This window comes from Rhinoraja longicauda, chromosome 9, assembly GCF_053455715.1.
Source record: "Rhinoraja longicauda isolate Sanriku21f chromosome 9, sRhiLon1.1, whole genome shotgun sequence".
NCBI classification, from domain to species: domain Eukaryota; kingdom Metazoa; phylum Chordata; class Chondrichthyes; order Rajiformes; family Arhynchobatidae; genus Rhinoraja; species Rhinoraja longicauda.
In genome coordinates, this window is record NC_135961.1 from 37,596,106 (window position 1) to 37,865,614 (window position 269,509).

General features: G+C 44.3%; 1 protein-coding gene and 1 long non-coding RNA gene across 12 annotated transcripts; both read left to right on the forward strand.

Moving 5' to 3' along the window:
- The first annotated feature begins 35,020 nt into the window (after nt 1-35,020).
- LOC144596629 (uncharacterized) lies at nt 35,021-85,678 on the forward strand. Its single transcript, XR_013547637.1, has 3 exons — nt 35,021-35,116; nt 77,893-77,951; nt 85,518-85,678. It is a non-coding gene; the product is annotated as an uncharacterized LOC144596629 (long non-coding RNA).
- Nucleotides 85,679-85,827: 149 nt separating this feature from the next.
- On the forward strand, nt 85,828-243,474 carry afdna (afadin, adherens junction formation factor a). Of its 11 annotated transcripts, none has more exons than XM_078405184.1 (34): nt 85,828-86,102; nt 127,183-127,378; nt 132,209-132,324; nt 134,454-134,605; nt 138,506-138,672; nt 143,735-143,892; nt 157,390-157,498; nt 160,121-160,294; nt 166,172-166,266; nt 166,905-167,164; nt 170,115-170,196; nt 174,995-175,095; nt 179,807-179,868; nt 180,555-180,760; nt 183,142-183,162; nt 183,541-183,686; nt 186,468-186,562; nt 187,594-187,859; nt 190,464-190,607; nt 194,131-194,329; nt 194,856-194,959; nt 198,662-198,748; nt 204,462-204,527; nt 208,811-208,884; nt 210,286-210,404; nt 214,793-214,987; nt 218,137-218,228; nt 220,599-220,778; nt 223,626-224,678; nt 226,732-226,761; nt 230,401-230,535; nt 233,388-233,913; nt 236,219-236,312; nt 242,211-243,474. In XM_078405184.1, exons 1-34 carry the CDS (start codon nt 86,004-86,006, stop codon nt 242,371-242,373), a joined length of 5,766 nt encoding a protein of 1,921 aa, XP_078261310.1. In that variant the 5' UTR covers nt 85,828-86,003; the 3' UTR covers nt 242,374-243,474. The 11 variants fall into 11 exon arrangements, with proteins under 11 accessions (XP_078261310.1, XP_078261314.1, XP_078261316.1 ...); XM_078405188.1 differs by having other exon boundaries at nt 233,388-233,691; XM_078405190.1 differs by having other exon boundaries at nt 233,388-233,484.
- The last annotated feature ends 26,035 nt before the right edge of the window (nt 243,475-269,509 follow it).

A 269,509-nucleotide genomic window follows, 5' to 3' on the forward strand; every position in this document is an offset into this window, starting at 1 on the left:
CTTGTCACATCCTCAAAAAATTCCAGAAGATTAGTCAAGCAGGATTTCCCCTTCATAAATCCATGCTGACTTGGACCAATCCTTTTACTGCTATCCAAATGTGCCATTATTACCTCTTTAATAATTGACTCCATCATCTTTCCCACCACCGATGTCAGGCTAACTGGTCTATAATTCCCTGTTTTCTCTCTCACTCCTTTCTTGAAAAGTGGGAAAACATTAGCTACCCTCCAATCCACAGGAACTGATCCTGAATCTATAGATTTAAAAAATCCAAAGGTCGCAACGAAGTAGATTGGAGGGTTGGGATTGGGAACAGATTCTTAACTTGTGACAGGTCCGTTCAAGAGGCTGAGAACACGAGGAAGAATCTGTCTTTGTATGTCTCTCTCTCTCGCTCTCATTCGTGCTCTCTCTCTCTAATAATATTCTGCTTTGCAACACTTACTGTCAAAACTGGTAACATAACATATCCCCACATTACACTCCACTTGCCAAATATTTGCTCACATCTACATCCACTTTCAGATTCACAGCATCCTCCTCACAACTTGATTTCCTACTTATGTTTAGATTGTCAATGACTAAAATACAGTGAGTTCTTTCATCTATGCCTAATATAGATCACTGGAGGAACAGCTCCTCATATTCTGCTTGGGTAGCTTACAACCCGATAGTATGAACATTGCATTCTCAAATTTTAGGTAACATCTAACAACCTCCTCCCCCCAAGTGCCTCTTCCCCCTCCCCCTGTCTCTGGCTTCACAATTTGCAACACTTCATTTTGTGTGTCTCAAACCTGCTGCTTTAATCTCTGGCCTTTGTTCCAACCATCTGCCTATCTACCCCCCACCCCTCGCCAGTGTCCACCTATCATCTACCATGCTTTGTCCTGCCTCCCCTCTCCCAGCTTTCTTCTCCCCCCCCCCCCCCCCCCCCCACAATCAGTCTGAAGAAGTGTCCTGAAAACATTACATACCCATGTTCTCCAGAGATGCTGCTTGACCCGCTGAGTTACTACAGTACATTGGGTCTGTTTTTCTAAACATTTAGGTCCTACTAGACCAAATGGACCCGTTGGGCCCAAACTACTCCTGCATTGGTGCAGCACCCTCTCCTCCCCCACTCCCCTCTTCTCCCCCCCCCACTCCCCTCTCCTCCCCCTCCCTCTCTCCCTACCCCTCCCTCCCCCCTCGCCCTCCCCCACTCCCTTCCTCCACCCCCTCTCCCTCTCTCCCCCTCTCCTTCTCCCGTCCCGGTGCGGGGATGTTCAGTGGTAGATGGCGGTAGCTCTCCCATTGTGGGGAAGGCGCTGAGCCGGCTGGGGAGAGGAGGGGGGACGGGAGAGCCAAGGGCAGGCCCAGGCCTTGGCCTCCATCTCCACCAACGCCCGGCCTCACTGCCGCTGCTACTGCTGCTGCCTTTCCCCTTGGCCCACCTCACGCTCGCGTTTACCCGGTCACGTCCAGGCCCAGGCCCAGGCTCCGGCTGCTTCCCTCGGCATCAGGCCTGACTCTCCCGCCCCCGAGACAGGTGGCCGAGCCCTGTTCAACGGGCCCCAACTGTGCAGGCATGGATGCGTTTGTTCTGCGCACGCGCGGATGTGGCGGCCATCTTACGTAAGTACCAGATCAATGGAGCCCCAACTGCGCATGCGCGGTTTTTAAAACTTTAATATGTGAATAACGTAAAAAATATAACACCGATTTCAATGAAACTTCTTCCACAGGACCACGGGACGACGTTGAGTAAGGTGGGCCTAAAATTGTTGTGTTATTGTGTACCATTCTGGCTGTAGTTCAGGAACAAGCGAACAAACGATAGTTTTAGTATATAGACTACTGATCTCTGTGACAAACCTTTAGGTACAACGTTCCAACTTGATAATGACTTACTTATGCTGACTCTTCAATATTTGCTAGTCCTCCATCCATTTCCCATATTATCCCTATGTCATGAGCTTTTGTGCACTGATCTTCTAAGTGGCACCTTCTTGAATTCCTTCTGGAAAATAAAGTGCCACGATTACTTCCCCTGCCAGATACAGATACCCCTTTATTCATTCTGCTTGTCAAAAGAAATCTCCAATAAATTATTGATTAATTTTCAAGAGCACACAATCCAACTTGCCAGAGCCTGTTCAACAGAGTATGAAAATCAGGATTCTGGTTAGAAGTAGAATTTTAAGCGTTTTGAGGGGTTGATCTCTCTGGTATTTTGTTAACTTTTACAGTTAGCTGTTAACATGTAACTTAATTATGATCTTGCTGTCTCCTTCATTGTGTTAGTGTGAGTCACTGGCTGCTTCCTGCTGGTAACCACTCAGTTAAGTAAGTGGCTAACTGAAAATTGGTTATCAGGTAATTGCTGTCAGGAGGGGTTGACTCAGTTCCTTGGCATTTTAGCTGATATAAAAGCAGAGGAATGATCTAATGCACAGAACATGGAGTACTGTTTCCATATAGAACAAGATTTGGGATTTTGGTGGGTAATGTAATCTGGTGTAGTGAGGGCAAAGAAATGCTGAGATTAAAAAACAGAAAACAGTGGTAATATCTCATGGAAAGAAAAACAGAGTTAATGTTACAATTTGCAAACTCTTTGGGAAACAAGTTGTTCTTAAATTACAGAAATGGTGGGCACGGTCAGACAGGGTGAGGCCAACATTGCTGTGGGGATAAACTGTAAATGAGGTGATCTGGTCAATGGTTGCATGGTGCCAGTTAAATAGAGAAAAGCAGGACATAGGAATAGAAAAGGGCTGTTCGAGAGCGAATGAATACAAGTTTAAATGAAAAGTTTGAAATGAAGATAAAAAGGAAAAAAAAATTCTGAAGAAAAAAATCTGTAAGGAACTAATTCAAAGATTCTTGGATCAGTTCTCCCTTACATCATAAATTTATCAGCATCTTTAATTTCCCTTCAGCCAAACAAGGAACACGCCGACCATCGATCACCCTTTCACACTAGTTCTATGTTATTCCACTTTCTCATCCTTTCCCTACACACTAGGTGTAATTTACAGAGGCCAATTAATCTGCAAATCCGCATGTCTTTGGTATGTGGGCGGAAACCGGAGCACCCGGAGGAAACGCACACCGTCACAGGGAAAATTTGCAAACTCCATACGGACAGCACATGAGGTCAGGATTGAACTTGGGTCTCTGGCTCTGTGAAGCTCTGCCAGCTTTGTCACTGTGCCACCGCATGCTCTAGTTCAGTGAGAGCATTTCCCAGAGATGGGACATTAATACCATTCTGTCCTGTTCTATTGAATCGAGGTTGACTCTTCATCATTTTCTTTTGCTATAATGCAGCATCGAAACAAAGAGCAATAAAACAGCATATGCTGGAATTCTGAACTAAAAACAGAAAATGCTGTAAATACAGCACCTGTGGAGAGAGAAACAATTAACATTTCAGGTCAATAGCTTTTCTTTTAGAATGATCACTGAAGAAATATCATTGACCTGAAACAGTAAGACAGTTCTGGAAAAAAAAAGCTATCAACCTGAAGCTGAAACATTAACCGTTGCTCTCTTTCAGTCTGATAAAGAATCCTGACCTAAAACATCACCTATCCATGTTCTCCAGAGACGCTGCTGCCTGACTCTCTGAGTTACACCATCACTTTGTGCTTTCTTTGCTTCTGCAGTTCCTTGTTTCTACAGTAAGCTTCTTTCTCTCCCCACATCTGCTGTCTCCAACATTCCCTGTGTTCATGTACAAGTTCTAACACTGTGTGGCAAGGTTCCATGAAGAGACTGGAACATTATAAAATGATCTCTCAAAAGGTTTTGATTATCATCCCAACAACAGTTAAAGTCTGAAAAAGGGTCCCAACCTGAAACGTTACCTATCCATGTTCTCCAGAGATGCTGTCTGACCCGATGAGTTATTCCAGCACTTTGTGTCCTTTCATGTAAACTAGCATCTGCAATTCCTTGTTTCTACAACAAGAAGATAATTGCTTTTTAATCTCCTTAGAAATCTTAATTTCTCCAAATGTATGAATAAGTGCAAGATGTTGGATGAAAATCAATAATGTTGTGGTGAAGCATTTTTCATTAAAATTATTAGTTCCTGAAATCCATTTATCTTTCGAGTTATTTTGGAAGCTTTGGAGAATTTACTCTTCCCTATCATAAGAAATCGATTTATCCTTTATAATTAACACAAATTATCATTGTTGCCCAATGTGAGTGGAAGATGCACATTGGTCTCGAGTTGCAATGATCTTTTTCTCATAATATGGACAGTAAATTTATGACACACAAGAAACTGCTGATGCAGATAAAGTTATTGTGTAAGGGAGAACTAATCCAAGAATCGCTGAATCAGGAAGTTCTTGGGTTTGATAACCAGTTGCAGTAAACTTGAAAGAAACCAAGTGTGTGAGTTTGTACGTTCCCCCTGTGACTGCGTGGGTTTCCTCCGGGTGCTCCGGTTTCATCTCATATCCTGAAGACGTGCAAGCTTGTAGGTTAATTGGTTTCTGTAAATTGCCCCTCGAGGGACAAAGGTTTAGGGGTAACATGAGGGGGAACTTCTTTACTCAGAGGGTTGTGGCTGTATGGAATGGGCTTCCGGTGGAAGTGGTGGAGGCTGGCTCGATTTTATTATTTAAGAGTAAATTGGATAGGTATATGGATAGGAGGGGATTGGAGGGTTATGGTCTGAGTGCAGGTAGATGAGACTAGGTCAGGGAGAATGGTCGGCGTGGACTGGTAGGGCCGGACAGGCCTGTTTCCATGCTGTAGTTGTTACATGTTATATGTTATTGTAGCGAGTGGTTGAAAAAGTGGGATTACAAGAGAACTGGTGTAAATAGGTGATCGATGGTTGATGTGAACTCAGTGAGCTGAAGAGCCTGTTTCTGTGCTATATCTCTAAACTAAACTAACCTGATACAAAATACTGGAGTAACTCAGCGGGTCAGGCAGCGCCGCTGGAGAACATGGATAGGTGACTTTTCGGGTTGGGACCCTTCTTCAGACTTTTACTGAACTAAAACTAAGAAGTGTTCATTGGGAAATCCCCATATCATAAAGTCATAATATCAAGTGATAGGAGCAGAATTAGGCCATTCAGCCCATCAAGTCTGCCAATCAATCATGGCTGATCTATATCTCCCTCCTAACCCCATTCTCCTGCCTTCTTCCCGTAACCCCTGACACCTGTACTAATCAAGAATCAATCTATCTCTGCCTTAAAAATATCCGTTGACATCTTCCACAGCCTCTGTGAATTGCACAGATTCACCACCCTCTGACTAAAGACATTTCTCCTCATCTCCCTCTTAAAGGAACACCCTTTAATTCTGAGGCTATAACCTCTAGTCCTAGACTCCCACTAGTGGAAACATCCTCTCCACATCCACTCTATCCAAGCCTTTCACTATTCGGTACGTTTCATTGAGGTCCCCCCTTATCCTTCTAAACTCCAGCCAGTACAGGCTTAGTGCGTCAAACGCTCATCATATGTTAACACACTCATTCCTGGGATAATTCTTGCAAACGTGCCACTCCATTAATGTAACAACCTGACAACACATTTTATGATAGATTTACCTTGGGTAGTCTGTGGAGAAGGTTGCAGAGTAACCTTCCTTCCAGTAGGAATCAGAGTTTCAGGAGAAAAGCGGAAAATACTGAAGTGGAATCTACTCAGGATTAATCGACAATAATGTTTCTGACAATGAAAATAGGACAGAACAGCACAAGAACAGGCCCTTCAGCCCACCATATCTGTGCTGAATATGATGCCAAGACCAACTCTTATCTGCCTGCACATAATCCATAATCCCTCCATTCCCTGCATATGCATGTGCCTCCACCACCACCCCTGACAGCACATTCCAGGCACCACCCTCCGTGTTAAAAAAAAACTTTATTTTAGTCCTTACTTTAGAGATACAGCATGGAAACAAGCCCTTCGGCCCACTGACTCCGCACCGACCAGCGATCACCCCGTACACTAGCACTATCCTACACACTGGGGACAATTTACAATTTTACAGAAGCCAATTAACCTCCCATCCTTTACATCTTTGGAGTGTGGGAGTAAACTGAAGCACCTGAAGAAAACACACATAGTCGTGGATAACGTTACAAACAGCACCCGTACAGACAGCACCTGGAGCCAGGATCGAACCTGGGTCCCTGGCACTGTAACGCAGCAACTCTACAACTGCTCTACTGTGCTGTCCTGCACATCTCCTTTAAACTTTGCCCCTCTCACACCATAAAGCTGGGCGGCCACGGTGGCACAGAGGTAGAGTTGCTGCCTTACAGCACTTGCAGCGCCGGAGACCTGGGTTCGATCCCAACTACGGGTGCTGGCTGTACGGAGTTTGTACGTTCTCCCACATGACCCGAGATATTTCGTTTCCTCCCACACTCCAAAGACATACACGTATGTAGGTTAATTGGCTTGGTGTATGCGTAAATTGTCCCTAGTCAGTGTAGGATAGTGTTAATGTGGGGGGATCTCTGGTCGGCGCGAGCTCAGTGGGCCAAAGGGTCTGTTTCTGCGCTGTATCTCTAAAACTAAAAAAAAAACAAAAAAAACTATGCCCTCTAGTATTTAATTTCTCCATCATGAGAAAAAGGTTTTGACTCTATACCCTCTCTGTGCCTCTCATAATCTTATATACTACTATCAGGTCTCATTGCAACCTCAGGCGTTCCAGAGATAACAAGTCAAGTCTGAAGAGTTGGTTTTTATGTGAGCTGCTGAATTTTTACAAATAGAATTAATCAACAATTAGCCATGTCTGTCTGGGTCACCCTCTGCAGTAAAACTGTGATAAACCACGATCAAATTGATCAGAAATCCAAATTGTTTGGCATCTGGCTCACTGAGACCTGTGCTCCCTTTAGATTTACTGGGGCACTGTTTACTGTACTTCCTTTAACACACCGGCTTGACTGGAAAATGTATTATACTACTGTGTCATTTTTTCCTGAAAAGAAAGCAAATTCAACCTGTATTGGGTTGTTAACATGCAACAGGGAACTTGCTAATTTAGCACAGCCATGTCCCATGTGTGCGGATTAACAGAGTTTTACTGTGATTGCAGCAAGGAAATTTGACACAAAAACAGGGAATGCTATTTATCTGAGAGTAAAGTGATGTATTTTATTAGTGAGGTGATAATTTACTCTACCAGGCTCCCAGGTATTATGACCAAGTAGATAACTATCTGAATAGATCACATGAGAGTGGGGTGGAGCTGAATTTGATAGCTTCCAAAATTTGATGTGAGATTCATAATATGTCATTAACTCATTCCTGTTACCTCCAGAGCTGGCTGGGACTAATCATTTTGATTTGATTGTACTCGCTGCCAGCACTGAAGGTACTGTTCATGTTTGCATGCCTCCCATTTTAATGAGTGGCCAACACCACAGGCACACTACAGGAACTGTTGCAACTCTTCCAAGTCACATACCATCCTCGGCTGGAAATATTTAACCATTTTTTCTGCATCATTGGGTCAAAATCCTATAATTTCCAACCTAACAGTAATATGGGAGCAACTTCACAACAACTGGACACGAAAGGACACAAAGTGCTGGAGTAACTCAGCAGATCAGACAGCATCTCTGGAAAACATAAACAGGTGACATTTTGGGCCGAAACTCTTCTCCACCACCACCTACTCCAGGGCTTTTAAGGATGGGCAATAAATATTGGTCTTGCCCATTGCAAAGTGAATTAAGACAAAATGTAAAGCTCATCTGCATTGTTTATTGGGTTACATTGTGGTCCATCAGATATTGGCAAACATACTGGAACTTATTTTGATCTGGAGACAACTTGTTGTAGATTTACCTAGGGTAAGGGAATCAAGAACCTGAGGACATAGGTGTAAGAGGAGAGGGGAAAGATTTAATAGGAACCCAAGGGACAACTTCTTCACACAGGGAAGTGGTGGGTATATGGAATGAGCTGCCAGGGGAGGTAGTTGAAGCAGATACTATAATATAATTTAAAAGACATTTGGACAGATGCATGGATAGGAAAGAATTAGAGGGATATTGGCTAAAGGCAGGTAGGTGGGACAAGCATAGATGGGGCATTTTGGTTGGCATGAACAAGTTGGGCCGAAGGTCCTTGGTCTATGCTGTATGACTCTATGACCACCACCACCCTTCGGCCAATTCTTCACATAAGCATCATCAGCCATCAATGAGCAAGGGGCTGTATCTAACATTCATATCTCCAACACATCACTCTTTCAGCCTTGCAGCCACAACTTGCACACTCCACCAGCTTTTCAGTCACGGAGGCTGGACCACGCAAACGCATTGTGTGACACATTTCCCTGTCTTTTACAAAACAGCTTGGCACATAATCCCAGGCACCACCAGCATGGCTGATCACCTTGCCCCAATGATGGGGATAATGCTCACTGCAACTACAGCAGGACATTGCTCCATCCATGCCCACCTGTGGGGTTAATCCACTGAAAATAAACATATCTTCACTCCAAATTCTCCTCAGTTCTCGCTCCCGTTCATCCCAAAATCTCTTCAAATTTATTTTTTCTCAGGTGTCAGGAGTATAGGGTAAGGCTGCAAACATCCTTATTAAACCACTTGTATTATCACAAAAATCTGCAGGTTTCAGGACCAACTTTGCTGAGTAGTTGCTTGCCTTAATTTCCAGATTGACTTAATTATAGTGGCACAGTGACATGATCACAAAAAGAAATGATGAAGAGACAGCCCTGATTTAACAGAACAGGACTGAGTGGTATTAATGTCCCATCTACAGCAAATGCTCTAGCTGAACCAGAGCAAGGGATGGCACAGTGGCGAAGTGGTAGAGCTGTTGCCTCTCTGCCTAAGAGAATCGGGTTCAATCCTAACCTTGGGTTCTGCCTGTGTGGAGTTTGCACGTTCTGATCGCGTGGTTTTGTAGGTTAATTAGTCCCTGTAAATTGTCCCTAATGTGCAAGGATGCTAAAGTGGGATAACATGGAACTGATGTGAATGGGTGATCGATGGTTGGTATGAACTCGCTGGGCTGAAGGGCCTAATCCCATGCTGTATCTCTAAACTAAACTTGAATGTAAAGCCATGGGTGAGATTTGAAGTCGTGTTTCTAGATCAATGAGTCAGATTAACACTCCCTGTTCAGTTGTTTAAACATTACCACACTTCTTTCGATTAAATTCTATTTATCGCATTTCTCCCAGACAAAATATTTATATCTTCTTGCAGTCGAAAGCTTTCCTCCTCACCGAAAACCACATGGCCAATTTTTATATCATCTGTCAACATCTTTGTCATACCCCCCTATATTTAAGTCTAAGTTATTAATATACAGTATATTGCAGAGCCCAGTCTGATATGCTGCAAGGAGTATTGTGGAGTGGAGCATAGTTATATATTAACGGATGAGCACACTAATTTAGTTTAGGTTAGAGATACAGCATGGAAACAGGCCCTTCTGCCCACTGAGTCCATGCCTTCCATTGATCATCCGTTCACACTAATTCTATGTTATCCCACTTTCTCACCCACTCCCTATACATTCGGGGCAATTTACAGAAGACCAATTAACCTACAAACCTGCACATCGTTCAAATGTTGGAGGAAACCGGAGCACCCTGAAACCTAAGCAAGCCACAGGGAGAATGTCCAAACTCTATGCAGATAGCACCGGAGGTCAGGATTGAGCCTGGTTCTCTGGCACTGTGAAGCAATCAAATGGAGACAAATAAAATGCAGCTCCTGGTATGCTTCTGCTGTAGTACAGTCAGAAGCTGTCCAATGGCAGGGCAGGCTATGGTCTTAGAATAAAGGGGAGGTCATTTAAAACTGAGGTGAGAAGGAACTTTTTCACCCAGAGTTGTGAATTTGTGGAATTTTCTGCCACAGAGGGCAGTGGAGGCCAAATCACTGGATGGATTTAAGGGAGAGTTAGATAGAGCTCTAGGGGCTAGTGGAATGAAAGGATATGGGGAGAAGGCAGGCACGGGTTACTGATTGTGGATGATCAGCCATGATCACAATGAATGGCGGTGCTGGCTCGAAGGGCCGAATGGCCTCCTCCACCTATTTTCTATGTTTCTATGATTCATGTTGCTCCTGTTATGGCTGCCAATGTTTGTAAATGTTTACACTGTATCACAGCAGTCCAGCTATCTCCACCAATGGTTCAATGGTACTTTATTATCATATATACCAGTGAAATTCATTTTGCATAGATTTCAATTAGAATCTTGTAATTCATAGGCACAATCATACTCAAGTATTGGAATGTAAGAATCGCAATTTCACTGAGACAGTACACAAGAGTCATCACGTTTCTGACGCCATATTGTACCCTTCAAGTTCAGAGTTGTTAAAAATGTAGTATCTTAACTTGGCCATGAAGGCCTGTTGTCCTGGCAGCGGCACTGGGTCAGAGTTGCAAGATGCATGATGATAATTGCTGGTACCTATATCTCATTCTGGTCGAAAGGCTATGCCTCTGAAGAGCCAAAAAGTTAGAATCTCAGGATGTCTGGCCCCACCACTACCATTCTGCTTTTACTGAGGCCCATCAGTCAGCCAACCCAGACTGTTGCTGAGGCCCATCAGCCAGCCAACCCAGACTGTTGCTGAGGCCCATCAGTCAGCCAACCCAGACTGTTACTGAGGCCCATCAGTCAGCCAACCCAGACTGTTACTGAGGCCCATCAGTCAGCCAACCCAGACTGTTACTGAGGCCCATCAGTCAGCCAACCCAGACTGTTGCTGTTCATGCTGAGTGCAAATAGTTTGGAGCCAATCATCCTCTTTCCAAAATGCCTAATTTGAAGAAGTTCTCCGTAGCTCCATTGCAAAATCTCCTCAAAGTATACCTACTTTGAAGAAGTTCTCCTCTCTCCAAATCCATGTCCAGTGACGCTGCCTGACCGACTGAGTTACTCATAAGTTCATGTTATCAGAGCAGAATTAGGTTATTTGACCCATCAAGTCTACTCCACCATTCGATCATGGCTGATCTATCCCTCCGAATGCCATTCTCCTACCTTCTCCCCATAAGCCCTGACACCCATCCTAAACTAGAATCTATCAATCTCCACCATAAAAATATCCATGATGGCCTCCACAGCCGTCTGTGGCATTGAATTCCATAGATTTACCACCCTCTCACTAAAGAAATTCCTCCTCATCTCATTAGCTCTTTCTTAGCACTTTGTTTCTACGCAAGTTTCTCCTTGTAGACTTGCAATGAATTGAACATTAAAATGTACAATTTTGGGTAATTCTTTCCTCCTGTGTTCCTTTCTCACTCCGACATGTGCTCCCAGGGTCTCTCACCTTTTCCACCACCCTCCCCCACGTTACATACATCACCCTCCCCCACCTGGTTCCATCTGTCCACCACCCACATACATATTACCTGTGTTTCCTTCCCCTTGGTTCATTTTTACTAGCCTCTCCCCCAACAGGTTCCATCTGCCCATCATCCCTCCCTTATCTGGCTTCACCTATCACCTACTAGCTTCTAACAAATTCTAACAAAGTTATTGACAATTAAAAGCGCTTGAGATCCAAGGGAGTGTAGAAGATTGGTTCCAGAATTATGTCAGTGAAACACGGTGTATTTGTTTGTGCAATTTTTTTATGGTTTAGCAATGTTTTTGATGGTGGACTTTGACAGTCGGTAGACCGTGGCTGTGGCATTACTTGTTGTTGGACTGTTTAAGGCGTTGGATTTTTCTGACCGCTCCCTCTGCCGTGTAATGTGAGTTACGTGCAGTAGGTCCTGCTGCAGTGTGAGGCATTGCCACTGAGAATCTGCCTGCCTTCATGCAGTAAACTCAGTCCAGATCAACAGCAAGCATTGGCAGCTTGCCATGTACTGAATAATCCAGGCCAATTTGTTCCTAGCCTTCATGCGCAGATTAAAGTTTTGTAATTGGAATCTCTAACCTTGAAAGTATTGTTGAATAGCAGCTGCCACATCGTACAACTTGCAGAAAGCCACATAATTTAACTGAAGTACACCAGCAAAAATACTGAGGCAGAAGACAAACCGAACTACCCTGCTACTGTTTGGAGCACTGTGTTTAGTTTTGGTCGCCCTGCTATGGGAAGGATGTCATTAAACTGGAAAGAGGGCAGAGAAGATTTATGCGGATATTGCCAGGACTCGAGAGCCTGAGCTTTAGGGACAGGTGGGGCAGGCTAGGACTTTATTCCTTGGACTGCTGGAGGATGAGGGGTGATCTTATAGAGGTGTATAAAATCATGAGGGGAATAGATAGGGTGAATGCACATTCTTTTTTCCCAGGGAAGGGAAATCAAAAACCAAAGGACATAAATGTAACGTCGAAGGGCAAGATTTAATAGGAATTCAAAGGGCGACTTTTTCACTCAGAAAGTGGTGGTGAAGGAGCTGCCAGAGGAGGTAATTGAGGCAGGTTCTATAGTACTCGTGTACAAAATCATGACAGGAATAGATCGGGTAGATGCACAGTCTCTTGTCCAGAGTAGGGGAATCAAGGACCAGAGGACATCGGTTCAAGGTGAAGGTGACTGTATCACTCTATGACTCTATGACTAAGGAACATGGATAGGAACATTTTAGAGGGATATTGGCCAAAGGTGGGCAAATGGGACTAGCTTAGATGGGGCATCTTGGTTGCCATGGACGAGATGGGCCAAAGGGCCTGTTTCAAGCTGTATGGTGATATTGCACTTCTTCAAGGGCACCTCCAGCACCTCCTCAAATTATTTTCTCCGTCCGCCTGGTAATATCATCTCATGGCAGGGTTCGGAATAGTGTCTGTTTTGGGTGAAGAAGGGTCCTTACCCAAAAGGTAGCATGCCCATTCCTTCCACAGATGCCGCCCGACCCACTGAGTTACTCCACACTTTGTGTTTTATGTCTGTTGGGAGTCTGGTGTTAACACAGAACATAGAACAGTACAGCACAGGAGCGGGCCCTTCCACCCAGAATGTCTATTCCGAACACAATGCCAAGTTCAACTAATCTCATCTGCCTATACATGATCCATATCCCACTATTTCTTGTACTTCCATGTGCCTATCTAAAAGCCTCTTAAACACCACTATCGTACTTTTCTAGTAGTGTATTATATCAGGTGTTGGGTGAGCGAACATCGTGGCTGCCCAATACGGTTGACTGTGTGTTGCTAGGGCCTCGAAGTTGGCCTGAGAAAGAATGCTGGCGTTGTATGGGTAGTGTAGGTTGGAGGGCTTTCCATCAGAAAGTGCGTGGAAGACTGTGTGCTGACAAAGTCAATCCGGTGTTCCCCAACTGGAAACAATGGATGAACCAAGAGGTACTTTCACAGGTTAAGGCCAAGTCTGCTGCCTGCAAGTCAATCGATCCCAAGTGGTACAAGAAGGTCCAACAAGGATGCCAAGAAACAATACCGGGACAAACTTGAGTCCCAGTATAAACCCACGAAAAGCAACTGGCCCAGACGGAGTTCCTGGCTGTGTCCTTAGTAGCTGTGCGGACCAGCTAATGGGAGTATTTGCCAACATCTTTAATCTCCCCCTACTCCATTCTGAGGTAACCAGCTGCTTCAAGAAGACCACTATTATCCCAGTGCCGAAAAAAGGCAAGACCTCATGTCTAAATGACTACCGTCCCGTGGCATTGACATCCACCATCATGAAATGGTCTGAGAGGCTAGTTATGGAACGCATTAAATCCAGTCTACCTAGCGACCTTGACCCACTGCTGTTTACCTACCGCCACAACTGGTTCACGGACGATGCCATTGCCCAAGCCCTACACTCATCCCTGGAACATTTGGTTGAGAGACACCTACTTCAGACTCCTATTCACAGCTCTGCCTTTAACACCATCATATCATCCAAGCTTATCACCAAATTCACAGTACTTGGTGTCAGCATTCACCTCTGCAACTGGATCCTCGACTTCCTGACCAACAGACCCCAATCAGTGAGGATAGGAGACCAATCACCCTCTACGATAATCCTCAACATTGGTGCTCCACAAGGCTGCATTTTCAGCCCTCTTCTTTACTCCTTGTATACCCACGGCTGTGCAGCCATGTATTGTGCAAATCTAATTCAATTTTCAAATTTGCAGACGATACTACCATTGTGGGCCGGATATCAAATAATGATGAGATAGTGTACGGGAAGGAGATTGAGGATGGGTCCTGGTGTTGAGACCACAACCTTTCTCTCAATGTCAGCAAGACAAAGGAGATAGTGATTGACTTTGGGTACACATACCCCAGTTTGCAATGATGGCTCTGAAGTAGAGATGGTTGAAAACTTCAAATTCCTAGGAGACAATATCACCAACAACTTCTCCTTGACCATCCATATAAGCAATGACCAAGTAAGCACACCAACGCCTCCGCTTCCTTAGAAGACTTGGGAAGTTCAGCATGTCCCCGTGCACACCGTAACAGCAACTAATGCCAAAAAAAAGAAATCAAGTGCTGGAGTAACTCAACTGGTCAGGCCATTTAAAAAATATATATATTTTTTTAAAATTAATTAATTAATTACAGTGCATATAACAACAACAGTAAACCCCATCCATCCCCTTCCCTACATAATCATGAAAACAAACAAACAAAAACAAACAAAAAATAAATTTAAATAAATTTTAAAAAACATAACTACAATGTGACAAAAAAGACAAAAGCACAAAAACATGAGGCAAGGTCATTTTCACAAGTCAAATATTTCAGTATTTTCACTGCTGGATTCAAAGAAGGTACAAAAGCATGTGGCATTGAGGGGATAGTTTTACTTGTCCTTAATATGCTGCAGCACTGGGTTCCATATGTTGAAGAACTTTTGAGGGTTGCCAGACAATTCATATCTCAACCTCTCAGGCCATATTTCTGACCCAAAATATCACTTGTCCATGTTCTCTAGATATACTGCCTGACCCTCTGAGTTACTCCAACATTTTGTGATCTTTCTGTACTCCAGCATCTGCAGTTCCTTGCATCATCATCTAATGCCACTTGCTTGTGGTGGCCATAGGTGTTATTTTGGACCTCTTTAATTTCACTGAAGAAACAGGCAAGTTTTGAGCTGTGGTCATTGTCGCCCTATTGCAGAATGTACATCAGTTACAATTAAATAGCTGATTGTGATTTTTTTTCAGGCATTGTAAATCAGGTTGCTCACATAGGGAGGACAGGATGTCCTCAATAAAAGTACTTATTTTTGGCCACAAACCCATTTTCCGTTGCATTAATAAATCTGTACTAGGTTAACACTCCGATTCAGACTGAATCATAAAATTATAAGGAAAATAATGATCAAAAGCAGGCCATTTGGCCCAATGTGTCTATGTCAGACAACCCCAAACTAAAGTGAAGAACAAAGTGCAGGAGGAGGTCAATGGGTCAGACAGCATCTGTGGAGGGAATGGACATTTGACATTTTGGGTCAAGAGTCCCGGCCCTTTTGTATTTTGCGCAAGATTCCAGCATCTGCAGTTTACGGTAAATCTCCCAGCACTGGATCCGTAATGCCTGTAAGTACACTTACAAATGTGGCTGACCCTTTCTGCCTCTAACATCCTTTCAGGCAATGAATTCAAGACCCCTCACATCCTCTGGGTGAAAACATTTTGCCTTATCTCCCGTCTGATTTCTTCGCCAATCAAACTTTACATTTATTCATGTTTTTGACCCCTCCTTCCCATTTATTCTATCTTACCTGGTCCCTGATGTGTCCATTCAAGGAAATCACCCGAATGGAAGTCGCAAACAATTACTTGCTGTGATGCAGCCCATCCTATAGGTTCTTGGAATACTACGCATTCGTGATTGTGCAATAAAACCCTTTTATTGGATCACATTGCGCTGATGTTTTATTCAAAAGGAAGAAAACACAAGTGATCATTCCAGAATAAGGAAGTCACGCCAATAAAAACATAGGACCTTGTACTTCCATGTAAAATCCACATTAGCACGTCTGAATTTTTCTTGGATTCAGGCAGATAGTAAATGATGTTCAATGGTTCAATGGTGCTTTTATTGTCACATACAATCAGTCCAGTAAAGAATTGCCATACTCCCGATTTTCAATTAGCAGGTGTACAGAAATAGTCTACTGAGCTCGCATGCAAGAGGCGCCATGTTTTGGTGTCATTTTAAGTCCATGTTCTAGTTCTTATGAGTGGTGCCTGTTTCAGGCAAGTCTCAGGCTGTTGCAGACCTCGAGCCATCTCCTTCCTTGGATACCACGTCCCTCTCCTCACCCTTCCAGCTTTGTTCCCTGGAGATGACTCCCACAGGGCACGAGGACACAATAGGTTTCCCCCCTTCTCCCTTACTGGCCTCGCCCATCGTCGCTGGCTCCATCCTCCGCAGGTTCTCCCTTCCTGGCCGGGGCTCCGCCAGGTCCAATGAGCAAGGAACTGGCTCAGCGGCTTCCTCTTATGTTCGGACGAGAGGGACCAGATCGGTGGGCTCCCCCTGAAGCCACGATCCAGCGGGTCTCGAGTTCAGCTGCACAAAGTGGCAAGACTTAGATTTAGGTTAGGTTCATAGTCATACGGCATGAAAGCAGGCCCTTTGGCCCAACTTTTCCGTGCCAACAAATGCCCCATCTATGCTTGTACCACCGTCCCTCTGAATGATTCCTATCCATATACCAGTCTAAGTGTCTTTTTAAATGGTGCTGTAGTATCTATAGTCTATTTGAACTCTACAGTAAGATCTAATTTGCATTGAATCTATCAAAATGACCCATTTAGAGTCAAAGTCATACAGTATGGAAACAGGCCCTTTGGCCAAACTCATCAAACTCATATGACCCACCTAATCTAGTCCTATTTGTCCACGATTTGCCCATATCCCTCTAAACCGTTCCTACCATGTATCTGTGCTTTTGCGCTTCATAAATCTCATCCTATGTCTGATAACGTACTCGGGAGAATGACAAAGTTTCTACTCTTTGCTAATCTCATTGTGTTTGATTTAGCCTGAAATTATATTGTTTGTGTGTCCTTCGATAAAGATATTGTTAGAAAAACAACTGTCGAGAAAATTAACTGTCTCATAGTATTGGAACATACATGTGGTGAATTTCTGGGTCAGGATGTTGAGGAATGAATGAGGCAACAGAATATTTCAGTACTGTGCAGAAGAAAGAGTTAATTAATAATCTTGTGAGAGATCTGTAGGAAAGAATGATCGCAATATAATACATTTTAGATTCAAAGCTTATATGGTTCAATCTGAAACCAGACGGTTCAATCTAAATAAAGGAAACTATTATAGAATTATGATGAGCAGGCTGTGAATGTGGTAGATTGGAAAAATGCACTAAAGGATGCAATGGATAGGCATTGGCTAGCTTTTTTTTTTTTTTTTAAAGAGAGAAAATAAAAAATAAAGAAGAAAGGAAAAAAAAAAACCTATAAACTATTGGGAAGAGAGAATAAGAGGATTAAAAAAAAGATATAACTATAAAAATTAAAGGGGGTAGATCCGGGAGACAATAACCACAGTTGTACATCCAACCCGTAACTCAAGTTTCAACTTTTAATTTAAAATTTTAATTTTAGTCCTGTGCCAAACCCATTTACTTTTCTAAAAATTCAATAAATGGAGACCATATTTTAAAAAATAACTCAGGTTTGTCAATTAAGGCAAATCTTATTTTTTCCAAATGCAGGGTCTCTGTCATTTCCGTAGTCCACATTTTAATTGTGGGGGTTATTGTTTTTTTCCAAAATTTAAGTATTAATTTTTTCGCAGTTATTAGACTGTAATCAAGAAAATGTACCTGACTTGTTGTAAAGTTTGTAGTATGTTCTGATAATCCTAATATAATTAATTTTGGATCCATATCCAATTGCTTGTTGATAACTTTAGAAACTATTTTAAAAATCTCCAACCAGAAGTTTTGCATTTTTATACAAGTTACGAAAATATGAGTTAAATTAGCTTCTTGAAATTGACATTTATCACAAATAGGAGAGATACTAGGAAAAATCCTATTTAATTTCGTCTTCGAATAATGTAATCTATGTATTATTTTAAATTGTATTAAAGAATGTCTAGTATTTAATGAACATTGGTGTATATGTTGTAAACTTTCATCCCATATATCTTGCATTATGAGTTGATTCAATTCGTCCTCCCATGCTCGTCTATAAGATTCTGATGACGGAATGTCAGTGTCTAGGAGAGTATTATAAATAAAGGATATTAATTTATTTGAATTATAATGTCGATTCAGGCATACATCAAGTGTTTCTGGACCTCTAAACTTATATTCTTGCATGTGTAATTTTACATAGTCTCTAAGTTGTAAATATCTAAAATAATTATTAACATGTAATCCGTACTTCTGCTGTAAATCCTGAAAAGAAAGAAAAGTTCCCTTATGATAAAGATCTCCCACCCTTTTAATTCCATAACTTTTCCATTGAGCAAATCCTCTATCTAAGACAGACGGTTTAAAAGAAGGGTTATTCGCAATAGGAAGGAAAACAGATAATTTACTCAATTTTAAAGTAAGATTTAATTGTTTCCAGGTACGGATAACACTGTGTATAATGGGATTACCTCCATATGTTTTTTAATTTAAATTTATTGGAGCTAAGAGGATCGCACCAATATCAAATGGTAAACAATCCTCTTTCTCCATCTTTAACCAATCTGGTTGTTGATCAGAATCATCCAACCAGCAGGTTATATTTTTAATATTAACCGCCCAATAATAAAATAAGAAGTTAGGTAAGGCAATTCCTCCATTAGTTTTAGACTTACATAGATGTCTTTTATTTATTCTATGAGTCTTGTAATCCTAAATAAAATTAGTAACAATTGAATCATTTTTTAAAAAAAACTTTTTTGGAAGATAGATCGGAATTGCTTGAAATAAGTATAGTAGCTGTGGGAGAAAGATCATCTTTATAGCATTACTACGACCAACTAATGATATAGGAAGTGTTTTCCAAAATTGGATATTTCTGTGTAATTTAGTGAGTAAAGGAGGAAAATTTAATTTAAATAAAGAAGTATATTTCCTAGTCACGTAAATTCCAAGATATTTAAACTTTTCATAGGCAATTTTAAAAGGAAATTGTTGAAGTATGGCCGGATTATGCTCCATTATTGGCATAATTTCACTTTTGTACCAGTTAATTCTATAACCTGAAAATGAACCAAATTGAGTTATGAGATTTAATAAATTCGGAATGCTAATTTCTGGCTTTGTAATGTATATTAATACATCATCCGCATATAAATAAATTTTATTGGTTGTATAGTGTTATAGCCGTGAATATCTGAATTGGCTAGCTTTTAAAGAAATAGCATAACATTGACAGCAAATATGGAATGTTTAAAAAAACAATCGAAATAAATGTTTAATCTTACATTATAGGAAAAAATTAAATGTGTTAATTAAAAATATTGTTAGTTAATGTCCACGACAGTTATCTTTCTATCTTCTTCTTACATTTATGTTCAAAGCAAGAAGCTGCCAGAATTGAACTTTGACCTTTCTAACTATTTGATATTGATGTATGATTCACTACAGTTCAGGTGGATTCCATAAAGCAAATCTGGACATGATAATTATTATGAGGCAGGCTTTTCCATCAGTGAGGACCTCCATAGTAGCAACATTAATCCATAGAGGGTAATTCTGTCACGTGATTTTTTTTAAACTGCTATGTAAATTGGCAACTTTACAGAATCAGTCTTGATGAGATACAGCATGTTTAAGTAATAGATGTTTCTGGTTCACTTTTTTTCCAATATGATTAAAGTTTGTTATGAAATAGATGTTTTTACTTAACGAAAGCAGAATAGAAGAAAGCTGGCGAGCAAAACTAGTGTGTTTTTGCTTCTATTTTATTTTTGGTGTCCAATTTGCAAGCTATGATTTTAAGGGCACGAGATAACTTCCACATGCAAGGCTGTTGCTAGAAACAAAATAAATTAAGTGAAAAAGGTTTTGAATAAATACCCCTCTTGACAGAAAGGTACAGGCAAAAGAACAACTCGTTCCTCCAGTGATACTAGGTGATGTGAATCATTTGGTAATACCATCACGGTGGCAGGTAGCAATTCAGTGACAAGAAGATTAAACAGTCAGCTGCTCCCGAGTCATCAAAGTCTCAATTAATGCTACTCCAATGATAAAACTGTCTGAAGATGCAGATGTTGCATAAATAATGATTAAAAGATGAATTACTCTGGTCTTCTGAATTTCCATATGTTTTCCGCAGGTTTTGCTGTGCAAATAATGTTTGCAACACAGAAAACATTAGATAGGACAGAGTGGCGTGATTTTCTCTGGGTGCTCCGGTTTCCTCCCACTTTCCAAAGGTGTGTGTGTTTGTAGGTTAATTGGCTTCTGTAAATTGCCCCTAGTGTGTAGGACGTAAAACTGATGTACGAGTGATCGATGGTCGGCGTGAACTTGGCCTGTTTCCACGCTGCAACTCTAAACTACACTAAAATGGGCCTAACCAATTGTCAGAAATACTTTGTGCTTCTTAGGGTTCATGTCTATAACTCCCTGAAAGTGGTAACATAAGGAGATAGAGTGGTACAGAAGACATATGGTATGATTGCTTTCATTGGTTGGTGCATTGAGTGGAGGAGTCGAGACATCACGATGCAGCTGTATAGGACTTTATTGCAAGGCCGCATTTGAAGTATTGCGAGGAGGTATAGTCATAGTCATACAGCATGGAAACAAGCCCTTTGGCCTAACTTGTCTACACCGACCAACGTGTTCCATCTACACTACTCCCATCCACCTGCGTTTGGCCCATATCCCTCTAAACCTATCCTCTCCATGTACTTCTCAAAATGTTTCTTAAACGTTGCGATAGAACCTGCCTCAACTTCCTCCTCTGGCAGCTTGTTTTATACACCCACCACCCTTTGTGTAAAAAAGTTACCCCTCAGGTTCCTATTAATTCGTTCCCCCCCTCACCTTAAACCTATATCCTCTGGTTCTCAATTCCCCTACTCTGGGCAAGACACTCTGTGAGTTTACCCAATCTATTCCTCTCAGGTTCTGGTCGCCCCACACAGGAATGATGTGGAGGCTTTGGAGAAGGTGCAGAGAAGGTTTATCAGAATGATACCTGGATAAGGGGTATTAGCTACAAGGAGAGGTTGGACAGACTTGGACGTTGAGGAGACACCTGATAGAAGTATATAAAAGTATGGAGGCATGGATAAGGTAGACAGTTAGGACCTTTTTTCCCAGCTGGAAATATCAAATACTTGAGGCCATAGCTTTAAGGTGAGAGGGACAAAGTTTGAAAGAGATGTATGGGGCTAGTTTATTACACAGAGGGTGGTGGATGCCTGGAACATGCTGCTGGGGGAGTGGTGGAGGCAGATACAATAGTGGCATTTAAAAGACTTTTAGACAGGCACATGGATATGCAGGGAATGGCAGGATATGTGTTATGTGCAGGTAAATAAGGGTTGAGTTTAGAATCATATTCAGCACAGACGTTGTGGGCAGAAGGGCCTGTTGCGTAGCTGTATTGTTTTATGTTCTGTGTTCTTAGGAGCCTTCTCTTACCCAACTTCATCCAACTCTCCAATCCTTTCTCCCTTGTGTGCTTATCTGAATTCCTCTCAATTTCATTTGCTCCAACTATTCTATGTAGAAATATGATCCCTATTATAATTGAGGGAACAATTTTGGTAAGTTGTCTAGAACTGTTTGAAAATAATTCTTACTGTATATTGATATTGGAATTGGTTTATAATGGGCTCCTATGTGGAGATACACTGAAAAACTCTGGAGGCACAACAAACCATAGATGATGGGACCTTGAGCAAAATGGAAAGTACTGTAGTAACTCAGTGGGTCAGGCAGTATCTGTGAAAGGAATGGGCAGATGATGTTTTGTTGTTTCCAGGGCCAGTCCTCTATGTCTTGAGAGCTGGGACAATATGACGCAGGAAAGAGAAGAACATATGGCTGAAAATTATTGTTTCCACCCTTCAAATAAAGGATCTAGGTTAACACCAGGCGTGTAAGCAAAATTTTGCATTTGAGTGAAGAAGGGTCTGGACCCAAAACTTCACCTGTATATTCCCTCCACTGATGTTGCCTGTCTCACTGAGTTACTCCAGCACTTTGTGTTTTGCTCAATGAAAAATTCCGTTTTGCCTGCTCACTTCATGGCAGATCACTTCATAGATGAGTACAACAGGCAGTGCAATATGGAAAATAAGTAGAGTGTGGAATATAGTGTTACAGCTACAGAAAAAGTGCAGATTAAAAAAAGGGCTAATGTTTCGAAGTGTGAAAGGAACTCTCATCCAAAGCTATGAAATTTGAACAGAACTATAATATTGAAAAGACATTTGAACAGGTACATGGGAAGGTATGTTTTCCAACATCTCCTTCCAGCTAACTTCCCCTAGTCCAGGCATCACCTTGCCTAACAAAGATTTGTCAGACTTTCCTAATAGTGAAACTCCTGAAGTATATTTAACAAAGTGTAGCGACCATAGAGAGTGGTCCTGGGCAGGGCCGTTTTTACAGCATTATGGGCCCCCGGGCAAAGCAGTGTACTGGGGCCCCTACCGTTACTCTCCCCCACCCCCCTTTCCCTACCAGCCCCCCCCTGTCGTGCCGGCGAAAAGCACTTACCGAAAAGCACTTAGCGATGGACTTAGGGTGCTACATTGTTGCGAAAAGCACTTACAGATCGCTGTGAGAAGCACTTAGTGACCGAAAATGTCGCGAAAAAAGCACTTATTGAACCTATATTTTTAAAGTAGTATTTATTTATTGCAAGTCACTTAACATACACAGATCAGCATGGGGCCCCTATGCTCGTGGGCCCCCGGGCAAGTGCCCATCAGGCCCATGCGTTAAGACGGCCCTGGTCCTGGGTGTCGAACCCTTAGATTGGCCAGTAAGGTCACGTGTGGGTGCGACCGTAGGGATTGGTCCAGGGAGTGAGACCGCTGATTGGACAGCGTCGTCACGTGCCGTTTTGGCGCCCAAAAGAGTCAGTTGGGAGACTTCTTCGAAGTGAACAGTTAGTTTTAATGGTTGTCTGTAATCTCGTTAAGTGAACTTTGTGATCGAATCTTGCTGTCGCAATAAACTTCTTCAACAAAGAATGAGACTCCAGACTCGCCATAAAAGAATGTTTAACAAATTTCAATTCACTGTACTAAGTTGCCAATACACAGAGGCCCTGTTACAAATGCTTGCTTTTCTAATAGTGTTTGAAGAATTTTGGTTCCTACTCATGCTAAAAGCACATTTGTTTATTTTGTTCTTCAGAGATAAGAGAACTTGTTACAGCCACTTAAGTCGCCAATTTTAACTCAGGACATGAGTCAAGCGACAGGAAGCAGAATGACATAATCTCCATAAATTATTTCTGCTTGTAATTTAACCAAGTTGATGGATAAACATCTTGTGAGTCTGTCCAACATGCAAATGCTGAACCTCACCGCAATTAGAAAGCAAATAATCCAGGGTATTTAAACATCAAGGATGGACAGACATAATAGAACAGGAGGTTATTTAGTGTTACCATGGAGGAAGTGTAACAAAGGTTGGGACATAAGGAACTGGAATGCTGGAAATTTGAGTAAAACACAAAATGCTGGAGGAACTCAACAGGTCAGGCAGCATCTATAGAGGGAATGGACAGATGACATTTTGGGTTGGGATCTTTCTTCAGTAGATCTTTGTTACACAAAATGCAAGGTGCTGGAGATACTCAATGGGTCAGGTAGCATCTGGGGAGGGAAGTTTTGGGTTGGAGCCCTTCTCCAAAACCTTCCCTCCCCAGATGTCCATTGACCCATTGAATTACTCCAGTACTTTGTGTTTGTGTAACAAAGGTTTACTGGACTGATTCCTGAGATGGCAGGATTAACATACAAGGAAAGATTAGATCAATTGGACATATATTTGGTAGTGTTTCAAAGAATGAGAGGAGCTCTCACGCAAACCAATAAAATACCAGTAGAACTAGACAGACTAGATGCAGGGAGGTTGTTTCCTGTGGCAGATATAAGTGGAAGGGGACAGGGGGCAAATGAGTGTATGAATGAGGGGAATAGGAACATCATGATGGGGAATGGGGGAGGAGTTGGAATTGAAGACCACCTATCACTTACCAGGCTTGGTGATGACCTCTCATTCTTTTCTATCTTTCTTCTCGCTACAGCAATCAGTTTGAAGAAGGGTCGCAACCCAAAAAGCTACTTGTTCATTCTAGCTTTCTTCCGCCTTGTACAACCAGCCAGTGGCTGGGATGACATCAGCACATTACCATTTGGGTAAAGGAAATTTGCAAGAACCAATTCACAAAACATTACCCAAAAATACAGAATGAAATTTACTCTCATAAATTTGTATGTCAATATTTTGTTTTATTTTCGGTTCGCATTTCGTGATTTCACATTACGGAAAACAGTGATATGGATGATTTTATGGGAACCCAACCCCATGCCTCTCCTGTTTTAAATGCTGGCTTTTCTAATAATATTTGAACATTTTCGTTGTTTCTTATGCTAAAAACCACATTTGTTCATTTTGTTCTTTATAGAATAAATGTAAGGCTTTCCTGATGTTAGAAAGGACCTTGGCTCCACAGATCACAGTATAGAATTAGAAAGTGTTTAGGTGGAGCTAAAAATCAGCTGAGAACAGAAGACATTGGTAATGATAGTTTATTGACATCCAAATTGTAGTGGTGCTGCAGGGTAAAATGGAGACATATCTAATAGGGGTAATGTAGTAACCACAGGATCCATTAATCCATGTATAGACTGGGCAAACTAAATGAATATGCAATGTAGAGGGTTAACTTCTCAGGTCAATTACATTAACTCTGCGTCTCTCTCTCTCCACGGTTGCTTGCTGACATGCTGACATGTTCAGCATTCTCTGTTCAGATTTCCAGAGTTTGTTGTTTTATGCTTTAGTAATAAAATTCATGAAGTCATACAGCACAGAAACAGGCCCTTCTGCCCATCTCATTCAAGCCAACCAAGTTGCCTACCTGATCCTATCTGCTTGCATTTGGCTCATAACGCTCTGAACTTTCCCTCTCCATAAACATTATACTTGAACCTGACTCTGGCACTTCCTCTGACACCCTCTGTGCCAATCATTTGCTAACCTTGAAATCTGTCTCCTCTCCCTTTAAACATATGCCCTCTAGTTTTAGATTCTCGCTGTGACCGCATGGGCGTCCTCTAGGTGCTTTGGTTTCTTTTCACATCCCAAAGACGTGCGGATTTGTAGGTTAATTAACCTCTGTAAATTGCCTTGTGTATAGGGAGTGGATGAGAAAGTGGAGTAACATCGAGCTAGTGTGAATGAGTGATCGATGGTCAACATGGACTCGGTGGGCCGAAGGGCCTGTTTCCATGCTGTATCTCTAAAACTAAAATTAAAAAAACTACTCTACCATTGAACACAACTGAAGGGAGTGTTTCAAACGAGCTGGAGGGAAAGCTTTTTTTTTGTATTTTGCATTGCAGGAGAGTTTAGCAAGTTGAAATAAAATCAACAAACTTTGTAGAAGCACAACAGCTGAAATTCACTCTGGAGTAAAGATAGATTAAGATAGGAGTTCACCAGATATTGTGGTGCCGTCGAGTGTCAATAAAATGAACAACTCTTTCTCGCTGATATTGGCTGAACTCCGAGAACCTTTGTTCACTCACGTGATCAGGACTAAAGGTAGAGTTTGCAGTCATCACCACAATCAAAATAGGGGCAGGAAGCTTGAGAAGCTTGTACTCTCCTGGTTAATCATTAGCAAGCAGAATTTGAATCATTGCGCAATTAAAACTGAACAGAATTGAAAATACCACAGTTTCTATTTGTTCCTCAAGCAGACGTTAATGTGTCATTGTTCTAAAGTTTCACGGCCAAAAAGGTGACAAGAAAGAAGTTCTCCCCAGTCTCCACCACCGACCTCTCTGACCTCTTCACAGGAATAAAAACTGCCACCTGCTCTCTGGACCCCATCCCCTCCAGCTTTGTCAAGGCCTGCCTTCCTGCTCTCTCTCCACTTATCACTGCAACAATAAACTCCTCCCTGTCCACTGGCATCGTCCCGCCATCCCTCAAAATCGCTGCTGTCACCCCCATTCTGAAAAAACCTGGTCTCAACCCTGACACCCCAAACAACTTCAGACCAATCTCCAACCTACCCTTTCTGTCCAAAGTTTTGGAACGTGCTGTAGCTTCTCAACTCAAATACCACCTCTCTACCAATAACCTGTATGAAACTTTCCAATCCGGATTCCGCTCCAACCACAGTACTGAAACTGCGCTCCTCAAAATAACAAACGACCTTTTCCTCTCCTCTGACGCTGGCAACCTCAACATCCTCATCCTACTTGACCTCAGCGCCGCCTTTGACACCATAAATCACTCCATTCTCCTCACCCGACTTGAAACCTCCTTTAACATCACCGGCACAGCCCTATCCTGGATCAAATCTTACCTCTCTGACAAGCACCAGTTCATCTCCATTAACAACTGTAAATCCCCCACCGCTCCCCTCCCCCAAGGTGTCCCCCAAGGCTTAGTCCTTGGCCCCCTCCTCTTCATCCTCTACCTGTTCCCCCTTGGTCAATTAATCCGCCGTCATGGTCTCAACTTCCACTGCTTCGCCGATGATATCCAGCTCCTCATCTCCACCAAGTCAATCTCCACCACCACACACTCTACACTGACAAACTGCATCACTGAAATAAAATCTTGGCTTCAATCAAATTTCCTCAAACTCAACTGCAACAAATCTGAAATCATCATCATTGGTCCAAAAACGCTCACCAAATCCACCCAAAACTTCATCCTCAATATTGATGGTCTCCCAGTATCCACCTCCCCTCACATCCGGAATCTTGGAATCATCTTTGATCAAACCCTCTCCTTCGACAAACACATCAAACACATCACAAAGACAGCCTTCTTCCACCTCAAAAACATTGCCCGTCTCCATCCATCCCTCTCCTCCACAGCTGCAGAAACCCTCATCCACGCCTTCATCACCTCCCGTCTGGACTACTGCAACAGCCTCCTCTATGGCTCACCCTCAAAAATCATCAGTAAACTTCAATACATTCAAAACTCCGCTGCCCGTCTACTCACCCACTCCCCGATCCGTGACTATATCACCCCCATCCTTTACAAGCTCCACTGGCTCCCCATCCCCCAGAGAATCCAGTACAAAATCCTCCTCATGACCTACAAAGCCCTCCATAACCTGGTCCCATCCTACCTGACTGACCTCCTCCACAGGCACACTCCCACCTGCACCCTCCGCTCTGCTGTTGCCAACCTCCTGTCCCCCCCCCATCCGGACCAAACTCAGATCCTGGGGGGACAGGGCTTTCTCCATCGCTGCTCCCACCCTCTGGAACTCACTACCCCAAACCGTCAGAGATTCCTCCTCACTCACCACATTCAAAACATCACTGAAGTCTCACCTGTTCAGCACTGCCTTCAACCACTGACCGTCACCTCACCTTCTGTCTCCTTTTTCTGTTCGTTTACTTATTTATCTATTTATTTTCTTCTCTATGTTCTAGTAATCCCTGTAAAGCGTCTTTGAGTGTTTGAAAAGCGCTATATAAATGTAATGCATTATTATTATTATTATTATTATTATTATTAATATTATTATAACAAATTGCTGCCCTGTCCTCCACAATCTGCCACCTTGCTCCACTCCCAGGCTCAGAATATAGTTTTTCTCTTTAGTTTAGTTTTGTTGAATATTGATACATCATGGAAATGGGCACTTCTGCCCACTGAGTCCACGAAGACCATCGATCACCTGGTCATGCTAGTTCTATGTTATCCCACTTTTCCATACACTCCCTACACACTGGGGAAAATTTTATAGAGACCAACTAACCTACATACTCGCATGTTTTTGGGATGGTGGAGGAAACCAGAACACCAAGAGGAAATCCATGCAGTGAATGTGCAAAAGCCACACAGACAGCATCTGAGATCAAGATCGAACTTGGGTCTCTGATGCTCTGAGGCAGCAGCTCTGCCAGCTGCATACCAAGAGGCAAGGACAGTCCGTGTTCAAAGGGTCAAAATAAGAGCCTTATAGATTACGAAAATAAGTGTAAACTCGTGGGCAGATGAGAAGTGACTATGGCACTAAAAAGCTCCCACTGGTATCATGGCATCAATAAAGTCAATTTCAAGTCAAGTCAATTTTATTTGTATAGCACATTTAAAAACAACCCACGTTGACCAAAGTGCTGTACATCTGATTAGGTTCCAATGGGAAAAAAAAAGAAACATACAGTAGCACGCAAACAGTTCACAGCGCCTCCTCAATGAGCCTCAAACGCTAGGGAGTAGAAATAGGTTTTGAGCCTGGACTTAAAGGAGTCGATGGAGGGGGCAGTTCTGATGGGGAGAGGGATGCTGTTCCACAGTCTAGGAGCTGCAACCGCAAAAGCGCGGTCACCCCTGAGCTTAAGCCTAGACCGCGGGATAGTGAGTAGCCCCAAGTCGGCCGACCTGAGGGACCTGGAGTTAGAGAGGGGGGTTAGAAGATTTTTGATGTGGGGGGGGAGTGTCCTTTTAGGGCTTTATACGTGAATAGGAGGAGCTTGAAGTTGATTCTGTACCGTACAGGGAGCCAGTGGAGAGAGGCCAGAATCGGGGTGATGTGGTCCCTTTTACGGGTACCCGTCAGGAGTCTCGCTGCGGCGTTTTGGACCAGTTGCAGGCGGGACAGGGAAGATTGGCTGATCCCAGTGTATAGGGAGTTGCAGTAATCTAGGCGGGAGGAAATGAAAGCGTGAATGATTTTTTCTGTGTCGTCGAATTGGAGGAAAGGTTTGATTTTAGCTATGGTTCGAAGTTGGAAGAAGCTGGCTTTTACCACAGCGTTGACTTGCTTATCAAATTTTAATGTAGAGTCAAATATCATGCCGAGGTTTTTGACATGCGGTTTGACTAGGCAGGATAGACTTCCAAGACTGCCTGTTATCAATTTGATGGAGTCGGGGGGGGGGGGGGGGGGGGGGGAATAGGATGACCTCAGACTTGCTCTCATTTAATTGGAGGAAGTTCTGTGCCATCCAACATTTTATGTCTTCAAGGCAGTGTAAGAGGCTGTTTAAATTTGACTGGCTGTTGGGTTTCAGGGGGAGGTAAAGCTGAGTGTCATCGGCATAGCAGTGGAAAGATTTGGCCTTTGAATGATTTGGCCAAGGGGGAGCATGTATAGAGAGAAGAGAATGGGGCCTAGGATGGAGCCTTGTGGAACTCCGCAGGAGAGGCTAGCTGGAGCAGAGGAATAACTGCCTATGAAGGGATCAAAAAATATGATTAAGAGCAAATGCTGCTGCAAGGTTGCCTTGAGAAATGTTTATGGTTGCAGATTGCAGCTTACAACATTGGTGTTTACCTTGCTCAAAGATAATTCCTAGTCATCCTGTCTACTGAATAAGGGTAAGCATTTTCTGCAATATTATGGGTTTCTGTTGTTGAAATGTCATGGTGTATTGGTTTTCACATATGGAAAGGTGATTTAATTTTGGGCTCTGTCCATTTTCCACATGTGGAAAGGTGATTTAATTTTGGGCTCTATTAATTTTGGGCTTTATCTTTACTACATTTTTGGAATAACACAATCAGTTCAGCTCAACTGTCATCTGATTGGTAGCTTGTTCTGAAGTCGCTTTTGTCATTTGTGGATTTTGTTGTAAACCTGATTGGTAGTTTTGAATCTGTATTGTTATGATTCTTTGGTATCTTGGCAGTCGGCCCGGTTGTGACTTAGGTGAAATTTGAAACCATGTGATGGAGATCTGACACAATAGATTTGTATATCATTACTATGATCCCTAAGGCATATTATTATGTGTATCGCAGAACAATTTGTATCGCAGAATCCAGGGTGGTGGGTACATGGAAGGAGCTGCCAAAGGAGGTAGTTGGGGCAGGTACTATAATAGCATTTAAAAGGTATTTGGATGGAAAAGGTGTAGAGAAATATGGGCCAAACACAGACTGGTGGTACTAGTGCTGATGGGGCATCTTAGTCGGTTGGGCAAGTTGGGCTGAAGGGCCTGTTTCTGTGCTGTATGACTCTATAACATTTAATATATTACCAAGAAAGAGTTTTAAATTTTGTTCAAGCTCCTTTTGTAGCCTTCTGGTTGTTTTTCTGTGGAAATTTCTCAACATAAATCTTTTGTGAAATGAAATCAAAGTCATGACCATGAATTACTTGTGTGGGTCTTCAGATGTCAATTAGATCTTGCCCCATCATAGCACAAAACAAAATTGGCCTGAGCAATGTGGAACACTGTGAGTTCTTTGAAGAATAGCATGTCAAAAGAGACTTTGAAAAGTAGCATGTCAAAAATAATTGTTAAATAAACAATAAGGCAGATAGTCAGAATTCTTTTACCCATGATTCTGGGAAATATCAAATTACTAGAAAGCATAGTTTTAAGGTGAGAGGGACAAAATTGAAAGGCAATGTGCAGGGTAATTATTTTTATACAGAGAGTGGTTAATGCCTGGAATGCACTGCTAAGAGTCTTTGGATAGGCATATGGAGATGCAGGGAGTGGAGGAATATGGATCATGTGTGGGCTAATAAGAGACGGTCTTACATCGTGTTCGGTACAGACATTGTGGATCGAGAGGCCTGTTCCGGTGCTATATTGTTCTAAGTTCCATGGGCTGCATTCTCAATAAGGTGATATGATAATCCCATCAAAATTTAGTGGAGGGATATGTACAACAGAATTGCTCTGTTTAAAACACTGTAGAGGGGATTTTCATACCCAAGTGATTCTGGGAAGGGTGGTCCACTTTAATCCTACAGGCCAGGTTCCGTACCAGTCAGAGATCTCAAGTCGGGACACTGGGTTTGGGCAGAGGAACATCAAGTACACAAGGCCATCTGATGTGTCCTCCTTAACATCGGAGAGACCAAGTGTAGACTCAGTGACTGTTTAGCTGAACATTTGCACTCAGCCCGCCAAAGCCTACTAGATATCCCGGTTGCTAACGATTTCAACTCCTCTTCTTCAACGTGAGTTGATGAACACATGGGAGAGAACAATACTCCCCACCCCAGTCATTCCTTCTTCTCCCTGCTCCCATCGAGCAGAAGGTACTGAAGCCATTCATTATACCATTTGTCAATAATGGATATATTAAAGTAGAGGCAGTTTGTTATCACATGCCTTCTCATCAGCAGTAATTAGTACTCCTAATAGTATGGAAAAAAAGACACAAAGTGCTGGAGTAACTCAGCGGGTCAGGCAACATCAATGGAGAATATGGATACGTGACGTTTTGGGTCGGCACCCTTCTCCAGACTGGCTGATCTGACCCGAAACATCACTTATCTATGTTCTCCACAGATGATACCTGACCTGCTGAGTTACTCCAACACTTTGAGACTTTTTTTTGTAAAGCAGCATCTGCAATTCCTTGTTTCTATATCCTAATGGTGTGGAATGGTTACAGAGATTTAAAAGACTACTAGACCAAGTGGACTCGTTGGGCCCAAACCTCTCCTGCATTGGTGCAGCACCCTCTCCTCCCCCCGCCCTCCTCCCCTCTCCTCCCCACCCCCCACCCCCCCCCCTCTCCCCCCTCCCCTCTCCCCCGTCCCCTCTCCCCCCTTCCCCCCCCTGCCCCCCTCCCCCCCGGGATAATAATAAGGGGTAGGCCATTTAGAACGGAGATGAGGAAAAGCTTTTTCACTCAGAGTGTTGTGAAGCTGTGGAACACTCTGCCTCAGAAGGCAGTGGAGGCCAATTCCCTGGATGTTTTCAAGAGTTAGATAGAGCTCTTAATGATAGTGGAGTCAGGGGGTATGGGGAGAAGGCAGGAATGGGGTACTGATTGTGGATGATCAGCCATGATCACGGTGAATAGCGGTGCTGGCTCGAAGGGCTGAATGGCCTACTCCTTATTCTTAAACTGTGGCCCCTGGTTCGGGACTCCCCCAACATCGGGAACATGTTTCCTGCCTCTAGCGTGTCCAATCCCTTAATAATCTTATATGTTTCAATAAGATCCCCTCTCATCCTTCTAACTTCCAGAGTATAATTGTCTCGACTATTATCTATAACCCGGGGAGCATGCACCTAGAGATTAACTAGAGCATGGAAATTGCTCGAAAATTGAGGTAAGTGTTGGACAGGAAGTCTATGGTGGGGACAACAGCCTTGAGAGCAGTCGTTGGAACAGCAGTGGAATGGAAAAGTGGAAGAGAACTAGGGTATCTAAGCTCTCCTGCTGGGATCAATAGTTTTACTTAAAGGTTTCCTCAACAACAATGCAGGCGGCAGAGAAACAGCAGTGAGAATGGCAGTCTGGGTGGACACGGTGGTGAAGAGAATGACATTGAGAATGATATTGAGTACCAACTTTCAAAAGAGAATTGAGGGACATCAGGATGCAGCTGTATGAGCCATTGGAATACTGTGTGCAGTTCTGGTTCAGCTATAGGAAGGATGCTATTAAGTTGGAAAGGGTGCAGAAGAGATTCACCAGGATGTTGCCAGGATGTGGGCTTGGGTTTTAGGGAGAGTTTGGATATCTTTGATGGGACATCTTTGTTTGGAGCATAGGAGGCTGAAGGATGACCTTATTGAAGTGTACAAAGGGTAAAGTGAATGCTCACTTTTTCCCAGGGTTGAGGATTCTAAAACTAGAGGGCACAGGCTTAAGGTAAGAGGGGAGAGATTTAAACAGAATCTCTGGGGCAACATTTTCCCACGGAGTGTAGTCCCTATTTGGAATGAGCTGCCAAAGGAAGCTACAGAAGTGGATATAATAACAACTTTTTAAAAAACATTCGAACAGAGGAAGGGTTTATTGGGATTATGGGTCAAATACAGGCCTGGCCCAGTATGCCAACCTGGTCGGTATGGACATGTTGGGCCAAATGGCCTGTTTGCATGCTGTATAACTCTATGACTCTATGTACGATGCCATACCACATGACACACTACGGGAAGAAAAACCAATGACTTCACACTCATCTCATGACTTTACTTTGCAAATTATATTTTCTACTTAAATATTTGTATTTCAATATTTTATTATAAATTTATGTCCTGGTTAAAAAGATTTAATTAGGCAAAGAAAATTCTGAACCACAATTTCATTTTGCTCACATGAGGAATCATTTTGCTCACATGAGGAATCATTTAGCTGACATCAGGCTGAAGGAGGGTCCCAACTGGAAACGTCACCTATCCATGTTCTCCAGAGATGCTGCCTGACCTGTTCAGTTACTCCAACGCTTTATGTCTATTTTTGTAAACCAGCATAGCAGTTCCTTGTGTCTCCAATTCATGACAGATTTGTTCAAGGGGGAGGGGACGTGGTGGAGGTTGAAAACTCCCTTGGAGTGATGTGAGGAAACCTAACCATTCTGCTACCTGATTGTATTATGAAGGTGAGTTTCATATGTAAGAATGCCTGTGGCAAAAGTAAGTGAATATTTTAGAAGGGAGAGACAATACTTTTGCCTGTCATTGCTTCAAATTACAAGTCAGCAGATAGCAATTCCACACATTCCAGTCCTGCCAGCTTTGCGAAATGGAATTTAGAACACACCTATTATATTCAAATAATGGGGAGTACTGTTCACTACATGACCAGACAGGTTGGAACAGTTTTTTTGTTTTTGTTTTCGCCTATTTAAGTTTGTATGCACATTGCTAATGACAGAAATTCTTGTCTGGCCAATGGAATCCATTTCTTCAGTAGTGTACTAACTTTTAACAGGGCAGTTTGGAAGGGACAGACACATAACACTGGTGTAACAGTGGGCCAGGCAGCATCACTAGAGAAAAAGAATAGGATACGTTTTGGGTCGGTGCCATTCTTCCTTTGGAAGCCCTCTCTTAAGGTATTGGACATTTTCATATATGATACAAACTGACAGAAAACACGTATTTTATTTTTCGAGTTGCATATACACAAACCGATGTGAACAATGGTCTGTAGAAAGGTCCTGACCTTAAAGGTCGCCTATCCATGTCTTCCAGAGATGCTGCCTGACCTGCTGTTATTCCAACACTTTGTGTCTTTTTTTGTGTATTGCATCTGCAGTTCTTGTGTTCACAATACATTTACTAGCAGATATCACGTTGTTATTGTGAAAGCAATAACGTTCTATCATATCGTATCGTAAATAACAGCTAGAAATTGGTTTACAGAATCATAGAATATTTACAGTGCAGAAGGAGGCCGTTTGGCCCATCAAGCCCATACTTACTCTCAGCTTTGGTTTGGCAACAGTTCTGTTCCATTAACGCCAGTTCTATGTGATCCCACCTTCTCATCAATTCTCTACACATGAGGGAGGGCCAATTACATGCTAACCTGCAAACCCACATGTCTATGGGATGTGGGAGGAAACAGGAGCACCCTGAGGAAACCCACACTGTCACAGAGAGAATATGTAAACTCCACGCAGACAGCACATGAGGTCAGGATCAATCTACCCCTTGTAGAATTACCTTGTACTCTTCCCATCAATCAAAAAAACAACCCTTATGAACTCCTGTTTCCTGTTAGTTAGCCAATTTTTAATCCATGCTGCCAGATTTGGCTTTCAGTTTTGATGTCAAGCAAACAAATATGGCACATTATCAAAAAAGCCCACTCTTTATTGCACCTGAAATAAGTTGGATCTGATTTGCCTTCAACAATTCCAGACTTAGAGTCATAGAGTCATTCAGTATGGAAACAGACCCTTCAGCCCTACTCATTCATGCCGACCAGTATTCCCCTTCTAAACTAGACCCATTTGCCTGCATTTGATCCATTTCCCTTTGAACCTTTACTCTCCATGTACCTGTCTCTTAAACGCTTATTTATTTAATCAATCCACACTTGTCTAGATGATTGCTAATTATCTCCCTGATAATTATCCAGAACTACCATCAAGGTTAGACTGGTTAGTAGTTATAAGATTTTTCCTTGCATCCATTTCTTGATCAAGAGAGTAATATTTGTCACTTTCTGGTTGTTAGGTACCATTCTAATCTGCAGATGTATGGAAACCTATGGCCAGGGGCTCTGCAATTTCCTTCCCTCTGCAACATGGTCTTCATCTCATCTGGACCAGGTGAAGTATCCATATTATGCAACCGGCTTTTCGAGTACCTTCTCTACTTTTCAGCCAATTCAGAATCTCAACTATATCTTCCTTAGCTGAGACTTCAGCAGAGGATACATCCTTGGTATGGACTGAAGTAAAGTACTCATTTAGTATAGTGAGTTCTGCTGCAACACGATTGTTGCCTTCCTAGAAAACCTCACATTATACAAAATCCCATTATCGAGACAATTGTGCCAAGGGGGAATTGGGGAGTAGGAGCTAGACTCGCAATTACCAAATTATTTTTCCGACAGTATTTTCAAACCAAAGGTCATTTCAATAAATATAAGTTTATTTTTGTGACTGCAAGCTAAAAATACGAAAGGCTGCATGGTACATTGTTTAAGAATGTTGTTGCACAATGTCAATAGAAGTGATTGCTTGTCAATTTTAACATCCACCTAATGTGGTAGGGCTGTTCCAGGTGTGGACTCTAATATATTGGCAAGCTCAAGCTTACACTGGGCGATTGTTTTGCTGAACACCTTCGCTCAGTCCGCCTTGGCCTACACAATCTCCCGGTTGCCAAACACTCTAACCCCCCTTCCCATTCCCTTCCTAATCTTTCTGACCTGGGCCTCCTCCAGTGTCAGAGTGAGGCAGCATCTCTGGAGAAAAGAAATAGGTCTCGATTCGGGTCGAGATCCTTCTTCAGACTGAGAGTCAGAGGAGAGGGAAACGAGAGATATTGAAGGACATGGAACAAATGAATGAAATATTTGCAAAAAAGCAACAATGATCACGGAACGATGGAGCCCACAGTGGTCCATTGTTGACTATGGGGAAGGTAATAACGAGTGATACAAACAGAGAAATTCAGCAGGATGACAGTGAAACTAGTAGGACAACTGGGGTGGGGGAAGAACGGAGAGGGGATGCAAGGGTTATGGCTGGGTTTGTAAGCTGCCCAAGCAAAATATGAGGTACTGTTCCTCCAATTTGCATTTGGCCTCGCTCTGATACTGGAGGAGGCCCAGGTCAGAAAGGTCAGTAGGGGATTTGTCATATGATTGGAAGGTGCTTGGTCATGTGTATAAAAGAAGGAGAATTTTTCCACTGAGAGAAAGGACCTCACTTTTAAGATAGTGAGTGGTACTGTGCCATAAAACAGGGAAAATACTCACATTTACTGTTGCCAGGATTCCACAACAGCAGAAAGAATGTGAAAGCACTGTTTGACTTCAGAACTATTTGTTTCTTGGATCAATAGAGTATCTTTCCCTTTTGAGCTGTGGTATTGGCAGGGCTTTCCACTAAAGGTACGTTTATGAGATTTGTGTACTTTATCATGCAAACTTTTTTCTCCTTTTTACTAATTGCTTAATAAAACAACTTTCTCAAACCCATTAGATCAGAATCGTGGTAGCATAGTTTTTTTTTGTCACAGTCCCTAAACATTTATATCTCTTTCTCTATTTCTTTTTTGTGTTCACATGCCAATAGAATCTTTCTGGGTTCCCAATCGTGTTTGTTGCTTTATTGTCTTGTTCTCGCTGTCTTTTTGCACGCATTCCAACCATATCATATATGCCATACATAAATACAATCAAATCAATCTTGTACAATAGATAGAGCAAAGGAGAAAATACCGAATGCAAAATATTTGTAGCATTGTAGCACATCAGTTCTATTGATAAAGTCCAATGTCCACAATGGGGTAGAGGTGAATCAGACAGTACCCCACCTTATGGAAGGACGGTTCAAAAGCCTGATAATGGAGAGGAATTAGCTGCTCCTGAGTTTGGTGGTGCATTCTTTCAAGCTTCAGTACCTTCTGCCGGAAGGAAGTGTGGACAAGGAATGACCAGGATGGGACGAGCCTTTGATTATGTTATAACAAGGAACTGCAGATGTTCGTATATACCAAAGAAAGACACAAAATGCTGGAGTAAATCAGCGGGTCAGGCAGCATCTCTGGCGAATTTACTTCAGAAATTACTCCAGCGTTTTGTGTCTTTCTTTGATTGTGCTGGCTGTTTTTTCCAGGCAGCATGGAGTGTAGATGGAGTAAAAATTGGGAAGTCTACCTATGTGATGGACTGGGCTACATCTGCAACTCTGCAATTTCTTCCAGTCTTGGGCAGAGCTGTTGCTCGATGCTTGATGCTACCCGACAGTATGCTTTCTGTGGTGCCACTCACTGTGGATGGCCAGGAAAGGTCCTGAATGGCTTGGTCTGCATTGCTTACACTTAGTGTTCAGTGAGCAAGGCTGACAAGGCAGCAGCAAACAGGACTGCCCACACTTGGCTGCCTCTTGAACTCCTTACTTTAAACACAACAATCTCAAAACTGAATTAAACCAACATGATTTACTTTCATTTGATATTTGCTCAATGCAGCAGTCTTTTTTAATAAGCAGCTTACCTTTAGCATTAATTTAACACTCTGGAGCTAATAAAGTGCTTGAGACTAATTTCTCAAGGCTGCCAGAGGGAACATGAGCTAGAAGAGGAAAACCCACTTCTTTTCATCACAACAGCTCATTTGTAAAGTCTGAAGAAGGGCCCTAACCTGACTCACTTCTGCCACGTCCTTGTGGCCATGGGCCGCTGCCTTTCCCAGCACCAGGCCTGGCTCGCCTGCCACAAACCTAGGAACCCACGGAGTGGGAGCCTCATCCAAGGCTCGTCTTCTGCTCGTCCCCGGGAACCTGGAACCAGAGGAGGGCAAGGGAGTAGGCGATGGTGGTGGATGCTAAAAAAAGTGCTGGTAAGAAGAATCGGGGGACTTACCTTCAGCACTCTCAAGATCGGCTGCGGAGGCATCCCCGGGGCACAAAGGCGAGGAGAGGGACGGTGGTTCGTGGGACCATCCGGATGGAGGCGATGGCTGCAATGGGCCTTCATGGCCAGCTGCACCAGGAACTTTGAAAATGGCACCAAAACCTGGCAACTTTGTATATGGACTTAGTGGATTATTTCTGTGCATTCTATACTTAATCAGGGATTGTATTTATGGATGGCCATACAATACAAAACAGAATTTCACTGTACCTTAGTACATGCATTAATAAAGAACCATTGAACTTTGCCTCTTCATTCCCGCCACAGATGTTGCCTGACCTACTGAGTTCCTCCGGCACTTTCTTATGGAAGCCAGACCCGGCCGACGTGATACCACTGCATCATTTATTAAGGATGGAACAGGAAAGGAAATACAACTCCTCTTATTGTCTCTTCCCCTTCATGCACCAGCTGTGGTTTGGCTCGTTGTATTGCTGCTCCAAAGTCAGGAGGTCGTGGTTTTGAGTCATTCTTTAGACTTTGGACTTTAATGGTACAGAGGGGAAGCAGGCCCTTAGGCCCACTGAGTCTACGCCAACCAGCAATCACCCCTACACCAACACTATCCTACACACAAGGGATAATTTACAGTTTACAGAACCCAATTAACCTACAAACCTGTACGTTTTTGGAGTGTGGGAGGAAACTGGAGCACCCGGAGAAAACCCACGCAATCACAGGGAGAATGTGCAAACTCTGTACAGATAGCACCTGTTTACCAAAGAAAGACAGTTCAAGGAAGGACACAGCTCTTCTAGTCTTCTTTCCCCCTGCAATCAGTTTGAAGAAAGGTCCTGACCCGAATCATCACCTATCCATGTTCTCTAGGGATGCTGCCTGGTTTCCACTTGTGAGAGAGTCTAGGACCCGATGGCTCAGCCTCAGAATAAAAGAATGTACATTTAGAATGGAGGAATTTCTTTAGCCAGTGGGGTAAATTTGCAGAATTCATTGCCACAGGTGGCTGTGGAGGCCAAGTCAATGGATATTTTTAAAGTGGAGATGGACAGGTTCTTGATTAGTATGGGTGTCAATGGTTATGGGGAGAAGGCAGGAAAATGGGGTTGAGAGGGAAAGATAGATCAGCCATGATTGAATGGCGAAGTAGACTTGATGGGCCGAATGACCTAATTCTGATCCGATGACTTATGAACTTACGAACTGACTCGCTGAGTTACTCCAACATTTAGTCTTCCTCGCATTTTGTGGCTGATTTCATGACAGTTTTAACTTTGCAGCTGAAGCTGTCTTTAATTTGAATAAGATGAATTTGTTACTTCATGGAAATTCCGAAGGTGGGAGATTGGTTTAAGTTATGTTAAAATCCAACTGTTAACTTCAAAGAAGATCAGTGAAGCAGAGAGGCATTAATCCTGTAGAAGTGCACCCATCAATGTGACATAGGTCCAAGAGGTTCATGTCAAGTTACATGGCTCAGTGTTCACTGCACTGTTCTCAGATTACAAATAACTCCTGCAGTTAGTTGAAAGCTGGTCAGGCGAAACATTCAGTAGGATGAAGCTTATTATATAAAAATATATTTCCTACCCAGGCCTGTGTGAAAGGAATTGTAAATTAAATCATTCAGTCGTCAGCCCATTTATAATTTAGGAGGAGCCACTTTGTTTTCCTGCTGCACAATGATGGTGGGTGGCTTCATACACGATGAGTCATCCCAGTGTGGAAAATGGCAAGTAAAACACTTTGTAATATCCGCAGATGGACACAAAACACAGCTGTTTCGCTCACTAATACCAACAACAATGTGACAAGAAGTGTATTGGTTGCGAGAGGTATCCGTGATGAAAGCAAACTAATAATGCCTGGAGGTAGTGAATTGCCTTGTTTTGGTTGTACAAAGTTCACACTTGCATTGTGTTCACAAACAGAAAGTTGAGGTGGAAACTCTTTCAGTTCGGGATCCATTTTATTTCGGACTTCAACCCTCTGCATTTTTTTTTTCTTCCTGTTATGGGGAACATTTCCACGAATATGAAGTACATCTTTTCTTTAATGTGTTTTTTTTGGGGGGCAGCTGGCACACGCAGATATTGAACTGGATTTTTCCAAAAGATATGTAAGAAGTAGAAGCAGGAGAAGGCCCTCGAGCACTCATTAAATGAAATCTTGTTTAGAACACCCGTGACCTGCGTGGGTTTTCTCCGAGATCTTCGGTTTCCTCCCACACTCCAAAGACGTACAGGTATGTAGGTTAATTGACTGGGTAAAATGTAAAAATTGTCCCTAGTGTGTGTAGGATAGTGTTAATAGTGTTAGTGTGCGGGGATCACTGGGCGGCGCGGACTTGGTGGGCCGAAAAGGCCTGTTTCCGTGCTGTATCTGAAATATGAAATATGAAATATGAAACATAAAGTTCTGGAGTAACTCAATGGGTCAGGCAGCATCTCTGGAGAACATGGGCAGGTAATGTTTTGGATTGGGACTCTTCTTCAAACTGAAGAAGGGTCCCGATCTGAAACATCACCTGCCCTTGTTCTCCAGAGATGCTGCCTGACCTGCTAAGTTATTCAGGTATTTTGTGCCTTTCCTTGCTCAATCACCATTGGCAGTTCCTGGTTTCTACATCTCTGGAGGACATGGATAGGTGATGATTCAGGTCAGGACCCTTCTTCAGACTCGGAATGGTCCTTCTTCAATAAATTATAATGTACCACTCCCCTGCACTAACCTTAATTTTCTTAAAATCTGAAAACCATCTTTGCATCTGTCTTGAAAATACTTAGCAACCAGGCCTCCACAGCCGAAGGTATTTATTCACAAAATGCTGGAGTAACTCAGCGGGTCAGGCAGCATCTCAGGAGAGATGGAATGAATAAATACCTTTGATTTGTACCAGCATCTGCAGTTATTTTCCTACACTAAGCCTCCACAGCCCGCTTGGGAAGGGAATTACAAAGGTTCACCACCTTCTTGCTTCATCTCATCCCTGAGTGGCTGACCCCTTACTTTGAAACTATACCTGTTAGTTCTAAACACCCAAGAATCCTCACCCACCCAAGAGTTTTGCATGTTCCTCGTGCTTCCAAATTCCAGAGAGAATAGAGACATAAGAGACTGCAGCTGCGGGAATCTGGAGCAAAACACAAACTGCAGGAGGAACTCAGCAAGACTGCAAGAAATTGCAGAGCATTGTGAACGCAGCCCAGACCATCACATAAACCAACCTCCCTTCCATTGACACTATCTATGCTGCCTCAGAAAAGCCACCAGGATAATCAAGGACGAGTCTCACCCCGAACACTCCCTCCTCCCCCCTCTCCCATCAGGCAGGAGGTACAGAAGTGTGAAAACACACACCTCCAGATACAGGGACAGTTTCTACCAGCTGTTATCAGGCAACTAAACCATCCTATCACCAACTAGACAGCGGTCCTGATCTACCATCTACCTTATTGGAGACCCTCGGACTATCTTCAATCGGACTTTACTGGATCTTATCTTGCACTAAATGTTAATCCTTTTATCCTGTATATGTGCATTGTGGACAGCTTGATTGTAATAATGTATCGTCTTTCCGCTGACTGGACAGCACGCAACAAAAAAAGCATTTCACTGTACCTTTTCACAAAATGCTGGAGTAACTCAGCAGGTCAGGCAGCATCTCGGGAGAGAAGGAATGGGTGACCCTTCTTCAGAAGGGTACCAGCATCTGCAGTTATTTTCTTATATTTCACTATACCTCGGTGCACGTGACTATTAACATCATTAGGCTAAAGCAAAACTTTGTTTCATCTTTCCTTATGACACTCGCCATCCAAGGAATCAACTTGGTGGATCTTCCCTGCATTCATTCTGTTCACAAATACATTTCTCTTTGCGCAGGGAGTCCAAACTGCACACAATATTTCAGGTGTGGTCTACCATAACCCTGTATAATGGGATCAGGAAATTCTTATTGTTGTATGCAGTAAATGTCTTCCTCATAGCTTGTTGTACCTGTTTGTTAACTTTCATTGATTCAGGTACAAGAACACCAGGTCACTGAAAACTAGCACCTTTCAATCTCTGGAGACACAAGAAACTGCAGCTGCTGGTTTACAAAAGAAGACACAAAGGGTTAGAGTAACTGCAGATCATGCAGCATCTCTGGATAACATGGAGAGGTTATGTTTGGGGTTGGGACCCTTCTTCAGCCTGATTGGGGAGGGAGGGGAAGAAAACTGGGCGAGATGTGGGTGCAGAACCAAGCGTGGTAAGTAACAGGAGGATGGAGGAGGGGGGTGGGGGAGGGGTGATAGGCAGAAGGTTGGACAAAGGCCAGAAGAAAAGACAAACGATGTGGGGTAAGGATAGAAGAGGTGCGAATTGTGAAGCTCGAGGAAGGAATATAGGTGGAAGGAGGAAAGGGGAAAAATGAGTGCCAATCTATGTGGGGCACAGGAAAGGGAGGGATGGGGGAGGGAGACTTGGGGGGGGGGGGGGATTGTTAGCAGGTTAGTGAACCAAAATTGGAGACTTCAGTGTTTACACCATTAGATTGTAAGCTAAGCAAACGGAATATGAGGTGCTGCTTCTCCAGTTTGCATGTGGCCTTGCTCTGGCAATGGAGGAGCACAGAACAGGAAGGTCAGTACTGGAATGGGAAGAGATAAAATGGTTAGCAATGGGTAGATCCAGCAGGCTATGGCAGACTGAGCACAAGTGTTCATTGAAACGGTTTCCGAGTCTATGCTTGTTCTCATCGTGTAAAGGAGGCCATATCGGGAACACTGAAAGCAGTAGATACAAAGGTTCCAACGCGAAACATCACCTATCCATGTTCTCCAGAAATACTGCCTGACCCGCTGAATTACTCCAGCACTTTGCTTCGACCTTTCAATCTACTGGAGGAATCACAAATTATTTACTAATCCTCAGGCAGCACATTGGCACTGTGGTAGAGCTGCTGCCCCATAGCACCAGAGATCCTGACTATGAGTGTAGTTTGCACGTTCTCCCGTGACTGCATGGGTTTTCTCCAGGTGCTCTGGTTTCCTTCCACATCCTAAAGATGTGCAGTTTGTAGGTTAATTGGCTTCTGTAATTTGTGGCACTACCAATGCTTGTGTTCAATTATTTTCTTGCAGTATCAGTGATTTTAGCACTGGCGATTTTAGAAAATGATTTTTTTCTTCATTCTAAGCACGTCCCACTGGCAAGTAATTTCCCTCTCCACTCATGTCTTTTATGTTTGTAGTCCTGCTATCCTTTATTTAAATAAAGCCTCTTAGTCAATGCACACAGCCTCCTATTTCCATTAGATTTCTCTTTCAGGTTTTTGCTCTGCGATTGAGCAGAGAGCAGGTGTTTTCTTCTCTTGCAAACCACCGTAAGAATTGGAGGTATTTATTCACAAAATGCTGGAGTAATTCAGCAGGTCAGGCAGCATCTCAGGAGAGAAGGAATGGGCGACGTTTCGGGTCGAGACCCTTCTTCAGACTGATGCCAGGGAGGCGGGACAAAGGAAGGATAAAGGTGGAGACAGGAAGACAGTGGGAGATCTGGGAAGGGGGAGGGGAAGAGAAGGACAGAGGAACTATCTAAAGTTGGAGAAGTTAATGTTCATACCACTGGGCTGCAAGCTGCCCAGGCGAAATATGAGGTGCTGTTCCTCCAATTTCCGGTGGGACTCACTATGGCAATGGAGGAGGCCCATAACAGAAAGGTCAGACTGGGAATGGGAGGGGGAGCTGAAGTGCTCAGCCACCGGGAGATCAGATTGGTTAATGCGGACTGAGCGCAGGTGTTGAGCGAAGCGATCGCCGAGCATGTGTTTGGTTTCGCTGATGTAAATAAGTTGACATCTGGAGCAGCGGATGCAATAGATGAGGTTGGAGGAGGTGCAGGTGAGCTTCTGTCTCACCTGGAAAGATTGTTTGGGTCCTTGGATGGAGTTGAGGGGGGAGGTAAAGGGACAGGTGTTGCATCTCGTGCGGTTGCAGGGGAAAGTGCCCGGGGATGGGGTGGTTTGGGTAGGAAGGGACAAGTGGACCAGGGAGTTACGGAGGGAACGGTCTCTGCCGAACGCAGAAAGGGGAGGGGATGGGAAGATATGGCCAATGGTGGGGTCCCGTTGTAGGTGACGGAAATGTTGGCGGATAATTTGTTGGATACGCTGGCTGGTGGGGTGGAAGGTGAGAACGAGGGGGATCCTGTCCTTGTTACGAATGGGGGGAGGGGGAGCAAGAGCGGAGCTGCAGGATGTAGAAGAGACCCTAGTGAGAGCCTCATCTATAATGGAAGAGGGGTGGCCCCATTTCCTGAAGAATGAGGACATCTCTGATGCCCTAGTGTGAAACACCTCATCCCGGGCGCAGATGCGGTGTAGACGGAGGAATTGGGAGTACGGGATAGACTTTTTGCAGGAGACCGGGTGGGAAGAAGTGTAGTCTAGATAGCTGTGGGAGTCAGTGGGTTTATAGTAAATGTCCGTCACTAGTCTGTCTCCTGTGACGGAGATGGTGAGGTCCAGAAACGGATCGAGATGTCGGAGATAGTCCAGGTATATTTAAGGGCAGGATGGAAATTGGAAGTGAAGTGTATGAAGTTAGTGAGTTCTGCATGGGTACAAGAGGTAGCACCAATGCAGTCGTCGATGTAGCAGAGGTAAAGTTCGGGGATGGGGCCGGTGTACGCCCGGAACAGGGATTGTTCGACGTACCCGACAAAGAGGCAGGTGTAGCTAGGGCCCATGCGAGTGCCCATAGCTACGCCTCTGGTTTGGAGGAAGTGGGAGGAGTCAAAGGAGAAGTTGTTAAGGGTAAGAACCAGCTCTGCTAGGCGGAGGAGAGTGTTAGTAGATGGGGATTGGCTGGTTCTACGGTCGAGGAAGAAACGGAGGGCTTCAAGACCATCCTTGTGGGGGATGGAAGTGTAGAGTGACTGGACATCCAAGGTAAAGATGAGGGAGTGGGGGCCTGGGAACCGGAAGTTATCGAGTAGATGGAGAGCGTGTGAGGTGTCTGGGAAGTAGGTGGGGAGGGATTTGACCAGGGGGGATAGGATGGAGTCGAGGTAGGCGGAAATAAGTTCGGTGGGGCATGAACAGGCAGAGACAATGGGTCTGCTGGGACAGTTCTGTTTATGGGCCGTGCGGGGCTGGGGAACTATAAGTTTGGAGGCATTGGAGGGTAAATCACCGGAAATGGTGAGGTCCGTGATGGTGCTGATGATAAAGGTCTGGTGTTTGTTGGTGGGGGTCATGGTCCAGGGATAAGTAGGAAGAGGTGTCTGAGAGTTGTCGTCTGGCCTCGGTCCGGTAGAGGTCAGCACGCCAGACTACCACAGCACCTCCCTTGTCAGCGGGTTTGATGACTAAGTCCGGGTTGTTGCAGAGTGAGTGGAGGCTGCACGTTCAGGAGGGGAGAGGTTAGAGTGAGTCAGGGGAGTGGAGAATTTGGGGCGGTTAATGTCACGCTGGCAGTTGGAGATGAAAAGTTCTAGTGAGGGTAGTTGGCCGACCGGGAGGATCCAAGAGGAGGGGGTCCGCTGGAGACGGGAGAAGGGGTCATCAGTGGGGGGTGAGGACTTCTTCCCATGGAAAAAGGATCGGAGGCGGAGGCAACGGAAGAAGAGCTCCACGTCATGGCGGACCCGGAACTCATTGATGTGGGGGCGGAGGGGAACAAAGGTGAGGCCTCTGCTGAGGACAGACCATTCGGTGTCTAAAAGGGGGAGGTCAGGGGGGGTGGTGAACACCCGGCAATGGTGGGGGTTGGGGGTCGGTTGAAGGCAGGGGGGCGGGCGGAGGTGATATATGGTGAGGGGGTGGTGGGTTAACAGAGCAGAGAGGGGCATGAGGACCGATGTGGGGAGTAGTTAGGGTCGCCTGGCTAGAGGGGGGGAGGGGGAGATCCAGTGGAGAACTTGCTGTGGTTACCTGTAGCAGGGATTGGGCAGTAGGAATACCAGCGGTTGAGGGGAGACCTGGTAGAAAAATAGGAGACCTGATAGAAAAATTACGAGAGGCATTGATAGGGTAGACAGTCAGGATCTTTTTACTACGGTTGAAAAGTCAAAGACTAGAAAACACAACTTCAAGGTGAAAGGGGCAAAGTTTAAAGGAGATTTGCGGGGCAAGTTTTTTACACAAAGGGTGATGACTGGTTCAAACGCACAGTCGGGGGTGGTGGTGGAGACAGAAACGGTAATGACTTTTAAGAGGCTGTGGATATGCAGGGAATGGAGGGAAATGGATGACGTGCAGAGGAGATTAGTTTATTGTGACATTGTGTTTGGCACAGGTTGCCTGTTCTTGTGTTGTACTGTTCTTATGTTCCAATGAGGTACACAGTAGCAGCAAGGAGGTGCAAGGTAGGAACAAGGAACAATGTAAGCCAGCTCATCTCCTGCATGTGTTGGCAAGTTCCAAGCCTCTGCTCTACAACTCTCAGCACTCCCGGCTCATACCTCAAATGGAGGAAATTGGTTGATTGATTGAATTGATTGAAAAATACCTTATGGAAACAGACCCTTTCACCCACCTAGTCCATGCTGACCATTGATCTAATTCAACTTCCATGTTATCCTACTTTCGCAACCCCTCCCTACGCACTAGGGGCACTTTACAGAGGGCCAATTAACCTACAAACCCGTACTTCTTTGGGATGTGGGAGAAAACCTACGCAGTCACAGGGGGAACGTGCGTACTCCACACACAGCCAGCACCCAAGGACAGGATCGAACCTGGGTCAATGGTGCTGTGAGGCAGAGGCTCTACCAGCAACTGTAATTGATTGTAATTCACAACTAAATGACCAAAACCATCCCAATATTCATTGCTACAGGAGCAATCATTATATCACTGATCTAACTCTGGAATGTCAGGCATGCTTGCCCTGCCTCTCATTAAAGGTAAATATTGTCATTGCAAACAAATGACATTTTGGCTTTTTTTCTTAACTGGAAAAGAGACTGTTAAGAGGTGAGGTGACTACTGTTTACAGGATTAGAAGGGGTTGTATAATTCTATCATATAATCCAGTGGCACAGCAGTAGAGTTGCTGCCTTGCAGATTCAGAGAGCCGGTTTTCATCTTGACCTTGGGTGCTATGTACAGAGTTTGTATGTTCTCCCTGTAACTGTGTGAGTTTTCTCTGGGTGATCCGCTTTCCTCCCACATTCCAAAGACGTGCAGGTTTGTAAGTTAATTGGCTTCTGCAAATTGTCCCTAGAGTATAGGATCGAACTAGTGAAGGAAGCGGAAGTGGCGGCGCCTAACGGCTGCGGCTCGCTAGTAGTCTGTTCGTCTTTTTTTCCTTTTTTTTTGTGTGTCGGTTTTGGGATGGTTTTTGTTTTTTTTTGGTTGTGTATGTGTGGGGGGTGGTGGTGTGGGTGTGGGTGTGGGTGGGGTGGGGTGGGGGAAACCTTTCTCTTTTAGGTCTCTTCCTCATGGCGCGGGGTGCGGCTCGGCTGCGGTGCCTAACATCGCCCGGTGCGGCTCGGCCGCGGGGCTTTTCATCGCTGGTGCGGTTCAGCCGCGGGACTTAGCTGCGCACGGCTCGGCCGCGGGACTTTACATCACCTGGTGCGGCTCGGCCGCGGGACTTTGCATCGCCCGGTGCGGCTCGGCCGCGGGACTTTACATCGCTGGTGCGGCTCGGCGGCGGGGCCTAACATTGCCCGGTGCGGCTCGGCCGCGGTACTTAGCTGCGCACGGCACGGCCACGGGACTTTACATCGCCCGGTGCGGCTCGACCGCTGGACTTTTCATCGCTGGTGCGGCTCGGCCGCGGGACTTTTCATCGCTGGTGCGGCTTGGCCGCTGGACTTAACATCGCCCGGTGCGGCTTGGCCGCGGGGCCTTCCATCGCCCGGTGTGGCTCGGCCGCGGGACTTAGCTGCGCAAGGCTCGGTCGCGGGGCCTTCCATCGCCCGGTCGGCCGCGAGACGTTTCAGCGCTGGGTGCGACTCAGCCGCGGGGACTTCCATCCCCTTGCGGGGACTGTGCGGGTCGGTCGGGGACGAGCTGTCTGTCCGTGGGCGTGAGGAAGAGAGTGGAAGTTTTGTTGCCTCCATCACAGTGAGGGGGTGTTTGGAGTCACTGTGATGGACGTTTGTGTTGGGGTTATGTGTCTTGTGTTCTTTTTTGTATATGACTGCTATGTAGTTTCGTTCGGTACCTCGGTACCGAATGACAAATAAAGCTCTGTTGAACTGTTGAATGGTGATCGGTGGGTGGCGCGGACTTGGTGGGCCAAAGGGCATGTTTCCATACTGCATCTCTAAAACAAACCATGCAGCCAAAATACATGGTCTGCGTTCAACCGGTGAACATTCAAACCTGGAGAGAAGGAATGGGTGACGTTTCGCGTTGAGACCCTTCTTCAGACTGAAGAAGGGTCTCAACGCAAAACGTCACCCATTCCTTCTCTTCAGAGATACTGCCTGTCCCGCTGTTATTCCAGCTTTTTGTGTCTGTCTTCGGTTTAAACCAGCATTTGCAGTTCCTTCTTATACATTCAAACCTACCCTTTGATGGGAAATTAATCAACCTCTGGATTAGATGAGAAAGTGGGATAATATAAAACTAATGTGAATGTGTGACTGACCTGACCTGCTGAGTTACTCCAGCATTTTGTGAATAAAAACCTTCGATTTGTACCAGCATCTGCAGTTATCTTCTTATACTGAATGTGTGATCGATGGTCGGCATAGACCTGATGGGCTGAACGACTTGTTTCCATGCTATATCTCTACAACAAAAAATATTTACGAGGATGTTGCCAAGACTCGATGGTCTGAGCTACTGTATAGGGAGTGATTGAGCAGGCTAGGACTCTTATTCCTTGGAGAGCAGGAGGATGAGGGGTGATCTTATAGAGGTGTATAAAATCATGAGAGGAATAGATCGGGTAAACTCACAAGGTCTCAAGCCCGGAGTAGGGCAATCAAGAACCAGAGAACATAGCTTTAAGGGAAAGGGGCAAAGATTTAATAGGAACCTGAGGGGTAACTTTTTTACACAAAGGGTGGTGGGTGTATGGAGTGAGCTGCCGGAAGAGGTAGTTGAGGCAGGTACTATCGCAATGTTTAAGAAACTTTTGGACATGTCCATGGATAGGACAGGTTTAGAGAGACATGGGCCAAACGTAGGCTCGTGGGACTAGTATAGATGGGGCACATTGGGCGCTGTGGGCAAGTTGGGCCGAGGGGCATGTTTTCACGCTGATTGACTATAACTAAAACTATATTCTGCACTCTGTACCTTCCCCTTTGCTCTATCTTTTGTGTTTGAGTTTGACTTGATTGCATTTATGTATAGTATATCTGATCTGCTTGGATAGCCTGCAGAACAAAGCCTTTAACTGTTCCTCATTACACATGACAATAATAAACCCAATCCTAAATTCATCCATTTCTCCAAGTGATACACTACACCCAGATCATTAAATGGCTGAAATGCATTGTAAGGTGTTACTCCTAGGAATCTGTCAGCACTTCAGCCCAGGAGTTTAATAGATGCTTTACATCTTGATCTTTTCAGCATAAAATAGGAATGTTGTCATCAACCCAGAATCTAATGAACTGAAAACATTTCATCCTTCACGCTATGACCGTAAGATTTCTCCTGGGAGAAATGGATTTGCCTCTGTCATTACTGTAGTATTTAATTCTGCTGTAGCCTCGCTGAGTGTGTCCCAGTGGGAAATTATCCTTTCAGCTATTTAAGTTCAGCTACTAAGCATTAAATATTCAACCTAGGAGCTTAATGTCCTTGCTACATACCTTGAGATTTCTTAACTTTATAAAGTAGCTCAGCTGCTTGAGAGTGAAACTGCACTGCACACAACTCTTGCCTTTCCCCACCCCATCTCCCTACCCTTCCCATACATACCCCGTCTCACCTGGTTGGCACAGTGGTGCAGCTGGTAGTGTGCTGTTTGCTCAGGTGCTGTACGTGTGTGGAATTTGCACATTCTCCCCATGACTGCATGGGTTTCATCCAGGTGCTCTTGTTTTCTCTCGCATCCCAAAGACTTGCGGGTTTGTAGGTTAATTAGCCTCTGTTAATTGCCCCTATTGTGTCGGAAGTGAATGTGAAAGTGGGATAACAAAGAACTAGTGTGAACGGGTGATCGATGATCGGCCTGATCTCAGCGGGTCGAATGGCCTGTTTCAATGCTGTATCTCTACACTAAACCTTGCCACAAAGCACCCTACCTCTTGCATCTGGGGCAAGACAAAGTGAATTCAATGTATTTCTGGTATTGCTCATTTAATCCTCTGGGATGGCAAACCAAGAGAAATTATCTGTAAAAAGGAGCAGCTCAGTGGCGTAGCGGTAGAGCTGGTGCCTTACGGCGCCAGAGACCCGGGTTCGATGCTGATGACCGTGTGCGTTTTCTGAAGTTTCCACCCACACTCCAAAGACGTACCGGTTTGTAGGTTATGTGGCTTCAGTATAAATTGTAAATTATCCAGTGTGTAGGATAGCGTTGATGAATGTGGTGATCGCTGGTCAGCACGGACTCAGTGGGCCGAAGATCCTGTTTCAGTGCTGTATCTCTAAAGTCTAATGTAAAGTCTGTATAAAGACTGATGGTGCTGGCCGCTTTCTGTCCTTCCCTGGCCATATAAAGATGCCTGCAGGAAGGAAGGGAGGAGTAGGGGTGTGGTTGACAGGAAGGTTAGTGAGTGGGTGTGAGGTGGGCTGTCTGCAGTGGTTAGTCGCTGTGCTGGGATTGCTCAGAAGCTGGGTTGGTCTGGGCAGGGCTTGTTGGTATTTGTGATTTGCGTCAACAATCAAACTGCCCTCTAGTATCTGGAAGTGCAGCTTCCCAGACTTTCTGGAGCCTTCTATTGCTAGCATTTCCGACAACGCAGGAATGTTGCTGAAGTTTCTGCCTGGTTTGCAATTCTTTGACCGCTCCCTCTCAGCGGTCCCTCGGGGCTGAGGATTGGGCTGTCTCCACTCCAGGCCAGAGCAGGGGAAGGTGCCACTGTGCGGAGTTCTTCAATGTGGGGAAGTCACCGACTGCAGAGCGAGGGCTGGGTCCAGTGACAAGGAGGAGGAGTGTGGCTAGAGGCTGCAATATGAGTGTGCACACACACACATGCATAAACACACATACACACACGCATGCAGCCAAATGCAAACACACGCACACAAATACACAGCCACATACAAACACACATGCACACACACATGCATGCAGCCACATACAAACACACAAGCACACAAATATGCAGCCACATACAAACACACATTCATGCATCCACATACAAACACACGCACACATGCAGGCAGCCACATACAAACGCACACAAGCAAGCAGCCACATATACACACACGCATGCAACCACATGCACATACTCACGCACACTCTTGCAGAACACTCACACAGACGCATAAACACATATGCAAACACTTGCACTTACAAATATATACACATACAAAGCAATCAGATAACATATATGTAAATGTACACATATACACATATCCGTGCGCTGACAAACACACTAACATACAGATGCACGCACACCCATACATAAACTCTCGAATATGGGCACGTAACACATACAAGGCGCACACACAAATAAACACTGTGTGCACATGAACACACACAAACATGCAAACACTTGCACAAGCAGATGCTGATTAACATGCTCACCCACAAACAAATGTACACATAAGCACACATACTTATATACACTTGTGCACATACATATATACAATCAAATACATACAATGCATACATACAAATACATATACATTAATTCACATATATTCTCGGATTCAGTCATTGATTTATTCTGTGCACACTCAGAGACGGAGGTCGAAGCCATTGTTTTGTCTCACCAAAGCACAAAAACCACACTCGACCAGCTCAGACGGGTCACATAGTCCACGGAGGAGCCTGTCAGGAAGTCATTTCCTTTCTTGATCAGTCTCCTTGCCGGCTGCCAATGAAACTGACAACCTGGCCATGGGCAGGAGCAGCAGCAGCAGCAGCAGCAGCAGCCAGCCGTTGAAGGGGACACTCCCTGGTGCTCAGGCGGAGTAGCTGGAAATGTGACAGGGCTTGGGTGGGAGTGGGAAGAAGGAGAACTGGTAGGAAGACAGGAGTCCCTTGACTTTCCTGTGGACTATTAGCAGCAATTCATCACGGGGCGGCACAGTGGCGCAGCCGTAAGTTGCTACCTTAAAACATCAGAGATCCGGTTTCAATCCTGACCATGGGTGCAGTCTGTATTGAATTTGCATGTTGTGACCACGTGGGTTTTCTCCGGGTGTTCCAGTTTCCTCCCACATTCCAAAGAAGTGCAGGTTTGTAGGCTAATTGTTCCTAGTGTGTAGAATAGAACTAGAGTACAGGGAGATTGTTGGTCAGTATGGACTCGATGGGTCAAATGGGCTGTTTCCATGCTGTATCTCTAAACTAAACTAAACTAAACCTCCTGGTCCACAGGATGGGTCAGCTGCCATTTTTCTTTCACTGCTAAGTTTCATAGAACATAGAATTGTACGGCCCTTAATGTTTGTGCCAAACATGATGCCAAGTTAAATTGATCTCATCTGCCTGTACATGATCCATATCCCTCCATTCCCTGCACTTCCATGTGCCTCTTAAACACCACTATCATATTAGCCTCCACTACCACCCCAGACAATGTGCTGCAGGCACACACCACTCTCTATGTTAAAAACGTGCCCCGCACATCTCCTTTAAACTTTGCCAACCTCCAGAAAGTCAGAGTGAGGTTGAATCAGGCTTCATCTGAAGAAGGGTCTTAACCTGAAACATCACCCATTCCTCTCCAAAAGACGGCATGGTAGTGCAGCGGTAGATTTGCTGCCTTACAGCTCCAGAGACCCGGTTTCGATCCTGCTACGGGTGCTATCTGTTGGGAGTTTGTACGTTCTCCCCCTGACCTACGTGGGGTTTTTTCTGGGTTCTCCGGTTTCCTCCCACACTGCAAAGACGTACAGGTTTGTAAGTTCATCCGCCTGGTATAATTGTAAATTGTTCCTAGTGTATAGGATAATGTGAGTGTGCGGGGATCGGTAGTCAGCGCGGACTTGGTGGGCCAAAGGACCTGTTTCTGTGCTGTATCTCGAAAACTAAAACTAAAGATGCTGCCTGTCCTGCTGAGTTACTCCAGCATTTTGTGTCTATTTTCCGTAACACCTTGTTGCCGATTTAAATATGTTTTAAAGATACAGTATGGAAACAGGCCCTTTGGCCCACCAGGTTCACATCGACCGTTGATCACCCATTTGCACTAGTTCCAAAAAAAGAAACAAAGTGCTGGAGTAACTCAATGGATCAGGTAGCCTGTCTGGAGAACATGGATAGGTGGTTTTGGGCTGGGACCCTTCTTCAGGTAACACTATTTCCATGTTATCCCACTTTCCCATCCACTCCTTAATAGGAGCAATTTACAAAGGACCAATTAACCTACAAACCCGCACAACTTTAGGATGTGGGAGGAAACCAGAGCACCCGGAGGATACGCATGCAGTCACAGGAAGAACATGGGAACTCCACACAGACAGCAGGCAAGGTCAGGATTGAACCCATATCTTTGGCATTATGGAGCAGCGGCTCTATTTCATTGCCCCACTTCTCCACAGCATCCATCACCATTAAAAATATGGTGACAGCATGCAAAACACAATGGAGGTACATTCTCCGTGGTAATGTCTTCAACCTCTTCTCGCTTTCCACTAGAACCCTCTCCAGCCCATCTCGGTGGGGTCTAGGGGTGGGGGAGGGGAGGAGATGGTGTTTTCTGTATCCTATCAAACTCCCATCCCTCAGAGAAAGGTAGGCGGAGGACATAAGTGAGAAGAGGATGATTAAGGACAGATAAAGTGTGGGTGGAAAGAGCCAGCAGAATACACTTGTGCTGTTCAGCTCTGCCCTACAGCCTCTATCACAGATCCAGCTTGTCACTGTGAACCCTGTTTATTTTTGGCGTGTGCCTGCATCAATTATGGAGAGATAGTGTCCTCTGACATCGCCTCCTGCTTCCTTGAAGGAAGAATTGCCATGCCTGGGGTTTGAAAAGGCACACAGCTTTGATGCAGGAATTAGCACTGAGAGACAGCAGTCATGAGTGTTGCATTACCCATGAGACGGGAGTGGAGACACAAGCTCGCCACTGCTTATTAGTCTGTAATTTCCTGCATAATTATTGAGCTGTAGGAGGCAGACAATATTGTCGCTTCGGGATTGCATTAAAGACTGTAATAACAGGAAAAAAAGCCCTGACGCATTAACGGGATTCAGCCAACTTTAACCATTGCTGATCGCCTTCCACCAATGGGTCAATAGTACTTTTCAATGATTCAATTATACTTTTGTTATCACCTGCGACTATGTACAGTGAAATTCCATTTTTTGCATGCAGTTCTGTAAAAATCAAGTATTTAATTAGCACATATTGAAAGTAATTTGGGCAGGTTCATGGATAGCAAAGGTTGAGAGGGATATGGGCCAAACACGAGCAGATGGGACTAGTGTAGATGGGACATCTTGGTTGGCATGGGCAGGTTGGGCTGAAGGGCCTGTTTCCATGCTATGTGACTCTATGTCTCTATACCAAAAACGAAACAATGAAATTCTTGCAGCAGCACAACAGGCCTGCAAACACAGTACTCATAGATAACACAATAAACAAAAGAAAGTTCTTACTATACATGGGGGCATTCATTGTTAAGTACAAGGGCGGCACTGGGTTAGAGTTGCACGGTCGGCCTGGACTGGCGTTGTTGTCAGTGTTGTTTACCGCTGTTCCGCCGCTCCGTGCTACTGCAGGCCGCGTCTGATCCATGCACTTGGAACGGTGCACGATCGAATTGAGTCCCAGGCTGCTGAAGGGCTTCCATTGGCATCACGCGTGAAATCAAGCGTGAATAATATGCTGATTTCTCTCGGATGGGATAACCTAGAGCTCCGCAGAATCAGTCTAAGACATTGCAATTTACAAGGAGATTCACAAAATCACGCTATCAAATCTTCCGTCATCCCAGAGCACCACCTGTCATGAAACAAGACAAAATACTGGTCCCTACATCATCAACTCGCTAAATTTCAATAAACTTTGCTATCAATATTCCCTTTACCCAAGGACGATAAGGGAATGGAATATGTTACCACCCAACACACGCACCGCTCCCGATGTTAAGTCATTTAAAAAGGGGATTGAGCAACTAGATCTCCTCAACTTGGTCAAAATGGCCCATTTCAAAATGTAATTACTACTCTACTCATTCCGACCTGCGCGCGATAACCACTTATGAGGTGTTTGTGCAGTAATCAACCAGAACCAGAACCAGAATATTAACCAGCACAAGCAAATTATACCATTCCCCGCATTTATTAAAATGGAGGGAATCGGTTTATGACATGAAGGTCAAATCCTAATCCAAACTATCAGATGCACATTCGACAATAGACAATAGATGCAGGAGGAGGCCATTCGGCCCTTCGAGCCAGCACCGCCATTCAATGTGATCATGGCTGATCATTCTCAATCAGTACCCCGTTCCTGCCTTCTCCCCATACTCCCTGACTCCGCTATCCTTAAGAGCTCTATCTAGCTCCCTCTTGAATTCATTCAGAGAATTGGCCTCCACTGCCTTCTGAGGCAGAGAATTCCACAGATTTACAACTCTCTGACTGAAGTTTTTCCTCATCTCCTTTCTAAAGTGCCTACCCCTTATTCTTAAACTGTGGCCCCTGGTTCTGGACTCCCCAACATTGGGAACATGTTTCCTGCCTCTAACGTGTCCAACCCCTTAATAATCTTATGTTTCGATAAGATCCCTCTCTCATCCTTCTAAATTCCAGTGTGTACAAGCCTAGTCGCTCCAGTCTTTCAACATACGACAGTCCCACCCTAGTAAACCTATGCTGCACGCCCTCAATAGCAAGAATATCCTTCCTCAAATTTGTGAAAAGGTTTCCCCTCAGATTAAATGTTGTCCCCCTCACCTTAAACCTATGTCCTTTAATTCTTGACTCCCTATCCTAGGTATAAGACTTTATGCACTCACCCTATCGATTTCCCTCATAATCTTATACACCTCTGTAAGATCACCCCTCAGCCACCTGTGCTCCAAGGAATGGAGTCCTTGCCTGCCCAACCTCTCCCTATAGCTCATACTCATGTGTCCTTGCAAAATCATTGTAAATCTCTGCACGCTTTCCAGTGTAGCAACATATTTTCTACAGTAGGATGACCAAAACTGAACACAAAACTCCACGTTTGACCTCACCAACATCTTGTAAGTACATCTTGAACTGTAATGTAACGTCCAACTCATATAATCAATTCCAAATTCAGTGGCACAATGCTTAGTTTGGAATTTTAAATTCCAGGAGATTTTAATTTAGTTTAGTTTATTGTCACGTGTACCGAGGTACAGTGAAAAGCTTTTGTTGAGTGCTAATCAGCCAGCGGAGAGACAATACATGATTACAATAGAGCCATTCACAGTGTACAGATACATAATAAGGGAATAGGTTTAGTGCAAGGTGAAGCCAGTAAAGTCCGATCAAAGATAGTCCGAGGGTCCCCGATGAGGTAGATAACAGTTCAGGACAGCTCTCTGGTTGAGTTCAGTTACCTGATAACAGCTGGGAGGAAACTGTCCCTGAATCTGAAGGTGTGCGTTTTCACACTTCTATAACTTTTACCTGATGGGAGAGGGGAGAAGAGGGAAAGGCCTAGGTGCAACTCGTCCTTGATTATGCTGCTGGTCTTGCCGAGGCAGCGTGATGTATAAATGGAGTCAATGGAAGGGAGTATGTGCTGGTGTAGTATAAAGAGGTGGTGGAGAGGGGTGGGGCAAGCAATAGAGATGAGGAGGGTTGATAACAGTCAGGTGGAGGAGGAAAGGGTGGAGATAGTGACAGGGGCTGCGAGGAATTGAGTGGGGAATAAAAGGGCTGCAGAAAAGGCTGGAATCTGATAGTCAAGGAAGGCGAGAAGTGGAACTGAATCAAGGAGGGATGGTGGTAGATGGGAACAACAGAGGGAAAGGAGGGGTAAGTGGGGGGGTCCAGTGGAAGGACTGTGGTGATGGACAGATGGAGTAGGTAGGGGCAGGGTTATGTTAGTTGGCTGGGAAGTGGGGTATTGTTCAAGGAAGGTTGAAGATAGACTTGATAGAAGTATATAAAATTATGCTGGGCATTGATAGGGTAGACAGTCAGAATCTTTTTTCCCAGGGTGGAAATGTCGAACACTAGAGGGCATGGCTTTAAAATGAGTGGAAGAAAGTTTAATGGAGATTTAATGGAGGGAAAGTATTTTTACACAAATGCAGTGGGGGCCTGGAGCACTTTGCCAGGGGTGGTGGGGGAGGCAAATATGATAGTGGTGTTTGAGAGGCTTTTAGATAGGCACATAGAGGTGCAGGGAATAGAAGGCTATGGACAATGCACAGGCTGAAGGGCCGGTCAGGTCGGTATGACCAGGGCAGGAGTCTCCAGCCATTTTGGGGAAGCCTTGATTAAGGCAGTAGGTGAAAGAGCATCAGGAAATTTCTCCAAAAAGAAGGAAAATATTCTAGGTATTGGAGTTCTGAAATAACAAATGGAATACTAAACATACTCAACAGGTCAGGCGACATCTGTGGAGAGAGAAATGATGTTGCAAATTCCTAGCGTCATGGAATCATACAGCACGGAAACAGGCCTTTCGGCCCAACATGTCTATGCCCACTTAGATGTCCCATCTACGCAAGTGCCATCTGCCTGTGTCAAGCCCATATCTCTTTTTGATAAAGATTCTAAACATTTCTACCATTCCTTGTTCCAGGCAACCACACAGAAACATTTACAGAGCCCTCAGTCTCAATTCCCTGCTCGAAATATAACACCAGTGATCCAGTGCAAAGGGCAAAGTGCTGGAGGGATTCAACAGGTCTGGCAGCATCTCTGAGTTCCTCCAACACTTTGTGTTTTGTTCAAGATTCCAGCATCTAGTGTCTTGCATCACCAGAGATCTAGTGTTCATTTCCTCTGCTTGAGGAATCAACAGTGAGGAGCTGCCAGTTTAACATTACCACAAGAAAAATGTTGGGCAAACTTTTTTCAGCAGAGAGTTATTAAAGAATGGAATGCTTTGCTACAGGGAGTGGCTGAGACAGGGATAATTACATCTGTTAGAGGAAGAGTGAATAACATTTGAAGCCAGGGATGATGCCAGACAGAGTGAGGTCGTGGGTTCACATCTTCTCATTACAAATGTCAGCATCAATTTGATGAGTGAACAGCATCTGCTTCTCCTGTTGTCCCACAGTTGTGAACAATGAGCGAATGCTTTAATGAAACACCACTGTCATATTTTGGCTGTCCTTCCCATGCCCACTTTCTTTGTGTGCCCCCCCCACCCCACATTTCTCCCACTATCTTCCTTCCCCTGTCCCCTTCCATCTATATCTCTCCCTCTGGCTTTACATTTCATTATATCCTTATATGACACCCTTTTTGCTCATTTTCACCTCTAGCCTTTGTCTACCCAACTCTTCCCCCACCTGTATCCACCTAACAATTGCCTGGCTTTGTCCTACCACCTCTTTTCCAGCTTCCCCTCCCCCCCACTATAATCAGCCTGAAGAAGGGTCTCGACCCAAAACATCACCTGTCCATGTTCTCCAGAGATGCTGCCGAACCCACTGATTTATTCCAGCACTCTGTGTTTTACTCAAGATTCCAGCTTCTGCATTTCAAACGGTTGAGGGAGGAGGTCTGAGTAAGACTATTACACGTATCCCACAAAGAGACAGGCATAGCTGTCGTGAATCTGTAGAATTCATTGCCACAGAAGTCTGTGGAGGCTGTCAATGGATATTTTAAAGGCATTGATAGATTCCTGATTAGTACGGGTGTCGGGGGTTATGGAGAGAAGGCAAGAGGATGGGTTTGAGAGGGAAAGATAGATCAGCCATGATTGAATGGCAGGGTGGACTTGATGGGCGAATGGCCTATTTCTGCTCCTATAATTTATGACAATAAACTAACCTGAGACAAGGTATTCCTTACCAGAGGAAAAATCCTAACCCATTTTTTGCTTCTCTTTCCTCCCCAGAGGTGTCTCCTTCAATTGCCCCTGAAAGAGAACTGAAATGAAGCAGAGCAGTATATTCCCTGTCTGTAACCATTCCTCCTGCCTCACACTTCCAGCAACTGTAGGACTTCAGCATGAACACCACTCATTCCTGTCTCATTTCCATCGCACAATGAACAGCTGTACTTCAAAAACAATAGGGTTCTTTCCTTTCAATAATTACATCAACTGTGTTGGCTAAAAATATCCGGCAACTGAAATATTCTGGACAGATATGGAAACCACGGCCTACTGCTTTCCTTTGTTGGAAAATACATCACAATCTCCTTACAGCACCCATTTTTTCCATGAGTAATTCTTGACTTCTAACAACCTAACTTGGTAAAAGATTTGAGCAAAACATCAAGTGCTGGAGTAACTCTGCAAGTTAGGCAGCATCTGTGGAGGGTACGGATAGACGACATTTCAGGTTGGCACCCTTCTTCAGACTCAAATGAAAAATTTTGCTTGCACGCCTGGTGTTAAACCTAGATCCATTATTTGAAGGTTGAAAGGATTAATATTTAACAATGTGTTGTAGCGACCATAGGGAGTGGTCCTGGGATGTCGAACCCTCAGATTGGCCAGCAAGGTCACATGTGGGTGCGACCATAGGGATTGGTCCAGGGAGTGAGACCGCTGATTGGACAGCGTGGTCACATGCGGTTTTGGCGCCCAAAAGAGTCAGTTGGGAGATTTCTTCGAAGTAAACAGTTAGAATTAATGGTTGTCTGTAATCTCGTTAAGTAAACTTTGTGATCGAATATTGCTGTCGCAATAAACTTCTTCAACAAAGAACGAGCCTCCAGACTTGCCATATTGGTGACCTCGACGTGATCCAGCCGATCATCTATCATGAGTGAACAAGACGCCTCGTCTTTGGCTCCTACGCCCGGCACACCGCAGCTAAGCACGGTCAGCGTTCAACTGCCGTCGTTTTGGGCACATCAACCACAATCTTGGTTTGTCCATGCCGAAGCCCAGTTTCACTTAAGAAACATCTCAGCGGACGCGACAAAGTACTACTACCTCGTCAGCGCTCTACCGCCGGAGACGACCCCACGGGTGATGCGGTTCATCGTCAACTCTCCCGCAGAAGACAAGTACGAGGCCATGAAGGCACTGTTATTACGAACCTTCAGATTCAGTAGGCATGACCGAGCTAAGAGGCTTATGCACCTACCGGATCTCGGAGATCGGCTGCCGTCCGTTCTCATGGCTGAAATGTTAGCGCTAGCAGGTGAACACACGGCGTGTCTCATGTTCGAGCAGGCATTCCGAGAGAAGCTTCCCGAAGATGTCAAACTCATGCTCACGGATTGTTCTTTTAAGGACCCCGTGGCATATGCAGAAAAAGCTGATGCGCTCATGGCGTCCAAATCAAAAAGAAGCGATTCGATCAACAAGGTCTCGGCATCAGCGGCCGCACCACAGCGGCTTCAAAATGGCGCCGCGTCTCCCGCCATTTCTCCAAAAGCCCGCCAAAAGGATCCGCACAAGCACGGCTGGTGCTATTACCATCTACGATGGGGTGGAGAATCCCGCAACTGCCGCTCACCTTGTACCTTCTCAGGAAATGCCTTGGCCGATCGTACATAGAGGTGGTTGCGATTGGCCAGAACCGACGCCTCTACGTCCGAGATCGATTCACGGACACGGAATTTTTGGTTGACACGGGAGCCATAGTCAGTATCGTACCGCCGACCGGCCTCGAGTCCAGATCGGGTAAGACAGGTCCTACCCTCATCGCGGTTAACGGCAGCCCCATCCGCACGTATGGTACGCGGACAATGTCCCTGGCTTTCGGCATCTGCACGTACGAATGGCCATTCATTATCGCGGACGTCAGCCAGGCGATCCTAGGCGCAGATTTCCTCTGGGCCTTTTCACTAATCCCCGATGTCCGCGGTAACGACCTTCGACCGTCCACCAGCAGCGATGAGCCCGCCGCTCCACCGGCCGCCACCCCGCCCAGCCCAACTGTCCAGGCCGTCGTCGCGGCTCCCGACCCGAATGCTGAGGTCCTGGCGGAGTTTCCAGAGCTGCTCATCCAACGGTTCGACTCCCCTTCGGCCAGGCACGGCGTGGTCCACCACATCCGCACCGAGGGCCCCCCCGTTTTCGCTCGGGCCAGGAGGTTACCGCCCGACAAACTGGTGGTGGCGCGGGCAGAATTCAGGAAGATGGAAGAAATGGGCATTGTCCGTCAGTCCGACAGCCCGTGGGCCTCGCCGTTGCATTTGGTCTCCAAAGCATCTGGGGGGTGGAGACCATGCGGCGATTACCGGCTCCTCAATGACGTCACCACGGCCGACCGCTACCCCATACCGCACCTCCAGGACTTCTTGTCTGGGCTGGAAGATGCCGTGGTGTTCTCCAAGATCGATTTGGTGCGGGGCTACCACCAGATCCCTGTGTGTCCGGAGGACATTCCAAAGACTGCCACGATCACTCCGTTCGGGTTGTTCGAATGGTTGCGCATGCCTTTTGGTTTAAAGAACGCGGCACAGGCTTTCCAGCGACTCATGGACCGTGTTGGTCGAGATTTGCCTTTTGTTTTCATTTATTTCGATGATATCCTGGTCGCCAGCCCCTCGGAGCAGGAACACCTAGCCCACTTGCGGACTGTATTCCAGCGGCTCCGACCACGGTCTCATCATCCAACCCTCCAAGTGTCAATTTGGCCTCCCTTCTCTCGATTTCTTAGGGCACAAAAGTCTGGTGTGATGTTTCCCTTCCCCGTCCCAGGCCGGTGGTGCCGCCCTCCCTTCAGCGCCGGGTATTTGATGCCATTCACGGGCTGGCGCACCCGTCCATCCGCTCCACCTCTGCCTTAGTAGCCGCTCGGTTTGTGTGGCATAGCCTGCGAAAGCAGGTAGCCGCTTGGGCCCGTTCCTGCGTCTCCTGCCAGACCGCTAAAGTTCAACGCCATGTCCAGCCCCCGGTACAAGAGTTTGCGGTCCCAGCGGTCCGTTTTTTCCATATTCATGTGGATTTAGTCGGACCTTTACCTTCCTCCCGGGGCCACACCCATCTGCTCACGGTGGTGGATCGGTTCACCCGGTGGCCGGAGGCTTTCCCATTGTCAGATACCTCCACTGCCTCTTGTGCCAGGGCCCTGGCCCTCCATTGGGTGGCCCGTTTCGGGGTTCCGTCCGTTATTACCACCGACAGAGGGCCACAGTTCACCTCTACCCTCTGGGCCACGCTAGCAGAGCTATACGGCTCCCGGTTGCAACACTCCACGGCGTACCACCCTCAGGCTAATGGGCTCGTGGAGAGGTTCCACCGACAACTCAAGGCGGCCCTCAGTGCGAGGCTGGAGGGCCCGGACTGGGTAGACCAACTTCCCTGGGTCCTTTTGGGCATCCGGACCGCTCCTAAGCAGGATCTCGGTGCTTCGTCCGCGGAACTAGTATATGGCTCGCCATTTGCTCCCGGAGTCCTCTGTTCAGCTGCCTTCAGTTCCGTCGGTTTTAGCATCACTCCGGGCAAGCGTGGGTTCCCTGGCTCCGGTTCCTACTTCGCGTCATGGGTGTCTCATGGTGCATGAACCGCCTGCCTTGAAGGACTGTGAGTTTGTATTTCTGCGTAGGGATGCCCATCGTTCCCCGTTGCAGAGGGTCTATGAAGGGCCGTTCCGGGTTTTGCGTAAAGGGACGGTCACCTTCACCTTAGACGTGGGCGGCAGGAGTGAGCTCGTCTCGGTGTCCAGGCTTAAACCTGCGCACTTGGATCCGGACAGCCCTGTCCTGGTCGGCCAACGGCCTCGGCGAGGCCGTCCTCCTGCAGTTCCACCCGGTCCAGGACCCCCCGCTCCTGCAGTTCCACCCGGTCCAGGACCCCCCGCTCCAGTGGTTCCGGCTGTCCCTCTCCTTACTCGTTCTGGTCGCGAAATCCGGCTCCCTGCTAGGTTCCGTACCTCGGGTTCTGGGGGGGGTCATGTAGCGACCATCGGGTGTGGTCCTGCGATGTTGAACCCTCAGATTGGCCAGCAATGTCACGTGTGGGTGCAACCATAGGGATTGGTCCAGGGAGTGAGACTGCTGATTGGACAGCGTGGTCACATGCGGTTTTGGCGCCCAAAAGAGTCAGTTGGGAGATTTCTTCAAAGTAAACAGTTAGAATTAATGGTTGTCTGTAATCTCGTTAAGTAAACTTTGTGATCGAATATTGCTGTCGCAATAAACTTCTTCAACAAAGAACGAGCCTCCAGACTCGCCATAGTGTTCTCTTTCCGGCATCATATTGTTCCAGCTCCTCCAGTCATAGAGGACCGTCTCCAGATATTGGGAAAGGTATGCCTTTTATTCTGAGGCTCTGGCCGCTGGTCCTAGACTCTCACTAGTGGAAACATCCTCTCCACATTGATTCTATTCAGGCCTTTCACGTTTCGGTAACTATTCGGTGCCCTCTCATCCTTCTAAACTCCAGCGAGTACAGGCACATATATGCTAGGGTGCAATGAAATTCCTTGTTCGCATGGTGCTCACAGAGTAATTAGTAGCGATGAGCTACTATTAATATTTACTACTAAATAATATTTACCGATGAGCTTATTCAGATTTAAGCTGAGTTGTAGTCAATGAATAATGATATAGGTGTTCTTACTGTCAAAGTGATCTAAGTTGACTGTTGTGCAAGAGAGATTGTGTCCTCCGTAGATCTATTTTTGCTCCACACAAAATGCAAGAGATCCTGATTGTCTGAAAAACTGTCACAGATGAGGGCCATCACTAATCTTTCAACGCACTTTATTACTTTCAATGTTAAAGCTGGATGATAGTTATTGAAACAGCTCTTTCTTTTTCTTTTTTTATTTGCAATCTTGCATAGAAATCAGTCTGAAGAAGGGTCCCGACCAGAAAAGTCACCTATCCATGGTCTCCAGAGATGCTGCCTGACCTGCTGAGTTACTCCAACACTTTGTGTCTTTTTTTGTAAACCAGCATCTGCAGTTGCTTGTTTGTCTAGGACACAAGGGCAGCACAGTGGTGCAGTGGTAGAGCTGCTACCTCACAGCGCCAGAGACCCGAGTGCGATCGTAACTGCTGGTGCCGTCTGTGCAGAGATTATACATTCTTCCTGTGAACGCATGAGTTTTTACTGCTTGCACCTTTTTCCTCCCACATTCCAAAGACATGCAGGATTGTAGGTTAATTGACTTCTGTAAATTGCCCCAAGTGTGTAGGATGCAAACGTAGTTCTAACTTAGGACTAATATACAGATCGTCAATGGTCGGCATGGACTCAGTAGGCTGAAGGGCCTGTTTCCACACTGTATCTCTAAAACTAAACCAAACTTAACAATGTGTTTAACTATAATTTTCCAATTCTCCAATTTAAGGTATTGAATTCTCCAATGTTAGATAACTCCCACCCCCCACTTTTTCTTTTTTGCACTTCTTTCCCCACCTTCCCTCCCCTCCTCGCTCGCACCATCCCTGTGTGCATTCATTTATTCCACTGTCCCACCCTCCTTCCACTCCACTCCATTCCACCTATATCCCTCCCTCTGGCTTTACATTTAACGCCTCATTCACTCCTCTTCTCTTCTTATCTGCCACTCTTTTGTCTTCTTTCCATTATGTCACCTTCAGTCTCCTTTTCAACCCTAGCCTTTTTCACCCATATACCAATCCAAAACCCCCCCTCACCAGTGTCAACCTATAACTTGCCCTCTTGGAAGCGCCCCCACCTTATCTCCAACTTTCGCTCCCCACTAAATTCAGTCTGAAGAAAGGTCCTAACCTGAAAGGTTGCCTATCCATATCTCCAGAGATGCTGCCTGACCCACTGAGTCACTCCAGCAACTTGTACCCAACCCTCAAGAGTGCATGCTCTTGCCCCCTCTTCATGGTTTTGCCTCACAGGCCAAAACTGTCCACTGTGTATTGTAAGGAAAGTAAACACCTATTAATGACGCTGTTCTGTTGTTTTTAAGAACCTATGTGCCTCCACTCTTGTATCCCTATTAATATCACACCCATAAGGCCAACAAATATCAGAAGCTGAAAGAGCCGTATTTGAACCTACAGATAAATGTCTGCACAGATCAATGTTTAGCTAGTTACTTCAATGCATCGTGAATTACACATTGTGTCCCAGTCATGTAGCGAGGGCCTGTTTGATGAATGCGACAACAACAAAAAATCAATGCTCGTGTCATGGAAAAGCAGCAAGTGGCAAAACCAATTGCAAAAGTCTTGCCAACATTTAGGCCATTTAATACAGTAAAGGAACAGATTAAAAAAATAGGAGACAGAAATACCAGATAGTATAATACATGAAAGACTACCCATTAAAGTAAATTGAAACATAAAAAAGAGCCAAAGCATATTAATGTGAAATTCCAACACCCAGGAGTTTGCACATTTTATCTTAGATACATTAAGATGTCAGACAAACTCATTTAACACAAATGCATGAAGCACTCGCAAACTAATCTGCACAACAGAATTCCAAGGTCAACGTGTTGTTCTTTACTGCATTCATTATGGGAAACAGTTTGTTGCATCTGTGCATTCTTCCCACAGGGCAAAACTTTAAATTTTAATCAAGAGAAGAAATTGTTTCTACCTTTGAAATCGTAAGTACAAAGCAAAATAAGTACAAAGAGCAAAGCGGAATTTGAAAGATTTATATAGTGCTTTCCATGAACAAATAATTGACTTTGAAATGTGGTCACTGTTCCTGCTTGGCAAATAGATGCGCCATTTTGCACAAAGTTTGCACAGCCTTGACTAACTAGTGTACATAGTCAGTTAATGGCAAGACTCTTAACAGCATCGATGCACAGAAACATTGATGTCTGACCAAGTGTGAGGTGTTGCACTTTGGGAATGCGAAAGTAAATGGAAAGTATACAATTAATGGAAAGACTCTTAACAGCATTGATGTGCAGAAGAATCTTGGAGATATATTTCATAGTTCTCTGATAGTGGCAACACAAGTAGATAGAGTGGTAAAGAAGGTGTATGGTATGTTTGTCTTCATTGGTCGGGGCATTCAGTGTAAGAGTCAGGTTGCAGCTTTATAAAACTTTGGTTAGGCTGCATTTGGAGTATTGTGCGTGGTTCCAGACGCCCCTTTACAAGAAGGATGTGGAAGTGTTTGATCAGAATGCTGTCCGGATTAGGGGGTATTAACTACAGGGAGAGGTTGGACAAACTTGCATTGTTTGCTCTGGAGTGTCAGAGGTTGTGGGGTGACCTGTTAGAAATAACAAACCAAGCTCCCACGTGGCAGAAGTTGTCTGCAGCCCCGCAGCACTCCACCGGTCCCCCAAACGCTCTTCAGCATCTATGGGCTGAACATTAGTCGGCGTTCATAACCTGTGGAGGGTCTACAATTTCCGGTTAAAGGGAAGTTAAAATTTGGTATTGAAAGAAGGTAATATACTTCAAGCCTGCTTTAAAAATCAGACCTCTTTTTGTCAATTTCCAATATAAACTCCAATGTAGCACATGGACCATTCACCCCCCAACAGTGACCCCCGTATTCTGTGTCCTCAACTACACACCACAGGCACATCCAAAGGTACCATAATTACTCTTCAGATTAAGGCTTCAAATAAGCCTGGGACCTTTTCTTCACCAACCTCTATGCCAGGATACCACAGATGGGAAAAACCCTGAGGTTTTTGAGACCAGAATAAATTATAGCATGGATAATTCTACTTCATAAGAGTAAGTGAAATCATATATTATTATAACAGTAGGATTTGTGGCTTTTCTTTTCCATTTAGAACATATTTCCTATTGTTAACATTGCGACAACTCAATTGTAACAACATAGTGTTGCTGTATACTGCAAGAAGCGCCAGGCAACCAAATGCTCAGTGGCGCAGCTGGTAGAGCCGCTGCTCACAGCACCAGAGACCCAGGTTCGATCCTGACCTTGGGTGCTGTCCGTGTGGAGTTTGCATTTTTCCCTATGACCACATGGGTTTCCTCTGAGTTCTCTGGTTTCCTCCCGCATTCCAAAGACGTGCTAGGTTAATGTAGGTTTCCCCCAGTAGGTTACCACTCTATCTGTAAATTTCCCCCAGTGTGTAGGGAATGGATGCAAAAGTAGGATTACATAGAACTAGCGTAAATGGGTGATCAATAGTTGGTGTGGGCCGAAGGGTCAGTTTCCATCTTGTATCTTTCAATCAATTCTTCTGTAACAAAGGTATTGCTCTGTTGCTATCCCGGTGAAGATATGATCTCAGTTAGGCCTTTCTTATGCAGAGTAGGAATTGTTCACTGGTGTCACGAGGAGAGGATTGAGCATCAGAGCCTGAGGAGATGGCGAGGTGAATGAGAAACATCATGAACAACGGTAGTGTTGACTGTGGACAAATCTCATGTTATAGAGTCATAGAATATGGAAACAGGCCCTTCGGCCTGACATGCCCATGCCGACCAACATGCCCCATCTACACTAGTCCCACCTGTCTGTGTTTGGCCCAAATCCCTCTAAACCTATCTTATCCATGTATTTGTCTAAATGTTTCTTAAACGTTGCGATAGTACCTGCCTCAACTACCTCCCCCAGCAACTCGTACCATATACCCACCACACTTTGTGTGAAAAAGGTACCCCTCAGGTTCCTATTAAATCTTTCCCCCCTGACCTTAAACCTATGTCCTCTGGTTCTCGATTCCCCAACTAGGCAAGAGACTCTGTGTTAATCCGATCTATTCCTCTCATGATTTTGTATACCTCTATAAGATTACCCCTCATCATCCTGCTGTTGTGCAGTATTCCCAAGTGGTAAACTGGCCTTGAGATCTGAGACACTACTCCTTACTTTATCACAACAATCACAAAGATAATACATTGCTGGAAGTTCTCAGCCTATCAGAACGCATCTGTGGGGAGTGAAATGAGTTAACATTTCAGGCTTTGATATGTTAATTTTCCCCCACCTTCCATATCCCTGTTGTGACTCAGTAGGTCAGGCAGCATCTCTGAAAGACATGGATAGGTGAAGATTCGAGTCAGGACCCCCTTCTTCATTCTGAAGGGTCTGAAGCGTCAGACTCAAGAAGAGTCCCGACCTGAAACATCACCTATCTATGTCCTCCAGAGATGCTGCCTGACCCGCTGTGTTATTCTAGCACTTTGTGTTTCTTTCTTCTCTCTTCATTGTTCGTGGAAAGTGCTGATCTTGTTTAGAGTTTTCTTTACTATGTTGAGTTATTGAAGTCATTGTATTTGTCTGCTAAGAATTTCCATTGCATTGGATTACCCATATTTAACCAGTAGGGAAAGGGAAGTAAAATGGCTGGATGCAGATATAAAAGCATATGTTGCTATCTTGTTATTATTTATAGTGATGGTTATTGCACTTTCTTGGTGAGAAGGTGACTGACTATTTTCTGAAACAGACCCACACCTTCTTCTCAAAGTATGATGGGGTTATTTTCATAACTCTCACTTCTCGTTTTATTGGTGTTAGATTGCCTGGAATTTTTCACATGATTCTGTTTGATCTCTCACTGAGACGTCAGTGGGAGATTTGGCAGATGCTCTGGAGAGACAGTGAACATGGCCAATGTTTGACAGTTCCTTCACTCCTCTAGATGCCATTTTTCGAGCAGGAAGTCCCCATTAAAAAATGCAGTCTTTTGTCTTTGAGAGAACAGAACATTTGGTTTACTAAATAGTGGTTTAGAAACCACTGTTACCAGTGACCACATGGGCTTCCTCCAGGTGCTCAATTTCCTCCCACATCTCAAGGATGTGCAGGTTAATTGGCTTTGGTAAAAAAATTGTAAATTGTCCCTGGTGTGTAGGATAGTGCTAAGATACAGGGTGATTGCTGGTCGACGAGTGCTTGGTGGGCCGAAGGACCTCTTTTCATGCTGTTTCTCTCTAAAGTCACTCTGAAGAGACTAATATGGGATGGATGAAAATACATTTCCCTGATATTTTAGCAAGAGAGTCTCTGGCGCGAAATCAAGCCCAAAAAAACTTGTCAACTGATTCAAAGTGACCTGTGCTAAAATTACAGTAGGGGTTGGAGAGGCTCACACTAATTCTTCCCAGCATCAGCCTCCTCCAGTACCCTGGTTCCAGAAAGAATCTGAATGAATAATAGTGCAAATATTGGCTGAGTCCCTTATGGAAACTCAACCAGGTTTTTACCTCTGCATGGCTGACAATAGAATGACTCTCAACTTATACTTATACTTGTGCAGAGATATCTCAAAACTAAAGAGTAACCACAGTAAGGAGGGTCAACACAACAACCAGCCAGTTGCAATCTGTGTGATTCGGTCTTTGGAAACCCTCTTATGACCTAATCCCTGCTCATAGTTCCCCTATCAGGCTAATCATCATGAACAAAGCAATACTTGTGATAGCTGGAAAGTTTTAACTGCTAGTGCCACTAATAGTATTAGTTATTTTGTGATTAGAACATAAGTAATACCAGCAACTACTTTACATGCTACACCAATCTCTATCGCCAGGAACTAGGTCACAGTGTGAATAGGATTTTCTTTGTCATTTACATATATACAAACCAGATCAAACTAAAATACTTCCTCTTTACTTGGAAAGTTGAATAGAGTACAGTACTAATAGACCACATTCCAGATAGTGATGGGATGTTTTAGAAATAGAGTTTAGACTTTACTTTAGCAATAGAGTGGAAACAAGCCTTTTGGCCCATTGAGCCGACCAGCGATCACTCCTTACACTGGCACTATCCTACACACTAGGGACTATATACAATTTTTTTACCGGACAATTAAGCGACAAACCTGCGCATCTTTGGAGTGTGGGAGGAAACTGGAGCACCTGGAGAAACCCATGTGATCACAGGGAGAACGTACAAACTCCGTAAAGACAGTACTTGTAGTCAGGATTGAACCTAGGTCTCTGGCGTTGTAAGGCAACAACTCTATCGCTGCCGCCCTTATTTTGCTCAAGGACATACGGAGCTCACTGATAAGCGAACGTGGGTTCCCTCTTTCTTTCATAGATTCCTTCATGGATTCTTCTGATGATTCGCAGTCACATTCACACTGAAGGAATGGAAACCTTTCCTGTTGATGTAGATGTCGTGGCAGCACCGTGGCCCAGTTGGTAGAGCTGCTGCTTCATAGCGCCAGAGATCCAAGTTCGATCTTGTACTCAGTTGCTGTCTGTGTAGCATCTGCACATTCTCTCTGCCGCTGCGCGAATTTCCTCTGGGTGCTGTGGATTTCCTCCAACATTCTGAAGATGTGCTGGTTTGTTGGTTAATTGGCCTCAGTAAATTGCCCCTCGCGTGTAGGGAGTGGATGAGAAAGTGGGTGATCGATGGTTGGCATGGACTCAGTGGGCCAAAGGTCCTGTTTTGAGAGTTAACGTGCCCTTGATCTCAATGGGGAGAGGTGTCCAGCACAAGAACCTGGCGAAAGATCTTAACGTAGAACTTGGACTCGGTGGACCGAAGGGCTTATTTCCATGCTGTATCTCTAAAAACTGAGGTAGTGATGGAACCTAGAGCAGGAATAGGCCCTTCAGTCCATGCAGAACATGACGCAAAGTTAAACTAATCTGTGTAGGAAGGAACTGCAGATGTTAGTTTAAACCGAAGATAGACACAAAAATCTGGAGTAGCTCAGCGAGTCAGGCAGCATCTCTGGATAGAAGGAATGGGTGACGTTTCGGGTCGAGACCCTTCTTCAGACAATGTTTATGTGTAGCTTGTTTGTACTCACCATAGCTGAGACACAAAATTCCAACTGTGGTAAGGAAAAGGTGATGTTTTGAGTCGAGACCCTTCCTCAGATTGAGAGTCAGGAGAAAAGGAAACATATATACGGTGATGTATAGAGATAGAAAGAACAAATGAATGAAAGAAATGCACAAAGTAATGATGATCAAGGAAAGGTGGAGCCCACAATGGTCCATTGATGTCTGTGGGCTAGGTGATAATGTTATACAGACAGTGAAACTCAACAGGACGACAGTGAATGTAGTTTAACGACTAGGGTGGGGGAAGGACAGAGAGAGAGGGGATGCAAGGGTTACTTGAAGTTCGAGATATCAATATCCATACTGCTGGGTTGTAAGCTGCCCAAGCAAAATATGAGGTGCTGATCCTCCAATTTGCATTTGGCTACACTCATCTCCTAATCTCATTTGTCTGTACATGATCCACATCCCTCCATTCACTGAAATATCCATATATCTATCTAAAAGCTTCTTAGACATTATGTCTGCTCCACCAGTACTACTGACAGCATGTTCCAGGAACCCATCATCCTCTGTGTAGATCTTCCCACAGAATATCCCATATCTCCATGAATGTATTGAAGTCTCTATGGAGGTCATGCTCTGACTTTATAATACCTTGGTCAGACCTCACCTGGAGTACTGTGTGCAATTCTGGTCACCAAGGCAGAGCAAGATGTGAAAGAGCTGGAGAGGATGCAGAGGAGATTCACTGGGACATTGCCAGGGATGGAGCAGTTCAGAGAAATTGATTTATAGACAATTCTCAGGAATGAAATGCTTATGTAACCCGAGGATAGCATCTATGTCAAAAAAGAATTCCTCTGATCAGCAACGTTATTAATTCCACTCAGATACTCTCACCCAACATTGCACAGCCCTTCAAATGCTCAGCTGACAATGACATGAGGCAAGCTAAAATTATGGATGGGAATACTGTATCTCTCAAAGAATTACAGCCAAATGGGCAACTGTTGGCCACAGCAGCATTTCGTACTCTCATTTCACAGCCATATGATAATGATAATTGATACTGATAATTTGGCAGTTGTAACAGTAACACCAGTCTCAATATTTATAGAAATGAACAGAAGGATAGAAGGAAGATTATCCTTGCCCACATTCCATCCAGCCAATATAATAGCATTCCCCCCATTTCTCCAACCAACTCCCTTTTGAGTTATAAAAAACAATAGTTCATAAAATATGGAAAAGTATAGCATAGGTCCTTTGGCCCTCAATGTCTGTGCCAAACATGATCGGTATGGTTGAATTGGGGTCGAAGGGTCTGTTTCCATGCTGCATGACTCTAAGAAGCCAAGGTAAACTGGTCTCACCTGCCTGCACAGGTACATTTCCTGCATATCCATCAGGATCAAGAGATGTTTCGATTGGTTATGTCTTTATGTCTCAATCTTCTCCTTTCTGACTTTAATTATAAGAATGGGGATGATGAAGCCTCCTCCGCCACTCCGTTCTAGATAATTATTTTGACCAACATTTAAGTAGCACTTTCACCAAGCACTTAACTTCAAAGATAATAACTTGGAAGTAACTTTATGGCTGGATTGTGTCTGGTAGATGTGCCCGGAATTAAGTATTCAGTGAAAGTGGATCCACAAGCTTGCAGGCAGCATCTCAAATTGCTGGATTTGGAAACTGCTGCAGAGGAAACCTCCCCTACCACCAAAGAAATCACTGCTTAGTTGTTTTAAGCAGAAAGACCACCCAGTTCCGGCAATTTCCAGGGTGGTAATGCCAAATACCAAAGGGCATACAAAGCTTTTAATGTGAGTGGGGCAAAGTTTAAAGGAGATGTGCGAGATGGGTTTCTTACATAGAGGGTGGTGGGTGCCTGGAACACGCTTCTGGGATGATGTGCAGGCAAAGGAGATTAGTTTAACTTGGTGTCAGGTTCAGCACAAAAATTGTGGGCCAAAGGCCTGTTCCTGTGCTGCACTGTTCTATAACCTATGTAAATCTGAAAGCAATGGAGGATGAATCTGCAGCAGGGTGCGGGAATGAGCCAGCTCTCCTGTGCAGGCGGAGATTGCTGATCATTCTGATGGTGTTTAAAAGCCAAGGTTTACCAATTGGACAACACGAGCCAGATATGCTCAAAAGCTTTTCAGTGTACTTCAGTACACGTGACAATAAACTAAACTGAACTAAACTAAGGTGTAGGGAAAACCAGAAAATCAAAAAACTGCTGATGCTGGAAATCTAAAATTAAAACAAAAAACGTTGAAAACACTCAGCAGATCAGTCTGCATTTGTGGGGAGAGAAACAGAACTTAAATGACACGTGGAAGACTCGTTCCAGCATGTTCTGTTTTTATATCAGTCAAGCAGACATTGCCTCAAATTCCTCTGAGAATAATGCAGGAGGAATATCAAACTGGAAAAAGGGGGAGAAAATGAAGCAATGTTTTAAGATGGGAAATAAAATAATTTCATGAATCGTTAAGCAGAACAATGTTCTTACTAATGCATACTGTTGAGCATGGAAATTACTGTCAGGTCACATTTGATTCCAAATTTTATAATGCTAGGATTCATGCTTGAATCACATTTCAAGGTTCAAATACTACTTAGGATTTGAAAAATGCATTCAAGTATTTCACTTGGCAGGAAATTATTTTAAAATTAAATCCCCCGTAAGTTGTTTAATTGATTCCAGGAGTTGCTGCTGCAGTAATAAACACAATTTAACAGTTTATTTTCCCTCACAATGTTTGAACAAATGATATAGTTTTGTGGGAAGTATAAGAGTAAATAATTAGAGTGCTGCATCTGATGTGAGGACAGATTGCCAGCTCAAAGCTGAAGCAACATAAAGCTGCTATGTTAATCAATTCATTTTATTTTTGAAGCGATGAGACGGGTTTGCTTTAATGCTTAGCCAAGATGCCAAACAATTTAAATGGTTCTGACAATGCAACTATACTAATCAAAAACATGTTCACTCAGTCCTCCCCATGTTGAAATTTTCCGGTGTTGCTTGTTTACCTTCAGCTGTGAGGGACGTACTGTAGTTCCTGTCTGCTTTACCTCTTACCACAACTCAGAAGCGAGTACAGTAGCAATGAATCATCGAAATGTGGTCAGAGGTAACTCTTACAAAAATTAGCAATTAGCTGCTGGCAGTTAGCAATTAGATCCATTATTTGATGGGTGGATGCAACTCTAAATCCACTGAAAGATTTATGCAGGCCAGTGATAAGTTGAGCAAGGAGGTTTAAGAATGAGCAATAAAATTAAAGCTCAGACGAGAGGAAAATACATTCCTGAAATTACTGTTCACAGATCAGGCTATTCAGCTCATTTTAATCCATCCTTCCAAAAGGAGCATCCAACCTGTGGTATTTAATTTTATGACCATTACCTTGCAGAGGTTAAATACCAGCTCTCTGGCAACTCATCATACCTTCCCTGAACCAGGACTCCACCGTACTTCATGAAAAGATCTCCTTCGCACCCCGAAACCAGAACCTCAGCCGTACAAGACACACTTCAATTACCTCTCTTAGTTCCAGAAGCAAGATTGTGTCAATATTATTATTATTGATTCATTTTGAGGATAGAGAAACAAGGAATGGCAAGAAAAAAAAGACACAAAGTGCTGGAGTAATTCGGGGGTCAAGCAGCAGCTCTAGAGAACATGAATATGGAACTTTTTGAGTTGGGACCCTTCTTCAGATCTGCAAGGAATTGCAGATGCTGTTTTACAAAGATAGACACAAAATGCTGGAGTAACTTAGAGGATCACGAATCATCTGTTGAGAACACGATAGATGATGTTTCAGTCAGAACATCTGAAGATGAGTCTCCAGCTGAGCCCAAACTTGCCCTTATCAAATGTCCGTATGTATAAGCCAGACACAAAGCAACAGACACAAGAAAACAGTTAATTGAATTGTAATGTCTGTTAACAGACACAAAATGCTGGAGTAACTCAGTGGGACAGGCAGCATCTATGGAGAGATGGAATAGGTGGCGTTTTTTCTGACTGAAAGTCTGGGGAGAGGGAGTCTGGAGATATGGAGGGGTAGGTGTGAAAATGACAAATCAAAGGAGACAATGCTAAGGAAATATAGAATGGCTCATTGTTAGCTGAGGGGAAGGCGACAAGGAGATATACAATCAGTAAAATTAATCAGAAGGACAGTGAAACTAGTCAGAGAACTAGGGAACTAGGTTGGGGGAGGGATGGAAAGAGAGGGAATGCAAGGGATACTTGAAGTTAGAGAAATCAACATTCATACCGCTGGGTTGTAAGTTGCCCAAGCGAAATATGAGGTGCTGTTCCTCCTATTTGCATTGGGCCTCACTCGGACAATGGAGGACAGAAAGGTCTGTGGGAATGGGAGGGGGTTCCCTGTCATGTCTGCAAGTTCTTTTGTGTTGCTACTTGCTAAGCAAAGGATGAGTTGTCAACAGAGCGTCCTTCATTGAAGGCATCAACTCTTAAAGCAATAGTGTCTGGGAACTGCAAATCTCTTACCATGTGGCACAGAGTTTTTCAATGTGCACTCAAGCTTAGTCATACAGCACAAAAACAGGCCCTTCGGCCGAACACATCCATGCCGACCAAGGTGCCCAAAGAAGCAAGTCCCATATGCCTGCATTTGGCCCATAAACCTTTCCTATCCATGTATCTGTCCAGAATCTTTTAAATGTTATTGTACCTGCCTCAACTAGCTCCTCCTGCAGTTCATTCCATATATCCACCATCATATGAGTGTTATCCCCTGTTTTACTTCAGTTTCCCATGGTAAATTCAATTTTGAGCTCTTGGTGTCTTTGGTCGGTGAACACCTCGCCACAAGTGTACCTGCCATTCTGTACTATGCACTCCAGTCACAATGGATCGTGGTTTCATGACTGAATACATTTTACTGTGCATTCTTGACCACCCTCTTCTTGGTACATTATTAGTACCTGCAAATACTAAGCTGTTCACTGGGTCTGTAATACTGAGTCCATTAACAATTAGATATGTGAAGTAATACTGAGTCCTTTACCTCATAACTACAGAAGACGGAATTAGTGGGCTGAAGGACCTGTTTCTGGATGAATTGCTCTCTATTACTGGATAACATAAACTCAACTGCAACAACTGCTACTATGGTTGCTTCTTAATGTTCCCCATCTATGTGCCTCTATTTTCACAGTTTTATACTCTGATTTCACCCTGATTCACTGTACACCTGACCTTTCATCTTTTCTCCTGTCCCTCGAGCCCCATGTAGTCATTTCCTTTGATCTCTGTATGGGCCACCGTAAGGTTTATATTTTTGTATTCTGCCATATCTGTTTTCAGTAAGGCTTATTGAACTCTTATTGGCTACAGCTTATAAGGATATAAGGAAGTCTGCACCTGCTAGGACATCATCACGGGACCTGTAGTACCTCCACACTGCAATGTTGTTCTCCTTAAAAGCATTCAATGCAACCTGTGCTTGACTTAGTCCAATTAGCAATTCTGTAAATATCAAGAGTCTTGTTGACACTGAGTTCTTGGCTAGAACTTGCACCTCCCCTCTTCTTCTCCATCAGTATTAGAAGTGGCAAGTTCAATTATAGCAAATCATTGTATTATCTCGTGTTCAACCTACTGCCTCGTACGTCATTTGAAGACACTTGCACTGAAGATAGAACAGTGCAGCACAAGAACATGCCTTTCGGCCCACAGTGTCTGTGCTGAACATAATACTAACACCAACTTTTATCTGCCTGTACATAATCCATATCCCTCCATTCCCTGCATATCCACATGTCTATCCAAAACACTCTGAAATGCCATTATTATATCTGCTTCAACCACTACCCCCAGCAGCATGTTCCCGGCACTCACCATCCTCTGTGAAGCAGCTGTTGGCCTGAAACTTCTGTGAACTGGCTGTCAAACCGCCATCTTTATGGCCAGGTGCCTTCTTCTTGCATCTCTACCCTATAGTAATTGTGGAACCGAGCCATCTTGAACAGGTATTCAGAGGCCTGGTGGCTCTCATGCCATCCACATCAGACCTCCTACCTTTTGTGTCCATGTGACCAGCAGCCTCACTACATTCTCCACTCACATGACAAACTGTTTCTCAGCTGAAATGCTATGACCCAGCTGTGAAGAAGATTGCCCGCACTCTCATTACTACTGTGGTAGACATGTTACCCCATCGCATCACAGTCATACTCTGAGCAAAACTTCATGTTTATGTTTAAACATGTTTATGTGTTTTCTCCATGTTGGCTGTTATTCCACATTCTCCCCCGTCAAATCCCCTTTATTCCTTAATTTCACCTGAATTCTCTCATTCGCCAGGCTGCATACTGAGCAATTCTGCAAAAATTGATTTAACAAGGCCTGAAGAAGGGTCCCGACCCAAAACGTCATCTATCCATGTTCTTCGGAGTTGCTGCCTGACCCACCGAGTTACTTCAGTACTTTATGTATTAAAAAAAATATTATCTGCAGCATCATCTTATCAGAATCTTCAGCTCATCTACATACTCATTCACTGGATCCTCTGATCCCCAGCTACATGTGCCAAACTTGTGGCTTTCAAAGACTGACTGCATTGGGTTAAAATCTCCCTTCACTGTTTCCATGGTGTCGCAATTGAAACCTCATCCATAGTTTGTTGTGCTGTTCGGCTTACCATCATCTCATCTGTCTCCAGCCCTGTCATCTCAACTGCTATCTTTCTCTCTGCATGTATTGGTGTTTTGCTTTATTTTGTCCATTTTGAGACCTCCACAATATTACTTTCCCTCAGGTTTACTTCCACTCATTCCATACAAGTGCTGTGGAAGTCAAAGTTAAAATAATCATCGTAGAATAAAATATAGTTGACTCTGTCTTCCATTTTAACTGATACTTATTGACTTATACTGATACCAGTTGATCTGACAGACAGGAGACAAAAGAATTTGCTGGAATCTGGAGCACAAAAAGGAGAGTTGCTGGAGGAACTCAGCAGGCAGAATACCATTTGTGGAAGCAAATGAATAGTCAGTATTTTGTTGCATACCTTTCAACATCTGAAAGATCTGCAGGTATCACTATAAATTAATACCAAATCACTGTTATAACAAAGGTACAATGCTTAAAATAAAGATATTTCTCTTAGAACCTTGCATTTTGTTCTGACTCCACAATCCTTGTATTGAATTTGCAGCATATTACCCAAGATATGTTGAAGCACAGATGAAGGACAAGCTTTGATTCTGCACAAACGTAAGTTCATTGCGAACATCAGGAAGTCTTTATTTATGCACAGTGATAAATACTTGTGGAAGTTCTGCCAATATGGAATAATTCCAGTGTTGTTAGATGTTATGATAGGGTAGCAAAAGGTTTATATGCAAGAACAAACTATGAGCTAATTGGCCTCGAGAATCTTAGTTAATGTAGCTCAATGAAAGTTTCATCCTGAATTCAAAATATCCTCTTTGCACATATTTTGGCTTGGGTGCCAAGATCTGTGCAAACCCTAGCGAAACCGGACACACCAGGGTTTGTTTAATGTCACCTCCCTTACACTGTACTGCACAGGAAACTAAGTGATTGCTTATTCTCCCTGTGGGGTTGTCCTAACTCTCACTTGGCTCCTCCCCATAACTGAAAGCTGCTTCAGCGCATTTTTATCAAATGTTATTTGGTAAATAAAACTTGAAGAAATTAAGACATTTGAAATGATACCACACATGAACAGAAACCACATTTGGACACAAAGTGCCTGACCTGCTGAGTTACTCCAGCGCGTTGTGTCCTTTTTTGTAAACCCCAGCCTGTGCATTTCCTTGTTTCCACAGTTGGACATTTTTGTCTGAATCCTACCTCAGAATATTTTCACGATTTTTCCAGCACTCTAATCTGATATTTTGCAAATTTATGCTTCTGTATAAATTGCTTGAAATTTTAAAACTTTTCTTAACACAGTGATACTGGATGGTGGTAAAAAACAAACTATTGGTGGAACCCAGCAGGTCGAACAGCACCTGTGGAAGAAATGGAATTGTCAAGATTTGGGTTGAGACGCTGCATAAGTCAATTTTACAGTAAAATGGTATTTTCAGATGTTTCCCCTTTCTGCATTTTCTACCACAAATTCTTCCTGAAAATTCTATCATTTAGAGTTGAGTCAAGTTCACACTGGATGAATGACAGATCCGACAAGTTAACTTTATTCAGTTTATTTGAAATCATAGTATCATAGCTTTCATTAACATTGCAAGCCTACTCTATAATTCAACCAATTAAAGATAAGATACTCTTAAATGAAATATAATTTATAATATTGTACTACATGTAAATATTATATTTGGAATATTTATTGTTGAAATATTAATTGAATTAGTTTGCAGCACATAGATTCATGATGACATTGTCAAATGTTATTACCCTGGCATGCACTACCTTGATTTCACAGTAGAAAACACTGGAAAATAACATTATTTATATGACATATTTGGGGATTTTTGCAGAAAATACAATTGCATTGCAGAATATATTAACATTTATTAGCAGGGGTGGTGGTGGAGGCGTGTTCAGTAGTGGCATTTAAATTACTTTTGAATAGGCACATGGATATGCAGGGAATGCAGGTATATGAATTATGTGTACACAAATTCAAGGTGGTCTTGGCACGGTACAGAAATGTGAGCTGATGGGCCTGTTCCTGTGTTATACTGTTCTATACTTTGAAATTGGTTGGCCATCTGAAGAAAATAATTTTGCAAAACAATATTTGGATAGGCATAACATTACCAACTGTAGAATACATATAAGTGCAGTCAGTAAAAATTGTTTCATTTGATTCCTGTTCACTCCAATATTAATAGAGCTAATGTCGCATTCAGTCAACTGTTGTTTTGATGTCAACGGTAATCTCCGTAGTTACTTGGCACGAGGAAGATGGGTGGAGCATTATTTATTCCATTCAAGGAAATCATTGTTAATCCATGACGTAACTACTTAAACCTCATTGTGTCTCAATAACTTAGGCTGATGAAAATGTGTAAATCTCACTTATTTCATTAATACTTCTTCATGCAGGTGTATTTTCTAACCATTCCTGCAAAGACTGCCTCTAAATCTATATACTAAAACTCTTGTTTGTTATCTTGTTTGTGACTGAACTTCAGCTAAAACGGTACATGATAGTGCGACAATTTTAGGCCCACCTTACTCACCATTGTCACTTTAGTGATAATGCAAGTAGTTTATTGAAATCAGTGTTATATATTTAAAGTTATTTACATTTTTAAGTTTAAAAGGAGGGGATGGGGGAGGGGAGGGGGGAGAAGGGAGAGGGGAGGGGGGGGTTGAAGAGAGAGGGGAGGGGGGAGGACAGGGTGCTGCACCAGTGCAGGAGAGGTTTGGGCCCAACGAGTCCACTTGGTCTAGTTTTAGATTAAAATCTCCGCTCCCAAAAAAGTAGTTGCTCTCCACCATTTTGGAGGGGATGTGCGGGGATGGAGGGATATGGATTTTATACAGGCAGATAAGAGTTGGTCTTAGCATCATATTCATCACAAGCATTGTGGGCTGAAGGGCCAGTTCCTGTGCTATACTGTTCTATGTTCTCCTGCCCCATCAGTTAATCCTTAATACATCAAAAACTACACTCGTTAGCCATTAAACTCAAGAGAATCCATTCATAGTTTGTGCCATCTCCCTTCATAATTTAACCCATTGTATCATTACACCCTGCTCTCGCTCCCTGTATTCCCAACCATGCACCAGGTGTATTTTAACCAGGGGGTTACAAAGCATAAATCCTGTCATGTAATTATTAAGGCATTGTTCCATTTGTCTTTCTAATTAGTTTATTTACTCATTCATGACATTCTAATATACGTGTCTGAAGAAGGGTCTCGACCCGAAACGTCACCCATTCCTTCTCTCCCGAGATGCTGCCTGACCTGCTGAGTTACTCCAGCATTTTGTGAATAATTACCTTCGATTTATACCAGCATCTGCAGTTATTTTCTTATTCTAATATACGTGTGTCTGTAAGTCTCAGTACCTGCTGTGCCTCGAAGCATTCTAAATTTGGTATGTATTCTCTTTGTAAGCGTTTTTAGGTTCAGAACTGTTGACCCCTTTGGCTACAGTGAAATCTACAATGGTAGTTTTGCTTATTCATTTAATCATGGTTGATCTATGACATAAGTACTTAATACCTGCTTTAACTCATTAAACCTTGATACATTAGATTAATGAGACTTTTTGCAATTTAATATTTCCACCTAAACTGCCACCATGTTGTTAGTCACTATATCTTGATTTGCATACACTGCTTTCTATCCCATCATTAATTCATTTAAAAATACAATGAATAGTTTTGTCTCAAAGGATGTGTAGGAAAGAACTGTAGATGCCGGTTTAATCTGAGACACAAAACGCTAGATTAACTCAGCAAGTCACACAGCATCTCTGGAGAAAAGGAATAGGTGATGTTTCGGGTCTGAAGAAGTCTCGACCCAAAACGTCACATATTCCTTTTCACCAGAAATGCTGTCTGACCCGCTGAGTTACTCCAGCTTTATGTGTCCATCTCCTGTCTCAAAGGAGATTGCTGTGGGATCCTGTTAATGTAAATATCTGCCCATTACTCATGCTGTCTCTCACTGCTCATTCACTTTCCTAACCAGATCAATAACTTGCCTTTAAATCTATAAATTTCACCTGTAGCCAGCCTTCTCTTTTCAGTGAAGCTTCATTGAATAACAACCCTATGTCGTTTTCTTGATAGGATTAGGGTTGCGCAGGTGGGTTCAAGAACCTGATATTTATCAGAAAGTAACTGTCCCTGAACCTGGTGGTGTGGGACTTCAGGCTTCTGTACCTCCTGACCGATGGTAGCGGTGAGAAAAATGGCCTTAACTGGATGGTGGGGATCCTTGATGATAGATGCCACCTACTTGAGGAAACACCTCAGGTAAATGCATTCAATGGTGGGAAGAGCTGTGCCCATGAAGAATCGGGCTGAGTCCACCACTCTCTGCCATCTCCAGTGCACCCGTGCATTGAAACTGCTGTACCAGATCATGATGCAACCAGTCAGGATACTTTCTCCCACTTCAGTAATATTTTCATTTTATGTTCCCAAACCAACAAAAACGCAGGACATATTAGTTTCTATAATGAGCAATGGCTCACAGATCAAGTGGAAGTTTTTCAAATATTCAATTACTTTATCCTTGATTGTGCACTGATAATTTTCTACCATGGATGTTTCACTTGGAAGTCTGTACTGCTTTGTTTTTGCCTTTATTAAATAACTGACTGCCTTGTGCAATTTTCCAAACAGTAGAAAAGTTCTAAAACGGATAACATTTTGGAAAATTATAAGAGAATTTGCAATTTTTTGCACTGACCTCTTTTAAATTCTAAGGAGAAATCATCTGGTTCTGGGGACTGAATATCTCTTCATTACTGTCTCGACATTAGGGTCTCGACCCAAAAAGTCACCTATTCCTCTTCTCCAGCGATGCAGCCTGTCCCGCTGAGTTACTTCAACATTTTGTGTTGAAGGGTCACAACCCGAAACATCACCTATTACTTTTCTTCAGAGATGCTGCCTGACCCGCTGAGTTACTCCAGCATTTTGTGTCTATCTTCAATACTGTTAGTTTGCCTACATGGATTTTGCTGAATTCTTGTATCTGTTTCAATATTGCTTTCCTTGGGCCAAGTAGCTTACTATCATCTTTCTGTGTAAAGATCAATGCAAACTAAGAAAATGCCCAACATTTTGTACAATATCTCCATTTTCAAAGAACCTACAATGCTCATGCTCAGCCTGCTTTTTCTATCATATTTGTAAGGTTTTGTGCTGAATTTGATGTCCCTTGCAAATTCATCTTCGCTTTTACCAGCTGTTACTATTCAGTTGTCTTTTGTTTCTCATGTTTCTCTCAACACTTATTAGCATTTATGCCTTCATGAATACTTTCACAATTGGCATTATATCATCCTTTACTTCTCTTTGAGTAGAGCATTTGTCCCATAGGGAGATTTAAGAAGGCTTGTTTAACGTTTATTTAAACTGCTTTCGATGACATATTGTAATTTTAGGTGTGGCCAATTGTCTGTGTACAATCTCTGGCTCATTACATTGGATGAGCCACGCCTAAATCAAGACCATTCACCTGTATCCATCCATTTATCACTTTCCAGGCTTTCTCCTGTCCCACTTCTTTTTTGCAGCTTTTGCCCTAATACTCCAATCAGTCTGAAGAAGTAGCCCAACCTCAAAATGTCGCCTGACTGTTCCCTCCCCAGATGCTGTCTGACCCAATGAGTTCCTTCTCCATTTTGTGTTTTATTAACATAAATTCTAAGTAATTGCTTCACATTTCTTCTTGCAATTTCTACTTTAGCTAAATTTAGTTCATAACAGAAACTAACATGTCCTGTGCCTTTGTATTTCAGAACATATTTTTGCAGAAAGGTATCCTGAATACCCTGAAGAAAATCATTATCTTCATAATCACAAAAAGATCTCAAATATGTTCCACCTTGTTTTTCCCCAAATGTTCCCAGTGGACCTCATGACCCGAGATATTAGTTATCAAATTAATATGTTGTGTTTTGCCACATAATATTGTTCTCTGTATTTTTGCCAGCCATGGATTTATTTTCACCTCGAGAGTGGAATCCAGCTTTGTCCGTCTTTGGCCAAGATTATAATGAGGTCTCAGGCTGTGAAGTTCTGGCGGGGACTAAATGGAGTATCAGTGAAAGGGTAACTGGTGTGTAAGTGTTGTCGGTAGCTATGCCAATGAGGTGTTCCCACACTTTGTTTCTGATTATAGACTGATGAGATAGCAAGTGACAGGTTTGAACCTATCCTTATTTTAAATGGGCAGTACATCTTCAGATTAATTGTCTACTTTTTTGGGTTGTTTCCTGTGTAATAGCTGCACTGGAGCAATTGGCAACAGATGCAGCTAGTTCAAGTGCAAGACTTCACCATTGTAGAAAGATGTGGATGGAATCTAGCTATCTGCAGAATGTTCAGCTGTTCCTTACTATCACAGAAATGAATCAGTCATCTGAAGAAGGATCCCGATCCAAAACATCACCCATCCATGTTCTCCAGAGATGCTGCCTGACTCGCTGAGTTGTTCCAGCACTTTCTGTCCAAAGTCGTTGCAAACTGGTTTCTACGGTGGCAGATTTCACAAAATAAGACCGAGATTGGTTAATTCGAATGGCCAAGATTGGTTCATTCGAATGGCCAAGATAAACCTTTCAGCGTTGTTCTGTGCAATCCGGCTCCGCCATTATGAAGGATGGAATAAGCTTAAAGCCTGCTGCCATTAATTGCTTAATCATCCAAACATCATGCTCCACTGGCTGTAGTAAACAGCAGCCTTTTTGTTTACTTTTTGGTTACGGGAGCACTTAGCTCGGGCTATAGCAAACTATAAAATAACTCAGCAGGTTAGGCAGCATCTCCAGTCATCGATATGAAACTTTTACGGTTAGGACCCTTCAACATACTCTGAAGAAGGGTCCCAACCCGAAATATCACCTACCCATGTCTACCAGAGCTGCTGCCTGACCCGCTGAGTTCGGGATGCTATGTGAAGTTTGCACCTTCATCCTGTGACCAGGTGGGTTTCCGCTGGATGCTCTAGTTTCCTCCTAAATCCCAAATGTGTGTGCAGCTTGTAGGTTAATTGGCCTCTGTAAATTGCCCCTAGTGTGTTGGGAGTGGATGAGAAAGTGGCATAACATGGAACTAGTGTGAACGGTAATCAATGGTCAGCGTAGGCTCGGTGGGCTGAAGGGCCTGTTTCCATGCTGCAACTTTCAATTGATTACTAAGTGAACCAGGGTTGATAACCCCTTCTCCCCAGCCTAATGGTAACAGCAGCTTAAGGTATATATTGGGCCACAAGGTCAGATAGCTGTGGTTTATAATGCTGTTGCTGCCAGTGAACTTCAGCACCTGATGGACACTGGCCTCTAAGCTGCTAAATGAGTTTTGAACCAATTCAACTGTAGCTCATTAGGTACAGCTTTTGCTGCGGTCTAGTGATCTTGGGTTCATGTCTCAATCCAGCACAATGGTGCAATCTGTGATCAGTTTACTTTCATTTGTGATGAAAATTTATTGTAGCTTATCATTTTTATTTGAAATATTTAAAGTCTTATATAACCCAGATGCATTGTTAATGTATCTCTTGTGTGATTTATTGATCACAGCTTAACTGCAGTTATCAGATCGATGTGCTTGTGAGATTTAACTGGGACTATTGATTTATGAGCACAGAATAATCCAATTTTATTCTTATGAAAACGGATGATAGTTTCCATGAAAAACATTTATCATTCGAAAAATAAGCCAGTAGGGTAATGAATTGATGTGCATCACATCACTGCAATACCACCTATTCATGTTATTTTCTTAAATATGTGACACTGAAGATTTTATAGTCCTATCTACACTGATATATATGGCAAACTGTAAATATTTATAGCCCAGTCTGCGAAGGCAGATGTATATTCATATCTGCCATTTGTAATGGTTACAATGACATTACTGACGATATTGCGAAACCACCCCCCCATCACTTCTCATCTCTAGTGAATAATAGCGATGCCAAAACGGGTATAGCTGTGTTATTTAACAACATTAAAACAGTAACTTAAATACTGCACATGCAGCATAAAAGAACAAGATTGAGTGTGAAAAATCACGAGTAATTGCCGTCTTAAAAGGAAAATGTTAATCGAATGGTTTAAATTAAGTCCTTTATCCGAATTATATTTTACCAACGACAGATGACAATGCAACGAATGCACCCCTGGCGGCAAAGGGCAGAGCGATGAAGCTTCGTTTACTCCACTGCAAGACGAACCTTGGCAAAGGTACGTTCGCCTCAAGCGCATGATACTTTCAGAGCAAACATTCGGGGGGGCCGCAATTCAAACCTTCGTTGAAGTTTAGAGGGGTAACACGCGGGAGCCGCGAACCTTTGCCGTCGTCGCCTCACAGCACCTGATCGCCCGTTGGAGCCGGAGCGGTCGCCAGGCACTAGCGCGCATGCGGCAGGACGCGCGTGAAATATTATCCCACGCGCGTGCGCGAGGAGCCGTTGGGCGAGCGCTCGCGACCGAGGGAGCGGCAACTGGTTCACTCCCTCCACTTCGCCCTCGGGAGCCGCTTGGCTATTTTATTTCAGCCTTTATTTTTTATTATCGTTCTTCCGCGGGAAGAGAGGATTTGTTTTTTTCCCCCCTCACCGTCAAACCTCGCCGACGGGCAGGATGTCGAGCCGCGAAGAGGAGCGCATGAAGCTGGCGGAGATCATCAACCACTGGAACGCCAACCGCCTGGACCTGTTTGAGATCAGCCAGCCGACCGAGGTGAGTCCGTCTCCGGCCGCAGGAGAAGTCCGTCGTGTCCTCGCCCTACGCTGGGCGCTTTGGTTTGGTCCCAGGGTCAGGAGGTACGATGAGCCCAAGATGAGGGGTGTGGGGGTGGAGAGTCTACAGGGTCCGGCGCCTGGCAAGGCGTCCTCGACAACAAAAGGCAGCCGGGGCCCCGGGCTCGGCTTGCCGAGGGGTGGGGAGCGGGAGCCGGGATTGGTTTATAGCTTTGGGGGGGGGAGGGGGGGAAGAGGTTGTAGTACCAATTATTGTGACAGGGATAATGAAAAGCCGAGTTCCCACACGCCAGCCCCCCTTTTAATGCGCTGCTGTGTCATGTTAACCAAATCCCCGGCACAGAGTTAAAGGGAGTGCCGGCCCCTGTTGTTCGCAGCTGCCCAGCCAGTTTTTACCCGGGCGCAGCTCGAGTGAAGCTACAGCTCCCCAGTGTAGGCCGCCACAGGCGTGCTGGCCCCATATATTTGCATCGTAATTTTAAATATATATATATATATATACAATGTAATCATAAATAAAATATTAGACTATATTTGACCAGTTGCATCAGCTCAGATTTCGTGCATTAAAAATCCCCCCTCCCCCGTTTTTTTCACCCCCATCCTTGGACCATAATTGGGCAAGTGTTTGAGACTCGTACATTAGTTTTGAGGAATTTTTCATGTGAGTTATTCATGTTGAATTCCAAATGGGCCGGTGGAGGTCGTTAATCACACGTTCGGCTTTGTCTTGTGCACACATTTGTAAATTGTTGCGATTTTATTTGCGATTGTCGCTTCAGTATAATAAATCGGGAATGACAAACATCTGCCTAGAAATGAATGAGATTTCGTTCAAACGTGCAATGAGCATTCTTTACATTACTGGTTCTATGAGTGCAAAATTATAAACGGACCAATGTTCTTTAAACTTAAAAATATCATTTAACGCATTAGACCATATGCTGAATGATCAAATTATAAAGATTATTGGACCAGATCAACTTCAACCAGCTGACGTTTTCACAAAACTCTTGTATACTCATTCCTTACTCTGTCAGAATGATCAATTGTAGGTAACCTGCAGTCCTGATCTTCATGTGAAGAATCTGTTACCCAAAGCTAAACCCTGCAATTGGCTTGGGAATTTTTCGATTATTACGTTGGAATAAACACATCATACAATATCCTGGAAAATGCAAAAAACTCGATTACCTGAAATCCATTTAAGATATGTGGTTTTAATATCAGAAATGAGTTTGCAATATCTTTCAAGCACTGACTCTTTTAAATTTTACTTGTCCTTGAGAGGTCATGTATCCATCTTAACCATTTGTGTCATTGGTCCTGGTATAATAGACTGGAATATGTCTAGTTGGCTTTGCATTACATGTGGTTTTTAAGTGTCAAACCACAAGCAAACAAGAACGTGCAGCTTTAGTCCAACTTGCCGATGCAGAAACTACAGTAGAAATTCTGTCTGAATTCTATATATTGCAGTAATTGAGCATAGCTTTTGTTGGGATTCCAACTTAGTATCATTTACCGTTGATTCAAAAAACATGTTTATTTCCGCTTTGACAAAGGATGTAGCTCATTGATTTTGTCTTTTTATTCTGCAAATGAGTTGCATTCGAATGCAGTTAAATCTCTTTTCAGATTGTTGTTTGGATTTTGAAGACAAGGAGAAAAGAAAAGTGGTTGGAAAAGGGTCAGCTCATCAGATTTTCATTTTAAACAGTGGGGATGGGTAGGTTACAAATATAAATGTGATAATTGGAATTAGCAAAGCAGCTGCTGCCTAGCGTTTGGTTTTCATGGTTTACATCACATCACATTTCCAAGCAGCACCTATCCTTTGCCCCATCATTTTCAAATAATTTGTTTTAAAACTTCAGACCCCTTGTTCAGATAACTACAGTTTATAGAACATTTAAAATGATTTATACAATCTAATTTTTGCATTATTTTACTTCAAATTTATAATGATGATGTGGGATTTTTCAAAACCATTACTCTCTCAATATTTTTGCATGCTCCATTTATCAATGAAGTGGATGTACACAAATATTACTGGTGTTTAGATCTAGAGCTGGATTATTCCATTGGCATGAAAAAGGTTCTTGACCTCTTTAGGGCTGATATCAAACTCAGTGAAATGTTGCTGTTTCCACTGAAGAGTGCAGGTATAGCGATCTTTACCACAATTCCATGCTGTATATAAATTAAAGATTCATAAGATATGTAGGTAGAAGTATATCCCCATTTACTCCAGAAGAAGCGGAGAGTAAATGGAATTGAATGGCTTGCTTCAAGTTAGTATGCATAAAGGATCAATATGATGTATTCTGTAGAAATCTGATTTCAGTTAGTTTTCACCATCTGATCGTTGAAGAAAGCCTTGGACGAATTAATAATAATATTCATTTATTGTCATTGCAACGAGTACAACGAAATTAAAAAACAGCCAATCCTGACGGTGCGTACAAACATATCTTTGCAGACATGTACTTCTGGTAGGCATTGGAACATGTGATTAACCATGATGAGACTGCTGCACGGTAACAGGACAAGTAGCTAATTTTACATAAGAACCCTTAGAATTGAACACTAAAACTGAAAGTGCGTAGTTTGTGCCCATTCATTTTATTTCCTATCTTGATCAACTAACAGCAAAAGTTGAGTGATCTGGTGCTTATTAAGGGAATATTCTCAATTCTTATTCCTTGCTATGAATTGGGGAGGCCATGTTGGGAGTTAATCTACAGCTTGGAGCATAGTGGCAATATTGCAGAGATTAGTTGAATAGCACTAATAATTTAGTTTTCTAAAATAATGCTCGGTTCAATTTCTCAGGTTGTTGGCAGCTCTGTGGTTCCATAATATTGCATTTATGGAATTGTTCAGTTGATGGCTAGATAGGGTGTGTTTATAATGACCTCTGTACAGCTTATCTTTGGCTTGTTAAGAGTGTTTCTCGCGTGATACTTGAATAATATATTTCATCTGTTGGTCTGCATGTTATTTCTAGATTACTTTCAACATGCAATGTCACAGATATGTCATAATAAGATGCTTGCATAATTTAGCATTTCAATATTTTTGAAGATATTATGGATGTGGTGGAAGATAACTTTCCACTGTGGTCTTTCCTGATTTGCCCTGTTCTGGAAAATTTCTGTTGAAGTTAGAAAACTATATTTGCAATTGTAGAGACTGCATTAACTCATTCTCAAGTCTCATCAAGTGGTACATTTTGTTGAAATATATTCCAACATCCCAAGTTATCTTGATCGCTTCATAGCGTTTTTAAAATACATGCATCTTTGCCTTTGTTTTTGTAACTGTGCTATAGTAAAAATCATTGAGTACATTTAGAACATACTCTGGAATCTTATCTTGGTTCAGATGCCGTATTGTTTTTTAAATTTGATCCTCTAAGATCAACTTAAGAGTTTTTCCCCGGCATGTCTTTCATTTATAGGATTTCCGGAAATGAGCTCTTTGCTGTTTCATAGTTTATGTGTAAGATGCAGTGATATTATACTATTTGCCTTCAATCCACTGTATTTGTACCAGTCTAAAAAGAGCTACCTAACCTAAACCTATATTTCAGAGTATATAACCTTACAGGCCATGACTTGCATGTACTCACCCATCTACCATTCAAGTCTTGACGGTTTCAGCCTTCATGATCCCCCTGGGCATATCCCCCCTCACCACACTGAATTGAAAAAAATCTGATCTCCCCTTTGCTTTGAGGAGTTACTATAAATCTAAGAGCCATTGACACGATTGCAGATGCATGTAAGTTCTTCATATTTACTCTAATGGTCTAATTTAAAAAAAAATCTACTTGCGGGCTGTCGCTATTTCAATGAAAACAATCTTTGGTTATTTCTTCCCTCATTGCCCCATTTCCAGAGCTGACAATATCATTGAAAGTCTCTTTTGCACCCTTGGGCAATCATTTTTCCTGTTAAGTGACCGGAACTATACGCAGTACTCAAGTTTTGGCTTAAGTGATGTGTATGGTCCCTCTCTAACCTTTCTGCTGACCTGTATTCCTCTGGGACTTGTACTGCCCACAGCTGGCACTTCAAAGTGCTGGATAGATACCATCAATGCTGTTTTCTCAAAATCTTCCAATTCCCCAAGCAGGATGAGCAGAATATCATCTGTGTTATTTCGTAGGCAAGGCAATTAGGCCCTTATATTCTTGACAGGTATGTGAATGGGCTACATGAATGCCCAACACAACACTTCCATTGAACACTCTGCTCACAAGTCTTCCACGGAAGTGGGCAGAGGAAAAGATTCAATTATATATTCTTTAAATAATGGGGGGAAAAAAACAACATCTATAGCCGTAGGAATCTCTGGACCCTTGTGCTCAAAGTAGAGAAGGAGTTTTCAGGGTTCTACTCATCATCTCTGATCCATGCATAAGGAGCCCTCGGAAGAAGAATGTAAATGATGGAAGGAGAACACCAACTCCAAAACTGTCCGGCTCTACCTCCCACACATCGTAATCTATAGGTCTCACATTTGCCCTGGTAGTTAGCTTGGAAGTGGAATGGGAAAAAAAGTTGCCTTGGATTCGAACAGCCTGCCAAAAAACAACAACTTTCCAGCTGTATATTCCTTCATCCTGTGTCCCTTTTTAATAAACTCAATGTCCTGTCCTGCTTTTAAGGATCTGTGGACATAAACCTCAATTTTGTTTTGTTCCTCTATCACTCAATATCTTCCCATTCATTAGAAATTCCCCAAACCTTGTTGCCTCCCTGTTCCCATGAGTATAGCCATATGCCATATTTAAATATCAACAAACTAATTCATATTAACCACTGTACTTGGGTCAAAATCATTAACATACACATTACAAAAGAAACAATCCAAGCACTTAATCCTTTGGAGTGCCACTAGTAATGGTCTTTATGTCACAAAAGCATCCATGCCCTTTTGCTTCTTACTCCTGTGCCAATTTTGTATTTAATTTGCCACTTACCCTTGGATCCTATTTTGACCAGCTTGGCATGTAGGTCTTTGTCAAAACACCATGTAAAATTTACGTAATGATTTGCAAAGATGGTGTTAAGTGAAGAATAGCAGAAGATTCGTTCTTTTTTTGACTGTCTAGTCTACCTGGAGGGTTATGGTTTTATCTAGCTAATTTATCTCCCGTACAGTATTTTCTTTTCCTTTTATTTGTGTTAATTGTTTCACAAAATATAGTAGTCACTTAATACATTCTGTATTTATTCACAAAATGCTGGAGTAACTCAGCAGGTCAGGCAGCATCTTGGGAGAGAAGGAATGGGTGACGTTTCGGGTCGAGACCCTTCTTCAGACTGAAGACTATAAATACCTTCGATTTGTACCAGCATCTGCAGTTATTTTCTTTTAATACATTCTGTAAGTCTTCACAGCTGAATTAATGGTATGCTAGAATTATGTATCGACTATTTAAATCTAATTTAAGAATGAACATACTTTTTGTAGTAAAGATAGACACAAAGTGCTGGATAACTCAGTGGGTTAAGCAGCATCTCTGGAGAAAAAAGCTTCAGTTAAATTAGATTGGGTACATGTTTTATGATTTTTTTTTTTCCATGTACACCCCTTAACATTGAAATTGTAAAGTCTCCATCTTCCCACTCTGGCAAATATCTTCAGGAATTCTTCAGGAACATTTAGTTTTGTTTGAATGTACTGTAAACAGTATTCATTAGAAAGTTAAAGTTACATATCCAAATCAATCAATTTGTGAATCTGTGGTATGTAATTTCCAATGCTGACTCATCACTGTCCGTTTGGAAGGCCTGCAATTAATGTGTCTGTCTGCTAAAATCAAAATATTGGAAAATAGTTAATGTTTCAGCATTTTCCTTTTTGTTTCAGGTTTCCAGCACCCTGCTTTGCTTTTGAATTAAACTTTTAGCACATTATTGACAATTATGATTTATGCAACCGCGTGGGTCACGCATAGCTAGAGATTGAATTTGATTAATATTCGATCATGATATTTGGAAGGTTAGAAACTGAGTATCATAAGCTTCAGTAAAGTCTAATTGTAGAATGTTTACCAAAAAGACAATTTCAGTGATGCAAGGATGATGGTGGGCAAGGATTACAGTGCATTCAGAAAGTATTCAGATCCCTTCACTTTTCCCACAATTTGTTACGTTACAGCCTTATTTTAAAATGGATTAAATTCATTTTTTTAATCATCAATCTACACACAATACCCCAGAATGAAGAAGCGAAAACAGGTGCTTAGAAATTTTTGCAAAGTAATTAAGAAATAACTGAAATATCACGTTTTCATAAGTATTCAGACCCTTTGCCATGACACTCAAAATTGAGCTTAGGTTCATCCTGTTTCCATTGATTATCCTTGATGTTTCTACAACTTGATTAGAGTCCACTGGTAAATTAAATTGATTGGACATGATTTGAAAAGGCACACACCTGTCTATATAAGGTCCCACAGTTGACAGTGCATGTCAGCAAAAACCAAGCCATGAAGACGAAGGAATTGTCCGTAGACCTCAGAGACAGGATTGTGTCGACGCACAGGTCTGGGGAAGGGTATAAAACAATTTCTGCAGCATTGCAGGTCCTGAAGAGCACAGTGGCCTCAGTCATTCTTGAATGGAAGAACATTGGAATCACCAGGACTCTTCAGAGAGCTGGCCACCTGGCCCAACTGAGCAATCGGGGGAGAAGGGCCTTGGTCAGGGAGGACTCGGAGCTCCAGAGTTCCTTTGTGAAAATGGGAGAAACTTTCAGAAGGACACCTATATGTGCAGCACTCCACCAATCAGACCTTTATAGTAGAGTGGCCAGACAGAAGCCACTCCTCAGTAAAAGGTACATGGCAGCCTGGTTGGAGTTTGCCAAAAGGCACCTAAAGGACTCTCGGACCATGAGAAACAAGATTCTCTGGTCTGATTAAACCAAGATTGATCTCTTTGGCCTGAATGCCAAGTGTCACCACTCATCACCTGGCCAATACCATACCTGCGGTGAAGCATGGTGGTGGCAGCTTCATGCTGTGGGGATGTTTTTCAGCGGCAGGAACTGGGAGAACAGTCAGGATCGAGGGAAAGATGAGCAGAGCAAAGTACAGAGAGATCTTTGATGAAAACCTGCTCCAGAGCGTTCTGGACCTCAGACTGGGGCGGAGATTCACCTTCCAACACGACAATGACCCTAAGCACACAGCCAAGCCAACGTAGGAGTGGCTTTGTGACAAGTCTGTAAATGTCCTCGAGTGGCCCAGCCAGAGCCTGGACCTGAACCCAATCGAACATCTCTGGAGGGACCTGAAAATAGCTGTGCATCGACGCTCCCCTTCCAACCTGGCAGAGCTTGAGAGGATATGCAGAGATGAATGGGAGAAAATACCCAATACAGGTGTGCGAAGCTTGTAGCGTCACACCCAAGAAGACTTGAGGCTGTAATCGTTGCCAAAGGTGCCTCAACAAAGTACTGAGTAAAGGGTCTGAATACTTATGTAAATGTGATATTTCAGTTATTTCTTTTTAATTACTTTACAAAAATTTCTAAACACCCGTTTTCGCTTTTTTTATTATGCGGTATTGCGTGTAGATTGATAAAAAATAATAATGAATCTATTTTTAATATAAGGCTGTAACGTAACAAAATGTGGAAAAAGTGAAGGGGTCTGAATACTTTCTGAATGCACTGTATGTAAGAGCTACAGGATAGTGTTAATTGGGAATCCTTCCCCGAAGTGCTTGACGTTTGCGTTGAAAAACCTTGGAAAGGTGCACAGATTTTTTGCTAGTTAAGGCTAACAAGACATATTAAGATGTGAAGCTGACTCCCCAAATTCCCCAAAGTCTAATAATATTCTGTCTCTGAGCTGATGAGAGAGAGAGAGATTGGAATTGTATTATTGGGCCCTGCTTGTGGAGCATAAAGCTTTGTGATGATATGCAACACAAATTGGATCCATTTTGTGGGTCGACATGTAAACTGTCAGGGCTTCTCCTTTTTCATTATTGACTTTGGCCCGGTTCTGTACGGTGCCTCTTGAAAATCAAGTAATCGTTGATTATGACACAAAGCTGGATTAACTCCGCGGGACAGGCAGCATCCCTGGAGAGAAGGAATGGGTGACGTTTCTGGTCGAGACCCTTCAGACTAGTTAGGGAAAAGGGAAGCGACAGATATAGACGATGATGTAGAGAGATAACGAACAATTAATGAAAGACATGCAAAAAAGTAACGGATAAAGGAAACAGGCCATTGTTAGCTGTTTGTTGGGTGAAAATGAGAAGCTGGTGTGACTTGGGTGGGGGAGAGAGAGAGAGAGAGAGAATGCCAGGGTTACTTGAGGAACTCTGGAGCTCTGTCAGAGTGACCATCGAGTTCTTGGTCACCTCCCTGACCAAGGCCCTTCTCCCCCGATTACTCAGTTTGGCCGGGCGGCCAGCTCTATGAAGAGTCCTGGCCGTTCCAAAATTCTTCCATTTAAGAATGACGGAGGCCACTGTGCAATTCGAGACCTGCAATGCTGCAGAAATTGTTTTATACCCTTCCCCAGATCTGTGTCTCGACACAATCCTGTCTTGGAGATTTACGGACAATTTATTTGTCTTCATGGCTTGGTTTTTGCTCTGACATGTACTGTCACCCGTGGGACCTTGTATAGACAGGTGTGTGCCTTTCCAAATCAATTTAATTTACCACTGGTGGACTCCAGTCAAGTTGTAGAAACATCTCACGGATAATTAATGGAAACAGGATGAACCTAAGCTCAATTTTGTGTGTCATAGCAAAGGGTCTGAATACTTATGTAAATGTGATATTTCAGTTATTTCTTTTTAATTACTTTGCAAAAATTTCTAAACACCTGTTTTCACTTTTTTATTATGGGGTATTGTGTGTAGATTGATGATTTTAAAAAAAGAATTTAATCCATTTTAAAATAAGGCTGTAACGTAACAAAATGTGGAAAAAGTGAAGGAGTCTGAATACTTTCTGAATGCATTGTATGACTGGCGCATGTTCAGTCGAAATACCGAACTTGCTTATTTAAAACTTGATTCTCTCCACCATTAATATAAACAAGATTGTGGGTCCTCTTCCAAAGTCCACAATCAGTTCATTGGTTTTACTGATATTGAGAGCCAGGTTGTTGTGCTGGGTCCATTTGGTCAATCGGTCGATCTCACTTCTATACTCTGGCTCATCACCATCTGTAATTCGTCGAACAGTGGTGGTGTCATCGGCAAACTTGAAGATAGAGTTTGCACTGTGTCTGGCTACACAGTCATGAATATAGAGTGAGTAGAGCAGGGGGCTGAGCACGCAGCCTTGAGGTGCTCCTGTAGTGATTATTAATGAGGAACAAGTATTTCTGCCAATTCGAACAGACTGTGGTCTGTGGATGAGGAAGTCGAGGATCCAATTGCAGAGGGATGCGCAGAGACCCAGTTCCGTGAGCTTGGTAACCAGCTTGGAGGGGATGATGGTATTGAACGCCGAGATGTAGTCTATAAACAACAGTATCCCGTTCCTGCCTTCTCCCCATACCCCCTGACTCCGCTATCTTTAAGAGCTCTATCTAGCTCTCTCTTGAGAATTGGCCCCCACTGCCTTCTGAGGCAGAGAATTCTACAGATTTACAACTCTTGAGTGAAAAAGGTTTTCCTCATCTCCGTTCCAAATGGCCTACCCCTTATTCTTAAACTGTGGCCCCTGGTTCTGGACTCCCCCAACATTGGGAACATGTTTCCTGCCTCTAATGTGTCCAATCCCTGAATAATCTTATGTTTCAATAAGATCCCCTCTCATCCTTCTAAATTCCAGCGTACACAAGCCTAGTCGCTCCAGTCTTTCAACATACAACAGTCAGCCATTCTGGGAATTAACCTAGTGAATCTACACTGCACGCCCTCAATAGCAAGAATATCCTTCCTCAAATTTGGAGACCAAAACTGCACACAGTACTCCAGGTGCGGTCTCACTAGGGCCCTGTACAACTGCAGAAGGATCTCTTTGCTCCTATACTCAACTCCTCTTGTCATAAAGGCCAACATGCCATTAGCTTTCTTCACTGCCTACTGTACCTGCATGCGAACTTTAAGTGACTGATGAACAAGGACACCCAGATCTCTTTGTACTTCCCCATTTCCTAACTTGACACCATTCAGATAATAATCTGCCTTCCTGTACTTTCCACCAAAGTGGATAACCTCACATTTATCCACATTAAACTGCATCTGCCATGCATCTGCCCACTCACACAACCTGTCCAAGTCACCCAGCATCCTCATAGCATCCTCCTCACAGTTCACACTGCCACCATGGTTTATGTCATCTGCAAATTTGCTAATGTTACTTTTAATCCCTTCATCTAAGTCATTAATGTATATTGTAAATAGCTGTGGTCCCAGCGCTGAGCCTTGTGGTACCCCACTAGTCAGTGCTTGCCATTCTGAAAGGGACCTGTTAATCTCTACTCTTTGTTTCCTGTCTGCCAACCAATTTTCTATCCATGTCAGCACCCTACCCCCAATACCATGTTTTGAGAACTCGACCGGGTATACCATCAGGTCCAGGCGCTTTCTAAGGGTTCACCTCCCTGTAGGATCTTCTGATGTCGGCCTCTCTGACTGTAATACCATCAGGGCATATGAGGGCTCGGGAAGGCACATTAGTGTTCTCCCTATCAAAGCATGCATAGAATACATTGAGCTCTTCAGGGAGTGATGCTTCGCGGTCGCTTGAGCTGCCTCCTGATTTCACATTGTAGGAGGTGATGGCATTCAAGCCCTGCCACAGTTGCCAAACACCAAAGGGCGTGCAGCGTAGGTTCACTAGGTTAATTCCCGGAATGGTGGGACTGTCGTATGTTGAAAGGCTTGAGCAATTAGGCTTGTATACACTGGAATTTAGGATGAGGGGGGATCTTATTGAAACATATAAGATAATTAGGGGATTGGACACATTAGAGGCAGGAAACATGTTCCCAATGTTGGGGGAGTCCAGAACAAGGGGCCACAGTTTAAGAATAAAGGGTAGGCCATTTAGAACGGAGATGAGGAAGAACTTTTTCAGTCAGAGAGTGGTGAAGGTGTGGAATTCTCTACCTCAGAAGGCAGTGGAGGCCAGTTCGTTGGATGCTTTCAAGAGAGAGCTGGATAGAGCTCTTAAGGATAGCGGAGTGAGGGGGTATGGGGAGAAGGCAGGAACGGGGTACTGATTGAGAGTGATCAGCCATGATCGCATTGAATGGCGGTGCTGGCTCGAAGGGCTGAATGGCCTACTCCTGCACCTATTGTCTATTGTCTATTGTCACCCGCCCCATCCTCCAGCTTTGAGCAGGTCCCTTTTGGCCTTTTTTGATGGCCTTATCCAGGCCGTATCTGGACTTCTTATAGACCTCTGCGTCACCAGACCTGAATGCCCGGGATCTGGTCCTCAGGAGAATGTCGATCTCCTGGTTCATCCAAGGCTTCTAGTTAGGAAACACTCGGTTTTTGTAGGAACACAGTCCTTCACACATTTCCTTATGAAGTCTGTAATGACTGTGGCAAATTCATTCAGGTCCATTGCCGAGTCATTGAACATTGACCGTCTACTGACTCCAAGCAATCCTGTAGGTGTCCTCTGCCTCCCCAGACCAGCTCTGTGCAGTCCTCACCTCTGAGGGTGTGCTCTTCAGTTGCTGCCTGTATGCAGGAAGAAGCAGCACTGCTGAATGGTCGGATTTCCCAAAGTGAGGTTGAGGGATAGAGCGCAGGAGATCGTTGATGGTTGTATGGCAGTGGTCAAGGGTGTTTAATCCTCTGGTGCTGCAGGCGCAGAGGCAGTTTGGGAATTTTTTTTTTTCAGGTTGACTTTGTTGAAGTCCCCAGCTATGGTGGTAAAGGCTTCAGGGTTCGCAGTCTTGTGCTTGTTGACCGCCGTGTGCAGCTCCTCCAATGCTAGACGGACCTGCCTGGGGTGGGATGTAGACCGCGGTTAGGATGATGGAGGTGAATTCCCTTCAGGAGGTAGAAGGGGTGGCACTTCATCGCTAGATGTTCCAGGTACGGAGAGCAGGAGTTAGACAGAACTGCCACGTCGGAGCACCACGAAGAATTGACCATGAGGCAGACGCCCCCGCCTCTCCCTTTCCCAAATGCCTGCGTACGGTCCATACGATGGACGGAGAAACCCTCAGGGTGGACGGCTGAGTCTGGGGGTGAGTCATGTCTCTGTGAAACAGAACACGGAGCATTCCCTCGGCTCCTTTTGGTAAACAAGCTAGTTTGATCAAGGATGATTCCAAGATTCCGGATGTGAGGGGAGGTGGATACTGGGAAACAATCAATATTGAGGGTGAAGTTGTGGGTGGATTTGGTGAGGGTTTTTGGTTCAACGATGATGATTTCAGATTTGTCGCAATTGAGTTTGAGAAAATTGAATTGAAGCCAAGATTTTATTTCAGTGATGCAGTTTGTCAGGGTAGAGTGCGTAGTGGTGGAGATTGACTTGGTGGAGATGAGGAGTTGGATATCATCGGCATAGCAGTGGAACTTGAGACCATGACGGCGGATTAATTGACCAAGGGGGAACAGGTACAGGATGAAGAGGAGGGGGCCAAGAACTGAACCTTGGGGGACACCTTCGGGGAGGGGAGCGGTGGGGGATTTGCAGTTATTAATGGAGATGAACTGGTGCCTGTCGGAGAGGTATGATTTGATCCAGGATAGGGCTGTGCCGGTGATGTTAAAGGTGGTTTCAGGTCGGGTAAGGAGGATGGAGTGATTTATGGTGTCAAAGGCGGCGCTGAGGTCGAGTAGGATGAGAATGTTGAGGTTGCCAGCGTCAGAGGAGAGGAGAAGGTCATTGGTGATTTTGAGGAGTGCAGTTTCAGTACTGTGGTTGGAGCGGAATCCGGATTGGAATGTTTCATACAGGTTATTGGTAGAGAGGTGATGTTTGAGTTATGAAGCTACAGCGCGTTCCAAAACTTTGGACAGAAAGGGTAGGTTGGAGATTGGCCTGAAGTTGTTTGGGGTGTCAGGGTTGAGTCCAAGTTTTTTCAGAATAGGGGTGACAGCAGCGATTTTGAGGGATGGTGGGACGATGCCAGTGGACAGGGAGGAGTTTATTGTTGCAGTGATAAGTGGAGAGAGAGTAGGAAGGCTGGCCTTGACAAAGCTGGAGGGGATGGGGTCCAGAGAGCAGGTGGCAGTTTTCATTCCTGTGAAGAGGTCAGAGAGGTCGGTGGTGGAGACTGGGGAGAACTGAGACAGGGGTTGACAGGATAAGGGGGAGTAGGTGGTTTGAGGGGGAGCAGGTGCGTTGATGGATGCTCTCTTGGTAATTTCATCTGTCCTTTATCTGGTTTGGGATTTTTTAAAAAGCAGAGTAGTGAGTACTCCACAAAGCAGATAATGGTAGTAGAACGAAGTAGTACAATAGTAATATTTTAAGTTAATAGCCATGTGACAACATTAAAAATACTCATTTATTTTTAGGTAAACAATGATGTACTTGTACTACAATACATTTTCGTTGATAGGTTTGCAATTATGACCCTGACCTGATTATTTCTTATTTTAGTTTTCTATCTCCTAGTCTGTCATTTGCTTTCTGGATAATGTTTAATAGAAATGTGAATCATGAGGGAATAATCAATCACATTGTAATTACAAAGAAAACTCAGGAATGCCTTCACAAGACTTTTGAGGAGATTTGGCATGTTGCTGAATACTCTTTTGAATTTCTACAGGTGTATGTATGGTGGAGAGATACTAACTTGTTGCATCATGGCCTACTTGGGTAATTCGAGCATTAGAAGGAAAGAGGTGAAAGTGGTGGACAGTGCCCAATCTATCATAGGCATTGACTTCCCAACCGTCGAAGGAATCTATGGGAAGAGCTGTCTCAACAAAGTAACTCATAAAATCAAAGTAGCTGCACTACCCTGGCCATGTTCTCATCTCACTGCTGCTATTGGGAAGAAGGCTAATGGCACGTTGGCCTTTATGACAAGAGGAGTTGAGTGTAGGAGCAAAGAGGCCCTTCTGCAGTTGTACAGGACCCTAGTGAGACCGCACCTGGAGTACTATGTGCAGGTTTGGTCTCCAAATTTGAGGATGGACATTCTTGCTATTGAGGGAGTGCAGCGTAGGTTCACTAGGTTAATTCCCGGAATGGCGGGACTGTCGTATGTTGAAAGACTGGAGCGACTAGGCTTGTGTACGCTGGAATTTAGAAGGATGAGAGGGGATCTTATTGAAACATAAGATTATTCAGGGATTGGACACATTAGAGGCAGGAAACATGTTCCCAATGTTGGGGGAGTCCAGAACCAGGGGTCACAGTTTAAGAATAAGGGGTAGGCCATTTAGAACGGAGATGAGGAAGAACTTTTTCAGTCAGAGAGTGGTGAAGGTGTGGAATTCTCTGCCTCAGAAGGCAGTGGAAGCCAATTCTCTGGATGCTTTCAAGTGAGAGCTGGATAGAGCTCTTAATGATAGCGGAGTCAGGGGGTATGGGGAGAGGGCAGGAACGGGGTGCTAATTGTGAATGATCAGCCATGATCACATTGAATGGTGGTGCTGGCTCGAAGGGCAGAACGGCCTACTCCTGCACCTATTGTCTAAGGTGCAGGAGCCCGAGAACCGTCACCTCCAGGTTCATGAACAACGTCGTCAGGCCCTTGAACCACACTACACCACCCTACCACAGCACCGAACTACTGAGGTTACACTATTTACTTGCACTATCGGGATCTTGTTTTCCTAGAATAAAATGTACTGGATGTTTTTGTGTTGTTACATTTAATGTGCCTGCAGACCTGCATTGAGGAAGAATGTCATTGTCCTAGTGCAAATGACAATTAAATACTCTTATAGTCACTGAACTTCATTGACAAGGAAATTATCCAATCACATCCATTTTGCTTGGCTTTGTAGTATTGTCCAAGTATATAATCATTTTAAATTGAAGTATGCAATTCTGTTTCGTGGGAAACCTCTTGCTTAGTTGAAGACCTTTTTTTCTAAGCTTTAAATGTGTCACCTTTGCTACAGTTTATGATTTACACAAAGTGGATGCATTTGCACACTGGCAAAAAAGTAGCCACAAAATTATGCCCCAATTTCCTGATGTACTCTCAGCAGGTTTCTATTCCAAGATGTTAAGATTGAAGTGCACATAAATAAAATGGATTAACAGTGAGGAAATTGTGCCCTGCTTTGAAAACCTGATCGTATTTTTGGGAGTCACTGTGATCTAAAAAGTGACATAAAGGGATTGGAGTTGGGGTGGCTACTGTTCACGTTCCATATATCCATATTTTGGATGAGGGATTTGAAGGCTTGATGGCCAAGTTTGCAGATGATGCGAAGATCGGTGGAGGGGCAAGTAGTGTAAAGGAAATAGGACTCTGCAGAAGGACGGACAGGGTGGGAGAGGGGGCAAAGAAGCGGCAGTTGGAATACAGCATAGCAAAGTGTGCAATCATGCCTTTGGTAGTAGGAATAAAGGCTTAGACTATTTTTCAAATGGGGAGAGGATTCAGAAATCGGAGGTGCAAGGACACTTGGGAGTGCTGGTGCAGGATTCCCAAAAGATTCATTTGAAAGTTGAATCGGTAGTAAGGAAGCCAAATGCATTTATTTTGAGAGTACTAGAGTATAAAAACAGGGATGCAATGCTGTGGCTTTATAAGGCACTGGTCAGACCGCATTTGGAGCATTGTGAGCAGTTGTGGGCCTCGTGTCTGAGGAGGGATGTGCTGGCATTGGAGAGGGTCCAGAGGAGGTTTACGAGAATGATCCCGGGGATGATTGGCTTAACATACGATGAGCGTTTGACGGTACTGTGCCTGTACTGGCTGGAGTTTACAAGAATGAGGGGGAACCTCATTGAAACTTACCGACTAGTGAAAGGCTTGGATAGTGTGGATGTGGAGGGGACGATTCCACTTGTGGGAGAGTCTAGGACCAGAGGGCGCAGCCTCAGAATAAAAGGACGTATCTTTAGAAAGGAGATGGTATTTTTTTAGTCAGAGGGTGGTGAATCCGTGAAATTCATTGCCACTGACGACTATGGATGCCAAGTCATTGGATATTTTTAAGGTGAAGATGGACAGTTTCTTGATTTGTAAGGACATCAAAGGTTAGAGGGAGAAGGCAGGGGAATGGGGTTAAGAGGTAGATAGATTAGCCATGATTGAATGGCAGAGTAGACTGAGCCAAATGGCCTAATTCTGCTCCAATGACTTATGAACTTGTGATGAACAATTTACCTAAAATTTAGGTCTTTGCTGCAGTTCTGGTGATGTTTGTTAGCGTGACTGGAACAGCTGTGCCTTCCTCACCAACCCCTCTCCCAATCATTGCTTTGTTCAATAGAATGCATGTATTTCCCTCCAGCTTTCTTTTTCTCTGCATCCCTATGTACTGCCACTTTTGTCTGGCATACATCTGTGTTGTATTGTCATGAACCTTGCAAGAATGTTTAAAATTCATTCTTTCCTGCTTCCTCTATTGAATGCGTTTGAGATTTGAATATTGCTTCTATCTGTAAATCTAAATGTAATACGTTCAAACATTTTGCACAACTCCAAATCAAGCTTATCATTTTGATATTCTCCCTAATTTGTCTAATTTTCTTTTCCCCGCAATTTCCTTACATTTGTCACGTAGTTATGCCAATTCTCATTTTCCACACTTAGATGATTTGTTCAGTTATTTCTCTCCTTTTTGCAATCCTGCTGCTGGAACATTTTGTAACTTTTCCACTTAAATACACTTCTGATTTTCAACTTCCTTTTCAGACCCTATGCTAATTCTCTGAAAGTGATCTGTCCCTGTTCCTTTCAAAACTTCCATTAACAACTCATTCTCTATTTAAAGCACCTGTAATACTTCTGTGCTTGATTGCATAAGTAGGGCCTTGGAGATGGAAAGGCAAAGTTACCTCAATTTCTGCTCATTGTTTTAGCAATTACTCGTTTACATTTCAAATCATTAATATGCCCCGCTAGAATACTAATGAAATAGATGTGATAATTATTACTTGCTATTTCTCTCTTATTGTTCTTGGCCTAAAATTTGTACAAATATTTAAGATTTTTTTCCAGCATTTTCCTAATTTAGGAACACATTTCTGGATTTTAAGTCAAAGGTGGGCTGATAGCAGGAAACTTTTCTCTTGCCTACTGATGAGTTTCTCTTGCAGATTAGGGTTTTTGTTTCTGAGCCGTGAGGCCATGTTTTTCAGGACTTTGGTACCAGACGGGAAAATCTTCAGGTAGTAACTGGGGAGGGAATGGGCAGGTGATGTTTTGGGTTGGGACCCTTCTTATAAACTTAAATGTTCTGCTCCCTCACCTTTTGTGCTATCTACATTTATTTGTAGGTTACTCTCTTTGATATCTTATGTGTTTCTGTTACACATGCTTATTCTTTGTTATCCACCCTATGTTCTTCAAAGTCAATTTTACTTAGAATTCCTTGTACCCTTCAAATACCACTTCTTTAGTCACAACTTTCCTAATTTGTTCAACATAATTTTGCAGTGGCTTGAATAATGAACCATTGAAACTAGATTTGTGAAATGGGAGCCTTAAACTGCTACATTTTCAGTTTTTCACCATTTAAAATAACAACTGACCTATTTCGATTAGATTGGATGATCTGTCACTTGCCTATGTTCTCTTATGGAGAAGGTAGACACAAAATGCTGGAGTAACTCAGTGAGACAGGCAGCATTTCTGGAGAGAAGGAATGGATGACCTTTGGAGGGGGAGTTGAAGTGCTGAGCAACCGGGAGATCAGGTAAGTTAAGACGGACTGAGCGGAGGTGTTCAACGAAACGATCGCTGAGCCTGCGCTTGGTCTTGCCGATGTAGAGAAGTTGACACTTGGAACAGCGGATAAAGTAGATGTGGTTGGAGGAGGTGCAAGTGAACCTCTGCCTCACCTGGAAAGACTGTTTGGGTCCTTATATGGAGTTGATGGAGAATGTAAAGGGACAGGTGTTGCATCTCCTGCGGTTGCTGGGGAAGGTACCTGAGGAGGGGTGGTTTGTGTGGGAAGGGACGAGTTGACCAGGGAGTTTTTGAGGGAACAGTCTCTGCGGAAAGCCGAAAGGGATGGGGATGCGAAGATGTGGCCAGTAGTGGGATCATATTGGAGGCTGCGAAAATGTTGGAAGATTATATGCTGTATGCGATGGCTGATGGGGTGGAAAGTGAGGACAAGGGGGATTCTGTCCTGTCATTACGAATGGGGAGAGGGGGAGCAATGGTGGAGCTGCGTGATATTGAGGAGACCCTGGTGAGAGCCTCATCTATAATGGAAGAGGGGAACCCCCCTTTCCTGAAAAATGAGGACATCTCTGATGCCCTGGTATGGAAAACCTCATCCTGGGCGCAGATGCAATGTAGACGGAGGAATTGGGAGTAGGGGATAGAGTCTTTACAGGAAGCAGGGTAGGAAGAAGTGTAGTCTAGATATCTATGGGAGTCAGTAGGTTTGTAGTAGATGTTGGTCAATCGTCTGTTTCCTGTGATGGAGACGATGAGATCTAGAAACGATTGGGAGATGTCTGAGATGGTCCAAGTGAATTTGAGTGCAAGATGGAAATTGGTGGTGAAGTTGATGAAGTCAGTGAGTTCTGCATGGGTGCAGGAGGTAGCACCAATGCAGTTGTCAATGTAGTGGAGGTAGAGTTCGGGTAGAGGGCCAGTGTAGGTCTGGATCAGTGATTGTTAAACGTACCCTACAAAGAGACCCATGCAAGTGCGCATAGCTACGCCTTGGATTTGGAGGAAGTGGAAGGAGTCAAAGAAGTTGTTGAGGGTAAGGACCTACTCTGCTAGGCGGAGGAGAGTATTGGTAGATACGTATTGGTATTGGTAGATCTTATGGAGATGTGTTTTCAGTAGTTTAAGTATAATATACATTGCTAATGTAAGCAGTCCCGCGGGATTGAGGATGCCTTATCCATTTCTGTTTTGTGGGTTCTGAAGTGGTTATTTGGAACCACAGATTCCAGATAGGGCAGCTGGTAGCAGACTGGGTAGGTGGGTAGTTTGTGGTGGTTTTCCTCCACTGCTTATGCTGGGCTTCTGGTTACTAATATGCATGCCTAAAATCACTAATTTTTGCCTAAAATCTTGAAGACATTTCATTTAGTTGCTGTTAGAATGAAAATAATTAAGTTCTCTCTTTTCTGAATAGTTAGATGAACTTAAGGGGATTTCTTTTGTGAAGCCATTTTGGTTTGTGGCTTCCTACCCACTTCTGTCATTGAATCTATTGCTTTCACTTTCTGTGCTTTGAGATTTTTGTCTGGACATTTGACACTTGGAAAGAGTAGGTCTGGCCATTACTGGAGTGAGGCATATATTCGATCAACATTCCTGTTAAATTAACATCTCCACATGACATTGCCATGTAAGTAGGCAGACATTGTTGGCAGTGAGGATTGAGTAATAGAGGTCAGTAAATATTGTGGAAGTTTATTTGACAATTTTGCTTTTCTTGTGTGTTAAACGTATAGAGTATAGCTCATAGGTATGTTTTGTTGAATGATGGAATTATTTCATTGAATGATCTTTGTTATGCTCATGTACTAGACAGTTGCTTCAGTATACAGGTTAGCCGTGGTCTAGCTATTAAATCGGAAAATGCTTATTGTTTGAAGCCCCGAGAGGTCCTGTTGAATGAGTTTGCAGCATAATCGTTTAAAATCAAGTGAATGAAGTTGTTGATTTCCAGTTTCTAATAAGATTTACTTTCAGTGGTGTATATCTTAACATCTGGTTATGTGATTATAGAAACTTTCCTGGGTAATTTAAAAACAACCATTGTACTAAAGTATTTAGTGTAAAGTATAAAGTAAAGTACTAAAGTATTTAGTACACTTAAGTAAGGACATACTGAGTTACATGTATGCTGGTATATCTGTCACTCCATTCCCTTACTTGGCTTCAGGTGAAGTGTAATAATGCTTGTGAATCCTGGCATGATTGGGATCCAACTCTAGGCATTCGTCTCTCCAATCTTACCCCAGTCATATCTGATATAGGATTAGAGTTCCAATTAATTTGAATGTGGCTTTGCAGCTCTGGTTAGATGAAGGATATATAAGGAGAGGTTAATTATTAAAACTATTAGCAACTAAATAAAATAATGTCCTTATGTTGATTGTTTAAGACATTTGTGCCTGCAGCACTCTTGTTCCATCCACTGATCCTTGTAATCTTGTAAATTTTTCACCACAATAAATCAATCTAAATTCCCTCAAAGTTTGAGTTGCCAATCCCAGGTCATTACGATAGAAAAACCAGTTGGCTTAACACAAATCTCTTGGGAATGCCACTATTTGCCTTCCTCCAATCAAAAAACTCTTCACCTTGACCTACCGTTTCTGTAAATTAGCAAGCATTGTATCCGTCCATGCTATAAATGCTCACTTGCTTCCAAAAGCCTTTTGGAAGTCCACATCAACTTCCTTGCCCTCTTCAATGCTGTTATCTCATGAAAACATTTTATAGTGGTTAAACATTATTTGTTCTTAATTCAATGTTGCCATGCCTTAAGTAAAGCTTTATCCTCCAGTGTGAATCTTGTTTCTGGTCAGTGTTTCTCAAAGGTTTCTCATCGGTGAGGTTAAAAAAACGTTTCTAATATTTCCATGCTTTCCATTTTTAATCGGTATCTCAACTGTTGCCTGCTTCACGACCTCGTGCCAGTATGGATACGCAGATGACTAGGCCCTACTGCACTCGGACAAGAGTTGTTCAAATGTTGAGGATGTGCTCTCAGCAAATATGGAACTTGTCGCTGGCTACCTTAAGACCTGGAGACTAAAACTGAGTGTGGCAAAAACCACCACAACGGCCTTTCACCTGAACAACAAGGAAGCTCGACGCCAGCTAACCGTCACCCTCAATGGGTCACCCCTACCCTACAACCCATTTCCTACATACCTCGGGGTGAAACTAGATCGGCAGCAGACCTACAAGCAACACCTTGAAGCTCTCCGTGCTAAAATCTCGGCACGGAACATCCTCCTGCGTTGCTTGGCCGGATCGTCATGGGGCGCCAGGACATCTACTCTTCAAACCAGTGCTCTTGCACTCGTGTACAGCGCCGCTGAGTACGCCGCCCCAGCATGGTGCGGCAGCGCTCATACTAGCAAGCTAGACGCCACCCTCAACACACCATGCGGATCATCACTGGCTGCCTGCTCCCTACTCCGACGGATCTCCTGCTGGTGCTCGCAGGTATCGCACCCGCCAAGCTTCGTAGAGAGTTCACTCATAGGCTGGTGTGCAAGGCCCCATCGGACGCCAAACATCCTTTGCACCACCTCGCCCAGGATTCACAGCAACTGGGACCTCAATGCCTCTCATCTCGTCGCCCTTTCTCCCGTCATGCAGCGACCCTCTGTGGCTCTGGTTTCAACATGCTAGGAGCATGGAGAACCAGCTGGGAACAGACATGGCGACCTCCTCAATTCACTGTCGCACCGAACACCGCAGCCCCACCCGGCTCGGACATGCCCCGCAAAGAGTGGGTGGCCCTGAACCGGCTCCGCACAGGGGTCGGCCAGTGCAACACCAACATGCATCGTAGGGGGTTGCGTTCATCAGCAGCCTGCGTGTGTGGAGCGGACCAGCGAACAGCGCAGCACGTCATTTTCGATTGCACTGTCCTCCGTCCCCCTGGTGGAAGAGTAGACCTCACGGCCCTCGACAACAGCACATTGCACTGGCTACAGCGCCTGGAGGACGTTACATAATTTCTGCTGCCTCAAACGCAAGAAAAGGATGCTAGAATGTGATAGTTGCATTCCAAAGAAACCTCATGCTATAGGAAATTGTTTTAAAATAATTGTGCTAATCGGAAAACTAAGAGAATTTCAGACTCGCAATAACAAAGTTAATTTTACCACAGGATGTCAGTACAAACATATGGACCAAAGGGTCTGTTCCCGTGCTGTCCTGTTCTATGTTCCTTTTTCAAAATTAAGTGTTTTGCTAGCTATAGTCTATTTGGTTACTGAAAGTTAAAAATACTAAAGGCTGTATGTTTCAATTTCCACAGTAACTTTTAATGACCTCCTGTGGTGAAACAGAAAACTTGAATTTTTAGAGATGATGGTTTATGACTGCGCTATTGCCAATTTGGCCCACATAGTACAAATAGTGTTCCCTAATTCGTCAATTGTGTTGCATTATGGAAGCCCACATTATAGTAGAACTACCTGCACTACTGTTATTGCTGTTTATATGCCTATAGAATACATTTCGATTCCCAATTATATTACCTGCTAATCCTCATATTCTGCCTTTATCTCTTTTTTAAATTTTCATTTCCCCTGAATCTTTTGCTATTGGCTTGGTTCTGCTTTTTTCCGTCTGACTATCTCCTTTCTTTTGTGTAGTTTTGTTATTCAGGGACCTCTGGATTTGCTGCTTGTTCTTTTGCCTCAACCACACTTAAACCATTTTTCCCTTAAAGGCAGTCCATTGTTCTTTTAGTTCTGCTTATCATCATTATGATTCCAATTGGTCTGGTCCAAATTGCTCTCACAGCAATGAAATTAGCCTTTATTTATTTGTTGTTTGGATTGCTCTTTCTCCTTTCCTGTAGCTAACCTAAATATTATTAGTACTATCTCTCAAAATATTCACCTAATGAAATGGTGCATGTGATTCACTTAAATTCCTAGAACAGTTGATGGTGTGGGTGGCAGAGGCAGAAAAAAATACTCGTACATCATGGAGACACTCCTTTCGGGCCACCTTGTCCATGCCGACCAAGATGCCCCATTTAAGCGAGACCCACTTATCCGCGAATAACTAAGTCAAGTCAAGTTTATTTGTCACATACAAGATGTGCAGTGCAGTGAAAGTGGCAATGCCTGCGGATTGTGCAAAAAAATTACAATTACAGCATAAAAATTAAAATTAATACAGAAAAAAATTTAGTCCCTGGAGATATAATAGTTAACAGTCCTGATGGCCTGTGGGAAGAAACTCCGTCTCATCCTCTCCGTTTTCACAGCATGACAGTGGAGGCATTTGCCTGACCGTACAGCTGGAACAGTCCGTTGCTGGGGTGGTAGGGGTCCCCCATAATCTTGCTTGCTCTTGATCTGCACCTCCTGATGTATAGGTCCTGCAGCGGGGCGTGTAATTCCCATGGTGCGTGCAGGGCCTTTCTGCTCTCTGCAGGGCCTTCCTGTCCTGGGCAGAGATGTTCCCAAACCAGACTGATGTTGCTGGACAGGATGCTCTCTACAGCCCCAGAGACACTGAATTTCCTTAGCTGTCTGTGGTAAAGGCGCTGCCTTGCCTTACCCACCAGTGTGGCAATGTGTGTTGTCCATGTCAGATCCTCTTTGATGTGGACTCCCAGGTATTTAAAGCTGCTCACCCTATCCACAGTAGACCCATTTATTTCCAGTGGCGTGTACGTCCTTGGATGTTGAGCCCTTCTAAAGTCCACAATCAGCTCCTTAGTTTTTTTGATATTCAAGAGGAGGCTATTGTCCTGACACCAGAGTGCCAGATCAGCTACCTCCTTCCGGTAGGCCTTCTCATCGTTGTCGGAGATCCGGCCCACCACCACAGTGTCATCAGCAAACTTGATGATGGAGTTTGAGCTGAACCTGGCCACACAGTCAGTGCAGGGAGTACAGTAGGGGGCTAAGGATGCAATCCTGGGGGGATCCTGTGTTCAGGGTGAGGGGGCTAGATGTATGTTTCCCCATCCTGACCACTTGGGGCCTGGCAGTGAGAAAGTCCAGGACCCAGGCACGCAGAAGAGAGTTAAGCCCCAGTTCCAGCAGCTTCTCAGCAAGTCTGGTGGGGACTATGGCATTGAAAGCTGAACTAAAGTCAATGAACAGCTTCCTCACATAGCCCCCCTTCTGGCTGTCCAGATGAGAGAGAGCGGTGTGCAGAACCTGGGAGACCGCATCATCCGTGGATCTGTTCAGACGGTATGCGAACTGCAGTGGGTCCATGTTGCGAGGAAGGAGGGCACAGATGTGGTTCTTGATTAGTCTCTCGAAGCATTTCATGACAACCGAGGTGAGGGCCACTGGTCGGTAGTCATTCAAACAAGCTGGAGAGGCATTCTTTGGCACTGGTACAATACCATCTATACCATCTGGGCCTCCAGCTTTCCTCATGTTCACACACGTCAGAGCCCTCTTCACGTCGTGCTCGGACACTGAGAATGTGTGCACATCCCCGGCGGTGGATCCCCCTCCAGCCTCGCTAGCCAGCGCACGGTCGGTGTTGTTTTTAGACGGCAAGCTAGGGGTGATGTTGCCCGTCTCGAACCTGCTGCTCCATCTGCGACTCCATCCTGTCCCTGTATCTCCTTTTTGCGTCCTTCACCACCCTTCGCAGTCGGTAGGACTCTACCTTGTGGCTGTCCAGATGAGAGAGAGCGGTGTGCAGAACCTGGGAGACCGCATCATCTGTAGATCTGTTCGGACGGTATGCGAACTGCAGTGGGTCCATGTTGAGAGGAAGGAGGTGGCTTTGTGCCTTTATGCCTTTGTGGCCAATGTGCCTTTAAACTGTTTCCATGTACCTGTCCAAATGGAGTTTAAATGTTGTTATTGTACCTCTCTCAACAATTTCTTCTGGCAGCACTCCATATATCCACGATACTCTGTATCGAAAAAGTTGCCCCTCGGGCACCTATTAATCTTTCCTCTCACCATAAACCTATGCCCTCCAGTTCTTGATTCTCTGACCCTGGGGGGAAAAAGACACTACATTCATCCTGCCTTGGTAAGGTCACCAGCATAATCAAGGACGAATCTTAGCCCAGATGCTCCCGTCACCCATCAACCAAGAGGCGCAGAAACGTGAAAACACATTTCTCCAGATTCAGGCACCGTTTCTACCCAGTTGTTATACAACTAAACCATCATAACACCAACTAGAGAGCGGTCCTGATCTGCCAACTACCTGATTGGAGATCCTCGGACTATCTTTGATCGGACTTTACTGGACTTTATCTTGCCCTGTTATTCCCTTTATCCTGCAACTGTACACTGTAATCCCATCTGGTCTTTCTACTGACTGGATAAGTGCAACAAAATGTTTTTCACTGTACCTCAGTACGCGTGACAATAAACAAAATAAAGCTATTTATTCCCGAAATGATTTTACAGGCAGATCGCCCCTCAGCTGCCAGCTTTCCAAGAATTAGTCTTGGCCTGCCCAATCTCTCCCTAGAGCTCAGGGCCTTTTGTCCTGGCAACATTCTCATAAATCGTTCCTGTGCCATTTCCAGCTTAATGGCATATTTCTCATAGTAGAGTGACCACAACTGAACATAGTGCTCCAAAGTGCGGACTCGCCAATAGCTTGCAGAACCGTAACATAACGTCCCAACTTCTATTCGCAATTCCTTGACTGACGAAGGCCAATGTGCGTTCACCACCTCATCTGTCTGTGACGCCATTTGCAGGGCAGACTCTTTAGAGAAGATGGACACATTGATACCTAAACAACTAGCAAGAGTCATGCAAGAGTCACTATGCAACCATGGACATTCGGTGTTTTCTGTGCAAGAAGCCTCTTCAACAATGAAGGGTTCACAAAGCATCCATAGCAGCATGGAAACTGCTGTATGGGACTGAATTACTGTATGACTCTTACTCTTTTCTCCAATGTTTTTGTCTACTAATAAGTGTAGGACAGGTAGTGTTGGAGGGTAGGGGGAGCAGCTTGAGGCAAAACCTTAAAATCCGTAACACTTAAATGTATGTATAAACTTCAATAATAAACTATTCATCACAAGTCTTAAAAGAATGCAAATAGATTGCCAAGTTACTCCCACATGTTTAGCAATAAATCTCTGTGGGGCTTGTTTTGGCAACAAGTACAGCTGGTTTCTGTTGAATCAGCTGTAGAAAGTAGGAGGAACGACCAATGTTAATGAATACGAACAATGGTCCATTTGAAGTTATTCGTTGTGGGTTTAACATTTACTTTAGACTTAAAAATGTGTTTATATTTCTCAAATTTTTTTATCTTGGCAAAGCCGTGTAGCAAAAGTTTATGAAAATGGTTGAGCCTATTTGCTTTTGTTTTTCTGTAAATAAATGATTATTCTGCATTGAGTATGAACAGAATAGGCCGGTGTATATTTTTTCTTTATCAATTCTGTATTTAAGAATCCATGAATGCTATTTTTGTTTCAATTTATTTGCAACTTTCCATTTAAGTCTCAACTCTACGTGGTATCACACTACCAGTTTCTTGTCTTGAACTACTCATTACTGTTAATTATTCTGATTCTTCACTACACTATCAATGTCCATTTGAAAATTGACAATATATTACCTGTGTGAGAATCGAATTAGTATTTCAATCAACAAAACCACTCATACTGGGAAGTAAGAAAAATTCCTAACCGCAAATGTGGAGTAAGTTAATATTAGAGGTAAGCTGTCTTAGTCCAAGTATGGAGCCACTAACAGCCCAGAAGTAGACTGAGACAATGACTAAAAGTAAGTGTTGGAGTCAGTAGTTCAAGAATGTACTTTATGGCACTTTGCCTGTAATTCTGCTTTACGGCCTCTAAACATTCTAAAGTTTGTTATCCAGAAGTGCACACACAATTTTGAAAGTTAGGATGGCCACCCTTATTGTACTTGTGTCTGTATAAATTTAAATGCACTATACACTTAACTGAGGATTATACTTATTGTGGCAATAATCTTAATGTTCGGTATGCAAAAAAAGACTTTTGCTGTACCTTGGTACAAGTAATAATAAGGAACCATTGATATTTGAAACGAGTGTGCAGTCTGGATTATTATTGTTACAGGTAAGGAAGGGTTGTTGGAACTAGTGTGGTATGTAAACTAGAGGAATAATATCTCTTAAAATGTATTTCCATATATTCTTTTGTTGTACACAACTCCTCCCTTTTGAAGGATCCATGGCCCAAAATATTAACTGCTTTCTCTTTTCAAGAATGGGTCCCGCCTTTCTATGGACCTGCGGAATGTGTGTAGAAAGTCATGGAACTGCTTGCATCTGTCTATTCTGATATTTCTAAAAAAAACGTAGTTGGAGTTTGATTTATCTTTGACAAATTATGGCTTTCATTATTACCTGCAATTCTCCGTGCCAGTTAATTTCGTCTTGATTTGTTATCTAAGTGAATAAGATAATAGTGCTTGACTGACTGGATTTGGGTTTTTTTAAACAAGCATATTTGCAATTATTCATATTTCTAACCTTGCTCCATTATGATTGGATTGAGTAAAAGGTCACCTTGTGGCGCGTCGGTAGAGGCCCGAAATAAAGGGAAGGAGCCAGGTATTTTGGGGGCGTTAAGGTTTTAATAGTCGGTTATCAGACAGGTCGAGTCTGCCGGAATGGCTTCGCGCCCAAAACCTTGTCCTTATATCTCTAGTACCGGACCGCCCCCCTGGACTGGTCCATTCCCGGCCCTTGGGAGCCGCCACAACCTAAATGTTGATCTTTTTTTTAGTCCAGGTAACCCACTTGCTACAGCTGCTTGGGTTACAGAAATTCACCTTCACAAAATTAACTTAACTTTTTTCTATTTATAAATGAAAGTGGAGAAATCATAGTTGCGCAACACCGAAGCAGACCTTTGACCTGCCATGTCTGTGCTGAACCTTTTGCTTTCTCATGAATGATAACCCCATTTTTCTGCATTGGGTCCGTATTCTTTTATGCCTTGCCCTCCAAGTGCCTACTTAAATATATTTTAAACTAGACCAAGTGGACCCGTCGGGGGAAGGTTGCCATTTTGTGTTCAGCTCCGACTATACACTCGACTCCCAATTGCCCCGAGTCCCACTTGGGGGGAGCGCCGGAGCGTCCTCATTTGCTCCTGCCGCTCACCCCCACGGGGGGGGGGGTCCATTGATGGGCTCCGTCCTCCCACTCAACGTCCATTTGGTCCAGATCCACATAGGGGGAGATCCAACGCTACCCACTCCGATTGGGCAAGTCCTGATTTGCTCCTGCTGCTCACCCCCACGTGGGGTCCATAGATTGGCTACGACCTCCCGCTCGACACCCGATTAGCCCGCGTCCCCACGTCGGGTCGAATGATTGGCTCCCGCTCGACGCCCAATTGGTCCGGGTCCCACGTGGGGGGAGCGGTTTCTTCCCGCTCAAAGCAACTGCCGTCGCAGTCGAGCTGACGCTGCTGCTGAATGAGGGCACAGTCTCGAGGATCTCCAAGAGAGGATTTTAACCATCAAAAGCAAATATTCCAGATAAGATTTATTTTATTTTTAAGGAAAAAATGCCATTTGTTTTAAAGAACCCCTGGACTGGTCCATACCACTCTCCCCCGCGCCGCCTCTCCCCCGCGCCGCCTCTCCCCCGCGCCGCCTCTCCCCCGCGCCGCCTCTCCCCCGCGCCGCCTCTCCCCCGCGCCGCCTCTCCCCCGCGCCGCCTCTCCCCCGCGCCGCCTCTCCCCCGCGCCGCCTCTCCCCCGCGCCGCCTCTCCCCCGCGCCGCCTCTCCCCCGCGCCGCCTCTCCCCCGCGCCGCCTCTCCCCCGCGCCGCCTCTCCCCCGCGCCGCCTCTCCCCCGCGCCGCCTCTCCCCCGCGCCGCCTCTCCCCCGCGCCGCCTCTCCCCGCGCCGCCTCTCCCCGCGCCGCCTCTCCCCCGCGCCGTCTCTCCCCCGCGCCGTCTCTCCCCCGCGCCGTCTCTCCCCCGCGCCGTCTCTCCCCCGCGCCGTCTCTCCCCCGCGCCGTCTCTCCCCCGCGCCGTCTCTCCCCCGCGCCGTCTCTCCCCCGCGCCGTCTCTCCCCCGCGCCGTCTCTCCCCCGCGCCGTCTCTCCCCCGCGCCGTCTCTCCCCCGCGCCGTCTCTCCCCCGCGCCGTCTCTCCCCCGCGCCGTCTCTCCCCCGCGCCGTCTCTCCCCCGCGCCGTCTCTCCCCCGCGCCGTCTCTCCCCCGCGCCGTCTCTCCCCCGCGCCGTCTCTCCCCCGCGCCGTCTCTCCCCCGCGCCGTCTCTCCCCCGCGCCGTCTCTCCCCCGCGCCGTCTCTCCCCCGCGCCGTCTCTCCCCCGCGCCGTCTCTCCCCCGCGCCGTCTCTCCCCCGCGCCGTCTCTCCCCCGCGCCGTCTCTCCCCCGCGCCGTCTCTCCCCCGCGCCGTCTCTCCCCGCGCCGTCTCTCCCCCGCGCCGTCTCTCCCCCGCGCCGTCTCTCCCCCGCGCCGTCTCTCCCCCGCGCCGTCTCTCCCCCGCGCCGTCTCTCCCCCGCGCCGTCTCTCCCCCGCGCCGTCTCTCCCCCGCGCCGTCTCTCCCCCGCGCCGTCTCTCCCCCGCGCCGTCTCTCCCCCGCGCCGTCTCTCCCCCGCGCCGTCTCTCCCCCGCGCCGTCTCTCCCCGCGCCGTCTCTCCCCGCGCCGTCTCTCCCCGCGCCGTCTCTCCCCCGCGCCGTCTCTCCCCCGCGCCGTCTCTCCCCCGCGCCGTCTCTCCCCCGCGCCGTCTCTCCCCCGCGCCGTCTCTCCCCCGCGCCGTCTCTCCCCCGCGCCGTCTCTCCCCCGCGCCGTCTCTCCCCCGCGCCGTCTCTCCCCCGCGCCGTCTCTCCCCCGCGCCGTCTCTCCCCCGCGCCGTCTCTCCCCCGCGCCGTCTCTCCCCCGCGCCGTCTCTCCCCCGCGCCGTCTCTCCCCCGCGCCGTCTCTCCCCCGCGCCGTCTCTCCCCCGCGCCGTCTCTCCCCCGCGCCGTCTCTCCCCCGCGCCGTCTCTCCCCCGCGCCGTCTCTCCCCCGCGCCGTCTCTCCCCCGCGCCGTCTCTCCCCCGCGCCGTCTCTCCCCCGCGCCGTCTCTCCCCCGCGCCGTCTCTCCCCCGCGCCGTCTCTCCCCCGCGCCGTCTCTCCCCCGCGCCGTCTCTCCCCCGCGCCGTCTCTCCCCGCGCCGTCTCTCCCCGCGCCGTCTCTCCCCGCGCCGTCTCTCCCCCGCGCCGTCTCTCCCCCGCGCCGTCTCTCCCCCGCGCCGTCTCTCCCCCGCGCCGTCTCTCCCCCGCGCCGTCTCTCCCCCGCGCCGTCTCTCCCCGCGCCGTCTCTCCCCGCGCCGTCTCTCCCCGCGCCGTCTCTCCCCGCGCCGTCTCTCCCCGCGCCGTCTCTCCCCCGCGCCGTCTCTCCCCCGCGCCGTCTCTCCCCCGCGCCGTCTCTCCCCCGCGCCGTCTCTCCCCCGCGCCGTCTCTCCCCCGCGCCGTCTCTCCCCCGCGCCGTCTCTCCCCCGCGCCGTCTCTCCCCCGCGCCGTCTCTCCCCCGCGCCGTCTCTCCCCCGCGCCGTCTCTCCCCCGCGCCGTCTCTCCCCCGCGCCGTCTCTCCCCCGCGCCGTCTCTCCCCCGCGCCGTCTCTCCCCCGCGCCGTCTCTCCCCCGCGCCGTCTCTCCCCCGCGCCGTCTCTCCCCCGCGCCGTCTCTCCCCCGCGCCGTCTCTCCCCCGCGCCGTCTCTCCCCGCGCCGTCTCTCCCCGCGCCGTCTCTCCCCCGCGCCGTCTCTCCCCCGCGCCGTCTCTCCCCCGCGCCGTCTCTCCCCCGCGCCGTCTCTCCCCCGCGCCGTCTCTCCCCCGCGCCGTCTCTCCCCGCCCCCCCTCTCCCCGCCCCCCCTCTCCCCGCCCCCCCTCTCCCCGCCCCCCCTCTCCCCGCCCCCCCTCTCCCCGCCCCCCCTCTCCCCGCCCCCCCTCTCCCCGCCCCCCCTCTCCCCGCCCCCCCTCTCCCCGCCCCCCCTCTCCCCGCCCCCCCTCTCCCCGCCCCCCCCTCTCCCCGCCCCCCCCTCTCCCCGCCCCCCCCTCTCCCCGCCCCCCCCTCTCCCCGCCCCCCCTCTCCCCGCCCCCCCTCTCCCCGCCCCCCCTCTCCCCGCCCCCCTCCTCTTCTCTTCTCCCCCTCTTCTCCTTCCCCCCTCTTCTCTTCTCCCCCTCTTCTCTTCTCCCCCTCCCCTTCTCTTCTCCCTCCCCCCTTCTCCCCCTCCCTCCCCCCATAAGCATGTCAATTGGAAGTATTTGCAAAGATGTGAATGTTTACCCAGATTACTAAGCAACTGCCAGACTTTGGACTCTCTCTTTCTGTTGTTGTCATTTTACATTGTGGATGTTAGGATCCAACATTGCCTTAATTCAAAGCATTGTTTCACATGGCTTAAAATTCAGATGGCCTCCTGCTGTGATTAAGATTTATAGCTTCTGATTACCTGCTGAATCTAAAATGGAGGTTGTGAGTAGTATGTTTTCATTAATGTGTTTTCAAATAAACGCATTAATCCCTCTACTAATGCTCAACCACAAATTTTTATATGTACTGTGTAGAAATGGTCCTTTCGGCCTAACTCATCCAAACCAAGATGCCTGTCTGCTAATCCTCTGTGCCGGCGTCAGGCGTTTGTCCCCCGCCAGGCCCTGCGGACTTAACCACCTTGTGTTGGTTGACCATTGAGGTTGATGATGTCATTTAACTTGTGCATGAAAGAGATTAAATTGGAGAAGCTGTTGCACTAGAGCAACCCCACACCCTCGGCCACAGTGATCAAAGTCCAGTGGCACAATGAGTTATGATTGTAACAACGTTGCTTTTTTTCATGTTCAGATATGCCTTGTGCATGCCACTGCATGGTTGGACTGGCATCCTTATCACTGAATTAGGCTGAAGGTAGACAGGTATGTAGGTTAATTGGCTGGGTAAATGTAAAAATTGTTCCTAGTGGGTGTAGGACTATTGTTGGTGTGCGGGGATCGCTGGGCAGCGCGCACCCGGTGGGCCGAAGGGCCTGTTTCTGCGCTGTATCTCTAAATCTAAAAAAAAAATCTAAAAATGCTGGAGTAACTACAGGACAGGCAGCATCTCTGGAGAGAAGGAATGGGTGATATTTTGGGTCGGGACCTTTCAGACAGAGTCGGGGGAGTCTAGAGATAGCAGCGAGAGAGTGTGATACAGAACTCTCGTCAGATGGAGGTGAACTTGATTCCACCAGAACAGTCTTTATTTGTCAGCGTAAGCAAGGTTTGAAACCCATCAGTTACCCTCACACGGTTTAGCTGGTCTGTCAACGCGGTTGCCAGTGGTATGTCAGCTGTCACAAGTGATCAGATTCTTGGGAGCAACTGGTGTGAACTGAGCATTAGGTGATAACCAATAATGAATGTGTAGCCCTAAAAGGGGCTTGACAAGTCCCCCTTAACCAGAGGTTCTACCCCTATCTGAGCACCTAATACTACACCTTAATGTTCTAAGATACCAATACGCCCTGAATTATCAGAATGGCCCTCTTTGATCTCACTATCCCCTAAGTCCTCTTCCTAGTTAGTTGGTTTAGTTTATTGTTACGTGTACTGATGTACTGCAAAAGGTTTTTTGTATGTCATCCAGTCATCAGAAAGACTATACATGATTACAATCAAGCCGTCCACTGTGTACAGATACAAGATGAAGGGAATAATGTTTAGTGCAAGATAAAGTCCAGCAAAGTCAATAAAAAATAGTCCGTGTTGTGGCGGCTCCCAAGGGTAGGGCCATACTACTACCGACCCCTCGGCACGGGAATGGACCAGTCCCGGGAGGCGGTCCTGGACTCAGGGATATAAGGACAAGGTTTGGGCGCCAAGCCATTCCGGCAGACTAGACCCGTCTGAGACCCACGATACAATAAATATACCTTCCCGAAATACCTGGCTCCTTGCCTTTATCAACACGCTACATTGGTGACCTCGACGGTCCATTCATTAGGATGGACAGAAAAGCATATTCCGACCGCCCGTCCGGCTCGCAGGCCGACCAGGCCCCAGCTGTCGACGCGGTAGGAATCAAGCTCCCGACCTTCTGGACCACCCGGGCTCGCGTTTGGTTTTACCAAGTGGAGGCCCAGTTCCAGCTGCAGGGCATCACAAGGGATAACACCCGGTTTTTCCACCTGGTGGGAGCCCTTGACCAGGACACGGCCGAAGAGGTAACGGAGTTCCTCCAGGACCCACCGGCCGACGGTAAATATGAAGCCCTTAAGGAGCTACTGCTCCAAACCTACGGGCTAACCCGAATGGAGCGGGCCGAAAGGCTCCTCCACATGCCGGGCCTCGGTGACCGGCGCCCATCTAGCCTCCTGAAGGAGATGGTCGCGCTGCTCGACGGGCACAGACCGTGCCTGATGTTTGAATATAAGTACCTGCACCTGCTGCCGGCCGACATTCGCCTGCAGCTCACCGACGCCTCCTTTGCAGACACCCGGGCCCTCGGCAGGCGCGCGGACGCGCTGTGGGCGGCGCGCCGTGATGACGTCAGTGCGCTAAACGTCACTCGAGAAGCGCCCGATTTTCTCCGATCGGGCGGGGGAGCTGTGGAAGGAGTGACAGCTACGTCCCGGAGGCCTGCGAGATCGCCCCCGGTGGCCATTGCGGGTCGTGCACCTGCAGTCCCACACCAGCAGGCTCCAGCCAGCACCAGCAAGAGGTACTGGTGTTATTACCACCAGCGCTGGGGTGCGGCAGCCCGACAATGCCGCCAGCCGTGCACATTTCCGGAAAACGCCCGGGCCGGCTACCAATAGTCCCTGCGGTGGCCGACCAGATTCACCACCTCCATCCGCTTTATCGAGGGGAAGGAAAACCGGGTGGCCGACGCATTGTCTCGCCCCGCCATCAATGCCGTGTTAGAAGTGGCACCCGGCATTGATTATTCTGCCCTGGCGGAGGCCCAACTAACGGACGGGGAGATGCCCGCCTACCGGACTGCCATCTCTGGCCTCCGCCTTGAGGATGTTCCCCTCGGCCCCGGAGCGACGACGATACTTTGCGATGTGTCGGCAGGTCAGCCGCGCCCCATCGTCCCGGCCGCGTGGCGCAGGAGGGTGTTCGACGTGGTCCACGGGCTGGCTCACCCATCCATCCGGGCGACGATCTCATTGGTAGCTGCGCGGTTCATGTGGCATGGTCTGCGCAAGCAGGTTGGCCAATGGGCCCGCACCTGCATTCCGTGCCAGACGTCAAAAATTCAACGCCACGTCCGGGCGCCACTCCAAGGGATCGGTCTACCCTGCCGCCGTTTCGACCACCTGCACGTGGACATTGTGGGCCCGCTCCCGCCGTCCCGGGGCATCACCCACCTCTTCACGGTGGTGGACCGCTTCACGCGGTGGCCGGAGGCCATACCACTGGCTGATACGTCTACAGCCACATGCGCTCGTGCGTTGGCCGCGCACTGGATTGCTCGCTTTGGTGTGCCGGTGGTCATCTCATCGGACCGGGGGCCACAGTTCACCTCCGAGCTGTGGTCGGCCATGGCCCACCTGTTGGGCGTGCGGCTGCACCACACCACGGCCTATCACCCGCAGGCAAACGGCTTGGTGGAGAGGTTCCACCGGCAGCTGAAGGCAGCGCTGAAGGCGCGGCTCGCCGGCCCCTCCTGCGCCGTGACGCCCACCAGGCGCCACTCCAGAGGCCGTATGAAGGCCCGTACCGGGTGCTGGAGCACGGGCAGACAACCTTTGTTTTGGACATGGGGGGCCGGCCGGAGGCCGTGTCAATTGACCGCCTGAAGCCGGCCCACTTAGACATCGACCAACCGGTGCGGGTGGCCCAGCCTCGGCCACGAGGTCGCCCCCCTTTGCGGGTCCCACCGCCTGTCTCTCCAACTGTGCCTCCGCCGGCCCCTCTGTCGACCGATTACCGTACGCGGTCTGGTCGGGTTGTGCGACCACCAGTGCGTTTCGTGCCTCCGGATCTGGGGGGGGTACTGTGGCGGCTCCCAAGGGTAGGGCCATACTACTACCGACCCCTCGGCACGGGAATGGACCAGTCCCGGGAGGCGGTCCTGGACTCAGGGATATAAGGACAAGGTTTGGGCGCCAAGCCATTCCGGCAGACTAGACCCGTCTGAGACCCACGATACAATAAATATACCTTCCCGAAATACCTGGCTCCTTGCCTTTATCAACACGCTACAGTGTCTCCAATGAGGTGGATGGTAGATCAGGACCGCGCTCTAGTTGGTGATAGGATGGTTCAATTGCCTGATAACAGCTGGGAAGAAACTGTCCCTGAATCGGAGGAATGCGTTTTCACACTTTTGTACCTCTGTCTGATGAGAGAGGGTAGAAGAGGGAGAGTCCAGGGTGAGACTCATCCTTGATCATGCTGATGCCCTTGCAGAAGCAGCGTGAAGTGTAGATGGTCAATGGAAGGGAGGTCGCTTTGTGTGATGGTCTGGACTGCATCCACAATTCTGTACAATGCTTTGATATGGCTAGTCCTGGACAAGTTGCTGGTGATATTTACTCCGAGAAACTTGAAGCTTGCAACCATCTCTACTTCAGCACCATCAATGTACACTGTGGTATATGTACAGTTTCGCTTCTTGAAGTCGATCAAATCTCCTGTGACTTGCTGCCATTGAGGGAAAGGTTGTTGTCTTGGCACCACGTTACGAGGTTTGCAATCTCCTTCCTCTACTCTGTCTTGTCATTATTTGATATCCGGCCCACTACGGTGGTATCGTCTGCAAATTTGTAAATTGGGTTGGATTTGTATTTGACTGCACATGCATGGTTGTATAAGGAGTAAAGAAGGGGGCTGAGAACAAAACCTTGTGAGGCACCAGTGTTGGGGATTATCGTAGAGGATGATTTGTCACCTATCCTCACTGATTATGGTCTGTTGGTCAGGAAGTCGAGGATCCAGTTGAAGAGGCGAGTGCTAACGCCAAATTCTTGTTTGGAGATGAGCTTGGATCTCTGGCATTCGTCCATCTGCGGGAGATGATGGTGTGGCTTGGCGTTGTCCTACTTGGCGAGGGGGATTTTTAATCTGTGGTTACAGAAGTGTCCTCTCCATTTGATTTGGCCGCTGAGCCTGGGCAGGTAAATGGGGAGACAAACTTGCCCAGCATCTGCATTTCCCTCTCGACCTAATAGGCTGGTTGCAGAGGAACGGCGTGGCTGCTACGTCTGGGGCCTACTCGATTGCAAGAGTTGCCGGAAGGCGGACGCATGAGGAATCAGCGGACTGTCTCTAGGGACTCCAGCTCCAGTGCCTTTGCGCCTTACCCACAAGGCAGCGGGGTGCTATTTAACCCATAGTTGGGACCTGGTTGATGGACGTCAGGACGTGTCCACACGCCGGTGGGCCTGCACGTCGCATCTCCAGGGGCCAGAGTTCCTCCGAGATCCCCATGGTTTAGCCTGGGACTGAAGGTGGCCCCAGTTACCATGTGTTGCCACGAGGAGGCACTGCGAGAGTCTTGATGATGCAGAAGAGGGAGGCTTATGCACTCGGCTCCCTTTTTCTCAATAATTGCTAGCCAACGGCATCTGGATCTATACCAGGGCACTAGACACATGCAACACCCTGTGGCTCGCGCCGCCAACACACGATGGGAGCTTGGATAGGATAATGGTATTGATAGCAGACCTGTAGTCTATGAATGGAAGTCTAACGTACGTGTCTCTCTTATTCAGGGATGTTCCAGGAATGAGTGTAGGGGCAGGGAGATGGCATCAGCTGTGGACCTGTTGTGGCGGTCAGCAAACTGCAGTGGGTCAGTTGTTTGGTAGACTGGATTTAATGTGTTCTATAACCAGCCGCACAAAGCACTTCATAATGGTGAATGTCAAGGCCATTTGATGAGAGATGTTAATTCATGAGCTCTTGCTTTTCTTCGGCACCGGAATGATAGTGGCCACCTTGAAGCAGGTGTGTACCTCAGAATGGAATAGGGCGAGATGAAAAATGTCAGTGAACACTCCCGCTAGGTGGTTCGTGCAGTTGCTAAGGACGCAACTAGTTGCTTTCCATGGGTTCACCCTCGGGAAGGCCGATCTAACTTGCAACAATGATTATGGGAAGAGGCACACTTGAGTCTGATGGGATGGATATCATCTCAAAGCGAGCAGTGGATGCATGAGTTAGTCAGTTAGGGCTGCATTATCATCAGCGATGTTGCCTGCCTTCATTTTGCAGTCAGTTATAATAGTCAAACTATGCCACAGTCTACGGGTGGCCAGATGATTGTACTTGGACTCGGGTTTGTCCTGGTATTGTCTCTTGGCATTTTTGATGGCTATGTGAAGATCGTAGCGACCTTTCCTGTACTAGTCGGGATCGTTTGACTTGTATGCAGCGGACCTGGCCTTTACCTGTGAATGTACCTCACGGTTCATCCATGGTACCTGTGAATGTACCTCACGGTTCATCCATGGTATCTAGAAATACTGGCCCAGCTGAAAAATATCACAAACCTCCTGCTGGACCTCCTGCAGTTTGCATACCGGGCCAATAGATCAGTGGATGACGCAGTCAACCTAGGCCTGCACTTCATCTGCCAAGGGACCTATGCAAAGCATGCATCCGGAGGCTGCAGAGCATCATTTGATCAGTCAAGAAGGTTGTTTGCTGCAACCTTCCCCTTCCATTGACGAACTGTACAATGCAAGGGCCAGAAAGAGAGTGGGTAAGATAATCTCTGACCCCTCTCACCCTGGCCACAAACTCGTTGAAGCACTTCCCTCTGGAAGGCAACTCTGGACTGTCAAAGCCGCCACAGCCAGACATAAAAACAGCTTTTTTCCACGAGCAGTAGCTCTACTCAACAACCAAAAGTCTGTAGCCTCCTTTTGCTCTGGTATTTTATTTCATTCTTCACATGTTTAAGTTATAATGTTTTGTTCTTGTTTACTGTATGTCTTGTTACTTGCGAGCAAAGCACCAAGGCAAATTCCTTGTTTATATACATACTTGGCTAATGAAATGTATTCAAATACTAGGGGACTGAGGATCTAGTGGGAGGGAGCTGAAGGGAATCCACATTAGCCGGGAAATAGTGTTGGGTAAACTGTCGGACTGAAGACAGATAAATCCCCACGGCCTGATGGTCTGCATACCAGAGTACTCAAGGAGGTGGCCCTAGAAATCGTGGAAGCATTGGTGATCATTTTCCAATGTTCTCTCGACTCTGGCTATGCTCCAGTCCATAGGAACTGATCCAATGTAACTCCACTTTTTAAGAAAGGAGAAAAAGGGGAATTATAGACCAGTAAGCCTTACATTGGTAGCGAGAAAGATGCTTGAGTCGATTATTAAAGATATTATAGCAGCGCATTTGGAAAGCAGTGACAGCATAGATTTATAAAGGGGAATCATGCTTGACTAATCTTCTGGAATTTTTTGAGGATGTAACACGTAGAATGGATAAGGGAGAGCCAGTGGATGTAGTGTATCTGGACTTTCAAAAAGTCTTTGACAAGGTCCCACACAAAATTAGTGTGCAAAATTAGAGCACATGGTATTGGGGGTAGGGTATTGACATGGATAGAGAACTGGTTGGCAGACAGGAAGCAAAGAGTAGGAATTAACGGGTCCTTTTCAGAATGGCAGGTAGTGACTAGTTATTTACAATATATATTAACGATTTAGACGAGGGAATTAAATGTAACATCTCCAAGTATGCGGATGATACAAAGCTGGGTGGCAGAGTGAGCCGCGAGTAGGATGCTATGAGGCTGCAGGGTGACTTGGATAGGTTGTGTGAGTGGGCAGATGCATGGCAGATGCAGTATAATGTGGATAAATGTGAGGTTATACACTTTGGTGGCAAGAACAGGAAGGCAGATTATTATCTGAATGGTGTCAGATTAGGAAAAGGGGAGGTGCAATGAGATCTGGGTGTCCTTGTACATCAGTCACTGAAAGTAAGCATGCAGGTACAGCAGGCATGTTGTCCTTCATTGCAAGAAGATTTGAGTTTAGGAGCAAGGAGGTCCTACTGCAGTTGTACAGGGCCCTGGTGAGATCACACCTGGAGTATTGTGTGCAGTTTTGGTCACCTAATTTGAGGCAGGACATTCTTGCTATTGAGGGAGTGCAGTGTAAATTCACCAGGTTAATTCCCAGGATGGTGTGACTGACATATGGGGAAAGAATGGGTCGATTGGGCTTGTATTCACTGGAATTTAGAAGGGTGAGAGGAGATCTTGTAGAAACATACAACATTCTTAAGGGATTGGACAGGCTAGGTGCAGGAAAAATGTTCCCCATGTTGGGGGAGTCCAGAACAAGGGGTCACAGTTTAAAAATAAGGGGTAGGCCATTTAGGACTGAGATGAGAATTTCTTTTTCACCCAGAGAGTTGTGAATCTGTGGAATTCTCTGCCACAGAAGGCAGTGGAGGCCAATTCACTGGATGTATTCAAGAGAGAGTTGTATATAGATCTTAGGGCTAACGGAATCGAGGGATATGGGAAAAAAGCAGGAACAGGGTACTGATTTTGGATGATCAGCCATGATTATATTGAATGGCGGTGCTGGCTTGAAGGGCCAAATGGCCTACTCGTGCACCTATTTTCTAAGTTTCCAGTTGGGGAACACTCAGATTGTCTTCTTTGGTGCGCTCTCCTCTACGCACTTACTGATGAAGTCAGTCATGACAGTGGCGTACTCATTCAGGTTGGCTGCAAAATCCGTGAATATGCACCAATCCATTGATGCAAAACAGTTGGGTAGGATGTTAGCCGTGTCCACCGACCAGGATTGAACAACTTTCTGTACTGGATCTTCCTGCATCAGTTTTTGTTTATAGGCAGGGAGTAAAAGCACAGCTAGGTGATCAGATTTCCCGGAATGTGGCCGAGGTATGGTGGTAGGCATTTGCCTTCTTTCTCAGTGAATACCGATGTAAAGTACTCATTTACCATTTCCCCAACTTTCTCTGTCTCGACCCAAGATCCTTGCCCAAAGCCCTCTTTCCTCCATCAGCCGCTGAGCCCCACCAACTGTAGAATCTTTTTTTTATTTTGCGAACGAGTAATCCTAAAGGGCCTGTCCCAGTTAACGCGATTTTTAAGGCGACTGCCGGCGACTGTCAAATTCGTAGCAGATCGCCGAAATTTTCTTTTACCCTACGATAATGACCACGACAATGCCGAATCAGGTGGATACAAGTTACTTTTTTTGTGAAACTAGCACCTGGGTAAGAGATTACACCATCTTCGGAAATATTGCAAAATTCCCACGCTTACCTGATCGTCAAACTGTCGCCTCCAATCTACCTGTCAAACGACCAGACGGTAAATAAATTGGTTAAACAAAACTCTCTTCTGGTATCTTCAAATGCCTTTTCTTAATTTAATATTACGTGCTTCTAAATGCATCTGCGACAACCTAGCAAACCTGGGGACAGCATGCGACAGTGCCCGCAATAAACGACGATACCTGGCCACAAGCCAGCTGTCGCAGAGAAATTTCGATCTGGAAATTTTTCCTGCGATGCGCCGAGATCCGCTACAATTCATTGAAGACTCCTCACGATCATGCCCGCGACACCCCAGCGAACGTTCGGCGACAACCTAGTTGCCAGCAGTCGCCTTAAAATCGCCTAAGTGGGACAGGCCCTTAAGATTGCAACCTTGGAGGACCAGTTTTTAAATTTTGTATTCAACTCCTTAAATTCTCCTTGGAGGATCTCCTCTGTCATTGGTACCATTCTGAACCATGACATCTGGCTGCTCACCTTCCCTTTCAAAACGTTCTGTCATACACATTTCTACTCATCTAGTTTAAAAAAATGTGAATCAGTTGAGTCACAAGTAGACTTATTTATATTGGTTGCAAAAGGCTGTTTTGGGAGAGGGGTGAGAGGGGAGCTCTACATGGAACCAGTGCATTTCCTCTACATCGGAATAATCAGAAAAGCAACTAGGAATGTAACTTGACATTTTGACGTACGTCTTTGATCACACCACTTAAAAAAAAAAAAGAGACAGTGCTGGAGTAATTCAGTGGGTCAGGCAGCATCTCTGGAGGACATGGATTGGTGACGTTTCGGGTCACACCACGCCATAATTGGCATCAATGCATTGTAAAGATATCTTCATAGTGATGTTTTTTTATTTTTAGACCTTCAAATCCAGATTGTTAATGGGCAGTAATGGGAACACAATGTCAAGAAACCGGTATTCAATCCCGCTTAATCTGATTGAAATGAAGGAATGCAAAGCTCTAGCACAAAATAGGTATTTCTTTTCTAATATGTTCAGATTTGGTTGTAATTTGTTTATAATCGTCTTTGATTTTAAATTTCCTAGGATTTGGAGTTCCATGGCGTGATGAGATTTTATTTTCAAGACAAAGTAGCAGGCAACTTTGCAACAAAGTGCATCAGAGTGTCCAGCACTGCTACAACGCAAGATGTCATAGAGACACTTGCAGAGAAATTCCGACCAGACATGCGGATGTTGACCTCTCCCAGATATTCACTTTATGAAGTGCATGTTAGTGGTGGTAAGTTTCTCAAGATCATTATCTTTTTTTCTAGATGTGCGAACTCCAGAAATTGTACTTTCAGACATGTCGGTTATGTCGTAATTGTAGATTTATTACTGATTTGTGCAGATATTACCACTGTTTGCACTATGGCCAAAAAAATTAGCTTTGCTGAGTTTTGAAGATGCAGTTACATTGTAAAATATGATCGCTGGTGCTCTTTTCCATTGCCTTTCAACCCTTCTATTGTGCATCTAAAACTGATGGTGAGCTGATTGCTGAGTTTCTGGCCCTGGATTTGTCTGACAGTGAGCTCGGTGGCATGCCTCTTATTTTAAGGGTGTACTTGCTAAGTCGAACCTGTGAAATTTACATTGGAAAAATAATGTCGATTTTAAAATTTATTTTTGCAGTCTGGGTGTTGTTGACAAGGCCAACATTTTATTGTCTAATTCCTAATTGTCTTTGAAAAGGAGATGGTGAACTACCTTCATGAACAGGTTGAAGTGAAAGTGCTCCTTTTGGATTATGGGTAGGAAATTCCAGTGTGTAGACACAGGAATGATCAAAGACTGATGTTCTGTTTCCAAAGAAAGATAGTGTGGGACTTGGCAAGGAAGCCACAAGTTGTGATGCTGTTCCCAAGCATCTACTGTCCTGTCTTCCATGGCAGGGGTAGTGGGTTTGGACAGTGTTGGAGTAGTCTGGACACTAGTGAATTTTGTAGATGGTACACACTCGTGCCTCTATACCCGACTAGTAGAGGGAATGAATGGTTAGAGAGATTTACGGGGTACGTATCAATTGGGTGTCTTTGCCCTGGATGGTGTTGAGCTGCTTGAGAGTTGGTGGAGAGTCTTCTTTTATGTTCTTGACTTGTTCAAACCTGATGGAGGAAAGGTCGTGAAGTGTCATGAGGCGAGTCTACTGCTTTTGTAACCCTGGCATTCAACTCTTTGATTCACAATTTGTTTGGAGACTGCCATGAGATCTGGAGCTTACATGGTCCTGGCAAAACACAATCTTGCTACAAATTATTAGGTTATTGGTGTGTAAGTGCTACTTCATTGCACTGCTCACAACAGCTTCCACCACTTTGATGATTGAAAGCTGACTGGTTTAAATGGAATACAATAGAAAAGAGTCTTAAAAAAAAAATTAGGTCGGTCTCTGAATTACTTGATGCACAAAATGTCTGCTTAGTTGGTAACATGTAGACATCTCAACTATTGTGTAGGAAAGAACTGCAGATGCTGGTTTAAATCTAAGGTAGACACAAAATGCTGGAGTAACTCAGTGTGACTCTGGGGAGAAGGAATGGGTGACGTTTCAGGTCGAGACCATTCTTCGGACTCGGCCTTCATGAACAGCTGAAATTCATTAGCCAAACATAAATTAATGCTGTTATGCTCCATTCCAGCACTAGATTTATTAATGAAAGAAAATGGGGTATTTAGTTGAAATTTTATTGTGGAAAGTAGATAATTTAGGGAAGATGTAACATTTTATTCAGGGAGTAATTTACTCATGGCATTAATGATATTATTTTAGATTGTAAACTCAAGTATTTCCTAAATTAGCTAATTATATGTAGACCCTCTGGGGACTACCGCTGTCTCAACGATGTCACAACGGCCGACGGTACCCTGTCCCTCACATCCAGGACTTCACGGCCAATCTGGACGCCGCTAAGGTTTTTTCCAAAATCAACCTGGTACGTGGCTACCATTGGATTTCGGACGACATCCCCAAGAAGGCTCTCATCACCACGTTCGGGCCCTTTGAGTTCCTACGGATGCCTTTCGGCCTCAAGAACGTCGCCCGGTCTTTCCAACGGCTCATGAACACAGTGGGCCGCGGGCTGGACTTCGTGTTCATCTACATCGACGATGTGCATGGCCTGGCCTGGCCTGGCCATCGACCGTGCCAAGTGTCAGTTTGGCCTCCTTTCCATCAGCTTTCTCGGCCACCACATCAACCAGCACGGTGTGGTCCCGCTTCCGACCAAGGTTGAGGCCATTCGTAAGTTTCCCAAACCCTCTATGGTGAAGGGACTCCAAGAGTTTGTCGGCATGGTCAATTTCTATCACTGTTTCGTGCCAGCAGCCGCCAGGATCATGCAACCGCTGTTCAAGGCCATGGCCAACAAGCCGAAAGAGCTTGTTTGGGACGAAGCAGCCACGTCCGCGTTCAACAACGGCAAAAAGGCACTGGCAAAGGTGACGATGTTGGTACATCCGCGGGCCAACAGCTCTCACGGTTGACGCATCTAGCACAGCCGGGGGCGGAGTGCTGGAACAACTGATAAATGGAAGCTGGCAGCCCTTCGCCTTTTTCAGTCGTCACCTGAGACCCCCCCCAAGCAGAAATACAGCGCTTTCGACCGGGACCTCCTCGCTCTCTACCTGGCCGTCCGGCATTTCCGCTACTTCCTCGAGGGCAGGGATTTCACAGCTTTCACCGATTTCACGTTTGCCTTTGCCAAGGTGTCTGATCCCTGGTCATCCCGGCAGCAGCGTCACTTGGCCTACATCTCCAAGTACACAACTTGCGTCCAGCACATCGCAGGCAATTGCAACCGGGTCGCAGATGCGTTGTCCCGCACCGCCATCCATGCTTTGGCCCCAGGTGTCGACTACACGGCCGTGGTGGCCGTCCAGCGAGAGGATAAGGAGATGCTAGCCTACCGCACCGCCATCTCAGGCCTGTTTTTGGAGGATGTGCGATTCGGGCCCACTGACACACACTTCTTTGCGACGTATCTACTGAACAGCCAAGACCCATCATCCCCGCAGCCTGGCGCCGCTGGATTTTCGACATTGTTCATGGTTTGGCTCGCACTTCCACCCGGGCAACAACGGCACTGGTGGCAGCCAAGTTTATGTGGCACGGGTTACGCAAACAGGTCGGCAACTGGGCCAGAGCGTGCATCCCTTGTCAAATCTCAAAGTTTCAGCGACATATCAAGGCTCCGCTGCAGAATTTCGCCTGACACACTGGCGTTTCGACCACATCCACATCGACATCATAGGACCCATCCAGAGATGTCGCCCACCTTTTCACCATCGTGGACCGTTTCACAAGATGGCCGGAATCCGTCCCGCCCTTGGATACCTCCACTGCGACGTGTGCATGTGCCCTCACTGCCCACTGGATCGCCCGCTTTGGTGTGCCGCTGGACATCTCCGACAGAGGTGCGCAGTTCACCTCCTAGTTGTGGTCAGCAATGGCCTGGCTGCTTGGCGCTCAGCTAAACCACACTACGGCCTACCGCCCGCAAGCAAACGGCCTAGTGGAGCGTTTTCACGAGCACCTGAAGGCATCCCTAAAGGCATGGCTCACGGGCCCGGACTGGATGGACGAGTTGCTGTCGGTCCTGCTGGGGATATGCATTGCCCCGAAGGAGGACCTGGCAACTTCCTTGGCCGAGCTGGTGTACGGTGCCCTGTTTGTGGTCCCAGGGGACTTCATTGCAGCGGCACGCGAACATCAGGAACCGGCAAGACCATGCTGACGTGCCTCCGTGAGAAGGCGGGCACGCTCTCTCCAGTCCCAATGTCCCGCCATGGACTCACCACCATACTCGCCCTCAGGGACTGCCAGCACGTTTTTCTTCGCCGCGATTCGCACCGTACTCCGCTGCAAAGGCCTTATGAGGGACCTTTCCAGGTACTGCCACATGGCACCACGATTTTTGTCATCAACATGGGTGGCAGGCACGAGACTGTCTCTGTGGACTATCTTAGGCCGGCACACTTGGACATTGACCGACCAGTGAAGGTGGTACAACACCGCCGTAGAGGGCGTCCCCCGTCACGACCACACCCGCCCTCAATTCTGCCAGCTGCGACGCTGAACACAGGAGACGTGTACACGCAATCATGCCGCCTCACTTGTCAGCCTAACCACCTCCATTACTCCGATTCTGGGGGGGGGGGGTTCATGTGGCGGGCTGAGCCACTTTGGTATCGAACCATTGCTTGTCGGGCTCGAACCCTCGTGTGGACCAGGCGTGACCAATCACGCAGTCAGGGTGGCTGGCCGTCGTGTACCAGGAGAACAAAGGATTTGGCAGTTGGAGTTTGAACTCGGGCATGCGCGAGTGAGCAACGGGGGCTGTATCGGTTACTGATTAAACAGAGTGCTCTTCAAGAGTGGACCTCTTCAAGAGCTATTTTATTGGTCTATGGATTTTGGAGATTTCCTACTTAACAGTGTTGCTACCAAATTTAGTTGGCTTCTGAATTGGTTTTGTCTTGGATTGAATACATTTCCAATATAGTGGTTTTTACTGCAAAGCAGACATTGGACAATGCATTTTCTAATGGCTATCTAATTATTGCAGTAAATTTCAGAAATATTTTTAACAAATTGTCATTTAACATTATTATTTGGTACCTGAAATATCTGTTGCTAATAAATTGGAAATGTGTCTCTTGTTCTTGACAGTTAAGTGATGTAAATCTAGTTTTCACAGGAGTTATGAGGAGTAACCTGTTTCCATTTTAAAGAAATTTTGTGAAATAAGATAAAAACAGAATGCTGCTAGTACTTGTGTTGTCGAGCAGCATCTGTAGAAGAAACAGTTATCTTTGAGGGTTGTTGACATCATTTATGACTGAAAGCTCATTGATCTGAAGTGTTATTTCTTTTTCTCTTTCCACTGATGCTGCCTGACCTGAGTATTTCCAGTATTCTATGTATTAAAAGTTTCCAGCATCTGCTTTACAAACAATATACTAGTTCTGCATGATTACAAATGTTGAAACTAGTTTATGAATAATCGTTTCATTTTTATGGAATCTGTCATGTAGAATTTAATGATGGGGTATGAATTTTCCTTTGTAGAGGAGCGTAAACTTGACAAGGATGAGAAGCCTCTGGTTGTACAATTAAACTGGAACAAAGACGATAGAGAAGGAAGATTTGTTTTGAAGAATGAAAATGCCTTCCTTCCACCAAAGGTAAGAACTCCCAGAGAAATGCAGCTATTTCAGCGCTTTGCGGATTGATTAATATAGCTGTTGAATTTGGAACTCCATTGAAGACTATCATGCATTGCATAATGTAATGAGTGACAGGTGTAAAATCTCACCAATTTGGTCATTGATTTGTGTTCTGAGTCATATGATTGATTTCTGTGCTTTCTCTTGAGAGAGAAATGCTTTCAAGATGAAAGTTGGTGTTTGTTAAATATCTACATTATTACCAACATCCAATGTCAAGCCTAAATGGAAATGTTTATTTCAGCGATGTATGGAAGTTTTATTTCTGTGCAGTTGGTCTGCAGTATGTGCCACCATATTCCCTTTTCATGACACTTCATCAGCATTTAGATGGTGTTTTCCCCAGGATAAAGTAAACAAGATTGGTCAGAAATTCTAAATAACAGCTGGGAGTAGAATATAAAATACCTTTCTTTGTGTATATTTTATGTTAAGCAATACAGCATTTTGAGAAATATGAAGCGCTCTAACTTTAAGACCAAACTTTTCCATTTTAATTGAGAGTGGATGACCGTACATTTTTTTGCCACTTTTTTTTTTGTATAGTGAATTTAAAGCCATTATTTTTGCCACATTCTCTTTGAATGTATGTACACATTTCCACTCCTCGTACAGTGTTGTCCTGGAGAACCCCTGCCAGATTCCAATGTCCTATGTCCTTTACTGTTGGTTAAATATCCCAGGCCATTTACTAGCATCTTGTATTTTAGAATATTAGCCCTCGCCAAGCCTGTAAGTAGGTTTCAACAGTGGCTGCAACATTGTCTTATTTTGTTCTATATTTTTGTTCCTAAACATATGTTTAATTTATTTTGTGAGACAAGCATTTGTAATCACAACTATTTGGGTATCCCCCATTTTGTTTGGTCACTTGTTTGTACAGCAATATACAGACAATGTGATTGCTTTATTTTAAATCACTCAAATTTAGAAGGCATTTTATTACTGTTTGGTCTGCAGACTTCCTCTGTGCTTCAGCTCCTTGCTGCCTCTCTATTTGATATAATGTATAATGGCAACTCTTGCTTGCACAACACATGTTATAGATTCACTTTCCTAATCTGTCCATCCCTGTATTGGTTAAGTGTATAACCAGGAAAATTAGCAAAAGGTCTTTAGTTCCTCCTTTAATTTCTCACTCAGATTGTGTTACTGCTGCAGCATGTATTGCTGCTCCTTAAAAAAAAAAACCACAGCAACTTTTTACCCCTCTCCTTTAAAGTTACCATAATTATGGTTGATTATCTGCTCCAGAACTCAACTTCTCTTTGTATGAGTTGCACATAGCCCCCAGTTCTTTGCTCTTTCAAAAATCTGTCTCTCTCTATTACAAATAGTTTCAATGATCCAGCTCTGTTTTATCGATTTGGTAATAGTTCTGAGAGTTTCAACCTATTTTTAGGTGGTGTTATGGATTTTAACACAAAATAAATTGCCTTCCTGATAATCGTATGACAAAGTGGAAGCTGGTGAATTAGGAATGTTTTTTAGGCTTTGTTGGATGGTTAATTATGTTACGCTGTCCTGGATGGCTGAAATGGGAAAGTTCTGTTCCGTGGTGACAATATCTACCATGATGTATAGAAATAAAATTGATCAGTTACATTTCTTGCAGAACTACAGTTAGAAGATGCATTTTAATTTCTGATGGTAAAGTTTAAATGTTCCTAAAGGGATATTAAGTGTCCTTTAAAAATAAATATTGCAGTAAGAGTTTTACCTCAATATGCTGCTTGAACTAGAATTCCAATGATTTTTTTTTAGACTTTTGACTTCTATAATGACTGACTTTTTAATTGATGTTAAATATTTAACCGAATCAGACTGTGAAGGTCTCACGAAAGGAACATTTTTTACATGCCACTCCGTGTATTTAAACAGGAGCTGCAATCAATGGAATTGTAATAACTTTTTTTACAGCAAAGAAAGATAAAGGAGGGAATGTGAATCTGGAAATTGCTATAAAATGGGAATTCCATTTAAATCAGCTGCAAATGAATGGATAGTTTTTGAATTATTATTGTACAATTGACTAGTTAACTTTGAGCTCAATTTCTCACATATATTTCTGTAATTTTGATTTGCAGAAGTCTCAGAGTAATGGTCCAGAGAAAGAAGGGGTAATCCAGAACTTTAAAAGAACACTCTCAAAAAAAGAAAAGAGGGAGAAAAAGAGGCGAGAAAAGGAAGCGCTAATGCAAGCTGCAGATGATGAGAGACCTATCCTCAGTGGTGATGGGTAAGCAGTAGCAAACTATTCTTACTTGACAATCTTTCTCCGTCCACAGTTGTTTCTCTATTTTCTTTTTTTTATTCCAAGCTGATATGATGATAATCCAACTTGATTCTTTGTGTTGACTTGCATTTAAAAAAGTAATTTCTGCATTCTCTGAAAAAAAATTTGATTGCAATTTAGTTTGAGTTGTGAATAGCATTGAGCTTTGAAAAGTACTTAAATATATGTGGAAATAGAAAGAACAATATTAACATTACCAGATAGATAACTTTCTAAGATGTGTGACAATATGGAGCTATGTCAGTAAATCTTTTAATATACATTTCTATTCACTCTGTATACTATTGACACATGCTTATAAAGCAACTTCATCAATGTAATTTTTCAGATTATTTCTTAGTATCATATCCTCAACGCCAATTAACATAACCTTAATTCACCTATTACCCACCTACACCAGGAGCAATTATAATTACCAGTTACCCAAGTGACCAGCACATCTTTGGGATGTGGGAGGAAATTGGAGCACCTTGAAGATGATCATAGGGAGAATATGTACTCTACATCAGAATTGAACGAGTGCTGGAGTACAAGGCAGCTGATCTATCTGCTAAGCCATCCTAATATCCTAGTCTACTTTTGCCAAACTTAAGATTCGATCTCCTCATTATTGCTTCAACCTACTCCTAATTTGTGCTGTGATTCTTTATTTGCATCCCAATGGATGCAAGTTGCCAAAACATTGCAGAGGAGGGCATCTAGTGTGTCTGCCATCCTTTTCTGGATGATTTTCTAGGTATCAGGAGGAGCAATGCAATTTAGAGATCCAATTAAAGATGTCCCGAGGAGAATACTGATGTACTCATCAGTTTGTGTTTTATTATGCCAGAGCTGAGTATCATAGGTAGGCAAGAATTTGAGTATCGAGTAAACAAAATAAAAAACATTGCTTTTGCAAACAAAATAAACAAAATATTCTGCTGAGACTGGACCACCTAAAGTAAATTATTGTGAACCTTTATCATCTCTCCCCACTTTTTAGGAAAGCACATGACCCCTCAACGTAAAGGATCGAAGATTAGTAGCTAATCAGAAATTTGCAACTCTAACTTCCACCTTTGCCTGAAATCACTTTTCTCTCGTACGTGTGGTTCTTTCTTTAAAAATTAGCCTGTGCCTTTAATTTCAAGTTGAGATCATTGTCATATGTACAACTATGGTGAAATATAGGTATAATGAAAATCTGGCTTGCTGCAACATTAGGGGCACATAGATTCAGAAAACACAAATAATACATAAATTACACAAGACGGTGATAAGAAAAAGACCACCAAAAGAAGACGTTAACGAAAAATACACAGTTAGAAAACAAGTGCGTGGTCGAGCAAGAGCTGTCCTCAGTGTCCCATTGCTGAAGTAGGATTAGGGTTCTGCAGGTCAGTTCAAGAACCTGATGGTTTTAGGAAGGTTTAGGAAAGCCTCCCCTTTATTCTAAGACTGTGGGCCCTGGTTCTGGACTTCCCCAACATTGGGAACATTTTTCCTGCATCTAGCTTGTTCAGTCCTTTTATAATTTTATATGTCTCTATAAGATCCCCTCTCATCTTCTAAACTGCAGTGAATACAAGCCTAGTCTTTTCAATCTTTCCTCGTATGTCAGTCCCTCCATCCCAGGGATCAATCTCGTGGATTACAAGGATGTCCTTCCTCAAATTAGGAGACCAAAACTGTACACAATACTCCAGATGTGGTCTCACCAGGGCCCTATACAACTGCAGAAGAACCTCTTTACTCCTATACTCAAATCCTCGTTATGAAGGCCAACATGCCATTAGCTTTCTTCACTGCCTGCTGTACCTGCACGCCAACTTTTAGTGACTGGTGTACAAGGACACGCAGGTCTCGCTGCACTTCTCCCTTACCTAACCTGACACCATTGAGATAATAATCTGCCTCCTTGTTTTTGCCGCCAAAATGGATAACTTCACATTTATACTGCATGTAGATAATGTGAACATTTTCATTATTGGAAACATTTGGTTAATTGTAAACCAAATTGTATCAATTGTAAACCCATGTTTAGTTTTAAAGTAGCAATGTAATTTAAAGAAATATCTAATATTTACATTATCTGCCTGACCTATCTTAAATACTTCATTTGAGGGGTGAAAAACCAATTTTTCCCTTTTTTCTCTCAAATTAACTCATTGATGTTGAAGACTGATCTTGTGGTTTTGCATTATCATATATCATATATCATATCATATATATACAGCCGGAAACAGGCCTTTTCGGCCCTCCAAGTCCGTGCCGCCCAGTGATCCCCGTACATTAACACTATCCTACACCCACTAGGGACAAATTTTTTTATACATTTACCCAGCCAATTAACCTACATACCTGTACGTCTTTGGAGTGTGGGAGGAAACCGAAGATCTCGGAGAAAACCCACGCAGGTCACGGGGAGAACGTACAAACTCCTTACAGTGCAGCACCCGTAGTCAGGATCGAACCTGAGTCTCCGGCGCTGCATTCGCTGTAAAGCAGCAACTCTACCGCTGCGCTACCGTGCCGCCTATTGTTTATGCTTCTTGGAACACATTCATTTAACTTGGTAACCAGAATTGACAGTTTAACTAGAAAGTTGGACAGGTTAAATGTAATGTAATGTAATGCATTACATTTTTTTAAAAAAATTATTCTGCCCCTGCAGTCACTTCTGAGCATTTGAGTTACCTATCATTTTGTATCTTTTGAAAATTATTTTGCAACAGAACTACTTACAGAGAAACTATTCCAGTACAGCTACATTGTCACCTATTCACGATAGTAGAAAATTGGCTGGATAGGCCCTGTCCACTGAAAGAAGGACAGATCTAATTTGTACAATTAGGCACTTATCCTGCCATTCAATTTTCAGCCCCAGCTCGCAGAATAATGGAAGATCCTCTTGATAGGTGTGTGGCGACAATTGCCCTAATTTTGTCCCAAATTTCTATGTTCTTATGCTAACATAATGCTAACATAATGTATTATGCTAGCATTTAACAACAAGCTCACCAATGGTTTGAGTTTTTCAACAGGATTTTGCCTACCATCATTAGACTATGCTCATGAATTGGTGAAAAATGTGAAATCTTTAGATGTGAGGTAGCAATGACAAACATTGGCAATGATACTAAATTTAAATGAACATGGTATCCTGAAGCTGAGAAAAACTGAAAATCAAAATTCCTGTAGATGCTGAAACTTTAAAATATAAACAGAAAATATTAGAAGTACTCAGCAGACCAAGCCGCATCTATGGGAAGAGAAATAGAGTTAACATTACAGTTAAAAGGCCCTTCGTCAGGACTTTTCTGAAGAATCTTTGGCTAAAAACTTTTTCTGCCTGAATTTCTGTATCGCATTAAGAAACATTGTAATTTTGCTGGTCTTTGATTTGAAGTCTTAGCACATCATGCCGAGGTTCTTTGGGATCAACTCCGAGGCTCAGCTTCATGAATAACAATCCAAAATAAAATCTCATGCTCGAATAAGAAAGTGAGATGATAATGAAATAAAATCAGTACCAGCACAGGTCAGAAAGACATCCCTGTGAGTAATAAATAACGGAAACTTATTGACAATAAACAGGATTTTTGTTCACTAACCCCACTGAATCTACATGCAATTTATCAAGAAAAAACCTATTGTCGATTGTCTATTGTCTATTATCAAGAAAAAACCTGATGTTAATTTTCTCAAAAATCATTCTTATAAATGAATCAACAACCTATCATAAAAATAATCATGATTTCACATTATCTGGAGAATTTTCAGAAATTATACTTTTCTTGAGCTTTCCAAGAGACCTTAAAATTATGCAATTTAGCTATAGGTTGCACTTATTTTCACCAACAGTGAGAATTCAAGTTCGCATATTGCAGCAGAAGTGTACAAAGACATGCCGGAAACTAGCTTCACTCGTACAATATCGAACCCTGAGGTAGTTATGAAAAGAAGACGACAACAAAAGCTGGAACAGAGAATGCAAGAATTCCGCAGTGGTGATGGACGGCCTGACTCGGGTATTGACAGCTGCTGTTTGTACACAATGTTGAATGTTCAATCCAAATCGTGTTGAGGCAAGGAAAATTTTGTATGTATGGATGTCAAGAGTTCAGCAAAAGATGTTGTTAGGCAGCGCATAGAGGAGATGTAGATGCAGGCGTTGTGGGAAAGAAACTCAAGTATGCATCCAAGCCAGCTTGAGAGTGGACCAATTAGGGGAGGGGGCTGAACGTGAAACGTGTCAGAGGAGTGGTATTTACGGAACTATAGTAGATTTAGTAGAGACCCTGACATGGATGGGATTAGAACATAGAACAGTGTAGTACAATTGGCGCACAATGTCCATGCTGAATATGCCTTCGTAAACAAATCCCTTCTGCTTGCACATGCTCCATATCCCTTCCCTTCTCTGCATATTTATGTCTATCTAAAATCCTCTAAAACGCCACCTATTCCAGACACCTACCACTCTTTTTATTTAAAAAAAACTGCCTCAGACATCGTTTTCTCCAGAGAAGGCAATTCAAGTTTGTCCAATCTCTCTCAGCTAATACCGTATCAGCATCCTAGTAAACCTCTTGCACCCTCTCCAAGTCCTCGACATTCTATCATGCAGCGACCAGAACTGCATGTAGTACTCCAAATCCGGCCTAACCCAAGTCCTATAAAGCTGCAACTTTGCTTCCTCTCTCTTGTATCCAATGACCCCACTGATAAATAAAAGTGTACCTTATGCTGCCTTTACCATTCTTGTCTACACGTGTTGCTAGTTTCAGGAAGCTATGGACTTGGACCCAAGATCCTTCAGTACATCAATGTTATAAAGGGTCCTGCCATTAACTGTACCCTTGCCCCTATATTTTACCTCCCAAAATGAAACACCTCACACTTACCCAGATTAAACTCCATCTGACCTTTTCTGCCCATACCCATAACTGATGTATATCCGGCTGTATCCATTGGTTGACTCTTCTTCATACTATCAACATAGATGCTAGTACAGATCACTTCAGAAATCGCTGGTCACAGACTTCCAACATGATTAACACCCTTTCAGCACTCTCTTCTGAGTAAACCATTTCTGAATCCAAGCAACCAAGATCCCATGCAGCTTAATCTTTTGGATCAGTCTACCATGTGGGACCTTGTCAGGTGCCTTACTGAAGTTCAGGTAGACAACGTCCACTGCCCAGGGAAGATGGATAATTACCTCAATCTCAATCAAGTTTGTAAGATATGACCTTCCTCGCCAATTGACAACCTCTATCTTCATCCAAGGTTTCTTTACCATGTCATCCTTGTCCTTCCTCCTTACTAGGATTGTGCTGGTTATGAACTCGATCACTGGTCTTTAAATGACTCCCACATATTAGATGTGAACTTGCCCAATGGTAGCTGCTCCTAAATTGTTCTCACTAGCCATCGAAGCTATATTGTGTTCTGACAATCAGAGGTAGTAGAGAATGCTGAAATTGTGTTGTTAAAAAAAGCTGGAGATGGTTATCATATATTCTGTGAATGGACATTGTGAAAAGCTCAGATAATGCATGTGAGAAGGACCAAATGTAGATCCGTTGCAAAGAGAAAATGGCACAAGGGCAGGAAAGTATTTTGAGAGGATGTTGGACCTGGCAAAATACGATTACTTCTGATGTCAGCAAGAACGTTACCAGGGAAGATGGATAATTAGCAGTCTAATTGAAATGGGGCAGGGAGCAGTTGGCAAAAAAGTATAGAATGATGTGGGGTATAACCATATATAACAAAACCATATAACAACTACAGCACGGAAACAGGCCCGTTCGGCCCTACCAGTCCACGCCGACCACTCTCTCTGACCTAGTCTCATCTACCTGCTCTCAGACCATAACCCTCCAATCCCCTCTCATCCATATACCTATCCAATTTACTCTTAAATAATAAAATCGAGCCTGCCTCCACCACTTCCACCGGAAGCCCATTCCATACAGCCACCACCCTCTGAGTAAAGAAGTTACCCCTCATGTTACCCCTAAACTTTTGTCCCTCAATTCTGAAGTTATGTCCCCTTGTTGGAATCTTCCCCACTCTCAAGGGGAAAAGCCTACCCACGTCAACTCTGTCCGTCCCTCTTAAAATTTTAAAAACCTCTATCAAGTCCCCCCTCAACCTTCTACGCTCCAAAGAATAAAGACCCAACCTGTTCAACCTCTCTCTGTAGCTTAAGTGCTGAAACCCAGGCAACATTCTAGTAAATCTCCTCTGTACCCTCTCCATTTTGTCGGGTATATTGTAAGGTCAGTGCCAGGAGGAGATATAGCTCACAGGCAAATAGGAGAACAGTTGATGTGGTTAAATACATTAGATAGTCTGAAGAAGGGTCTTGACCCGAAATGTCACCCATTCCTTCTCTCCTGAGATGCTGCCTGACCCGCTGAGTTACTCCAGCTTTTTGTGATATCATAGAACTAGTCAATCACTTGGTGCAGGGCTCACTGTTTTCCAGAAACTTGACTGACAACTTCAATGTGATAGTCTAATAATATTGAAAGGGATGGAATTTGATGGAGTGCTCTGTCCTTTGTGTGGGCATCTGCATTGGTTCTAGACTTGGCATTGATCGGTTGATATTGTGAACTTTCATTGAGCGATTAGTGGATGATCTGTTGGTAAATGGGGAATAAGGGAATATTCCCTTTATAAAAGCTTTTTTTAAAATTGGGCAGAGAGCTACTCAGTAATTTATTTTCACAATTGTGGCTCAATGTTGGGAGACAATTTTCAATTCAAATAGAAACTTTTTTCTAGACTGAGGATGTCGCAAGTTGAGTGGACTTTCATTGTTTAATACAGTACGATGTTGTGCTGTTAATTTGGATTAGTTCAGGCGTACGCATTATAAACTGGCTGCATTTAATAATCTACTGCGGAGATTGGTGCTGGGATTAGTATTAACAACCTGAATGTGAATGTAGGAAGAATGGTTAGTAAGTTTGCAGGTGACATGAAAAATTGAAGTGTCTAAGGCTAACAGAATATTGATCAGTTGGAAGGATGGGTGGAGAGTTGGCAATTTCAGTTTTAGTTTGTCATGTGCACCGAGGTACAGTGAAAAGCTTTTGTTGCATGCTAACCAGCCAACAGAGTCAATATATGATTACAATCGAGCTACTCACAGTGTACAGATACACGATAAGGGAATAACGTTTTGTGCAAGATAAAACCAGTAAAGTCTGATCAAAGATAGTCCGAGGGTCACCTATGAGGTAGATAGTAGTTTCGGACTGCTCTCTAGTTGCAGTAGATGGTTCAGTTGCCTGAAAATAGCTCTGAAGAAACTGTTCAACGAGATCTGGGTGTCCTAGTGCATCAGTCAATGAAAGGAAGCATGCAGGTTCAGCAGGCAGTGAAGAAAGCCAATGGAATGTTGGCCTTCGTAACAAGAGGAGTTGAGTATAGGAGCAAAGAGGTCCTTCTACAGTTGTACCGGGCCCTGGTGAGACCGCACCTGGAGTACTGTGTGCAGTTTTGGTCTCCAAATTTGAGGAAGGATGTTCTTGCTATGGAGGGCGTGCAGCGTAGGTTCACTAGGTTAATTCCCGGAATGGCGGGACTGTCGTATGTTGAAAGGCTGGAGCGATTGGGCTTGTATACACTGGAATTTAGAAGGATGAGGGGGGATCTTATTGAAACATATAAGATAATTAGGGGATTGGACACATTAGAGGCAGATAACATGTTCCCAATGTTGGGGGAGTCCAGAACAAGGGGCCACAGTTTGAGAATAAGGGGTAGGCCATTTAGAACGGAGATGAGGAAGAACTTTTTCAGTCAGAGGGTGGTGAAGGTGTGGAATTCTCTGCCTCAGAAGGCAGTGGAGGCCAGTTCGTTGGATGCTTTCAAGAGAGAGCTGGATAGAGCTCTTAAGGATAGCGGAGTGAGGGGGTATGGGGAGAAGGCAGGAACGGGGTACTGATTGAGAGTGATCAGCCATGATCGCATTGAATGGCGGTGCTGGCTCGAAGGGCTGAATGGCCTCCTCCTGCACCTATTGTCTATTGTCTATTGTCTATTGTCTTTGAATCTGGAGGTGCGCGTTTCATATTTCCATACCTTTTGCCCGATGGGATAGGTGAGAAGAGGGAGTGGCCAGTGTGCAACTCATCCTTGATTAGGCTGCTGGTCTTGCCGAGGCAGTGCGAGGTGTAAATGGAGGAATGGAAGGGAGGTTGGTTTGTGGGGTGATGGTCTGGGCTACATCCACAATTCGCTGCAATGTCTTGCGAAAGTTTAATTTGCAGGTCAAATTGAATCCTAACAAGTACAAAGTGATGCATTTTAGAAAGTCAAAGGTGGGACACAAAGGAATGTTGACAAAACGGATGGACTTTGAGGTTTATAGTTTCCTGAAAATGGCAACACGGGTCAGTGGAATATTCAAGAAGGCATATAGCATGCTTGTATTCATCGATCAGGGCTTAGAATATTAGAATTGCGATGTTATGTTGCAATTTTACAAAACACTGGTTAGGCTGCACTTGGAGTATTGTGTGCAGTTCTTGTTGCAATGCTATAGGAAGATGTGATACACTGGAGAAAGTACCAGCTTGTTGCCTACATTCGAGAACTTTGGTTATGGGGAGAAATTGGATAGGCTGGGCTTGTTTTCACAGGAGCAAAGGGTGCCAAAGGGTGACCTGATAGAAATGTATCTTATGAGTGGTGTAGAAAGAATAGTCAAAGGTTTTTCCTATGATAGGGGTATCACAAACCAGAAGGCATAGTTTTAAGATAAGGGGGAGCAGATTTAGTGTTTTTACACTGAGTAGTTGATATCTGCACCATGCTGCAAAAGGAGGTGGAATCAGATACACTTATTACATTTAAGAGGCATTTAGACAGACACTTGGCAAGGCCTAGAAGTACATGGTCCTCGTGCATGCAAATTGGATTGATGTGGATGAGCAATAAAGTTAGTATGGACATGGTGGGCTGAAGGGCCTATTTCTATGCTGCTCAAGTTTGACTATTTTAAAAAAAAATCTTGATCCAATTCGAATTGAGGTCTCATGAACATTTGTATCTGCATTTTTGATTTAGGCGGCACTCTTAGAATCTACGCAGATAGTTTGAAGCCGAATATCCCATATAAAACAATCTTGCTGTCAACAACTGATACATCAGACTTTGCTGTTGGAGAAGCTCTTGAGAAATATGGATTGGAAAAGGAAAACCCAAAAGAATATTGTATAGCACAGGTATGTGTGTTTTATGTGCATATATGTACGCTAACTAAGAACACTTTACTTCATTGAAGAATATCTTTACTGATTAGCTCAGTAGACAAAAATGTTAGTTGTTAAAATCATGAAGGTTTTACATTTTTTTAGTCAATCATAGATGATTCTGCAAGCCAAAGAATGTTTTCATTTATTGGTGTTAAAATTCTTCGGGTGTAATTTTCCATTTGTGCAGTAAATGGTTTTAAGTGTCTTGAATAAAATCAATTCCATTCCCTTCCCGTACTGTGAGCCACTATTTATTACTTTTTTTATGGTGCTCCAATTCTGATTTGAACAATTGTCAAAGTTGATCTCGGGAGGACAATTTGTGTTTTATAAAATAATTGCACCATTTGGTTATTGAATTGATCCTTAAAATGTTTGATGCCACCCATTGTCACTTGATGCATTGATTTTCAGCAGGAGCATGCTGCAACACATGATCTAGTTACAAATTGTCTTTTTACATTCTGCTGCTTCAAGCAAGTGAATTTACAATCTACAGTAAAGCAGGCCATAAATGTCAGTGCTGCTTTATGATGTAAACTCTTTCCAGTATGTTGTTTAACATCTTTTAAAATAATTTAAAACAAAAGACAATAAATTATATGAAAATAGTGCTAGTTCAAAGCATCTGGATTAATTAGTTTGGCTACACTAACATAATTGCCTCACTCAGTAAGGTATAGAATCACTTCACGCCCTGACATAAACAAAGTGCCAACTGCTGAAATGAAATAAAACCGCGCCTCATCATCTTAATAAAATCACCTCAATTCTATTTCAGAAATATTCAGATATGTAATTCACTCAGAAGGTGCAAATAATTTTCATTTCCCACAAAACAGCTTGCAATGTTTTAACCTTTTATAATCCAACCTTGCATGCTGTTATTAAGACCTCAAGAAATATTTTTTCTCCTGTTATTGGTAATGTAATTGTCTCGATTTACAAAATTATCTCTTTAAACCTCATTTTGCATATTACAAGCCGTTTATGTACATCTTTATATTTTTAAAGTGAATTTTAGATCATTTAAAGATCAGCACAGATATTTTTGTTGTTCAATCAGGATGGATCTTGTTTATGTCGATGAAGGATCAGTATTGCCAGCAGCTATTAAAATCTATGTTTATGTTAGGGGCTCATCCCAGTAACTGTATCAACAAGATTAATGTTATCATTATGCTGTTTGTAGCAGCTCAAGTATTTGCCTTCTTACATTGATGTCCATATTTCAGTAGTCAATGCTGATCCTTAGGAAGCTTCTTCCACATGATTTTTAAAGTGAGTGCTTGAAAGTCTAGTCTAGCAACACATGTAGACTGTATAGAGAGTATTAGAAGGCGCGTTTGGCCATGATTGATGTTGGATAGCTTGACTTTCTGTGGCATGAATCTGGGCAAAAGAATGTTTCTCAAAGGTGGGTGTTAAATTCGCTGGGTGCTTGAATTCTCCGCTAATCCCATTCTCATTTGTCACATTTGTCCCTAACGTGATGTCTTTTGATGTTTTTAAGGTTCATTTTTAAATGTATCTTTTGACTCTTTTCACCTCTGGTGAGTTTGATATACAAAAGTAATTTGGCTTGATGCTCATCAGACATGCGCACAATAAAGCAAAATAAAAGAACTGCAGTTGCTGGAAATTTGAAATAAAAACAGTGCTGGAAAAATTCTATAGATCAGCAGTACCTATTGAAAGAAAAACAGTTAATGTTTTTGATCAAAGATCTTGCAACGGAACTGGGAAAGAGGGAAAACAAATTAGCATTAAATTCAGGCGAGGGTTGGGGATAAGCCATTGATGAAGCCATTTGATGGATAAATTCATTCAAATGCAGAGGGCAGTGTCGGCGAAGATAACTAAGCTAATATCACAGATTGGTGACTTATAATGGAGCCAAGAGTCGAGTCAAGAGAATCTTATTGTCATATGTCCCGAAATGGAATAATTAAATCTCTACTTACAGCAGCACAAGATATGTAACTATAGTACTCTGTAAACACCATAATAAACAACAAAAAGTCCAGTATAACAAACAATAATAGTGCAAATACAAAAAACAGTGCCCCAAGTTTATATAGTTTGGAACTTATTTGGAGGTTGTAGTGTTTAATAGCCTGATAGTTGTAGGGCAGAAGCTGCTCCAGAACCTGGACGTTACAGTTTTCAGGCTCCTATATCACCTTCACGATCGCAGGAGAAAAATGAGTGTGCGGCCAGGGTGGTGTGGGTCTCTAACGATGCTGGCTGCCTTTTTGAGGCAACAACCTAGTAGATCCCTTTGGTGGGGAGGTCAGTATCAATGATGGACTGAGTAGTGTTCACCACTTTTTGCAATCTTCTTTGTTCCTGCGTGATCAGGTTGCCGAAATGGCCAGCTTTGAAACAGAGTTACCAGAGGTTGTAGAAGTTGACAATGCATCCTGAAGCTTCATCTTGTCCTAATGAAAGATAAGGTGCTATTCCTCAGGTTTATATTGAGTTTTATTGGAATAGTGCAAAAAGCCATAAACTGACAGGTCTGTGCACAGTCTGTTACGCCTCAGCTAATTTAAAAAACATAGGAACATAGAAAATAGGTGCAGGAGTACGCCATTCGGCCCTTCAAGCCAATATGATCAGGGCTGATCATCCAAAATCAGTACCACGTTCCTGTTTCTCTCCATATCCCTTGATTCTGTTAGCCCCAAGAGCTATATCTAACTCTCATTTGAAAACATCCAATGAACTGGCCTCCACTGCCTTCTGGGGCAGAGATTCACAACTCTCTGGATGAAAAGGTTTTACCTCTTCTCAGTTCTAAATGGTCTACCCCTTATTCTTAAACTGACCCCTGGTTCTGGACTCCCTCAACATCGGGACCATTTTTTCTGCATCTTGCCTGCCCAACCCCTTAAGAATTTTATGTTCCTATAAGATCCCCCCACATCCTTCTAAATTCCAGTGAATATAAGCCCAGTCGATCCATTCTTTCATCCTATGTCAGTCCCGCCACTCTGGGAATTAACCTGGTGAACCTATGCTGCACTCCCTCAATAGCAAGAATGTCCTTCCTCAAATTAGGAGACCAAAAATGCACACAATACTCCAAGTGTGGGCTCACCAGGGCCCCATATGACTGTAGCAGGACCTCCTTGCTCCTATACTCAAATCCCATCGCTGTGAAGGCCAACATAACATTTGCTTTCTTCTGCTGGCTGTACATGCTTGCTTACTTTCAGTGACTGATGCACAGGGACACCCAGGTTTCATTGCACCTCCCCTTTTCCTAACCTGACACCATGTTTAAAACATGTTTCAATTGCCATTAAAAATAATCAAATAATTTTTGTCATTGGTACCTGGTTGTAAATGCATTCAATTACATGTGCATAAATATTTTAACTTCAAATTCCTCTGCATTGGTGAACAAATGTAGACTCCTCCACAGGCTCACTCCCACCTGCACCCTCCGCTCTGCCGCTGCCAATCTCCTATCCCCCCACATCCGGACCAAACTCAGATCCTGGGGGGACAGGGCTTTCTCCATCGCTGCTCCCACCCTATGGAACTCACTACCCCAAACCGTTAGAGACTCCTCCACACTCACCACATTCAAAACATCACTGAAGTCTCACCTGTTCAGTACTGCCTTCAACCACTGAAGGTCACCTCACCTTCTGTCTCCTTTCTCTGTTCATTTATTTATTTACTTATTTATCTATTTATTAATTTCCCTATGTTCTCAAAATCTCTGTAAAGCGTCTTTGAGTATATGAAAAGCGCTATATAAATAAAATGCATTATTATTATTATTATTATTATCTTTGCTGAATATGTGCTCTATCAATCAGGGCCAAGCGGAGCTCCTGGTTGCCACTTCAGTTCCCCATTCCAATCTGTGTGCCCTCAGCCACCCCCACTGCCAGAAAGGGGTCACGTGCAAACTTGTAGAATAGCACCTCATATTCTTCAACCCAACACCGTGAACATTTGAATTCTCCCAATTTTAGGTCCCAACACTCCCCTATCCTACCCTACCCAGATTTCTGCTCTCTTGCGCTCACGTTTCCACTCCCCCTGCCCCTGTCACCTACTCCAGGCCCCCATTCTCCCCCCCCCCCCCCCCATTCTCTTACCATCATTGCTCCCTCTGCTTCTACATTTCCCTCCTCATCGTTTTATCAGATTCCATAATTTACATCCTTTGGCTTCTCCATTTGGTTACTATCTCCACCTTTTCTCCCCTACCTGCCATTTAACCCCTCCGCACCTAGATCAGGCCCCCCACCTTCTCACATCTTTCTGTAGCTATATCTCCCTTCCACTGTCATTCTGAAGAAGGGTCCCAAACCAAAGTGTCATCTATTTCATCCATAGAAACTGCCTAAACTGCTGAATTCTTCCAGCAGTTTGTTTTTTTGTGATGTGATTAAAGACATTTAAAATACTTTTAATAAGCAGATAAAATAAATATGAAAATATGCCGAGCAGCAATCTGCTGGAGGAACTAGGTTGAGCTGCAACTGTGGGGATAGGGGCATGGGAGGGAATGTTTTTTTGGGGGGCTCCATTTTATTACACCACTCCCTTTATCTCCTCTGAAGATGTGTATAGTTTTTTTCGTGTATTTTTAATTTGTGTGTTTTCTAAAGAGTACCAGATAGAAAGAAAGACACGTGGTACAGTTGAATTGATATTCCAAAATTGCTCCCATTAGTAATAAAATAACCTGTCTCTTTAGTATTTATCCATTTTATATTGTACACCGTTATTGAAATAGCTTCAAATGTAGCCTTTGCCATAGTTTTTTTGTCAGATACCATGTCATAAACAAAAAGTCTATTGCCTATCAAACAATTTATTTACATTTAATGTATGATTAATTTGATAGCTGCAACTTATGTCAGGAAGATACAGTGCCCTCCAAAATGTTTGGGACAAAGGCCCATCGTTTATTTATTTGCTCTGTACTCCACAATTTGAGATTTGTAATAGAAAAAAATCACATGTGGTTAAAGTGCACATTGTCAGATTTTAATAAAAGCCATTTTTATACATTTTGGTTTCACCATGTAGAAAATACAGTGGTTTATACATAGTACTCCCATTTCAGGGCACCATAATGTTTGGGACACAGCAATGTCATGTAAATGAAAGTGGTCATGTTTAGTATTTTGTTGCATATCCTTTGCATGCAATGACTACTTGAAGTCTGCGATTCATGGACATCACCAGTTGCTGGGTGTCTTCTCTGGTGAAGCTATGCCTGGCCTGTATTGCAGCCATCTTTAACTTATGCTTGTTTTGGGGGCTAGTTCCCCTCAGTTTTCTCTTCAGCATATAAAAGGCATGCTCAATTGGGTTCAGATCGGGTGATTGACTTGGCCACTCAAGAATTGAATATTTTTTAGCTTTGAAAAACTCATTTGTTGCTTTAGCAGTATGTTTAGGATCATTGTCTTGCTGTCGAATGAATCGCCGGCCAATGAGTTTTGAGGCATTTGTTTGAACTATTTGCAGATAGGATGTGTTGATACACGTCATAATTCATTACGGTACTACCATCAGCTGTTGTATCATCAATGAAGATAAGTGACCCGGTACCTTCAGCAACCACACATGCCTGGGCCATAACACCCCCACCACCGTGTTTCACAGATGAGGTGGTATGCTTTGGATCTTGGGCAGTTTCTTCTCTCCTCCATACTTTGCTCTTGCCATCACTTTGATATAAGTTAATCTTCATCCCATCTGTCCACAAGACCTTTTTCCAGAACTGTGGTTGCTCTTTTAAGTACTTCTTGGCAAACTGTAACCTGGCCATCCTATTTTTGAGGCTAACCAGTGGTTTGCATCTTGCAGTGTAGCCTCTGTATTTCTGTTCATGAAGTCTTCTGCAGACAGTGGTCATTGACAAATCCACACCTGACTCCTGAACAGTGTTTCTGATCTGTCGGACAGATGTTTGGGGATTTTTCTTTATTATAGAGAATTCTTCTGTCATCAGCTGTGGAGGCCTTCTTTGGCCTGCCAGTCCCTTTGTGATTAGTAAGCTCACCAGGGCTCTCTTTCTTAATGATGTTCCAAACAGTTGATTTTGGGAATCCTAAGGTTTGGCTGATGTCTCTAACAGTTTTATTCTTGTTTCTCAGTCTCATAATGGCTTCTTTGACTTTCATTAGCACAACTTTGGTCCTCGTTAATAAACAGCAACAAAAGTTTCCAAAGGTGATGGAAAGACTGGAGGAAAGATTAGGTGATGAGAGCTCTCTTATATAGAAACATTGAAAATAGTTGCAGGAGGAGGCCATTTGGCCCTTCGAGCCAGCACCGCCATTCATTGTGATCATGGCTGATCATCTACAATCAGTAACCTGTGCCTGCCTTCTCCCCATATCCCTTGATACCACTAGCTCCTAGAGCTCTATCTAACTCTCTTTGAAATTCATCCAGTGAATTGGCTTCCACTGCCCTCTGAGGCAGAGAATTCCACAAATTCACAACTCTGTGTGAAAAAGTTTCTTCTCACCTCAGTTTTAAATGGCCTCCCCTTTATTCTTAGATTGTGTCCCCTGGTTCTGGACTCCCCCAACATTGGGAACATTTTTCCTGCATCTAGCTTGTCTAGTCCTTTTATAATTTTATACGTCTCTATAAGATCCCTTCTCATCCTTCTAAACTCCAGTGAATACAAGCCTAGTCTTTCCAATCTTTCCTCGTATGACAGTCCCTCCATCCCAGGGATTAACCTTGTGAACCTACGCTGCACTGCCTCAATAGCAAGGACGTCCTTCCTCAAATTAGGAGACCAAAACTGCACACAATACTCCAGATGTGGTCTCACCAGGGCCCTTTACAACTGCAGAAGGTCGTCTTTGCTCCTGTACTCAAATCCTCTCATTATGAAGACCAACATGCCATTAGCTTTCTTCACTGCCTGCTGTACCTGCACGCTTACTTTCAGTGACTGGTGTACAACGACACCAAGGACTCGTTGCACTTCCCCTTTACCTAATCTGACAGCATTGAGATAATAATCTGCCTCCTTATTTTTGCCGCCAAGGTGGATAACCTCACATTTATATACATTATATTATTATACTGCTTCTGCCGTGCATCTGCCCACTCACTCAACCTGTCCAAGTCACCCAGCAGCCTCCTAACATCCTGTTCGCAGTTCACACTGCCACCCAGATTTGTGTCATCTGCAAACTTGCTAGTTGGTTCTAATTCCATCATCCAAATCATTAATATATATTGTAAATAGTTGCAGCCCCAGCACCAAGCCTTGCGGCATTCCACTCTCCACTGCCTGCCATTCTGTAAAGGACCCGTTTATTCCTACTCTTTGCTTCCTGTCTGCCAACCAATTCTCTATCCATGTCAATACCCTACCTCCAATACCATGTGCTCTAATTTTGCTCACCAACTTCCCGTGTGGTACTTTATCAAAGGCTTTCTGAAAGTCTAGATGCACTACATCCACTGACTCTCCTTCATCCATTTTACCTGTAACGTCCTCAAAAAATTCTAGAAGATTACGGTAGCGCAGCGGTAGAGTTGCTGCTTTACAGCGAATGCAGCGCCGGAGACTCAGGTTCGATCCTGACTACGGGTGCTGCACTGTAAGGAGTTTGTACGTTCTCCCCGTGACCTGCGTGGGTTTTCTCCGAGATCTTCGGTTTCCTCCCACACGCCAAAGACGTACAGGTATGTAGGTTAATTGGCTGGGTAAATGTAAAAATTGTCCCTAGTGGGTGTAGGATAGTATTAATGTACGGGGATCACTGGGCGGCACGGACTTGGAGGGCCGAAAAGGCCTGTTTCCGGCTGTGTATATATATGATATGATATGATTAGTCAAGCAGGATTTCCCCTTCATAATTCCATGCTGACTTGGACTAATCCTGTTACCGCTATCCAAATGCGCCGTTATTACCTCTTTAATAATTGACTCCAGCATCTTCCCCACCACCGATGTCAGGCTAACTGGTCTATAATTCCCTGTTTTCTCTCTCTCGCTCTTTTCTTGAAAAGTGGGATAACATTAGCTACCCTCCAATCCACAGGAACTGATCCTGAATCTATTGAAGATTGGAAAATGATCACCAATGCGTCCACGATTTCTTGGGCCATCTCCTTGAGTACCCTGGGTTGCAGACCATCAGGCCCTGGGGATTTAACAGCCTTCAGTCCCATCAGTCTACCCAATACTATTTCTCGCCTTATGCAAATTTCTTTCAGTTCCTCTGTCTCCCTTGATCCTGTGTCCACGAGTACATCTGGGAGATTGTTTGTGTCTTCCTTAGTGAAGACAGATCCAAAGTACCTGATCAATTCTTCCGCTATTTCCTTGTTACCCATAATAACCACCCGTTTCTGCATTCAAGGGACCCACATTTATCTTTACTAATCTTTTTCTCTTAACATACCTAAAGAAGCTTTTACTGTCCTCCTTTATATTCTTGGCCAGCTTCGCTTCGTACCTCATCTTTTTAGCCCGTATTGCCCTTTTTGCTATCTTCTGTTGTCCTTTGAAAGTTGCCCAATCCTCTGGCTTCCCGCTACTCTTTGCTATCTTATACATCTTTTCTTTTAGTTTTATTCCATCTCTAACTTCCCTTGGCAGCCACGGTTGCCTCTTACTCCCCTTAGAATCTTTCTTCCTCATTGGAATGAAATAATCCTGCATCTTCTGGATTATGCCCAGAAATTCCTGCCATTGCTGTTCCGCCGTCATTCCTGCTCGGATCCCTTTCCATTCGACCTTGATCCAGCTCCTCTCTCATGCCTTCATAGTCCCTTTGCTCAACTGCAACACTGACATTCCTGGTTTAGTCAAGTCAAGTCAAATTTATTTGTCACATACACATACTCGATGTGCAGTGAAATGAAAGTGGCAATGCCTGCGGGTTGTGCACAAAAAGAATTACAGTTACAGCATATAAATAAAGTTAATAAGTTACTAAACATAGCACAAAAAGTGTCGACAAAAATTTAGTCTCTGGGGATATAAAAGTTGACAGTCCTGATGGCCTGTGGGAAGAAGCTCCGTCTCATCCTCTCCGTTTTCACAGCGTGACAGCGGAGGCGTTTGCCTGACCGTAGCAGCTGGAACAGTCCGTTACTGGGTGGCAGGGGTCCCTCATGATCTTGCTTGCTCTGGATCTGCACCTCCTGATGTATAGGTCCTGCAGGGGGACGAGTGTAGTTCCCATGGTGCGTTCTGCCGAACGCACTACTCTCTGCAGGGCCATCCTGTCCTGGGCAGAGCTGTTCCCAAACCAGACTGTAATGTTGCCGGACAGGATGCTCTCTACAGCCCCAGAGTAGAAGCAATGAAGGATCCTCAGCGACACTCTGAATTTCCTCAGTTGTCTAAGGTGGTAAAGGCGCTGCTTAGCCTTACCCACCAGTGCGGCAATGTGCGTTGCCCACGTCAGATCCTCTGCGATGCGGACTCCCAAGTATTTGAAACTGCTCACCCTATCCACAATAGACCCATTTATCTCCAGTGGCGTGTACGTCCTTGGATGTTTAGCCCTTCTGAAGTCCACAATCAGCTCCTTTGTTTTAGTGACATTCAAGAGGAGGCTATTGTCCTGACACCAGAGTGCCAGATCAGCCACCTCCTCCCGGTAGGCCTTCTCATCGTTGTTGGAGATCCGGCCCACCACCACAGTGTCATCAACAAACTTGATGATGGAGTTTGAGCTGAACCTGGCCCCACAGTCATGTGTGTACAGGGAGTACAGTAGGGGGCTAAGGACGCAGCCCTGGGGGGATCCTATGTTCAGGGTGAGGGAGCTAGATGTGTGTTCCCCCATCCTGACCACTTGGGGCCTGGCAGTGAGAAAGTCCAGGACCCAGGCACACAGAGGGGTGCTAAGCCCCAGTTCCAGCAGCTTCTCAACCAGTCTGCTGGGGACTATTGTGTTGAATGCTGAACTAAAGTCAATGAACAGCATCCTCACATAGCCCCCCTGGCTGTCCAGATGAGGTTTAACCTTCTCCCTCTCGAATTGCAGAATAAAACTAATCATATTATGGTCACTACCTCCAAGCGGTTCCTTTACCTTGAGTTCCCTTATTAAATCTGGTTCATTGGACAACACTAAATCCAGAATTGCCTTCTCTCTGGTAGGCTCCAGTACAAGCTGCTCTAAAAATGCATCTCGGAGGCACTCTACAAACCCCCTTACTTGGGGTCCAAAACCAACCTGATTTTCCCAGTCTACCTGCATATTGAAATCCCCCATAACTACAGTGGCATTACCTTTGTTACATGCCAATTTTAACTCCTGCTGCAACTTGCACCTTATATCCAGGCTACTGTTTGGGGGTCTGTAGATAACTCCCATTAATGTCATCGTAACTTTACAATTCCTCAACTCTATCCACAGTGACTCTACATCGTCAGTCTCAATGTCACATCTCGCAAGGGACTGAATTCCATCCCTCATCAACAGAGCTACCCAGCTCCTCTGCCCACCTGCCTATCCCTTCTATCGGACGTATAACGCTGAGTATTCAGTTCCCAGTCCTGATCCTTCTGCAGCCACGTCTCTGTAATCCGCACAATGTCATACCTACCAATCTCTAACTGAGCCTCAAGCTCATCCACTTTACTTCTTGTACTTCGTGCATTCATATATAGTATTTTTAATCCTTTGCTCATCTCAGCTTCCACATCGATTCCTATTACACTTGGCTATTCTCTCCTATTGCGTGAGCTTTCTGTCCCGTTAATTCTGGGGTGTTTCTTAATTATTCCTATACTCTTTTTCCCTTTAACACCATCCTTGTCTATCCCATTTGAAACCCCCTCCCCCCCACTATTTATTTTAAAACCACCCGTATAGCAGTGGAAAATCTGCCTGCCAGAATGCTGGTCCCCCGCCTGTTGAGGTGCAACCCGTCCTTTTTGTACAATCCACCCTTACCCCAAAACAGATCCCAGTGATCTAAGAATCTAAATCCTTGCCCCTTGCACCAGCTCCTGAGCCACACATTCAGGTCCCGTATCTCCCTGTTCCTGCCCTCACTAGCATGAGGAACTGGAAGCAAACCAGAGATAACCACCCTGGAGGTCCTGCTTTTCAGCCTTCTTCCAAGCTCTAAAGTCACGCTGCAGAATCTTTTTCCGCTTCTTCCCAACATCGTTTGTGCCGACATGTACTACCACTTCCGGCTGTTCACCGTCACCTTTGAGGATGCACTGCATTCGGTCTGTGATGTCCTGGTCCCTGGCACCAGGGAGGCAACACAATATCTGCATTAAGGAGGCGATTAAACACACCTGAGCAATTACAAACACCCGTGAAGCCATGTGTTCTAAACATTATGGTGCCCTGAAATGGGGGGACTATGTATAAACACAGAGAATTTCTACATGGTGAAACCAAAATGTATAAAAATGGCCTTTATTAAAATCTGACAATGTGCACTTTAACCACATGCGATTTTTTTTATTTTTACAAATCTCAAATTTTGAAGTACAGAGGCAAATAAATAAATGATGGGTCTTTGTCCCAAATATTTTGGAGGGCACTGTATGCTTCGTTTGAGTGGTGTTGATCAAATTCAAGCTGCTTTTTACCATACTTTAATCACATTTGAAAACATCTAAGTGTTAATAGTTATATATTTGTTTTAAATGTTATATTTATAACAAAATTGTTGTATGTTCAGTGGCATGTTTGATCAGATAGTTATGGTTTGTAGAGAATGAATTTTTCATTCCTATTCAGAAGCAGTTTGCCTATATTTGTTTAACCTACCAGCCAAATTATAATTTTAAGTTTAAGACTCTTTTGTTGTAAAGAAATGTGATTGCAAAGTAAATGTTTCAAACAGTCCATCCAGTTCAAATGTCATCTCTGTTTAACCAGAGTTGCCATTAAAATGGGTGGGTTGAGAAGTTATTTTATGATGAGCATCTTGTTTTTCTCGTTTCCCCTTAAAAGCAACTAGTCCCTCTGGTTGCGGGTGCAACATTCTTGCCTTCAAGAAATTCCATATAATGCCTGAATTATGCTCAATGGAAGAAAATCACATTTTTGTATACAATTTCAGTCCAAAGATTTCTGGATCCTTTTAAGCGATCAGGAATCCAGTCCTTCGTTATTCTTAATATGTTAATTGTGAAAGTAATAAAAAATTGCCTTGCTCTAAGTTGAAACTTCGCCATGGTTGTAAGGTTTGTGATGGGTTTTACTGTGCGCCCAAAGTTTACAAATATAATTGACTTCATGGTTAATATTTGAACACAAATCTAAGTGAACCTTATGGATAGCCAAAAAATACTTGATTAATATTTTTCAATAGGAGCTAACAGTTATTTGTGAATTGTTACCGTGCAGACTTTGTTCTATGGTGTGTAATTTGAACATTTTATTGCATTGAGAGCAGTGAGAATGTTGAACTTGCTTGAACAGAACTTAAACCAAAGTTTATTTTTTCACATTATTGAGAAGAAACTGGAGGGTAATGTTGAGAGTTAAAGGCTGATGGCTAATTGGAGGCTAGAAGAAAACATAAATGCTTGTATTGCTAGTTTGGTGAAATACTGGTTTCTCTTTATTCTATAACTTTGCAGGTGTGCCCTTTACATTAGCCATGTAGCTGGCATTCCGATCAAGATCCATTTAGAACGGAGATGAGGAAGAACTTTTTCAGTCAGAGAGTGGTGAAGGTGTGGAATTCTCTGCCTCAGAAGGCAGTGGAGGCCAGTTCGTTGGATGCTTTCAAGAGGGAGCTGGATAGAGCTCTTAACGATAGCGGAGTGAGGGGGTATGGGGAGAAGGCAGGAACGGGGTACTGATTGAGAGTGATCAGCCATGATCGCATTGAATGGCGGTGCTGGCTCGAAGGGCTGAATGGCCTACTCCTGCACCTATTGTCTATTGTCTAAAAGCTGGAGGGTTTCCTCATCTGTCCTCTTTTTGATGTGAAATTGATTAGGCAAATTCTTGTGGTTTATGAATGATGTATTTGTTGGATGAGAATTCTTTTAGGAACTTAAACTAATTAATTCTTTAGGTAAATGCAAAAAAGATCGTATGTTATTGTGGAAGAACATGAATATCTGTTATATGGCTTGCACCCATCAGTTAACGCCACAAAAATAGATGAATGCCTATCTTGTTGTTTATTGGACATTATGGTGTTTCCATTTATTAGCTTGGTGCTACGCTAAGGAAAGTAATGTAGTAATGTGTTCATTTATTAATGTTGAGGTTCTGTGAAATGTTCTGAGGCAGCAAATTATACTACATCTTTTCTGACGTTCTTGTGTTTTTCACTTCTTCCATATTCTCAGATTTAATTTTATTTCCTACTTTTGTTTTTAAAATCAATTATTTCATGAGGTACCAAGTGCATTGTCTCAGATCAAAGTTGGAAGCATCATTTTTTTTTGTTGCTCTGTGGACATTGCTGAATTCTGACTTTAAATAATTTGTTTCAAACTATTTTTGTACATAGGTAGTTTTGCCACCTGGTGTACAACACTCTGATAAAGGTGTTAAAGAGACTCTGCTTGATGATGATGAATGTCCACTACAGATTTTCAGAGACTGGCCAGGTGACAAAGGTGAGCCGCGTTTATTTACTTTGAAGAAATGTCAATTGGGCCAAGTTTTAAACGAGTGCAAACATGCAACCTGTGCAGTTGGATGTGCAATTTGGACTTCGGCAAAGTGAAATGAATAATTCTGGTTCAATAGAAGAGTAATTGATCTTACCAAGTAATGCTCCTGTTATGTGTCACTTTTGCTTTTTGTATGAACCACATTTTCATCTCTTATTCATTTGGGGTTGTATAATGGAAATAGTGCTGTATTCAGGGAAAATAGAATGGCCTCTTAAACTTTCCATGTAATGGTGACCCGTTAGTCTGAGAGAGCATATGCATTTTCAGGTTCATAAGGTTGTAAGTGATAGGAGCAGAATTAGGCCATTTGGCCCATCTAAGTCTATTCTGCCATTCGATCATGCTTGATCTATCGTTCCCTCTTAACCCCATTCTCCTGCCTTCTTCCCATAACCCCTGACACCCGCGCTAATCAAGAATCTATCTATCTCTGCTTTAAAAATATCCATTGAATTGGCCTCCACAGCTTTCTGTGACAATTAATTCCACAGATTCGCCACCCATTGCCATTGTACTTTTTATTAAGAACCAGTCCCATAGAAGAAACATTGTGCAACAAGAGAACATTAATCATCAGTGTCCACGCTAAGAGCTCAGAAGCACCACCTACTAATTACTGCAGGATAAAGCTGTCACGCTGGATCAGTCACAGGTGATTAGTTGACCAGGAAGGGTGAGCCTACCCAACCTCATTCTTGCCAGTTGACCAGCTACCTATGGGTCTGATCGAATATTCTCCACGGTTCCAATGTTTAAAAGCCCAACACGAAGTAGCTCCCTTGATAGATACCACAATTATTTCCTTGTTTTTTGGCACTTAAGTGCTGTGTGTACCCTCTACATTTTCCTCTTGTATGCAAAGGCATGCTGATTGTTAGGTTAAAATCTCGAGTGCGGATGGGTGGCAGAAGAATCAGGAGGCATTAATGCAGATGGATATGAGATCAGATTACAGGAAAATAAGTGGGGCATTGAAATTGATAGAATTGCTCAGTTAGCATTGACTGGATGGGCTGAATGAATTCCCTTAAATTTAACTTTTCACTTTTTGTCAACTTTTAATATTGTGGACTGGAGGCCTGTGATTTGTGGTGTGCCTCGGGGTTTGGTGCTGGGCCCATTGCTGTTTGTCATCTATATTAATGATTTGGGTGAGAACGTACAAGGCATGATTAGCGAGTTTGCAGATGATGCAAAAGTGGGTGATATTGTAGATAGTGAAGATTGTTGTCAAATATTGCAGCAGGATCTTGACCGGGTGGGCTGAGGAATGGTTGAGGGAGTTTAATACAGAGACATGCGAAGCATTACATTTTGGGAAATCTAGCCAGAGTAGGACCTACACAGTGAATGACAAGGCTCTGAGTGTTGTAGAGTAGAGGGTTCTAGGAAAGCAGGTACATAGTTTGTTAGAAGTGGTGTTACAGGTAGATAAGGGTGGTCAACAAAACCTTCGGTACATTGGCCTTGATCAGTCGGAGTATTGAGTATAGAAGTTAGGAGATCATGCTACAGTTGTATAGGACATTGAGGCCACATTTAGAGTATCGTGTTCAGTTTTGGTCACCCTGTTATAGGAAAGATGTTGTCAAGCTGGAAAGGGTGCAGAGATGATTTACGAGGATGTTGCCAGGACTCGAAGGCCTGCGCTACAGGGAGAGATTGAGCAGGCTGTGACTTTAATCTTTAGAGTGCAGGAAGATAAGGGGGTAATCTTACAGAGGTGTATAAGATCATGAGATGAGTAGTTGGGGAAATGCAGTGTCTTTTACACAAGAGAATCAAGAACCAGAGGACATAGATTTAAGGTGAGGGAGGAAAGATTTAATAGGAACCTGAGGGGCAACTTTTTTTTTAAACACAAAGGGCAGTAGGTATATAGAACAAGCTGCCAGAGGAGGTAGTTGAGGCAGGTACTATCACAATGCTTAAACATTTGGATAGGTACATGGATACGATAGGTTTAGAAGGATGTAGGCCAGGTGAAGGCAGGTGGGACTCGTGTAGATGGGGACATGTTGGCCGGCGTGGGCAAGTTGGGCCAAAGGGCCTTTTGTAGGCCTTGTATGACTATGACGGAAAAACAGTGGGTAGATTCCATTGGAGCACTGTTCCATTGTTCATACAAATTTGAAGGGTCAAGAAGCTAAAGTGTTTCCTTTGGTTCTTTTACAGAATTGTGCTTAGTTACATCATGTCAATTTTACTGGTGAGGGTAGGGTAACTTTCATTAAGTAATGTAAAATGTTTTATTCGCTATCATGTAATGCCAAAAATGTTTGAATGCTTTTTCTGGTCCCAGCAATTCTACATGTATAAACAAAGCACAGAGCCTGCCTTTAAATTTTCTTGGGAATGTTAGCAAATGGCTACTTTGTAGTTATTGTACTAAGCATTAAACCCATCAGAATTTATAAATCACTTCCCTGTGTAAGGAGCCTCTGTTTCGTGCCCCGATCGTCCATTCCTTATGTATTTTAAACAAAAGTGGATGGGTAATTCTAAATGTGGGATAATAGATAATTATCACCTTTTTCGCAAAAAAATCTTTTTTTAAAACAGGTACTTTAGTTTTCCAGTTAAAGAAAAGGCCACTTGACTATATCCCAAAGAATGCAAGGAAGCAAAAAGAACAAGATGGAAGATCATCAAAAGGAAAAGAAAGGAACGATAGTTCACCATATGGATCATCATTGCCTCCTGAGAAAATGCCATACCTTGTTGAACTAAGTCCTGGTAAGATTTGCACAATAATACTAAGTTTTCAAAAGTTTATTTCAACAGCTGGACTTGCAATTTCTGTTTAATTCTTCTTTGCTTGTCATCTGAATTCCTGCCCCCCCCTCTTCTCTCTCTCCCCCCCCCCCAAAATATGCTCTTGTTCCATCAGAACACCGAGTTCCTCCAGCATAAAGAGACAAGAGGGTGCAGATGCTCTAAGCTTGCGCAAAAAAACAAAATGCTGGATGAACTCGATGGGTCAGGCAGCATCTGTGGAGGGAACGGCAGATGACATCTTGGGTTGGGATTCTTCTTCACACTGGAGTAGGGGGAGAAAGCTGGAAAAGAGAGGTTGGGGTGGGTCAAAACCTGGCCAGTGATTGGTGGATACAGAGAGGGGAAGAAGGTTGATTTGCAGATGCATATGAACTGAATGGGAGAGTCCAGAAGCACAGGACACAGCCTCAGAATAAAAGAACACCTTTAGAATGGAGATAAGGAGGAATTTCTTTCACATGAGGGTGGCAAATCTGTGGAATTCATTGCCACAGATGGCTGTGGAGGCTGTCATTGGGTATTTTTAAAGCGGTGGTTGATGGGTTCTTGATGAGTGAAAGGTGTCAAAGGTTTCAGGCAGAAGGCAGGAGAATGGGGTTGAGGGGGCAAAATAGATCAGCCATGATTGAATGGTGGTGTTGACAAGATGAGCCAAGTGGTCTAATTCTGCTCCTACGTTTTATGGTCTTATGGAATGCATATGTGAATTCCAATACCAGTGAGGTAGATTAAACTACGCTGTTTCAACAGTGGTTGCAATTTTGCCAATATATTTTCTTGGTCTTTCATTTCATAGTCCATTGCTGAAAGCTACCAGCTAACTAGTTGGAAATTAACGTTTGGTAGTTCACTTTCTTTTACTTCTCATAACTCTTAGTCTGGGTTTGGTATGCATACAGTCTGCCAACAAACCGTTATTTCAGATATATTGTTTATCAATTGTGCACAGAGTAAATTGGATTAAAAAGCCTATTTAAGAAAAGGATAGATTGAAGAGAGTGGACAAAGATGTGGCAAGTGTTTTTGAGTTTGACCAAATGTGAGGTTTTGTAAAATAATACCAGAAAACGCTAGAAATGCTTGGCAAGTCAATCCACTTCTGTAGGGAAAGACTCAAGATCATGTTTCAGGTTAAAGACACTAAAATTGTGAAGGAGACAGAAGAATCTTGTTGAGCTGTAGAGGGAATGGGGGTGGGGAAATGTCTCTAGGGTAAAACCAGGGTGACCATGAGGATATACTGGGACAAGCATATCCGGTTAATGAGTAAGTGGCTGTAGTTGGAAAGTGAGAACATGACAAAAGAATGTGGAAGTTATGCAGGGAGAGTTGCTCAGTAAATCAGGCTGGCCAGGTCCTCCACTTCCAGAGGAGAGATACAGCAAGTGGTGGAGCAATGAAATCCCAGATAATCAGAATTAGAAGAATAGTTATCTCAGTTTTGTAGCATTATGAAAGATTAGAGATATGGAGAAATGAGGACATGGTCTTTAAATAGAAAGCATATTTCTGTTAAAGTGGGTGGAAATAATTGAGGAAATTGTTGAATCTATTATGTAAATTCAAAGCTATCGTCCTTGTGATTTCCTCAAAAGAATGCATGTAAAAAAGTTGAAGAGCTTTAAAGCAGTACCACAAAATTCCTCCCAATTTACTGGAAGGATTGATGAAACAATATCTTCTATTCTCCCAGGCCAGCACAGAGTCCTGATTATACTCAGTTGGTTCCATTGAGCAAGCCACATCATTTGTACTGTAGATTGGTTTCTCAGAGACTGGAGAAGAGAGTTTTTCCAAGGTATTCTGGACCAATTGGGCATGTATTTTGCATTCCCGTGACCTAAGTTGCATTGTTACTTGAAATATTTCTCATCATTATCTACCTTGTTCTAACTCTGATCTTAGAATCTTTTATAAAAGATAATGGAAGAGAATGGGTTAATTAGGGACAGTTAGTATGGCTTTTCCATGGCAGGTCAAGTCTTACTAACTTAATGGAGCTTTTTGAGGAGGTGACAAAACTGATCGATGAGGGTAGGACAGTGAATGTTATGTACATGGATTTTAGTAAGGCATTTGATAAAGACCCCATGGTAGGCTGATTCAGAAGATTAAGATGCACACGATTAACTGTGACATGGTCATATTGATTCAGAACTGGCTTACTGGTAGAAGACAGGGTTGCATTTGAAGGACAATATTCAGGCTGTAGGACTGGGACTAGCTGCAATGTTCTGTGTTGGGACCTCTGCTGTTTGTGGTATTTTATATATATATATATATATATATATATATATATATATATATATGTGTGTGTGTGTGTATACATACACAGACACGCAGGCACACACAGGCTCGCACACACGCAGACACGCGCACACACACACTGGATATCAACGTAGACAGGTTGGTTAGTAAATTTGCAGATAACACCAAGATTGCTAGGCTCGCGGACTGTGAAGAAGGCTGTCAAAGTATGTAGCATCTACAGAAATGGACAGAGAAATGGCAGATGGAGTTTAATCAGAGGAAATTGTGAAATGCTGCACTTTAGGAGATCAAATGTAAGGGGAAAATATTCTCAATTAATGACATGCCCCTTAACAGCATTGATATAAAACGGGATCTTGGGGTCTATAACTCACTGAAATGGGCTAAATAAGTAGATTGAGTGGGAGGCATAGAGTGTGCAGCGGTAGAGTTGTTGCCTTACAGTGCCAGAGATCCGGGTTCGATCCTTACTACGGGAGCTGTCTACACAATTTGTACATTCTCCCTGTGACTGCCTGGGTTTTCTCCGGGTGCTCCAAGTATCCTCCCACACTCCAAGAACATACAGGTTTGTAGGTTAATTGGCTTCTATAAATTGTAAATTGTTCCTAGTGTGTAGGATAGTGCTAGTGTATGGGTTGGCATGGACTCGGTGGCCGATGGGCCTGTTTCCACACTGTATCTCGTCTAAAGAGTGGTAGTGAAGGCTTAAGGTAGGTTTGCTTTCATAGCTTTGAGTATAAAACACAGGAAATCATAATGCAGCATTATAAGAGTTTGGGTTGGCCACATTTGGAGTATTGCAGGTAGTTCTAGTCGCCCCATTACAGGGATGTGGAGGCTTTGGAAAGGGTGCAGAGAAGACTTACCAGAATGATGCGTGGATTAGGGGGTATTAGCTACTGAGAGCGGTTGGACAAACTTGGATTGTTTTCTCTGGATTGCTGGAGGTTGTGGGAAGACCTGATTAAAGTAGGTCAAATTATGAGGCAAAGATAGTGTGGGCCTTCAAAACCCCTTTCCCTGGATGGAAAAATCAAATTAGGGGCAGCACGGTGGCTCAGCGATAGAATTGCGGTGTTACAATGCCAGGGACCGCGGTTCATTCCTGACCACGAGGAGTTGACGGAGGAATTGGGAGTAGGGGATCTCACCATCTCCATCACAGGAGACAGACTAGTGACTGACATCTACTACAAACCCACTGACTCCCACAGTTATCTGGACTACACTTCTTCCCACCCTGTCTCCTGCAAAAAGTCTATCCCCTACTCCCAATTCCTCCATCAACGCCGCATCTGCGCCCAGGATGAGGTGTTTCACATTAGGGCATCAGAGATGTCCTCATTCTTTAGGAAACGGGGCTTCCCCTCTTCCATTATAGATGAGGTTCTCACTAGGGCCTCCTCTATATCCCGCAGCTCCGCTCTTGCTCCCCCTCCCCCCATTCTTAACAAGGACAGAATCACCCTTGTCCTCACCTTCCACCCCATCAGCCAGCGTATCCAACAAATTATCGTCCAACATTTCCGTCACCTCCAACGGGATCCCACTACTGGCCACATCTTCCCATCTCCTCCTCCTGCTTTCCGCAGAGACTGTTCCCTCCGTAACTCGTCCCTTCCTACCCAAACCATTCCCTCCCCAGGCACTTTCCCCTGCAACCGCAGGAGATGCAACACCTGTCCCTTTACTTCCCCCCTCGACTCCATCCAAGGACCCAAACAGTCTTTCCAGGTGAGACAGAGGTTCACCTGCACCTCCTCCAACATCATCTATTGTATCCGCTGTTCCAGATGTCAACTTCTCTACATCAGCGAGACCAAAAGCAGGCTCGGCTATCGTTTTGCTCAACACCTTCGCTCAGTCCGCCTTAACCAAACTGATCTCCCGGTGGCTGAGCACTTCAACTCCCACTCCCAGTCTGACCTTTCTGTCATGGGCCTCCTCCAGTGTCATAGTGAGGCCCACCGCAAATTGGAGTTAACAGCACCTCATATTTCGCTTGGGCAGCTTGCAGTGCATCGGTATGAACATTGACTTCTCTAACTTTAGATAGTTCCATTGTCCCTCTCTTCCCCTTCCCCTTCCCAATTTTCCCACTGTCTTCCTGTCTCCACCTATATCCTTTCTTTGTCCCGCCCCCCCTGACATCATGCATCACTCTGAATGCATTCAAGAGAGAGCTCTTAAGGATAGTGGAGTCAGGGGGTATGGGGAGAAGGCAGGAACGGGGTACTGATTGAGAATGATCAGCCATGATCACATTGAATGGTGGTGATGGCTCGAAGGGCCGAATGGCCTACTCCTGCACCTATTGTCTATTATCTATCAGTCTGAAGAAGGGTCTCGACCCGAAACGTCACCCATTCCTTCTCCAGAGATGCTGCTTGACCTGCTGAGTTACTCTAGCATTTTGTGATATCTTCGAGGGGTACTGTAGGTATGGGTTTGTAGGCTAATGGGCTTAGTATAATTGTAAGTTGTCCATATTGTGTGGGATAGTGCTAGTGTGTGCAGAAATTGCGGGTCGGCGTGGACTTGGTGGGCTGAAGGGCCTGTTACCACACTATATCTCTAAACAAAACTAATCAAATTAAATACGAAGGGAAATAGCTTCATGGTGAGAGGGATTTAAGTTTAATGGAGATGTGCAGGGCAACCTTTTTTACATGGTGGCGAGTGCCTTGAAGGTGCTGCTGGGGGTGGTTGAGATAGATAGTGGCATTAACTTACTCTGCTGTATAAAGTAAGAGTTAATTGTGTTTTGTTAATTGTTAACAGTTAATTGTTAATTTTGTTTTGTAATTTGATGAACCAAACCAGATGAATATTGCTTTACAATCTATACTGTGCATGTAGTTTGTGTTATTAGTAATTGAGGAATAATACATCCTTTGATATAAGTAACGGCAGTTTTCCATTTCACTTTGTTTGCAATTAGTTCTTTTCAAACTAAAGTTGCAGTAGGAACTTTGCATTATACTTGTATTAATAGTTTGTTGCAACAAAGCTGCTTCAAAACTAAATAAGGTATAGATTAGCAGCCTAACCATTTAGAGGTTCTTTAGAATGTAGAGAAATAGTGTGGATACAGCTCTATTCGGCCCACTGAATCTGTCAACCAATGATTACCCTCGGTACTAGAGTTGCAGTGTGTATGATCAACAAATGCCACTTGCCAAACCTTCTTTGAATGCCATCCATGCAACCTCAGCAAGGAACCTTCCTTCATTGCCATTTGGCCTGAACCTTGAACTGACTAATGAACTGTTTGAAATACTTTCATCCAAGCGGTAGGTGTGCAGCTTGTGATGCAAGTACTGAAGTTCAATAATGCAGCTCCACACCGCCCTCTTAAGGTCAGTTAGAAGTTGATAATAAATATTGTCTAATTTGGAACAAAATTGAAACCATGAAAACTTCAAAACTAGTTTCCATGTTTATTGTTAATATTTTTTCAGTAATTCAGATTAAATGAATAAAAATTCAGATTTTAGATGGATGATTTAATTGAAATTAATCCAATGCACAGAGGTTAAACTATATTTTAAAATATTGCAGATGGCTCAGATTCCAGAGATAAACCAAAACTGTACCGTTTACAGCTGAATGTAACTGATGTTGGCACTGAAAAGTCTGATGAGAACTCCATTCAGGTAAAAAATAATTTTCTGTACCATTCTCCATAAAAGCATCTAAAAGACGATCTGTGAATGTATTTTTAATTGACCTATATTTGGACTTGTAATAATCACTTTAAATTGTTTTCTAGGACTACAAATCCAATCCCGTAACATTGGTGTGGGGGGGGGGGGGGGGGGGGGGAGGTACATCTGTAGTTTCATGTGCATGCTCCATTATTCCATGAATAACCTTTTGTTGAAAGGGAACTGGAATTTAGAAATAAGGAAGTATTCTGCACCTGGAGTATTGGGCTCAATTTTGAATCCTTTTTTTAACAACGGGTATTCTCACATTGGAGACAGTTGAAAAGAGATTCAACAGGCTAATTCATGGGATGAAATGAGATGTATCCTCTTAAAAGTGCCTAATAAATTGGATCGATATATTTTGTAGTGGAGAAAAATGAAGGATCATCTGATTGAACTACAAGATTCTAGGAGCAAGATGCTACGATGTTCCCATAATAGGGGAGTGTCAAATGAGGGAACATAGTTGCAAGTAAAGGGGATGATTTTGAAAAACAACACTGACTTTACTGTATTTGTAATAATGGCAGATTTGTGATAGATTTAACTTTTGTGTGTGATTAAATTTCACTTCGCTTTTGTAGCTCTTTGGTCCAGGAATTCAATCTCATCATTGTGATCTTACCAATATGGATGGAATAGTAACAGTTACCCCTCGCAGCTTTGATGCTGAAACCTATGTTGATGGCCAACATATTACTGAAACAGTCATGTTGCAAAGTGGTATGAACATTCAGTTTGGGTCATCTCATGTGTTCAAGTTTGTGGATCCTAGTCAGAATTATATGGCCAAGAGACCCGTGGAGGCAGGACCCATGGTCAAGGGCCAGAAAATTAAATCTGGGTATGTTATTTTTATGTTTAGCCAGTGTGACATATGCTTATTGACCGGTTTTAGTTGGGAGGTATTTGCCAAAGCTGTTAGAATATCATATAATTGCTTCGAAGTGCACGTGTTAACTTTAGAATGTCAATTCTTGTAAAAAAAGTATTAAATACCCGTAACCTCATAATTTTCTTGCTGCATATGTTTTTTGCAATCATAACTAAGTAAATATATAAAGGGAGTCTGTGACTAAAAGTTTCTCTATTTACATTCCTTCATACTGAGATTTCTTCTTGCAGTCCAAACTTTCTAACTGCAAAGTCCTGAAATTGGCAGCCAGTCCTGTCGATCTTCAATTGAAGTTTGAAATGTTTATCTTACATCTCTGAAGCACGAAGTATGTGAAATAGCTGTTATTTACTGAGAGGCATTGGTCTGTCTGTCATACAATTAGCCCCATCAGATTCATTGCTGATGTAATTCTGATGGTAAACAGAGCCAACTCTGATCTGGGACCTGAATCAATTTAAAAGCTTCTTTCGAGCTGAACTATTACCTTTAGATCTGATTGTGCTTTATACACAATGCTCTCTGAAATGAGTTGACATTCGTTAGACCTGAAGTGCCTGCCTTTTAATGGCACTGCCTCTGAATGTCTGTGTTTACACTAAGCTTACAGTTCAGGTGAATGTCTCATGGGCATAAAAAAGATTTGATGGGTTTTGAATTATATCATCACGTTATGAATTTAATATTCATCATGACCTCAAACGATTTTTAAGGTGCCTCGAGTGGTCAGAATTCACAGTCATTCATGAGAAGTGCTTTCGCTCATATTTTTGGTTCAGTAGCCAAAAGTCAGGTTTGGAGACATTCATGAAATTTTATTTGCAGGATTCAAGTGGCATGGTACTTGTTCTTAATGGTCTTCCACCTGATATGCCGTCCTCTGCTACCATTTACAGGAAGATAAAAATCAGTTTCTGATGTGATTTTTCTTGAAATGGGCCTGCTTAAATTGGTACTCGAACATTTCTTAATGCAACCCAAATATTTACGTCTGTGGCCCATTGCTATAAAAGCACAATATTCACTCTGCAGTTGCACACACCCACTGTGAAAACCAAACTCACTAATACAATTTCCCTGGAGGCTTCTCAGAATGAACATGACTATTTCCAAGTTAATTTTGTGAAGTAAAATGTAAGCTAAGTGGACTATCATTATAGTTATCACTAATTTGATGGTATTTTGTGCACATAGCATAGTATTTGAAATATCATCCATCTGAATTCCCCAAACCAGAATTTCATTCAAACGCTGGTCTTAGTGACGCATCTGGTAGAGCTACTGCCTCAGTGTCAGAGACCTGGGTTTGATCCTGAGCTTGGGTGCTCTCTGCGTGGAGTTTGCATGTTCTCCCTCTGACCATGTGGGTTCCCTCCCACATCCCAAAGACACGAGGGGTTTGTAGGTTAATTGCCCTCAGTGTGTAGAGAATGGATGCAAAAGTGGGATAACATAGAACTAGTGTGAATCGGTGATCGATGGTCGGCATGGACACACTGGGGTGAGGGCCTGTTTCCATGCTGTACCCCAAGTGAGAGCCTCGTCTATAGTGGAAAGGGGAACCCCCGTTCCCTAAAGAATGAGGACATCTCCAATGACCTGGTATGGAACACCTCATCTTGGGCGTAGATGCGGCTTAGTCGGAGGAATTGGGAGATGGGGATAGTCTTTACAGGAAGCAGGGTGGAAAGAAGGGTAGTCTAGATAGCTATGGGAATAATTGGCTTTATAATAGATGTCAATCGATAGTCTGTCTTCCACGATGGAGACGGTGAGGTCTAGAGACGGTAGGGAGATGTCGGAGATGGTCCACGTGAATTTGAGTGCAGGATGGAAATTAGTCGTGAAGTTGATGAAGTCAGTGAGTTCTGCATAGGTGCAGGAGGTAGCACCAATGCAGTCATCTGTAGTGGAGGTAGAGTTCAGGGATAGGGCCAGTGTACGCTGGAACAGTGATTGTTTGACATACGCTACAAAGGGGCAGGCATAGCTGGGGCCCATGTCCATGCCCATAGCTACAACTATCGACTGAAATCTATTATAAACCCACTGGCTCCCATAGCTATCTAGACTACACTTCTTCCCACCCTGCTTCCTGTAAAGATTCTATCCCCTATTCCCAATTCCTCCGTTTATGTCGCATCTGCACCCAAGATGAGGTGTTCTATACCAGGTCATCGGAGATGTCCTCATTCTTTCCTGGTCAACTCGTCCCATCCCACCCAAACCACCCCCCCTCAGGTACTTTCCCCTGCAACTGCAGGAGATGCAACACATGTCCCTATACCTCCCCCCTCGACTGTCCAAGGACCCTGACAGTCTTTTCATGTGAGGCAGAGATTCATTTGCACCTCCTCCAACCTCATCTGCTCTTCCAGGTGTGGACTCCTGTATATCGGCGAGACGAAGCACAGGCTCGCGATTGTTTCGCTGAACACCTCCGCTCAGTCCGCCTAAACCTACCTGATCTCCTGGTTGCTCAACACTTTAACTCCCCCTCCCATTCCCACACTGAACTTTCTATCCTGAGCCTCCATTGTCAGAGTGAGGCCCAGTGCAAATTGGAGGAACAGCACCTCCTATTTTGCTTGGGCAGTTTACACCCCAGCGGTATGAACATTGACTTCTCTAACCAAGTAGCCCACTCCCCTGACACCAGTCTCAAGAAGGGTCACGTCCTGAAATGTCACCCATTCCTTCTCTCCAGAGATGCTGCTTGTCCTGAGCTACTCCAGCATTTTGTGTCTATCTTCAATATATTGTACAATCCTAGTTAATGTAGTCTATTATTTCTCAGTCTTGTTATTTATCTGGTACCATTATACTGTAATTGGAAAAAACGTTGCAATAGAAATTAAGTTGAAGAATGTCTCTGAATCTTAATTGCTGTGATTTATAGGCAAGGGTCTAGAAGTGTCCAGGAAACTACATTTGATATTGATGGAGACATTCACAGTGGTATATCGTTACCTATAAGCAAGGTATTTTAACTTTTGCTTCTGAAATTAAAGCTCTTGTTTCTATTTTTTGTGAAATTCAGTTGCACAAAATATTTTTTTCTTAATCATTATAGTTTTCTACTTTGTACACTGCTTATAAGGCTGGCTGTATTAACATAACAAATTTACATTTTTGTATACCACCCATGTCAGTAAATGATTAGATTTGTGTTTAAGAAAGTTCCTTGCTTAATGTGCCAAGTCATACCCTGCATACAATATCCACTTTGTTGATTCTCCAACCAAGTCTGTTATAGTCCTATAGCACAGAAACAGACCCTTTGGCCCAACTTGTATATACCAACCAAGATGCCCCGTCCACACTAGCCCGACCTGCCTGCGCTCGGCCCATATCCCTCTCAAACTTTCCTATCCATGTATCTGTCCAAATGTCTTTTGGATGTTATCGTACTTTTCTCAACTACCTCCTCTGGCAACGTGTTCAATATACCCACCACCCTCTTTGTTCTGTTCCATGAACAACTTTAGCTAAAAACCTCCCCTGGAGCATATAATGAAATGTCTTATCGAAGTTCAATTTAACATACATGTGCTCTCATCCCTGCCTCAGAGAAAAAACAAGCTTTTCCCTTGTCCTCACTCGCCTTCACGTCAATGTGGTCATCCATTACCATTTCTGATGCTTCTGGTAGGATGCCACCAAAGTGCTCGTTATGGATGCCTGCAAGAGAAATGAAAGGGATAAGTAAATTTACAAGATTTCTTAAAAAAAAACCTTGAGCAGGACGTATGAATAGAGATTATTACAGGGATGTTGTCAGAAAATGTATTGAGCTCAGATATGTACATGGAATGGATACAGAAAGCAAAACCCCCCAAAATATTTAATAAAAACTTGATTATATATTGGGAGAAATAAATCCAGTGTTTTTGAAATTTGGTGACCATCTTCTGAGTTAATTTCTTATTAAGATCCTGATTTCTGCCCTCATTCTATTTTTGATTTGGCCTCAATTCAGTTTTCCATGCACCATTTTCCAGTTCATTTTGGCATAAACCGTCATTGTGTCCCATTAAGAATATTTTGAAAACTATATTCTTGATGGATTACATGAGCGGTTGACATATTTTGGAGAAAATATTTCTTCCATCCATCACAGGATCTTGGTTGAATGTGATAAACATTCAATTATACACACAAAGTGCATAAGTAACTCAGTGGGTCAGGCAGCATCTTTGGGAAAAAAAGGATAGGTGATGTTTTGGATCGGTACCCTTCTTCAGAGTCTGAAGAAACATCCCAACCCAAAATCCGCCTATCTTTTTTTTCCTCCAGAAATGCTTCCTAACCTGCTGAGTTACTCCAGCGCTTTGTGTCTATCCAGCGTTGTTAGTTCTTTCTTTCTAAACTTTCAATTATAGTGTGTTATTTTACACCTTCATAAACAATACAAATATGTTGAATAGAAATGGCAATAACATTGTATGGCTGGAATGCATTCAACGGTGTTTTTTGAAATGGACCATTTATTAACAGAATATGCTGTAAAGATAGTCTCAGCTTTTTTTTACTTGGGATGGAATCAAGAAGAAAAAAATGTGCATTATTCAGGCATGTGAATTTTCTGCAGATTTCCGTGTTTTTTTACATCTATTTTCCACGCTTTTTGCATGGTTTCTGCGTTTTTCACGTTGCCAAATAAACGGAGAAATCGGATCGGAACCCCCCCCCCCCAAACAAAAGGATGTATAGACTTGTAATGAACACTAGGATTCTGCTAGAGGTCGCTAGGGTTCTGTGAGAAATCCCCCGCGCCCTGGAAAACTCCTCGAAAATATGGCACCTAGGCTGGGCAAGGCAGCCAATCTCGACCTCTTCGGGACTTCCATGGCCAATTTGCCAATTCGGCCGCTAGAGGTCACTAGAGGTTCCGCGCGAAATCCACCTTTTTGGGCTGATTATCAATTAATGTGCGAATTTACTTCAATGTAACGTCTGTTTTTACTTTGAAATGCACTAGAAGAGGCTTAAAACTGGTAATTTTGTGTGTAATTTCCCCAAGTTTTTCCACTTTTTTGACCCCGTTGTACGCCTTGCTCGGCGCTTTAACTCTTTTTTTAAATCTCACTTATATGCCTGATTATTACTCTTTCAATTCGTTTTGTGAAGCTGCATTGGACATAGTCTGTGAAAAAATTAGTTGCGTCATTTCATCAATGCACACGTGAAGAGAATGTTCTAATAATCAGAAATATGATGTAGGTCCACCATAGATTTTCCGGCACCCTTGGTTCCAGAGCCTTGCTGGATTATCTGTTTACCGGACCAACAGAGGTTGTGTAATAACACAATACACCTCTGACCCACTAATTATGCACCTCCCGTGTCTCTAAAGCACCATGGACTGCTAGAAACGTACATAAAACATATTAAATTTAAAGCAAAACTTGCATTTCTTCCATGGGCAACCTGGACTAATTAGTTGCCCTCTGAAGTCCCGATGAAGGTTGGATTGGCCGCTGCCAGAGGGGCTAAAGAGCAGCTTTTCCAGCATGACTGCTCGGCTGACCCGAGAGATCTGGTCGCAGGGGACAAATTCGACCCACCGATCGGCCGCAGAAGTCGGCTATGGGAATGGCTCCGCCCGGGCTGGAGTTCCAGAGCCGTGGCCACAAGGGGCAAATTCGACCCGCTGATCGGCCACGGACGTCCCGATGAGGTTGAGATCGGTTGCCTCTTCTGCTCTTGGCGCCACATTTTGGGGGAGACTTGCAGAGTGGATTTCAAGTGCACTCATAATTTTGTCTGGATTAAAGATGGCAGTCTATCAGTTGCTGGGAAAGTGATGGTGGGCCTGTATTAATGTATTTCAAAATTCTTAATGTCAAATAAACAATTATTTGATGTCAAACACAGAATGGTACATTCAGTTCAAATACCCACGGTTGCATTCTAAATTAAAATGTGATTCAGACTTGGGCCTGATCAGCGATTTGATCTGAAGATTTGGGAATATTCAGTGTACCGACCCCTTACATAGAAACATAGAAAATAGGTGCAGGAAGAGGCCAATCGGCCCTTCGAGCCAGCACCGCCATTCATTGTGATCATGGTTGATCGTCCCCAATCAATACCCCGTGCCTGCCTTCTCCCCATATCCCTTGATTCCACTAGCCCCTAGAGCTCCATCCAGTGATTTGGCTTCCACTGCCCTCTGTGGTAGAGAATTCCACAAATTCACAACTCACTGGGTGAAAAAGTTTTTTCTCACCTCAGTTTTAAATGGCCTCCCCTTTATTCTAAGACTGGCCCCTGGTTCTGGACTCGCCCAACATTGGGAACATTTTTCCTGCATCTAGCTTGTTCAGTCCTTTTATAATTTTATATGTTTCTATAAGATCCCCTCTCGTCCTTCTAAACTCCAGTGAATACAAGCCTAGTCTTTTCAATCTTTCCTCGTATGTCAGTCCCGCCATCCCAGGGATCAATCTCGTGAACCTACGCTGCACTGCCTCAATTACAAGGATGTCCTTCCTCAAATTAGGAGACCAAAACTGTACACAATACTCCAGATGTGGCCTTATCAGGGCCCTATACAACTGCAGAACCTCTTTACTCCTGTACTGAAATCCTCTTGTTACGAAGGCCAACATTCCATTAGCTTTCTTCACTGCCTGCTGTACCTGCACGCCAACTTTCAGTGACTGGTGTACAAGGACACCCAGGTCTCGCTGCACCTCCCCCTTACCTAACCTAACTCCATTGAGATAATAATCTGCCTCCTTGTTTCTACAGCTAAAGTAGATAACCTCACATTTATCTATATTATTATACTGCATCTGCCACGCAAATGCCCACTCACTCAACCTGTCCAGGTCACCTTGCAACCTCCTAACATCCTCCTCACAGTTTACACTGCCACCCAGCTTTGTGTCATCCGCAAACTTGCCAGTGTTGTTTCTAATTCCTTCTTCCAAGTCATTAATATATATGGTAAACAGTTGCGGCCCCAACACCGAGCCTTGCGCCACTCCACTCGCCACTGCCTGCCATTCTGAAAAGGACCCGTTTACTCCTACTCTTTGCTTCCTGTCTGCCAACCAATTTTCTATCCATGTCAACACCCTACCCCCAATACCATGTGCTCTAATTTTAGTCACCAATCTCCCGTGCGGGACCTTATCAAAGGCTTTCTGAAAGTCTAGATACACTACATCCACTGGCTCACCTTCATCCATTTTACTTGTCACGTCCTCAAAAAATTCCAGAAGATTAGTCAAGCATGATTTCTCTTTCATAAATCCATGCTGACTTGGACTTATCCGTTTACTGCTATCCAAATGCACTGTTATTACCTCTTTAATAATTGACTCCAGCATCTTTCCCACCACCGAAGTCAGGCTAACTGGTCTGTAATTCCCCGTTTTCTCTCTCGCTCCTTTCTTGAAAGGTGGGATAATATTAGCTATCCTCCAATCCACAGGAACTGATCCTGAATCTATTGAACATTGGAAAATGATCACCAATGCGTCCACTATTTCTAGAGCCACTTCCCTGAGGACCCTGGGGTGCAGACCATCAGGCCCAGGGGATTTATCATCCTTCAGCCCCATTAGTCTACCCAATACTATTTCTCGCCTAATGCAAATTTCTTTCAGTTCCTCTACCCCCCTAGATCCTCTGTCCTCCAGTACATCTGGGAGATTGTTTGTGTCTTCCTTAGTGAAGACAGATCCGAAGTACCTGTTCAACTGTTGCAATCTTCTGACCTGTGTTTCTCTTCAAAACCTGACACTGCAAATGTTTTGTTTTCCTTAGAGTTCAGATAGATTGGATAGTGATTCCTCTTTCGGTGATCGCAATGTGGTGAAGCCAATAATCAAAGTGGAGCAACAAGACAGCTACAAGCAGGAGATGAGGCAAGGCACAATCTTCGTAATCATTCAAATTCCTATTGCATTTAGTGCATTTTAAGATCTTGCAGAATTTTTGGTGGGCATATTCAACGTCATATGGTTGCTAGAACATTCTTATACTACTGCAAGTGATTCTGCACGTCATTCCATTCAAAGTGGAGATATTTAAAATCCTCAAACACATAGCTGAAGTAACTCAAGCAGTTTAAAACAACATTTTCATAATTGATTGAGGTGCCTGCTGGTGTGGTTCAGATCTCAGAAACACATAGCCTAGTAGACCCAAAAGTTCCTGCCAGGTCTGATCTTCAAGTACCATTTTTCGCAGTTGGCTAAAGTCTAAGCTAAGAAGCCGTGGTAAGTTTCTTCAGTAATGTCTGCATTCACTGAGAATAGGTTCCTTGGATGTAGAAAATGGTCCATATTTTGCAGGGTTTTGACATGATCCTTTATTCCTGGAGGACACTGGTGGAACAGAGACGGATTGGTAGAGGATCTTTGTCTTGCTTGTGCTGGCTGTAATGCATGGTAATTCTCTTTTAAATCAGTGAAAGGGTTGACAATGCATTAGAACTTTGCCACTGTCCATAACCACAAGCATGATCAGCATTCTGTAGGACAAGGTCCGATGTTTGGATAACCTTACTTCTGTAATCCAGTGCCATAGGTTGAAGGGGATGCATTACTTTTATTCATCCAGCAAGATTGTTGGAGGTGAAATGCAATGTTGGGTCAAAAAGAAATCAAGTGAAGCATTGTGGCAATGATTTCAATCTTGCCTGACACCAGTCTTTATTGACAGTGGTTCTGTTGTTGACCCCTTGGTTAGTATCACAACTTGCATGCCATTGTGGAGCAGGTGTAAGGTATACACTAACTTTTGTTGGAACCCGAATTTGAGATGAGTGTCATGTTACACAAGGCGAACTCTTAGCCTGAGAAGAATTCAGTTCATGTATAAAGATACAGCCTGCATGTCACCGCTGTTCAGGTAACAAAAATTAACTCTTACTGTATTTACAAATTACTATCCAAAAAGAAGAGAGATGGAATCTAATTTAAGTTGAAAAACAGAAATGCCATTTTTTTTTCAATTAGACTTTCTTGACACATGCACAGATGATTTGGCTTCTTCGCATTACAGAAAATCCTGAAATTGACCATTTTCTAGCAATGCAATCGCCTCCCCCATAATATGGAGCTCAACTATATAACAAACTTCGTCAGATCAGATTTGTTTTACTGTTACAGCGTCTGCTTTGTCCTTTGTCAAAATGGTGCTTCAGAGTTTTTAAATGCCTGTAGAGGTTTTCCTCTTGATATTTTTGACACATTTGGCAATTAACTAATGTTGCTGTTCAACAGTAACAGATTGGCTCATTTAATACTGTCAATATAATGTCAAATACTAATAGACCTATCTTGATTTTTCATTTTTATATGTTAGCTTTAAAATTAGTTTTGATTAACATCAGACGCTAATCTACAATACATCTGATCAATTGATAATATAAGCATCTAAGCTATAGATTACTCGCAATGTCTGCAGATTGCAGATGACCAATAGGGGGATTGCACGGCAGGCAAGGTCACGACCCCTGACCTGTACTTTTGCCATGCAACGCCTTCTGGGGGGCAAGCTGTGTACTGCAGGCAATCACTTTCAGTGCAGCAGGCCCTCTTTGCTTAGTCTTTTTCTATTTTAGGTTTGGAACGACTTCTGTGGTGGAACAATTCGCCAGTCCTAATGAGAGGGTGTTGCAGTTGAATGTTGCGGCTGCACGTTGCTGCAGCTCGGCTTCACCCGTCTTCTTCCATCAATGCTTCTCCGGCTCCCTCCTGGCGTTCCGAGCGTCCCGACACCTCTCCCCGTTCCTGCGCTCCTCGCTCCTCCAGGCTCTGCGCCCCTGCTCCGCTCCTCGCTTACTGCAGCTCTTTGGCCCCTTGCTTCCTGCAGCTCTTCGGCCCCTCGCCACTCCTGCTTGCCCTCCAGCCCTGCTCCCCGCTCGCCATCCCCGTCAGCCGGGCTCCGTGTCCACTTGGAAATCAACACCTCTTGGCTGGGGCTGCCGAGCAGAGCCGTGGCCTGCTCCTCTGCCTTGGCTCCCAGCGCCCGGCCCAGCTCTTGCTGCTGCTCAGCCTCATCTGCCGATCGGCCTCTCCCCAGTCGTCTTCCTCCTCCTCTTCGGGCTCGGCACTCCACTCCTCCTCCTCGTCCACCGGTTCCACCTCCAAGGCCGTTGAGCACAGCTCCCTGGGCCCTTCGCCCTCAGGCGGTTCGCTGACCTCCAGCGCTCGCTGCTTCTGCCCCTGCAGACCCTCCAGGCCCCTCGGCTGGGGTTCTTCCGAATGCTCCTCTCCCAGGTCACTCAACTCCGTCATTTCCTCCTCCTCCTCCTCTTCTTCTTCTCCCCCCGGTCGGCGGCCCTCTGCTTCTCGGCCTTGCTCTCCTGCCTCCCTTCCCGGCCGCGTTTCCCCTTCTCCCGCCGGCTGGCCAGATGTCTTCCCAGCTGCTTCTTGCATCCGCGGGCTTGGCAGCCCTTCTCCGGGTTCCTCTTCCTTCAGCTTCTTCCCCATTTTTTACAGCACAAAAATCGACCATTTTAGTGTTTTTTTCAAGGTAAGAAAGTACGTGTTGCTAGTGTATGCCGGATGTTGCCATGCCCTCCAGATGGCTTGAGCGACTCCGTGCACCACGCCCTTTGACCGTACGAGCATACGTGCAATCCCCATATAGGCCATTTGTAAACCTCTAAAATGTTGAGCTCCAGAGATTCATGATAAGAGAAAATCTATCTTAAATAGACAGTCTTATTATTTTAAACAATTCCGTAGTTTTTCTCCCCCATATCCTTCCTGTCAAGTTGCTTCAGGATCTTGTATTTCAGCTAAATCAGCTTCTCCTTTCTAAACTCCAGCAGAGACAATCATAGCCAGAACAATGTGTCCTCAGGGCAATCTTTCCAGTCAAGATATCATTCTGATAAACCTCTGACATTAGCACTTTTCCTTTATCCTGGTAATCCACTCTATCTGAGGTTTCAGCATTCTTCTTAGTGCAGGCCACAGTACTCAAGCTTACTCAATAATAATAATAATAATAATAATAATATTCATTTATTGTCATTGCAACGAGTACAACGAAATTAAAAAATAGCCAATCCTGACGGTGCGTACAAACATATATGCAATAAATGCAAAAACAAATAAATACATAAATACAATTATATTAAGTACAAGATTTTTTAACGCTGTTGCCTAGTGCAAAGGTAGTGTTCAGTTCTCGTATGGCCCTGGGGTAAAAACTGTTCTTAAGTCTGTTTGTTCGGGATTTGATCGACCTGAAACGTCGACCAGAGGGCAGATGAACAAACAGACGGTGGCCGGGGTGGGATGGATCTTTTATTATTTTGCCTGCTCTACTGAGGCAGCGTAGGCTGAACAGGTGCTCCAGGGAGGGCAGTGAGCAGCCGATGATCTTCTGGGCCGTCGTGATGACCCTCTGAAGGGCCTTCCTGTCCTTTTCTGAGCAGCTGGCGTACCATGTGGTTATACAGTATGCCAGCACACTCTCGATGGAGCAGCGTTAGAAGGACAACATGAGCTTCTCCTGCAGGTTGGTTTTCCTGAGGATCCTCAGGAAGTGGAGTCTCTGCTGTGCCTTCTTTACTGTGGTGATGGTGTTGGTAGACCAGGTAAGATCCTCTGCGATGTGCGTAGCCAGGAACCTGAATGATACATCATTAGGCGACCATTTACAAATTTATTTATGTCCTTATAAAACATTAAGATCTTGTGTGTTTTTTCAGCTGCCTTCCCAGTTTACTTGCTTCCCCTAAATATATGTGTATGCCACTGGTTATCTCTATTCCAGCAATTCCTCTCCCAACTTTAAATTGATAACATTTAATGTTGCATCGCTTCATTGAATCCATGGTTACTTTCAATTTTTCTAGTTATCGTTAAAGTATGTTTCTGGTGCCTCAGTTACTTCTTGCCCTTTACCCTTTTTTTGATTGATCTAGGAAGTTTGTCACTTGGGTTTGCCCTCTAACTTATTTGTGAAAACATCAACTGATGGATGCGTTCAATATCTTTTACACGTCTCAGGATTCTTGTTGCATTCTTTCTGCTCCCAATAACTCAAATTACCTCTTTTGTTGGTAATTGTTGGCCTCCAGTTATGAAGAGTTAGCAACTAAAGCATTAAATTGTTCGGTTAATTTATTTGCTGCTCATCTCTGGAACCTTTTTGTTTCATATTTTAGATCTTTGTAACTTTAAGCAGTGAGATTTAATGCAGTGATTTTATTTTGTAGTTCCTTGTAAACATTGATATTTAAACTTAGCATTTCTAAAAGTAGTTGAGATCTAATGTGCAGCATGTACTTTATTGCTGACCTGCTGTGCTCAAAAAGACCATTCAATTAAATACAATATCAATATTGCAGATCCTGTTCTGGTTTTAAAGTTAATACCCTATTGCCATTAAACAAAACCATGCATGGAACCTAGGGATGGAAGCATGAATAGTTTTAGACTGAAATTTTATTATATCTGCCAGTGTCAAAGTTTGTTTTGATGCAAATGTTTTATTTTAAATGTTGCAATGTTCTACAGTTGCACAGCCATTGGAAAGGTCAGCATCTGTTGACAGTGGCATTAACTGCAAGTACATTTGTTCTGTTCCAAATTCATTTTTCTCCCCTTCTAGAGCACAAGATGTACAAGGTCAAGAGATCTCTCTGCCAGCCACTATAGAGTTCCGAGAAAGCTGTAAGTACTTATAGCTTGTATGTGTTACAAGCGGAAGTAATATAATGTGCTGCAGGTTGTGGGTCTAAAATTAATTCATAATTTTATACTCGAAATACAATATTTTGCCAGAAGTAAGATTTCCAGTTTACAATCATTTGTCAATTTTCCAAGAACAGATTAGTCCCTTTTTTAATTAATTGATAAATATTGTCAAATTGTAAAAAGCAGTTGACTTTTTAAATGGTGATGATGCAGCCCTTTTGTAAATTGTGGATTCCAGTCCTAGTTAAATTTGAGGCGAACAACTCAGTTGTTACGGAATTTTATAGTTATTGTACCACATTTTAAGTGAGTTACTAAATTGAGGCGTCATCTGCCCCAGCAGGTGGATGTGAAAAATGCTATTTCTCGTTTTGAAGCCATGAGCAGTTACTTTGTTTTAATCAATATCCAGAATCTCAAAATGATGATTCAGTAATTGCTTACCTAATTGCATTTCTGGAACTGGCTGTTTGCAAATGGGTTGCGTATATCAGTACAACAATACCCTTGAAAAGTACTCCTGAGAATTTGAAAAACACCTTAATAAATGTGCCCCTGATTAATTATTTGTTCAAAAAATATTGAGCAAGCCATTTTAGATATCTTATTTCAATTAATCATCATAATTGTTTAGATAGTAACAAAGCTTCTTTATTTTGCAGCTGAAGACGCCTTCCTATCTGCTGTTGTTAATTATACTAATAGTTCCACTATCCACTTCAAACTCTCTCCTACATATGTACTGTATATGACTTGTCGATATGTTATATCCAGTCACTATCGGCCTGATATGAGTCCATCTGAACGTGCACACAAAGTCATTGCAATTGTTAACAAGATGGTTAGCATGATGGAAGGAGTTATTCAGGTGAGTTTTAAGATTAATTGATATTTGAAGTAATTTCAAGTTCATATTTTATGCATACTTTGTGAAGTTTTGTAATTTGGATTAATAATGTAAATATAAGCTTAACAGCAATTACTGAGACTAAAAATATCTTCTGTAGCTCTTCCCATAATGTGTATTACTTTACATTTATGTTTTTCTTAAAGTACATGATTTAATTAATTGAGTACTTAAAATCTCGAAAACAAATAGAGTATAATAAATTGGTTCTCTATGTAACATTTGATGCATTTCACGCACAATGCAGTAAAATTAATCAAGTTGAATCTATGTGAGGGCAAGGTGCAACCTACACTGACTGATACACCCATGAAAAGGGACAAAAAAAAAGTTGATAACTGGTACATAATTATTAACACATTCAGGCAGAAGTCTAAATTGTAGGTATGGTAAATCAGAACATTGTTTTGAAGAGTCAGTTTTCACAGAAGTCCACTATTTTTAGAGTTTTAACAACATGGTTTTGGTGCACAGTATTTCTCCCTCTCCCCATTCTTTCACCTTAACCCACTCTGTTCCTCCTATCTCCATTTCTCTCTCCATTTCTCTCTCCATTTCTCTCTCCATTTCTCTCTCCATTTCTCTCTCCATATTTCTCTCTCCATATTTCTCTCTCCATTTCTCTCTCCATTTCTCTCTCCATTTCTCTCTCCATTTTTCTCTCTCTCCCTCCCTCTCTCCCTCCCTCCCTCTCTCCCTCCCTCTCTCCCTCCCTCCCTCTCTCCCTCTCTCCCTCCCTCCCTCCCTCCCTCCCTCCCTCCCTCCCTCCCTCCCTCCCTCCCTCCCTCCCTCCCTCCCTCCCTCCCTCCCTCCCTCTCTCTCTCTCTCTCTCTCTCTCTCTCTCTCTCTCTCTCTCTCTCTCTCTCTCTCTCTCTCCCTCTCTCTCTCCCTCCCTCTCTCCCTCTCTCCCCCCTCTCCTCTCTCCTCTCTCCCCCTCTCCCCTCTCTCCTCTCTCTTTAAAGATGATGAGATTTAAATAGAAATCTGAAATTTTGTGAGGATATTGAGGCATAATTTTTCCTTTAGACAACTCTAAAAATAATTTGTATCAAAACATCGATTTAACTCCCAGTTGGCTTTGTTAATTGCAATTATTTATTCTTTCAAAGAGTGTTTAATGCCCAAGTAACATTACATTTCTGAGTATGTCCTTATAATTGATCTTTTATTAACCCATTAAAGATATTTGATTATATTAACCAGATTTCATTAATTCTAACTTACCTTTTCTATTGAAAGACTTTGTTAAGAGAAGGAATTATTCTTATTGGGCTAGTTGGAGAAACAATCAATTGTGCGCTACATCTATCTCGTTTCTATTTTGATTTGTTATTCCACCCTATTACTGATCAAGTGCTTGCAGTCACTACTTTGGCAACAACTTGAAATTGTAATTTTTTTTCCCCCCTTTATCCTTTTTTGGGCAGATCTTGATTATAGTGCTTGGATGTGAGATGGCACAGGAGCTAAGTTGCAGCTTTGAGATTTCTCTCAAGGAATTATGTTTTGGAGAATTATAAAACCCCAAATAGTTTATAAACTCTGGGGTGTTTACCTAAACAAAACAAAGGGGAGTTTATGAAGTATCAGAGTTAAGTAATTACCGAGCCAAGACTCACTATTAGACCTGAACGCAAATCTGATTGCCTATCTAAGGAAGGTTTTGTGTAAACCTGCTAAATTGTTTATATTGACAAATATAACAAATCAACAAATTGTACATTGTGGTATCCTGCTGGTTCATTTACCAAGAATATGGAAAAAAATAACTGATTAGTCTTCTTTGTCTAAATACATTACTTTGGATTAAGATCTATCAGGGTATTTTCAAGGAATTATTATTTAAACATTGCTGTAAAATCCCTTTCAATTCCTTGTTAATGTTAAGGGATTTTAAGTTTTGGCAGAACTAAACTTTTAACATTCCATGTCCAGAGTGTTCTGTATTTGGCAGAAATCCTGTAGGAGGGGGGTTCTGTAAATTGTCCATGTGCGCCACTGATAGGTGCTTCATCAGATTGCTCTGCAATGTATCAATAGAAAATGTTTATTTTATACACTTGAAATTCAAATTGCAACTTAAATGGATTTGTAAGAAACTAAAGAAAATAGTTCTCTGGTGCAAATATTGTCCCTCAACTGATCACCAAAAACTGCATTGTGATAAACTTAAAGCAGACTTTTAAGTGAAAGTTTATTCAATGTTGTGTGTTTTTGGTTGTTGTCTGTAATTTTATAAGTAAATTTAATTTTATGCAATGTTTGTGTTGTATTAATCATCATTTGTGTACATCGTGACTTTTTTTCTCTATTTTGCCTGATTCCTATTCCCTTTCCTGCAGGATATAGCACAGTATGAACAGGTAGGACATGTTGCTGGGAGATATTCCCAGCAGTCAGCTTAGCTCAGTTTCTCATGCTTCTCCATATCAGAAACAACAAATCCAACAGCTGGACTGAACCGTACATAACACTCATTTAGCAATTGGAACATGCAGCACTAAAACCCGATGGCACAACTCTGTTGGCATTTCATTTTATCTGCTTAATGCACTTTTTTTGTGGTGATGTACAGAGTCAGCCCATGTTCTTTTGCTTAATGTCTGTGGCCTTGTTCTTTTGTCAGCCTTGTTTAATATTGCCTAAACTGGCTCATGCCTTCAGGGGTTGCATTTCAGACTGATGGCTATGTAGAACTGGAAAAAAAATCATCAAGATTGACATTATTTTCTTCATTACAGAAGCAAAAGAATATTGCAGGTGCACTTGCCTTCTGGATGGCAAATGCATCAGAACTTCTCAACTTCATCAAACAGGACAGAGATCTGAGTCGGATCACCCTAGATGCACAAGATGTCTTGGCTCATCTGGTGCAAATGGCTTTCAAGTATGATAATTAGAAGACAACCTGTGATAATCAATTATATTATCCTTTTGCTTAAAGAACGTATGAATCAACTGATTCTACTTTATGACTTGCCATACTCAGTGTTCCATGGGCATCAACCAAATTGTCATTTTCAGTTCCTTGCACAATTTTTCCCCACTGTACCTCACAATCCTTCATAATAATACTGTTTGAATTTGACAACGTCCAGAAAATATAACATAACATAACAGTATAACAGAACTTTATTGTCATTCGGTATAAATACCGAACGAAATTTCAGCAGTCACAAGACACAGCAAAAAAGAAAAGAACACAGGACACACGACCCCAACACAAACATCCATCACAGTGACTCCAAACACCCCCTCACTGTGATGGAGGCAACAAAACTTCCACTCTCTTCCCCCCGCGCCCACGGACAGGCAGCTCGACCCCTAACGAGGCGACCGACACGCACAGCCCCCGCAAGGGGATGGAAGGCCCCGCGGCCGAGCCGCACCGGGCACTGAAACGTCCCGCGGCCGAGCTGCGCTGGCGATGTTAAGTCCAGCGGCCGAGCCGCGCCGGGCACTGTTAGGTCCCGCGGCCGAGCCACACCGAGCGCTGAACCGTCCCGCGGCCGTACCGGGCGATGGAAGGCCCCGCGGCCGAGCCGCGCCGGGCACTGTTAGGTCCCGCGGCCAAGCCGCGCCGGCGATGTTAAGTCCAGCGGCCGCGCCGCGCCGGGCGATGGAAGGCCCCGCGGCCCACCCCACCCCCCCCCACCCCACACATACACAGCCAAAAACAGAAACAAAAACCATCCCAACACCGACACAAACAACAACAAAAAAAAGGGAAAAAAGACAAACAGACTGCCAGAGAGCCGCAGCCGTTAGGCGCAGCCACACGTGACTTATTACTTATGATATAAGTATTTTAATGGTGATACTTAAGCTTAAATGTTCATGAACATGAAAGTCACGGAGTTACATTTCCTGTCGTTGGTGTGTGAGAGCCATAGATTGCTTTTGTAAATTGTTTTAGCAGACATCCTCTCCTGCTTCTCCGAATTTGGTAGTGAGGATAGTGTTTTAGAAAATCCTGTCAATTTTCATGTGTAGGAAGGAACTGCAGATGCTGGTTTAAAACTGAAGATAGACAAAAAGTGCGGGAGTAACTCAATATTCATACACTGGTATCATATTTTTGGTGTATGGCATTGTAGAAGTTGAGGTGATATTGAGGGTTATCTACAAAGAAAAATGTATTGTACTCTAGATAGCCCCAAAAAGCTTCTGTATTTGAAACATGCATGCCCGTTCAACCTGGACTCGTTCAAAATAAGCAACAGCAATGCGCCTGATATACCGCTCTATATTCATTTAACATCAAACTTAGATAATATTTGTAACATTTCACTTAGGTTTCTTTAAAAAATATCTAACTGCAATTTGTACATGTTTTCTTGGTAGTCCTGTCATTTTAATACATTTAAATTATCTCCCTTAAATATAGCAGCAAATCTTCATGTAATTTTATAGGAATTAGTGGATATAGTTCATTTTATGTCATTGCCATTGAATTTACAAAATCAAAATATTGTATTTAAAAAAATTATTTCAGATAAAATAGCATCAAACAGACAATTCTTTAGAATTCAGAAATACAACATGGAAACTGTTCCTTCAGCCCATGTCTATGTCGGCCATTGATCACCTGTTTACACCAGTTTTATGCATTTCACTTTCTCATACATATCCTGCTCATAAATGGAAATTTACAGAGCCCAATTAACCAACAAACCTGCATATCTTTGGGATGTGAGAGGAAACCAGAACCACTGGAGGCACCCATGCGGTCACAGAGTGAATCTGCAAACTCACTCGGGCAGCATCTGAGGTCAGGATTGAACCGGGTCTCTGGAGCTGTGAGGCTGCGGCTCTACCAACTGTGCCACTGTGCTGAAGATAGTCACAAAAATCTGGAGTAACTCAGCGGGACAGGCAGCATCTCTGGAGAGAAGGAATGGGTGACGTTTCGGGTCGAGACCCTTCTTCAGCTGGTGACTCCAGCTTTTTGTGACTATCTTCAGTATAAACCAGAAACTGCAGTTCCTTCCTACACGTATCACTGTGCTGCCCATTTTGTCTTTAAAAAATTTCAGACACAAATCAAGGAAGGTTAGATTACGCCGGGACTCTGCTTCAAATTAATAGGTGACATTTCAAGTTGGGACTTTTCTTCAGAAATCCTGACCTGAAACGTCACCATTCCTTTTCATCCGGAGATGCTGCTTGACCCGCTGATTGCTCTAGCACTTTGTGTCTGTCTTTGTTATAAAACAGCATCTGCAGTTCCTTTCTATTACACAAAGAAAGAATAGATTCTTTGGAAAGGGACTTCAAAGTGACCAAGCTAATTAATGTTATTTCAGTGTTTACAAATTTGTTCAAATATTTCATTAACTTAAAATCTTTATTTATCATTGGGGAAAAATAAGAAGATGCACAAGATCTGAAACTGTCCTCAAATAATTGTGTAGGCCTTCACAGGGAAGTGAGTACTTCAAATAGTTTAAGGAGAAGTGCTGTCTGTGAAGTTGATCTGTGGAAACATTATGGTGCTGTCAAATCTTTGTAGGTATTTCCCTGGAGAATAGACATAATTTGAAAATGATTGAAAGTCTTAATATCGTTTTTAAAATGAGAAGTATTGCACAATATACACATGACAATAGTAAACTAAACTAAAATGAAACTTTGAAGTATGAAGTGCATTGTCAATTCTGTGTTGCAGATACCTGGTGCACTGTCTTCAATCTGATCTCAACAATTATATGCCATCGTTTCTTGAAGATCCCGAGGAAGCAAACCCACAAAGACCCAAAATAGGTCTGAACGATAAAACTAACTTTTGTTAAAGTAAAATTATTACTGTGATTATTTACCAGACACATTTTTTCTTTTTGTTGAACATTTTAGAATTTGTTTATTTGTATGGTTTAAAGGACATTATCTGCTTGAAATCAACCATATTGACAATTTGTTGATTGAATGATTCAGAAGTTACAGATACTATTTTTTTAAGTTTGTAGCTGAATCTGCAAATAGAAAAATGCTGATTTTCCTCAACTTGGCAACCGTTCAGTGTTTATTTAAAAAATATGCAAGTTTTACATTGGTCCCCTTTTACAAGAAGTAGTTGATGACCACTTAGGAGTGGTTTCAGCTTGATCTAAATAAAAGGGCTTTAGAGCATATTTGATAAGGAGAAAGTGATGCAAGATGCAGAGTTTTCCCTAGTTGGAATATTACATTGAGGGCCACTATTTCGTAATAAGGTGCCTCCCACTCAGCACACATGTGAAGAATTTTATTCACGCAGAAGACGGTAAATCTGTGGAAATCTACTCGGGAAATCTGCAGCATCTAGGTTTTGTACAGAGATTTTTTAATAATTAAAGAACTGAGGAATCTGGGATTAGTCAAGAAAGAGATGTTGAAGTAAAAGATTAGCCTCAATTTAGTTGAACCAGGAGGAGCCAAATATGCTTCTATTTCTTCTTTGTTGCTCCGATGAATTGCTTGGTAGATCTACTTTAATAACAATGGCATCGGTGTTTCCTCTAGAATTGATGCGTGACACTAATCAATGTGGGGAGAAATAAAATCCATGCAAAAGATTGTTAGTTCCTCAGTAGTTCAGCAATAAGAGTAAACATTGTTCTTCTGGTTGCAAAATATAGGCAAACGGTCATCTAATCACCAAGCCTATTGGGGGGAGGGGGGGGAGGTTGGTGATCCACAGGAAATTTAACAAATAAATTTTATTTCTAAACTGAAAAATATTTCAACATGAGAATAGATTTTATAACTGAAGGGTTTTACAAAGTTTGCTTAACACGTTTTTCTTAATTTTCCAGATGATGTCTTGCATACATTGACTGGAGCAATGTCTTTGCTTCGTCGGTGTCGTGTGAATGCTGCTCTTACTATCCAGTTGTTCTCTCAGCTCTTTCATTTTATCAATATGTGGCTGTTCAATAAACTGGTCACTGAGCCAGACTCATGCCTCTGTTCTCACTATTGGGGGGCTATCATCCGTCAACAGCTTGGCCACATTGAAGCCTGGGCTGAGAAACAAGGTTTGGAACTGGCTGCAGACTGTCACCTTAGCAGAATAGTACAGGTAGGTTACTGGGCATGCACAATTCTACAAAGAAGGCCCCAGTGTTATGCTGTTCCTTACCAGTTCTAATATCTAATACCATGCAATGAATATTTCATGCGTGTGTCATAAAGGAACTAAATGGTGAATTTATTACTGAACTGCTATGACCAAATGATTACCTATTTTTTGACCTGTTTAATGATGTGATTTTGAGAAAGAGGACTAAATGTGCAACAAATTGTTACATGAACCAACTGTGGTAGAATTAAATTAAACATTTGTGATCTGAGAGTTGTATATGATTTTTAACATGTTCATACTCAACTGTTGCCGCAAGCCTGTGATGTTTCATTTAGGTGAACCTCTGAAAATGTTTAGAATAATTAGAGATACTTTGAATATTGACAACATCAGACAGCACTGTCCTAAGTGATAGCGGCATGTGGGTAAACTCTAGTTTGTTTTTACCAGACCAATTTGTGACAGTATTAAACATTATTACTTTACTTTTAACTTTTTTTTGCACTACTAAAAATATCAGTTAAGAGGTTTCACTTGCCCTGTTTGAAAATGTTCTTTGGTGCATGATTTGGGGGAGGTACTTGAGAAGGAAACTCCATTTCATTTGTAGTATTCAAACATCTGTCAGTTTCACTACCAATTCACATCAGCCGTCAGTCAGCTGCTGAGAGTTCTGCCTTGGATGCCTAGCCACTGAAATGTGACATGCAGCGTTATCCTCACTTAGCCACAAAGTTTATGCAATAACATTTAATTTATGATTCATAATGGCCCAGTGCACCAACGTGTAAAGAGCATTTTATGGTACTCCTTGAGAGCAACAGGATTTTTCTCGTCAAAAGGTATCACTTTCATAAATCAATTCTGGCATATCATATGCTATAATCACTGATGCTATGGCAATAGCTTGATACAGTCATTCATTTGATGTCATATACAGGAATTTTGATTTCCCTAAACTTCCAAATTGGAGACTGATCAGAAAAATAAAACCTCATGGGATTAAAGGGTCAATTTACTTCAATATGGGCTAATTGGTCAGAGACAAAATGTATTGCCCTGCAAATGTTTTGGCAACTAATGGTTGTTTGCAATGACGTTACACGGCTTTGTGAAAAATGCCTTGCTTTCATGGTATAGAGAAGGAAGGTACAGAAGAGACTTCGAGAACATTATCAGAGCAAGGAAAAGTTAATTAGGAGAAAAGATTGTTTACGCTGAGATTGTTTTGTTCAGGACAAGGCAGGATATGGGGAGGTTTATTCAATGTATATAATATAGAAGTCCTGGATGCAATGAATAGGAAGGACTTGTTTCCTTTTGCAGAAAACAGTAAGCATGGAATATAGATTTTAGAAGAATGGTAGTTGGATTACAGGCAAGTTAAGGAAACACCCTTTTTTCCCATTTAAAGAGGGGTAGGGATTTGTAATTTACAACTGGAAAGAATCATCTTCATATTTTAAATACGTGGATGTGCCATAAACTAAAGTGTTACAGATCAGGAGCTCTTTAAGACAGCATTAATAAAAAGCCCTTTTCCAACTGGGTGTGACAGGCCATTTGCTTGCCTTCTCATTAAAAATTCTAATTCTGATTTGACCCTCAGCGGAACCTACCAGGAATATCTGATTTGCTTTGGCTTTTCCATTAATAGTTAACATTTACTTAGCATTTTATAAGAATTAGGCTATGTGTAAAAAGGTGGTCGCTCCCTTTTCTCCCCAGTCCAATCGGGCAAAAGGTATAGGTGTGAAAACGCTCCAGATTCAGGGACAGCTTCTTCACAGCTTTTATCAGGCAACTGAATCATTCTATCACAACCAGAGAGCAGCCCTGAACTACTATCTACCTCATTGGTGACCCACGGACTATCTTTGATCGAACTATACTGGCTTTACCTTGCACTAAACATTATTCCCTTATCATGTATTGTCTTTCCGCTGACTGGGTAGCACACAACAAAAGCTTTTCACTGTACACGTGACAATAAACTAAACTGAACTGAAGGGTACTCTATTTCCTTAAACAGTTCATTAGAGATGATTGTGATTATTAATACAAACACCCTTTCTTTGAATTGTTCCATACTGACAATTGAGATTTCTTAATCCCCTTCAGTTCATCCTGTAACTTTACACAAAACATAGGAAAGGATTTTTTTTAACAAAGAAAGGCTATCCTCCAAATAGAAATCAGTCCAGGGTCAAGTAAATCATTGCTAGCAGCGATGTGGATTTTAGTGTTACTACTGCAGTTTTAAAAATGTACCTGCATGATCAAAACTATGAAGCAGTTCATAAACACATTTTAATTTTAAGTATCAGTAATAACAGTGGGTAAGTGTGCCAGTGTTGAAGTGTAATACTATATCAAAGTGGCAGAACAATAAAATAAGAAACTATGTGTAATATTAACTGGAAGAATCAAAGTATTCTTGGTCATCTGCAATTTACAGAAGTAATTTTCAGTTGTCTGTATTTTGTGGTTAAAACTTATTTTATCTTGCCTATTGAATGTTTGCAGAGAGAATCCCATCATAATGAGAATATTGAATATAAATGTTGTTGCATATGTCTGAACTTGTATATTCCATTTTAGGCAACTACATTACTAACGATGGACAAGTATTTGGCAGAGGATGTTTCAACCATCAACAATACCTGTTTTAAGTTGAATTCTTTGCAGCTGCAAGCATTACTTCAAAGTTATCATTGTGCACAAGATGAGCCCTATATCCCTCAGGTAACTAAATTTCTCAACAACAATAATTTCATTTTGAGATTGCATTTTATGGATCTAATAGCATTAATAGAGGAACTGAGGGAAATCCAGGTTAGTCGGGAAGTGGTGTTAGGTAAATTAAATGGATTAAAGGCAGATAAATCCCCAGGGTCAGATAGGCTGCATCCCAGAGTGCTTAAGGAAGTAGCCTCAGAAATAGTGGATGCATTAGTGATAATTTTTCAAAACTCTTTAGATTCTGGAGTAGTTCCTGAGGACTGGAGGGTAGCTAATGTAACCCCACTTTTTAAAAAGGGAGGGAGAGAGAAAACGGGGAATTATAGACCAGTTAGCCTGACATCGGTAGTGGGGAAAATGCTAGCGTCAGTTATTAAAGATGTGATAGCATCACATTTGGAAAGTGGTGAAATCATCGGACAAAGTCAGCATGGATTTACCAAAGGCAAATCATGTCTGACGAATCTTATAGAATTTTTCAAGGATGTAACTAGTAGAGTGGATAAGGGAGAACCAGTCGATGTGTTATATCTGGACTTTCAGAAGGCCTTCGACAAGGTCCCACATAGGAGATTGGTGTACAAACTTAAAGCACACGGTATTGAGGGTTCAGTTTTGAGGTGGATAGAAAATTGGTTGGCGGACAGGAAGCAAAGAGTAGGAATAAACGGGTCCTTTTCGGAATGGCAGGCAGTGACTAGTGGGGTACCGCAAGGCTCAGTGCTGGGACCCCAGTTATTTACAGTGTATATTAATGATTTGGACGAGGGAATTGAATGCAACATCTCTAAGTTTGCGGATGACACGAAGCTGGGTGGCAGTGTTAGCTGCGAGGAGGATGCTAGGAGGCTGCAGAGTGACTTGGATAGATTAGGCGAGTGGGCAAATGCATGGCAGATGCAATATAATGTGGATAAATGTGAGGTTATCCACTTTGGCGGCAAGAACAGGAAAGCAGAGTGTTACCTGAATGGTGACCGATTGGGAGAAGGGGAGATGCAACGTGACCTGGGTGTCATGGTGCACCAGTCATTGAAAGCAAGCATGCAGGTGCAGCAGGCAGTGAAGAAAGCGAATGGTATGTTGGCATTCATAGCAAGAGGATTTGAGTTTAGGAGCAGGGAGGTTCTGCTGCAGTTGTACAGGGCCTTGGTGAGACCGCACCTGAAGTATTGTGTGCAGTTTTGGTCTCCTAACCTGAGGAAAGACGTTCTTGCCTTAGAGGGAGTACAGAGAAGGTTCACCAGATTAATCCCTGGGATGGCGGGACTTGCATATGAGGAAAGACTGGATAGATTGGGCTTGTACTCGCTGGAATTTAGAAGACTGAGGGGGGATCTTATAGAAACATATAAAATCCTTAAAGGGTTGGAGAGGCTAGATGCGGGAAGATTGTTCCCGATGTTGGGGTAGTCCAGAACCAGGGGTCACAGCTTAAGGATAAGGGGGAAGTCTTTTAGGACCAAGATGAGAAAACATTTCTTCACACAGAGAGTGGTGAGTCTGTGGAATTCTCTGCCACAGAAGGTAGTTGAGGCCAGTTCATTGGCTATATTTAAGAGGGAGTTAGATGTGGCCCTTTTTGCTAAAGGGATCAGGGGGTATGGAGAGAAGGCAGGTACAGGCTACTGAGCTGGATGATCAGCCATGATCATATTGAATGGCAGTGCAGGCTCGAAGGGCCGAATGGCCTACTCCTGCACCTATTTTCTATGTTTCTATGTTTGACAATAAAATCTCTCTGGCAGATTTACATAGTTTGGTGAATGGAAGTGCCAATGATAGTTGTATTGCCTCTGATTTGGAATATTGTTGATTTAGATCTCATTTTAGACATAAAGTGTACAAAACAGACGAATGCTCTAATGCATACTGAACATGAATGTAAAAGGTCTTTGGAGGTATGATCAGTGAGCCCCTGGGTGTGTGAAAAAGATCACATAGCACTACTCAAAATAAGAGTAGGAGCAATGTTTGACCTGGCCTGTATTTGTCACCAAAGCAATGTAGCCACAAACAGGTTTAGCCACATTTCACTTTTGTTTAGGGGCTCTTGTTCATTGTCAGCTTTGTTTCATTTGTTATAGCGGTGTGCTTCAGAAGTCCTTTGTTGTCTTTCGTAAAGTGCATCGGGTTAATCCTGGGTAGTGAAATGCAGGTTTTTAAGTGGAACTTTCGAGAGTTGGTCGCAGACGTAGAGTGTTAGTAACTTACACCAAATTGTTATTCCCATTATAGATCTGTACACTGTGGATGGCTCAATTGTAATCATGTATAGTCTTTCCGCTGACTGGTTAGCATGCAACAACAGCTTTTGAGTGTACCTTGGTACACGTGACAATAAACTAAACTAAACTAAAGAAAAATAAATATTTTAAAATAAATATGCCTAAAGACGGGTTCCGACCAGATACGTCAGCTATCCATGTCCTCCAGAGATGTTGTCTGACCCGCTAAGTTACTTCAGCACTTTGTGTTCTACACCTGATTCTTGCAATTCTGTGTCTCTAGAGTACTTTAATAAATTTATCGTGCATAAAACACTCTGCGGCCTGACAAATAAAACAGATTGTAAATCATCCAATAGGTTTCTAAAAAAATTCATATTTTTGAAATACATATTTCAAGATTGACCTGGAACCTAACAACTGAAAAGCTAGAATATATCTCTATAACATATAGAGAAGATATATCTTACGCTAAAATAAAACTGGCATGGTAGGGAATTTTGACTAAGCACTCACTATAGGGTAAATGACCAACATGGAATAATTTGATTTTTTTCTTCTGATAGCTGAATCAATAGGATAAATTTAGCTCAAAATATTTGCACACCAAAATGAAAGCCCTGTTTGGCTGAGTTTGTTTTCTTCATTGCCTTTTGTGGGTTTCAAGCTTCATTTGCACTATGGCCCCCGGAGGCACTCTATTTCGTCCCATTCGTTGCATGATCTGGAAGGAGTGGAATGGACAAATAAACTAAATATTGATATTGATTTGGATGTCACCATTTTAATTTACCCACATGGAACCATATGCTAATGAGGTGACTCATTCAAAGAGTGAGGAAGGGAAGTTAAGTGATATGGTAAATGGGAATTTTACATTTTAGTTTATTTCATGTTGGTAGAGTGGATTTTGGTGCACTGTATTTTATCAAGTATTATGAGGTTACTCCAATCAAAAATGCTTACCAAAAAATCACATGTCATCAGTAATATCCCTGGTGTGTTTTCCATAATTGGGAGGGGTGTCGATGATGTGTGCATTAAACTCTATCAAGGCCAGTGAAGGAATTTACAATGATTAAAGTTTACAAACTTTCTCATTGTCCATTGCTTCACTCTCAGCAAATGAGTATGTATGACCATTTTTTTCTGATACAGCTCTCTAACATACTAATTCTTTATGCAAGTTACGCTCTCATAATCAAATGGTACTTGACCTGCATCATTGTGCTGTACATAATACTTCTTTCTTTTGTTTTATCATGTATCCTGACCAGCAATCAATTTTGTTTTCGTAGGAGTTGATTGAAAATGTTGTGGCATTAGCTGAGAATACAGCTGATGAACTTGCTCGCAGTGATGGGAGAGAGGTGCAGTTGGAAGAGGACCCTGACCTACAGCTACCTTTTCTGTTGCCTGAAGATGGATATTCCTGTGATGTTGTCCGGAACATTCCCAATGGCCTTCAAGAATTCTTAGAACCGCTCTGCCAGAGAGGTATTTTGCCCCATTTTTCCTCACATCGTGAGGGAGACAGATAATTCAATCTTTCATTGCTGTGCCAAATGCAAGCTTATTAGAAAATTATCTGCCACATGCTAGCCTGATGTCAGCAGTGGAGAAATGTTTGAATCTATTAAAGGAAATGGTAGCATGGCACCTTCAAAATAATATTAGATTTAAGCAGAGCCAGTATTGATTTTATAAAAGGAAAACTGTGTTTATTAAATCGTGTGTTTTTTTGAGGTTGTATCTAGCAAAATAGGTAAGGGATGACCAGTGATTGTGCAGTATGTTTAGATTTTAAGAATTCCTTTGAATAAAAAGCCGGGCTGTGAGGACAATTAGAATGAGGGTTAATATACTAACAGGCATTGAGGGTGGCTAACAGAGGGAAAAAAAGCAGAATGGGTCATTTTCAGGGGAAAAGGCTGTAGCTTGGGATTCTGCGAGGGCTGGCACAGGTGCCTCACTTGCTCACAATATATTAATACCAAATGTTGAAATGTGTTGTTTCTTGCAGGCTTTTGCAGACTAACGCCTCATTCACGATCACCTGGCACTTGGACGATTTATTTTGAGAGTGCTGACTTTGACTGCCTTTTTCCATCTGACGCTATTGAGTTGGTAGGTTTAGGTTTATTATTGTCGCATACGCTAAGGTACAGTGAAAAGCTTTATTTTGCATGTTATCCAAACAGATAAGATGTACGAAACAGCTCCCCCACCCCCCACTCTCTACTCCCCCACTCTCACTCTCCCCCACCCCCGCTTTCCCCCTTGCTCCCCCTTTCCCCCCACCCCCACTCTCTCCTCCCCACCACCCCCACTGTCCCCCACCCCTACTCTCTCTTCCCCCGCCCCCCACTGTCGCCCTTTCCCCCACCCCCACTGTCGCCCTTTCCCCCACCCCACCCCTCTTCCTCCCTATCCCTCCCTCCCCAGCCTGCCCTCCTCCCCAGCCCCACCCCACCCCTACTCTCTCCTCTCCCCTCCCTCACTCTCTCCTCCCCCACTCTCACTATCCACCACCCCCCCTTTCCCCCTCACATCCATTCTCTCCTCTCCCCTCCTACCCCCACCCTCCCCTCCACCCACTCGGCCCCCACGCCCACTCCCCTCCGCAGTCCCGTTGGCGGCAGAAGCCACTTATCGAGCGCGCATGGAGGAGGAGTTAGCTCCAGAGTGCAGCGGCTGTGGCCTGGCCGAGCCGGGTCTACTCGAGGCGGACAGCGTGGCGGCTGTGGCCTGGCGGAGCTGGGACTACTCGAGGACGGCTGCGCGGTGGCTGTGGCCTGGCAGACGTGGGAGGCGGATAGCGCGGCGGGAACTACGACTACTGGAGGCCGGCAGCGGGAGATGGGACTACTCGAGACGGATAGTGCAGCTGTGGGCTGGGACTACGCGAGGCGGATAGCGTGGCTGGGCGGTGGGAGCTGGGACGACTCAAGGCGGGTGGCGGGAAGCGCACATAGGATGGCGGAGCGTGAGGAGGAGGAGAGCAGCGCCATTTTTCTGCAGTCGCGATGGGGCTGTCGGTGGAAGCGGCCCTCGTCGACGCCGCAATCGGTGGAAGCGGTAGCTGAAGGAGGAGGAGAAGAAGCTGCCCGCTGTGGCTTGTGTGCGCTAATGGGCGGCGTGCTGTGCCCGGGTGGGATCAGGGACCCGAGGATGCCCCTCCCCCCTCCTTCCACCCTCCCTCCCCCCCCTTCCGGTTACAATGGAAACCCTACGGGGACGGGCCCAACGGGGAAAGAGGGGTACTGGGAAAAAGGGAGGTCCCCCTCCCTCCCCCCCTTCCCCCCTCCCCTCCCACCCTCCCTCCACCTTCCCCCCCTTCCTCCCCTCCCCCCCTTCCCCCCTCCCCTTCTCCCTCCACTCCTCCCTCCCCGACTCCCGGTTACCATGGAAACCCTACGAGGACGGGCCCAATGGGGAAAGAGGGGTACTGGGAAAAGGGGAGGTCCCCCTCCCCCCTCCACACCTCCCTCCTCCTTCCCTCCCCCCCACTCCCCTCCCGGTTACAATGGAAACCCTACGAGGACGGGCCCAACGAGGAAAGAGGGGTACTGGGAAAAGGGGAGGTTCCCCTCCCTTCCCCCTACCTCCCCTCTCCCTCCCCCCCCCTTCCCCCCTCCCCCCTCCACACCTCCTTCCTCCCTCCCTCCCCCTTCCCCCCACTCCCCTCCCGGTTACAATGGAAACCCTACGAGGACGGGCCCAACGGGCACACTTGTGCTAGTATACTATTAAAACTCAGATCTTGTGTATGAATATATGAATAAATATATATATATATATATGAATAAATATATATATCACTATATATATATATCTGTGATTTCGGCTGATTTCGGCAAAACGGTGAACCGTAGCGCCACGATTTTTGCACCGCCTTAATCACCACGAGGAACGCTGCTGGAAAATGATATTTTTATTTAATTTGGTTGCATATTTTTTAAGTTACAGAGGTTTGAAAGCGCTGCCCCCCCCCCCCTGATTTATTGAAGGTTTTCAGGGGGGCGCTGTGGTGCGGATTTAGTCTTCAGTGTGTGATGTCACAATGCCCCTGTGAGATGAGCTCGAGCTGACCCCCCTTCCCCCCCCCCCACCACGGTATTCAGCGTGTGACGTCACAATGGACAAGCAGCTGCTATTGGGTGTCTACTCTTTACAGAGGTTTTTAAGTTATTTTTTTTATTTCTAACCGTTTTTTTCAAGGTCTTCAGCGTGTGACGTCATAATGCTTGTGTGAGATGGGTGCTACATTGTTGCGAAAAGCACTTACAGATCGCCGTGAGAAGCACTTAGTCACCGGGAATGTTGCCAAAAAAGCACTTATTGTTTTAAAGTAGTGTTTTTTATTGCAAGTCACATAACATACACAGATCAGCATGGGGCCCCTATGCTCGTGGGCTACCGGGGCAAGTGTTGCGAAAAAAGCACTTAGAGTGTGTCTGGGGGAGAGAGAATGGGGGGGGCCTGAGAATGGGGACTGGGGAGGGGGACAACAGGGGTCGTTGCGGAGGGGGCTTGGTGGTGGGGGAAAGAGGGGTACTGGGAAAAGGGGAGGTCCCCGTCCCCCCTCAACCCCTTCCTCCCCCCTCCTTCCCACCTCCATCCCCACTCCCTCCCCCCCTCCTCCCCCTCCCTCCCCAACTCCCTCCACCCTCCCTCACCCCTCCCCCCCTAACTCCCCCCCTCCCTCCTTCCCTCCATCCCCCCCTCCCTCCACCCTTCCATCCCTCTCCCCCTCCCCCCTCCTTCCACCCTCCCTCCCCCCTTCCAATTACAATGGAAACCCTACGAGGACGGGCCCAACGGGCCCACTTGGCCTAGTATACTACTAAAACTCAGATCTTATGAATATATATATATATATGAATAAATGTATGAATATATATGTATGCTTCTAACAGTGATTTCGGCTGATTTCGGCAAAACGGTGAACCGTAGCGCCACAATTTTTGCACCGCCTTAATCAGCACGCTGAACGCTGGTGGAAAATGATATTTTTATTTAATTTGGTCGCATAATTTTTAAGTTACAGAGGTTTTAAAGTTAAAACTTTTTTTTTCTAAGTGCTTTATTGAAGGCCTTCTGCGTGTGACGTCACAATGCCCCTGTGAGATGAGCTCGCGCTGCCCCCCCTCCTACTGATTTATTGAAGGTTTTCAGCGTGGCGCTGCTGTGCGTCTGCGTATGACATCAGCACGCACGCGCGTCCTCTCCTCACTCGCACCAACGACATGGACGCCGTTAGCGGAGCCGCCCGCCCGCGATCACCGGCTCACCTCTCCTCTCTCCCATTGCTTCTCTCCTCTCTCCCACACCCTGGAGACCATCTCCCCGCTATCGCACGGACCCAGCGCGGCGCCGCCCTATCCGTCTCCAGTAGTCCGGGCTCGGCCACGCCACAGTAACGGCCGCGCTCCGCAGCTCCCTCCTCTCTGCACGATCCGTAAGTGCTTTTCGCCGGGACCACAGGGAGGAGGGGGGTGTGGGAGAGTAACGGTGGGGGCTGAGGGGGGGGGGCTGGTAGGGAAGGGGGGGGGGCTGGTAGGGAAAGGGGGGTGGGGGAAAGAGGGGTACTGGGAAAAGGGGAGGTCGTGGGAAAAGGTGGGGTGTGGGGAGAGTAAGAGTGGGGCTGGGGGAGGAGAGAATGGGGGGTGTGGGAATGGGCCCAACGGGCCCGCTTTGCTAGTTTCTTTATATAAGTGAACTTAAATCAAACATTTGGACTGATAAATCAAATTGATAATCCCGTTTATTACTGGAAGCATAAATTGTTTACTAAATTTGCTTTATTCAGGATCCTTTTTTTTTCAGGCTGAGCCTAATCGCAAAGAACCAGAAATAATTACAGTGACATTAAAAAAACTAAATGGAATGGGACTAAGCATTGTAGCTGCTAAGGTGAGAAAGGATTTGTTTAAAAACATCTGAAGATTAAGTGCAATGTGAAGAAATAACCCTTGAACAATCTTATCTCAGTCATCTAGAGAAGTGTACTCTTCAACAATATAATTTATAGTAATGTGGTAGTGCAGTTCATAAGTTAATTGTCTTTCCTCAGTGTAACCTATCCTGTATATGTACTGAGGGGGAACCTCTTTATATTGGCCACTCTTCCCCCCCCCCCCCCCCCCCTCGCCGCCACTACTTCAGTTGAGATAAAGGGTATCAACACAAAAATTCTACCCTCCATTTTGCTCCACAGACACTGCCTGATCTAGTGAGTTTGTTCACCTGCACTCCTTTTTTGCAACAAAATCTGCCCTCTGTATTTGATTATTTTAAGGCGCATGACTTCAATTGACAATTCCTTATTTGTACTGAAAGCTGAGTGGCTTTCCTATATATAATTTTTTAACTACTTGGAATAGGTGCTAGTTCTTAAATCTTTTAGCACCTGGCTGTCAGTTATGACTAATTCAGTAATGGTACAGAAACATATCTTCATTGTGAATTAAAGGAATTCGTTAACAAAAAATCAGCACTTGAATTATTTAGTTGCTGAGGATTCTCTTTCATGGGGAAATACATGGTGTGAGTAAAGAGATCATTTCGCTAGCAAAGTTGTTGTAAGTTCAGTGGGAACCTGTTGTATTGATCTTGAGTGATTTGCCACTTAATTAAATCTGCCTTCTAAAATAACAATCCATTTGACAAATTAACAGAGCAGCTTAGTGTGCAATTCAGCTTGATTATTAACTAGTTTGGTGGCAATAATTTATTGCTGTGATAGTAGTTGTCTTAGTTCTAACGCATGTGTTAACTTGAGATTTCTAGGTGAACTCAACAAATATATATATATTTTTTTAAAGTTGTAAATAGAAACTAATGAAATACCTCAACAAATATATTGTAATTGTGATCTTTTATTGATACTTCAACATATAGCCAATAGAGAATTGTATACTAAGTGCTCAGACTTTGTCCATTATTTTAATGCATATGCTACTTGACTGCTGGGTGATGTGTGTGTGCGAAGTTAGCTTATGTTCTTGGGTAAAATATGAGCATTGTAAATATAAAAAATAGAGAGCGTCAGCACCATATTTTCTTCCTTGCCATGCAGTGTGCACATTAGCTTGATGTAAGTAAAAAATCTCCAGCGGAAAATGGCTGTGGGGCAGGAAATTGTAGTTCGGCAGTTTTTACTGCCTTCTCTTTGTGATTTAATCACCTCTAACCTAATGCCCGAGTGTTGCATATTACTAATAGTACTGATGTACAATATTTTGCATCTCAAAATTGTTGTCCTGGTGCCACTTGCTATGCACCCCCTTTGAAGTCATAGCTACAATACCTCAAACACTTATAGTGTAAGGCAGCCTGCTAGCTTTTCATTCTGGGGTCGGCATTCATGTCTGACCTATAGACAATAGGTGCAGGAGGAGGCCATTCGACCCTTCGAGCCAGCACCGCCATTCAATGTGATCATGGCTGATCATTCTCAATCAGTACCCCGTTCCTGCCTTCTCCCCATACCCCCTGACTCCGCTATCCTTAAGAGCTCTATCTAGCTCTCTCTTGAATGCATTCAGAGAATTGGCCTCCACTGCCTTCTTGGGCAGAGAATTCCACAGATTCACAACTCTCTGACTGAAAACGTTTTTCTCATCTCAGTTCTAAATGGCCTACCCCTTATTCTTAAACTGTGGCCCCTTGTTCTGGACTCCCCCAACATTGGGAACATGTTTCCTGCCTCTAACGTGTCCAACCCCTTAATAATCTTATACGTTTCGATAAGATCTCTTCTCATCCTTCTAAATTCCATGTATACAAGCCTAGTCGCTCCAGTCTTTCAACATATGACAGTCCCGCCTTTCCGGGAATTAACCTAGTAAACCTACTCTGCACGCCCTCAATAGCAAGAATATCCTTCCTCAAATTTGGAGACCAAAACTGCACACAGTGCTCCAGATGCGGTCTCACTAGGGCCCTCCCTGTACAACTGCAGAAGGACCTCTTTGCTCCTATACTCAACTCCTCTTGTTATGAAGGCCAACATTCCATTGGCTTTCTTCACTGCCTGCTGTACCTGCATGCTTCCTTTCAGTGACTGATGCACTAGGACACCCAGATCTCGTTGTACGTTCCCTTTTCCTAACTTGACACAATTCAGATAATACTCTGCCTTCCTATTCTTACCACCAAAGTGGATAACCTCACACTTATCCACATTAAACTGCATCTGCCATGCATCCACCCACTCACACAACCTGTCCAAGTCGCCCTGCAACCTCATAGCATCTTCCTCACAGTTCACACTACCACCCAGCTTTGTATCATCTGCAAATTTGCTAATGGTACTTTTAATCCCTTCATCCAAGTCATTAATGTATATTGTAAATAGCTGCGGTCCCAGCACCGAGTCTTGCGGTACCCCACTAGTTACTGCCTGCCATTCTGAAAGGGACCCATTTATCCCCACTCTTTGCTTTCTGTCTGTCAACCAAACCTCATCTTTTCTCCCCGTATTGCCTTTTTAGTTAACTTTTGTTGCTCTTTAAAAGAGTCCCAATCCTCTGTCTTCCCACTCTTCTTTGCTATGTTATACTTCCTCTCCTTAATTTTTATGCTGTCCTTGACTTCCCTTGTCAGCCACAGGTGTCTCTTACTCCCCTTAGAGTCTTTCCGCCTCTTTGGGATAAATTGATCCTGCAACCTCTGCATTATTCCCAGGAATACCTGCCATTGCTGTTCTACCGTCTTCCCTGCTAGGGCCTCCTTCCAGTCAATTTTGGCCAGCTCCTGCCTCATGCCTCTGTAATCCCCTTTGCTATACTGTAATACTGACACTTCCGATTTTCCCTTCTGCCTTTCCATTTGCAGAGTAAAACTTATCATGTTGTGATCACTGCCTCCTAATGGCTCTTTTACCTCTTATCAGATCAGGATCATTACACAGCACTAAATCCAGAATTGCCTTCTCCCTGGTAGGCTCCAGTACAAGCTGTTCTAAGAATCCATCTCGAAGGCACTCTACAAACTCCCTTTCCTGGGGTCCATTTCCAACCTGATTTTCCCAGTCTACCTGCATGTTGAAATCTCCCATAACCACCGTAGCATTACATTTGCGACATGCCAATTTTAGCTCCTGATTCAACTTGCACCCTATGTCGAGGCTACTGTTTGGGGGCCTGTAGATAACTCCCATTAGGGTCTTTTTACCCTTACAATTCCTCATTTCTATCCATACTGATTCGACATCTCCTGATTCTATGTCACCCCTTGCAAGGGAGTGAATATCATTCCTCACCCCCTCTGCCCACCTGTCTGTCTTTTCTATATGTTGTGTACCCCTGAATATTCAGTTCCCAGCCCTGGTCCTCTTGTAGCCATGTCTCAGTGATTCCCACAACATCATACTTGCCAATGTCGAACTGAACCTCAAGCTCATCCACTTTATTTCTTATACTTTGCGCATTTAAATGCAACACTTTAATTTCGGTATTCACCTCCCCTCTCACACCGGTCACAATTGGCCCTGACCTTAATCTCTTATCCCTTCTAGAACTTCCCTCCCCATTCATTCGAGAGTCCTTTGCAATTTCTCCTGTATTCGCTTCCCCTTTAACTCCATCTTCATATTCCCAGTTGTCAACCCCTCCCCCCCACTACTTAGTTTAAAGCCACACTTGTAGCACTAGCAAACCTACCTGCCAGAATGTTGGTCCCCCTGCTGTTAAGGTGTAACCTGTCCCTTTTGTACAGACTAGTTACATATCTCACTTGCTGAAACATATTGCTTTTAATGAGGTAGTTAAACAAAGTTTGGATTGCTTTCGGAGCGCATGTTTTGGTGGTAGCATCTACGAACATGCTGATGTGGGAACATTAGTGATGTCTTTGGTGCTGTCTATTACTAATAAAGCTCTGGCATTCCAATGGTAGCAAAGATCAGTTTTCACGATATCGTTAACTGTTACTTCTAAATGCAGTATTCTTGCAAATGGTATTTCAAGCAAGATCTTATCACATAATCTAAAAACTTTGCTATGAATTCCAAGTTTCACAACAGGTACAAAAACATTAATTTTAGAATTTGTTGTGACAAATTAAAGGTCAATAGACAATAGGTACAGGAGGAGGCCATTTGGCCCTTCGAGCCAGCACCACCATTCAATGTGATCATGGCTGATCATTCTCAATGTACCCCGTTCCTGCCTTCTCCCCGTACCCCCTGACTCCGCTATCCTTAGTGGAAAACATGTGAGTTACCTGAGCACATTCCTGAATGTTTCTGCCTGTAGGCATCTATTTCTCCAAATTGATTTACTAATTATAAATAGTAAACTGTAGGATGACAAATATTTGAATGTAAGCTGAACATTTGAACAAAATCAGAGATAAAATTAAGGTGGTTAATTCTACCCTCCTAAGAAATAGTTGCATTTCTAAATGACCTTGGTCTGATTTGTAACAAAAAATGTTGGCATCACTTAGGAGGAACAGATCCCTGCTGTGTTATGGAATGGCATTTGAAATATGAGAGACCCATTCACTCTTCCTATCCATCTGAATTAATACTTGCTTAAAACCTTAGATTTCTCAAATACTGTTTCTCTCGAGATGATTCTTCATGATCATTCATACTTTTCTGTACATCCTACTTGTACAAAACAGATCATAACTGTATGCCAGTCTGTATTTCCCCATGAAAGAGAATCGCAAGCAACAAATATAATGTAAAACTCACTCTACTGAAAAATAACTAATTTAGAATTCTGCTTTCATTGTTTACAGTGCGAGCCATAACAACTAGATCCTCTTCAATTATTTTTTTCCTACAATGTTTCTAACACTAGCCAGACAGGCATAACCTTTGGGACACCGAGGTGTGGCCCAAGCACCCCTCCCAACCCTTCCGAATTTGGAAAAAACAAAACAAAACATTTTTTTCTTTGTGTTGCAAGAAATATCTCTGTTCAATAACAGCAAAATATACTCATAGGCCTGACATTGTACATGTAGTCCAAGAACGACAGACTGTTGGAAATAATCGTTATTTTTCACACATGAATGAAGCGCAACGAGTATGCACATTTGGTGTGCATACTTTTTTTTGCTGAAAAGTTGCATTACGCGCCATGTTATGAATTTTGGTGTAAAATTCTGAATTTTGGACATCAGAATTATGAATTTATAAAATCAAATGTTGGGAGGTCTGCCCAGGGAACGTTTACCTTTGAATATAGTGCTCCCCTCATCTGCCTTTTTTTTTTTACTACTCCATTTGAATAGCATCCTATATCACCATACTGTGGTTAAATGACAAATTTCCTTCCTTACTATCTTCCATTCTTAAGTTGGCAAGTTGGGTCAAAGGGCCTGTTTCTGTGCAGTATGACTAATTACTTTGTGCTCATTTGATTGTGTCAAAGACTGGGAGGTGCTACGGTATCCCACGTGCCCTAATTTGTAAGATATCTTTCTTTCCTTTATCACTAAGCAGATTTCAAACCAATGCAAAACACTAAACCTGGAGCCTCCAGGCTCCAATAGTAACTAGCTGTTGAACATTTGCACCATAAAAATTATCCATTGCTTGTTGATGGCAGTTCGACCAGATTTAATTACTGCAAAATGTCTGATAATGACCTTTTTTCAATGTCTTCAGGGGGCAGGACAGGATAAACTGGGAATCTATGTTAAATCTGTTGTAAAAGGAGGAGCTGCAGACATGGTAAGTAGATTTTGTTCATTTCTATTATTAACAAGAACTGATTGAATTTGCTGCCCTTAAGACATAAGAGCAGAATTAGGTCATTCGTCCCATTGAATTTGCACGGCCATTTGATCATTTTCCCCTCAACCGCATTACGCTGCCTTCTCCCTATAACCTTTGTTGCCTTTATTGATCAAGAACTTGCCAATCTCCGCTTTAAAAATACCCAATAACTTGGCCTCCATCACTGTCTGTGGCAATGAATTCCACTGATTTACCACTCTCTGACTAAAGAAATTCCTCCTCATCTCCACGTCCTTTTATTCTGTAGTTGTGCCACTAGAATAGCCACTCCACTAGAATAGCCCTCTAGGATTATCCCACTAGTGGAAACGTCCTGACCACATCCACTCTTGGTCTTTCATTATTCTATAGGTTTCAATTAGATCCTTCTAAACTCCTGAGAATGAAAGCCCAGAGCCTTCAAACGCACCTCATATGTTAACACTATCATAGACAATAGGTGCAGGAGTAGGCCATTCGGCCCTTCGAGCCAGCACCACCATTCTATGTGATCATGGCTGATCATTCTCAATCAGTTCCCCGTTCCTGCCTTCTCCCCATACCCCTTGACTCCGCTATCTTCAAGAGTATCTAGCTCTCTCTCGAAAGCATGCAGAGAATTGTCTTCCACTGCCTTCTGAGGCAGAGAATTCCACAGATTTACAACTCTCTGACTGAAAAAAAATCCCGTGGATTGTTCTTGTAAACCACTTCTGGACCCTCTCCAACGCTAGCAATCCTTCCTCAGATGTGAAACCCAAAACTGCTCACCATATTCCAAATGTGGCCTGACCAGTGCCTTATAAAGTCTCAGCATTACATTTTGGTCTCCAAATTTGAGGAAGGACATTCTTGCTATTGAGGGAGTGCAGCGTAGGTTCACTAGGTTAATTCCCGGAATGGCGGGACTGTCGTATGTTGAAAGACTGGAGCGACTAGGCTTGTATATACTGGAATTTAGAAGGATGAGAGGGGATCTTATTGAAACATATAAGATTTTTAAGGGATTGGTCACATTAGAGGCAGGAAACATGTTCCCAATGTTGGAGGAGTCCAGAACCAGGGGCCACAGTTTAAGAATAAGGGGTAGGCCATTTAGAATGGAGATGAGGAAAAACTTTTTCACTCAGAGTTGTAAATCTGTGGAATTCTCTGCCTCAGAAGGCAGTGGAGGCCAATTCTCTGAATGCTTTCAAGAGAGAGCTAGATAGAGCTCTTAATGATAGCGGAGTCAGGGGGTATGGGGAGAGGGCAGGAACAGGGTACTGATTGTGAATGATCAGCCATGATCACATTTAATGGCGGTGCTGGCTCGAAGGGACGAATGGCCTACTCCTGCACCTATTGTCTATTCACTCCCTGCTTCTTTAACACTACCTTCCCCTCCATATATCTTCCCATATGCCCACAAGAATAAATGTGAGTAATAGTCAAATGAGAAATGTTATTCAGTTTTGAGAAAAAAGTGTATGTATTCCTAGAAATTTTGTTTTTGTACCTTTTGAATTGAATTATTTGTGCACTTCCAATATCTTGGAAACAATCTCACAAATGGCGAACAATGTTCTCCAGAAACCCCATAAATGAGAATTAGCAGAGTTGGATCTGATTGAAAGAAGTTTTATTGATTAAGTCTAGTCTTCTTGCTATTAAGCAACAATACTATCAGCTATTTCAACCAATGCCTCGACAAATTCATTTCTAGGAAAGCATACATTTATAACATCATTAGCTTACTGAAAGAAGATAGTCAAAATTACTAAGAAGTTCCTGCATTTGGTTTGTAATCATATGAAGCTGAATAGGCTACCACCCATCCAGTAGTTTATCTGTAATCTAAAGTAAATTGAGTATAGGAGCAAAGAGGTCCTTCTACAGTTGTACCGGGCCCTGGTGAGACCGCACCTGGAGTACTGTGTGCAGTTTTGGTCTCCAAATTTGAGGAAGGATATTCTTGCTATGGAGGGCGTGCAGCGTAGGTTCACTAGGTTAATTCCCGGAATGGCGGGACTGTCGTATGTTGAAAGGCTGGAGCGATTGGGCTTGTATACACTGGAATTTAGAAGGATGAGGGGGGGATCTTATTGAAACATATAAGATAATTAGGGGATTGGACACATTAGAGGCAGGAAACATGTTCCCAATGTTGGGGGAGTCCAGAACAAGGGGCCACAGTTTAAGAATAAGGGGTAGGCCATTTAGAACGGAGATGAGGAAGAACATTTTCAGTCAGAGAGTGGTGAAGGTGTGGAATTCTCTGCCTCAGAAGGCAGTGGAGGCCAGTTCGTTGGATGCTTTCAAGAGAGAGCTGGATAGAGCTCTTAAGGATAGCGGAGTGAGGGGGTATGGGGAGAAGGCAGGAACGGGGTACTGATTGAGAGTGATCAGCCATGATCGCATTGAATGGCGGTGCTGGCTCGAAGGGCTGAATGGCCTACTCCTGCACCTATTGTCTATTGTCTATTGTTATTGCAGTAGCAGGTTGGCAAAGAGTATAAAATGGACAATAGGTGCAGGAGTAGGCCATTCGGCCCTTCGAACCAGCATCATCATTCAATGTGATCGTGGCTGATCAATCACAATCAGTACCCCGTTCCCCTTACCTCCTGACTCCGCTCTCTTTAAGAGCTCTATCTAGCTCTCTCTTGAAAGCTTCCAGAGAATTGGCCTCCACTGCCTTCTGAGGCAGAGAATTCCACAGATTTACAACTCTGACTGAAAATGTTTTTCCTCATCTCTGTTCTAAATGGCCTACCCCTTATTCTTAAACTGTGGCCCCTGGTTCTGGACTCCCCCAACATTAGGAACATGTCTCCTACCTCTAATGTGTCAAATTCCTTAATAATCTTGTATGTTTCATTAAAACTTTTGTACTCACTAAATGTTACTTAAGATGGATCTGTCATTAAGAATCATAACTTGCATGTCGTGGAGCAGGCTTGTAAAATGGTGATCCAGTTTGGAATGTATCCAGAAGAACCACATATAATTGACAATTGAAAGCCGTTGTGATGTTGAAAAAGGCAATGGAGAAGGATTGCTATTCCCATCATTTTTCCTGCAGAGCTAAACAAGCAGGTTGTGTCATAAGGTCATAAGTGCTGGGAGTATATTTAGACCATTCGGCCCATCAAGTCTACACCATTCAATCATGGCTATCTACCTCTCCTAACTCCTTTCTCCTGCCTTCTCCCCATAACCTCTGACACTTGTACTAATCAAGAATCTAACTCTGTCTTAAAAATATCCACTGACTTGGCCTGTGACAAAGAATTCCACAGATTCACCACCCTCTGACTAAAGAAATTTCTCCTCATCTCTTTCCTAAAAGAGTGTCCTTTAATTATGAGGCTATGACCTCTAGTCCTAGACTCTCCCACTAGAGGAAACATCCTCCCCACATCCACTGTATCCAAACCTTTCACTATTCTGTTATTTCAATGAGGCCCCCTCTCATTCTTCTAAACTCCAACGAGTACAGGCCCACTGCCAACAAACGCTCATCATAGGTCAACCGACTCATTCCTGGGATCATTCTTATGATCCTCTGGAGCCTCTCCGGAGCCAGCATATCCTTCCTCGGATATGGTGCCCAAAATTGCTCACAATATTCCAATTGCAGCCTTACCAGCACCTTTTAGAGCCTCAACATTACATCCCTGTTTTTGTATACAAGCACTCTTGAAATAAATGCTGGCATTGAGTTTGCTTTCTTTGGTACGAATTTGATGCAGATTAACTTTATGGGAATCCTGCACCAGCACTCCTAAGACCCTTTGCACCTCCAATTTCTGGATTATCTCCCCATTTAGAAAATAGTCTATGCCTTTATTCCTAGTACCAAAATGCATGACTCCACACTTTGCTACACTATATTCCATCTGTCACTTCTCTGTGCACTCCCCCAAACTGTCAAAGTCCTTCTGTAGAGTCCCTGCTATCTTAATTGTGCAAAGAGCAGTGAATATTTGGAATTCCATGCCCTGGAGGCTATGGTGGCTTGGTCACAGGATATATTCAAAACAAAGCAATATATTGGATATTAAGAGGGTGAAAGTACGTAAGGATGGTATGAGAAAGTAGCATTGACAAAAGATGTTCCACGATTTTAGTAAATGGTCTTAAAGTTAGAGCAGATGGGTGGGGCCAAATTGCAGCTATGGTTTCATGTATCTGAAAGTTGCTGTGAAATATTTTTCTATCCTATCCAAATTGTGAAAAATTATTTTTGATTGCAGGATGGTCGTTTAGCTGCGGGAGATCAGTTACTTAGTGTTGATGGCCGCAGTCTCGTGGGGCTTTCACAAGAAAGGTGAAGTACACTTGTGCAATTTGTCTTGATTTTTTTTAACCCAGTGGAATCGGCTCAAATATTAGTATCATTTAAAAATAAATCTGAAGGATCACTCTCAGATTAATTTGTCGTACACACCAGAGCACATGAAATCCCTTGTTGCAAAAAAGGAGTAAACAATATAAATGCAGCAATAAATACAACAGAATGGTGCAAGATTATAATACAATCTGAAGTAGTTAAAAAAAGTATAATGGAATGGAAGAGAGTTAAGAGTAAGAGTACGTGGCAGCAACACCAGGAAATGGGCGTGAAAGAGATGATTAGTTCAGGAGTCTGATAAAAGCGGAGAAGAAGCTGTTACGTCTGGACATGTGGTCTTTCAAGTTCCGTATCTTCTCCCAGAAGGTGGAACAGAGAGAAGGAAATGGCCAGGATAGCAGACATCCTTGACGAAACTTCCAGCCTTCAGGATGCAATGTGTTGTAAAGATAATTTGGATGGAAGAAAGTAAAGAAAGTAACAAGCCTGTGATGGACGGGTTATGTCCACCTTTCTGCGGGTTCAGGTGGTTAAGAGCAGAGCAATTGTCAATTGAGATGCATCCTGTCAGAATACTTTCTACAGCGTGTCTGGGGAAATTTGAGAATCTTCATGGACATGCCGAATCTTCTCAAATGCCTAAGAAAATAAATACACTGATGTGCTTTCTTGATCAACACACCAGTGTAAAAAGACCAGGTTAAATTGTTGGTGATATGGATGGCTATGAATTTTAAAAGCCGTCAGCCATCTCGACAGCAGCTCCATTGATGAGGACAGAATTGTGTTCACCCCTCTTATTTCCTGAGGTTTACAACAACTCTTTTGGCTTTCTTAGATTAGGGGCAAGGTGGTTGTCCTAACTCCACGACACAAGATTCCAGATCTCTTTCCTTCCTTCCGTTTCAACGTTTTATTAATATAGCCAACAATAGTGGTATCATCAATGATCGAGTTGACTCTGTACTTGGTTGGCCACGTGGTCAGATGTACAGGGAGTAAGAGTAAAGGACTGAGCACACTGTTTAAGTTGTGGGGTTTGAACTCGGTGTTAATGCAGTGTGTCAGTTTGAATAATACTGTTTGAATGAACAGTGCCATGATCTTCAAGTCCAAATGTTTTCATCCTCTTCAGTTGCAATAGTGGGGAGGTAATCCCCCTTGTATTAACTTCACTACCCGATATTTCATTAATGGACAAGAAATCGAGGATCTGTCAGAAAAAAATGTATGTTCTAGGTGGACCAACTATAAAACTTTTTCATTGGTCAGTTTTATTCAGATCATGCAAACTAAACAATTCAAGCAGCCAGTAATATAATTTCAATCACTTTTAAGCTGTCATGAAAATTGAAAAGAAAGGAATGTCTCTTTCAGGGCTGCAGAGCTTATGACAAGAACGGGTTCTGTGGTAACCTTAGAAATAGCAAGACAAGGAGCGATTTATCATGGTTTGGCTACTCTTCTCAACCAACCATCTCCAATGATGCAGAGAGGTAACAATATGTTTATATATGCTCTCAAATTCTCTATTGAAGATTGTCAAAGACAGCATAAAATTGATCTGTTCTTGTACTTTACATATATTGCTATAATATAGAAGTATCATTTTGCTCCATTGAGACCATGATAATTAATGGCACAGTAATCCTATTCACAATACTTGCATTCCCTTTCATCCTAATCTCCAGTGGTCCTAAATTGTATTCTCTCTCTCGCATGCCTATCAGCTTCCCCATATAATTCTCACCCAATAGATCATTTGCAGCAGCCAGTTACCCTACCTGCATGTGGAAAGAAACCAGAGCATCCAGGAAAAACCCATGAGGTCTTGGAAAACACACAAACTCCAATTGGCAGCACCCCAAATCAGGATCAAATCTGGATTGTTGATATTGTGAGGCAGGAGCACTTAACTGTTGAACTGCTAACAGTTTCTCCCAAAGGCTCCATCAAACACCTTTGTGCTGCAGCTTTACTCCAGTTAAATAATGCCGTTTCTTTTTCCACCTTGATGTCATTGTGTTCATAGCTATTTTTTAAAGCCTCCAGGTGAAAGTAAAAAGATCATTGGTGCTGTTGATGAGCAAGATGTTCTTCCTGTACTCTTTTCCAGCATCCTGCCAGAAATGTATTACCTGGCCATACTTATTTACGCTATTTGCTAATATAATCTCTTCTCTTCCAAAGTACTTCATTGCTTGCCATGTGATAAATGCTGAGGAATGCATTACTTTATTACCCTCATTTATTGTTTAGAATTTCAGGAGTTCACACTCAACTCTTGGTTTACTGTTGAAGATGCATTTGAAATGAATATTAGTAAAGTTGGGGCTCTCCCCATTACAGCTGAACCATGTTGAGTTTTGTGACTTGCACCAGCAGAATGCAATCAGCAAATTGTCAGTAAAGTCTTGTCAGAAAGTTCAGGACTTCGCATTCGCAAATTCGGAGTATTGTGTGCAGTTGCCACATTACAGGAAGGCTTTGGAAAGGGTGCACAGATTTACTAGAATGATGCCTGGATTAGAGGGTATTGGCTACCAGGAGAGGTTGGATAGATGGATTGATTTTTTCTCGAAAGCCAGAGGTTGTGGGGAGACATGGTAGAATTATGTAAAATTATGAGGCATAGATAGGGTAGAGAGTCGGAACCTTTTTTCCACGGGTGGCAATATCAAATATTAGAGGGCATGGTTTAAAGTGCAGGAGCAAAGTTTAAAGATGTGTGGGGCAAGTTTGTTTTGAAGAGAGTGATGAATGGCTGGATCATGTTCCTCCTCAAGGAAAATATGATAGTGGCATTTAAGACTTTTGGATAAGCACATGGACATGCAGGGAATGGAGGGATTTGGATTGTGTAGAGGTAAATAAGGGTTGGTCTTCGCATTATGTTCAGGACCGACATCATGGGCCAAAGAGCCTGATTTGATGCTGTACTGCTCTATGCTTGAGAATCCAGAACCTTGGGGGAAGCACACGGTATTGTGGGTTCAGTATTGATGTGGATAGAGAACTGGCTGGCAGACAGGAAGCAAAGAGTAGGAATAAACGGGTCCTTTTCAGAATGGCAGGCAGTGACTAGTGGGGTACCACAAGGCTCAGTGCTGGGACCCCAGCTATTTACAATATATATTAATGATTTGGACGAGGGAATTGAATGCAACATCTCCAAGTTTGCGGATGACACGAAGCTGGGGGGCAGTGTTAGCTGTGAGGAGGATGCTAGGAGGCTGCAACGTGACTTGGATAGGTTAGGTGAGTGGGCAAAGGCATGGCAGATGCAGTATAATGTGGATAAATGTGAGGTTACCACTTTGGTGGCAAGAACAGGAAAGCAGACTATTATCTGAATGGTGGCCGATTAGGAGAAGGGGAGATGCAACGAGACCTGGGTGTCGTGGTACACCAGTCATTGAAAGTAGGCATGCAGGTGCAGCAGGAGTGAAGAAAGCGAACGGTATGTTGGCATTCATAGCGAGGGGATTTGAGTATAAGAGCAGGGAGGTTCTGCTGCAGTTGTACAGGGCATTGGTGAGACCACACCTGGAGTATTGCGTACAGTTTTGGTATCTTAATCTGAGGAAAGACATTCTTGCCATAGAGGGAGTACAGAGAAGGTTCTCCTGATTGATTCCTGGGATGGCAGGATTTTCATATGAAGAAAGACTGGATATACTCGGCTTGTACTCGCTGGAATTTAGAAGATTGAGGGGGGATCTTATAGAAACTTACAAAATTCTTAAGAGGTTGGACAGGCTAGATGCAGGAAGATTGTTCCCGATGTTGGGGAAGTCCAGAACAAGGAGTCACAGTTTAAGGATAAGGGGGAAGTCTTTGAGGACCGAGATGAGAAGGTTTTTTTTCACACAGAGAGTAGTGAATCTGGAATTCTCTGCCACAGAAGGTAGTTGAGGCCAGTTCATTGGCTCTATTTAAGAGGGAGTTAGATGTGGCCCTTGTGGCTAAAGGGATCAGGGGGTATGGAGAGAAGGCAGGTACGGGATACTGAGTTGGAAGATCAGCCATGATCATATTGATTGGTGGTGCAGGCTCGAAGGGCCGAATGGCCTACTCCTGCACCTATTTTCTATGTTTCTATGAATGCATTTAGCTAGCATTGATTTAGAGAGGACTAGAATACAAAAACAGGGATGGAATGCTGAGGCTTCATAAGGTGCTGGTCAGGCCGCATTTGGAGTATTGTGAGCAATTTTGGGACCAAATCTGAGAAAGGATGTGCTAGTGCAGGAGAGGGTCCAGAGGAAGTTTGAGAATGATCCCATGAATGAGTGGGTTAACGTATGATGAGCATTTGACGGAACTAGGCTTCTACTCGCTGGAGTGTAGAAGGATGGGGGGGGGGGGGGGGGAAGCTCATGAAACTTACCGAATAGTGAAAGGCCTGGACAGAGTGGATGTGGAGAAGATGTTTCCATTAGTGGGAGAGGCTAGGACCAGAGGACATTCCTTTAGGAAGGAGATGAGAAGGACTTTTCTTTAGTCAGAGGGTGATGAATCTGTGGAATTCATTGCCTCAGAAGGCTATGGAGGCTGTCAATGGATATTTTTAAGGCTGAAATAGATAGATTCTTGATTAGCATGGGTGTCAGGGGTTATGGGGAGAAGGCAGGAGAGGGGAAGATAGATCAGCCATAGAATGGCGAAGTTGACTTAATGGCCAAATTCTGCTCCCATGCATGAACTTTTGAATGCAGGTGGTTAGAGGGTAATACTGGTAATTCTGATGAAATTCTTAATTTAATAAAAAAACTGCCTGGATTTAGGTTGTAAATTCAAAAAACTGTTACAATGCTATTTATGATTGACGTGTTCATAGTAAATGCAATTTAACGAGTGGTATTGAGCTGGCTACGTATGGAGCAGTAGGAAAACAAATCGTTTACGGAAAAGTCCATCTGTTACATTCCTAATTATTTCTAGCTTTCTATGATACCATTCACACTGAGAATGTTCATCTTAAGTTGATGAGGTTGGGATTGTGTGTTTGATAAGCATCACAACAATAGGAAAAGGGGTCATTGTTCAATTAAAGAAAAATTTATTTGGCAAAGATTATTATTGGTTTCGTTTGTACTCTTTTTCTAATCATTTCTATAATTTCCATTTTGACCAGCATGAGGATAAGCACAACGCTTGAAAATGCCTCAGTTAATTAGATATTGGGCTGTCACTGCAGCTTATAGATAGAAATCCCTGATTTTTTTTTGTAATTTAAAAGTAGAAGAAAAAATTAAAGATGTAGGAACTCCAAAATAAAACAAAAAATGCTGGAAAATTCAGTATATCTGCAGCCGCTGTGATGGAACAGTTAATATTTCAGGTCTAAAACTCCTTCAGAATAGAGAGAGGAAACGAGTCAATACAACAGAGAAGATGGGGAGGGCAATGGGTGAAACAAAGATTTTTTTTGAGGGGGTAAAATAATGTGATTGTTAAGCTGCTTTGTGTAACATGTTACCTTTCTTCCAACCATAGCCCTCCCCATCTTTTCTGCTCTCTGGACTAACTTATTTTTCACCTCAGTCTGAAGTATCCTAGACTTGAAACGTTAACAGATTTCCTATCCACAGATATTACCTGACCACCTGGACTTTTCCAGCATTTTCAGTTGTTATTACTTTGTAATGTGTTGATGTATTTATTTTTTTAATATTGTTTACATAATTTACGACTTATTATAAATTAGTTGTTCACATTTTAAAAACTTGAAACATTCAGGTCAGAGCAAAATATTCCAAGATTAAATTGCTTTATGTTTTTACAATAATATTTCAAAGTGCTTTTATATCAGTGATGGTGAAAATAATTGATATCTAATTCTTAAAAATAGTTTTATAACTAAAGTATCTTCTATTTTCAGCTTCTGATCGCCGTGGCTCAGGTAAGCCTCGTCCAAAGAGTGAGGGTTTTGAATTGTACAACAATAATCCTCAGAACGGAACGCCGGAAAGTTCACCAATAGGATGGACTGAATATAGTGAACCAAAGAAAACAACTGGAGATGACAGATTGTTGAAAAACCGAGCTGATCATCGATCCAGTCCCAATGTGGCAAGTAAGAAAAATAATCATCAGTCTATCTTCATTGTCACTATCATCAAGTGCTTTGAGGCATATAGGTGGCTAGTAATTGTGATAGATTTGTATAATGCCAGAACAACAACTTAAATTCTGTGCACTTGACAGAGAGGTTTCAAGTGCTTTCTGTTTATATTCAGTGTTTGCTCCTCATTCCTTAGTATGGTGATTTATGTTGTTAATAAGGTATATATTTGATAGGTTCTAGTGATATTTTGGTGGGTATCTTATGGGTGAGGGCCTGAGAAGATCCTAGGAGAGCATGGAATTTTGATCGCCGTGTATAGAGTGTTGTTAGTTATCACTGACTTTGCCCTGGTGATCTCTCCTCCACCACAATGGTTGTCTAAAGGTAAATTCCAGTACCTTTTTTTGCGACTTGGAATATAAAAGTCTTGAGACCATAAAATACAATTATGCTGATTAAAAATTCAGTAAAGTTAGTTCCAGATTGGACTTTGCAAAAATGTTACGGTGAATTTGATGATAACACAGGTTTTATGTGGATATTTAAGACTGTAAATGTCTGTCTTTGGATAATAAATGATACTGTGATATAGAATATAAATATTTTTGCCAATGACTAGATTTAAATTGCTGTCTATTCTACCAATGCCAGATCATATGATTATCCCTCCCACTGAAGGAAGTGGCTCTTACCAACTAGGCTGTGGCAATAATCCCAAATTACTTTTGTCAACAACATTTGTTAAGAGGTTGCTTTTGAAATTGTCCACATTTTCTAGCAGATGTGCCAATAAAAGGAAACTAAATTGGTGCAATAATAAGACAGATTAATTATGAAAAACTAAAGAAAAGTCAGTGTATGTTTTTGATGTGAATCTTAACCATCCTTAAGGCCAATTTCCCAGTGCAGATATCATAATTCTAGTTTCAGTGAAGAATTTAAATCCTGAAACATCAACTGTTTCTATTTCCAGAGATGCATGTTCTGCTTTAATTTCTACTTCTATGTTTTAAAAATGTTCTTGATAGTAATTCCTCCGACTTACTCAAAGTCAGGAAGAGGGGAAAATGGAGGACAAGATTAGAAGCTGAGGTCCACATTTGTCATGAATATTGTGATGATCGACAAATATCATACTGCAAACTACCAGGAACTTCTCAAATCCACTCCCATAAAATGTTTCCTAATGATAAATGCCACCCAAATATCAATAAAACAATTGGACATAATAGATTACCAGCATGGCAATATGGAGAGATGATCAGGGGGAAAAATCAGGTCTACCTCTGAAAGCACACTTAGTCACTTCTACCAATGCTGTCATGTACAAAGTCTTTGTGCGTTTGCTCACTAACTGCTGGAGATCCAGGCAAAATGTGGCTGGCTCAGTTAGAGAACATTTAAATATTCACCAAAGTACAATATGCCCTTGCAACTTTCAGAGGTTTTCCATGTATTGTTCCCTGCAGAGCAGCACTGATTCATCAGCTGAGGGAGGACACATAGTAATCAGGACAAAATTTCTTGTCCATATTTGCCCTGATGCCACAAGGGAAATGTTTGGGCCTTGGGATTAGTGTGCGTTGAGCTAACACTAAAATGATAGCTTTCCGTAAGGTGACTATTCTGGAGTTTGCTTGACTTGCCTTTCTGAAGAAGGCTATAACTTTAAACAAACCTTCCTGAAGGAAAACCCATTGTTAGATGGTCTATAGAAAATATGGTTTAACAGGGAGAGGGGTGAACCTTCTTTATATTATCCCATTGAAGTGTTCATTCCTGTTATGGGGGATCTTCAGTGAATCTGTAAAGAAAAATGTATATTTGTCTGAATCTTAACCCATAAAACTTCAAATAAACCATTCATTACCCAGTAATAGATTTGCTGGCACATCAGATTCAAGTTCACCCTGTCATAGATTTGCTGACATATCAAGTTTAAGTACAGCACTGGAATAGATCCTTTGACCCACATTGTTTGTGCTGACCATGATATCCCTTCATTCTCTGGATGTTCACTTGCTTAACGTGGCTATCATATCTTCTTCCACCACCAACCCTGGCAGTGTGGCTGCACATCTCCTTTAAACTTTCTCTCTCTCGCCTGAAGGCTGTGTCCTCTTAGTATTTAGTGCTTCCACCCTGGGGGGAAAAAGACTCTACGTCTACCATGTCTGCATCTCCCATAATTTTGAATACAGCCACCTTGCGTTTTACACTTGTTTCATTTATACGTTTTTGAAATGGTGTGCTTGTTTAATTAATACCAAAGCCTAATTAACGCATTCGCATTTAAAAAATAACGTACTCCAATATACACCTGACAGAGTAGTCATTTGCGATGCTTGACAAGGTATTGTATAGTACAACAGTGATGGCATACTGAACAAAATTGCTCTTTTTTGGAAGAGAATGCCAGCATGAACATATATCTCTCACAAGGAAAAAATGGCACTTGGCTTCAAGCCCTCAAACGATTGTTACACCTTGCTATTAGGGGATAATGCTGAAGGCGATTGCTGACTAAAACCAGTGATTATTTATCATTCTGCAAACCCCCATGCTCTCAAAGGCGAGGTGAAAAATCTCTTACCAGTTCATTTCTTTTCACATACCAAGGGGTGGATTACTGATCGTATTTTCCCCAAACCTGTACCATTAACTTGCATTATTTTGGTAAAATGTGTTAAATTTACACGTTTTTCAAATGCATACTACTTTTCAGGAACGTAACCCCCCAGCATAAAATGAGAAGTGACTGTATTTCTAAAAGGTCACTCCCTCTGCCCCTGGCACTCCAGAGAAAGCATTCCAAATTTTATCCAGCCTCTTTTAAACATAGACATAGAAAATAGGTGCCTGAGGAGGCCATTTGGCCCTTCGAGCCAGCACCGCCATTCATTGTGATCATGGCTGATCATCTACAATCAGAAACCAGTGCCTGCCTTCTCCCCATATCCCTTGATTCCACTAGCACCTAGAGCTCTATCTAACTCTTTTAAATTCATCCAGTGAATACCTAATACCTCTAGAATTTTACACTTCTAATATTTCTAAAAGCAAAGAATATGGAAGAAGTTACTCATAAAAATCTTGAGTAAAGTAAGTGTGAATACTCTTGTCTTTTGTAACTTTATTTCTTTGTTTTTGGTGCAAAGACCAACCTCCAAGTCCAGGGGCAAAGCCGATTTATTCTACTGCACCTACTTCCAAAATTCAATCAGTCTCTACGGGAAACCTTTGTGCTGAGGTTAGTAAACATGAAATATGCTATTGGTGATTTAATCCATAAGTGATACAAATATTTTAATAACTCGGTTTATGCATTAATGACAGTTATTGTTGTAAGCAAGTACTTAAATATAGTAAAATGTCTGGTCAAAGACAAAGCTTTTACAATTCATCAAAAGACATGGTGGAACCTAGCATGGTAGGAACCATGCCTGAAAAATTTGCCCACTATTTCTTCCACTTAAAAATAAAGTCATTTAGAAATTGTGATGTTGCAGTTCAAATCTTTACTTCAACAAGTGATTTCATCCTTACTCTGCTTGAAATCTAGTCTGAATATTATCACAGATTGTATGTTGAATACAAAAAATGAATACGAAAGCAAAAATGTGTATTTGAAGAAATTTTGTAGTGATTCTACAAATAAATTGGAACTGTAGTATTGGAAGTCCAAAAATGGAAACTAATTTAACCATTACATTCTCCCATGCGTCATGTAACTTTTGCGTACTTAGAGACTTGGGTTCCATCCTGACCATGAGTGTTGTCTATGTGGAGTTTGCATGTTACTTCTGAGAATGGGTTTAGAAACAAAGAAAATAGGTGCAGGAGGAGACAATCGGACCTTCGAGCCAGCACCGCCATTCATTGTGATCATGGCTGATCATCCACAATCAGTAACCTGTGTCCAACTTCTCCCTATCCCTTGATTCCACTAGCCCCCAGAGCTCTACCTACTTGGCCTCCACTGCCCTCTGTGGCAGAGAATTCCACAAATTCACAACTCTGGGTGAAAAAGTTCCTTCTCACCTCAGTTTTAAATGGCCTCCCCTTTATTCTAAGACAGTGGCAACCTGGTTCTGGACTCTCCCAACATTGGGAACATTTTTCCTGCATCTAGCTTGTCCAGTCCTTTTTATAATTTTCTATGTCTCTATAAGATCCCCTCTCATCCTTCTAAACTCCAGTGAATACAAGCCTAGTCTTTTCAATCTTTCCTCATATGACAGTCCTGCAATCCCAGGGATCTATCTCATGAACCTACGCTGCACTGCCTCAATTACAAGGATGTTCTTCCTTAAATTAGGGGACCAAAACTGCACACAATACTCCAGATGTGGTTTACCAGGGCCCTATACAACTGCAGAAGAACCTCTTTACTCCTATACTGAAATCCTCTTGTTATGAAGGCCAACATGTCATTAGCTTTCTTCACTGCCTGCTGTACCTGCACGCCAATTTTCAGTGACTGGTGTACAAGGACATCCAGGTCTCGCTGCACTTCCTCCTTACCTAACTTGACACCATTGAGATAATAATCAGCTTCCTTGTTTTTGCCGCCAAAGTGGATAACCTCACATTTATCTACATTATACTGCATCTGCCATGCATCTGCCCACTCACTCAACCTGTCCAGGCCACCCTGCAACCTCCTAACATCCTCTTCGCAGTTCACACTGCCACCCAGCTTTGTGTCATCTGCAAACTTGCTAGTGTTACTTCTAATTCCTTCATCCAAATCATTAATATATATATGGTAAATAGTTGCAGCCCCAACATCGAGCCTTGCGGCACTCCACTTGTCACTGCCCGCCATTCTGAAAAGGACCTGTTTACTACTACTCTTTGCTTCCTGTCTGCCAACCAATTTTCTATCCATGTCAACACTCTACCCCCAATACCATGTGCTCTAATTTTGCTCACCAATCTACCGTGTGGGACCTTATCAAAGGCTTTCTGAAAGTCTAGATACACTACATCTACTGGCTCCCCTTCATCCATTTTACTTGTCACATCCTCAAAAAATTCCCGAAGATTAGTCAAAATTCCCGAAGATTAGTTTCTTATCACATCCCAAGAGAAGCAAGGGTTGTTAGATTATTTGGCCATTGTATATTGCGCCTCGTGCATAAATGGGTGGTAAAATCTGGAGGGTTTGTGTGCGCAGGGAATAAACATTGGATTGATGCAGGAATAGTGTCAATGGGTACAATGGACTCTCAAGAGACTGCAGATGTTGGAATGTGGATTGTGCACCGGTCGTGGTACAGGGTTTCAACTTGAATCGTCGACCATTTCTTTCTACCCACAGAAGCTGCTTGACCTGCTGAGTTCCTCCAGCAGCTTGTGTGTTGATCCGGTATAAATGGGTGGGTAATGATCGATACAGACTTGGTGGGCCAAAAGGCATGTTTCCATGCTGTATCTCTGTGACTGACTCAAAATACCATTTAGACTGAAAAGCTGGTATGCTTTTAAGTGTTTTTGAAAGTTTAGTATAATATTATTAATATACTTCAGCTAAATTATTTATGATTCATGTTTTAATTCATGAAGTATCATGAATATTTGTTGGTTCAATTAAATAGATTGATAAATGTGCTTTTAGGAACAATTATTGCCCATGAGACCTGAAGCCTATCCAATTCCCACACAAACATATACGAGAGAATACTTTACTTTCCCAACGTCGAGATCGCAAGATCGAGTGAGTCCTGTTCCTGGTCAATGGCATCACTATGACGAGAAGGCAATGGTTCAAGAACAGCCCTTCACTGGCAGTGCACAGGTAAGACTATGCTGCACCAAGGCAAATTCCTTGTATGTATATATACTTGGCTAATAAAATGTATTCAATTCAATTCATTTGACACTGCCCAGGCAATGAAAGGTATTGTCCAAAATATTTTTGGTATAAGATTTTAAAGAGTAAGAACTGCATGTCAGGTTTGCACAGTCAACTAATATAATAGAAGATTGGCAATTCAAAATTTGATCATTTCTGTTGTTTGATTTGTTAATACATTGCTTCCTCCTAAAAGGATGAAATTATTTAGTTTAATATTGTCCACAATACTGTTTTTAGAAACAAACTCTGCTAAGAAAACAGGGAAGAACCTATGCATTTAGCAGCTGGATATGTTGTTTCAAAATGATTTAAATGAGTTATTCTCTGCAGTTAGCTATGATGACATTTTGAGAAAATGAAGAAAAATGAAAACACTACATTTCACACATTTAGGGATACACCTGTAGTCATGATTGAATCCGGGTCTCTGGCGCTGTAAGGCAGCCACTCTACCACTGTGCCACCCTCATTCTGCTCTCACTCCCTCTTCCCCCTCCCACTAGATGCCACAAGGATAGAGTTCCCGTGATCCTCACCTTTCAGCCCACCAGCCTCTGCATCTAACACATCTCTGACATTTCCATCACCTCCAAGGTGATCCCACCACCAGTCACATCTTTCCATCCCCACCCCTTTCTGCCTTCCGCAGAGATTGCTCCTTCTGCACTCCTTGGTTTACTAATCGCTTCAGACCTAAACCACCCCCTCCCCAAGCAGTTTCCCCTGTAACCGCAGGAGATATAACACCTGTCCCAATACCGCCTCCATCCAGGGACCCCAGCAGTCGTTCCATGTTAGACAGGGATTTGTCTCCTCTAACCTCATCTACTAAATCCGGTGTTCCCGGTGTAGCCTCCTGGTTGCTAACCATTTTAACTCCTCTTCCCATTCCCATACTGACCTTTCTGTCCTGGGCGTCTTTCATTGCCAGAGTGAGGCCCCACGCAAACTGGAGGACAACATCTCGTATTCCACTTTGGTAGCTTACAAACCAATGGTATAAACATTGAATTCTCCAATTTTATCTAACTACATAACCCTCTCCCCATATGCCACCCACCCGTCCTCTCCCCTGTGCACCTCCTTGACTCGTACCTATCTCTCTCCTGCTCCATTTCCGTCTGGGCTATCGACTGACATCTATTACAAACCTACTGAATCCACAGCTATCTAGATTACACTTCCCACCTTGCCTCCTGCAAAGACTCTAGCCCCTACTCCCAGTTCCGCGGTCTGCCCAAGATGAGGTATTCCATACCAGAATATCCTAGCTGTCCTCTTCCTTAGGGAACGGGAGTTCCTCTCATCCATCACAATTGAGGCCCTCGCAAGTATCTCCTCTGTATCCTGTAGTTCCGCTCTTGCTCTCCCTCTCCCCTGTCGCTACAGGGACAGAATTCCCCCTAGTCCTTGCCTTTCACCCTATCAGCCTGTGGCATACAATACATGACTCTCTGACATTTTCACCGCCTCCAACAGGATCCCACCACTAGTCACATCTTCCCATCTCCACCCCTTTCTGCTTTCCACAGAGACGGCTCCCTCCAGAACTCCCTGGTTCAATCATCCCTTCGCACTCAAACCACCCCCTCCCCAAGTACTTTCCCCTGTAACCACAGGAGATGCAATGCCTGTCCTATACCTCCTCCCTCAAGTCCATCCAGGGTCCCCGACAATCCTTTCAGGTGAGGCAGAAGTTCGCTTGCACCTCCAACCTCATTACTGTATCCACTGTTCTAGGTGTGGGCTCCTATACATCGGTGAGACCAAGCGCAGACTGGCCGATCATTTCGCTGAACACTTACGCTCAGTCTACCTTGGCCTACGTGATCTCCAGGATTCCAAACATTTTTATTCCCCTTCCTATTCCATACTGATCTTTCTGTCATGAGCCTCCTCCACATGCGAATTGGAGGAACAGCACCTCATATTCTGCTTGGGCAGCTTACAACCTAGCGGTATGAACATTGATTTCTCTCGTTTCAAGTAAACGCTTCATTTTCTCTCTTTCGCCCCGCAGCCCCCCCGCCCTAGTTATCCTACTGGTTCCACTGTTCGCATCCTTGTATCCCTTCATTATCACATCTTCCCCAACCAACAATGGGCCATTGTGGGCTCCACCCTTCCTTGGTCATCTGTTGTCGATCCCGCTTTGTTCTGGCCTTTTCTTACCTCCGGTTCCCTCCCCTCTACTTTCAATCTGAAAAGGGTCCTGACCCAAAATGTTACCCATCCTTTTTCTCCAGATATGCTGCCTGACCTACTGAGTTACTCCAGTACTTTGTGTCAATTGCCTTACAATCAGGTTGAAGTAGGGTCCTGACCCAAAACGTCACCAATCGTCCAGAGATGCTGCCTGGCACACTGAGTTACTCCAGCACTTTGTCTTCTTCAGAAGTACCTTGTTGTTAGTTTTTAGATTCCTGAAGTAGCAGTATGGGTTGATGGGGTTATAAAGACTATAGAAGATACTTTTTTGGCTGAAGCATAGGATGGCAGAGCAGGGAACTCGCGTAGGAATTACATGGAGCTCTAGGCTACAAGCAAAATACTACATGCAGTTATACCCATCAAATTACAAGAAGCATGGAAAACACGACAAGGCACAGTTCTGAAATATCATGGTGCAGGAAATAAAACTTTTTTCTAATATTCAAATCAACACCAACTATTTGTGACTTTAATTTTAAAGATCTTCAATGTCTTATATCTCTAAAACATCTAATCAACATTTTCAATTCCGCTTGTTACAAACAGATGATTAAATAATTTTTGATTATCTAACAGCGTGGAACTCGTTCTCAAGAGGAATTGCATGAGGAGAAAGCTTTTCATCAAGAAAAAATGCGGCAGGAAGATTTATCCCGCAGAGAAGCTGAATACCGGAAAGACTTGGATCGGAAATTGGATGCCCGGGTTAATCAAGGTTTCTCTGTGGATTCCAGCACATCGAATCAGGAGCACTTGAGCTACTCTTCAAAATCACTTCCAGCAAGTGCTGTTGCTCCTCATAAAAGTGGACCTGGACGGTGGAAAACACCAGCTCCAAATCTGACTACTCCAATTGCTGTTTCCCAACCTATTAGAATAGAAAACCAGTTGCCACCACCACCCCCTCCACCACCACCAGTACATTATACTATTGATTTTGATAATACCCATACTGATCTGCCCCTACCACCCCCACCTCCTCCACCACCAACTTCACAAGTGTCTAGTCAGGGTTCTGCTGTTGATCGTAGAAAGCGAGAAGAACAACAGCGCTGGTATGAGAAAGAAAAGGCACGACTGGAGGAGGAAAGGGACAGGAAACGCCGTGAGCAAGATAGAAAAATTGGCCAGATCCGTGGTCCACCACCTCTGCATATAAATCCACCCCAACCTGTTCATGTTAGTTCTGCAATCCAGCAAACTAGGCCAGAGAAAATGGCCAGCCTAACACGGCCTCAAGATACAGTGATTCGTGAACTTCAGCCTCAGCAGCAACCTCGTACAATTGAGCGCAGGGATTTGCAGTATATTACAATTAGCAAAGAACAGTTACCTGTGAGTGATAGCCTTTCACCTGATCCCTGGAAACGAGATGCAAAGGAGAAAATGGAGAAACAGCAGCAACAACATCTTTTGGAAATGCTTAGCAAAGAGATACAGGAACTACAGAACAAGCCTGATCGCACATCTGAGGAGAACGACCGTCTTCGTAAACTTATGCTTGAATGGCAGTTCCAGAAGCGGTTACAGGAGTCGAAAGAAAAAGATGATGATGATGAAGAGGAAGAAGATGATGATGTTGACACAACACTTATTATGCAAAGATTGGAAGTGGAAAGGCAGGCCAGGGTGAGGAAAATAAAATAATATTCCCATATTACGATTCCGGGTTAGTTTTTATATTTTGAAGATGTTCAATGTGCCTTTGTGGGTTAAGCATGAAAGTATACAAATAAGCAGTTAGTCACACTTAATTCCTGTGTAACTTTTGTTTTGAATATTCTTAAGTGTTCATATTAATGCTTTATAGATTATTTGGAATTATATCACCATAAGCAGGCAAATTGAGAATTAATTTGTTTTGTGGTTTGTTTATTTTTATTTTTCAGTGGAAAAAGCTTTTGTGTTTGCAGTTTAACATCTATCTATTAAATCAATAAGAAGTATAGCTGCAGCATGTTCACTTTGTGAGAAATGTTTTTGTTCAAGTAATTACTATTTTATTTATATTTGATCTTAAGTTAGACATGGAATCCAGTCTTATTCACTTATTGAAACATGGGACTGGCACTGGTGAACAGGTAGTTGTCAAATTGCTGGGCAACAATCAATTTCTTTTCAAAGTAGGCACGCACTAAATGATGTCCAGTTCCCTTTCTTTTTATTGGAGCAGATCTTCCAAAAGCTGGCAAGCTACCTGAGATTGCTGAACATACATTATATGGAGTATTTCTTCCGTGAATTCATGAGAACTGATTCCCGAGGGGAAATCGATATGCAAGGCTTTGCAACCATTTATTTGCCCAGCCCCATGCACAGCCTTGATAGCCACCAAGTGTTAGGGTGTTTGCTAGTACACCGCAGGCATTAAAAAAAACTTGAGACCTCACCAGTTGGAATTTTGTGTCTCAGCTATAGTGAGTACAAACAAGCTACGCATAAACGTTGTCTGAAGAAGGGTCTCGACCAGAAACGTCACCATTCCTTCTATCCAGAGATGCTGCCTGTCCCACTGAGTTACACCAGCATTTTGTGTTTATCTTACACATAAACGTTTATGCATAAAACCAGAGAACCCAGAGCACCACCATACTGTGACCCAGAAGGTTGTATGAAGCTGTTTAAAGCACAGTGGGGACATGAAGCTGTGGCTTAAACTGCTGAACTGTTCCAGTATCCCTGGTACACCAACGCAATTTGTCATTGCCAGTAGTAGGAGCCATCTGCCAACACAAGGTCCTGGAGATTTCACTGAGACTCTTGAGTTATCTGGAGAGTACAATATCCCTACAGAGGCCCTTGCCAGATTGGATGTGATCACAACATAGGCAAATTGGTTCTTAAATCCATATTTTATGACATGGAAAACCTGTAAGGACCGTCAGTAATTGCTGATGAACAGTTAGAAAGACCAATTATAAGTGCTTTTTGTTTCTCAATGCCCTGGAATTCTAACTGCATAGTTTTTGGCATTACTGCTGGAACCCAACACCACTCTTCTTTAGAGGACTAACGCAACCTCAGTTCCATGTGTTATCAGTATTTTTTACCATAATTCCTCTTGTGCACTCCCTTCAATCGTTACTTCATCTTATTGCCTCCTATCTTTATCCTGATCGTACTGCAACCGCTTTGGAAAGAAATGAAAGTTGAGTACAGATTTTGCTTCCTGCAATGGGTGTGTGCAGTTCAGAAGGTTGGAAAAAGTGATGAATTAAAGTAGGAAAGATGCATACAGTTGGAGAGGAAAATGTATTTGGTTCTGAGCGTCATCATGGAGAGATACCTATATTATAGATATAATATGGTTTATGTTTAATTTGGGTAGCTCACAGTAGGTGCCAACTGATAGAAATTTAAATTCTAGTTGCTTGATGATACTTGTTTGGGAGGAAAGCTTTCACAAATGGCATTCTGCTTTGAACACTTGAGTATCAAAAAAATATAATTCTTATATAGAAATTCTTATTTTTCTTTTTGACTCTTGTAGTTTCATTTTCTCTTTTGAATATTCTTTAATAAAAGCAAACATGCCATGTTTCCCTTATGTCTGATGCTCTCGCAAGGGGTTTTCTCAGTGCTCCAGATTTTCTAATATTGCTACCTCAGGCAATTCGTGAAATGGGTACTGACAATAAATGAACTAATAATTTTGCTCCATCTTTCCTCATCCCTGCTGCAGACTGTTCCAGCTATCTCAGTTCTAGATTTGGTATGTTCCTTTTTCTTCCTACTTGTTTTCTTGCCTGTTTATTCACCTCTGCACATATGTCTCTCAACATGATAGTAAAGTAAATGCTAGAAAAATACTGCAAGTCAGGGAGCATATGTAGAGATAAACAAGCCAGCCAATTAATTTGTTTCTATCTACTATCGCTGATTGAGCATTAATTCTAGCATTTTCCATTTTAAACTCAAATTTCCTGCATCTGGTCTATTATGTGATTTAGTCTAACTTGCCTTTTGTAAATGTGCCAAATGTTCTTATTTTCTGTTCTGTTCTTATAATCTTTTTTAAAAAACAGTGTGTTTATAATTGTTTAGGAACTAGAAATTGAATGCTTAGGGTAATTTCACCCCCCCCCCCCCCCCCCGTTCCATCCCACTTTGGCCGACAACATCTGCATCAAGCATGATGCCATTACCATCTCCTATCTACTGCACATAATCCATATCCCTCCATTCCCTGCATATCCATGTGCCTATCCAAAAGTCTTTTAAATGCTACTATATTGTACCTGTCACAGCCACCAATTCCGGTAGCGTGATCCAGGCACTCATCATGTAAAAAGAAAGTTGCCCCGTACAGCTCCTTAAACTTTTCCCTTCTCTTAAAGCAATGCCCTCCAGTATTTGATTCCCCCTCCCCATTCAGGGGAGAGGTTCTGACTGTCCACCCTATCTATGCCTCTCATAATTTTATATACTTCAATCTGGTCACCCGGCAACCTCCAGTGTTTCAGAGAAAACAATCCAAGTCTGTGCAGCCTCTCCAAATGTAGCTAATACCCTCTAATCCAGGTATAATTTTGGTAAACCTCCTCTGCACGCTTACCAAAGCCTCCACATCCAACCTATAAAGGGATGCCCAAAACTACATGCAATATTCTGAATGAGGCCTAACCAAAGTCTTATAAATCTGCATCATAATCTCCTAGCTCTTATACTCAATGCCCTGACCTATGAAAGCAAGCATACCATATGTCTTCTTCACCACTCTATCTACTTGTGTTGCCACTTTTGGGGAGTTATGGACTTGGACCCCATGATTCTTCGGTACATCAATGCTGCGATGGTCATTCCATTAATTGTGACCTCCCAAAGTGCCACACCTCAAACTTGCTTGAATTAAACTCCATCTGCCATTTCTCTGCTCATTTCTGTAGCTGATCTATATCCCATTGTACAACTTGACAGCCTTTGGAGATCACAAATAGCAGCCCAAGCACAAATCCCTGCAGAACCACTGGTCACAGACCTCTAGCCTGCATATTTGCTTCCGCCACAACCATTGTCTTCTATCAGTAAGACAGTTCTGTATCAATACAACCAAGTCACTGTTAATCCCGTGCATCTTAATCTTCTGAATCAGCCTGCCACGGGGGAATTTATCAAATGCCTTGCTAAAATCCATGTAGACAACATCCATCGCCCTACCCTCACCTTCGTCACCTCAAAAAAAACTTGCAAATCCCTGGATTCGCTCTACTCTTCCCCCCCCTCCCCATCTTAATCTTAAATAAAGGAACATCAGTTACTCTCCAGTCCTCTGGGACTTTGCCTGTAACTATAGAAGACACAAAGATCTTTGTTAAGGCTCCCACATCTCCTGTTTCTTTCAATAACCTGGGATAAATCTTATCAGGTCCTGGAGAATTATCCACCTCAATGCTCTTCAAGAGCCCCAACATCACCAACTGCCTTAATCTCAAGATGCCCTTGCATATTAGTATTCACCCACTTATTTCCCTGTGACCATTCTCCCTTGCACATCCATCAACTCTGCATGGATTCTCCTGACAGCCACTACACAAGGGGAAAATTACATTGACCAAGTAACCTGCCAATTTATTATTATCACCCGCGCACGCACGCACAAAAAACCCTCCAAAAAATAGGTAATTGGACCTGTTTGATTGTTTTCTTCCAAGATTTCTGATGCATTCTATGCCCCAATTTTGCCGTTTTGTATCTTTTGCCATTGTTATTTTACCAAATTATTTTATAAAAGTAGCTTTATCAGAGATTAATTCTGTTAAGAATAGAAATAAAAAGTTCATTCTGAATTGAGCATTCTTTTATTTTCAGTTATTAATATTTTAAAAGGTTTTCCTCTAATTTTTATTCTGAACCTGGAAGTTAGTTAGAATTTGCACTTTCCATCAATTGGTTTATGATTATGGGAAGAGATGGTAATTCACCATGGTTGTCCTAAGGATGGAAAGGATAAATTCTATTACCCTTAAACATAATGATTCAATCACCGAATTTAAATATGGATTTTTAAAAAAGTTGTCAGACATAGGATTTAGCAAATGCATGTTGGTTTAAAGCATTAAAGTAATAAGGTATCTTTCTTTCTAACCTCTTTTGAAAGTTGTCTTGCAATGTATGATATTGTATTCACAGAAACTAATTTAACCTTTCCATACTCCTGCCCATCAGTGTGTGTGATTCTGTATGGTTTAGGCTGATGAATATGCAGTGAGCATGATAGAATTTTCCAGTAGGCCTGGTGGTAAAGTACAAGTAAATGGAAACAAATAAATGCATGCTAACAATTTTGGTAAGAATGCCACATTCCATTCTGTTATGCAACATTATAGTGTTCATTATCTAATAATGTATTTGCAGAATATATTAACTAATTAAAAGTTCAGTGTAATTCATGGTTTAGATTAATAATGAGTATTTTCCCCATTGTGTATTATTAATCTCAATTGTAAGGTTGTCAGCCATTCATAAACTGCCAGTATTGCAGTTGGCCCTAAAAATGAGAATTTTTGCCAACAAAATATATTGGGGAACATTACCTTGCCGGTGAGTGCAAATTGAAAATTCAGGCAGTACAGCAGGTTGTTTGAGCAGTTCTTATAATTTAAAGGTCAGTAATCAATGTTGATAATGATAAGGTTAATCTTCCAAGTAGGTACACCACTGATTTTCTGGCAACTGAAGGTCCGGTACTTCCTTTAATCTGGACAAAATTATAAGAGCGCATTTGAAATTCCCATGACCACCAGACTAGTTCACTGGGCAGCCACAGATGGCATTGAATGTGGTGTGCGCTCTTTTGGGACATGGGCCTCCATCCTGTAAGATTAAATTGTTTATATCCGCAGTTACTGGTAGTGATCCTTCGGTTTTGTGGAATTCTAAGCTTATTTAACTTACATTTAACTGCCTGCTAAGCAAGGTCCAAGTGGCTGTCGTGGTGTATTAATAGACCTATATCATTTATACCTGTACTAACATATTTCTTCAATCATATAATTCACATTTAATATTTATTTTATTTATATTTCTAGCAGTTCATGGTGCTTTAGAAACATGGGAGGGGTATTATTAGTGGGTCAGAGGTGTATTGTTGAATTATTATTTCTTGACCTCTGTTGATCTAGCAAAAAGGATAATACGGCAAGGCTCTGGAACCAAGGGAGCTGGAAAATCGGTGGTGTACTTGTAAGTATGTTCTCTCAGGCCATATCTCCTTTTCAGAGGTAATGGTGGAGAGCAGTGTCACGATGCCACAAAGTAGATTTGTTGCACTGGCCTTTTGTCTTTGGTTATGAGTGGCAAAGTATGCAAGTGAAATGCTGATTAAAATTAAAATCTGACAAATTAATTACAGTTACAAGATGAGGAACGCAGGCGCCATCAGCAACTAGAGGAAATCCGAAAGCGAGAAGCAGAAGAAAGAGCAAGGCAAGATGATGAACGCCTTCATCAAGAGGAGGAGCGAGCTAAGAGGGAAACCAATGAAAAGGTTAGAGTTTGAGTATATGCCACATGGTGTCAATTTCCTTAAGTTTTTTTTACTTATCTGGTTATACCACTTGATTATTCAAAAGACTTCCTTTTTAATATGGTTCTATGTCATTGTATATTGTGGATTTCTGTGTAGGTAATGATATGAAAAAGTATATTACTTCTGTCGTCATCATCATCCCAACTCCAGAATAAAAGATAGTAAACAGAGTTATCTGAGTCATCAGTTCCAATGGGATCAACTAGTTCCTGCTCTTGGCCTAATATTAATATCAACTCAAAGGTTGCTGTTTTTTGTTTCCTAAATTATGCGAGGGCCAAATGTGAGTGTCCAAAGTATCCAGAATTTAGTGCATTGGACTGTTGGGTTCATTGCCCGATCTATATCAGTATTTGTTTTTCTCTGAATACCAGCGTCATTGTAAAAACTATTAAAATTGAAGAAAAGATAGTCAAGTGAGAATCGGGAAAAAATGCAGATGCTAGGAATGTAGAACAGAAAATGTCAGAAATATTCAGCAGGTGAGACAACGTGGGAAGATGGTTATCTGGTCAATGAGTGAATGGAAGCAGTTAGAGGGGGAGAACATAGGCAAAAGAATGTAGGTGTGAAATGCAGAGCACGAGGACAAACTCATCAGGTCAGGCTAGGCATGTCTTTTTTATCCTGAGAGAAAAAAGAAGAAAAAACAAGCCTCTCTAATATCACAGATGGATGACTAGGAATCAAGTTAATGTAAAACTTGCTAAGTAACACTTACATGAAAAATAATTAGTCACGGAGTTATACAGCACAAAAATGGGCCCTTCACTCAATCTCAGCCGAAATGATGCCCACAGGTGCTAATCCCATTTGCCTGTGGGTGACCCATGCTCCACTAAAGCTTTCCTAACTTTGTATATGATTAAACATTATAACTGTATCTGCCTCTACAGCTTTTTTATATCTCTGATGTATGATATTTACCTCCGGTTAATAAAACTAAGCATCATCAGTTTTTTTAAGCTTCAAAAATGTGTGTGTGTACACTTATGATTCTTAACCCCCTTTACAATTATACAATTTTAGTTACATTTGGGGCAAATCTTTCTCCCAAGTGCCAGCTTCATTTTATCACAAATCCTTTAGTCCAGTACTAACACAGTTTTAAAATCTGATATCGAACTTTCGACTTGATTGTATTGTTTGCTACTCGTATGCTGATCTGGTGGAGTCAAAATGGCGGCGCTGCCATAGCAGCTGCGGCTTACCTGCGGTCCATTTGTCTTTGTGTTTTTGTTGTTTTTTTGTCTTAATTGTAGTTGTGATGTCGTGTTTTTGTGTTTGTGTACTATGTGTGTATGTGGGGGGGAGGGGGGGAACTGTAAAATTGTAAATAGGTGTCCCTTCCGAACGGAGACCCGACCTTGTTTTCTGGGTCGTGTCTCCGTTCCTGCTGTGGCCTACCATCGGCCCAACTCCTGGAGCTGTCGGCCTCCAGGGCTCCGGTTCGCAGAGCCCGCGGACCGGACTTACCATCAGCGGAGCCGGCCGTCTTCGGAGGCTGCGGGAGCAGCTGCGACTCGCCTTAGGCTCGGGCCGCGTGGATGCCGACATCAGGAGCTCCGGCAGCGGCAGCGTGTTCGCCCGACCCGGATCGCGGGGCTTGGGTCGCGGACATTTCACCGTCCGGCGCGGCATAAAATAGGCCGCGGGATATTTCTCTGCTGGGCGGGGGCTTCAATGTCGGGAGCCACGACCGCCCCGACGTGCAGCAACAGCGGCAGCAGCAGCGTGTTCGCCCGCTCCGGATCGGACTTATCATCGGCGGAGCCGGCCGTCTTCGGAGGCTGCGGGAGCGGCTGCGACTCGCCTTAGGCTCGGCCCGCTGCGGACCGTCCGGCACGGCCTGCAACCACAACAACCTGACCGCGGGAGAGGACGGCAGGAGAAGGGAAAGACATTGTGGCCTTCCATCACAGTGAGGAGAGGACTGGAGGAGACTCACTGTGATGGATGTTTTCTTGATGGATGTTTCTTTTGTGTGTTTTGGGGGTTGTGTAATTTTAATGCCTATTTTGATGCTTTTGTTGTTGGACTGTGGGTGACTGAATTTCGTCCAATTTGGATGACAATAAAGCTATCTTGAAACTTGAATCTCCATTGGGTTTCTGTAAGGCAGTGTAAATCCCTCCAGCCATTGAAATACATGTGCAGGAACAGTTGTTAGAACAGTGGGTAAAATATTTCATGTAATGTGGTTAGTTCAAGTGTATTCAATGACATTTGCACGTGTGGGATTATTTTTGATGTTACACTTTTTGATGTTTTTTTAAATCATTTTAGTATTTAAATATTTTGCCAATGTTCTTGAGAATTTATGAATTTCTGTGACTGCATTGGACCATATGAGGTGGATGCAGCCTTCCAGCAGAATACTGTACCAAGACCCATGCTGAAAGAAAAAGAGGACCAAGCACAGGGAGTTGGTGATCTTTGGGCCGGAAAAAGATTTGCACCATTGCTTTCCATCATTCTATTCTCTTTTAGTTCACGATACTACAATTTTTGTTGTATTGCCAGCACGTTTTGAAAATTTGCTTTTGATTGCTCTGTATTTGGGGAAACTAATTGCATACGGCACACTACTTTAGAAGAGAACGGAGATTAGAAGAACAGGCAGAAATTAATGATATAAAAGGAGTTTAATCTAAAATTAGCAGGATAGGTGTTTTAATACATAAATCTCTGATTTAAAAAAAATATTTGTTGTAAAACCTCAATGTTATCAATTAGATTTCAGTCTGAAATAATAGATATTTTGATTGGATTTTGTACAAACTGGCTAACAACTTTCTGGTTTCCATTAGAGAAGACAAGAAGAAGAGTATTACACACGTTTGGAAGCTGAAAGACATAGACAACAAGAAGAAGCTGAGAGGAAGTTACTCCAACCTGATGAACCTGGTCTGTACAGGCCTCCCCTTCCACGGGACTATGCTTCTGAAAGCCAGCAGTATGAAATTCCTCCCCCATCCCATTCATCTAACGCTCCTCCCCCTCCTCAGAGAAACATTTCTTACATCAAAACACAGATCGTCTCCCCTGACAAAGTTTATACTGCCAAGTTTGTCCCATACAATGATGAGGATGAGGAAGATGCAAATCTTTCAGGTCAGGATAAGTACTCCATTACAAGAAAATCGTATGGTGAACTGCCTGTTGCCCCTAAGCAGCCGGCATTCATTCGTCAACCCCGCCCGGTTTCAGATGGCTGCTATCTTTCAAACTCATTCCGACCACCATCTGCCAATGCCAACAGTACTGCTCCAAAAACTGGTGTCCCACCTCCCCCTCCAACCAAACAGAGCTCCATGCCACAGAGTGGTTTGAAAGGTAGAGACAAGTACAAGTAACAATCTTGTACTTTTTATTCTTTTAGACTTTCTTGGTTTCTGCAATTTCCAGATTGAGAATGTAACTATAACTCTTCCAAAATAACACACAATTTTACTTGATTCAGGAATCAATCAATTGTTTTACCTTAAAGTCACTGAATATTTTCTCTTCAAACTCTTATCTTCAAATTCTTCTATCCTATCCTCTCGAATATTTTAATTGCACACCCCTAATAATTCTGATGGATGGCTAATATAGATTTTTTTTGTACGTTATTCCAATCAAAGTACTGTTGGTTTTGGTTTTGTTCTGTGAATGAATGCTTCCCTAAAGCCCCTCTCCATATACGGGAAAATAATTTGGCAAATTGGAATGCTTGCAGTCTTTACCGATTTGGGGGATTATTTCAAACCTTTTACTATTCCTGTTGCAAAGGGGAACTGATCTGGTGTAACGTAACCTAGCATTATGAATAATTAGTTGTGAACCTGCAGCTTACCCCACTTATTGAGAGTGCAAATATGTGCCAATTTAACCAATTGCTTTGATTTTGTTATATTCAAATTTAATAGTGAATGAAAATTTAAAGAACTCTTGATGCTGGAAACTTGAAATAATACAGAAAATCCTGGGAACATGTGATGAATGATCCTGGACTTGAAGCATTAACTATTTCCCTTTCAACAGATGCTACGTGACCCGAGCTTTTTGAGCATTTTCTGTTTTTATTTCAAATTTAATGATTGGCTGCATAAGCAAATTGTTAATCAGTGGGTAAACGAAGGCTTCACAATTGTTTATTAGCAATGCTTGGAATGCAATGTGGCTATAAAAATAATGTTTGTTCTTAAAATTTGGCCAGTGTTGCATTCAGAATCTTTCATTATCACCTAACACTTTCATATGCCTTAACCATTTGATTCTTAATTCTGTCATTAATCATATTTGTGTTAAAATAAAAACAGAAGCATGCTTTATTGAATGGGTAGTGAAAGAAACTTGTTTATTTTGACATTTCTGGTTAGTATAAAGTCGCACATTTAAAAAAAAATTACTATCTTCAAGGTGAACAATCATTTTCAGTTAGAAGGTCATTTATGATTCAATTGCAGACTTTATATTGGTTTGGAAGTCTTTTCAGTATGACACCCATTGTTTCCTTTAGATTTTCATGGTTATCTCTAAAAGGTTAGAGAGAAATAATGACTTCATTCTGATGAGATTGGCACTGTAAAATTTGCAACATGTAACGAGGTCAGATGTTTTTTAATAAATTTTAAAATAAATTAATCCTCATTAATGCCCTGTATAGCCAACTGTCATATTATTAAACTATAATCAACTTTTTCCCCCGTATTTTCACATGATATGGAAGAAGGCTATTTAGCTTTTAGGAGGCAAATATTGTTATTGCAAGAAAATCAAAGTGAAATTGATAGGCATGTGTGAGAAAGAAATTTCAGTAGTATGTAGAAATGAGAGGAACAGTCTGGCCTGCCTTGCCTGGAAGCAGCAAAGCCAAAGCATTTTTTTTAATGGTGTGCATTGCAGTTACAGTGCATCATTGATAAGGGTTGAATTTTAGGAGCAATGTACGAGAATCCATTCAAAGGCCTATTTGAATTGTGTAGTTGCACCCTCACAGGATGTTTTTGTTTATCGTGAAAGACTTCATGCCACTTCTGGAATTAAGATCAGGGCGGCACGGTAGCGCAGCGGTAGAGTTGCTGCTTTACAGCGAATGCAGCGCCGGAGACTCAGGTTCGATCCTGACTACGGGTGCTGCACTGTAAGGAGTTTGTACGTTCTCCCCGTGACCTGCGTGGGTTTTCTCCGAGATCTTCGGTTTCCTCCCACACTCCAAAGACGTACAGGTATGTAGGTTAATTGGCTGGGTAAATGTAAAAATTGTCCCTAGTGGGTGTAGGATAGTGTTAATGTGCGGGGATCGCTGGGCGGCACGGACTTGGAGGGCCGAAAAGGCCTGTTTCCGGCTGTATATATATGATATGATATGATAACTCTTAAAAAAACGAGTCTGCAATCCTAATTTTGACCACATAACTGATCACTGGTGCTAGTGGTAAACTTGTGTAACAAACTTTGTTTCACCATTAAGGTAAATATTGTTCACCTTTTCAATTTTGGGGTGTTCTTCATGAGAATTTGTAGCCACTCTTATGAAAATATATTCAGGTTTATTTTCCTGCCATTCAATTTCAAGAATAGGTTGCTCATATCAAGCATATTTGTGCACATCTAATTATGATGCAATTTTAAGAAAAATATTTTAATTAACTAGGATTTACTACATATGGAGGGTCATCAGCAAGTAATACTGGGGCAAATGAAATTTACAAAGGCCCACGAGAGAAGCGCGTTGAACAAAATAAAGGGTAAGATTGAAAAAAGTTATCAATTGAAAAGTTGGAATTGGAAATTCTAAAATTGAACTGTTTCACTGCATTTACACAAATAATTTCTGTGCATGTAGCTAGTATTGTGCAGTATGTTTTTAAAGTGCATGCTGATCTTAGTTTTGTTAAATCCCTTGGTGATTGTAGGTGGATGTGGTTTTAATGTCTGACTGTTGCTGAACTGCCAGCAAAATATCTATTTCATTCAAAATTTTGGCTTGGGACTAAAAATCTCAAAAACCTAACACTAATTTGCTCATGGTCAAGTTTTCATAAAATGTTGATTATCTTCAGATGTACATGGAACCACATCAAGACTCAATGTTAATTTTAAAACCAAATTCAATTGATGTGCAAACATATTCTGTAAAATGAAGAGCTCTGAAGTGACAGACCTTCCGAGAACTCGAATCCTCTGAAGACTGGGGAGTTTACATAATTTTGTATAAAAATTAACAGCATTTGTTGGTACATAATTGTATATACAATTGGAATGATATAGCAGAAGAAATCCATTCAGTAAATTGTGCCAATGTCAATCATGCAATTAGTCCTGATTTTTCCCCTTTCCCTGAATTTTTCAATGCCATCTATTTATTCATGCTGGCTCTCTACTCTGCACTGGACCACTCAGGCAATAAAAACACATACATCAGGCTGTTGTTCACAGACAACAGCTTTGTGTTCTACACCATCACCCCCTCCAAACTTGTTACCCTGCTCTGTGTGTCCCTTTGCAATCGGTACTAAATGGCAACAATACTTCCTCCTTAACCATCAGCGCAGGAGCACCTCGAGGCTACATGATCTGCTCCCTGCTCTATTCACTCTATAATCATGATTCTTAGCCGGACACAGTTCAAACTCCATCTTTAAAGTCACCAATAACACAAATATTGTTGGACGAATTATGGATAATGATGAATCCGAGTGTAGAAGGGAGATTAATCATCTGATTGAATGGTGCCAGAACAACAACCTTGGCCTCAACGTCAGTAAAACCAAGGAACTGATTGACTTTAGTAGAGAAAAGCCAAGGATCCACAAACGAACTTCATCAACATGTCTATGATGGAGAAAGTCAATAAGTTCCTAGACACGACACATTGAGGCAATCGTTAAGAAAGCTCATCAACACCTCTACTTCCTTAGAACATGAAAGGGATTCGGTATGTCAACAAATACTCTTGAACTACATGTGTATGGTAGAGAGCATATTGGCTGGTTGCATCATGGCACATCCACCTTCAGCCCTTTCAGCTTCCCAAGCACCTTCTCCTTAGTAATAACCACTCCTCTAACTTCCACCCCTGACTCTCTTGAATTCCAGGCATGTTGCTGGTGTCTTCCACTGTGAAGACTGATGGAAAAAAGTTATTCAACTCCTCTGCCATTTCTTTATTCCCCATTATCACTTCTCCTGCATCATTTTCCAGTGGTCCAACGTCCACTCTTGTCTTACTCTTTATATAACTGAAGAAACTTGCTATCCTCTTTTATATTATTGGCTGGCTTACCTTCATATTTCATCTTTTCTCCCTGTATTGCCCTTTTACTTACCTTCTGTTGTTCTTTAAAAGTTTCCTAATCCACTGGCTTCCCACTAATCTTTGCAATGTTATTTTCCTTCTCTTTTAGTTTTATACTGTCTTCAACTTCCCTTGTCAGCCACGGTTGCCTCATTCTCCCTTTAGAATCTTTCTTCCTCTTTGAAATGAAAAGATCCTGCATCTTCCAAATTATTGCCAGAAATTCCTGCCATTGCTGTTCCACTATCATTCCTACTAGGGTCCCCTTTCCAGTCAACTTTGGTCAGATTTTCCCTTGTGCCTCTGTTGTCCCTTTTGCTCAGCTGTAAGACTAACACACCCGATTTCATCTTCTCCCTCTCAAATTGCAGGTTAAATCTTATCACATTGTGGTCGCTACCTCCTAGTGGGTCCTTTACCTTGAGTTTAATATGATTAGTTTTAATTTGAGAAGGAGAAGGTTAAATCAGAAGTGTCAGTGTTGCAATTGAACAAAGGGGACTATGAAGGCATGAGAGAGGAGCTGACCAAGGTAGATTGGAAAGGGATCATAGCAGGAATGACGGTGGAATAGCAATGGCAGGAATTTCAAAAAGGAAGAAAGATTCTATGGGGAGTAGGAGGCAACTGTGGCTGACAAGGGAAGTTAGGGATGGGATAAAACTAAAAGAAAAGATGTATAACACAGCAAAGAGTAGCCGGAAGCCAGATTGGGAAACTTTCGTAGGACAACAGAAGGTAACAATACGGGCTGAAAAGATGAAGTACGAGGGGAAGCAGGCCAAGAATATAAAGAAGGACAGTAAAAGCTTCTTTAGATATGTTAAGAGAAAAAGAGTAACAAAGTCAAATGTGCATCCCTTGAAGGCAGACACGGGTGAAATTATTATGGGTAACAAGGAAATGGCAGAAGAGTTGAACAGGTACTTCGGATCTGTCTTCACTCAGGAAGACACAAACAATATCCCAGATGTATTGGACGACAGAGGATCTAGGTGGGTAGGGGAACTGAAATAAATTTTCATTAGGCGAGAAATAGTATTGGGTAGACTAATGGGACTGAAGGATGATAAATCCCCTGGGCCTGATGGTCTGCATCCCAGAGTCCTTCAGGGAGGTGGCTCTAGAAATAGTGGACGCATTGGTGATCATTTTCCAATGTTCAATAGATTCAGGATCAGTTCCTGTGGATTGGATTACTAATGTTATCCCACTTTTCAAGAAAGGAGCGAGAGAGAGAAAACGGGGAATTACAGACCAGTTAGCCTGACTTCGGTGGTGGGAAAGATGCTGGAGTCAATTATTAAAGAGGTAATAACGGTGCATTTGGATAGCAGTAAAAGGATAAGTCCAAGTCAGCATGGATTTATGAAAGGGAAATCATGCTTGACTAATCTTCTGGAATCTTTTGAGGATGTGACAAATAAAATGGATGAAGGGGAGCCAGTGGATGTAGTGTATCTAGACTTTCAGAAGGCCTTTGATAAGGTCCCACACGGAGATTGGTAAGCAAAATTAGAGCACATGGTATTGGGGGTAGGGTGTTGACATGGATAGAAAATTGGTTGGCAGACAGGAAGCAAAGAGTAGGAGTAAACGGGTCCATTTCAGAATGGCAGGCAGTGGCGAGTGGAGTGCCGCAAGGTTTGGTGTTGGGGCCGCAACTGTTTACCATATATATTGATGATTTGGAAGAGGGAATTAGAAGCAACACCAGCATGTTTGCGGATGACACAAAGCTGGATGGCAGTGTAAACTGCGAAGAGGATGTTAGGAGGTTGCAGGATGACCTGGACAGGTTGAGTGAGTGGGCAGATGCAGTATAATATAGATAAATGTGAGGTTATCCACTTTGGCAGCAAAAACAAGGAGGCAGATTATTTTCTCAATGGGGTTAGGTAAGGGGGAGGTGCAGCGAGACCTGGGTGTCCTTGTACAGTTACTGAAAGTTGGCGTGCATGTACAGCAGGCAGTGAAGAAAGCTAATGGAATGTTGGCCTTCATAACAAGAGGATTTCAGTACAGGAGTAAAGAAGTTCTTCTGCAGTTGCATAGGGCCCTGGTAAGACCACATTGGGAGTATTGTGTACAGTTTTGGTCTCCTAATTTGAGGAAGGACATTCTTGTAATTGAGGCAGTGCAGCGTAGGTTCACGAGATTGATCCCTGGGATGGCGGGACTGTCATATGAGGAAAGATTGAAAAGACTAGGCTTGTATTCACTGGAGTTTCGAAGTATGAGAGGGGATCTAATAGAAACATATAAAATTATAAAAGGACTGGACAAGCTAGATGCAGGAAAAATGTTCCCAATGTTGGGTGAGTCCAGAACCAGGGGACACAGTCTTAGAATAAAGGGGAGGCCATTTAAAACTGAGGTGAGAAGGAACTTTTTCACCCAGAGAGTTGTGAATTTGTGGAATCCTCTGCCATAGAGGGCGGTGGAAGCCAAATCACTGGATGGATTTAAGAGAGAGTTAGATAGAGCTCTAGGGGCTAGTGGGATCAAGGGATATGGGGAGAAGGCAGGCACGGGTTATTGATTGGGGACGATCAGCCATGATCACAATAAATGACGGTGCTGGCTCGGAGGGCCGAATGGCCTCCTCCTGCACCTATCTTCTATGTTTCAATGTGTCCCCTTTATCAAATCTGGTTCATTACACAACAATAAATCCGGAATTGCCTTTTCCCTGGTAGGCTCCACTATAAGCTGCTCTAAGAAACTATCTCGGAGACACTCTACAAATTCCCTTTCTTGGGATCCAGTACCAACCTGATTTTTCCAGTCTACCTGCATATTGAAATCTCCCATGACCACGTAACATTGCCTTCCTTACATGCTGATTGTATCTCCTGATGTAACTTGTACTCTATTTCCTGACTACTGTTTGGGGGCCCGTAAGTAACCCCCTTTAGGGTCTTTTTACCCTTGCAATTTCTCAGCTCTACCCACAATGACTACATCTTCTGATCCTATGTCACCCCTTGCTAAGGACCGAATTTCATTCCCTACCAGCAGAGCTACGCCACCCTCTCTGCCCACCTGTCTGTCTTTCCGACAGGACGTATAACCTTGAATATTCAGCTCCCAGCTCCAATCTTGCAGCCATGTCTCTGTAATAATTTTATTTATTTTTCATATTTCAGATACAACGCGGAAACAGGCCTTTTCGGCCCACCAAGTCCGCACCGCCCAGTGATCCCCGCACACTAACACCATCCTACACACACTAGGGACAATTTTTACATTTACCCAATCAATTAACCTACATACACCTGTACGTCTTTGGAGTGTGGGAGGAAACCGAAGATCTCGGAGAAAACCCACGCAGGTCACGGGGAGAACGTACAAACTCCTTACAGTACAGCACCCGTAGTCAGGATCGAACCTGAGTCTCCGGCGCTGCATTCGCTGTAAAGCAGCAACTCTACCGCTGCGCTACCGTGCCGCCCTCATGTAATACCCACATCATACCTACCAATTTCTAACTGTGCTACAAGCTAATCCACTTTGTTTCTTATACTATGTGCATTTAAATACAAAACCTTTAATTCGGGGTATTCACCTCCACTACTCTCACACCGGTTTTACCCAACCTTACTCTCTTATCCCTTCTTAAAACTTTCCGTTCTATTACTGCTGGAGACTTCTGTAACTTTTCCTCCACTCTCTTCCAATTAGTTGACACCCTACTATTTAGTTTAAAGATCTATCTACGGCCCTGTTTATACGGTTTGCCAGGTGGATCGTCCCAGCCAGATTCAAGTGGAGTCCGTCCCTTGGGAACAGTTCCCCCCTTCCCCAATACTGGTGTCATTGTCCCACATCTTCCACACCAGTCCTATTCTGTTCTATCCTGAGCATTTCTCTGCTTGTCCAGTCCTTTCCCACCTACATCAGGCACACCTTGCTCAATTCCAGAGGAAGAGTTTCTAATGTGGTGGACACTTGTTTCACAAAAAAAAACTTACAACTCAACCATTAAACATGAAAGCTCACCAAATATTTTAACTCTCATGATTATTTTGAATTGGGTGATGCCATTACTTTTTCTAAAAATCGGGTGAAAGCTAAGGAAACGTTACTTCAAAACTTGTCCCAATTCAATGGATTCAAACAAAAATATTGCATAGGGTACATAAAAATTGACAGCTTTTTAAAAAAAACAGTGGCATTTAATCATCTTTAAATATAGTATGGTAGATTTTTTTAATTAATCCGAAAAAGAAATGAAATATAACAAAGCGTACTACATTCAGTTTGGGAGAAAAAAAGCAAATAATTATAAGAGAATTAATCCACCCTAAAATTGTATAAACCCCAAGATTTGTAATTTTTATTTCAGAAACCTCAGCCAAGGCCCAGAGGTCCCTGCGGTGAAAGGATCCCCAGAAAACTTAACGTTCAAAGAACGCCAACGTCTTTTCTCACATGGACAAGATATTTCCCACAAAGTAAAGGCATCACGAAAACTGATGGAACTAGAAAATGAGCTGAACACAAAATAATATTAACGCCTTAACTCGGTTGCAAGCTCATAACAAAATGTTTCTAGTTTGTACAGCTTGTTTAAATCTTATAGACTATTAGAATTGTAAAATAGGATGTAGGAAATGAAATTTCCACTGAGTTGCATACCTAAGAATATTATTTAGCTAAACAATTTGAGCACTGTTAATATTTTCTAATGAAATTAAATGAAGGTAATTACTTTAATGAAGTTGGGGTTCCGAATTTTCTAGCATATAGAGTACACTATACTTGGAGACATTGTTATAGTGAAGCTAAAGTGGTGTATTTCAGAATTGTTGACTAGTAACTTAGAAGCTTCTAAAATGTATTGAATGAGTTCTTGCTTATCCAGCAGCTGGTGCCTCAATTGTTTCAGCTATGCATTAGGTGGCCAATCAATGGGAAGCGTGGTCCTCATTCTACTTCAAAAAAAAGCTTTCTATGTGCATTTTAATTTTTTTAAAGTTCTGATTCCAACTAAAATTTCCTCTTAGCTAAGTGTTCTGATCTGGACTTTAGTTATTGAACGGTTTTCTGTATAATATTGTGGTCTATAATTGTATTTAGGGATAAATGAACACTTCACAACATAGAGTAGACTTCCACTGCCTTAGGAAAGGAATCACTTTATACAAAATGTACGATAATTAAATTGTCTTGTGAGATTGGAGTGTACATATTTTTTTTACTTATTGAACTGTTTCTTACGTGAAACAGTAGAGTGCTGTATCATTTCAACTGTGTAACAAGAAGCAGCAGATAAAGTAAATGGAAGTAAACCCCCCTCATGAAGGAAAACCTTGGAGCTTGTAGAAAAGTGCACAAATGTGTAGGTAATTCAGCATCTTGAATATCAACAGCTTGGTACAAACAATGAAACAAATTACTGTCATTTTATAAATGAAAAATAAACTACTGTGGTTTCAGTGCTGCTGGTGATATTCAGAACTGATCTGGGAGGATAACTGGTATATTTCAATTAACTTTAAGGATTCTGTTGGGTTTACAGAGTTCTTTGTGTGGTCACCTAGAGTGTTATTAAACTGTTTCCTGAGCATCAAAACTGCTGTAGTATCATATTTCTACTGTATTTCACTTGCAACCTATTTTTAATAAATTACTTTGTATGTATTCAGAAGCTGCACCATTTTACTTGCACCTCTCGTATTTAAATAAAATCAGGAAATGTTGGAACCACTTGACAGGTCAGGCAGCATCTATGAACTGAGAAACGCAATTAATGTTTCATGTTAAAGATCTTTATCAGATTTGGAAATAAAAACAGGCGCCAATAAGGAGAGGCAGGGATATGTAACTAGGGTGTGGTTAGTGTTGCAATGGAGATATTATCCAGTAATGGGCTAAAGACACATAATTAATGGATCCTTTTCAGAATGGCAGCAGTGACTAGTGAGGTGCCGCAAGGCTCGGTGTTGGGACCCCAGTTGTTTACAATATATATTAATGATTTAGGCGAGGGAATTAAAATGTAACATCTCTAGGTTTGCAGATGGCACAAAGCTAGGTGGCAGTATGAGCTGCGAGGAGGATGCTTTGAGGCTGCAGGGTGACTTGGATAGGTTGGGTGAGTGGGCAGAAGCATGGCAGATGCAGTATAATGTGGATAAATGTGAGGTTATCCACTTTGGTGGCAAGAACAGGAAGGCTGATTATTATCTGAATGGTGTCAGATTAGGAAAAGGGGAGGTGCAACGAGACCTGGGTGTGCTTGTACATCAGTCACTGGAAGTAAGCGTGCACGTACAGCAGGCAATGAAGAAAGCTAATGGCCTGCATTGCGAGCAGATTTGATTTTAGGAGCAAAGAGGTCCTACTGCAATTGTACAGGCAAGAAACTGCAGATGCTTGAATCTTGAGTAGAAAACAAAGTGCTGGTGAAACTATGAGTCAGGCAGAGGGAATGAACAGATTATATATTGGGTCAGGACCCTTCTTCAGACTTCAGCTATACAAACTATGTGAAATTAGGGTAAACAGACTTGCCAACTAGAAATGTATCCCAATTATCCAAAAAATTATATAAAAAAGCATTGGATGTTGACACAGAGATTCACCAGGCTGATTCTTGGGATGAGAGACTACCAAGAGTGGCTGAAAGCTTGGGTACATATTATTTGTAATTTTGCTCACCAATCTTCCGTGTGGGACCTTATCAAAGGCTTTCTGAAAGTCTAGATACACTACATCCACTGGCTCCCCTTCATCCATTTTATTTGTCACATCCTCAAAAAATTCCAGTGGGGGGGGGAATAATTCAGGTTGATAGACACAAAATGCTGGTGTCACTCAGCAGGACATGCAGCATCTCTGGAGAGGAATGGGTGACATTTCAGGTAGACCCTTCTTCAGACTAGATTCAGGGGAAAGGGAGGTATATCCCCGTCTTGGGTGCGGGATGGAGAGAAAGGGAATGCAGGGGTTACATGAAGTTAGAGAAATCAAGATTCATACCACTGGGTTGTAAGCTGAAATATCTTTCTTTCATTTGTTCTCTATACATCACTGTCTATCCTCTCCTTTCCCTTTCCCCTGCCTCTCGTCTGAAGAAGGGTCTCGACCCGAAATGTCACCCATTCCTTCTCTCCAGAGGTGCTGCCTGTCCAGCTGAGTTACTCCAGCATTTTGTGTCTAACTGCAGTTTAAATCAGCATCTGCAGTTCCTACACATAACTGAGGTTGAGATGTATAAGATCCCCTGCGGCATGATAAGGAAGATGTTAAGACACGAGTGGATGAGTCTCAAACAAGGGAGCATAGTTACAAGAGGCAAAGCATTTAAAATGATGTATAAAAAATTTGCTATTATATATAAATATATATAAATAAATATATATTTTATATATATATTATTTTTTTATTTTTTTAAAATATATATATATATATATAAAAGGAACAGCACCTCATATTTCGCTTGGGTAACTTAAACCCCAGCGGTATGAACATTGATTTCTCTAACTTTAAGTAGTCATAACTTCCCTCTCCATCTCTTCCCAGTTCTCCGACCAGTCTTGCTGTCTCCGTATACATTTTATCTCTGTACCGCCCACTCCCCTGACATCAGCTGAAGAAGGGTCTCGACCCGAAACGCCACCTATTCTCCCCAAAGATGCTGCCTGTCCCACTGAGTTGCTCCAGCATTTTGTGCTTATCTTCGGAAGCCAGCATCTGCAGTTATTTCCTATCCAATTATATGATTTATCCAATGTAGAGAACACATTGTTAATACCAAATGCAACACATTAGATTTGGAGAAGTCCCAATGAATCACTGCCATCACCTGTTTCTTTAGATGGTGCCATGGGAAGAGGTTACAGGACAGGTGTTGCTTCTACTTTAGATGCATGGGAAATGCTTTTGGAAGGGAAGTGGTTGTTGGAGATGAAGGAGCAGAGCAGGGAATTGCAAATGGTGAGGTTGCTTTGGAAAACTGAAAGGAGAGAAAATTTCTGGTCTTGAAATCTTGGTGGTGCTGCAGAAATTGCAACGGGTGAAATGTTGATTGTCCTTTGCAAGGCAATGCATATTGCAAATTTATGTTCATTTTGAGAACTCGTACAAGTTTCTTTTCATTTAACTTCCCCAAATGTTCTGTGTCACTTTCTACTAGATAATGGAATATGTTAGTTTTATTTAATGTATCATTTTAATGATACATTATCCCTTATCTCTGCAGCCATCCTTTAAATCTATAAATCCTTTATAGATTTATAACTATAATCTATAAATCCTTTATAGATTTATAACTATAAATCCTTTCGGAAAGAGAAAGCTTTCTCCCCCAAGGATTTCAATCTGTGTGATACATTACCATATTCCTCACTTTCAAGGTAACTAATACTTTAAGGTTGGTGGATCACTAAGGGTGGTGAATCTGTGGAATTAAGGGCCTGACCTACTTAGGCTATTTTTTAGGCGACTACCGGCGACTGTCAAAGTCGTAGCAGATCGCCAAATTTTTTGTTTACCCGACGACAATGACCACGGCAATGCCGAGTCAGGTCGAGATTACACCATCTTTGGAAACATTGTGAAATTCCCACGCTGTCAATGCTTCTCCGGCGTCCTAATTTTCGCTGAAATCACTGACAAGTCGGTAAGTACTTTAGAGTTTTGAAATATAACATCTTGCCCGGGTTACTTGAAAACCAAGCTTCACAGTAACAAGGCATAAACTGGATTGACTTCCAGTTTACTAATAGCAGTATTAAGAAATTTAATTTTAAAAGTGGTTAAATGGATTTTTGTGAAAAGTGTGGGCATTCTTCGAAATATACGGGAAATACATATCTGGTTTCTGGGTTGGGAGCCTACTTTAAATGTAATCGCTAATGGCCATAAACATCTCGAAAATTCCCACGCTTACCTGACCGTCAAACTGTCGCCTCCAATCTACCTGTCAAATGTCCTGATGGTAAATATATTGGTTAAACACAAGTATCTTCAAATGACTTTACTTAATTTAATATTACATGCTTCTATATGTATCTAAGACAACCTAGCAAACCTGGGGACAGCATGTGACAGCGCCCGCAATAAGCAACGATACCTGGCGACAAGCCAGCTGTCGCTGAGAAATTTCACTCCGGTTGATTTCTCAGCGACACGCTGAGATCCACTACGATTCTTTGAAGACTCCTCACGATCATGCCCACGACACCCCGACGAACTGTCAGCGACAGTCTAGTCGCCGACAGTCGCCTTAAAATCGCCTAAGTGGCACAGGCCCTTTAATTGCCAAAGATGCTAAAACGTGAGCAAAATGAAGGTTACCTTTGAAATATAGACAAATGTCTAGTTAGATAATAATACAAACTAAATAAATGGCCTATCGTATATTGAGTAAGGGAAATTTTATGAAATTGATTTTAGTCCAATGCCTTCAGCGTTCTCTCAGAGCTTGATTTTTGCAATGTGCACAAATAGACATGAGGAAAGCAAATTATTACATTGTCAATTCAAAAAGTGTATTCTGCCATATTCCATTTCAGCTTCTGGACTGTGCATTGTGAATTGTTTTGCCTGCAGCCTTAAATTCTGAGCTTTAAAAGGAACTAGACCAAGTGGACCCAAAGGGTCCAAACCTCTCCTGCATTGGTGCAGCACCCTCTCCTCCCCCTCTCCTCCCCCCCTCCCCTTTCCCCTCACCCCCTTCCTCTCCCCCTCACCCCGTCCCTCTCCCTCTCCCCCTTCCCTCTCCATTCCCCTCAACCCAACTTATCCTCCCTCTTCCCCCCCTCCCTCCACCCCCCCCCCTCCACCCCCCTTCCGCCCTTGGAGATAGATTTAAACTTTAAAAACAGGAAGGATATTCTTGTTATGGAGGGCGTGCAGCGTAGGTTCACTAGGTTAATTCCCGGAATGGCGGGACTGTCGTATGTTGAAAGGCTGGAGCGATTGGGCTTGTATACACTGGAATTTAGAAGGATGAGGGGGGGATCTTATTGAAACATATAAGATAATTAGGGGATTGGACACATTAGAGGCAGGAAACATGTTCCCAATGTTGGGGGAGTCCAGAACAAGGGGCCACAGTTTAAGAATAAGGTGTAGGCCATTTAGAACGGAGATGAGGAAGAACTTTTTCATTCAGAGAGTGGTGAAGGTGTGGAATTCTCTGCCTCAGAAGGCAGTGGAGGCCAGTTCGTTGGATGCTTTCAAGAGAGAGCTGGATAGAGCTCTTAAGGATAGCGGAGTGAGGGGGTATGGGGAGAAGGCAGGAACGGGGTACTGATTGAGAGTGATCAGCCATGATCGCATTGAATGGCGGTGCTGGCTCGAAGGGCTGAATGGCCTACTCCTGCACCTATTGTCTATTGTCTATTGTCTATAAAATGTGAACTCCAGTGAATACAAGCCTATAACGCCGATTTCAATGAAACTTCTTCCATTAGCACCAAAGGGATGATGGTGAGTAAGGTGGGCCTAAAATTGTCACACTATTGTGTACCGTTTTGGCTGTAGTTTAGGAACAAACAAACAAATGAGAGTTTGAGTATATAGATGATGATGAAAGGCAAGAGGATCGTTGGGTCCATGTGGCATCTGTCACATGCTACCTGAATGACAGAAAGAGTTAAATGCAGCCATCATGGGAAATCTCTGATCAGGAGCATAGGAATAGACAATAGATAATAGGTGCAGGAGTAGGCCATTCGGCCCTACGAGCCAGCGTGATCATGGCTGATCATGCACAATCGGTACCCCATTCGTACCTTCCCATATCCCTTGACTGCTATCATTAAGAGCTGTATCTAACTCTCTTGAAAGCATCCAGAGAATTGGCCTCCGCTACCTTCTGAGGCAGAAAATTCCACAGCTTCACAACTCTCTGAGTGAAAAAGTTTTTCCTCATCTACGTTTTAAACTAAAAGAAAAGATGTATAACACAGTAAAGAGTAGCGGGAAGCCAGAGGATTGGGAAACTTTCATAGGACAAAAGAAGGTAACAAAACAGGCAATACGGGCTGAAAAGATGAAGTACGAGGGGAAGCTGGCCAAGAATATAAAGAAGGACAGTAAAAGCTTATTTAGATATGTTAAGAGAAAAAGAGTAGCAAAGTCAAATATGGGTCCCTTGAAGGCAGACATGGGTGAAATTATTATGGGTAACAAGGAAATGGCAGAAGAGTTCAACAGGTACTTCGGATCTGTCTTCACTCAGGAAGACACAAACAATCTCCCAGAGATTCTAGAGGACAGAGGATCTGGGGGGGGGGGGGGGGGGGGTAGTGGAACTGAAAGAAATTTGCATTAGGTGAGAAATAGTATTGGGTAAACTAATGGGACTGAAGGTTGATAAATCCCCTGGGCCTGATGGTCTGCATCGTAGGTTCACGAGATTGATCCCTAGGATGGCGGCACTGTCATGAGGAAAGATTGAAAAGACTAGTCTTGTATTCACTGGAGTTTAGAAGGATGAGAGGGGATCTTACAGAAACATATAAAATTATAAAAGGACTGGACAAGCTAGATGCAGGAAAAATGTTCCCAAAGTTGGGCAAGTCTAGAACCAGGGGCCACAGTCTTAGAATAAAGGGGAGGCCATTTAAAACTGAGGTGAGAAGGAACTTTTTCACCCAGAGAGTTGTGAATTTGTGGAATTTTCTGCCACAGAGGGCAGTGGAGGCCAAATCACTGGATGGATTTAAGAGAGAGTTAGATAGAGCTCTAAGGGCTAGTGGAATCAAGGGATATGGGGAGAAGGCAGGCACGGGTTATTGATTGGGGACGATCAGCCATGATCACAATGAATGGCGGTGCTGGCTCGAAGGGCTGAATGGCTTCCTCTTGCACCTATTTTCTATGATTCTAAATGGCCTACCCCTTATTCTTAAACTGTGGCCCCTGGTTTGGGACTCCCCCAACATCGGGAATATGTTTCCTGCCTCTAGCATGTCCAATCCCTTAATAATCTTATATGTTTCAATAAGATCCCTCCTCATCCTTTTAAAATCCAAAGTATACAAGGCTAGTCGCTCCAGTCTTTCAACGTACGACAGTCCCGCCATTCCAAGAATTAACCTTGTGAACCTACGCTGCACTCCTTCAATAGTAAGAATGTCCTTCCTCAAGTTTGGAGGCCAAAACTGCACACAATACTCCAGGTGTGGTCTCACTAGGGCCCTGTACAACTGCAGAATCATAGCTTATTATCTGGGCTACCACAGGCTGTATACTATAACCCCCAACAACTTCATAGGAATACATTGCAAGGTTTAGAATGATTGGGCAACTGTATGCAAAAGGAGAAGTAGGCATAATGGGAATGGCCAAAGGCAGGAAGACAAACCCTTACACAGAGGTTCCCCAAATACTATAAGCATGATTCAGGATCATGAGTTTGCATATCTTATTTCCTCTCCTCTGTGTCCTTGAACAAAATAGGGACATTACCCTGATATTAAGATCACTTTTAAAGTAAACTAGACGACCCGTGGACCCGTTGGGTTCCCGTTGTTACTAAAGTTTCTTTACAAACGTATCAATTTCTTTGTTGAACTAAATTAAGGTGCATGTTGCAATCAAAAGCGCTTGAACAATTTTTGGGCAGTCAGCAGCCCCGGGACCGGGGGTGGGCGAGCGAGGGGGGAGAGGGAGAGGGGGGAGAGGAAAGGGGAGAGGGAGCCACTTACCCCGGCCCCGGGCAACCATCACGGCGGCCAACAGTAGGAGAGCGGCCGCAAGGCGCGGGCCCATGACTGTCCTGCCGGCGACCATCTTCTTTGACCTCTCTGGCGCCGCGCTGCACTACGGGAGGAAGATCAGGCGCGGAACATGCCGGTCCTCACGGCGCTGCTGTGCAGGCGCACCACCGCCAGGCCTGGAACCCTCCCCCAACTGCAAACGCGTGGATACCAGGCCCGGCAACCCTCTCCCAACAGTTAAAGTTTATAAAGTGAATTAAAATATAACAAAACTTGATTCTGCACACCGCAGGCGAATGGTAAGGTGCCGCTAAAATTGTTGACTTTAACCAATGAGAGCTTTAACAGATGCGCTCCCCCTCCCCCCGAGGACCAGCAGGAGGACCGCCGCCTGTTCCGGCATGCCTCGCACCTGACCTTCCTCCCGTGGTCCCCTCCAGAGGTGGCGGCAGACGGAGGGGGGGTGGAGTGGGAGAGGGGGATGGAGTGGGTGGGAGGGGGTGGAGTGGGAGAGGGGGATGGAGTGGGTGAGTGGGGGGTTGGGATGGAGTGGGAGGGGGGGATGGTGGGTGAGTGGGGGGGAAGGGAGGGATGGAGTGGATGAGGGGGGATGGAGGGGTGAGGGGGAAGGAGTGAGTGGGGGGAGGGAGGGGGGGTGGAATGGGTGAGGGAGGGGGAATGGAGTGGGCGGGATGCAGTGGGTGAGGGGGGATGGAGTGGGTGAGAACGGGGAGGGGGAGGGGGTGGAGTAGGTGAGGGGGGATGGAAGGGGTGAAAGGAGTGGGTGAGTGGGGGGAGGGAGAGGATGGAGTGGGTCGGGGGTGGAGTGTGTGAGTGGGGGGGAGGGGATGGAGTGGGTGATTGGGGGGCATTGTGGGTGAGTGGGGGAGGAGGGGGGGATGGAGTGGGTAAGTGTGGGGGGAAGCTGATTGGTCGCTGGCGCATCCTGATTTGATCCTGCCGCTCACCCCTACATGAGGTCCATTTATTGGCTACGACCTCCCGCTCGACGCCCGATTGGCTCGGATCCCCACGTGGGGGGAACGCCGACGCTCCCCGCTCTGGTCGCTGGCACGTCCTGATTTGCTCCTGATGCTCACCCCCACTTGGGGTCCATTGATTGGCTCAACCTCCCGCTCGACCTCTTTATTTTATATAGGATCTTTATTTCCTTGAGATTCATTTAATTTTTAAAAAGCTATTTATTTTAAAAGGGTGAGTGGGGGGGGGTGAGGGTGCTAGACCAATACAGGAGAGGCTTTGGGTCCACGGCTGGCTCTGCTGCTGCGCTCGCGCCACGGGGCCGTGGTGAGTGGCACCCTCTCCCCTTCCCTGCCCCCCCCCCTCGCCCGCCCACAGCCCCGGGCGCCCATTTTTGGGAAAGACCTCGGATCAATCTCGGCCTCTTTATTTTACATAGCATATTTATTTCATTGAGGTTTTTTTTAAAGCAAATTATTTTATATTTTAAAGAAGAGACTTGATTTTCCCAAGTCACAATGGAAACCCTGTGAGGAATGGGCCCACTTGGCTGGCTGGCTGGCTGGCCGTCCGTCCGTCCGTCCGTCCATCCATCCCTCCCTCCATCTCTGGGCTCACTTGGTCATCTATCTATCTATCTCCCTCTATTCCTCTCTCCATCTATCTATCTCTCTCTATATCTATCTCTCTATCTATATCTATCTTTCCATGGAGATGGAAAGATAGATATAGATAGAGATAGATATAGAGAGAGAGATAGATAGAGAGAGGAATAGAGGGAGATAGATACATATCTTTATCTATCTATCTATCTATCTATCTATCTATCTATCTATCTATCTATCTATCTATCTATCTATCTATCTATCTATCTATCTATCTATCTATCTATCTATCTATCTATCTATCTATCTATCTATCTATCTATCTATCTATCTATCTATCTATCTATCTATCTATCTATCTATCTATCTATCTATCTATCTATCTATCTATCTATCTATCTATCTATCTATCTATCTATCTATCTATCTATCTATCTATCTATCTATCTATCTATCTATCTATCTATCTATCTATCTATCTATCTATCTATCTATCTATCTATCTATCTATCTATCTATCTATCTATCTATCTATCTATCTATCTATCTATCTATCTATCTATCTATCTATCTATCTATCTATCTATCTATCTATCTATCGCTGGAGTAACTCAGCAGGTCAGGCAGCATCTCGGGAGAGAAGGAATGGGTGACGTTTCGGGTCGAGACCCTTCTTCAGACTGATGTCGGGGGTGGGAGGATATAGGTGGAGACAGGAAGATAGAGGGAGATCTGGGAAGGAGGAGGGGAAGGGAGGGACATAGGAGCTATCTGAAGTTGGAGAAGGTATGTAGGTTAATTGGCTGGGTAAATGTAAAAAAAAAAATTGTCCCTAGTGGGTGTAGGATAGTGTTAATGTGCGGGGATCGCTGTGCGGCACGGACTTGGAGGGCCGAAAAGGCCTGTTTCCGGCTGTATATATATGATATGATATGATATGATATGAAGTCGACGTCAACTTCAGATAGCTCCTCTGTCCCTCCCTTCCCCTCCTCCTTCCCAGATCTCCCTCTATCTTCCTGTCTCCACCTATATCCTTCCTTTGTCCCACCCCCAACATCAGTCTGAAGAAGGGTCTCGACCCGAAACGTCACCCATTCCTTCTCTCCCGAGATGCTGCCTGACCTGCTGAGTTACTCCAGCATTTTGTGAATAAATCGATTTGTACCAGCATCTGCAGTTATTTTCTTATCTATCTATCTATCTATCTATCTATCTATCTATCTATCTATCTATCTATCTATCTATCTATCTATCTATCTATCTATCTATCTATCTATCTATCTATCTATCTATCTTCTATCTTCTTCTATCTATCTATCTATCTATAATCTTACTAAAACTCTGACTTGTATGTATATTTGTAACAGTGATTTCGGCTGATTTCTGCAAAACGGTGAGGCGTAGCGCCACAATCTTTGCACCGCCTTAATCACACCGCTGGACGCTTGCCGAAAATGATATTTTTTATTTAATTCGGTCGTATAGTTTTTAAGTTACAGAGGTTTAAAAGAAGTCACAAAAAAAAATCTCTCATTTTTTCGGCTGATTTTCGGCAAAAACGGTGAACCGTAGCGCCACGATTTTTGCACCGCCTTAATCACGACGCTGAACGCTGGTGGAAAATGATGTTTTTATTTGATTCGGTCGTATATTTTTAAAGTTACAGAGGTTTTAGTAAATAAAAAAAACATTCCAGCGTTTTTTCCATGGCCTTCAGCGTGTGACGTCAAAATGCCCATGCACCCCCCTCCGATTGATTTATTGAAGGCTTTCAGCGTGGCGCTGCTATGCGTCTGTGCTCCTCTCTCCCCTTGCTTCTCTCCTCTCCCCTTGCTTCTCTCCTCTCTCCCACACCCGGGAGATCCTCTCCCCGCTATCCCCCCCCCCCCCCCCGGACCTTTCACTGATGCTCTCCCCCCCCCCCCCCCCCCCCGGACCTTTCACTGATGCGCTCCCCCCCCCCCACCCCCGGACCTTTCACTAATGCGCTCCCCCCCCCCCCCCCCGACCTTTCACTGATGCGCTCCCTCCCCCCCCCCCCCCCCCCCCCCCGACCTGTTGGTGCTGGGGGCAAGAGAGAGTAGGGGAAATGGGTGTGCTGGGGAAAGGGGGGGGGGGTGGAGGAGAGTAAGAGTGTGTCTGGGGGAGAGAGAATGGTGGCGGGGTCTGAGAATGGGGACTGGGGGAGGGGGACAACAGGGGTCGTCCGAGGGGGCTTGGTGGTGGGGGAGATAGGGGTACTGGGAAAAGGGGAGGTCGTGGGGAAAGGGGGGGTGTGGGGAGAGTAAGATTGGGGTTGGGGGAGGAGAGAATGGGGGGGGTGGGAATGGGCCCAACGGGCCCTCTTCGCTAGTATACTATACTACCAAAACTCAGATCTTGTGTTATATATATATATATGCGCGTAACAGCGGTTTCTCTGATTTCGTCAAAACGGTGAACCGTAGCGCCACGATTTTTGCACCGCCTTAATCACCACGCGGTTATCTGCTGCAAATTGTTTTTTATTTAATTCGGTCGCATGTTTTTTAAGTTACAGAGGTTTTAAAGCGCTCCCCCCCCCCCCCTAAATTATAGGGGGCGCTGTGGTGCGGATTTATTGAAGGACTTCAGATTATGATGTCACAATGCCCCCTGTGAGATGGGGGATACATTGTTGCGAATACAGGCGCTGTGGTGCGGATTTATTGAAGGTCTTCAGCTTATGATGTCACAATGCCCCTGTGAGATGGGTGATACATTGTTGCGAATACAGATCGCCGTGAGAAGCACTTGGTCAAGTCAAGTCAAGTCAATTTTATTTGTATAGCACATTTAAAAACAACCCACGTTGACCAAAGTGCTGTACATCTGATTAGGTACTAAGGAAAAAAATGAAATATACAGTGGCACGCAAACAGTTCACAGTACCTCCTCAATGAGCCTCAAACGCTAGGGAGTAGAAATAGGTTTTGAGCCTGGACTTAAAGGAGTGGATGGAGGGGGCAGTGCTGATGGGGAGAGGGATGCTGTTCCACAGTCTAGGAGCTGCAACCGCAAAAGCTCGGTAACCCCTGAGCTCGGTCCCCCATCCACGAAGGGGGACTGGGGAGGGGGACAACAGGGGTCGTTGCGGAGGGGGCTTGGTGGTGGGGGTAAGAGGGGTACTGGGAAAAGGGGAGGTCCCCTTCCCCCCTCAACCCCTTCATCCCCCCTCCTTCCCACCTCCATCCCCACTCCCTCCCCCCTCCTCCCCCTCCCTCCCCCCTCCCTCCCCACCTCCCTCACCCATCCCCCCCTAACTCCCCCCACTCCCTCCTTCCCTCCATCCCTCCCTCCCCCAATCCCTCCCCCCTCCCTCCACCCTTCCATCCCTCTCCCCCTCCCCCCTCCTTCCACCCTCCCTCCCCTCTCCCGGTTACAATGGAAATCCTACGGGGACGGGCCCAACGGGAAAGAGGGGTACTGGGAAAAGGGGAGGTCCCCCTCCCTCCCCGTTCCCCCTCCCTCCCCCTCCCCCCTTACCCACCTCCCTCCCCTCTCCCTCGCCCCTCCCCCCCTTCCCCCCTCCACCCCCCTCCCCTCCCTCCCCCTCCCCTCCCTCCCCCTCCCCTCCTCCCTCCACACCTCCCTCCTCCCTCCCTCCCTCCCCCTTCCCTCCCTCCCCTCCCGGTTACAATGGAAACCCTACGAGGACGGGCCCAACGGGGAAAGAGGGGTACTGGGAAAAGGGGAGGTCCACCTCCCTCCCCCTTCCCCCCTCCCCTCCACCCCTCCCTCCCCCCTCCCCCCCTACCCCTCTCCCTCCCCCCCTTCCCCCCTCCCCCCCTCCCTCCCCCCTCCCCCCTCCACACCTCCCTCCCTCCCCCTTCCCTCCCTCCCCTCCTCCCGGTTACAATGGAAACCCAACGAGGACGGGCCAACGGGGAAAGAGGGATACTGGGAAAAGGGGAGGTCCCCCCTCCTCCCCCCTCCCTCCACTCCCCCCTCCCTCCCCCCTCCTCTCCCCCTCCCTCCCCCGCCCCCTCCCTCCCCCCTCCACCCGCCTCCCTCCCCCTTCCCCCCCTCCCCCTCCCCTCCTCCCTCCACACTTCCCTCCTCCTCCCTCACCCTTCCCTCCCTCCCTCTTCCCTCCCTCCCCTCCTCCCGGTTACAATGGAAACCCTACGAGGATGGGCCCAACGGGGAAAGAGGGGTACTGGGAAAAGGGGAGGTCCACCTCCCTCCCCCTTCCCCCCTCCCCTCCACCCCTCCCTCCCCCTCCCCCCTACCCCTCTCCCTCCCCCCCCTTCCCCCCTCCCTCCCCCTCCCCTCCTCCCTCCACACCTCCCTCCCTCCCCCTTCCCTCCCTCCCCTCCTCCCGGTTACAATGGAAACCCTACGAGGACGGGCCAACGGGGAAAAGAGGGGTACTGGGAAAAGGGGAGGTCCCCCTCCCTCCCCCCTCCCTCCTCCCTCCCCCCTCCCTCCTCCCTCCCTCCCCCCGCCCCCTCCCTCCCCCCTCCACCCGCCTCCCTCCCCCCTTCCCCCCCTCCCCTCCCCTCCTCCCTCCACACTTCCCTCCTCCCTCCCTCACCCTTCCCTCCCTCCCTCCCCTTCCCTCCCTCCCTCCTCCCGGTTACAATGGAAACCCTACGAGGATGGGCCCAACGGGGAAAGAGGGGTACTGGGAAAAGGGGAGGTCCCCATCCCTCCCCCCTTCCCCCCCCCTCCCCCCGCTACCCGCCTCCCTCCCCCTCTCCCCCTCCCCCTCCCCTCTCCCCCCCCCTTCCCCCCCCTCCTCCCTCACACCTCCCTCCTCCCTCCCTCTCCCCTTCCCTCCCCTTCCCTCCCTCCCCTCCTCCTGGTTACAATGGAAACCCTACGAGGACGGGCCCAACGGGGAGAGGGGTACTGGGAAAAGGGGAGGTCCACCTCCCTCCCCCTTCCCCCTCCCCCCCTCCCCTCCCCTCCCCCCTCCCTTCCCCTCCCCTCCCTCCCCCCCTCCCTCTCCCTCCCCTCTCCCTCCCCTTCACCCCTCCCTCCCCCTCCCTCCCCTCACCCCTACCCCCCTCCCTCCCCTCTCCCTCCCCCTCCCCTCCTCCCCTCCCTCCCCCACCCCTCCTCCCTCCCCCTTCCCTCCCCCTTTCCTCCCCCCCACTCCCCTCCCGGTTACAATGGAAACCCTACGAGGACGGGCCCAACGGGCACACTTGTGCTAGTATACTACTAAAACTCAGATCTTGTGTTATATATATATATATGCGCGTAACAGCGGTTTCTCTGATTTCATCAAACGGTGAACCGTAGCGCCACGATTTTTGCACCGCCTTAATCACCATGCGGTTATCTGCTGCAAAATTGTTTTTTATTTAATTCGGTCGCATGTTTTTTAAGTTACAGAGGTTTTAAAGCGCTCCCCCCCCCCCCTAAATTAAAGGGGGCGCTGTGGTGTGGATTTATTGAAGGTCTTCAGATTATGATGTCACAATGCCCCTGTGAGATGGGGATACATTGTTGCGAATACAGGCGCTGTGGTGCGGATTTAATGAAGGTCTTCAGCTTATGATGTCACAATGCCCCTGTGAGATGGGTGATACATTGTTGCGAATACAGATCGCCGTGAGAAGCACTTGGTCAAGTCAAGTCAAGTCAATTTTATTTGTATAGCACATTTAAAAACAACCCACGTTGACCAAAGTGCTGTACATCTGATTAGGTACTAAGGAAAAAAATGAAATATACAGTGGCACGCAAACAGTTCACAGTACCTCCTCAATGAGCCTCAAACGCTAGGGAGTAGAAATAGGTTTTGAGCGTGGACTTAAAGGAGTGGATGGAGGGGGCAGTTCTGATGGGGAGAGGGATGCTGTTCCACAGTCTAGGAGCTGCAACCGCAAAAGCTCGGTAACCCCTGAGCTCGGTCCCCCATCCACGAAGGGGGACTGGGGAGGGGGGGGACTGGGGAGGGGGACAACAGGGGTCGTTGCGGAGGGGGCTTGGTGGTGGGGGAAAGAGGGGTACTGGGAAAAGGGGAGTTCCCCTTCCCCCCTCAACCCCATCATCCCCCCTCCTTCCCACCTCCATCCCCACTCCCTCCCCCCTCCTCCCCCTCCCTCCCCAACTCCCTCCCCCCTCCCTCCCCACCTCCCCCCCCTAACTCCCCCCCCCTCCCTCCTTCCCTCCATCCCTCCCTCCCCCAATCCGTCCCCCCTCCCTCCACCCTTCCATCCCTCTCCCCCTCCCCCCTCCTTCCACCCTCCCTCCCTCCCCCCTCCCGGTTACAATGGAAATCCTACGGGGACGGGCCCAACGGGGAAAGAGGGGTACTGGGAAAAGGGGAGGTCCCCCTCCCTCCCCGTTCCCCCTCCCTCCCCCTCCCCCCCTACCCACCTCCCTCCCCTCTCCCTCCTTCCCCCCTCCACCCCCCTCCCCTCCCTCCCCCTCCCCTCCTCCCTCCACACATCCCTCCTCCCTCCCTCCCTCCCCCTTCCTTCCCTCCCCTCCCGGTTACAATGGAAACCCTACGAGGACGGGCCCAACGGGGAAAGAGGGGTACTGGGAAAAGGGGAGGTCCCCCTCCCCCTCCCCTCCTCCCTCCACACCTCCCTCCTCACTCCCTCTCCCCCCCTTCCCCCTCCCCCCACCTCCCCAACTCCCTCCCTCACCCCTCCCCTAACTCCCCCCGCTCCCTCCACCCTTCCATCCCTCCCCCCCCTCCCTCCACCCTTCCATCCCTCTCCCCCTCCCCCCTCCTTCCACCCTCCCTCCCCCCTCCCGGTTACAATGGAAATCCTACGGGGACGGGCCCAACGGGGAAAGAGGGGTACTGGGAAAAGGGGAGGTCCCCCTCCCTCCCCCCTCCCTCCCCCCCCCACCCCCTCCCTCCCATCTCCCTCCCCCCTTCCCCCCTCCACCCCCTCCACTCCCCCCTCCCTCCCCCTCCTCCCTCCACACCTCCCTCCTCCCTCTCCCTTCCCTCCCTCCCTCCTCCCGTTTACAATGGAAACCCTACGAGGACGGGCCAACGGGGAAAGAGGGGTACTGGGAAAAGGGGAGGTCCCCCTCCCTCCCCTCCCCCTCCCTCCCTCCCTCCCCCTCCCCTCCTCCCTCCACACCTCCCTCCTCCCTCCCTCCCCCTTCCCTCCCTCCCCTCCTCCCGGTTACAATGGAAACCCTACGAGGACGGGCCAACGGGGAAAGAGGGGTACTGGGAAAAGGGGAGGTCCCCCTCCCTCCCCCTCCCCTCCCCCTCCCTCCCCCTCCCTCCCCCTCCACCTCCCCTCCTCCATCCACACTTCCCTCCTCCCTCCCTCCCCCTTCCCTCCCCTCCTCCCGGTTACAATGGAAACCCTACGAGGACGGGCCCAACGGGGAAAGAGGGGTACTGGGAAAAGGGAGGTCCTCCTCCCTCCCCCCTCCCCTCCCCCTCCCTCTCCCCCCCTACCCCTCTCCCTCCCCCCTCCCTCCCCCCCTACCCACCTCCCTCCCCCTCCCTCTCCCCTCGAAACAGCACTTGGAGTGTGTCTGGGGGAGAGAGAGAATGGGGGGGGTCTGAGAATGGGGACTGGGGAGGGGGACAACAGGGGGTCGTTGCGGAGGTGGCTTGGTGGTGGGGGAAAGAGGGGTACTGGGAAAGGGTAGGTCCCCCTTCACCCCTCAACCCCTTCCTCCCCCCTCCTTCCCACCTCCATCCCCACTCCCTCCCCCCTCCTCCCCCTCCCTCCCAACTCCCTCCCCACCTCCCTCAACCCTCCCCACCTAACTCCCCCCTCCCTCCATTCCTCCCTCCCTCCCCCAATCCCTCCCCCCTCCCTCCACACTTCCATCCCTCTCCCCCTCCCCCTCCTTCCACCCTCCCTCCCCCCCTCCTTCCCTCCATCCCTCCCTCCCCCAATCCCTCCCCCCTCCCTCCACCCTTCCATCCTCTCCCCCTCCCCCTCCCCACTCCTTCCACCCTCCCTCCACCCTCCCGGTTACAATGGAAACCCTACGGGGACGGGCCCAACGGGAAAGAGGGGTACTGGGAAAAGGGGAGGTCCTCCTCCTCCCCCTTCCACCCTCCCTCCTCCCCCTCCCCCCCCCCTACCCTCCTCCCTCCCCTCTCCCTCCCCCCTCCCCCCCTTCACTCCCCCTCCCCTCCCCCCTTCCCCCCTCCCTCCCCCTCCCCTCCTCCCTCCACACCTCCCTCCTCCCTCCCTCCCCCTTCCCTCCCTCCCCTCCTCCCGGTTAAAATGGAAACCCTACGAGGACGGGCCCAACGGGAAAGAGGGTACTGGGAAAAGGGGAGGTCCCCCTCCCTCACCCCTACCCTCTCCCTCCCCCTCCCCTCCCCTCCCCCCTCCCATCCACAACGGGGAAAGAGGGGTACTGGGAAAACAGGTGGTCCCCCCTCCCCCCTCCCTCCCCGCCTCCCGGTTACAATGGAAACCCTACGAGGACGGGCCCAACGGGCTCACTTGTGCTAGTATCTATCTATCTATCTATCTATCTATCTATCTATCTATCTATCTATCTATCTATCTATCTATCTATCTATCTACCTATCTATCTATCTTATCTATCTATCTATCTTCTATCTACTATTAAAATTCACTTCTTGTTTATAAATATGTTTGTATCCTGGTTTGTAAACCGTCGCGTCACGGTTTTTGCACCGCCTTGATCACCAACCTCCCGTCTGACCGGCCGAGATATTTTCATTTAATTTGGTCGCATGTTTTTTAAGTTACATAGGTTTTAAAGCGCTGCCCCCCTGATTTATCGAAGGTTTTACAGAAGGGGGGCGCTGCGGTGCGGATTTAGTCTTCAGCTTGTGACGGCTACATTGTTTCGAAAAATTTCCAGAAAGCACAGATTGTTTTAAAGTCACTTGACATACACAGATCAGGAGGACGAAAATGGGGGGTGTGGGGACGGCCCAACGGGCCCGCTTTGAACGGGCACACTTGTTCTAGTCTATCTATCTATCTATCTATCTATCTATATACTATTAAAACTCAGATCTTGTGTATATTTTAGAGAATGACCTGAACCGTACGTAACATCGATTGCGGAAAAAAGGCTGACCGTAGCGCGACGATTTTCGCACCGCTCAATCGCCAATCTCGCGCTCGCTCGGCCGTGATATTTTCATTTACTTTGGTCGCGTGATTTTTAAGTTACAGAGGTTTCCGCTGCCCCCCCCTTTTCAGGGGGGGGCTGCAGTGCAGATTTGGTCTTCAGCTTGTGACGGCTACATTGTTTCGAACATTGTTTCGAAAGTTTCCAGGATTGTTTTAAAGTGCTGTTTTTTGTTATTGCAAGTCAAGTCAAGTCAAGTCAAGTCAATTATATTTGTATAGCACATTTAAAAACAACCCACGTTGACCAAAGTGCTGCACATCTGTTTGGTCTTCAGCTTGTGACGGCTACATTGTTGTGTTTCGAAAAGTTTCCAGGATTGTTTTAAAGTGCTGTTTTTTGTTATTGCAAGTCAAGTCAAGTCAAGTCAAGTCAATTATATTTGTATAGCACATTTAAAAACAACCCACGTTGACCAAAGTGCTGCACATCTGATTAGGAAATATAGTGGTCACTTGACATACACAGATCAGGAGGACGGGCCCAACGGGTAAGAGTGGGCTGGGGGAGGAGAGAATGGGGGGTGTGGGGACGGGCCCAACGGCCCGCTTTGAACGGGCACACTTGTTCTAGTATACTATTAAAACTCAGATCTTGTTTATATATATTTTTTGGGTTTGACCTGAATATATCGTATATTTATACGTAACAGCGATTGCAGCAAAACGGCGGACCGTAGCACGACGGTTTTTGCACCGCCTCAATCGCCAATCTCGCGCTCGCTCGGCCCGTGATATTTTCATTTAATTGGTCGCGTGTTTTTAAGTTACAGAGGTTTTAAAGCGCTGCCCCCCCATTTTTCAGGGGGGCGCTGCGGTGCAGATTTAGTTTTCAGCTTGTGGCTTGTGACGGCTACATTTGTTTCCAAAAGTTTCCAGAAAAGGATTTAGTTTTCAGCTTGTGACGGCTACATTGTTTCGAAAAGCTTCCAAGTAGTCTTTTTTGTTATTGCAAATCAAGTCAAGTCAAGTCAAGTCAGTTTTATTTGTATAGCACATTTAAAAACAACCCATGTTGACCAAAGTGCTGCACATCTGATTAGGAAAAAAAAAAAAAAAAAGAAGGCTATAGTGGTCACTTGACATACACAGATCAGGAGGACGGGCCCAACGGGCACACTTGAAGAGTAAGAGTGGGGCTGGGGAGGAGAGAATGGGGGTGTGGGGACGGGCCCAACGGGCCCTCTTTTCTAGTATACTATTAAAACTCAGATCTTGTATGTTTGTATATATATTTCACTGATGTCGGCTGAATACGGCAATTTCGGCAAAACGGTGAACCGTAGCGCCACGAGTTTTGTAACGCCTTAATCACCATGCGGTTCGCTGCTGGGAAATGATATTTTTATTTAATTCGGTCGCATATTTTTTAAGTTACAGAGGTTTTAAAGCGCTGCCCCCCCTGATTTATCGAAGTTTTGACAGAAGGGGGGCGCTGCGGTGCGGATTAATCTTCATTGTGATGTCACAATGCCCCTGTGAGATGAACTCGAGCTGACCACCCTTCCCCCCCCCGCGGTATTCAGCGTGTGACGTCACAATGCCCCTGTGCTACATTGTTGCGAAAAGCTGTCAAGTCAAGTCAATTTTATTTGTATAGCACATTTAAAAACAACCCACGTTGACCAAAGTGCTGTACATCTGATTAGGTACTAAGGAAAAAAATGAAACATACAGTAGCACGCAAACAGTTCACAGCGCCTCCTCAATGAGCCTCAAACGCTAGGGAGTAGAAATAGGTTTTGAGCCTGGACTTAAAGGAGTCGATGGAGGGGGCAGTTCTGATGGGGAGAGGGATGCTCTTTCCACCCTCCCTCCCCCCCTCCCAGTTACAATGAAAACCCTACGGGGACGGGCCCCCTCCCTCCCCCTCCCTCCCCCTCCCTCCCCTCTCCCTCCCCTCTCCCCTTCCCCCTCCCCTCCTCCCTCCTCCCTCCCTCCCCTCCTCCCGATTACAAAGGAAACCCTACGAGGACGGAACCAACGGGGAAAGAGGGGTACTGGGAAAAGGGGAGGTCCCCCTCCTCCACCCTTCCCCCCTCCCCTCTCCCTCCCTCCCCTCCCCCCTCCCTCCCCTCCACACCTCCCTCCTCCCTCCCTCCCCCTTCCCTCCCTCCCGTCCTCCCGGTTACAATGGAAACCCTACGAGGACGGGCCCAACGGGGAAAGAGGGGAACTGGGAAAAGGGGAGGTCCCCCTCCCTCCCCCCTTCCCCCTCCCCCCTTCCCCCTCCCCCCTTCCCTCCCCTCCCCCCTTCCCCCTCCCCTCCCCCCTCCCTCCCCCCTACCCCTCTCCCTCCCCCCTTCTCCCCTCCCCCTCCCCCCCTACCCCTCCCCCCCTTCCCCTCTCCCTCCCCCTCCCCTCCTCCCTCCCCTCCTCCCTCCATACCTCCCTCCTCCCTCACTCCCCCTTCCCTCCCTCCCCTCCTCCCGGTTACAATGGAAACCCTACGAGGACGGGCCCAACGGGGAAAGAGGGGTACTGGAAAAAGGGGAGGTCCCCCTCCCTCCCCCCATCCCCCCTCCCTCCCCTCTCCCTCCCCCCTCCCCCCCTTCCCCCCCTCCCCTTCCCCCCCTCCCTCCCCTCCTCCCTCCACACCTCCCTCCTCTTCCCTCCCTCCCATCCTCCCAATGCTTGTGTGAGATGGGTGCTACATTGTTTCGAAAAGCACCACTAACAGATCGCAGTGAGAAGCACTATGTGACCGCGAATGTTTCAAAACAAGCACTTAAAAAGCACTTATCTTTTTTTTACGTCTTTTTGTTTATTGCAAGTCACTTAACATACACAGATCAGCATTGGGCCCCTATGCTCGTGGGCCACCGGGGCAAGTGTTTCGAAAAAAGCACTGAGAGTGTGTCTGGGGAGGAGAGAGAATGGGGGGGGGTCTGAGAATGGGGACTGGGGAGGGGGACAACGGGTCGTTGCGGAGGGGGCTTGGTGGTGGAGGAAAGAGGGGTACTGGGAAAAGGGGAGGTCCCCCTTCACCCCTCAACCCCTTCCTCCCCCTCCTTCCCATCTCCATCCCCACTCCCCCACTCCCTCCCCCCTCCCTCCCCCATCCCTCTCCACCTCCCTCAACCCTCCCCCCCTAACTCCCCCCCTCCCTCCTTCCCTCCTTCCCTCCATCCCCCACTCCCACCCCCCTCCCTCCACCCTTCCATCCCTCTCCCCCTCCCCCCTCCTTCCACCCTTCCTCCCCCCCTCCCGGTTACAATGGAAACCCTACGGGGACGGGCCCAACGGGGTACTGGGAAAAGGGGAGGTCCCCCTCCCTCCCCCCCTCCACTCCACCCTCCCCTCCCCCCCTCCCTCCCCCTCCCCTCCTCCCTCCACACCTCCCTCCTCCCTCCCTCCCATCCTCCCGGTTACAATGGAAACCCTACGAGGACGGGCCCAACGGGCACACTTGTGCTAGTATACTACTAAAACTCAGATCTTGTATATATATATTTTTTTGGGTTTGACCTGAATTATTTGATATATTTATTTGTTCGTATCAGCGATTGCGGCAAAACGGTGAACAGTAGCGTGACGGTTTTCGCACCGCCTTAATCGCCAACCTCCCAAACGACCGGCCGTGATATTTTCATTTGATTTAGTCGCATGTTTTTTAAGTTACAGAGGTTTTAAAGCGCTGCCCCCCCCCCCCCCCCTTTTTAGGGGGGCGCTGCGGTGCGGATTTAGTCTTCAGCTTGTGATGTCACAATGCCCCTGTGAGATAAGCTCGAGCTGACCCCCCTCCCCCCCCCCCTTCAGCGTGTGATGTCACAATGGACAAGCAGCTGCTATTGGGTGTCTACTCTTTACAAATTTACATATTTTTATTTCAAGGTCTTCAGCTTGTGACGTCACAATGCTTGGGTGAGATGGGCTACATTGTTGCGAAAAGCAACTGATTGTTTTTTAAAGTTGTGTTTTTTATTGCAAGTCACTTAACATACACAGGTCAGCATGGGGCCCCTATGCTCGTGGGCCACCGGGGCAAGTGTTTCGAAAAAAGAAAGGGGAGGTCCCCCTTCCCCCCTCAACCCCTTCCTCCCCACTCCATCCCACCTCCATCCCCACTCCCTCCCCCCCTCCTCCCCAACTCCCTCACCATCCCTCCCCACCTCCCTCACCCCTCGGGGACGGGCCCAATGGGGAAAGAGGGATACTGGGAAAAGGGGAGGTCCCCCTCCCTCCCCCCTTCCCCCCTCCCTCCCCCCTTCCCCCCTCCCTCCCTCCATCTCCCCCCTTCCCCCTCTTACCCCCTCCCCTCCCACCCCTTCCCCCTCCACCCCCCTCCCCTCCTCCCTCCCTCCCCCCTCCCTCTCCGCCTCCCGGTTACAATGGAAACCCTACGAGGACGGGCCCAACGGGGAAAGAGGGGTACTGGGAAAACGGGTGGTCCCGTTTTATTTCTGACCTTTTTTTAAAAAGTCTTCAGGTTGTGACATCAGAATGCTTGTGTGAGATGGGTGCTACATTGTTTCAAAAAGCAATAAAAAGATCGCCGTGAGAAGCACTTAGTCACCGGGAATGTTGCCAAAAAAGCACTAATTGTTTTAAAGTAGTGTTTTTTGTTATTGCAAGTCACTTAACATGCACAGATCAGCATGGGGCCCCTATGCTCGTGGGCCACCGGGGCAAGTGTTTCGAAAAAAGCACAGAGTGTGTCTGGGGGAGAGAGTGAATGGGGGGGGGGTCTGAGAATGGGGACTGGGGAGGGGGACAACAGGGTTCGTTGCGGAGGGGGCTTGGTGGTGGGGGAAAGAGGGGTACTGGGAAAAGGGGAGGTCCCCCTTCCCCCCTCAACCCCTTCCTCCCCCCTCCTTCCCACCTCCATCCCCACTCCTTCCCCCCCCTCCTCCCCCCTCCGTCCCCACCTCCCTCACCCCTCCCCCCTAACTCCCCTCCCCACCCTAACTCCCCACCCTCCCTCCTTCCCTCCATCCCTAGCCCCCTCCCTCCATCCTTCCATCCCTCTCCCCCTCCCCCCTCCTTCCCCCCCTTCCGGTTACAATGGAAACCCTACGGGGACGGGCCCAACGGGGAAAGAGGGGTACTGGGAAAAGGGGAGGTCCCCCTCCCTCCCCCCTTCCCCCTCCCTCCACCTCCACCCCCTTCCCCCTCCCCTCCCCCCTCCCTCCCCCTCCCCTCCTCCATCCACACCTCCCTCCTCCCTCCCTCCCTCCCCGCCTCCCGGTTACAATGGAAACCCTACGAGGACGGGCCCAACGGGGAAAGAGGGGTACTGGGAAAAGGGGAGGTCCCCTTCCCTCCCCCCTTCCCCACTCCTTCCCCCTCCCTCCCCCTCCCCCCCACCCCCCTCCCTACCCTCTCCCTCCCTCCCTCCCTCCCCCTACCCCCTCCCTACCCTCACCCTCCCCCCTCCCCCCTTCCCCCCTCCCCTCCCCCCTCCCTCCCCCTCCCCTCCTCTCTCCCTCCCCCTTCCCTACCCCCCACTCCCCATCCGGTTACAATGGAAACCCTACGTGGACGGGCCCAACGGGCACACTTGTGGTAGTATACTACTAAAACTCAGATCTTGTATATATATATTTTTTGGGTTTGACCTGAATTATTTGATATATTTGTTCGCGCGTAACAGCGATTGCGGCAAAACGGTGAACAGTAGCGTGACGGTTTTCGCACCGCCTTAATCGGCAACCTCCCAAACGACCGGCCGTGATATTTTCATTTGATTTAGTTGCATGTTTTTTAAGTTACAGAACTTTTAAAGCGCTGCCCCCCCCCCTTTTCAGGGGGGCGCTGCGGTGCGGATTTAGTCTTCAGCTTGTGATGTCACAATGCCCCTGTGAGATGAGCTCGAGCTGACCCCCCTTCAGCGTGTGATGTCACAATGGACAAGCAGCTGCTATTGGGTGTCTAATCTTTACAAATTTACATTTTTTTATTTTTAACCTTTTTTTTCAAGGTCTTCAGCTTGTGACGTCACAATGCTTGTGTGAGATGGGTGCCACATTGTTGCGAAAAGCAAATGATTGTTGTTTAAAGTTGTGTTTTTTATTGCAAGTCACTTAACATACACAGATCAGCATGGGGCCCCTATTCCCTCCCTCCCCCCTTTCCCCCCTCAACCCCTTCCTCCCCACTCCTTCCCACCTCCATCCCCACTCCCTCCCACCCTCCTCCCCAACTCCCTCCCCACCTCCCTCACCCCTCCCCCCCTCCCTCCACCCTTCCATCACTCTCCCCCTCACTATGTGACCGCGAATGTTTCAAAACAAGCACTTTTTTTTACGTCTTTTTTTTTATTGCAAGTCACTTAACATACACAGATCAGCATTGGGCCCCTATGCTCGTGGGCCACCGGGGCAAGTGTTTCGAAAAAAGCACTGAGAGTGTGTCTGGGGGAGAGAGAGAATGGGGGGGGTCTGAGAATGGGGACTGGGGAAGGGGACAACAGTGGTCGTTGCGGAGGGGGCTTGGTGGTGGAGGAAAGAGGGGTACTGGGAAAAGGGGAGGTCCCCCTTCACCCGTCAACCCCTTCCTCCCCCTCCTTCCCATCTCCATCCCCACTCCCTCCCCCCCCCTCCCCCCCCTCCTCCCCCTCCCTCTCCCCCTCCCTCCCCATCCCTCTCCACCTCCCTCAACCCTCCCCCCCTAACTCCCCCCCCTCCCTCCTTCCCTCCATCCCTCCCTCCCCCACTCCCACCCCCCTCCCTCCACCCTTCCATCCCTCTCCCCCTCCCCCCTCCTTCCACCCTTCCTCCCCCCCTCCCGGTTACAATGGAAACCCTACGGGGATGGGCCCAACGGGGAAAGAGGGGTACTGGGAAAAGGGGAGGTCCCCCTCCCTCCCCCCCCTCCACTCCACCCTCCCCTCCCCCTCTCCCTCCCCCTCCCCTCCTCCCTCCACACCTCCCTCCTCCCTCCCTCCCTCTTCCCTCCCTCCCATCCTCCCGGTTACAATGGAAACCCTACGAGGACGGGCCCAACGGGCACACTTGTGCTAGTATACTATTAAAACTCAGATCTTGTATATATATTTTTTTGGGGTTTGACCTGTTATGCGCGTAACAGCGATTGCGGCAAAACGGTGAACCGTAGCGCGACGGTTTTTGCACCGCCTTAATCGCCAACCTCACAAACGACCGGCCGTGATATTTTCATTTGATTTAGTCGCATGTTTTTTAAGTTACAGAGGTTTTAAAGCGCTGCCCCCCCCCCCCCCCTTTTCAGGGAGGCGCTGCAGCGCGGATTTAGTCTTCAGCGTGTGATGTCACAATGCCCCTGTGAGATGAGCTCGAGCTGACCCCCCTTCAGCGTGTGATGTCACAATGGACAAGCAGCTGCTATTGGGTGTCTACTCTTTACAAATTTACATTTTTTTATTTTTAACCTTTTTTTTCAAGGTCTTCAGCTTGTGACGTCACAATGCTTGTGTGAGATGGGTGCTACATTGTTGCGAAAAGCAACTGATTGTTTTTTAAAGTTGTGTTTTTTATTGCAAGTCACTTAACATACACAGATCAGCATGGGGCCCCTATGCTCGTGGGCCACCGGGGCAAGTGTTTCGAAAAAAGAAAGGGGAGGTCCCCCTTCCTCCCCTCTACCCCTTCCTCCCCACTCCTTCCCACCTCCATCCCCACTCCCTCCCCCACTCCCTCCCCCCCTCCTCCCCAACCCTCCCCACCTCCCTCACCTCTCGGGGACGGGCCCAACGGGGAAGAGGGGTACTGGGAAAAGTGGAGGTCCCCCTCCCTCCCCCCTTCCCTCCTCCCTTCCCCCCTCCCTCCCCCCTTCCCTCCCACCCCCTCCCCTCCCCCCTTCCCTCCCACCCCCTCCCCTCCCCCCTTCCCTCCCACCCCCTCCCCCCTTCCCTCCCCTCCCCCCCTCCCCCCCTCCATCTCCCTCCCCCCTCCCTCCCCGCCTCCCGGTTACAATGTAAACCCTATGAGGACGGGCCCAACGGGGAAAGAGGGGTACTGGGAAAAGGGGAGGTCCCCCTCCCCCCTCTCCACACCTCCCTCATCCCTTCCCTCCCCCCCCCCCCCACTCCCCTCCCGGTTACAATGGAAACCCTACGAGGACGGGCCCAACGGGGAAAGAGGGGTCCCCCTCCCTCCCCTCCCCCTCCCCTCCACACCTCCCTCCTCCCTCCCCCTTCCCTCCCTCCCCTCCTCCCGGTTACAATGGAAACCCTACGAGGACGGGCCCAACGGGGAAAGAGGGGTACTGGGAAAAGGGGAGGTCCCCCTCTCCCTTCCCTTCCCCCCCTCCCTCCCCTTCCCTCCCTCCCCTCTCCCTCTCTCCCTCCCTCCCCACCCCCTCCACACCTCCCTCCTCCCT

Excerpts from the sequence above, each read along its gene's own strand:
- afdna (XM_078405184.1), top strand. The coding sequence starts at position 86,004 with ATGTCGAGCCGCGAAGAGGAGCGCATGAAGCTGGCGGAGATCATCAAC. Across the intron at positions 180,761-183,141 it reads TGATGGAAGGAGTTATTCAG|GATATAGCACAGTATGAACA; the intron begins GTGAGTTTTAAG and ends CCTTTCCTGCAG. Across the intron at positions 183,687-186,467 it reads CTGGTGCAAATGGCTTTCAA|ATACCTGGTGCACTGTCTTC; the intron begins GTATGATAATTA and ends TCTGTGTTGCAG.